Source organism: Bombus pascuorum, chromosome 17 (assembly GCF_905332965.1).
Source record: "Bombus pascuorum chromosome 17, iyBomPasc1.1, whole genome shotgun sequence".
In the NCBI taxonomy this organism is placed as follows: Eukaryota; Metazoa; Arthropoda; class Insecta; order Hymenoptera; family Apidae; genus Bombus; species Bombus pascuorum.
Genome location: NC_083504.1, coordinates 2,186,404 through 2,434,759, shown reverse-complemented (window position 1 = coordinate 2,434,759; position 248,356 = coordinate 2,186,404). Strand labels below are relative to the sequence as shown.

General features: G+C 39.0%; 1 protein-coding gene and 1 long non-coding RNA gene across 2 annotated transcripts; both read left to right on the top strand.

Moving 5' to 3' along the window:
* Nucleotides 1–27,899: 27,899 nt before the first annotated feature.
* LOC132915490 (homeotic protein Sex combs reduced) lies at nucleotides 27,900–247,371 on the top strand. Its single transcript, XM_060975342.1, has 3 exons — nucleotides 27,900–27,917; nucleotides 198,319–201,504; nucleotides 243,545–247,371. The coding sequence occupies exons 2-3, from the start codon at nucleotides 200,691–200,693 to the stop codon at nucleotides 243,847–243,849; spliced, it is 1,119 nt and encodes a 372-aa protein (XP_060831325.1). The 5' UTR covers nucleotides 27,900–27,917; nucleotides 198,319–200,690; the 3' UTR covers nucleotides 243,850–247,371.
* On the top strand, nucleotides 167,878–172,806 carry LOC132915406 (uncharacterized). Its single transcript, XR_009659853.1, has 6 exons — nucleotides 167,878–168,206; nucleotides 169,302–169,463; nucleotides 170,411–170,554; nucleotides 170,642–170,785; nucleotides 170,873–171,039; nucleotides 171,144–172,806. It is a non-coding gene; the product is annotated as an uncharacterized LOC132915406 (long non-coding RNA).
* Nucleotides 247,372–248,356: the final 985 nt, after the last annotated feature.

The window sequence follows — 248,356 nt, the reverse complement described above, 5'->3', positions numbered from 1 at the left end:
CAAATAATTATAAACCACGTCCTCGCACGCCCATGCACCGAAGAGTTCCTGACAACCTGTCAGTCTCCAGACAGGTGTCGTTAGTTTCGTATACCTTTCTAGGTACTGTATATCTATCGAAATATGTAAAGAGAAAAAGGAAGGGTAGTCCATCGCCTCTCTACTTCAGTCAAAGCGAAATCCATTACCCCGAGTGCTGTAACTTAAAAACGTTCATCATGCTGTACAATTCAATTAACCGTCTTTTATACGATACACACGAAAACATAAAAAAAAGGACTGACAGCCAAAAAGAAAACACAATTAAAAATGGATTTACAACTTCATATCGGTAAAATAGTGGAAAATTTGCTACGCTCGATAAGGACATACGCGCCGTGATATCCCTAAACTTCTGTTCAATCACATCGCTTTAATCGGTGTTTTTCTATTGGTTTTATTTTTGACAAAAATCGTTTTCGCCTAAATCGAGAAACTTGTGTAGAAGTACTTATGCTTTCGCCCAGCGTCGTATCGTCTGAATAAAGATGTGTGAATTAGATGTCGCGTTTAAAAATCTGGCTCGACGACTAGGTCACTATACATTCAACGCATTTGTAAATATACAGGTAATTGTAAAGTAACGGGTATTGCTTTTTTTCGGCTGCAATTTGAAAACTCGTCGTCATTGTTTCAGAAAAAACTTTTTCCAATTCAACGAAAAGTTTCCTAAAACGCGCGGTCTCCTTGATAATAATTCCGCTGTGTGAAGACTGATAGACCCGGTAACACGCGACGAAAACGGTGTTTTACACGATAACAGTTTAAAACGTATCCGATTAAAATAGTATTGCGAGGTTCGTGTGCTACGAATAGAATTTCGTACATCTCAAGGTCGTCGTTTAGACAATTGATTCAAGATTTTTACTTCTAAAAAATTCTATCGGGGAAGAATAAAGAAACAATAGTACTTATCGAGGGTGCTTCGATTTTTGTTGAAACGCGGCGATGTAAGTCCTGTATCACGGGCCACGCTGTTACAAGAGAAGCATTGTAAATAATTGCACGCGAACGAAATGGGCGCATCGACGAGGTTTTTTTTATCGGCGGGGCAATGTGAAAGGCGACGTCTGACGTCGTGGCATTGAATCGCGAGCCGCGACCACTGTATACGATACCGCGTAGGTAAAGTAGGTACCTGTTTAATAGACTAAAAGGATTACAAAGTAATGGTAGCAGAGAACTAATTAATTACTATTTATTGATACGGTACTGTAACGATATACGAGCAACGCCATGGCAATACGGACGATTCGACCACCTTCGATGGTCTGATTGCCTGTAACCGTGACGAGGAAAATAGAGTAAAAGGATGACAATATTATTAAGAGCTGCCACGTTGTCGTCCCCAGATGTATGTACTTGTGATCGCTCCAGTGTGTAGAACTCTTATGCTTTGTTTTCAATAAAATCTCGAAAAAACGTTGAACATTTTGTAGATATCTATTCCACATTTGTACACTTCTCTGTATCATTATCTGTATTTATAGATATCGATACTTACGGATACCTATATTCACAGATTCATCCGTGCAAGTAGTTCGTACCAATGCGATTTTATGAATAGAGCTTAAGGTATCGCAGTACTGGAATTATGTACGTCATCTTCTTTTTGGCTACATCGACTGCACACTCGAGCCATCAGTGTTACGTGGACACATTGCTCCGACCGAACCGGTGGAACATTCATGTACATGTTATATCGTACAAGAACATATTACACACGTACACACACAACAACCGCGCACGGACGCACGTACACACATACGCAGCAGTACACGCCCAACACACAAAAAAGACCGGGTACAACGCATTCGTTTGAAGCGGGTACGCGCGATGCGGAAGAAAAAAAGAGAAACACATTTAGATAGGGGTGTGCCTACAGGCCGAAAAATATGTAGGCAACGCCACTTTACCGAAGTATAAGTGGAAAAGATGATATAAATAAAATAAATCTATATATATATATATATATAAATTATATATATTTAAATATAAATATGAAATATAAATATAAATATAAATATAATAGTATTACGAATTACGATAAACGTATATAATTATTTTGTAGTGTCCTGCATTATGTAAACTAAATGTACACATGAGAGAAAAAAAAAATGTATGTCAGCGAACGATGTTGATTATAATGATAATGATAATGATAACGACGATGACGACGATGACGGCGATAATGATGGCGATGATGGTGACGACGATTACGATAATAACGATACGATTGCAATGACGAACGATATGCACGCGAATGAACTATGTATTATGAGCAATGACAGCGACGATGACGATGGGAAACGATAATAGTATTATACGCTATCATGTCGACAAGTCTAAACCATATTGTATTATATTATATAAGAGTCTGTCCATATTAATAATAATTATATTAATTATAATAGCTGTGTTTGAAATCGAGAAATAAATTGTGGTTGAATATGAAAATCAAACAGAGTGTGAAGCTCGGTTTTGGGGGGAAAGACGGATCATCCGGCATGTATGGTTTTCTCTCCTTCAACTTTCGTTTCTACGACCGACCGAACTTTATCGATCGAGTATACGTGTTTGAAAGCAGTCACGTGGACTGCTCGGTGGGATCGTTCGACCCCGCTTCGCGAGATTCATCGTACCTTCGTGTGTACCGTCCTTTCTCTCTTTTCCATTAATTAACCGATTGATAGAACTTTGTCGATTGTTTTATTTTAATGTCAGCAGCAAGTATATAATTACGCTACTGGTTTTAAAGTTCGAGACCATCTTCATGATCATTGTATCTTGGAATATAGCAGACAAATAGCTATAATTACCATCTGTCATTTTACAACGCCTTAGTAATCATCATGAGACGTCATTAAATTCATCCGCCATATATCTCGTAACTTAAACGATACACCAAATCACGATAAGATATAGAGACAGGAATTCGACGATCGTATTAACTAATATCCCTCGTTGAAATTAAATTGAAATTAGAACGATGGGATAATCATCGCCGGAGGGTGGTCTCGAATTCCGATGATTGATAACTATACGTCGCTGTAATTCGTAGCATGTGACGTATTCGGCAAGGTGGTGCCGGAACGATGTTCGAATTCGGGTCGATCGGCTGGACGTCTTTCACGGTCGAACGAAAATATCGGCGGTTCGCCGCTACGCCACTGGGACCCTTCGAAAAGGTTGCCCGGTAACCCGAAGGTTGCATTTATACGAATTGTGGCGGAAGGAACCATTGTATAATCCAAGATGGCCTCCACCTCGGAGAGGATTATTATTGGCTAATACGAGGCAAGAGGCTCCGCCTTGGCTCACGGCTCGTGACGGGATGATTTATTGGGATTTCTGTCTGTTCGCCCCTGCGCTGCAACGAACATACCGTGTGCCTAGCTTCTAGGAGGCCGGTACGCCTGGAACACCGCGATATTGGATTTCGACATTTCGCCGAACTGCAGCTGTAACAGCCCGCGAGTTTCTTCTATACGTCTAGAGATGTCTCTATTCTCGCTTTGTCCACGTGGAATTCCATGTGTCTTTGCCTGACCTAATTTCCCCTTCCTATTTCAGCGCTGCTTTACTCCATCGCTCTTTCGTTCTGTTCGATCCGTTAATGAAATTTTCGACGAAGATTGCTTTGCTCAGCTTCTCGAATTTCAGCTTTGTTGATATTTAATATAGGCTGATGAAATAATTTCATGCAACTGCTAGACGCCGAAATATGTATATACGTAAGTGGAAATTCGAAGGCTCGATGCAGTCGTTCTTGAGTTATGAGTGCAATCGAGAAGTGGGTGAAGATCAAACAAGCGTGTCGACTCGAACGTCTGTCAGGTCAATTGACGGTTTGTCTCCCTTCGTTATTTATGGTCAAGGACGTTCTGCCGGTAGAATTACTCGCTGCTAGGTCATTAGACTATCCAGATCTGCTTCAGCAACTGACATCCACTGAACGTATGAAATCTATTTTAAAGAACAGTACCTAACGGTAAGTATTCGTTCGTCTAATTAACCCTCTTAAACGAACAAATAAAAAATAAAATAAAGAAATAAACAGAATCTTAAAACATATATTCAACACGTTTAAAATATGAACAATGAACTGTCAAAGTAAATTAAACTGAATAATTCCCGACAACACTGTCACGCCAACGATTAGAAGGTCTGAAGATTATCAAGGACGCGAAGCAGAATCGTCATCGAGTGAGTATTAAAGAGCGTGCGTAACATAAGAGGAGGAAATGCACGTGCTGACCTTTGCCAATTCCGTTGTTGCAGGTGCATCCAGGTTGCAACGTAGAAAGGTGGAGGCGAAGAAGAAGGAAGATGGAAAGGAAAGAAAAGAAAGAGATAGACGGACGAAGAAGGGGAGAAGCGTGAGGCGGTCGAGTGAAGAGCCGGCAAGATAGAGGGGCTCGGCGGGAGGATGGCGGTCAGAATTTATGGCCGCTTTATCACTTTACCGGCCTTGCCGCGTCTCCTTTAGCCGCGAGGAGGGCAGGATCTCACGATGAACTTTGGCACTCGACTCCGCCGCACTCGACGAACGGTGAGCCCCTCTAACTTTCTTGTTTACTCGCGTTTCGCCGAAGAGAGATTACGCGTACACCTGTTTCCTCTTTCGCCCTTTCCCGGTATCCTACAACCGAATCAGACACCGTTTGGGAATGGAAATTGCCTGCTGATGATTACACTGAGTTTTAAACCGAGTCATCGAGGGTTCACGAACTGTGAGGGATCCTTTCATAAATTTGGTAAATTAACGAACATTTTAATTACTCTGTAATTCCTATTTGGTCGATATTTATTACTACTCGTGCTATTAGGATGTACTTAGGTTTCTTATCAGCACCTATTATTTCAGATCTATCTTTTATTTATTTTTCACCTCATTGGAGAATATTTCCGTCCACATATAAAACATTCACACATTCCCACGAGGATGACAATCACCGCTGTGAAGGAAAAATCTGCAACAAGCGGGTTCGGTGCACAGATCAGGGCGTTCCACGTGTCACCCTGGCGCAGGAAGAAAACGGCGCGCGGCAGGCGTCGCGAAATTTACGCGAGGCCGTCCAGGCGTCGTGACGCGCGTACGACTGCATAACGCATAAAGTAACCCCCATTAACAGACCATAAATTCAATCCCTGCGGCACCGTTGTTATGTATGAGCGTCGTTAGTGTTAATAGAGTGTTAATTGCTCCTATACCGCTCTCGATTCTGTTCAGGACGTAGGTGACGGAGCCGCTGATGGTGGTAGAAGGCGAGACGGACGAGCGGTGAGAAAGAGAGACGAGGAGAGAGAATGCCATGGAGAGAGACCGTAGAGGATTCTCGGTTGCGTGTTGTCCAGCTACTACTAGCGCCGTGCTTCTGCTGTTTTGCATAGGGAATGCATCAATTTTCGGCGCTTCTCGTTCACAGATCCCTCTCTTCCTTTTGCTCTCTTTCTCTCTTTACCACCCTTCTTGCCCCTATCTTCGTACTCTCTGCCCCTAGCCGAGCGCAGCCTAACTTCCGGCACGCACAACTTCCACAGTTACCCCCACCAGCATGGTGTTCCCCGTAACTGTAATTCGCATCGAAGATAATTGATATCCCTGTTGGTCGCTTCCCTCGATCGGCGTACTTTCCTGACGTTTGTAGTAACGATGATCGTTTGCGATTTTCTTGCTGCCCTCCGATCGGACTTTGTCGCGGATTTACCCTTGCTTACGTCCATTCCGGTAATTTACGTCTTCGTCCAGGATATAGCGCTTGACCGAGCATAAATGAAGTACACAGGATAAGTAAAGTTGTTCTTTTCTCAGTGATCTTTTTCTCATTGATCTAATTATGTAACTGCGATTATAGAAGCCTTTTTATAGTTTCATAGTTTCAGTTCTATTAGAATTGATAGTTCATGGCTCTTAAAGAATTTCTATATTTACAAGATTAGTACAAATTTGGTAATTATTTGAATAGAAAATGCATTCGTTAGCTATATGCATGTAGATCCTCCTGAATGAGCCCACTGACAATTCCCTAACTTTCTCACCTTAATTGTCTGATCGAGCTATACCAATAGTTAAGCTGTACCTACTAATTATGTTCATCCTTAAGTCTGCAAAACGGATTCTTGGTATTCCTGTTGGAACAAATGTTCCCAATTGGAATAATATTTTTAAGCAAGTTCAGAAGGAAACAAGAGTGTCGTTAAAGTAAAAGCTGTACTTGGCGGAATGAGATAAGCGTGTGTGATAAGTGGAAATATTCAAAGTCGAAGGCTGAGTGCGAGGAAAACGGTGGCACTTGCCTCGGATCATTCGGCACCGGTGTGGAGGAGCTAGAATACATAACGTAGAACGGGACATAAATCAATAATATCGCCGCTCCCTCTCCTTCCTTTCCTACCCCGGGACACGGCGGTGCTCCCCGAGCAGCGTCTCTCCTCTGCAAACCGCCGACCGACGCCGGCGTCTCTCTCGCAATCAATGTTCGCGTCTAAAGCGTCACAAACAATATATGACCTCCGGCGTTCGACGATTAATACGTCCTGTCGCATGCGTGCAAAAGTATTTCCACGACTTAATTAACGAATCAATCGACGCGCGCGTCCACCAGACTGCTGCACGCCGCGAGAATTATATTTCGACGATCGAACGAGCACAAAGCTTCCGCTTCTTCTATGTTTATTCCATCAGCTTTCGTTTTCCACACGATCCTCTCTGTTTAATGTAATATCCTTTGTTGATCAGTATGAGGTGATCTTAGTTGGGTCTGCTAGTCCTTCATCTTGTTTTCAAGCGATTCTATTTTAATAATACTTAATAAAAATGCTATGGTATTTAGTAAAGCTACTTAAACTCTGATGTGATAGTTATAAGCATTGAAAGGTATTTGAATTCTTCAAGACATGAATTCCTATATATAGAAGTACCAGACCATCGGATCCTAACTACTTTGTAGAATCAACCCTGTTCGGCCAACTTTTCTCGTGATAGCGATCAATCTACTGTTTCCTTGGCGTTGTCAGCCAAGACTGAGACTGCGGGAAAGCAACTTTCACCGTGTTGCAGGGCCGTCTATTAGCGCGTTAAAGCGAAGTTAGTCAGGGTCGACGGGGGTAGCAGGTTCCCAGCTGGTTCCGCGGAGTTTCGTGCTGTACGTGTCGTCGATACGGAAAGGCTAAATGCAAAACCTTGTAAGGGGAGATGGTCTCGAGTTGCGACAGGCCAACAAAACATTCTCGCAATTAGCCTGTATATCCCGATGACGCTGGTGTGCAGTATCCCCATGGGGGCAGAGAGTGTCCACGGATGGTCAGGTTAGAAATTTCGTTTCGTCCAGCTTTCATCCCCTTTCTCTCCTTCGCGTCAACATTTGATACGTACTACCAGGTTGCTGGCCACCCTCGAATAAAAGGAAAAGAACGTTAAATAATAAAAACTTGCCGGATTTATGCTCTGGAGAATTGGCCGTGTAGATTGAGAGACGCGCGCTAGTTGCAGGCAAAGAGAGAGGGACTGGAAATTCGTCGGACGAAATTGAAAAGTGGCCGGGAGATATGGCCCCGGACGAATATCGGTAGGCAGATGGATGAGGAGCGGCCTCGAACAGGGGATTGAAACGGGCAAACGGACGTGAAAAAATACCCGGTGAAGCCCGATCGACTGAAAAGTGCTTGTACCAGCTACGCTTTTTCTTTTTCTCCTCCTGCTCCCTTCTTTTTTCTCATTCGGTATTCTTCCATTTTCGCACCGTTTCCTCACTTTGTTTTCCTTTTTCAAGGAAAAATTATGTGGATAAATCGTGCTCAAAATGTTCGCGCCACTTTGCTTTCTCTTTTAATGGTGGGACGGGGGTAGCTTTGCTGCAGGATGATTCCATGATGATGAGGAAATTTCTAATTGAAAACTGCTCTTTAGTTTTTAGGATTTCTTAACAAATCTTCAAACGTGTAACGAATGTTTCAACTGTTCCAGGCGATGCAGTGTAAAATTTTAAATTATAATGAAAATTATTGTTGATATCAATGGATCAACATTGTAGCACCATATAGGAGAACCATTAAGTATGGGAATCAGATGCAAGATACATGTATTTTTAAAAGCACGAAGTTGATGAATCTGGAATGGAAACTCATGAAGGGTGTGGTTCCTGTGGAAGAATAGAACTTGGCTTTCATCAAATAGCGATCATTACACTTGGACAAATGGATTCATTTCCACGTAATCTCCAACCTTTATTGTATTTTTCATGAAATTTTATTATACATATCAGCCCAGACATGGTCATCTTATCATCATGCTTAGGTTAAGACGTTCAGTCTTTTCTAGGATGAAAATTATTTATCAAGCTACTGTGTAGGTAGACGATTGCCAAGACAATTTATAATTTTCAAAATTCTTTCAAAGAATTGCTACATGTCACGCTACTTAAACCGTCATGTAGCACATCATGGATTGGTGACTAAGCTGAAAAAGCAAGGATAGCTGGCAGCAAGTGGGAAGTTGGCCAAAATGAGGGAAGCCGGTGAAGTTTGTAACGAAGTGGTCGCGAGACCATTTCAAAACTGGCGCCGTTTTCGAGGTGGCTGGCAGCCATTAGGTTGCCCCGTGACATTCGAGGGAGAGGATGATGGTTCCATCGAGTAGGTAGTGCCTAGACGGGGCTCCACCCAGCACTTAGTTCACGTCGTGACTGTGGCCCGGGGCACGGCCGTTTCCAGGGTACAGTCACGCCCCTGCCGTGCCGGCACTGTACTCCGATTCGCTGGCCCATATCTCATCTGGTCCATCGCATTAGCCTAATCTGCCAACTACGAGAGAATAGAGGGACGAACAAGCAAGAGAGCGAGAAAGCCGGAGAAAGCAAGAGCAAGAGGAAGAGATGGAAAGGGAGTAGAAAAAAAGGAACGGAAAAACAACAAAAACGCGGCCATCGATGCATGCCCCCGCCGCCACGAGAGATCGCGTGGTGAGGTGCTGCCACCTTCGCGGCCGAACCGTCAACGCGACCGATCGATTTTTTTACAATGTTTCACCGCAACGTTTCCCGTGCCTTCGGTTTCATCCCTTATCTCGCGAGGATGTTCCTCGATTCGCGACATCGAACCCCCCTTTTTGGCGATTCCATGACATCACACTGGACGATTTTCCGCCGATCGAAATGGCACCTTCCACCGACATACTGCAAGTAGCGCGCAGGGCGGACATGTTGCATCGGCTGAGGTAACACTTGCTTTAAATTCCCTAACAATCAGATTTTCGAGCTTTTGCATAACGTAGTTACTGTACCTCGAGTAATGTGATCATGGAACACACGTTTCTACTTGATTTTTAAATATTTCAGATGAGACTATTGGCAACAGAGCTTAGTATTATACGCGAGTCTGAGTAACGTCTTCATAATGATTTTTTTCGTGGTTCAGTACACATGTTGCATATCTGGAACAAATAATACGTGCAATTATGAGCTGAGAAAACGTGAAATATCGTTTCTTGTATTGTTCTAAAAATATTGCCAATGCTTTTCTGATTACTCTAATATTTTAATTTCTATTTTGTCATTTAAATTAACGACACAATAAACAATACTTGCTATCAATTATGGCAAGTTGCTATTAAGAGAAGAGTTCAGAATTTCATATATAGAAGCGAAGAATTCCATAATTGCAATAAACCTGATCAAGTCCGGAGCAATTTTATCAAAATCAAAAAATTCCTCGATCGCTGGCTTTCACGATACACAATCCTACAATAATCACAACAATAATGACTCAAACATGAACTCTGCGTACTCATAAAAGCGTCATCCATATTGTTCGTCGTTGGTCTTCTTCTTTGAAACGCGTTACAAGGTATTATTGTTGGTGGCGACACGACCAGTTCGTTGTCTGGTCCACGTTTTAAGAAATAGTTTGATCGTGTTGCAGCAATCGCTGGAGCAAAAGTTTTTGCGAATTATCTTAGAAACACGGCCTCGGTGCGATCAAGCAGTCAGTTTGCGTCTCACGACGGACGAGGAAGCAGCTTGTCGTCACGCGGTTCGACTTTCTGTTCTGTTCGAGTCATTGTCGGCGAGATCGGTGAGTACTTTCTGCATGCCATGCAATTTTCCTGTCTTTGTTCTCTCCAAGTTCTTCGACTCGGCCCGATTCCGACCTCGAAGCCGATTTGTGGACGAAGCGACGGGAAAGTGAGTTCGATGGGCTTACTCTATGTTATCGGATCAGTACGCTGACTTAGATTTACATAACTTTTAAATTAAATAACAACTTTGGTATTTTTCATGAGTTAAAGTAGAGAAGAATACAAAAATTATAATTTGTATATATTGTTACGTTCTATTTAATTGCCGACGAGAAGGTAGCTTAACTCACATTTCACTGATATGCCAGTAAGCTCGACTTTCGCCTAACCTGCTATGTGCGGGAATTCAAATCTTATTTGACTTCGATATTGATAATTGATTGACAGATTGACGGATATAAAATTCTTCTGTTGACAAAATGATGATTCTTCGATAGACAACATGATAACTGACTCTTCCATAGACAAAATAATTGACTCTTCCATAGACAAAATGATAACTGACTCTTCTATAGACAAAATAATTGACTCTTGCATAGACAAAATGATAACTGACTCTTCCATAGACAAAATGATAATTGACTCTTCCATAGACAAAATGATAACTGATTTTTCCATAAACAAAATGATAACTAACTCTTCCATAGACAAAATGATAACTGGCTTTTCCATAGATAAAATTATAACTGACTCTTCCATAGACAAAATGATAACTGACTCTTCTATAGACAAAATAATTGACTGCTCCATAGACAAAATGATAATTGACTCTTCCATAGACAAGATGATAACTGACTCTTCTATAGACAAAATAATTGACTCTTGCATAGACAAAATGATAATTGACTTTTCCATAGATAAAATTATAACTGACTCTTCCATAGACAAAATGATAACTGATTCTTCCATAAACAAAATGATAACTGACTCTTCCATAGACAAAATGATAACTGACTCTTCCATACACAAAATGATAACTGGCTTTTCCATAGATAAAATTATAACTGACTCTTCCATAGACAAAATGATAACTGACTCTTCCATAGACAAAATAATTGACTCTTCCATACACAAAATGATAACTGACTCTTCCATAGACAAAATGATAACCATTCGGTTGAAGAACGGTAATTAATCAATAATTTTTGGTATAAAATAATTTATTTGGTATAAAGAAGTATGTTTCTATATAGAAAAGTTTCTATGTCCTTATTTTATAATATTATTCTATAAAAGACAACTGTGTCTATTATGAAATCTCTATAATTTTTGTTTTTTATTATTTAATTTATACTTTGCAATTTGTGCAGCTGGACATTTGGTAAAATTTTCTAACTTAATTGCAAAGTAACACGTGGATGGCTACCCCCAGAAGGGTACCATTTAATGGCAAATTTCTTACCTTTCTAAGAGATTACATAATTTCTTGTATTCTGCACGTAAATTTTATGGTCACGTAAAGCAAATACTTAAGTCAGCATAAGTACAATACAGTTTTGTTCGTTTGCAACATGTTTACAGGCAAAAGTCGCCAAGTTTTCAATAGCCCGACATAAATTCTCATTTTCTCGTCGAGCACATTCGAAACTCCTGTTCACAAAGACGTTACGTGGTAGAGGCCAGGTCGGCAAGAAAAAAGCCAGATGTTGGGAATGTCGTGGGTCGAATATTGCGACGAATTTTCGGTGCCCATAAATTGCTCCAATTTCGAAGGAAAGCACATCGCGACACGTGTGTACTGGAACAATGCTGGTTTTCTTTGGCCCGGAAACAGACCTGCGAACGTTCTGCCATTTCGCTAGCATCGTACAATCGTTCTCGAAAGGTTCGTGAAATCCGCTTCGCGTAACGGTGAAACGAAAGAAAGACGGGAAAACGTGAGAATAAATGACCGAATCGGATTGTTAAGTACTTATCTACCTATTCAAGTCTTTGTCAAGTCGAGTACCGAGTGTTCTCTGTGCATTCTCAAAGTAAAGATGCATCGAAATATGCAGAAACAAGGACCTTCCGTAGAATATTATCCTTTTAACCAGGTAACACCAGTTAATTTGCTAATTTCTTACATACGATAATTCCTTTCTTTAAGGATCAATGTATGTACATGCTTGGGGGTTTTATTCGAACATCGTTCCATTTATCTTGGAAATAAATTATTACGTGTCATAGTAAACTCTAGAAGTGCTATAATAAAATGTAACTTTGTGGAAATTAATTTGATTAATATCAAGTTTCAATTCCTTGGGAAATTTTGGTTAAGAGATAGTTCAGTTGACAGGACAAGAATTTAGCTATTTGTAGGTAGATCAGGTTGTGCGAAAAGTTTCTTTCGTTTTATAGGGAAATAATGGACATACAATGTTTTTTTGAATTATGCAGGAACGTAGTAATAGAAATAGCACGAAATGGGTCATTAATTCAATAAAATAATATAAAAGAGAAATTGTTCATCTATTATCACCTTATGAAACGAAAGAAACTTTTCCGACGACCTAAAACCTATAGTCCACAGCTTTGGATTTCGTTGCAAGCAGATATTCTGGTCTTTGAAGGGTTGTATAAGGTAAAATGACGGGATTTGTGATCGCTGTTTCTCTTTAAACGTTGAAATTTAGAAATTCGATAGAAAGTACTTGAATTTGAAAATTTACGTCTAAGAGTTTCACTACAAAGTGTTTAATTCGACGAACATGCTGTAACTTAATATATTAGGTTGTCCGAAATGATTCTTTCGTTTTATAAGGAAATAATAGACGCGCAATGTTGTTTTCTTTTATATTAATTTATTAAATTATGCAGGGACGTAATAATAGAAATAGAACAAAATAATAAAATATAAAAGAGAAATTGTCCATCTATTATAATCTAAGTAAGGAATACTTTGATTCTGCATAATTTATTTATAACTACACTAAGAAATTAATTGTTCTGTTGCAAAATAACGATGAAAGTTTCCTTATTTATTTTTATCGATGCTCGCGAATTTTATTTTTCTATCAGTTCCTCTCGTTTTATGAGGAAATAATAGACGCACAATGTCTTTTCTTTTATATTAATTTATTAAATTATGCAGGAACATTGTAATAGAAATAGAACGAAATGGTCACACGTAATTCGATAAAATAATACAAAACAGAAATTGTTCATCTGTTATGGTCTTATGAAACGAAAGAAACTTTTTGGACAACCTAATGTATATAAGTGAATAACCAGTTTCAAATGTACTTGTATTATTCCAGTTACATGTAGCAGTATAATTATCTTGCAACATGTGCTGACAATGAATATTCCTGAATGAATGAAACTGTTGCAACACTTTAACGAATATACGTGTGACGTACGAAAGAAACATGTAGCACGTACAATATACACATCAAAGATTTTTATGATAAATATTGAAGTACTTTCGTCATTGCATGCATTATGTTATCCGAAAAGTATCTTTCTCTCGCAAACGTGTTTTTACAACAGTGCACCTTCGTACAAACGTGAAATCACAAATGACAGACGCACAATGTTTTTCCTTTTAAGTAATCTTTTTAGTAATAGAAATAGAACGAAGTGCATCATATCTGATTCAATAAAATAATACAAAACAGAAATTGTTCGTCTGTTATGGTCTTATGAAATGAAAGAAACTCTTCGGGGAACCTAATGTCTTTGCTTTTAGTGTTGGACGAATTTCAAAGGAATGTTGTATAATAAAACAGCAGGTACGTTTTTTAAAAAATCGTGTATTTTACATTCGGTGTATATGGTTGTAGTTAGCGATAGTTAGCGCACGCGATTTCATTTCTAGCGCGAATACGCCAAGCGAGAATTGGGTGGCGCGAAGTTTCGAGATCGGCCGGCTCGATCTCGTGCAAATTGAATATTTAGATGAAAATTGAAGCGACGATAGATGATGGGGAGCGAGATGCTTAAAGCGTTCGCTTAAATTAATTCTCCTGGTTGTTAAAGCCTAAAGCGTGGCATTAGTTATTAGGCTGGTGTTAATTATTAGATGAAATGAAGTAAATAGTGTATTGTGTGAAAATGAGCCTCGCTCGGTTCGTTATGGTTCCATCGAGTATGCGTGTAATTTATTACGTGAAACGATACGCGTGACTTGTACGCGACGCATAAATTTTCACGCAGGTGTATGGCTTTTTCTTGTTCCTTTAATTATATAATCAATGACTATTACAGTTTTCTCAATTTGCCTCGGTGTTACGTCCAGTTGTAGTTGCATAATTCAACAAATTCAAACTATCCTAATGATAATTTAAGTTTCATATATTTCTATTTTGAAGGAAATGTTCAAATCTGGTACACTTTTCAGGCATTTGAGTCCTGATTTTTATGCTAATTTCTTGCGCACACGTGATTCACTGCTGTGAGAGAAATTAATGCGCGGAGGTCGGCTTTGAAAATTACCGAAACGTTATAAAAACGAAATTATAATACAATCATGATAAACACTTAATAACTTTGAGTAGTCAATGTCGGTACTTATTAACCATCTTATTTATTAACTCGTTGCGTCATTACCCATTGACCTTTAGATCACATACGATTACAACAGCCGTCTATATTCTGCGAAATTATATATTACGTGTTGTCGTTTCTAGGCTATAATTTACATTACTATTAATTACAACTTGCTATTAAACATCTATCTAGTTATATCCAGATCACTATAATAAGCCAAACGCAGTGCTGTCGATCGCAATCTTCTTATCTTTTCCGCGTTGAAACGTTCTTGAAATTGCTACAGCAATGTTTCAATCATACTATCATTAAAAAACACACAATGTACGTTTAATAAACAGGCTGGACAAGATTCGATTATCAACCTTTGCCTGTTTTATTTTCCGGTTTTCTAATATTATTATTTTAACATTGCAAATGATAATTAGCTCTGTCGAACAAATACCTTTAATTCTAAATCCAACTTTGCCAAACATTATAATAAAAACGACATTGTTTTGTATTGTAAATAGTAATTAATTCTTTGTCGCGTAAATATCTTTAATTTTAAATTCACCTTTGCCAAACATTATAATAGAAACGACATTGTTTCGTATTGCAAATGGTAATTAATTCTTTGTCGCGTAAATATCTTTAATTTTAAATTCACCTTTGCCAAACATTCTAATAGAAACGACATTGTTTCGTATTGCAAATGGTAATTAATTCTTTGTCGAACAAATATTTTTAATTTTAAATCCAACTTTCCCAAACATCTTAATAGAAACATTATATTTACTTATTATAATATGTCATAAAACGTGTGTTTTCTAATTGTTTCGTATCGCAAATGATAATTAGCTTTGTCGAATAACTATCTTTAATTTTAAATTCACCTTTGCCAAACATTCTAATAGAAACAACATTGTTTCTTATTGCAAATGATAATTAGCTCTGTCGGACAAATATTTTTACTTTTAAATCCATCTTTCTCAAATATTTTAATAGAAACAAAATTGCCTCATATTGCAAACGATAATTATTTCTTTGCTGAGCAAATATCTTTAATTTTAAATCCAGTTTTGCCAAACATTCTAATAGAAACAAAATTGTTTCATATTTCAAACGATAATTAATTCTTTGTCGAACAACTGTCTTTAATTTTAAATCCAGTTTTGCCAAACATTCTAATAGAAATAAAATTGTTTCATATTTCAAACGATAATTAATTCTTGGTCGAACAATTATTTTTACTTTTAAATCCACCTTTCCCAAATATTTTAATAGAAGCGTAATTGTTTCCTATTGCAAACGATAATTAGCTCTGTCGAACAACTATCTTTGATTTTAAATCCCAATATTCCCAAATATTCTAATAGAAGCGCAACTGTTGATAATTAATTCTCTGTGGCATAAATGTCTTTAATTGTAAATCCATCTTTCTCTAACATTCTAATAGAAATTATTAGAATTCTAATAGAATTATATCTACTTATTATAATATGTCAGAAAACGTGTCTTTTGTAATAGTTTTGTATTGCAAACGATAATTAGCTCTGTCGAGCAACTATCTTTAATTTTAATCCCAATATTCCCAAATATTCTAATAGAAGCGCAATTGTTTCGTATTGCAAACGATAATTAATTCTCTGTCGCGTAAATGTCTTTAATTTTAAATCCAACTTTCCCAAACATTCTAATAAAAATTATTAGAATTCTAATAGAATTATATCTACTTATTATAATATGTCAGAAAATGTGTCTTTTGTAATAGTTTCGTATTGCAAACGATAATTAATTCTCTGTCGCGTAAATGTCTTTAATTTTAAATCCACCTTTCCCAAACATTCTAATAGAAATTATTAGAATTCTAATAATTCTAATAGAATTCATTCTAATAGAATTATATCTACTCATTATAATATGTCAGAAAATGTGTCTTTTGTAATAGTTCGTATTGCAAACGATAATTAGCTCTGTCGAGCAACTATCTTTAATTTTAATCCCAATATTCCCAAATATTCTAATAGAATCATAATTGTTTCGTATTGCAACGATAATTAATTCTCTGTCGTGTAAATATCTTTAATTTTAAATTCACCTTTCCCAAATATTCTAATAGAAGCGTAATTGTTTCCTATTGCAAACGATAATTAATTCTCTGTCGAGCAACTATCTTTAATTTTAAGTCCCAATATTCCCAAATATTCTAATAGAAGCGCAACTATTTCCTATTGCAAACGATAATTAATTCTCTATCGAGTAAATATCTTCACTTTGAAATCCACCTTTCCCAAACATTCTAATACAAACATTATACCTACTACTTTCATAATTGTTCGTAACATTCGGCAGATTTCATTCATCGACTGTTTGACAACACACGCCGTTTTATTCGCCTTCTGATTCGGTTTATCGTGTATCTGTGAAGTCTTCAGGCCAAGTGCGATGGAACAAGCCCGAGACGTTCGTGAGACATTGAGTCGTCTGGCTGACAAATGGCAGCCGTTTACGTTCCTCGACCGAATATTTTCGGTGTTTCTTCTTCGTCGACCAGCCGTTCCTTTTATTTCAACCGAATCCGCGAACAATGCTCTCGGCTCTATTATGTTTGGGCAATCGAATCATCCGAAAAAGCACATGATAGAGGTAGAAACGATGGAGCATTGGTTGTAGCTGTTCCCCAGACTTATTGAGCTAGATCAGTGTTTCTTTGTTTAGGTCTGGGCAAACAATCTACGCAGCGATCTTTCGAACTCACACGGTCAACTTTTTGACAGTTTGATAGAACGATCGACCGATTTCTATACATAGAAAATAACATTCTCTTTATCTTGAAGATTTCTTTCATTTCTGCTATTAAATATAACAAAAAACATTTTCAATTTTTCATAGGAAATTAATAATATTAATAATAGCCTCGCGTCTGACATACCATCAAACTATGCTGCGTTCTTTGCATTACTTCCAACTTAATCATACTTTTTTATCGTTAACAAATTTCTATAAAGTCGTCATTAATGTACCATTTTCACATTGTAATGTTATACGTAAAGATGTTTTCAAAACGTTAAAAGTCTCTTTGTTTGTTGAAAGGGAAGTGAACTGGAGACGTAACATTTATAATGTTATATTTGACAATTTATTTCAGTTTTTCTTAACACTTTGACTGGTAATGGTAAAATAATAATAAATTGATGATGTAAGACAACATTCTTCCCCAATGCACCGTTTATCTTATTGGTTGTCACGGCTGACCATCATGGCGTCTTGCGAACAGCTGATAGCGACGTATTATAACAAGTCTTCGTTTATTTCAACAAACCATCCGCATTCGTTGTTTCGTCGCAAGCAAAACCTGCAGAATATATCCTTGAAATGTGTAGAAGATATTAGTAAGCGGTATTACGATTATTTTTATGATTTCGACGAAACATTCGGCTGAAACGGCAGAGGTGCGGAGAAAAATTATGTTTGCTATAAAGCAATGGTAGTGGTAGATTACAACGGCGGAAAACGTGCTGTAGATTGATCAGATCAAATGGTAGAATATTCTACAGCGCATAGAAGAACCCTCAAGTGGTATATAAAATTAGCTTTAGAGTTATTGTTAAATATATCAATTTCAAACGCGATGGTACTCTATAAACGAGCGAGAAAAACGAAAACCAAGGTATCAGCTTTTAGAATGGCACTCGCGACGCACCTTGCACAGTGCCATTCGCCAGAGTCGTGAAATATACTCATTCGACAAAGATCGCGACACGAAACGCAGAAGAAAGAAGGGGAAGCGTAGCTGGCACGAAAATTCTGCAGAGAGTGTTATAAAAAAAATATTAAACAATTAGGATCAAAAATTGCTAAGAATCGGACCAAAAAGGTGACCACCTATCGTCCAGATTGTATCGACGAGCCACATTTACGTTCGAAGTGTTCCAACACAGTGCACCGTTAGGTGCAACGTTTGTTCTCATTTTTTTATCGATGTTCTAATAAAAATGTTTAATTGTTCGATGAGGCACTTTTTATTCCAAAGTATCTTCTATTTATCGGTATATTGAAAATGCCCCAACTGTCAATTTTCATTCAATTTTTACAATTGTAAGAAGTTGAAGCGCTGCACAGTGGCGTCGCAGGAGAAACCGTGGGCCGTATATGGTCCACGTGGCAGTCAAAGTGTTAAGCTAAGCTGTTAAAGGGTTAAAGTATCTGTCAATAGAAGAATAGGATGTATAACTTTATTGTTCAAAATATACTATGTTACAAAAACGTAAATGTTACTTTAGCTTCGATGCAAGCAGAGGCTACTGATTGTTTTGAAATTTATCTTCGCCAAAACTGGACGAGAATTTCTCTCGTGGCAGAATTTCGATAATTACCGTCGCCACAAACGTCACGGTCCTATTCTGTTGCTCGTCGTGATTTCTATCGTTGATTCCTTTATTCCGCGGAGAACCGATTCCATTCACTCGGCTAATGATCCTGGCCTCTTCGGAAGTAGCACCTGTTTCAACAATGACTCTGTTGTCGCGCATAACGGAGAGCAAGATTAATGATGCCTTAATGACTGCATAAATGGTTTTGAGCGGCCGTCAAAGTATAACTCAATTCTGGCGTAGAAAATACCCCACGTGTGAAATGTAATTACTTAATTATATGTAAACTGCTTTCAGATATACATAGTCGTTGTTTGATGTATTTTTTCTTTGACAGCTTAAAACGCTAGCTTAGTCTTCCTCTGAACAGGCTTCCCAGCCTTTGGATTTTCTTAACTCTACTTTATACGGTTACTTAACACATTGTTGACCGGTTGCGAGTTAACTCGTGACGCGCTTTTCTTTCGCATCAGCGTCGTTTAGCTTTAAAGTGCTCGAAAAAATTAGCATTCTTCCGATAATCTGCAGCTTCTTCTTCAATCGTATAAAATGTACCGTACCTACCTGTCACGAAATAAAACAAGATACAACAAATTTCTGCTGCAGGTAGCTAGGGAATGGAAAACTGTGGATTCCAAAGAATTTCTAAAACAGCTCCTAATTATAAGGATGCATCCTCCAGGCTTTCTGGACAACTGAGACACCACGTGTTAGAAAAAATAGTCACTGGCAGAGAAACAAATGCGACTAGAGCGTGTAGAGACTAGACATCTTTGCAAAAGCTCTTGTGTGCCATTACACACAGGTAGCTGATTGCTACATTGTTCATCATAAGAGTTGAATAATTAATCAAATTTATTAAATTTTATTTATATCTTTTTACTTGGACATCTAAAAATTGACGGTCGACAATGTGCTAAGAGGTTTCCAAAAAGGGCTATGCAAATACAGCTATGCTTAGCTAGAACTTGCAAGTTGCCATTTCAACACTGGAGAAAATTGAAGTTACGTTATTTTCTTCGTACCATGGTTCTTTTTCTCCGTTCAATTAAGAATATTTAGCAACCTATAGAACGTTTCACCAAAAGAAGACTAAAGAGAAAACACGCCACTGACCTGACCAAAGAAATAAAATGGACAAACTGGAAGATGGTATCCCGCTGGGGGTGGCCATCCACGTGTTAGTTAGCAATTAAGCTAGAAAAATTTACCGAACGTTCAGCCGGGCAAATTGCAGGTACAAATTAAATAATAAAACAAAAAACCCATAGAATATACTTCCAATATTTCAATATATTTTCAAAAAATGAAAAAAGGTACCAGATAGAAAGTCAGAGAAAGAAGATCATAGAAAGTCCTAAGGAAACCATTATATTTAACAAGACACTTTAAAAGCGTTCCCTGAGAAGAATCCACGAGTTTCTGAAAAATGTCAAATAGTTAACAATTTGACGCAATTGTCTAAGAGCCATTGGTAATTACCAATTCGCGCAAACGTAAGAAATATTTAAAAAATCAGAAGCACTTGGAATCTAATTCACTGAAATGGCAATTCCGCGTTATGGATCCCCTGGCCAGAGAGCTTCTCCATTCAAACCGCAATATTATCCGGCGATAATCATAAAAATGGTAAAACCGCGAAATTTTTTAAGCGAAGCAACCACGATTGCATGGTATCGGCGGCGAAATGTCGAAGGCATACGAAATTGCAGCGAGGGTTTAACATGGCCAGCCTCTTGAGTTACAGTTGAGGCAGGGAAAATCGAAAAGCCAGATAAGGAAGTTGCAGGATCTTGGTGGAATCGTTGTGGCGGTCAGTTGCAGGCTGAGTTCCGTGGCGACTTCGGGCGTAATAGCTGGAAAAGAGAAACGATGCGCGTTAGCCCGTAATTAGCGAACCACCGATAATCACGCGCTGCACGCGCAATTATCTTCGGAAATTTTAGAAAGCTCGTTAGTCCGTCCTCCCAATTACTACGAATACCCTTTTAATTACATAATCGGCTTCGTAGTTAATATTTAATCGCGCTAGCGTACGGCTCGTTCATCGACAAAATTCGGTACACCGAATTTATGATCGGATTAAAAAGAATATTTTCTGGGACGATGGTGTGTTCCGGCAGACAACGGCCGAATCCTCCACTCATCGTCTTCCATTTCTTATTGCTCGTTTTTTCTTCTCCTCGTGTGCTCATCTTCTTCTTCTTGTTTTTCTTCTTCTCTCTCTTCCGCGTACATTAATCACCCTTTGGCGAGATCTCGCACAACTGGCATTCACTTTGACGACTGCTTGCTTTCCTCTCGTTTCGTCGCTTTCAAGTTTCATGTCAAAGGGTGCACGGCCTCTCTTTGCTGGTCGTTTTCTAAAAGAAGAACACGATTAGTCGTTCTATTGCAAACACTCTTTACTATCCCTCAACATTTCGGTATAATTTTCTTGTCAACTGTGATTTATGCGCTCCGATTACGGATAGGTACATTATGATTTTCTGCATTTGTAGACGCGGAAAATTATGATCGACCGCTAATAGCTTTCATTCATTCCTTTATTTACATCTACATTTAATTCTCTTTCTAAGATACAGATCGTTTATCTTAGATTCTCATCGTTGGAAATAAGATAACGCGATACACGTCACAGACAACATTTATCAGAGTTCGAAGTAAAGGAACAAGGGAAGAAGAAACTTCTATACACCTGTTACGACTCGATACGATCAGCCATCAATTTTCGGCAACCGGCCCCGATACCAACAGGGTCGATAATGAATTTTAATCTGGTCGCAAGATCGATCCTACTTTTCTCCTATGCCATGGCGAGCCGTGTCACATCGCTCGTGTATTTTCTTCACGCTGTTAATTCCATTGCTTTAATTTCATCCGGATTATGGTTCTGACGTTTGTTGGACGTTGCGTGGGCAGAAACAGCGGCAGACTGAATCCTGTTGTTTGTCGTTGCGTTGCAGCGTTCCCTGGAACCGTAACAACCATCGAGAATTGTCTTACACACGTGGCCCTTGTTAAACGCTCTCGACAGTTACAAGCTCTCCTCTATGCTGCGCAGCCGTAATTGAAGAGGATTTCGGGAACTCGTAAGAGGGTTCGCTGGGAAAATTCGTCGTCGAACTGGCACGTTGCTCTGCAAAAGAAAATATCACGTTACACGACCGTTCTATCTTCGCACGTATTCGCTGTATATTCGTTAATTAGCTTAGGATTAGGAATCGGTTGTGTGGAAATTAGACCAAGTAACTTTCTATTTGCCAGTTGTTATACAACATTTTTTCACGATGAATCGTTGAGCGATTTGTCAGCAACACACCGTGATACAGCGCGTTATGGAAAATGAGAAAAAGATTCCAGTACACGTAAGTGGATCTAGTTGTACTTAATGGTGGTACGAGTTTCCTCCGCGCAAGAAATAGAGGGAAGAAATAGGGGAGCCGTACGGGGCAGCAGAATGATCGGTATGGTGTCCGCATCAATATGGAACGATAACACGGAGGCTCGTGCTGAGGCGATATTTATGTCTGACATTTTGTCGGCCCCTGCAACTTCCACCACGTTCAATAATTATTACAATACACGAGAAGGATATTGGTTCTTGTGCTTGGGAACAGTGGCGGAACTGTTCAATGAAAAATAAACTTGTTAGTAGATCGCGGATATTTGTAGATGTATAAGCTAAATGTGCAAAAATATATATAGGTAATATGCAAAAGTAAGGAAATATTGAAAACCAGATTTTCCGTATATGCAATTATTAATTAGTTGAATGATAAATATTGTCAGTAAAATTGAACCTAGGTTTTAATGTATTAAGTCTGTCTCACAGAATCAATTTATGTGTCATTGATAATTATTAATTATGTTTGGAGTCCTATGTCGAGTGTGATATCAGTTTTCTCAGCAAGTCTCAGCAGTTTCTTTGTCGAGTCCCAGCTTCTTTTGTGAAACGTGCATTTTGGAAATTGTTTGAAGATATATTATACATTTAAAAATTAGAAAATACAATGATAGTTTGAATAAAGCTATTTTGTATTTAAGTGAATTTCTTTCTCCCTTTGTTTATTTAAATTGTCTTATCTTTTGGTTAAAGTAAATTTCAAATAAAATACTTGATAAGCGTTGGCAGCTGCTGTTAGGGAAATTGAAATAAAATTCCCAGTGCAAAGAGTTGATTGATGTTCTGATAATGAAGATTCTACCCTGTTAAACAATCAATTTTGCAATGTATCTTATCAACCCTGGGATATCAGAGTCATTCTACAGAAAACATGCTGCATGCAAATTACTTGCAATAAAAAGTTATTCCTAAACATCAGAATCTTCTGATATCAGGCTTTGATGACTAAGCTTCTAATACAAAAATAATTTACTTTAACTGAAAAATAGGACAATTTAAATAAATAAAGGAAGAAAGAAGTTCACTTAAAGTAAATTTCAAATAAAATACATAAAAGCGTTGGGAGCTGCTGCTGAGGAAATTGAAATAAGATTCCCAGTGCAAAGGGTTAATTAATATTCTGATAATGAAGATTCCACCCTGTTAAACAATCTCAATTTTGCAATGTATTTTATAAATCCTGGAATATCACTTTCATTCTACAGAAAATTCTAAGTTTCTAATATAAAAATAATTTACTTTAACTAAAAAATAAGACAATTTAAATAAATAAAGGAAGAAAGAAATTCGCTTTAAGTAAATTCCAAATAAAACACTTAAAAGCGTTGGCAGCTGCTGTTAGGGAAATTGAAATAAAATTCCCAGTACAAAGGGTTGATTGATGTTCTGATAATGAAGATTCTACCCTGTTAAACAATCTCAACTTTGCAATGTATTTTATCAACCCTGGAATGTCACTTTCATTCCACAGAAAATTCTGATAATATCAAGCTTTGATGACTAAGTTTCTAATGCAAAAATAATTTACTTTAACTGAAAAATAAGACAATTTAAATAAATAAAAGAAGAAAGAAATTCGCTTTAAGTAAATGTCAAATAAAACACTTAAAAGCGTTGGCAGCTGCTGCTAAAAATTAAAATAACATTTCCAGTGCAAAGGTTTAATTGATATAATTGAATTTTGATAGAATTATGACGTTTGAGCTGCGAAATAAATATTTAGACGGCACTTTTGATTTTGTTGCTGAAAATACAGGAGAAGGTACACTTGTGGTTGAAATATCGTGGAATTTAGCGATCGTACTTCAGCTAATCGTAGACTCGTATCTTGAGAGCTAACAATAAGAACAGAGCTGCCTTGTAGCATTAAGTACTCAAGCGTTTCATGTCGGCCATTAGAAAAATTCTAATTTTACTGGCGGCTGATATATCAAAGAAAGAGAATTTAGCGTTCCGGTAAGGGACGTGTACAACATACGAGTAACGTGCAATAATTACAATACGAACAGCAAAGCAAAGTTTTAATCGGTCCTGTGGATCGCGATTTTCACCCCTTGGCGAATCACGCAGCCGCGAATCGTTACGAATAAATAATCGTTACTCGCTCGTGACGTTAACGACCGGCTGATTATCAATTTCCATTATTGCGTTTAGTGTCCAGAATGTGCTTTAATACAACGAAAAAAAAAAAAAGTAAAAAAGAGAAGAAACAAAGGAGAGAAAAAAGACTAAACGAAAAAAATGCGGTTAATATGGAGGCGCGGCTGGGCTGCGAGACCGGCCACCCCTAACGAATATTAATATCGCGGCCGAGTCAAAAAACATTTCCCGCGCATTATACGTTTAATGCGATTCCAGCGAATGTGATCACGTAATTCAAAACGCACGTTCAAACGCACCTTGCAAAAATTATTCTCGATCCTCTGGCTTCACCTGTATTTTCAAGTACAATAACAAATTTCATTATGCGTTTCATACTGTCACGCGATAATACTTCGTTCGATAATAATTAAAATATCCCAACTTTGATTGATTTTATAAAATCGGATAAAGCTCGACGGGCTCCTTGTTCCATACATTTCGCAACTGCAAGCTTCGTTCGATCGAAAATATTCCTTCGCGATACTTCACCCTCGACTGGCATAATATTCGCCGGTAATAAACTTAATCGTTGAACTTTGACAGTTTCTTGCGCCGCAGTGGAGGTAGCCGTTTCGCGAATGGCGGCAAATTGATTAACAAAAACGCGGAGTGGAAATTCCGAGGGAAAAAAGAACAACGGGCAAACGAGGAGCGGGCGGGGGGTGAGGTAGCGGGACGGGGCAGGGGTAGCGGCAGAGGATCCCGGGGCGCAACGAATATTAATAACGTGGCAAAGTTAAAAATGTTTACCGTGCGTTACGTTTGATACGAGGGCCACGAACGTGGCAGCAGGGTCCCTCGTGATTGATTGCACGTCTCTGCATCTCTCCCTCTGACACGGGGTGTTCCTATGGATATTGCTTTGGTACGGCGTTGCACGCCGCCATCTCCCCCCGTGTCTGTCGAGGTAGACCCATACCCGATCTGTTCTATCCCCCTACGAATCAAATCTAGCCCCCTCTCAACTTCCACCCCGTGCACGTCCCCATGCTCGTCTGCTGTTGCCCGAGTCCTAGGTTGTGCCTCGGGTTCGCCATGTGAAAATCATCCTGCAAGAATGTAACGCGACGAATTCATCGTGCAAGGATGTTGCTTCGTAATCTCTGCCGGATGTTTTCGGCCTATATACGCGGATATTGCGCGGAGATTTGGTAGGGGAATGTTGGGAAGGGAGCGTCTCCTACGAATTGAATAATAAATTAACAGGGGACCGGGTCGGCTTTATTATTTCAGGACACCGGATTTCTCATTTATTTTTTACTCTCTTTCTCCTCCATCGTCTTCTTCTTCTTCTTCTTATTTCTTCTCTTTCCTCGTTGTCGAGGTGGTTGATTTTTGGACACGGTACTGGCGTGTAGTAGGAAGCGCACTCGATGCAATTAATTTCACGCTAGTGGCACGTATCGCGATTAATCTCGCGTTGGCAATGGTGTGACAACGGTGGCGATCGAAGTGGTTTCGAGCAATTAGTCGCGAAAAAGTAAGGCGACCGTTCCGCGGTCGTATAATTAGCCGTTTCTCAAATTGAACGGCGCATTGTTGTTAGTTACGCTTAGTCGCTTGATAATCTCTTCTTTCGTTCGCTCGTTAATGAGCGCCCTAGCGGGCGGCGCTCGTTGTAATCTCGCAAATGGCTACCGTGCAAACGTGACTAGACGATGACTGAGGGAGAAGGATGAGAGGGCAGGCGGCTCAAATGAGACGAAAGACGAACGACCTTTGTGCGAAACACGTCAGCTCCGACCGTTGATTTTTGACCACGTTGCGTTCCCAATCTTGCGAGTATAAAACCCTTGCATCGCTAGGGAAATTTCCTACGGGATCGTGTTGTCACTGACCATTTTGCCAACCTCTGAAGAGAATATTGCATACGGTGTTAAACGCGCAGCTTCATTATTGCGTTTAGGTTTCTTGCGTAGTGCAACGTAGTTGGTCAGGTTGGACGAGGTTCCTTGATCTTTGCACGACCACCGTGCGCATTTAGTAGCAACTGGTTGCAGTAGCAAGAATTAGCAATTAATCTTTCGGTCGGTATATTGCGACGAATCAGAGAAGGGGGACACGGTCAGGGAGGAGGGGAGAAAAGGGCAGATAGGACGAGGTGGAGGATGCGAGCAAGAGATACGCGGAGAGGCCACGCTAAAGAGGGTACCGGTCGGAAGACAGAGAGGGAAATGGTGGAAGGTAGAGCATTGGGGAGGCAAAGGGAAGAGAGTAGTTACAGACCGGGCATTATGCAAACGACGCAACAATTAGACCGTGGTCTTCCACCGGTTATTTAGTATTTAATATAATTTACCCCGGCGTCGGCTACATAATGGCTATCTTCACACATTCCACCAAGACTTTCGAATATCCAACAGGTATCCAGCTGTCGTTGTTGTCGGTCGTTGCTGCGTCACTTTCAAACGATTAATGTCATACGAGATGCTGGATCTCTGGCGAACGTTCTTGTTAACGATTAAACCACGATAGACGTCTCTGTCTCTTTCCCTCTTTTTCCTCTCGATGTTTTCGTCAACCTCGAATATATATGTGTTTGTAAGAACGTCTAACGATCGTAGCGTTTTATGAAACCTATATGATATATACTGTCTTTCACGAAAACATTGGCGGATCGTGGAGAGAAAAGAACGATTCACCGGAACAAAAGCGTATCACTAGCGTTGATCCTGCAGTGTCCGATAAATCCCTAGGCTGGTGGACGAGAAAGGAAGAAAAAAGAAGGAGAAAGACTCTGGGAGAGCCTTCAATTTCCTCGTCACGAAGCGGGCCAACAAAAGCATTCCGGCCAGATAAATTTCTACGCCGGTCGCTTTTCGCGTCAGCCCTTCGACAACCTTCAGGTTGCTCACAAAGGAGCACACAGCGATGGCGGTGGGCAGCGCGAGCGGTAGGCAGGTCCCTCGGGACGCTGCCTCTCTCTCCCTCTCCAACCCTTGTCGGCTGTGTCTCCCTTCCACCTTGTCCCTTTCTCTGTCGACCAGCAACGAGAAAGACAGAAATAGCGGTAAAGCAACGAAAAGAGAAAGAGGGGCATCGCATCTTGCTCCGCAGGACTCTCGCTCTCGCCACCGGCGCCCCCGCTATTTATTTTCCAGGATTTCAGAGTCCGAAGCCATTAATCTCCGCTCCGCAGCGTCAGTGGAGCGCGTCAGGGCGACGTCGGGGTGCGTGGCGTCGGCGACGTCGCTCTGCTCTTAGCCGCAGCCTCGTGTACAGCGCCGTGGCAGCCTGCTGCTGCGGAGAATACAGAGAAAGCAAGATGGAACGATCGGCAGGGGAGGAGGTAAACGGCAAACCGGGAGATGAGGTGTCGGTAGAAGAGAGGTCGGCAGAAACATGGAGTGAGAGAAAGAAGCAGTGAAAGGAGAGGGGGGAAAGGTAGTTCTGGCAGGGGGTGGTGGTAAGGCACGGGATATGGGAAGTTCTCTTTGGGTTTTGGAGGGGGTGCTGATGGCGGCGACGAGAGGGGAACGTTGCTACGGCCAAGTTATGCAAAAAACGTCTATTCGTGAAAGGATGCTGCGAGGAAGGTGGAAGACATTAGTATCGTCAGATTTCGAACCCCCTCTTCAGGTCCCAGCGTGATGGTCTTTTGATGTCCGTTCGCTGCCTCGATTTGCCGCGTCCGTTCCCGGTTTAACGCTCATTACCGTATTAATGAAATTGCAATTGGCTCGCTCTATTCATCGTTCAGCAGTTCCTTTTTTTTCCCCCCCATTTACATCGAATAAATAGTTCACGTATTTTCGACCGGTTGTCTCCGAGGAAATTCATTTCAGTCGAAGAACTGTACTTACAAATTTCTCTCGTAACAAGAGCTATCGCGTGGCCTCGGCATTGAGCGTGACCCGGCCGTGATCGCGTTAATCGCGCGCCGCGCACCGTCCCGACCCCCTACGCGCCGTAATTTCGCCTTAAACAACGGTCGTTGAAGTTGTTGCTTTAAAGACACGTCGCGAATCGACGTAAATGGCTCGGTTTGGCCACGTACGCTGCGCACACCACCTCCGAACGAGCGTTTGGTGCGCGAAACAGCTTGGACAACGAGTCGACGAATCCCCGTGTCTAAATCCGCCGCGAATAAACAGGCAGAAAATGAACGGTCTTTAATTCCACGCCGACTGTAATTTGATCTTATAGGTAAAATTACACGCCGTTGTATTATCAATCTCTCTCTCCCTTTACCTCTTTTACTTCCTCTCTCCTTCACCCCCCTCTCTCTCTCTCTCTGCTGTTCGTTACGGAGGATCGACCGCGTAATTTTCAGGCTGGCTGAATCTGTAATCAGAGTGAATTCACCTGTATGGAGACGCGCGTCGATACCACGGATAAGATTGCGCAGCGCTGGAATTATCGTGCGCGTCCTTCGTACGTACGAGCTACACTTCGAGGTCCCCATTTTTCTCCTCTTCGAACGATTATAATATATATAGATACAGGCTGTGTGTTATGCATCGCTTTGCCAATTAGTCGCATTAATTACAGATTCGCCGGCAACCTTACCTTTACCATGAAATTCACCGTGTCCTCGGCCCTTGATCTCGTTGCTGAGACTCGCATCATTACCAATCGCTCATACGCATAGCCTCGTTGTTGCTGATTGAACGTAAGAAATTGATACTTTGTTTCTCTGCTTTCCGTGTACGTTTAAATAATACTCATTTTCTTACGTCCGTTTTTGAATGTAATTATGGAAATCTGAATAGTTTTTGATGGATGTGCTAGGAAAGGCAGTTCAATCACTTCTCATCCGTTAATTTCTGTGATCAGAGATCGAGTCAGTCGTTGATCATTTCAGGGAACTCGTTGCAGATCGGCTCGTTTGTTCGAGTTAACAACCGCAATAGTCTATACCGAGAACTTGATAGCAGGAAAAATAGTTGGAAAATGCAGGCTAGGAATTAGGTTGTCGCGCCGACAGACGGCAACGGAGTATCTTGACTCGATGATTTCATCCTTTGCTTCGGTTCGCAGAACTTGTCGTTTGAAAATAGAATCGCCTGGTACTTTGTATCTATCATCGTAGGGTTAATATCTCGCGTTACCCGTCATTATGATATATTTATAACTTATATTTCCTTACACTAAAATCTAGTTGCATGATCTTCGCATAAGTAGGGACATTTTTACAAAAGTTTATATCGTTGGACACAAGTGAATGGAGATTTCACCCTCTGAGTATTATAAAAGATATCTTTGGATATTTTTATATTCTGTACATTACCACGCATTTAAATTTCCCATAAATTGATAAACGTGCATGGTATCATCGATGTTCCCATTGTGTTATAAATATCGTATATAACGATATATCAATTTCATTGCCTGGTTGATAACAAAAACCAGTTTTATAGAATTTCTGGAATAATTTTCGGATGAAGCTACCTTTCTATGTGAAGCTGCCTTTATTACGAAATAAAAAAGAGAGAATACTTGAAAGTTTCCTAACCCTACTCATATTTTCGATGCACGTAACTGTGAACCAACCCTGTGGAAACTTTCTCTGCGGCGAGATCGGTGCGCGGTCGCGAGGGACAGTGAAAAACCGTTTCGCGGAGGCATCCCGATACTTTCGTTCATTAAACGTTCTATACTTAGTTTGCATAACTCAAGCCAGCCGTCGAGTGGCGTTGTCGGCGGGGTTGGGGGATAGAGGGGCTCATGAATACCATCGTTGATTGAGAATCGTGAGCGCAGCCGGGATCTCAGAAGCGGCTCTCCTCTCGTTAATTAACATTGTGCTCCATGGAGAAAGACGTCAAAGCGTCTGTCGGCTCTGACTACCAACCCCTTTTGTCCCGGACGCAGCAACCCTTCTTTCACCCCCTTTTATATTGTTTACCGCGCTCATTATGCGAAGCTTGTTATTCGTCTCTTGATGTTCTAATCGGTAGACTGTCGCGCTTCCTCTTCTTCCGCTTCTCCTTGTGTCCTGGTTTATTCGAACGAGTTCTTGGAATTTTGAATGTAGACGATAACTCGTGGAGGATACCTCGGATGATGAAAGAAGAAGAGCGACCCAGCCGCACCGTCGGCGGAATGTCTCGAGGAAATGGTGTTCCGGGGCTGATTCCGGCTTGAAAGAAAATTCCTTGTCTACGATGATCGCCAGGGATGATTGGTAACCTTCCCTGCGTCTTGCTTCTATTTTTAAAGGCGACCTCGTTTTCTTGCTCCCATACCATTTCCATTGCCGATAGATCTTGCTGACGTAAACTGGTTTCTTGGATTTTATAATCTTGGAATTTTCTCCTTTCCATAGAAAGCACGTTGCTCCAAACAATTATCGAAATACTGCGATTCAGTTTTATTACATTGCCTAAGCAAATAAAATTATACCAGACAATACTTATTAACACTAGAGGTAACACACCAATCAAATTCACTGGTTTTATAATTTCATTATAAAATTCCTACTTCTTGTTATAGTGTAGTATAGTGATCTCGTTCATTCTTAATTGTTCAAACGAGTTCTTAACATTGAATATTTTGTACGCTTTAATCCCCCATAATTGTATAAACATATAGAGAACACTTAACAACACTAGAAGTAACACAGCAGATAAATTGGCTGATTTTACAATTTTATTTTAAAATTTCTACTTTGTATTATAGTGTAGTATAGTGAATTTGGCCAACCTTAATTATTCACACGAGTTCTTAACAGTGAATATTTTGTACATTTTAATGTCGCACAATTGCATAAACATATAGAGAACACTTAACAACACTAGAATTAACACAGCAGTCAAATTCACTGGTTTTACAAATTTATTATAAAATTCCTACTTTCTGTTATAGTGTAGTATAGTGACTTCGTTCATTCTTAATTATTGAAACAAGTTCTTAACATTGAATGTTTTGTATATTTTATACTTGCACATTCTAATCTCTCATAATTGTATAAACATATAGAGAACACTTAACAACACTAGAACTAACACACCAGTCAAATTTATTGGTTTTACAATTTTATTTTCACACGAGTTCTTAACATTGAATATTTTGCACATTTTAATCCCCCATAATTGTATAAACATTTAGAGAACACTTAACAACACTAGAACTAACACAGCAGTTAAATTGGTTGGTTTTACAATTTTATTTTAAAATTCCCACTTTGTGTTATAATGTAGTATACTGAATTTTGCCAACCTTAATTATTCACACGAGTTCTTAACATTGAATATTTTGCACATTTTAATCCCCCATAATTGTATAAACATATAGAGAACACTTAACAACACTAGAACTAACACACCAGTCAAATTCACTGGTTTTACAATTTTATTTTAAAATTCTTACTTCATGTTATATTTTTTCCCTCAATGTAATGACTTTCGCATAACTAAAGGAATAGTATAATGAATTTTATTTTGTTTTTTATGTATTCAAATTGAAAATAATTTTCTATCAGTGCTACTTATACCAATACAAGTCAAAATGATCGGTACTTGTCAAAGTGTAAAAGGGTGCTGCAATCTGTCTATCGAACCCCAATTAACCAGTTTCCTCGTTTTGTACAACTTGCCACTCGTTTTTTAAATTTTTACCGCGTATCGCTCGATATGATAATATCATTTATCAGGAAAATTCCGGATCGATCGCTAGATCGCTAGATGCCAACGCTAGAAATAGCACAGCATTCGAAACGACTGCTTCTACAATTTTATAAACGTGTCAACCCTCGTTTAATAATGATGATCCCAGATGGATTAATAATAGCAAAAATGCACTACATAAAATGAAATTGCTTTTGTAAGAAAGCAACAAATCAATAAATATAAAAATATTCTATCATTAGGTATTTTTTAAAGACCAGTCATTTCACTGGTTTTGGTAGAAATAGCTTTGTGTTAGCTATCGGTAGTTCTAGTGTTAAAAGAGCGCCGAGAGATTCGGATTTCTAAGAAAGGAAAAATAAATACAGTGGCTGACGAAAGTATTCGAACGCTTACATATGCAAACTCGAATGGTTGAAATAATGTACATTAAAGTAATTTGCTTGGACAAGCAGATGTCAATAGGAAGATGGAAGTCTTAAGACTATGTCAATAAAATTTGAAAAGGATTCAACAACGTAATTAAATGGAAACCTGGAACGAGTGTTCAAATTTTAACCCTGTTACGATTCTCGAATTTTTATATTTTAATATTGTCCACATTTTAACAAACGACAAGAACTGTAATGTTCTAAAAACTGTTTAATATAAATTCAGATTTTTCTCATATTACGTACAAAGTGAAGATATTTCTCAACGTTACATGAGATAAGTAGAACATTAAGTTACACTATTCCATAACTACCGAACACCTAACGCGCTTTTTGTGCTCGACATTGTATCGCTTTCTGCTGTGCATTTTCTCACTCCTACAGACAATTTATTGTTCCTTCATTATCCCGTACTACAGAGAATACAATCCGTCACTGCTTTTGTTAAAATTTTGGCGAACATCCACGACTCGGTAATAGCAGCTGAATGTTAAATAGAACGTACCACAAGTAACGTTTATAAAAATCAAACGAACCCAGGGAACGATTCTCCGATAGTTGAAAGTATTTAAGAATACTATAATTTTGACTGTGTATATTTGCACGTGGAAAGCGCGCTGTTCATCAATAACAGTTCATTTTCTCAAGAATAACGATCTCTCAGCGGCGATGTCGTGAAGAGGGTGCGCAGGGTAATGACGGCAGCGAGCAGTCTCTCGTATTAGGAAACAAGTTTAAGACCGTGTGGTTGAGTCTGGAAACTCCGTAGCCGTGGTACAGCCCAGCGTGCCGATATTATTACTATGTAAATCACCCGTTCTCCATAGTACGCTGACGCCTACGGTGACAGCCTACCGAGTGGCCCGACGCACGATGGATGAGCTTGAGCTTCTTATTAGATATTCCTATGCGCCACCCTTCCGATCTGCAAACATGTTCCTTCATTTTGCGTCGATATACGTTGTACCCTTATCGGGGAAACTCGCCTGTTTGTGCACGTGGGCGTAGCATAATACTCGGCTGAGGAAATTGTACTTGAATTGAAATTGTCTGCTTCACTTTTTTTCTTTATTCTACTACCATGGTATTTCCAGAGTGGAATGGTATATTTAGAGGTTCATGGTGAAAATAGGTACTCGGCATCATGAGGAATAATTGGTTTGGAAAAGCGCGTTAACGGGGGTGGTGAAGTGGAATTCCGAATATCCTGTTCAGCTGCCTGTTGGAGAAAGATCGAGCGAACTTAATGTAAAACTTCCGTGACTGAACGAATGGAAAAGTGGAAGAGGGTTCCCGGAGAAAGTTATATTTAAACCATTAATTCGACTTTAATGTATCCCGGTAACGAAAGAAATTACCGCTGAGGAGAAATTGTTACCTTCGCGAGACGTCCAAGTTAAATCAAATTCTATTCCTGATACTGTGCGATAGCCTCGTGTCATTGTCTTGGAAACTTCAATAAGCAAACGTTCCGTCATTTAAACGTTTTAACAAGCCATCTTCCTCACGTTGTAGGCAAACTATATTATTCCGAAAATTTCTGTGCTATTCCGTCACACGTTTCGAGCGCGTAGCTGTGCACGAACATTTAGTCAATTCATGTACGAAGTGCAAGAACGTTCTTTACAAATTCTTACGACCTTTCACGTTATTATTATTAATTATTCAAATGATATTCTGAATTCCTATATATTTATTCGCATTATTTTCAAATGATTCATTCAGCCGTCTCATTTGCATTTATTGTCACATAAATGCTTCTTTAAAGAAGTGACAAGTGAATATCATCCTACTGCACTGACGAATGTTTCTATGAAAGAAGATCTAAAGCAACAATTATAAAATCTAAGTGACAGTAGGTTATTTTCAAATCAAAGATTCGCACGTTGGCAAAATTAAAAAGAAACGAGACAATAGTTTTCCTTGTCTCTTAGTCTCCACTTTCCCAGACACATTCTTTACACCTTTGCTGCGTAAGATAAGCGATAAGATCCGGTAATTTAGTCAAAAGAAGGAGGTATCAAGGAAGAAGCAACGGAAAACGATTGAACCGCTAGGGGTGGGTGAGACACTTGGATAGGAGGTCGCTGCTACCACCCGTCTGCCCTCAACCAACGAGTGACTACAGACATTAGTCCACTGACACCATTGACACTTTTATTAATGACATCGATGCCTGAGGCAGCATCCCCTCCAGGGGCCTGGTCTTCGTTCACCCTCGACAACCCTCCAGGGCAGATTTTCTGCCGCGGCGAATGCAGCCGCGGTAACGTCGAGGATTCGTTCCTTTCCATCTCGCAGACCTTTTTTCCCAGCATTATTGTATTCCCCGGCAAGAAGAACAGCAACTTTTCTCTCACTCTCCACTCTCATCCCGTGTCTATCTCTTCTTCACGGTCCTCCATTCTCTTCTGTGGCCTCTTTTTCTCCGCCGTGACCCTCTCGCTCCGGCGTCTCCGGTGTTCTTGTCGCCCTGGCCCCCGTTGCCGCCCTTCTTCGCCGCCTGTTCATCCATTCCTCTGTCCTGGGACCTCGCGAGGGAGCGGCTCTCAAGTTACATTGAAAAATCTGGCGGACGGCTGAAAAATTGGCGATACCTATATCATCTATTGTGCCTTGCAAGCCTCTCCAAGCTCGATCCGTTTGCCCGCAAAAAAGCGTGTATTTAAGGGATACCCTCGGTGCTCAGGCAGCCGGCGTGTAGCTGTTTCTCTCTTCTTTCCACTTCTTCGGTATCGATCGCTAATTAGAAATTATGGACCGGTTCTAATCCGTTTGCAAACGTTGCTTGTAGCCAGCCGGGACAAGCAGCACCCAGCTTGCGGAGAAATTGGGGTGGCTTTATGCGTACGCTTTGTGAATCATACGACGTTGCTTTCGAATTGATCGTTGTTTGGATACGGCCAGTCTGATTGTGATATTATTACAATTGGAAAATTGAAACATAGAGAAAAATTATAATTTTACGAGCGTTATGTTCTTTATCTTACTGTGAAATTTGCTATCGATTGTGTCATCTTTTTAGGATAAACGCACTTACGCGAGACATCTATTTTTTGAAAATTGAATATCAATCGCGAGGTTGGGCAATGAAACTGAGGAATTTATAAAGAACATAGTTTGGCTTTTGGAAAATTCATTATTTTTAGTCCTTATTCTTGTCGTATTTTTATATCTTAATTTTATCCTCTATTTTTGTTTTCTATTCTTATTCTCTAGTCTTATTATTATTGTTATTAATAGTAAAGTTAGGAAATGAAATTGAGAAATTTATAAAGAATATGGTTGGCCAGTTTGGCTTTTGGAAAATTCATTATCAATTCATTATCTTTAGTCCTTATTTGTCGTATTTTTATATCCCAATTTTATCCTCTATTTTTGTTTCCTATTCTTATTCTCTGCTCTTATTATTATTGTTATTGATAGCAAAATTGAGCAATGAAATTTATAAAGAACATAGTTGGTCAGTTTGACTTTTGGAAAATTTATTATGAATATGAGAAACAATCTTCTTTTCTGTCTTTAGTCTTTATTCTTGTCCTATACCTATTTTTATATCCTAATTTTATCCTCTATTTTTATTTCCTATTCTTATTCTCTACTCTTATTATTATTGTTATTAAGTTGGGCAATGAAATTGAGGAATTTGCAAAGAACATAGTTTGTCTTTTGGAATGAGAAATAATCTTCTTTTCTGTCTTTAGTCTTCGTTCTTGTCCTGTGCTTTAATTTTCTATTTTTATATCCCAATTTTATGCTCAATTTTTATTTACTATTTTTATTATTTACTTTTATTATTATTGTTATTAATAGCAATTGGGCACTGAAATTGAGGAATTTATAAAGAATATAGTTTGTCTTTTGGAATGAGAAATAATCTTTTCTGTCATTAGTCTTCATTCTTGTCCTGTACTTTAATTTTCTATTTTTATATCCCAATTTTATGCTCAATTTTTATTTACTATTTTTATTATTTACTTATATTATTTTTGTTATTAATAGCAATTGGGCACTGAAATTGAGGAATTTATAAAGAACATAGTTTGACTTTTAGGAAATTCATTATGAATATGGGAAACAATCTTCTTTTCTGCCTTTAGTCTTCATTCCTGTGCTGTACTTTAATTTTCTATTTTTATATCCAAATTTTATGCTCAATTTGTATTTCCTATTCTTATTCTCTGCTCTTATTATTATTGTTATTAAGTTGGGCAATGAAATTGAGAAATTTATAAAGTATATAGTTGATCAGTTTGGCTTTTGGAAAATTCATTATCAATTTATTATCTTTAGTCTTTATTCTTGTCGTATTTTTATATCCCAATTTTATTCTCTATTTTTATTCTCTACTTTTATTATTATTGTTATTAATGGCAATTGGGCACTGAAAATGAGGAATTTACAAAGAACATAGTTTGTCTTTTGGAATGAGAAATAATCTTTTCTGTTTTTAGTCTTCATTCTTGTCCTGTACCTTAATTTTCCATTCTTATATCCCAATTTTATCCTCAATTTTTGTTTCCCATTCTTATTCTCTACTCTTATTCTTTATTCTTATTCTTATTGTCCAGAGCTTTTACATTACACGGGAAGACTAAATTACTCGCAACATTTCTACTGATAATCCATTCGTCATTTTGCATAAAATATTTTACAAAATTAACCTACGATCATCGAGTACCTAAATCTACGAAAGCATCTAACGTATTACTCAAAATTAGTCGAGACCCCGTACGATACCATATTATATCTTACGATTTCAGTGGAAGTGGGGAGGCAGGAAAGAGGCAGGGTGACCCACACTCAGGACAAATAAATCTTATAAGTAGGCGGTTCACGATACTCGGATCGGCGGCCGCAAATCCGCGGATAAGCCATCGAGAACAAAAGTGGCGGAGAGAACAACGTGGTCAGAAATACGCTACGCATTCGACGGTTGGGATAAACGCGGTGAATGGTTCCATTGCACGAAGAAACGATCCGATCGAATTGTCATTACAAACGACGCGAGAATTTAGAACGTCGCTGTATATATATTGCTCGTTACTCGGTCGATCGTGCAGATATTTCGTCCTCGTTGTCGTCAGTTTTCATAAATTTCTTAACTCACGTTTGCCAGGCGCAAACTTATCGAATTTATTACTCGAATCTATTTCAAAGTGACGACGTCTGTTCGCTTGGATAGAAACGATCCAAGGAATCGAGAAACCATAGAGCCACGAAGTTGTTGCTTGAAAATTGCAGTCCATAGAGAAAGATCTTCTTAAAGACGTTATTAAGGCTATCGCGATTGCACATTATGTGAAGAGCTCCGTTAACTCGGAACACAATCTGCCATGATGTCTGTTCCATTTTGATAAGATCGTTGAATGTTGCAAAGGAATGTCGACGCTGCATGGTATACTGTTTTTCAAAATCCTGCTCATCGAACGATATAAAAGAAGCGAGGAATTTGTCTGTATTTGACTGGATGAACCGTCTTCAACAGCAACGAAGTGTCGACGCATGAGAATCCCTAGGCCGGGTAATCCGAATTCGTGATCTCCTTTGTAAAGACCTCTCGAACAGTGTTTTCCCCGAATATCCCACTTCACGTGGGAAGCACTAGGGTAAAAGGAGCAAAGGAAAGAAGAGTGTAGCGCGTGAGAGAAGGAGAGGAAGGAAGATAAGAAGCGTAGAATCGGTCTAGGCTGGGTCAGGCTCCAGCCTGCTATCTCGTCGGGTTGGAAGCGTGTGCTGATGGATGACAAATGGCTCCTCCACGACGCGTCACTCTAGGCACTGCTAGGGGCTCCTCCTATACGTGATCAACCATAGCTCTGGCTGACGTAGGGGGAGTAGGAGGGGCAGAGAGGAGAGAGAGAGAGTTGGGGTAGAAAACCGTGGCGCAACGGGGGTTGCGGCAGGATAGAGCGCGTTGCTTGAAGAGGGGTAGGAACCGACACGGGATACGGGGGTGGAAAAGGGGGGAAAGCAGCAGAAGCAGGAGGAAGGGAGTTTGAACGGGTCGGCGGAGATAAAGTGGGACGTCTGATCCTCCGTCGAGGCGAGCAAAAAGATCCTCGCGCTTCGCGTCCCAGGAGACGGAAGCCGGGAACGAGAAAAACTCCCCCAAGCCACGTCCACCCGTCCCTTCTTCGTCTCCCTTCTCCTCTTCTAGCCTCCTCCTTGTCCGATCTTCTTTCCACTCGCACCACCATCACCGACCGACGTAGCCGACGCTTTCATCCACCTTTTCCAGCACCACGAGCCACCCCTCCAACACGAAGAAAGAATCTTCGAAAGGAAAGAATCTCAACTATACCTGATCCCGTGGTCTCGTTAATTAGTTCGGAATAATCCAGTTGTATGTTTATGTAACACAAGTACGTAACGCGTGTAGGATACGTTATCGCGTCCTGAAGCTGGGTTTTTGGGGATTTGTAATTGATAGAAGAGGATAAGACCGCGAACTCGTATGAATTTATGATAGAGATTGTTCATTTTATTAGCGTGAAATGTTCGTACGTACGGTACGTTGTAGCACGAAGGGAAAATCGAGAAGATACGCAACATTTCGTTACGTCAGATTACGAATAAAGCAAACACTCGGAAGAGGTTGAAAGATGGATGACTACGTGGCTCGAGCCTCCATCATGAGCGACACGTCAGGCGGTTCGTATGAATTCTTCTTGATTGCTGGGCCGGCTGTAAGCATAACGAGCCACCCGCTACGTCCATCAACCACGCACCGGTCAATTCATTTCGGATACGAACACCGCCGTCTGACCACGCACACCGACGTACTCGCGCGCCCCTCGCAACGCGTACCACTCGTTTCCTCTCTCTTTCCATCCTTCAGGATGCACTACGCGCGTCACGGACATGCCCGCAGCGTGTACTTACGCGCCAGATATTCCCGCTGGGTTGACGCCTAACCTGCCTACCTACGGTATGCGAGATCCTCGTTTTGCTCGATTTCCTGATTTCAATCTTCGTCCAGTTCGGCCGTCGGAGACGGACACGTCGGGGGACTGATGAGCTGCTTTGTAAGCGAAATGTCAAACCAGGGCCGAGCCCGTTCCTCTGGCGGATAGAAAAATGTGCACATGGTATCGAGCCGACCTGTACAAACACAGCACGTTTTTCTCAACGAGATACACGAGGGTTCACCGAACGTATCGAGGGATAGGGGAATTCCTTCTCTTCCTTACTTTCGGTTACACCATCTGGAAACATCGTACATTGTTGGTTATTTAAATGGTGTTTTGCCGAAGAGTTTCAAGTTTGAGAAGATTCGAATTAAAATTGAAGATGTTCTCTCTGTTGACACGATACTAATAATCCGCATGATCACTAGAAATGACTGTCTCGCGCATCCAAGAATGAAGCCGTTACCAAGGCTAGTTATTAAATACCTGTCTGTCCTTTTAGCGCGAGTACGCCGCGTATAATTTGCGGACAAGTGGAGTCCGCGCGCGTTTCGCCCTTAGGTTTGCTCGTATCAATTACCGTATATAGCAGGATAGGGCCAGAAACGCAATAAAGACATTTAACATTGAGCTTTATTACAGGCGACCAGCATATCAAAGGTTCGAGTCTCCGCGTCCATAGGCAGCGTTTAATATTTTACCCGTCTCATTTTCGCTGCTCGTAAACTATTCATTTATCCGCGCCTATAATCTTGATCGAAACTACGGATTATTATCCTTCTTGTACCATCAGCCTCCCCTTTGCCGACCGCCTCTTTTCTCCCACCCCTTGCTCACCATCTTCTTACCCTTTCTCACTCTCTTTCTTCGTCTTTCCTTCTCTCTGCCCTTTCGGCTTCTACCAATTTTTACGCACGTCGCTTGGTTCCGTCCATAGCCTCGTGTTCCTGCTACGTTCTAGCGAAGACATTAATGGTTTGGGGGGGTTGGTTGGCACGAGACGAAAATATTCTAAACTCGATGCAATTGTCACTTCGTCGATGTTGAAAAAATGTGCCCCATGCGCAACGGAGACCAACGGCTACGAATTTTCCACGTTGAATTATCGATCGGTCGCTGTTTAATGCGAGCTGCGTTGTTCAGCCGTTTGCATTATGCATTTATTGGCGAGGAACGCAGGAATAATTATATAACGAGGAAAGAGGGAGGGAGGGAGGTCTGAAATTTTTCTCTACTTACCGCCACGGTGTATTGATAAACGCCGTTTCACCGTAAAAAGAGAGAAAGCCAGCCATAGGCGTAGACGCGGGGCTGATCCGCGCATACGGCCACCAATCTGCATAATATATATTAAAGTTTATTATCGTGAGCGGCCACGAATCGATACTTTGCGGTCTTTACTTACCGGGCCTGCTTTTTGTCTAAATTATACACGTCCCCTAATGTCTTAACTGAAAACGGCTCCGAATCATTATCATAATTTTGGCGTTTCTCGGGGTTCTTGTTTTCGTGGCGCACCATGCGTGCAATCATCTTTCTGGGTGGCGTCGCAACTTATTGCCGGTTTTTATACGGCGATTGAGATATCGCTGTATACTTGTCCGTTTCTTTCTTGCTTCTTCTTCTCGTTTCCTTGGCCGCTTTCACCGCGTATGTCGACCTTACCCTGCAACTGGCGTAAAAATGGCATTGTACGAAAGGTAGAAGGTACGCGAAGCTAATTATCGTTGTCCATACTTGTATGAAAATTTCAGGCGAAGCTCGTGGTGTATAAAGTTGATAAAAAAGACAATTGTAAGCTTACACGCTGGTCTCGGTGAAAATTAAACGACAGAAAAGATCGATCGTACTTTCTCGTTAACTATGGTACCGTTCTGATCGTGTTAAATGCCGTCGATTTAATTTCGTCCTTGTAATTTAATGGCGTTATTTATAAAGCAATTCGTAGGTGTATTTGTGTACGATTATTCATGCGAATCAATTAACATTATAATTTCTTCCATTTAATTGTGATTCATTCGGTTCCGGTGTACTGTAAAATTTAATTGAGTATAAAATTGATGACACTTTCGATAAATGGATAAATATCGCTGCGCGTATAATAACAAACACTTAACTTTCGCAAAATTTATTTGTATCCTGTGTAAATCCACAATTTCCTCTAAAAAGCTAATTTTTATGATTCTCAAAGCGGAAGAAAATCCATCGCGATATTTTCTATATTTTTCATCGATACGTTAAAGCAATTTTCTTTCAACGTCACCGTTCCACGCTCGACTATATTTAGCGTACGATAGAATCCACGAAAATGCAGAGTTTTTGTTTCCATTGAAGAGAAACGGGCGAGAACGGCGACTATGCAAATTCCACCCCCGAAACGACTGTCCCCTCAGTCGGTCAGACATGATTAAACACAGAATGGCGTTGTTTCAACCCCTTCCAGAACGTAGCTACCTCTGGAGGCATGCCACTCGCTGGATCCCTAGGATTCATCCCTCAGTTTAATCACTACCCCCTTGAAAACTCGCTATGGCCTCTGCTTTCGTGGCATTCAATAACACCAAGGCCACCCCTCTCGACGATGGCCCGCAGCCTTTATCGCATCTCCTTATTCCGCTTACACCCTACGAATTTATCTCGTTAGGTTTTGATTCTGTCGGCAGACAGGCCACGACTCATCCCCTAATTGCTATTCATTCTCCTTCATTGATAAACTCTTTCCCCTTAATTGGAATTATTAGCGCGGTAAGTTTCGTTGTCTAATGTCGCGGAAAGACACGCTCGTTTTCTTTATTAATTTTCTCCACAAGGATAATACTCGCTTCGATCGCTATGCTTTCGTTCGCAGCAGTTAATTAGTAGACCGTGAATCAATTTTTAGAAATTTCTCGTTTGCAGAATGTAGCTAGAGAAATGGATTCAAGCAGAAGTTTGTTTCGCGAACTAATTCGTTTCATAAATAGGACTCTGAATATTAGTAGATTCTTCTACTTTCAAGAAGCTTCGTTAGTTTCCGTGCACTTGCATATCGCGTATTTGAATTTTCTGCGTTTTAACATACAAAATTTATCTCATTTCGTACTAAGCATAAAAGATATTTAGAAAAAACGAAGCTGGCACCCCGCTGGGGGTAGCCACCCACATGCTATATTTATTTTTATTTTATTTTTTTTTCTTCACCAGTAAGATATAAACTTTACCAAATGTCCATAAGGACAAATTGTAAAATAACCAAAATAAAAAAAAAAAAAAATTTCGTACTTAGTTTCTTACAAATGAACACACAGTTATAAATTCACCAATAACGGCACAGCTATACATTAAGGTTACTGTTGTTTTACAATAATTAACAGCAAAATTATCTTTTAATACGTATTTAAACATTCCATAGGAAGCTGGAAAACAAACAAGTATAACCCCTTTTTGTCCATTTTTAATAATTACAAAGAGTCCAATAGCAGTCGTGCTGATTAGTACAGTAGTCCTGCACAGTGTCAATATTCCAATTCCGATAAGAATAGAATAATAGAGAAGAAAAGTGAATAGAGAAAGAATGTCGACTACAAAGAGAGAACACGTTAGAGGAATTGAAAAAATTTCATGGTTCGTGACAAAACGTAAGCCAGGGGTTGGTCCTAAATCTTCTGGAGAGCTAGAGAGAATGCGACAGATTGTTTCGTTGCATAGGATGCCGTAACAACCGCATTTAAACCGCTAAATGGATCGTCTTTCTCTCTATGTGTATCTCTTTAACTGTTATGTTATGGCGACTCTCCGGCTGCGCCATTCTACATCCCCTTATAGCATCGCGTTTACGTTTACGAGCACCACCGCTGACGTTTACGAGCCACCGGCTGACGTACGAGCCACTTGCTGCTCTCTTGCTTCCATTGCTGGCGCTCGCACGTTAACGTTTTGCCACCGTCGCCTCCGATCTCCGCTTCGTATTCGTATTTTAATGTTATTTTCGTCTTTTAATCTACCTTTCCCGCTTCAAGTTTCTGTCGATTCCGAATAAATTATTGAAGAATAATTTGGAAATGCTTGTATTAGGTTGTCCGAAAGGTTTCTTTCGTTTTATCAGGAAATCAATTGTTTTGTTATAAAGTAACGACGAAAGAGTTTGTTTATTTATTTTGTATTTTCTATCAGCAATTTTTCTTTCCCAATCCCATCAGCTGTTCCGATATTCTACACAAATGTTTCTTTACTACATTTTATCCTCCGTTATTGTGCGAAGTTTCTTTCGTTAAATAACAACAGATGAACAAGAATTTCTCTTTTATATTATTTTATTCATTTCGTTCTATTTTTATTCTGTTTGTGCATAATTCAAAGAATTAATATAAATTAAAATAAAATAAAATAAATATAAGATAAAAATAAAATAAATATAAAATAAAATTAATATAAAATAAAATAAGGAATTAATATAAAAAACATCGTGCGTCTATTATTTTCTTCTAAAACGAGAGAAATTGATAGAAAAGAAATAAAATTCGATAAAAATAAATAAGAAAACTCATCGTCACTTTATAACAAAATAATTAATTTCTTAATATAGTCATAAATAAAGTACGCAAAATGAAAGTATTCCGTGCACACTTAGAGCATCTGAAAATAAACTACCGAGACTAGGAAATTACAATTTTTTTTATTACTTTAACAGACACATAATTATGTCTATTTATAATTACACGTATCTATAATAATATCGATGTCTGTTCTGTCGGAAATTCCTTAATTTTCTACGAATTTAGACGATTTCATAATATGCAAGGTACGTGGTATTGTTCAAAGAAAAGCGTCTACGTAATAGCAATAAGAATTTCAGAAGAAACATGTCATTGTAATAAGTTGGGGCAGAATGTGGCCAGTAAGACACGAGAATGCTGTCAGGAGAAATCATGCAGGTACGACGCGGAGGGTGGCCGAAAGGTACAGGCGGTAGAATTCGGGTGCAATTGGTTTTGCATTTCGTCCACGTAACCGGCGTCCATTGCAGGAGTGGCGTTTGAGCGATTTATGGGTTCGGGAACCGCATTGTATCTGTACGTGCCGGGCGCCGTGACGCACCGTGACGTGACGTGACGTAACTGACAAGTCGGATGTGAAAGCTGGGAGCCGATCTTGTGCCTACCTAACGTTCATCCTAACCTGCCCTAACCTGCAACGTTACCCATCGTCGCGTGTTTCACGCTATTGCACTTCTGTATATTTCCTTTCCTCTTTCTTCTTCCTCTTACTTTGCTCTCGGTAGCACGCGTATCTATACGCTGCACGTGTCCTTCTTTCCTCCTTTTCTTTTAAAAGCTCCGCGGCAAATTTATCGCTGGCAGCTATCCCAGCAAAAGGAAGAAAGTTGTTCAAAATTGTGTACACACTCGGCGTACTACAGGCGGCGAACGGTTGCTCCAGCAAGGGGGTGATAAGTACCTAGGATCAAGGACTTGGGCTTGGCTGCCGGCCATATTTCTGAAACGTTGTTGTTGCTCGTGGTGGGATTTTCTATCGCCAATTGATATTCGTATCTTTCATAAGGTTTCGCGGCACACGGTTCCCTCAGTTGCTTCCCTTCGTACGATGTTCGCATGGCGGCTGCACGAGATTCTGCTCGACCGATTGGAAGGATGATAGATAAGCCATTACGGGAGTAGCCAGGATATGAGAAATTCTTTAGATTAACGAAACTATCCACTTCGTTGCTTAAGTTGGTTCAAAGATCCAGTAAAAGAAGATTCTTAGAGACTGTACATTCTTCTGGCTAAGCCGCGTATCTGGCTGATTTCAGAATAATCAAGGCTTCATGATCATAAATCTATCAGGACGAGAAAAGAAAAAAGGAGAAAGATGCAACAACTGACGTACATAGCAAGAAGCATCGAACGTATCTCGGCGTTCATTCTTCTTGTGTCGGACCGACGAACAGAATTCCCGCATCGGCGAGTAATTACCGCGGTCGTTAGCGGCGGGCGTTCTTGAATTAATAATGACGTCACAACGCCAGACACTTCTGTTTGGCTTTAATAAGGAGACGACAGGTCGCGTTCGCCGTTAGCGACGCGCGGGGGATGCTGTTCTCTCTCTCTCTTGACTGATTAACTATCTCCGGCGCTAATTATCCCCTCAAGTTGTTAGCCACCCTACACGTGACGTCGCGTCCGACGAAGACGTTCAGCCGGCGAAAACTGCGACGACGTTGTTAACGACAGAAACGTGGATGTCCCAAAAGAGTACCATTTTGCGTCTGGTCGCGTTTCAACGCTTTAGGTCACGCTTCATTCCCATAGTACAGGCTATTCTCGTTTTAAGAGCGCAGTTCTACTTTCTGTTACATTGTATTGTACTTTAACAGTAGAACTACCACGCCAAATCGACTGGTTTTATAATTTTATCTTAAAATTCCTACTTCTTGTTATAGTGTAGCATAGTGATCTCGTTCATCCTTAATTATTCACACGAGTTCTTAACATTGAATATTTTGTACATTTTAATCTTCCATAATTGTATAAACATTTACAGAACACTTAAAAACACTAGAACTAACACACCAGTCGAATTCACTGGTTTTACAATTTTATTTTAAAATTCCTATTTCTTGTTATAGTGTAGTATAGTGATTTCGTTCATCCCTAATTATTTACACGAATTCTTAACATTGAGTATTTTGTACATTTTAATCCCCCATAATTGTATAAACATATAGAGAACACTTAACAACACTAGAATTAACACACCAGTCAAATTCATTGGTTTTACAATTTTATTATAAGATTCATTTTGTGTTACAGTGTAGTATAGTAATTTAGTCTATTCCTAATTATTCAAGCAAGTTCTTAACACTGAATATTTTGTACATTTTAATCTTCCATAATTGCATAAACATATAGAGAATACTTAAAACACTAGAACTAACACAGCAGTTAAATTGGTTGGTTTTACAATTTTATTTTAAAATTCCAATTTTGTATTACAGTGTAGTATAGTGAATTTGGCCTAATTATTCACCTTAATTATTCACACGAGTTCTTAACATTGAGTATTTTGTACATTTTAATCTCCCATAATTGTATAAACATATAGAGAACACTTAACAACACTAGAACTAACATACCAGACAAATTCACTGGTTTTACAATTTTATTATAAGATTCATTTTGTGTTATAGTGTAGCATAATGATCTAGTCCATTCTTAATTATTCACACGAGTTCTTAACATTGAATATTTTGTACATTTTAATCCCCCATAATTGTATAAACATATAGAGAACACTTAACAACACTAGAACTAACACACCAGTCAAATTCACTGGTTTTACAATTTATTTTAAAATTCCTACTTAATGTTATATTTTTTCCCACAATGTAATGACTTTCGCATAACTAAAGGAATAGTATAATGAATTTTATTTTGTTTTTTCTGTATTCAAACTGGAAATAATTTTCTATCAATGCTACTTATACCAATACAAGTCACAATGATTGGTACTTGTCAAAGTGTAAAAGTGTCCTGCAATCTGTTTATCGAACCCCAATTAACCAATTTCCTCGTTTCGTACAACTTGCCACGCGTTTTTTAAATTTTCACCGCGTATCACTCGATATGATAACATCAGTCGTCATGAAAATTCCGTATCGATCGCTAGATCGCTGGATGCTAACGTTAGAAATACCACAGCAGTCGAAACGACTGGTTCTACAATTTTATAAACGTGTCAACCCTCGTTTAGGGATGATGGTCCCAGATGGATTAATAATACCAAAAAATGTACTATACAACGTGGAATTCTTTCTGTAAGAAAGTAATAAATCAATAAATCTAAAAGTATTCTGTCATGAGGTATTTTTTAAAGACCAGTCATTTTACTGGTTTTGGTAGAAATAGCTTCGTGTTAACTATCGGTAGTTCTAGCGTTAGCTGCCATGACTGATCCTTTGCGTCGCGATGATAATGGCGTGAGGTGGATTCAAGGGTGAGTATATACAAAGTTAAGGAATTGATAAACTCTTTGGTCCCTGAGTTTTCTAGAACATAGGCTGCTTCGGAGAATAGATTTATAGGAACGTCACAGGTTCGAGAAAAGGTGGGCGGGGTAAAGTTTCGGAAGAACTTCATCTTTCCTTGGAAAATGAACTTTAAGCTCGGGGGATTTTCACGTCCATGACGGAATTAATCGCGTTGTGTGCCGGTCCTTCCTACATTTATTTGTCAAAAAAGGAAAGAGTTTTGGTAGTTTTAATACGTCTAAATACGAACTTAATTCACAAACGTAATCTATGTCGTTCAATGAACGACACAGTCGTATTTCTTCGATACTTTGATAAATATTCTATATGAATTCATATACACGAACACAGAGAAGCCATGTATCCACCCTGTCCGGAGCTGGTTCAACCCCTGTGCACGAAGCCACACGAGCGCTCGAACGGCAAAAGTAAACAATGAGCCTGCGTTGCGGTCGGTTTTATTTTTTGAAAAATGGAGGAACGACAACGCGGCAGCCGGACTTCCGGAGGCCTGGTCGACAGCTAGCATTTTCCCTGCCTCCCTCCATTATGCTCTCGTTCTCTCCATTTCGTTTCACCCCCGTTTCTTTCAACCGACTCTTTCCCTCTGTTTTCCTTGCCTTCTTCCAACGTTCCTTTATCGACCCGTCCATCCTTCTTTCTTCTCCAACTCTCTCTCTCTCCCTCTGCCTTTCTTTGTTTTTCTCTCTCTCTCTCTCTGTCTCTATCCTTTCCACGTAAGAATTTCTGACGGCACCCTCTAGTTACACTCGATCTTTCTAGCTGACGTTTATCCCTTTCTCTACCGATCTCACGGTTTACCTCTCGCTCCCGCCACTAGTCCGCTCGCTTCTTCAACATCCCTAGCATTCTCTCATGATTCATCGCCGCCACGATGGATTATCCGTCTTCTCCCCCGCTACACCCTCGCTGGGTCAGAGACTTGACCAGATCGGACACGAGGCAACCATCGACCTGTATCGCTTCCTTCACGACGATCCCCAATTTACGCTGAGAGATTAATGCTTGATATTTCGGCATCTTATAAGTTGACTATGTGGCTGCTTGTGCAGTCGTGGATATTTAGACACGCGAAAGTATGTGAAATATTCAAAGTGGAGCGTTTAGAAATGTTGAAGTAAAAAATAGAATTTAGTGAAAGAAAAATATTGTAAATAAGGAGAGCTGCATATTATTGTGCCCATGATTAATATTTATAATATTTATTTATACACATAATATTTATTATGTTTTGGATTACAAGGTGTGGAAACAAAAGAGCTATAAGTAGATTTCTATTGCTGTTTCTTGTAGCCTTCAGCTATAGCTACAAGTTTAACTTTTTGGTAATGCCCTTTGCTATAAATATATGAACGTTCTTCCTATCATAGCTTCTTCTATTGTATTGTAACACTGTAAGAGTGAGGATCTGGATCAACATACGCTATACCTGTACCTATACTTATTTCAATATATTCTTCTATTAGAAATTCATCCACTCGTTCCTCTACCAGTCAACCTCAACAATATCACACATTAAATTAATAAATAATTATAACAATTTATTTGATTTTCACCTCATACACTATAGGTGTACCTATACTTATTCCAATATGTTTTTCTAATGCAAATTCATCCATTCAGCCTTCTATCATCAACCTCAACAATGTCACACATTAAATTAATGAATAACGATAACAATTTACTTGACTTTGACCTCATACACTATACCTGTACCTATACTTATTTCAATATATTTTTCTAATATAAATTCATTCACCTAGTCCTCTATCATAAACCTCAACAATGTCACACATTAAATTAATATATAATGATAACAATTTACTTGACTTTGACCTCATACACTATACCTATACCTATAACTATTTAAATATATTTTTCTAATAATAAATTCATCTAGTTATTCTTCTGTCGATCAACCTCAACAATATCACACATTAAATTAATAAATAATGTAACAATTTATTTAATTTTGACCTCATACACTATACCTTTGCTTATAATTATTTCAATATATTTTTCTTTACAAATTCATCCATTCGTTTCACTATCAGTCAACCTCAACAATAAAATTCAGCAGCTGGAACCAGTCTTTGTCTAAGTTTAATATTTTTTGGGTACGTTACGAGATACTCGAGATTGTGAGTTGGCTACAGGTGTTTATGCTTTCATGAATATCTACAAAACTATATAAATCGCTCAAAGCATAACAGACATTGTACAATTTAGTGGATGGAACAGATCTCTGTTTAGATGATCGAAAATTGAATATTAATCGCGAAGTTGTGCAATGAAATTGAGGAATTTATAAAGAATATAGTTGGTCAGTTTGGCTTTTGGAAAATTCATTATCAATTCATTATCTTTAGTCTTTATACCTTTGTCCTGTACTTTAATTTTCCATTTTTATATCCCAATTTTGTCCTTAATTTTTATTTCCTATTTTTATTCTCTACTTTTATTATTATTGTTATTAATAGCAATTGGGCAATGAAATTGAGGAATTTATAAAGAACATAGTTTGTCTTTTGGAATGAGAAACAATCTTCTTTTCTGTCTTTAGTCTTTGTTCTTGTCCTGTACTTTAATTTTCCATTTTTATATCCCAATTTTGTCCTCAATTTTTATTTCCTATTTTTTTATTCTCTACTTTTATTATTATTGTTATTAATAGCAATTGGGCACTGAAATTGAGGAATTTAGAAAGAACATAGTTTGACTTTTGGGAAATTCATTATGAATATGAGAAACAATTTTCTTTTCTGCCTTTAGTCTTCATTCCTGTGCTGTACTTTAATTTTCTATTTTTATATCCAAATTTTATCCTCAATTTTTTATTTCCTATTTTTATTCTCTACTCTTATTATTATTGTTATTAAGTTGGGCAATGAAATTGAGGAATTTACAAAGAACATAGTTTGTCTTTTGGAATGAGAAACAATTTTCTTTTCTGTCTTTAGTCTCTATTCTTGTCCTGTACCTTAATTTTCCATTTTTATATCCCAAGTTTATCCTCAATTTTTATTTCCTAGTTTTGTTCTCTACTCTTATTCTTTATTCTTATTCTTATTGTCCAGAGCTTTTACATTACACGGGAAGACTAAATTACTCTCAACATTTTTACTGATAATCCATTCGTCATTTCGAATAGAATATTTTACAAAATTAACCTACTATCATTGAGTACCTAAATCCACGAAAGCTTCTACTCATAAGAATACTTAAACACTGTTGCCAATCTACAGTTTACATTGCAACACATATGATTATCTTTCTTTCGCAAACCTTAATACAAACGTGAAGTCAAGTCTGTAAAATATCGCGGTATCTCAACAGAACAAAAAGTATCCCAATTCGACAAAATAATACAAAAGAAAAAGCCTTGTGCGTCTATTATTTCCTTTCCTACAAAAAGAACCCTTTCGAACAACCTAATACTTAAACGAAATTCCATTTTATTTATAACCAAGAAACAACGCAGTTAATTAACCATACACCCTATATACCTACTACTACTTCTTGCTTGTTATGATAAAGGAAGAAAAAGAAAAAAAGACGATCGAACATTGCAGGTTGGTCGATAACGCTCACGCATCCGGGGGAAAACCGGGGGGCGGTCGCGCGCGGTGTATGCGAAGGCGTGCGCAAAACCGGAAATTACTCTCGATATAAAATATTCTAGATACCGGCGAGCAATGGCTCGCGATCGGGCCTACTTAATTCCCCCGGGCGATGCTTATAATAATCTCTGCTAATAATACATTTAAATATGAAAGAGTAAAGCAGGATACCAGCCATGGTAGGCTAAGCAGAATCGAAAGGACGTTCGATGACGACGGCGTGTGCTGTACCGAAGGCAGACGAACCTTCCGCGGGACCGTTTTTCGCGTTGCGAGAGCGTTGGCGCGCGTACTTTCCGCACTGAGCGTACGTTTCTTCTTGTAAACTGGTCTTCGCGGTCTACCATGGCCGACGCCGTCGTTCTGTATTCCGGTCCGTGCTGTGTTGCTCTGTTTTTCGTTTCACGAGCGACCGCCCGAAGCTTCGAACGCGGCCCTCGTTCTCGGACCAGGCCCCGACCGTTTCGAAAGTACAACGTATTACGCGCTGCAAAACGCAATTTCGTTTCCCGCCGGGGCAATTTCGAGAGCTTCGAGAGCCACACTTTCTACCCGAGAGAGCCTCGCTAATTGCGCCCCTCGCGCACAACAGTCGCTTTTCTTTCTCTCTTTATTTCTTCCTTTTTCTCCTTCCACCTCTTTACAAGCCCTTTCCGATACCAAAGCTGCTACTTTCCAACGAGTGTTTAAGCAAAGTCGATCGGCGAAGGAGAATGCGTGTTACGTAAGCGATGCTAGGTGAATTGGAGGCTGATCGAGAAAGGGGCAGTAACGTATATTTTGTCGAATCGCGTGCGAGCAGATTAAGTCGTTACCATGCTACTACCATGGTCGAAGGGAAAAGATGGCTGTGCACGATGAGCGGTATTCTCTTGCACCAAGTGCTTGGATAGAATAGATGCGTCTATTTGCGTTTACTCGAATGGATGATGTGCTGTCGGCATTTTCTTGCATTTTATTTCTCTACGACAGGTTAGGGCATTCAAAGAAGCGTTTATTATGTATAATGTTTGTTCATCTTCATTAATGCTTCTTTGATGGAAACGGTGCGCCGCGTCGCTTCGAAACCTGTTGGCTCGAAACGCTTCATTTCATGAAGACGTTGTACGCTACTCGCAGTCGTAGGAAAATTATTGCCATTTGCGACTGATCGATCGAGCTGCCGGGCCCTACGGTTAATCGTAATCTATCATTTGCAGTTATGCTACCCGATTCTGGGATAAACGTGGCCATTTCCTCCTGTCGTTTGCTATCACACTCGATCGTCGCTGACACTTGTCGCTCGCCTTTTCCATCTTATTGTACAACTCGACCTTCGTTAACAAGGATATTTCGCCGAATTCAAAAACCTCCGAACACCTTAATCACGTACATTTGCCGTGAATATTCGCGGCCAATTTCATTTCGAAAGAATTCATTATGGCAAACGACCTTTCATTATGCGAAACGGACGAAAAAGTAGTTGGTGAAAAAAAAAAAAAGAAATCAAAGGAATCGTTTTGTAAAATGGTTCCTCGCGTCCACGAAACTCGAACGAGAGAAAAAGAAACGAAATGATAGTAACCTCTAGACAGAAATTAATGCGCGGTTAGTTATAATTTCCAATGCAAATTGTACGATGTCGCGTACATTGTATCTTTCGCTGAATCACCAACGAAAGGAAAAAATTGCCAATCGCATCTTTCTTACAATATCTTGCAATTTCCTAGCGTTTACGTTTTTTAAGCTATGCGCCGGAAATTGCCGGTTCAGAACAGATGTGTAAAATAAGAGCTGCTTTCGTTCTTTCTTTTGTATCGCGATGATCGCCTTTGCTCGTTACCTGCACACGATCCGGTTCGTCGATTGCTCGTAAACTTTTCCATGATTTTCAATGATTAATTCCTTTTCTGCTATTTAACGTTGATCGAGTTCACGCTGCTAAGAAGCATTCTAATCATCCGGTAAGATAATTTAGTGCTTCGTTTTATTTAATCGACTAATTTAATTTGATAGAAAATTCACGGGTGCTTTACAATTTCGCGGACGTCTTCTTGAATTTTTGTTTTCAGTGGAAGCTGTTACGATGTTCAACGCGTATTTAATTAGTTCCTAGCAAACACCTTGTTACAGAGATGATTTCGCCTGCTTTTCACTGTGCTGCGCGTTAAAGAATGGCCGATGCGTCTATAGAAAGTTGCTTATAAACATCTTTATGGGGTTAACAGCTATTGGCGAAGGCTTCTTTGCTTTTCAACGTTGCGCGGGCGTGATATACTGGGTGTTCGGTAATCCTTTAGTAACCGCTTTATTACAAGTCGCTGTAAGATAAAATATTTACCGAAAAGAAAATTGGAAATAAATAGTGAGACATAGCCAGTTTTCCTAGTACAATTGTGGTCAAATTTTCCTGCTTTCCATTTAAACGCAATTTTTCACATTGCTGTGAATTTCTCATTAAATAGCTACATACGGTCGAATGGCAATTTATTAAAGTAACGACGGAAGAGTTTCCTTATTAGTTTTTATTGATCGATTGATTTATTTTTTTCCATCAGCAATTTTTCTTTCCTAATTCTAACAGCTGTTTCAATATTCTACATAAATATTTTTTTACTGCATTTTATCCTCTGTTATTTTGCGAAAAGTTTCTTTCGTTTTATAATAATAGAATTAGGTGTGCTCCATAGAGGTACTCCATCAGGTGTGCTGATAGAAAAAAAATAAAATTCGCGGCCGTCCATAAAAATAAATAAGAAAATTCCATCGTTATTTTATAGCAAAATAATTAATTTATCAGTATAGTTATAAATAAAGCACGCGGAATCAAAGTATTCCTTGCATACTTGGAGTATAATAGATGAAGAACAATTTCTCTTTTATATGATTTTATTGAATTAGGTGTGCTCCATAAAGGTGCTCCATCAGGTGTGCTGATAGAAAAAAAATAAAATTCGCGGCCGTCCATAAAAATAAATAAGAAAATTCCATCGTTATTTTATAGCAAAATAATTAATTTATCAGTATAGTTATAAATAAAGCACGCGGAATCAAAATATTTCTTGCACACTTGGAATATAATAGATGAAGAACAATTTCTCTTTTATATTATTTTATTGAATTAGGTGTGCTCCATTTCGTTATATTAAACAAAAAAATTGTGCGTCTATTATTTCCTTATAAAACAAATAAAACTGATAGGAAAAAGATAAATCTACACAGATAAATTTATAACAAAATAATTAATTTATCAGTATAGTTATAAATAAAGCACGCGGAATCAAAGTATTCCTTGCACACTTGGAATATAATAGATGAAGAACAATTTCTCTTTTATATTATTTTATTGAATTAGGTGTGCTCCATAAAGGTGCTCCATCAGGTGTGCTGATAGAAAAAAAATAAAATTCGCGGCCGTCCATAAAAATAAATAAGAAAATTCCATCGTTATTTTATAGCAAAATAATTAATTTATCAGTATAGTTATAAATAAAGCACGCGGAATCAAAGTATTCCTTGCACACTTGGAGTATAATAGATGAAGAACAATTTCTCTTTTATATTATTTTATTGAATTAGGTGTGCTCCATTTCGTTATATTAAACAAAAAAATTGTGCGTCTATTATTTCCTTATAAAACAAATAAAACTGATAGGAAAAAAATAAATCTACACAGATAAATTTATAACAAAATAATTAATTTATCAGTATAGTTATAAATAAAGCACGCGGAATCAAAGTATTCCTTGCACACTTGGAATATAATAGATGAAGAACAATTTCTCTTTTATATTATTTTATTGAATTAGGTGTGCTCCATAAAGGTGCTCCATCAGGTGTGCTGATAGAAAAAAAATAAAATTCGCGGCCGTCCATAAAAATAAATAAGAAAATTCCATCGTTATTTTATAGCAAAATAATTAATTTATCAGTATAGTTATAAATAAAGCACACAGAATCAAAGTATTCCTTGCACACTTTAATAAATTACGTATGATCCATTTTGTCATATTTCTATTATTCTGTTCGTGCATAATTCAATAAATTAATATAAAAGAAAAAACATGGTGCGTCTATTATTTTCATATACAAAACGAAAGAAACTTTTCGGACAACCTAATATTAAACCACGATAGCTGTGAATGAAAGTTCCGAACGTCTTAAGCGTCTACTATTTTCTTATAAAACGAAAGAAATTGATAGAAAAAAAATAAAATTCGTGGCCGTCCATAAAAATAAATAAGAAAATTCCATCATTACTTTATAGCAAAATAATTAATTTATCAGTATAATTATATATAAAACAGAATCAAAGTATTCCTTGCACAATTGGAGAATAATAGATGAACAAGAATTTCTCTTGTATATTATTTTATTGAATATCATCCATTTAGTTCTATTTATATTATTACATTTGTGCATAATAAGTAACATTGTGCGTCTATTATTTTCTTATAAAACGAAATAAATTGATAGAAAAAAAAAATAAAATTCGCGGTCGTCGACAAAAATAAATAAGAAAATTCCACCGATACTTTATAGCAAAATAATTAATTTATCAGTATAACTATAAATAAAGCAGAATCCCTTGCACACTTGAAGCAAAATAGATGAAGAACAATCTCTCTTTTATATTATTTTATAGAATTACGTGAGCTCCATTTCGTTCCATTTCTATTATTCTGTTCGTGCATAATTCACTAAACTAATATAAAAGAAAAAAACATGGTGTGTTTATTTTTTTCTTATAAAACGGAAGAAATTGATAGAAAAAAAAATAAAATTCGCGGTCGTCGACAAAAATAAATAATAAAATTCCACCGATACTTTATAGCAAAATAATTAATTTATCAGTATAACTATAAATAAAGCAGAATCAAAGTATTCCTTGCACACTTGGAGAATAATAGATGAACAAGAATTTCTCTTGTATATTATTTTATTGAATATCATCCATTTAGTTCTATTTATATTATTACATTTGTGCATAATAAATAACATTGTGTGTCTATTATTTTCTTATAAAACGAAATAAATTGATAGAAAAAAAAAAAAATAAAATTCGCGGCCGTCCATAAAAATAAATAAGAAAATTCCATCGTTACTTTATAGCAAAATAATTAATTTATCAGTATAACTATAAATAAAGCAGAATCCCTTGCACACTTGAAGCAAAATAGATGAAGAACAATCTCTCTTTTATATTATTTTATAGAATTACGTGAGCTCCATTTCGTTCCATTTCTATTATTCTGTCCGTGCATAATTTACTAAACTAATATAAAAGAAAAAAACATGGTGTGTTTATTCTTTTTTTATAAAACGGAAGAAATTGATAGAAAAAAAAAATAAAATTCGCGGCTGTCAATAAAAATAAATAAGAAAATGCCATCGTTACTTTATAGCAAAATAATTAATTTATCAGTATAATTATAAATAAAGCAGAATCAAAGTATTCCTTGCACACTTGAAGCAAAATAGATGAAGAACAATCTCTCTGTTATATTATTTTATAGAATTACGTGAGCTCCATTTCGTTCTATTTCTATTATTCTGTCCGTGCATAATTCAATAAACTAAAAGGAAAGAGACTTTTCGGACAACCTAATATTAAAGCACGATAGCTGTGAATGAAAGTTGCAAACGTCTTAATCGTCGTGACATGAAATTTGTCACACGAACAGAAGATCCTATTGTTTCAAACAGCCCACGATGAATCCGTTCGTCTGACAGGCGAGACGTTTCTGTTACCGCAGAAAATTCCAAGAAGCATTCCACTGTAAATCACTCGAGTATCAACAGACAATAACGTTTGCCTGTGCTCCCTTTTTCTTTTTCTTTCTTTTTTATCAATGTCGTTCGGGATAACGAACGATGATCGCTACGATTGGTAAGCGGAACGATGGACGACAGCGCGGAACTTTCATGTGACTAACAAGTTTCGAAAATGCAAGAATTGGTCTCGCGGAACCAGAGTGTCCTGATTTAAGAGGCGCTCGATCTCCGATTTTCTTATCCTTTCTTCCTCTCTTTTCCCTGACTTTTATCCCGCGGCGAACAGGCGACCATTAATCAATGTATACATACATTGTCGCGGTGGACAGCCCACGTCTGACACGGAGGATGATTATCTGAAATAAAATATCGTGCGACAAATCACTTCCTTGCCAAGAGTCATTTAACTGGTTATATAAAATTACAGGCGCATTGTACGGCGGAGCAGCGTGCAGAAGTCGCATGAAAAGTGAACCGTGAAATACGACCGTTAAATAATTCAATGTAATTCCGGCGTCGTTGACGGGAAACAACCGATGCGAACGGAAACTTTTCGTCGCGGCTACCTGTTCAATCTTCGAATCAGATTTTCGACAAGATTCCCACCTTAACACGTTCACTGCCACGCGCGTTTTCAAGAAAATCTCCGCCAGGACACGCGTGCCGCAGTACCAAGCGTTCTCTGCTAGGTACACCCATCGACATTTTAGTAACGCGAGTCGCTCGAGCGATGGTCTCAGCAACGATCTCTCGTTTCGTTTGTTCGCGATGTTCAAACCACTAGCTGTTGTCGAATATAACGAAGGAAAGCGTGGCATAGATTACTCCGACCAAATGGTTTCTTATGCCACCAAAATTAGAAGAGGAATCAAACGGTACGGAAAACTTGGCGTCCAACTCCTCCTGGGAATTTCTGTTGAAAACGCTTCGACGGTTTACAAAATCGTAACAAGGAAGGATATAAATATTAGAATATTTAGAGAGTTACTAGCTGCGAAATTATTAGGGTTGTCTGAGGATACAGAAAACCCTCGTCTTCGACGGAGTCGGCGTAATATCGCCGTTCGGAGAAACGATTCCGGAAGAAGCATTAGACGCGCGTACGAATGAAATATGTTATGCGAATAAAAGACGTGGAAGGGACCGAACAAAGACACAAAAATTTAAAGAAAACAACAACTTACTGTCCAAATTGTGCCGACAGACCTCAGCAATGTGTAGAATGCTTATGTAGTCTTACGTTCTAAGTAATTCGTTTGATAAACCATTTTCGTATTACTTTTATAACAATTCAACAGTTTTCTCATTACGGAGTATCTTTTCAAATACCTAGGACGATCCTTCGCGAGTAGTGAAATAAGAAACTATGCTGACAGCCGAATACGGCTGACGTGTCAGAAGCAAGCGTACGAGAAATGATTTTCATTTGATCAGCAGGTTTTGATGTAGGTTAGATGTTAATCAACAAGGACAAGCAACCAGGTTGCTCGGAACAGCTTTTGCAAATGTAAGAAGAAATATTTCGACCGGTGACGAGATGGCGACGCTATTAGTCCTGGCGATACAATAACCAACGACCCAGGCAAAAATCCTTTGTCAAACTATCACGAAGGAACCCGCAGAAAATGCGAAATTCCGCGTCGCGCTTTCCCGCGCTCGAGTTGCATAAATCACGGCGGAAACGCGGCGTTTCTCATACGGACGAAATAAATTCTTTTCTTCATTTTCATGCAAACGAACAGCGCGACCTCCATATTCTCGATCGGTCGGCGCGACATTTTTCCGCCGGCAGCGAAAGCTTTCGTTCGAAACGCGTTTGCCTTCCACGTCTTCGCGTACGACACACACACACACGTGTATAAACAGCGTATTACGCGTGCCTACGTATTTATTATTATTTCCTTTCTTCTTTTTATTCCTGTTCGTTTGCCACGCTGCCGAAGCACAGAGCCGTCAGACGCAGGGACGCCATTCGTCGTGGCAGCGCATGTGAAAATACGACGGAAATATTTCACTTTTCGTAGCGCTCGCGCGCCCCGACGACAGCGTCGCGGTGCCACGTCACGAGGCATTCATTTCGAAATACGTACACTGGTACGTCCAGGCTCCGGGGAGTAGCCTTAATAAATGTAGAAGCATTTATAAAGGCAGCAAGATGCGAGTATTCTCTCTCTTTCGCTCTGCCTCTTTTCCCTCGTCTTCTTTCTCCATTTCGTATTCTTCCGTTTCCTCTCTATCGCTTCACCTCTTCGTCTGTTTCTCTTCGGCCTGTGTTTTTTCTCTTCTTTACCATTCGCGCGGATGACGGATGGAAATAAACGCGCAGAAAGATGGTGGAGAAACGTCAATACCGAACGCTACCGGTTCACAGCCTGAAAGCTTGTTCGACGTGAATGTTTTTCCTGAACGGGAAATCCCACTTATCCTGTAGCTTGAAATTTGGCGGCCGATTTCTCTTTTTCTTTTCGCGGAAACAACAAGAAGATTCATTATTATCCATCGCGCGCTCCGTAAAGCTACTGCGCTTTTGTCATCGCTGTTTTTCTAGAGTATAAAATAGGCGCTCACGGATATAACGTACAATCGACAGCGTTGTCTTTGTCAATTTTTCAAGCCGCGCAACCTGCCACCCGGTTGACTAATGGTCCGGCCAACTTTTGTTCTCGCGATCGCTTCGAAATATCCGACAATGTGTCGTCGCAACGAGCCTTACGCAACCTCGCTTTCGCGAGTTGTGATTGAGTATTGTATCGGAAGTGTGTACAAATTGTAGCCAAGCACACGACGCACGGATGTCACTTGAGCTTATTGTGTCGAACAATTGAACGTCGGTGGGCGACGTATTATTTAACATCGACCGTACGACCGTTCAAAATTCATTTGTTTCTTTATTCCTGCAGCTTATCCGCCATTCATACGTATCAAAAATTATTTCCCTTCAGATTATCTTCTCTTTGTCAGGGTATAGAGAGGATTTCGGGAAGAACAAAAAGCTTCAAATTTATTTACGAATTATCTGAATTTAGCAAGCACTCGCTTTCTCGTCGCTTCTAATATCTTCTAACCGCTTTTAATGGCTTTTAATTGCCTTTGTCTCGTACATCGCGTACACTCTCACACGCGCTATATAAATGTAAACTCCGCAGAGTTCAAGTGTGTAGGGACTTTCTTTCGTTTTACGGACAACTATTTTGAGAGACTCTGGTTTCTCGGACCGGCAGAAAGCAACATCTATGCAACATCTATCTATCTATGCGACGGGAATTCTTCCCTCACCAAAGTATGGTGACGCTCTTCTTGTTAGAGTTAATTAAATGTACGAAATTATGTACAGAATATACAACATGAAAATATTAAAATCACGTTATACCACACTTTTTATTAATTTATATTCTGGGTAACATATTACACTATTCTATACCGCATGGTGTTCGTTAAAACACTCCAAACACATTTGGGCTGATTTTGGGCACTTCGGACGATAGTCGTAGACTCCTCACTTTCAAATATATTTCACGCTGTTTACTGAACATTTTCGGAATGAAAAAATCACCGATGTACGTCTCGCAAGTATGCTTCTCGACTAAATGAAAGATCCCAGGTATCTCCATGAGATCCCTCGGGATACTCTAGCTGGATAGCTTATCGCTTTCCCCATTTTAGAAATAAATAATCTTTTCTTTATGACGAATCGAAGGCGATAAACGATGAATTCCTGCTTGTCGCTCTGTTTACGTTCTGCGTACCGGCGGTCGGATTTGGGCCCCGCAGGAAGCTCAGCCGAATCACGCCGGGCGACGAACGTGTTAAAATCATCCAATGACTATAAAACCGCGAATTATGAATTTATAACCTAACCTCTCTACCATTAATGCGTACATTTTTATTATGCAATTGTTCGTCGATGTAAACTTCCTGCGAACGAGAGACGGAAAATTGATCGATCGAAAAGGGAAGAACAGAAGAATGAAGCAAACCACGGAGATTTAACACTCAACCCAGTCCTAGCTGGCAGGCTTATCGCTTCCTCCATTTCGGAAATAATCGAATTTATATTTATATTCTGCGAACCGGGCCCCGCAGGAAACTTAGCCGAATCAGGTTGAGCGACGAACGTGTTAAAACGTTGAAGATCGACGGGAAGGATCGGTAGCTCAGGACGTTGAAAATCGATTCTCGATGCACAAAATTTACTGTTACAGCTTCGTATTAATTTTCACAATAAACTCGATTTCCAGACTTCAGAATCGGAATTATCCCGAGATTTACGACAGTACGTATAATCTAACACGCTTTGTATCCCATTGCTTTTTCTTCTCTCTCGCCTGTACGTATGCAGCTGGCAAATATTCTTCTCTCCTTTTTATTTCCCAATTTCCGTCGAATTTCACCGCTCACACGTTTCTCGCGGTGGAACTTTCGTCCCACCAACAGTTCTTTAATGACGACGTACAGGGGTTGAAAGTTGGTCCCCCGACACGGACGGATTCGGACCGACTGAAACAAATGTAAAGGCATTTCTAACTGTAGCGAGGCTCTCGCACCTCCGCTCGTCCGACGGACGTGCTTTTGATCGAACTTCCGGCAAACTCGAAGCTTTGGCAAGCGTTCCGATGAAAAATGCCCACCTCCATCCTGTCACGAATTCAATCACGCTCATCCCAGCTCGTAATACGGTCTCGCTAATTGAATATTCTTTCGCAGGAATTCCTTCCATCTCGGTTAAACGCGAATCCTATTGAACTGAAGGAAAATCAAGAGATTGCGTTGAATGTGTAAGTGTCTGATCGGACAGGATTTCGTTGACACGTTAGCAGAGATACGCGAGTATCAATTCCGTTTGGCTGTTAGCAAATAATCTCTAGAAATATTTATACTCGCACACACGACCAAGAAACGCCTATTTCTAGCTGCTGTGTAATGACAGTTTGGTTTTCCGCGCGTGGATCCGCGTCTATTAATAGCGTGGATCTCGTAACGTTTGCGGTTTATCCGACGTTATCTCGAACCGTTTAACTTTCCATTAAGCGAGTCGAAAAATGACGAAATGTTCCGCGAGCTGAGAAGGTCGGCCGGATGTTATCTCTCAGCTCGTACAATTTCTCATGCGCGAGCATACGATCGAAACCTCGTCGATCCATCGTTTCTTTGTCCCCGTCACTTTTTTGTCGAATTTTATAACAGCGGAACGATGTCACGTCTATCTGGACGTTTGGACAAATGAGAAGGTGGAACAGTTAGAAACGATATCGATGCTAGAACATGATTATTAAAAGTGGGTATTTCAGATGCTGTTGTTTAGGATAGCGTGAGTGTCGGTTGAACACGAGTCGTAGTTTCAATTCCAATCCACTCGCAATCGTACGGGCAAAAAGAAAGAAACAGAGTCGTAATGAGCAAAACAATCATCGCCGCGTTAAGGCGAAGTACGGAGCGATCACGAGCTTTTAACAGCGCGTTCAGCGAGCCACACCGAACGATTTATATTCCCCTAGCACACGGCTCGACCCCCTAATCAATACCATTGGATCTAACGCGTCTCATTTCGTCGGATCCGGCAAAAATTCACTCCACCACGATCCTGTCACATCTCCACCCTGTCTTAAAGAAGAAAAACCAATACATTTTAGCAAACAACGAAATTAGACGGGAGAAATAGATGAAAATGTGACGTACTGTGGCCTACAAAAGTATTGGGTTGTTGGGAAAGTTTTTTCTTTTATTTTATTTTGTCCAATTACGTACGTTACCGTGACATTTCACAGACTTGCTTCCACGTTTGTACGAAGGTTCACTGTTGTAAAAAACAAGTTTGCGTAAGAAAGACACTCTCCGGATAACCTAATACATCAGAGCAGACGAAGAGTTCGATGGAAAAGGATCTCTAAGCTGTAAAAACTATTCCAAATATTAATACGTTCGATGTTGATGAAATACATCTGTATTTAACTATCTCAACCCTGGAACTGCACATTTTCTTCGCGAGAAATGCCTTTACTTTGAGCAACGATGATTATTCTAACGATTCTTCTCCACTGTTTTGTTCAATTGCCTGATGAGATTTCTTGAAACACACGAGGACTAAAAATACACTGGTTGTGCCAGTAGCAGGACGTTTTTTGTTGTTACATAATCAATGACATGGTGTAACGTATATGTCAATGCAACAAATACATTCAAATACTTTAGTATATATTCTTATAAAGACTCGAAAATCCATAACGAAATCTCCTAGAATCTAAATAATATAATCTCCATTAAGAAACAAATACTTTTAGTCTTACTACTCTTCGAATATCAGGTCGTCCGAAAAGTTTCTTTCGTTTTATGAGGGAATAATAGACGCACGTTTTTTGTTTTATTTTATTTTGTACGATACATTTTGTTCTATTGAGATGAACATCGTGACTTTTCACGGACTTGCTTTCACGTTTACATGACGATGCACTGTTGTAAAAACACGTTAAAAAAAGAAAGACAATTTTCGGACAACTCAATATTTCGATATTTATCGTAGAAAATATTTATGAATATATCGTAAGCGTTATAGGAAACGTTCTGAAAGTTCATTAGCGTCTTAATGAGACACGGCTATTTCGATTATATTCGTAAAATTCGCCATCAATTGGAAAATGTATATAGAAGTTACAAGATATTTATTACAATTTACTATATTTAGTAAAAATAGCGTAAGTAATAATAATAAGCAAGTATAAAATTATTATACAAAAATTAGTATATAGACTATGAACATATAATTAATGTTATAGTCTCACTAAATATTAGCTTGTCCAAAAAGTTTCTTTCCTTTTATAAGGAAATAATAGACGCACAATGTTTTTCTATTATGTTAGTTCATTGAATTATGCAGGAACATAGTAATAGAAATAGAACGAAATTCAATAAAATAATATAAAGCAGAAATTGTTCTAAGTGTGGAAGGAATACTTTGATTCTGCGTGCTTTATTTATAACTACACTAAGAAATTAATTGTTTTGTTATGAGATAACGATGAAAGTTTTCTTATTTATTTTTTTTTTCTATCAATTTCTTTCGTTTTATGAGAAAATCATAAACGCACAAGGTTTTTTCTTTTATATTAATTTATCGAACTATGCAGGAACGTAGTAATAGAAATAGAACGAAATGAAGCACACCTGATTCAATAAAATAATACAAAACAGAAATTGTTCGTCTGTTATGGCCTTATAAAACGAAAGAAACTTTTCGGACAACCTAATGTATATGAGTAAGTGAATAACCAGTTTCAAATGTACTTGTATTATTCCAGTTACATGTAGCAGTATAATTATCTTGCAACATGTGCTGACAATGAATATTTCTGAATGAGTGAAACTGTTGCAATACTTTAACGAAGACATGTGTGACGTACGTGTGACGTACGAAAGAAACATGTAGCACGTACAATATACACATCAAAGATTTTTGTGATAAATATTGAAATACTTTCGTCATTGCATGTATTAGGTTGTCCGATAAGTATCTTTCTCTCGCAAACGTGTTTTTTACAACAGTGCACCTTCGTACAAACGTGAAATCCCAATTAATAGACGCACAATGTTTTTCCTTTTAAGTAATCGTTTTAGTAATAGAAATAGAACGAAGTGCATCATACCTGATTCAATAAAATAATACAAAACAGAAATTGTTCGTCTGTTATGGCCTTATGAAACGAAAGAAACTTTTCGGACAACCTAATGTATATGAGTAAGTGAATAACCAGTTTCAAATGTACCTGTATTATTCCAGTTACATGTAGCAGTATAATTATCTTGCAACATGTGCTGACAATGAATATTCCTGAATGAGTGAAACTGTTGCAATACTTTAACGAAGACATGTGTGACGTACGTGTGATGTACGAAACAAACATGTAGCACGTACAATATACACATCAAAGATTTTTGTGATAAATATTGAAGTACTTTCGTCATTGCATATATTAAGTTATCCGAAAAGTATCTTTCTCTCATCAACGTGTTTTTACAACAGTGCACCTTCGTACAAACGTGAAATCACAAATAATAGACGCACAATGTTTTTCCTTTTAAGTAATCTTTTTAGTAATAGAGATAGAACGAAGTGCGTCATACCTGATTCAATAAAATAATACAAAACAGAAATTGTTCGTCTGTTATCGCCTTATGAAACGAAACAAATTTTTCGGACAACCTAATGTATATGAGTAAGTGAATAACCAGTTTCAAATGTACCTGTATTATTCCAGTTACATGTAGCAGTATAATTATCTTGCAACATGTGCTGACAATGAATATTTCTGAATGAGTGAAACTGTTGCAACACTTTAATGAATACATGTGTGACGTACGTGTGACGTACGTGTGACGTACGAAAGAAACATGTAGCACATACAATACATACATCAAAGATTTTTATCATAAATATTGAAGTACTTTCGTCATTGCAATGTATTAGGTTATCCGAGAAGTTTCCTTCGTTTTATAAGGAAACCACAGACGCGCAATGTTTCTTCTTTTATATTAGTTTATCTAATTATGCACGGACTGTTCAATAAAACAATATAAAAGACACATTGTTGCAAAGAGAAACTTTGCAGGCAACCTAATAAAATGAAAAATTCATTACTCAAGTACCTTGATCTTCTCTACAAAGTGAATTCCAACGAATATCTTCAAACTTCTACATACATTTCCAAATTTGTTGCAAATTTTACATATCGTGTTACTCGAGTCTCGTTACAGTGGTTCGAAAACTTCAAATTCTTTCGTATAACTCACGTAACATAATATCGTTTCATGAAACAGCTTTCCCAAGCCTGGACGAATCATCTGGACGTATCTCGCAGCTGTTCCATCGTAACGAAAAGCGTATTCGAAGGCTGGTGAAGATTCTGGCACGATTTTCGTGCGCCGTTGAAAAATAACGAAAATGCGGCCGGCCGTGCGACACGACGTTGCCGCGACAATTAATTTTCGGCCAGTTAAATCGCGGCCCCGGGGGCAGCCAGGCAGATCGAAAGTGCGTCAAAAATACGTGCTTGTATGGAGGCGTATATGCGTCACGTAGCACATCGACCAGCTTTTCCTTCCTTGTTATTCACCAATACGATCGTATACAGTCACGTTTTACTTGTATCGGTGTTGTGTACGGTCGCGAACGCAATACGCTCGACAGCTCGTGAGCGACGTATTAATAGAAGCGTACTTCGACGCCGTGCGTCGTTGTTGCCGACTGTCAAGCGATATTCTAACGAGCCGTGACCGTTGAAACGCGACGATTTTTCAAAACCGAGAGATCACGTCGAATAGGATACACAGGCTGCAGAGAAATTCTGTAACGAGTCCGAGCCGAACTGGCCGCCAGTCGCCATACTCCGACGGCCGTCGCAGCGCCATGTTGGCCTGCCGCCTCCGACTCACGGTCCATCAAGCAAATACGAGCCGTATTTTCCGTTTAATCAAAAATCCTGGCCGAATTGTTGTGCAATTTCTGTGATTTGTAAAGCTGTGCGATGGGACACTTTCCGTGGGAAAAAGGAACCATCATTTTTGGATAATATTTTGAAAAAGACACAATTTTTCTTGCTTTTTTACAAAATAAGTTTCATCTCTTTTTGCAGCATATTCTTTTTGTGTTTCGGTTAACGTAAAAGGTTTGATTTATCTTGATTAGCGGATCTTGCTTGTTTCCGCTGGCGAATCTGTGGAAAGAATTATTTATGTCGGAGTAGAACGTTTTTAAAGAATATTTGCCCCCATGTACATATTTTCCCCCTCTTTTTTTCCGCGAGAAAAAATACAGAAGCATTTTTTTCTATAAAGTAGGTAATATATTTCTGGTGGAGTTAGTGGAATTATTTCGATTTATGTTTCACTCGGTTTATTTTTGATTTGTATCTCTGACTGAATAAATATAGATCTTGAAGCTTAACTACTATTTGTTGTCGCCCTCTATAGATTCGCTACGAATTCAATATGCGATCATAAATAATTCTGTTGCTGTTTTATACACGTCGAGGTGGTTTGTACACTGGATTAATTTTTGGTGTAAATTTATTCGCTCATTAAGCTGTATCCCTTTCGGCTTTTACACGAGAACCATTTTAACCCAAATTGACGTCATATTGCTGATTATTTCGTTGCTTAAAAATTGTTCATTTCATAATCAAAATATTTTATTTCCTTTTATTCAGAATCATTTTCAATTACGCCATCTTCAAACTGTCGCGCAATGTTCCTTTTGTCGTTGATTCGAGTAATTACGCAACCGCGATAAATTTCAATAACATTATTTAATAATTCATTCTGAAAACTGAAAAAGACGAAAGTTAGCCGAAAATTACGCCGGTAATTTGTTTTTCCTGCGCGCGACGTGGCTTAAATTTATGCGATCAAGTGAAACCCAATGAAATATCTCCGGTCAAAATAAAAGGCGAAAGCGATGCACGAGTAATTAAATGTAACATAATTGTTTTTCCATGAAAAAACCTACGCGCGTGTGTCGCGTATTCCGACGGCCGACGCTTTCGAACAGGTCCGAACGCGACAACTTGTACCCAAAGATAATTAAAACAGCGAAATAAAATTTGTTAATCGTCTTACATTAAAAAGAATTATAAAAAATACTTTTAATGGAATAATAACCTTTTTAGAACTTCAATTTCTACAAAATATTCTACGAAAAAAGAAATGAATCTTATTTAGAAAATAAAAGCTATCTATGGAAGATAAATAGAAAAAGGGAAGCAAAGGGAGGAGATTTATGAATATCACTTTCGGAAAACCGTAATAAACTGGCGGGGTTCTGGTAGTCGTTGGAGAAAGGCAAATTCGACGAGGAAAATTACAGGATGGCGTGACTCTAGTTGGACGCGCTGCTAACGATAAAACAAAAGGCGATTCGATCGAAATTTATCGATATTGCGTGGCGTTGCGCGCGTTCCTCGAATCGGTCGCTAATCGAGCTACGATTAATTTTATTATTCGTCAGGACGCGCAAAGTGGTGCAGGGTATAGGCTGGCAAAAATTATTAATCGAGAACCGGGGCCACCTCGCGATACCGCGTGCCCGTGCGAAAGAAACGAGATGAGGAAGAAGAGGCGGAGGACGTATTTACGAAAGCGGCCCGCGTGTACCACGTGTGCGTCGTAAATCATTTGGCTGACTCCTCTAATTATAAGTATGACTATCGCCGCTATCGCATCGTCGTCGCGCGTAGAACGCCCGAAGCGAGACAAGCAACGGTGAACTTCTACGCGATAAAAGCATCCTGCGGTCTTGAGGTCGCGATACGTTCGAGAACAGACGAAGAAAGAAGAAAAAAAAGGAGTAGGTGGCGTAAAAAGGGCCGACAGATGAATTCCATGTTGCATGCAATCGGTTGCTCGTTTACCAAGAACCAACTCGAAACGGCACCGTCTTTTAATTGACTTTTTTCCCATTTCGGCAATCCTTTCGCTCGATCTTCGTCAGAAGAGGCCAAGTTTTTGCGTTACGTTTTGTATATGTTGCCATTGGTTGTTTCGGTTGTTGGATCAAATGGGAGCAGGTACTTGACAGAAGACTCGATTTTACGTCTGTTTTTTGATACTATTGGAATTATTCAGCTTCTCTTCGATACTTTTCACGTGGTCGATGTTCCCTTTGGTAAGTTTAAGAGGAATTCCTTGGAACAGCGAAAGTAAGACACTCGATTTTGCAGAGATCGATATGGTAAGACGATATTGAGATGGAAACGAGCGCGATTTTCGATGTGAGAAAGTCGAAAATTATAATACATTATGGAAGATCTCTCTATTGTAAGGCACGAGTCTCGCATCAAAGTATTCTTACGCTTCTCGTCTACTTCTCAACTTCATGAAGCTGCAGCTTCTTTTATTCATAAATTGGATATTGCAGGTTCCATTGCCCGCACGTCAAATCCAATGGATCTCGCTTAAACTTGGCTATTTTATCGCATTTTTCAACGTCGCGCGATATTCCTCGGAAAGTAGCGTTGATAAAGTGAAAAAAGAAGAAATTTCGTTGGAAATTAAATTTCGATCACGTCAACAACTTTGCCCAGGCGACATTTAATAACGAACGATGATGGGATCGCGGGAGAAACGCACCCCGATTGGGCGTAAAACTGACGTCGGCGACGAGATCGGGCGGAAGCAACGTGGCACGTTATCATTTGCGAATTTAAAAATATTTTCGATAACCGATATCGACGGCCACATCGCCAGGCCGCTGTCCGCTGCCGGCAGATATATCGCGCGTGCGAAAATATTACTTCTCGTACATCATGCGCGTACGTACGCGCACCCCGCGGATATCGCGACCCATTATCGATATCGCTGCGATACCTAACGCCTGAATTCTAATCGCCAGCCCCTTCGAATCCGGTCCATCAGCAGCCATTTTGACGTCTGTTGCTGGATTCCAAAGGATGTTTTCTGTTGCATGAAGTTTGTATATTGTAGAAATAGACACGCGAAGATTAATCGAGTTTCTCAGAAGCTGAACTGGTTAAGTTGGATTTTTATTAATTTCTTAATTCTATTACGTAAGTAGATGCGTGATTAATATTCAATTTTGAGAAATAAATGACTTACTATGGTAAATTTATTTCATGGTAATGATAAATATTCAGATGAATCTAAAATTCAGTGTTTGAAATAGTATTATTTTGATGTATTTGTCAAATTGTGGGTTTGATCGCTGAACGTTATTTAAATTGTACTATTTAATTGCTGAGATTTAAGATGAGTAAGAAAAATGACTGTTGTGTTGATGTCCTTAACAGTTAAGTTAAATTAATTTAACTAAATCATTGCTTTGCTGTACTTTTCAACTTGTGGGTTTGATCAGTGCCCCCTCTGAACAGTTTAATTAAAAATTGCTAGAGATGTAATCTAATTGCTGAGATTTAAGATAAATAAGAAAAACGACAGTTGTGTTGATGTCTTTAACAATTAAATTGATTTAAATTAACTAAATGCAAAAATCATTATTTTGCTGTACTTTTCAACTTGTGGGTGTGATCAGTGCCCCCTCTGAACAGTTTAATTAAAGATTACTAGAACTTTAATTAAACTGTACTGTCTAATTGCTGAGATTTAATATAAATAAGAAAAATGACAGTCGTTTTGATTTCTTCAACAGTTAAATTAAAAAATTTAACTAGGTTAGATCATTATTTTGCTGTACCTGTCAACTTATGGGTTTGATCAGTGCCCCTTCTGAACAGTTTAATTAAAAATTGCTAGAGATGTAATCTAATTGCTGAGATTTAAGATAAATAAGAAAAACGACGTTAGTCGTGTTCGTGTCTTCAAGAGTTAAATTAAATTAATTTAACTAATTACAAAGATCATTATTTTGCTGTACTTGTCAACTTGTGGGTTTGATCAGTGCCCCCTCTGAACAGTTTAATTAAAGATTGCTAGAACTGTAATCTAATTGCTGAGATTTAAGATAAATAAGAAAAACGACGTTAGTCGCGTTGATATCTTCAACAGTTAAATTAAATTAATTTAAATAAATGCAAAAATCATTGCTTTGCTGTACTTTTCAGCTTGTGGGTTTGATCAGTGCCCCTTCTGAACAGTTTAATTAAAGATCGCTAGAAATATAATTAAACTGTTGTTAAGATAAATAAGAAAAACGACGTTAGTCACGTTGTTGTCTTCAACAGTTAAATTAAAAAATATAACTAGATTACATCATTATTTTGCTGTACCTGTCAACTTGTGGGTTTGATCAGTGCCCCCTCTGAATAGTTTAATTAAAGATTGCTAGAACTGTAATCTAATTGCTGAGATTTAAGATAAATAAGAAAAATGACAGTTGTGTTGATGTCTTCAACAGTTAAATTAAAAAATTTAACTAGATTACATCATTATTTTGCTGTACTTTTCAACTTGTGGGTTTGATCAGTGCCCCCTCTGAATAGTTTAATTAAAGATTGCTAGAACTGTAATCTAATTGCTGAGATTTAAGGTAAATAAGAAAAATGACAGTTGTGTTGATGTCTTCAACAGTTAAATTAAAAAATTTAGCTAGATTTCATCATTATTTTGCTGTACCTGTCAACTTGTGGGTTTGATCAGTGCCCCCTCTGAACAGTTTAATTAAAAATTGCTAGAGATGTAATCTAATTGCTGAGATTTAAGATAAATAAGAAAAACGACGTTAGTCGTGTTCGTGTCTTCAACAGTTAAATTAAATTAATTTAACTAATTACAAAGATCATTATTTTGTTGTACTTTTCAACTTGTGGGTTAAATCAGTGCCCCTTCTGAATAGTTTAATCAAAGATCGCGATAACTGTAACCTAATTGCTGAGATTTAAGATAAAGAAGAAAAATGACAGTCGTGTTGATGTCTTCAACAGTTAAATTTCAAAATTTAATCAAATTCAAAAACGAATTTCAAGAAATTAGAATATTTATACCTAGTTTGATGATCGTTTAAAATGTGTAACGACGATTAATTTAAAAGGCAGTGTTTGCAATAACATTATCTTGCTGTACTTGTCAACTTGTGGGTTAGATCAGTGCCCCCTCTGAACACTTTAATCAAAGATGGCTAGAACTGTAATCCAATTGCTGAGATTTAAGATAAATAAGAAAAACGACATTAATCGCGCTGATATCTTCAACAGTTAAATTTAAAAACTGAACTAAATTCAAAAACGAATTTAAAAAAATCACAGTTGTTATATCTAGTTGTTATACCTAGTTATACAATAGTTGTTATACCTAGTTTAATGATTGTTTAATACATGTAACGATTAATTCGTAGTACAAATATTTGAAATGGAAGACTTGCAAACTTCCGTCTGCAGGATTTATGAAGTGCATCAAATCTGAACGCGCAGTAACGGTGAATTAATTTCAATCGTTGCCGAAGCGAAACAAACGTTTTTCCTCCACCATTTTGACCGCAACGTGCCACCAACTGAACCGATCGATACTTGTAAATAGAACGCGCCGCGAAAGGCCAAACGGACAAGCCAGCGACGCGTTAAAATTAATCCAAGATACAACACCGATCAAATGCCAGATCGGTTGCTTATCCTACTATCTCATTCATTTACCTCGATGTTTCCACGTGCTGCGTACTCGACGATCGTCGAGCGAAAGGAACGAACCAACGACGTTGCTGCGTAACAACTATAAATCACGTTGGACACTGCAAAGCGCACTATACTACGATTTTTGCCACGATCGATTCGATTGATCGAACACGAACCACGCGAAACGCGAAAATGAAAAGGGGAAAAGCGTAGGTACAGATGATAACTAAGATAGACAGCGATCGCGATCACGAATCGGACATCCGGACGTCGAGGAATTTTGCGTAGAACTGAACCAGGTAACCGATTTTCTTGCCCAGTCGAAATGAAACCCTTCAGTTGCCGCGACCTTGAATCTCATAATTTGCTTATTCAAAACGAATATTGCGGGGTGCGGCGGCCAAGCCTTTGGGTTGTCCAGGCAGTAAATCAAAGTGTGAACAGATCAGTTCGTTCTGGTCGTTCTCCTCTCTCCATCGGTTCACGGAGGCCGCGGGAAAGGATGAGAACCGATGCTTCGACAGGTGAAGCGAGAATCTAATTTAAACGATCGTGGCGAAGGTGGTTCGTTGCTATCGTTTGTACACGATATTGCGCCTCGACCTTTCGCCAAGGAATTTCATCCGTGTCACGAAACCAATCTGGAATATTTTAATTGAAACGTGTTTGGAAAATCACGCAGAGTACGTAGACTGTAGATGTTTGTGCATTTATGGGATGTTTAAGGGATGTAAGATACATGGAATGTATAAAGTGTGGGAAAATATAAGTGAACAGGTATCGTAATTATAAATAATAAATACAGTTCAAAAATTGAAAGAAAAATAGTCTGGTAATTAAAAAACTATTATTTAAAAAATGGGACAAATCTGTGTTTTTTTAATCGAGTTCAGGGAAATTCTAATTTGTATGAACATTCACAAATAAACAAATAATAAATACAACTCAAAAATTGAAAGAAGAATAGTCTGGTAATTAAAAGAAGAAGTGACTATTTTTTAGAAGATGGAATGAATCTTCATTTCTTTAATGGAGTTTAGAAAAATTCTAATTTGAAGGAACATTCACAAATAAATAAATAATAAATACAGTTCAAAAATTAAAAGAGAAATAGTCTGGTAATTAAAAAACTATTATTTAAAAAATGGGACAAATATGTGCTTCTTTAATCGAGTTCAGGAAAATTCTAATTTGTATGAACATTCACAAATAAATAAATAATAAATACAACTCAAAAATTGAAAGAAGAATAGTCTGATAATTAAAAGAACTGACTATTTTTTAGAAAATGGAACAAATCTTCACTTTAATCGAGTTCAGGAAAATTCTAATTTGTATGAACATTCACAAATAAATAAATAATAAATACAGTTCAAAAATTAAAAGAGAAATAGTCTGGTAATTAAAAAACTATTATTTAAAAAATGGGACAAATCTGTGCTTCTTTAATCGAGTTCTGGAAAATTCTAATTTGTATGAACATTCACAAATAAATAAATAATATATACAGTTCAAAAATTGAAAGAAAAATAGTCTGGTAATTAAAAGAAGAAGTGACTATTTTTTAGAAGATGGAATGAATCTTCACTTCTTTAATCGAGTTCAGGAAAATTCTAATTTGTATGAACATTCGCAAATAAATAAGTAACATATACAGTTCAAAAATTGAAAGAAGAATAGTCTGGTAATTAAAAGAAGAACTGACTATTTTTTAGAAAATGGAACAAATCTTCACTTCTTTAATGGAGTTTAGAAAAATTCTAATTTATATGAACATTCACAAATAAATAAATAATATTACTAATCGAGTTCAGAAAAATTCTAATTTATATGAACATTCCCAAATAAATAAATAATAAATACAGTTCAAAAATTAAAAGAAAAATAGTCTAGTAATAAAAAGACTATTTTTTAGAAAATGGAACAAATCTTCGCTTCTTTAATCGAGTTCAGAAAAATATTAGGTGGGAAAGTTTCTTTCTTTTTTATGAGGAAATAATGGACGCACAACATTTTACGTTTTTTAATTATTTTACCCAATTACGTATGGTCCATTTTCTTCTATTAAAACAAAAATCACAACGTTCGACAGATTAGCTTTCATGTTTGTATAAAGATGCATCGTTAAAGTTCCTTTAAATACAAATTGTTTACACGAAAATGTAAATTTTAATAACTTAATTATTAACTTAATTAAGTAGTTATTAAATCCAATTATTTATTTTGTAATAAATGTGTGCCCAGGTGTGCTATCTTTAATTTATCAATGACGCGTGTAAAGTTTTAATAATATGAAAACACCATAAGCTCGGAATATGCAGTTCGTTAAAAATAATTAAAAATATTACGAGTTTTAACGTGTAACAAAAAAAAAATTGTTTTATTTTAAGGACGAAATGATAACACACTCTGTTAACATGTTTAGAAATTGCTCAATAGTCCATGATCTATCAATGATTAAAAATACCATAAGAACATTATACAAATTTTTAAGTATGTGACGCGGAAAAAAATTAAACGAGTCTGAGGAAAGCAAATTCTTGAACCAAATCAGCAACAGTTATCGCTAACAAAAATATCGAAAGAAATTAGAAACTGTCGTAAAGTAATACACAATTTCTTAAAAAAATGTTGAAGATTATGGCAACAAGAAAAGTATTTTATTTGGCTGTCATCAAGCGTTTGACGAGAAGTGTAACAAATAAAACTGAAGTATTAGTTCGATTAATCCGCCTATTTTTGTTCCCCACTGTATAAAACATTAAACGCTCACTATGGTATTTATCGGATGGAAAAACAACAAACAATATACGTAGTATTTATCGTATAAATAATAGCATAAATATCTGCATTTTAATCGTAAGAGAAAGTTTCGAATTTTTAATGTATATTAATGCTGCTGCGTGTCCATTGGCGAATGCACTTTGGCTTTTAGCTTTTTCTTTTCAACTTCTTAGTCGCCAAGTGCAACATTCTTGCTGACATTTGTAGATACGATCATATTTCTTAATTCTTAAGCCCTGCAAACGATTGTTTGCCAAGTCTGCTCAGCTGGCGTCTCCGAGAATTTTCGCAATTTATTCGATATTAATCTTCCGTTTTCGAGATGATACCGCGGCTTTTATTATGTATAATGCAAACTCGTTTGTACCTTTCCTACTCTATTATCATTGCAACTTGCAGTTTACTTTCGTCCATACTTCACTTTCAACGACGGTGTATTAGATCGAAACGTAGCAGTTTCGCTGTGCTTGTATTATTATCAGAACAGTGGCATGTTATCAGCGGAGTAGCGGTGATTACGAAATTCTATAGTAAACTTTCTAATGCCAGTATTTCGTAATAGACGAATAGATAAGCTTCGAAGGCGGCCAGCCCCTTTTAAAACCTAACCATCGTCTTTTAGCTACGTCAGGTCAAAGTTCAGATGAATCGACCACCTCTCGAGAAGGCTACTTCTCTAAAATAAACAACGTGATGCAACAGGATGAATCTTCCTTTCAAACATCTCCGTTATTACACGCAACTTGAATTTTATTTCATTTAGGAGTTTCAAATTTCCTTGGAACTTCAACTGGAAGCAAAAGTCGAACGCACGGTATTACTATCAGAAGAAATACTTTACAGAAGTTGCAATTCTTAAATTAAAATTAAAAGAATTCTACTGGCGCATTGGTAGACGTTGCAACTTAGGCGTGCAGAGTAAAACAGCGCTATATAAAGACGTATTAAAACCTGTTCGGACCTATGCGACCCAACTATGGGGAACGCGAGTAATTGCAACTTGGAAATTCTTTGATGATTCCGATCAAAAACCTTAAGATAGCTACAGTTGAAGAAGAAATATCCAAATTGAGTGATAGACATAACACAAGAATTAACAACCACCAAAACAAAAAGACATTAGCCTGCAGACTTAAACATTAGACTCAGCTAGAAGCAAACATATGTAGAGGTTTATGTGTAGAGGATGGTTGCTTGCACTTCTTAAATTGAAATTAAAAGAATTCTACTGGCTCATTGGTAGACGTTGCAACTTAGGCGTGCAGAGTAAAACAGCGCTATATAAAGACGTATTAAAACCTGTTCGGACCTATGCGACCCAACTATGGGGAACGCGAGTAATTGCAACTTGGAAATTCTTTGATGATTCCGATCAAAAACCTGAAGATAGCTACAGTTGAAGAAGAAATATCCAAATTGAGTGATAGACATAACACAAGAATTAACAACCACCAAAACAAAAAGACATTACCCTGCAGACTTAAACATTAGACTCAGCTAGAAGCAAACATATGTAGAGGTTTATGTGTAGAGGATGGTTGCTTGCACTTCTTAAATTGAAATTAAAAGAATTCTACTGGCTCATTGACAGACGTTGCAACTTAGGCGTGCAGAGTAAAACAGCGCTATATAAAGACGTATTAAAACCTGTTCGGACCTATGCGACCCAACTATGGGGAACGCGAGTAATTGCAATTTGGAAATTCTTTGGTGATTCCGATCAAAAACCTTAAGATAGCTACAGTTGAAGAAGAAATATCCAAATTGAGTGATAGACATAACACAAGAATTAACAACCACCAAAACAAAAAGACATTATCCTGCAGACTTAAACATTAGACTCAGCTAGAAGCAAACAAATGTAGAGGTTTATGTGTAGAGGATGGTTGGTCGCTGAGGTTTAATGGACGGGATTGCTCGTTGTTGAAACCGTCGAATATATTTTAAATGATAAATTAGTGTACAGATAGTGTTCGCAAAGATGCTCGTACTAACCGATTCGCTAAGACAGTGTATAAGTCGTAAAATAGGATCGCTAATGACTCGTTAATTAGATCGCTGATAATTCGTTGATGACTGGTTGATAACCGATCGACAACTCACTGTAACTCATTTCCTCGCGATCGCGTCCGCGTTTTTATACTGGTGGGGGGAGAGTGGGAAAATTCAAATTCGTCTTTGTTCGACGCTTTATTTATTCTTCCATGATACTCCGAGGTAAAACAGCAACATTATTTGCTACACAACACATGCTACACATACGATAATCATTTATTATTATAGTAGCACGCCAGAAGAATTTACTTGTAATTTTCAATAAGAATCGATTGTAAACTACTTCCAAATAAAAAAAAGTTGCACTTTGTGTGGCCATTGTCAACGGTGGCCAACAGTTGTCACGTATCCAAAACATCGCCCATTCAAAGTTTCACCCGAAAACCATGTGACACGTTCGAGAAGGCTGCAAGCCCATGTTTCTCGTTTCGTCTGTCAAGAGTATCGCTTTACCTCGCGCTCGAAGATGAATTTCCAGACCGAGCACGACCTTGCATCTCGCAGCGTGCACATGGTGAAGCGTAGGCAAGGCTTTAACACGTCTGTCCGACCTCGCAATAAATCAAAGAAAATCGGTGAAGTTTGATGAACGTTGGGCCGGCAACGATACAGGTGACCTCGTTGTACTGCCCACTGATTTAAAGTAGGTCCCCAGGTATATTCCCTTTGGTTTTGCATAACTTCTGGCAACCCCTTGTAACCAGAAAACCCTTCTCAAGCTTCTGTCTGTCGAAATGGGAGCAGTTTTCCTTGTTCTGCGAGTCTTGGACCAGCGAATAGTGAAAAGAAAAAGAGCAGAAGCGTAAACAGTCGCTGTTTCGGTCTCCACTGGCACCCTGCGGTCATCGTAAAACCTGATCGCGCGATTCGCTCTGCTTCAGTTACGTTGAATGCCGGACACCCTCGGAAGTCTTTGCGGATTCGCCGAGAAGAAGGTCCAAAAGAAGGTTTGCGGATGTGGAGCAACTTCACGTGAAATCCTCCGGCTTTTCGCCCCGTTGCATCATCACGAGCCCCTCGTCGTTTTCCACCACGATTCACCGACAGTCGCCCATTGCCGGTCGGCTAACCGCGATGGATCAAATCTTGCGTTTGCTTTATTCTCTTCAGATCGTTGACGTGAAAGTGTGAAGATAGCGACAATTTATGCGAACCGGTTTTTATAACGGTCAATGACTGTTTTAACACTCTGTAGGTGAATTGTATAGGGTAGTTGATGATCTAATTGCACGTGAAATTTTATCATTCAATTTCTCAGTTCTGAGGTTTTATATTTATTGCACCAAGTTGTAAATATTTCGTATAAGTTTCAATATTTATTATTCATGTTATAGTACCACGCTAGAATAATTTATTTATAATTCTCAATGAGAATTGATTGTAAAATTCTTCCACATAAAAAAAAGTTTCAAGTAAATTTTCTTCAGTTTTTTTTTTTTTTTAATAATAAGGAACAATTACAAAGTTACAGGAATTTGGAAAAGTGTGATCTAGATAAAGAAAAGAATGGAAGAATATTGTTTTCCTAAGAGCGGGGAGGCAGACGTTCGTCTGTTTTGCGTAAATAATTAGCTGTTCGTTGGTTTCGAAGTGCGTTCGTATGAAACCGAAGCGAATATTTTGCGAAGATAACAAGCGATATAATAAGCGCGAAATTATAGCGTCGAGGCGCATAATTATTATAACAACTTCCTCGCAATTTTCCGTGATACCTGTGCGATCTCACGTCCCGAAACGAGTTCTCAACGCATTTTTGATTCGATCCATCCTGCGTTTAAAAAATTCCTTCTATAGATTCTTACCCTTACGTTTGTTGCTTATGAAGCACCGATAACTCCCAAGACAGGAGAATGGAAAATTGAAAGAATGGAAGAAAGACGAACTGTTCCGAGATATCCAAAAAGATCAAACCTTCGCTTTTACCTTCGTCAATATTATCTTCTAACATTTGTAGTATTTCGAACCTGCAAATATTGGGTTGCCAATTAAGTGACTGCGGACTTTGTCATTAGGTGATATTGACAAAATCTGCAGTCACTTAGTTGCCAATATAATATATGAATCGCTTAATCCTCCTCCTAATAGATTGAGGTTAGGAATTCTATTGCTATTTGTTGCTGCAACACCGTATCATATGGAAATATTATAATAATCTAACATCACGGAATTGGAAGTGAAGCTACATTTAAATTAACCTCACACGAATACAATCAGTTTTCTGGCAACTAGGTGATTGCGGATTTTGTCAATACCACCTAATGATAAAACTCGCAATCACTTAGTTGCCAATATAATATATGAATCACTTAATCCTCCTCCTAATAGATTGAGGTTAGGAATTCTATTGCTATTTGTTGCTGTAACACCGTATCATATGGAAATATTATAATAATCTAACATCACGGAATTGGAAATGAAGCTACATTTAAATTAACCTCACAAGAATACAGTCAGTTTTCTGGAAACTAAATGATTGCAGAATTTTCCATTAGCTGATAATGACAAAATCCGCAGTCACTTAGTTGCCAATCTAATAAATGAATCACTTAATCCTCCTCCTAATAGATTGAGGTTAGGAATTTTATTGCTATTTGTTGCTGCAACACCGTATCATATGGAAATATTATAATAATCTAACATCACAGAATTGAAACTGAAGCTACATTTAAATTAACCTCACACGAATACAATCAGTTTTCTGGCAACTAAACAATTGTGGGTTTTGTCATTAGATGGTATTGACAAAATCCGCAATTACTTAGTTTCCATAGATTGTGACCGATGATATTGGTGATATCTAGAAACTGCTCCTTAATTTCTTATCTCATGATTTTTCTAGCTACTTGAATGGTAGTTAGCTATACGATGCTACAAAGTGCAAGCTATGGATGATAATGTGCGATTATAGCAATTCGGTATAGTAGCTGTTCAGGTACCACAGGTTGATTCATAGAGTGAAATGTCTAGAAGAATTATGATGCACGCTTTTATTAAATCTATCTTAGAATTTTACTATTATTTATGTTACCTCACGATGGATGAACTTATGGATCATTCTATTGGCGGATCATTCATTAAGTGGTAATGACAAAACCCGCAAGCACTTAGTTGTCAATCTAATATATGAATCGCTTAATCCTCCTCCTAATAGATTGAGGTTAGGAATTCTATTGCTACTTATTACTGCAACACCGTATCATATGGAAATATTGTAATAATCTAACATCACAGAATTGAAACTGAAGCTACATTTTAAATTAATCTCACACGGATACAATCAGTTTTCTGGCAATTAAGTCATTAGATGCTATTGACAAAATCCGCAATCACTTAGTTGTCAATCTAATATATGAATCGCTTAATCCTCCTCATAATAGATTGAGGTTAGGAATTCTATTGCTACTTATTGCTGCAACACCGTATCATATGGAAATATTATAATAATCTAACATCACAGAATTGAAACTGAAGCTACATTTAAATTAACCTCACACGAATACAATCAGTTTTCTGGCAACCAGATGATTGCGGATTTTGTCAGTACCACCTAATGACAAAACCAGCAATCACTTAGTTGCCAAGCCAACGGATCGAATCAAGTAAAGCTACGTATAGCAATTAAAAAATTATACCTGACTCGCCTGTTTTGCCCAATTCATGTACATCATGGCCTACTCTATCGTGTTCCATTTTCAAAAGAAAAATTCTGCTAGAGAGGGTTGGAACGAGAAACATAGACGAAGACGGTTGGAAAACGTAGCTACAGAATAGACAGCTGCGTAATGGGAGGAGAAAGGTTCTCAGGCGAGTGGATGGGAGAAGGAGGAAACGTCCAATTGACGGCGGACGAGCGTCGAAACGTGTCCGGAAAAAGAGGATCGTTCAGCTGGTGATCGGTCGGCGGGCGCGAGGCTAGCGAAAAAATTGCGTGCCAGGTTGCTGGAAAAATTACGTATTCTCGGTAGACAGATGATTTTCGCGCCGTTACCAGCGACGCCTCCGGCTTAATTCGCCAAGACACGCGAAAGCGCGCGCTAGACGATGCATAATTCCCGCCGCTCGCTGAATATGTACATTTTTATCAAGCACAGCCGATTCGGCTTGAAAACTTGGGCGACGTCCTGACGGCAAAACCAACGAGGAGCCAGAATTAACGACGCCGTGTTGGTTCGCAGCAATCAGCGTCGTAATTCCTCTTATTGGCAACGCATATTCGCTTAATTCGCCATCACTTTCTCTTTCTGGATATTTTACAAATTTCCAGACGAGATATCTGCTTCCTTGCATTTCTGGTCGATTGAATTCTTGCTTCGTTATATCACATTCGTGCGTAGGTGGAAAAGAAACGGAGGACTTGGAACCGTAGCGAGGTCGTTTAATCCATTGCTATTTTTCAAAAAATAGCGTTTTATGTTTAGGTATGACAATGAACGAATTAATCGAATGGAAAAGAAAGAAGAGAATAGAAGCAAAATAGAAGAGTGTAATGTAGAGTAAGAAACTATACGAAGTACAGTTAACGTAAATGTAGCTTATAGTTGTTTAGTTTCAGCAGACCCATGTATCGTGAAAAGGAAAATGTTAAATGAGAAGAAAGGAATTAATCACACTTTTTCAAGTTGGGAAAATCGTATGGTAGCAGAGAATAAAGTTACAACTGAGGTATCAAATCTTGACATGTACAACTGTGATTTTCAGTCTCTTAAACATGAGCCACTGAACTGAAAACCTGATGAATCTCATAAATTCAGAAGTGAAGAAAAATGATAATGTCATAAAGATTTGTCTTATATCTGTTTTAATAGATAAACATACAAAAGTTAACATGTTGTTCTTTTAAAAACTTGGGCCACTAATTGGTAATCGTGTACGGTTTAACTCGATGACAGGTAACGATCTAGTTTTTGAATTATGATGGTGCTAGAACCGGTGGTGCAACACGTCAAAATTCATCTGGCAGACGCGAATCGTAATGGCTGATAAGGTGAATAAAACAATTTGTATGAGTTAGCGCGGTGATGAATGAAGGTAAATGGTTCGAGACAGAAGGTGGGAGGTTTCGCTGCGGACGCAACGCCGCGCCTCTAATAATGATAAATGAATAAGTAGCCAAATCGGCCTCTACAAAGGGCTCATTGATTCGATTTGATTGATGATTCCACAGTCTTTGTATTTCGGTTGCCGATGGAAACCACAACCGTAGTACGCCTCCCTTGTTGTGAAACACAACACGTTATTGTGACGGCAGCGTCCATTATCGAGTTGACGCCCGATTTTCTGGAACGGCCGTAACGAAGTTATCGGTAATTTATGGAAAAATGACAGGAGACTGTGAAATTTCTGGATAATTCATTTTCAGCTAACTTCTAATATTTTGAGTTCTATTTGTGGAGTATATAATTTACAATAGACTCTAAGTACTTACAATGACTGAAAGTATATGAGGACTTGAAAACTTGTAAGAATTACAATGTGGATAATCTTTTGAGGCTTCGTTGGTGTTGAAGTAACTACTTCAAGAAAACTCTACATCTTTATTTATGTGCATCCGTGACCTGCAGACCGCTATTACACAGAAACATTCTAAATAAAGAGAGGTACATATTATTGTGCCCTTGAATATAAATTATGTTTTGGGTTGCAAGGTCTAGGAACAAAGCAACTAATAATTAGATTTCTATTTGTGTTCGTTGTAGCCTTTAGCTACAGCCAAGGTTTTGCTAATGTCCTTTTGCTATAAATCTATGAACGTGTCCTCTACTTTTCCATTGCATTGTAACACTAAGAAATTAAGGATTTGGATCAGCATAGACTTATACATCATACTTATATCTTTATTTATTTCAATATATTTTTAGGAATTCACTCACTCGTTCTTCTATCAATCAACCTTATGAAAAATCCTAAGAGTAGGGCCAACCTATCAAAACAGATAATAACAAACCCACACATTATTATGTAAATTAATATTCTAAGGTGTAAATAGGACATCTTAAAACAAAAGAAAGAGCCAAATATTCTAAGTGTATCCTATGGATATAATCAAATAGAAAACATAAACATAGATTGTTCAAAGCTTTATGAAAAATCCTAAGAGTAGGACTAATCTATCAAAATGGATAATAATAAACACACACATTATGATTTAAATTAATATTCTAAAGTGTAAATGGGACGTCTTACAATAAATGAAAAAGCCAAACATTCTAAGTGTACCCTGTGGGAATAATCAAATAGAAAACATAAACATAGGTTTTCAAAGCTCTGTGTAAAATCCAACCTATGAAAATGGATAATAATGAACCCACACATTATTATGTAAATTAATATTCTAAAGTGTAAATAGGACGTCTTAAAACAAATGAAAAAGCCAAACATTCTAAGTATACCCTGTGGGAATAATCAAATAGAAAACGTAAACACAGATTGTTCAAAGCTTTGTGAATAATCTAACCTATCAAAATGGATAACAGTAAAGCTACATATAATTATTTAAATTAATATTCTAAAGCGTAAATGGAACGTCATAAAACAAATGAAAAAACCAAACATTCTAAGTATACCCTGTGAGAATAATCAAATAGAAAAGATAAACACAGATTGTTCAAAGCTTCATGAAAAATCTGAACTATTTTGGGAATGTCCTATTGCTATAAATCTATGAACGTGCTCCCTATCGTTTCATTGTATTGTAACACTAAGAGAACGAGGATTTGGATCAGCATAAACCTATACATTACACTTATACCTTTATTTACTTCAATATATTTTCCTATTACAAAGTCATGCACTTGCTCTTCTATAAGTCATCCTGTACAGTTAGCATACTAATAAGATACGAGTATTGCGATTACATTGGTAAAATGTGAAACCATTCTGAAAACGTATGTAGAATATATAAGTCGTTTGATGAAATAAAAAAAATTAATACACAGCTCGAATAGCAGTCTCGAACATACAATTAGCGTTGAACATGAATGCCACTAAAAACATTGCGGCTTATTAATGCGATAAATAATTGAACGTTCAAATAATTATTGCCAGTAATATCCATAAAAAGTTTCCTACAGGTGTCCATTATATATAAAATGACAGTACTTACATCGACAAATAATATCTACTGTGCGGAGGGAAAGGATATTTCTGTGTCAGAAAACTAATTGAAACGTCATCAGGTAACCATATAAGTTCAAAGTATTAGCATTGGCGCGTGTAAACCAGAAGATGAACAGTTCAACCTGAATTCATTAATTCATTCACCGAGATATTCGTCAGACGGGACCATAGTCTGAATGAGTTTGCTTATCTGACTTTGTGAAGAGAAACGCGTCGTGGCGTCGATGATTCGTCTCGGATCTGAAAGATTACCTTCGTACGTGCAATTATTAACATAGATCGCGACATGTAATCGCCTCTTATCGAATTTTCTAATCTGTATCGTTTAAAAACCGGTGGTCAGACGCGACTCATTAGATTCGTGGCCGTTATTTTCACACCGATAACGCGGCTCATCCACCATCTTGATACGCTTCACCTGTCGCGTGCCAGGTAACCGAGCATTCTGGGTAATTCATCTGCAAGAGAAATGATCCGAGATGCCGTTAAAAGCTGCGTCCACCCTAATTAATTTGTCCGCTGAATAAATTTTCACGTTCGACGAATCGGTAATTAGCGTCAATATCGCGATGAGTAACGCGAACGCCAGCTTCCGTTGATTTTTCTCCCACTGTAAACAAGACGGAACATAAATTAGCGGATCTCTAGCGTTTCGTTAGAAATTAATGCAGCTCACTGACTGTGACCTAACCAGAGACGCCACTCCAAATGTTTCGATCGAACTAAATACGCATGCTGTTGTTGCGCGATATTTTTGCCCGACCTTGTTTGGCCGACAGATTATTTTCGTTTGTTCAAACACGTGACAGAGCCATGCGCGGATTCGACTCTGCTTCGATGTATTGTTTTTATCAAGTAAACAATTGCGTTTGTCGCGTGTGTTCAAAAACGCGCGAGTTTCGCACGAGCGCGCATCGAGCCTCGCTATGGGCTTCAATACCTCGATAACGAATGTACTCCATAAATACATTTTTGCCCTGTGACCGATGGTATTAATAGGTTATGGTTGACGCTCGATTATTCTGTGGCTCCGATGCAATTAGGATTATGAATCATTCGCGTGGATATTTTATTCTATTTTCTGTTCGTTTAAGCTTACTTCGCATCATTTAGTCTTAGTCTTTAATGATGCGAACGTAGAATGATTACCACGATCCAAAAAATCGACCGAATTTAACTAATACTAACAACGAAAATCCCTATTGGTGAATTTTCTACGCTGCAAATTGGATTGAGGTTAGATTGAGGTTAGGTTGAGGTTAGGTCTTCTCTTTTACTTTTACGAGTTCCTATTGATACGCGTTTCATGGTTCACCTGCGAGAGATGATGACACGATAACGCAGGAACTTGTATCGGGGATGCTGATAGATAAGAAACACGAATGTAACGGAAAAAATGGACACGCGGAAGAATTGTTGAGCGCCGGCTTGGAATGACGGACCGGGTAGAAGATCAGAGGGTTTTCGTGGCAGAGTGATTGGTGGCAGCTGTTAGTTTAATCATCGCGCATTAGCCGAACTACCCCTTAGCCGGAGGCCTCGCCCACTTTCACCCTCGGATTCCACGTTGTTCGTATCGTTCGGTCGCCTCTGTCAGCTTTGTTCCGTCCTCATTTGTTTTATTCAGTGTTCGCGATACACGTCGCCGTTTGTCACTCTTTTCGCGTTTCCAGTCACTCGCCTCCACCAATCGCACGCGTCCTACCCGTTGTCCGTCATTTTTGTATTTTCCAGTACCCTCCGCTCCAAACGCTTCCCATTTTCGAGCAAATTTCTCTTCTACTTGTTGTCTTCTTCTCTTCTTTACAATGTCAGGCAATAGTTGTTTTCTGCAATATTACGATAATAGTGGAAGAAGCTTTCTGTTGGTTTATTTGGATTATTGTTATCACATTGTTATAATGATTCAACGAAGAGCCTAGAGTGCGGATATTTATGCAACTTTGTATTTTTGTAAACATAATGAAGAAATACAGTGTTATGTATTAGAGGTTCGTTTTGGCTATTAAAAATTGTAGCTTGTACTTTGAATATTTGATATATACATTTTTGCACATTGGTATAAAAATGTATAAAAATTCCCATAGACGTAGAAAAATACAAAATTAATATATCTTTAATAGTAATGCAGTGATTTGAAAAATATAATCGTTCGTATAGCTTGGTAGAATAATAACGTGTTTAATTATAATAAATGAAACTGAAAAACAGGAAATATATGAGTCAGAATTGACCCAGCCCTCGTCATACGAGGATTAACACGATAAACATATTTGTGTTCGAAGGAATGTAACAGATCTTCCTCGGTTTCTTTTAGCAAGAGATATTTCATTTCTTTTGTTTCTGGTGTCGTCTTCAACCACAGACAACGAAAACCTATAAAGCTGGTAGAACGTTTTGTTTTTCTGTGCGAGGGATGAAGCGATCTGGGAACTGTTCGTGGTCGAAGTTAAAGCAGAATTTCCAGGTCTCGTCGACCTGCTTTTTGCACAAACACGCGGCTAAGTGTGTCACAGTAGAATCTTCGTTGGGACGCGTTTCCCGCGTTTTCGAATTTACGAGGTGGCGCGTCGCGTATGAAAAGAAATCGAAGAGAAGAACCGTAGAAAGAAGGTCGGCTGGCAAGAACAATGATGAATGTGACGAACTTCGAGATTCGTTGGCAAGTTCAGTGGAAAAGTTGCGCACCGGCTAAGCCTGTGTTACGATGTTTTTCCCCTTTTACTATCGTTTAATTATTCTGCAAAATAAGTCAAAACATCGACGTTTTAACACTAGGTTTTCAACAATCTTGGAATTTCGAGGTTTATTCGATCTCATCAGGTTATTCCTCGCGAATGAATTTCAAATTGATCATTAAAAGTTGCCACTATCTATGCGAATTCAGATTTTTATAACAAGCATAGTTATCTCGTTCATCCTTAATTATTCAAAGGAGTTGTTAACATTTAATATTTTGTACATTTTATACTTGTACATTTTAATCCCCCATAACTGTATAAACATTTAGAGAATACTTATTAACACTAGAACTAACACAGCAGTCAGATTCACTGGTTTTACAATTTTATTTTAAAATTGCTACTCTGTGCTATAGTGTAGTATAGTGATTTTGTCTATTCCTAATTATTCAAAGGAGTTACTAACATTGAATATTTTATATATTTTAATCCCCCATAATTGTACAAACATATAGAGAACACTTAACAACACTAGAACTAACACACCAGTCAAATTGGCTGGTTTTACAATTTTATTTTAAAGTTGCTACTCTGTGCTATAGTGTAGTATAGTGATTTTGTCCATTCCTAATTATTCAAACGAGTTCTTAACATTGAACATTTTGTACATTTTAATCCCCCATAATTGTACAAACATATAGAGAACACTTAACAACACTAGAACTAACACACCAGTCAAATTGGCTGGCTTTACAATTTTATTTTAAAATTGCTACTTTGTGTTATAGTGTAGTATAGTGATTTTGTCCATTCCTAATTATTCAAGCAAGTTCTTAACATGGAATATTTTGTACATTTTAATCTCCTATAATTGTTTAAACATGTAGAGGATACTTAACAACACTAGAACTAACACACCACTCAAATTGGCTGGCTTTACAATTTTATTTTAAAATTGCTACTCTGTGCTATAATGTAGTATAGTGATCTCGTCTATTCCTAATTATTCAAACCAGTTCTTAACATGGAATATTTTGTACATTTTAATCTCCTATAATTGTTTATACATGTAGAGAACACTTAACAACACTAGAACTAACACACCACTCAAATTGGCTGGCTTTACAATTTTATTTTAAAATTGCTACTCTGTGCTATAGTGTAGTATAGTGATCTCGTCCATTCCTAATTATTCAAACGAGTTCTTAACATTGAATATTTTGTACATTTTAATCCCCCATAATTGTATAAACATATAGAGAACACTTAACTACACTATCGCGCGGTGATAGGGACCAGTCCTCTTAATTAGAGCCACGATACAAATAGTTTAATCATTAATTGTTAGTCCATCGTTAATTGTTGATAGATTAATAAACTTTTTGTTAGAAATCAAGAATATTTCAGCAATATCTCCTCATGTTGGTTCACGATTGCCCTTTCCTCGCGGAATTCGCAGACAACAAAGAAAAATGATCATTGAGGATTTCATCACACTGTTCGCCCCTTGCACGACGTACAGTGTTTTTCTAAAAATCATGGAATTCCGAAGAATGGCGAAAGATAGCCGCGTGATTCACACGTCTGAGAAATCTTTCATGATCCGCGTTTCTTCTTGTACCGATTAATTCCGTACGTCTTTGAATCCTGACCCTCGATATCTTTCTTTCGCGTGCGATCCCTCGTCGACCATTTGTAAGTGGTCCAGGCGTTCCATTTGAATTATTATGTTGCCCTTTAGATCGCCTCGGTGATACGATCTTCATTAGTAGCTGACAGCCTCTGAACATTGATCTTCGATAAAGAGTGGGAACAAAAGACGAGAGATAATCTTTGCATTATTTTAATATACAATATCTTTTCTTCAACTTTGCACAGAACAGACATATAATTTCAAAGGTATAAAAATGTTCTGCTCCCCAAATCCATATTACCGCTATAGTCCTGCTAAAGACCTTCTTCCGCGGACGGAAGTGGATCTCATAGCGCTAAAGAAGTACAATTCACGCTGTAAATACCTTTAATGTTCGCTCAGCGACCAAACGATGCTCGTGCTAACGTCCTCGCAACGAAACACCGAGCATCGTTCTTCCACGGTAACAACGACGTTGAAAGACCTTTTCAAGCGAAACGAACGAACGACGAGAGGAAAAGAAACGTAGGAAAAGAAGAAGAAGAAGAAGGGGGGAGGGAGGAGAGATTTCGAAAGAAAAATACGTTGAGAGCATGCGAGAGGAAAGAATATTCCAGGGGTGGTTTCTCTCGCCGGTGTCGAAGCTCGCGAAGTGGCGCATTCAGCAGTGCAAAGGGGTGGGGTAAAAGGGGTGTGGAGCGGAATAGAGAGAGGGCGAGGGTAGAGAAAGACGAAGCAGCCTGGTCCCGGCTCGCTCGCTCGCGTCCCAACGCGCAACAAAAGCGTGATAAATCGAGTACATTAATTCGCATTTTACCTTTGTTTGCGTTATGGAATACAATATTAAATGGAATGGGCGCACAATAGATAATGTTGGGCGCCATCATTTACGCGGCGCAGCGCCGCGTAGACGAGAGCGAGACATTGCTTAGGTTGCTCGGGGAGTTGGCTCGGGAATTGTTCCTGCCATCATCCTTCGCCGTGGAATCCGCCTGCCGCCACCCCTCCACGCCCCGCCAAATTGTCCCGATCGCCGTTTCACAACCAACCAGAGCCATTAATCTGAAACCTGCTGAGAACCTGCTCCTTTCCTTCATTGATCCCCCGTTGATTTTGTCCTGAATCCGTCCTCGAGGAGACCTTGATAGCCGATTTCCGCAACATCTCGTCGATCTCGTTTCTCGATCTTCGTATCCATACTCAACAGGTATCGTATGACAAGTTAGGGTTGCTTCAAAGAAGGTCGTTCTTCGTTTCTGTGATCGAATTTCAAAAAGCTAGGAATCTGACTGCAAAGGGCGATTAGAAATATAGCGTCTCATTAGCGTCGGCGTTACAAACAGCGGCTCTATCCGCGCGCCATTTGTCGCCGCCCAAACAACTGCCGTATCGTTGCTCCTAATGGATTTCAATTTGAAACGATCAACAGCAGAATCGTTGGTCCATTGACTAAAATTCCAAACATAGAACGAAGCTCGTGTCACCGTTTGCTCGGTTAAATCATAAAATCAACAATCGGCGCACGCAGAAACAATTTCTGGATTCAGAGGTAAGAGGAAGAAAGAGGAGCTGCGAGGAAGGCGGAGAGAAGTTAGCGATCTTTAATCGAAACCGGGGAACGTTTCCGCTCGATGTCTGCTGGCAGAACTTAAGGCCCGTGGAAGTTGGTAGCTGCAAATGGTGTTGGCAGGCCTGGGTGACGCATGGATTCGATTCCTGGGAGCTCGTGATTCCGCTCGGTTAGCCTCGCGTCACTCCCAGCAAACCCCATTACCCGCTTCAACCCCCGGCCGCGTCGTCGCTGCGCTTCTATTCCGCTCGCTGTCGTGGAATCTGGACGCCGGCGTGGCTTACCTACCATCTACACTTAACCACCAGCACACGTATGAGCACGGTCGCCAACTGAAACGCTCGAAAGGACCAGGGGAACGTTGCCATTGACGTTGCAATCCGAAACCACCGCCGCTGATAGTACGGTTCAGCGCGAGTTAATGCAATGTCCAGTGATCGGTGATTGATCGTATGTTTTTTTGCTTTGTTTTTGTTTCTCTGCAGGAGAATTGTCGATTCGATAGCCTGCAACGAGATTTTGTCCTTTATTTCGTTCTGTTGCAATTCGTGCAATTCATAGCCCTCTCTTTTGTACTGTAACTGCAATTGCTATGCAACGGTGGATCGATCAAATTCTATGGGAAGTTTGCGTCTTCTTTGAATTTTGATAATTATAATTAAAACACTCATGGGAAAAATATGAAGCTAGAGGCGAGCATCTCAATGTGCTAACTTAAGTCGAAAGATACGAGTCTTTTAGAAGTAGCTGATGAATCTTACGTTTTGATGCAAATATTGTATTTAGAACGATTCTTAATGATTTTCAGGAAAGTCTAGGAAAATATGGAGTAAAAGATGTAAAGTGAAAGATATAGTTATTGTACAATTAATTGACAATATTGAGCTTCATAATTGTTTCTCTGTAGAACCTGAGAGTATCTAACTCACTATATTTCTCTAATGATTTCCGAAGTGTTCAGGAAAGTGTAGGAAAATGTGGAGTAAAAAATGTAAAGTGAAAGATATAGTTGTTGTACAATTAATTGACAATATTGAGCTTCATAATTGTTTCTCTGTACAACATGAGAGTGTCTAACTTACTATGTTTCTTTAATGATTTCCAAAGTGTTCAGGAAAGTGTAGGAAAATGTGGAGTAAAAAATGTAAAGTGAAAGATATAAAATTAATTAACAACATTGAGTTTCATAATTGTTTCTCTGTACAACATGAGAGCATCTAACTTACTATGTTTCTTTAATGATTTCCAAAGTGTTCAGAAAAGTGTAGGAAAATGTGGAGTAAAAAATGTAAAGTGAAAGATATTGTTGTTGTACAATTAATTGACAACAATGAGTTTTATAATTGTTCCTCTGTAAAACAGGAAAACATCTGACTTACTATGTTTCTTTAATGATTTCCGAAGTGTTCAGGAAAGTGTAGGAAAATGTAGAGTAAAATATGTAAAGTGAAAGATATAAAATTAATTAACAACATTGAGTTTCATAATTGTTTCTCTGTAGAACATGAAAGTATCTAACTCACTATGTTTCTCTAATGATTTCCAAAGTGTTCAGAAAAGTGTAGGAAAATGTGGAGTAAAAGATGTAAAGTGAAAGTTATAAAATTAATCGACAACATTGAATTTTATAATTGTTTCTCTGTGGAACCTGAGAGTATCTAACTCACTATGTTTCTCTAATAATTTCCAAAGTGTTCAGGAAAGTGTAGGAAAATGTGGAGTAAAAAATGTAAAGTGAAAGATATTGTTGTTGTACAATTAATTGACAACGTTGAGTTTCATAATTGTTTCTCTGTGAAACATGAGAGTATCTAACTTACTATGTTTTTCTAATGATTTCCAAAGTGTTCAGGAAAGTGTAGGAAAATGTGCAGTAAAAAATGTAAAGTGAAAGATATTGTTGATATAAAATTAATTAACAACATTGAGTTTCATGATTGTTTCTCTGTAGAACATGAGAGTATCTAACTTACTATGTTTCTGTCTTGTAATTTTCGTAATTATAACTATAATATGCGTAATACAAATATCAAAATAATTAATTAGAAAATACACTCTTTAATTATAGATTCTTTTTAATACTGTGATTTTTATTAAATTTGATATTGACAAGAAGAGCATAGGCGCCAAGAATGGGACGAACTTAGGGAAATTCGATTAATTTTTCGAATTAACTTTTTTTCCTCACCAATCGGTATCTGGAGCGTTGGTAAGAGGCAAAGGACAGAGGTTTCGCACGCGAGATCTCCATTTCCATGGCGCAATTTAATCGTGGCGAGGATGTCTGCTAGAGAACCGAGTCGTACGAACGAATGAACTAAACTTTCGAGAGCTATCGATTATCAGCTGCGCTCCCTACTATTCTCTGTCGCTCAGAATTCTCCGCTCCTCTTCCGGTGCCACCCTAGCCCGACATTCATTAGCCTCAGCGATGGCGAAGTAATTTAATTTGTTGCAGGATTTGTGGAATGTTAATGAAAACAGGACAGGCATCCCTGTGTCAATTTCTGATTAAACTTGGTACGACTGGCCTGCTGTATGTGCGATGTTAGTTCACTGGATTCGATTCATCGCTCTGTTTCATCTCTATCACATAATTCGTCATGAATTGCCATAGTTTTTTTTTTGGGTAAACGTTAATAGGAAATTGTTTAGGAATATTTATAAATCGATAGAAGAATTATGAATCATTAGGAACGAATTCGTTTCTTGTATCGATCATTGCAGACGTAGCAATAAACACGTCCATTCGGAGAAGAAATATTCAGAGCGTAAAAAAGATTAATTTGAAAACAAGGTCGTAGCCAGCGTATTTCACAGGTCATTATCTGCGAGTCCCAAATTCCCTGTGACTCATTTCTCCTATTACCCTTCATAACCGTGTTACAACATGAACATCTACGAGGACTGGGATCTGATCTATTTATTAATATTATTCAGCAAAGAAAGATCTTTAAATTTTTCCTAAAAAGGAACCTACTATTATTAAAGTAAAAAATATGAAAAAAAATATTCTAACGTGCCAATTATATGCTGTGGGTCGATAATTGAATCGAAGCTTGAACATCTACGAGGACACGAACCTGATCTATTTATTAATATCATTCAGCAAACAAGGATCCTTAAATTTTTCCTAAGAAGGAACCTACTATTATTAAAGTAAAACATATGAAAAAGAATATTCTAACGCGCCAATTATACGCTGTGGGTCGATAATTGAAACGAAGCTTGAACATCTAGGAACCTGAACTATCTATTAATATTATTCAGCAATCATGAAATTTTCCCTAAAAATAAACCTACTATTATTAAAATAAAACATATAAAAATCAATATTCTAACGCGCCAATTATATGCTGTGGGTCGATAATTGAATCGAAGCTTGATCATCTACAAGGACGCCAACCTGATCTATTTATTAATATCATTCAGCAAACAAGGATCCTTAAATTTTTCCTAACAAGAAACCTATTATAATTCGTAGAAGATATAAAAATATTCTATTCTAATATTCTAACGCGCTAATTATATGCTGTGGGTCGATAATTGAAATGAAGCTTGAACATATACGAGGACACAAATCTGATTTATTTATTAATATTATTCAGCAAAGAAAGATCTTTAAATTTTTCCTAAAAAGGAACCTACTATTATTAAAGTAAAAAATATGAAAAAAGATATTCTAACGCGCCAATTATATGCTGTGGGTCGATAATTGAATCGAAGCTTGATCATCTACAAGGACACAAATCTGATCTATTTATTAATATCATTCAGCAAACAAGGATCCTTAAATTTTTCCTAACAAGAAACCTATTATAATTCGTAGAAGATATAAAAATATTCTATTCTAATATTCTAATGCACCAATTATATGCTGTGGGTCGATAATTGAAACGAAGCTTGAACTTCTACAAGGACACGAACCTGATCTATCTATTAATATCATTCAGGAAACAAGTACCTTTAAATGTTTCTTAAAAAGAAACCTACTATTATTCGCAGAAAATATGAAAATAGATAATATGAAAAACAATATTCTAACGCGCTAATTATACACTGTGGGTCGATAATTGAAACGAAATCCTCGCGTCGAATTTACGGGCACCCTGCAGCGCAAGTTCATCAACTGCTGTAGGCGCATTTGCAACGATGTCCGGACGATCTATCGGCGATATCGGTTTGCACGTCGATGCACGATGCTGGCGAGCGTGCACCAGAGTAACGGGGATGGCGAGGCACGACACCCAACGTTTCGAGGGGGTGGAACTGGAATGAGGGTACCCGCTCGCCCTGGTAATGGAATACCTCCACTGGAGAAACGCAATCACGCTGATGTTTCGGAACCCCAAGGCTGCCACGAGGGATTTCCACGCTCATGAGCAGATCAGACTTGCGTGCTGCTGCTGGCTCCTCTGTCTCTCTTATCCCACTCCCCTCTCGTTTCTCCAATTTCCCCTTCCCTTGCTCTACCATCCCTCCACCTGTCAATCAAATATATCTCCAGGATGAAATTCTTTTTCCGGATTCGTCGCTCGTATCGATTAGAAACGTAACCGATCGTTTCTTCCGTGGAATACGAAGTTACAGCATTCGTTGGTTTCTTAACCACTGATTCCAAGAAATCCAATCTCGTGAAATAATTTTTTAATTAATATTACGTATACAGATTTGTATGATTTTCTCGAACGAACAGTTTTTGCAATTTTTCGATCAGACGGTTCGTGATATGTGAAATTAACTTGTGTTATTTATGCAATTAACTAATTAATTAACTAATTAACTCATTAATATGAAATTAATTAGAATTTGATATTTGGTTTATTATGGAGAGCATTTTCCAGCGGAGGTATCTCATAGATCATACAATTTCAATAATACTAGTGTTTAGTTATGCAAAAGTTATCAAGATTATGTTCTTTCGATCGAATTATCTTTTATTCTTTACTCTGCTAATATTGGGTTGGCAACTAAGTGATTACGGATTTTGTCATTATCAGCTAATGGAAAATTCTGCAATCACTTAGTTGCCAACCCAATAGTATTAGTCTCTGCCCTTTGAATTCAAATTCACAACTTCTGCTACTGAGAATGGCGTTGAGAATTAAAGGTGGATTTTTATAGATTTGTTTGATTCCAAAGAGCATAGATTAACATCACTAAGAGGTGAAACTAGCGATTCAGAAATGGAGGATAAAGTGTATATAAAAATTCCAACTAATTCCACTGTCTGATGGATTTTTATCAATTTGTTTGATTCCAAAGAGCATAGATTAACATTACCAAGAGGTGCAACTAGCTTCTCAGAAATGGAGTGTTTCAGAGGATAAAGTGTATATCAAAATTCCAATTAATTCCAATGTCTGATGGATTTTTATAAATTTGTTTGATTCCAAGGAGCATAGATTAATATTACTAAGAGGAAACAGAGGATAAAATGTATACAAAAATTCCAATTAATTCCACTGTCTAATGGATTTTTATCAATTTGTTTGATTCCAAAGAGCATAGATTAACATTACCAAGAGGTGCAACTAGCTTCTCAGAAATGGAGTGTTTCAGAGGATAGAGTATATAAAAATTCCAATTAATTCCACAGTCTTGAAAGCAGGATCTCGGTCCCTATTCTTGAACAGCCGCAGGAAATGGCAATTTCTCCGGGCAATACCATGGCAAGGCATCGCCCTGACTTTTGCTCCTTCGTACATTCCCTCGGACGATACCGGTTTCAGCGGACGAATTCCGCATTCCGGAAATCGCGAAACGTTATTCCAGGTCCCACGCGGGTCGTCCAAGCCCCCCGGAGCGACATAACCCCGTGTACGTCCCCGGAGCCAGCGAATCTCTTCTCGGCTAAGTCGCCGGCCAAAGTTATGAATTCTTTCGAAAATCTTGCCGGTGATCCTTCGAAGTTGAGCGGTCGGCGGGGATCAAAGAAGTTGGTATGGCTTGGCCGGGGGGTGGAAAGGGGTGGATCAAGTTGCCTTAGAATGAAGCCTCGGGAAGAAGTCGAGGACGACGACGACAACGACGAGAAAGGCGAAGAAGAAGAAGAAAGTGGAGGAGGATAAGAGAAGAGGGTTTTCGGTGAGAAGAATCCACCAGAGGGTAAAGGGGGTCGCAAAGGGGGGAAAGTAGTAGGAGTATAAGATCGACAGAAGGGGCTGAGAGAATCGTGGAGCTTGAGACGACTAGGAGGGTGGTGGAAAGGGGAGCAGCGAGCAAGCAACGTGGAATACAAAGCAGCGACCGAATGATAGGAAGAGGAGGCTGAAGGAGTTTGGAAGGCTAAGCGGTCGGAGGGGGTGAGACGTTCGGAGAAGACGGGTTCGAGAAAGAAGAGACCCCCTGCCGTCTATTCAAACCGCGCATGAGTTATTGCCATGGATAATTCGTAAATATGTTTATTTTGATTTTCTACGCAACGCGGTTTTATTTCGTAGCCGGCTGAACGGTCGTTCGCGCGTCCTCTCTTTCCCCCTGTTCTTCCAACGACTTTTTGGAATCGGCTTTGATCGCCACTCTAGTTTCGGATTATAAACGAGCACGGCACATGTTTCCAGAGGTAAACCAGAAAAATGACTGTCCACCACGCGCCTCTGTCGGTTTATCGCAGCACCAGCATTCCACTTGGCGTCGCGTACGCGGCTACGTACGTGAAAGAATGTCATGACATTTTTAACGGACCAGTGGCGGAACACGAAACACCGACGAAGACGTACGTAATTTTCGTATCCAAACGCGCTAACGATCCCATAGACCGATAGAACGAATCGGTAGGGTCGAACATCCCTCGAATGTCCTTTGAATCAGAAGAAATTCCTCGTTGATGGAACAAACGACAGAGGGAACCTTTCAGACGCCAGCAAACGGTTCCTCGAATTCCTATAATCCCGCGCAAGCCCTACGCTTCACTAACTCCTAATATCAATGATCGCGAGGGGAGAGTCCCCGTGGAAGATTCCTCGATCATTGATATCACTGGAAGAAACGGCTTGGGTGTATCGTGTTTGTCCCATGTTTGGACACGAGGCTTGGACGGCAGAGGCTTGGTCAGGGTGGTAGAGAAACACGGGAGAGAAGGTCGAGTGGAGGACGAGGGGATGAACGGAGACGGGAACCACGAGGGAATATAACGGAGAGGCTGTTGGAGAGAGGGAGAAAGGAGACAGGCCGAAGGAGAGAAGAGAGGAATGAAGCCCGCCATATCAGTCTTGCTTGCGCCGACAGTTCGTCATTTGTCACTGTCGCGGCCATTAATAACTCCGCCATCCTGTCACTGTGGATAATACGAGTAGGTCTCTGCGCTCGGGCTGTTGTAGCTCCGGTAGGGGTGGTGTTCCGTTCAATTCAGTTCGGTTTAAGGGGTCGCTACAACGGATTGGAAGAGCATGCCTTTCAGGGGATGTGTCATTCGTCGCTCGGGGATATGGCGTACGATCTTGTCGTCCATCTTGGCATATGTTCGCTTTTTTCACCAGTTTGCCGATCTGCTTGTAACATATTTTTTATATATCTATGGGATTCATAATAGGTTGAAATATGTACAAGAGGTATTAGGTTGTCCGGAAAGTGTCTTTCTCTCGCGAACGCGTTTTTTGCAACTGTGCAGCTTCGTACAAACCTGAAACCAAGTCTGTGAAACGTCGCGGTGTTCCTCTCGACGGAAGAAAAAGAAAAGAAATAATATGAACCAAAAAACGTGCGTTTATTATTCGCTCGTGAAACGAAAGAAACTTTTCGGACAACCTAATAGAATGTTTGCTAATGATGCTTGTTAATGATACGAGAATAGAGTGAGAAACGTAATGTAATTTTTTTAATAAAGGATATTTGAAAATAGTAATTTCATTGGTTCCATATTTTACCAATCCATATCTATCAAATCTGCAGAAGACGATTAGAAAAATGGCGATTTTAACCAGCAGCAGCCAGGACAGCTGAGAAACGTCCGTCAGCTCGTCATCGACACGGTCCCAGCGTCGTCCATCATCCGGGCCGCGTATCTGCGCGTGTCAAGCACGTCTGCTTTCAAGTACTTCGAAGCGATTAAAACAAAAAACGAAAAGCCACAGGGGAAAAAAAACAAAGTACATATCGAGAAAAACAGTCACTAAAAAAGGCAGGGAAAAAGAAGAAAAATAGGCAGAGTGGCCGTAGTGCGTTGGGGAAAAAATTTTCGCGAAAGCCCTTTCATCACACTTGCCCGCCAAACTGTCTCGCTGCAGTTTTTATTGTGTCCGAATTGCGAGAGCTACGGGGGTAGAGAATTATTGTGAAAGCACCGAACATGTGGACGTTAACACCGCGAGAGCTCGTTTGCCCGCGGACCAAGGGCGAAGGGTCGGCACGGGGGACGGGGGCGGTGGGAGATGCGGCCAGCTTGTTGGTATTACGTAAGCGTGGCGCGGCCATTTCAAAAATGGGGGAAAAAAATATACGCGGGGAAAAAGAGGTTATGTCCCGGCCGCTGGGTGATGCCAACACGGCTTTTTAATTAGAACCGGCAACGCGCCGCCACCTGACATCCTGCACCGCCGCTGCCGCCGCCGCCACCCCTTCATCAAAGTATCATTCTCATTTCGTCGAATTTCACCGGCAGAATTGCGATGCATCGGCAGCCATGTTGCGAGAACTGCGAAACAAGATGGCGGAAGAAAAAGTTAAAAAAGAAGGATACAGGTAAAGAAAAAAAGTAAGAAAAAGATGTTACACGGTTTGTACGTACGTAAATGCATATGGTATACCGTTAACAGCCTGCAGGCCGACATTAATTGCGTTGCTTTTTAAATGCATCGAACGGCCGCGTTTAATCGGTCAGCTCGATCGCTCCACTTGCCCGGTGAAAGGTTCGATATATGTATTATTATTTCAACGCCGGAGAACGTAATATCGCATGATGAGGGCCGCTTCCTCGCTTTCCAGAGACGCAATGCACCGCTTTGCGCTTTGATCTGCCGGCTATGTACGCGGGAGGGCTGTGCCACCGAGTATCTCCATCGGTCTCGTTGAACGGTGAAAGGTTGTTCCGTAAGGACGTCGTTTGTTACGCCTATCGTTTGTGTATCCACGCGGAATGCGCTCCGTGCTCTGGAATGAGCGATCGGGCCTGAGTAATCGGTGATATCCTGGCAACCTTTGCCTCCATTTGCATCGGCCGTTTACGTAGTCGATATTCTGCTATGCGTTGCTTGCCACGATGTGTCCATTGTATCGTGGACGGTGTGACGCGTTGTCGCTTAAAGTAACAAAGAGACGCGTTCATTTAATTAACTATATTTGCAGAATACAAAGTTAATCGCAAGCATCTATGAAACTGCGCTACTGATACTAATTGTTATATTCGCTTGCACTTATTCGCGCGACTCACTGTGTGTGCAGGACGTGGTCGTCTGTCGATACTGGCCGATGGGCGTTGAGGTTATTATATGTGCGAACAAAGGTAGAAAATATATTCTGATACAGAACTGTAAATACAAATCGGAATATAAGATCCTACGCTAGCAGCCCCGAAGTTGCCGCGACGCCACCCAAAATCCAGACATCTGGGGACATCGGACATAACATTTAGTCATGCGGTAGCAATAAGAAAAGACAATAGCCGGACTCCCACCCATAGGATATGTGAGTCACAATGAGTAGATGAAAACCCAGTCCTCTAGTCAGTAAGTCAGTCTGTATTCTGCAGTTAATAAAGTACACGAACTGCTCATTCTTCGTTATTTATTACGTGACATCATCGTCTGTCTACTGTTGTCTTTATTACGTCACACCTGTCTTCTGTCTATGGTCTGCCTTCGTCTCAGTCTTTTGATTATACGCTGAGAAAACCAAAAAGATCAGACGTAGAGTTTTCTTGGAAGTGGTGACAAGGAGGTACCGAAAGGTTTGAACTTGTCGCCGGTTGTCTTTGTTCAGAGTTCGTTAATTGCATTATGTGCGTCGTACAGTGCTAATTCTCTGTGGCAAAACAACTGCATCAGGTGTCTTCGAAGCGAAACGTCCCAAGACGTTTATGCCGTTAGAATACATAGAAGTTGGAATAGTAACGAAATATTCTATACACCTTTGCTATTGTCGCTTTTGCTGGAATCTCCATTTATTCTTTGCCGTGGTGGAACTGTCAATCTGAAGGTAAGATTTCTCAGGGTAAACATCAATGATCGCCTTTGCTTTGCCAGTAGAGGGAAACGTGAAGAAGAAACCAACTTGGCACAATGGATACCTACAGATACAATAATACGGCGATCTTCTAACCCGATTCTTTGGATACGTGACAATAGCATTTTGCTAACGATTCTATAGGATTCGGGGATCAAGGACAGTTTTAAGTTCGGAAAGGATTTCAACTTCACGCTGCGACCGAACGATTCTTCTACGCGAGCCCGACCTTCGTTTCCTGCGTCACGAATAGCGAAAAGGACGGCCATAAATCCCGTCAAGGTCACTGACTCCGAGATCCTTTCAGTTTCCTCTTCCTCTTTCGCCGACTCTCGTGAAATCGTTGCGCATATCTGGTTTAGAGTAACCCGACCAGTGAGTACTCTTCCTGTTTCCTTTTCCCTTTATCCTGGCCTGGCCCGAATCCTCAGATCCCGCCATTACGCCGCCGCAACTGTCGAGAATTCTTCGCTTCAGATTCGCCAATTTCTCTCGTCTTGGCTTTACAAAGAATTCCTCACGGATACTGTCAAATCTTTAAATTGTGGTTGTTAAATTTTTCATGAAACGCTTTGGTTGAACGTGGCATTTAAATTTTGATGTGTCGGCTGGATCGTTTAATAATTCAACCTGATTTTCCATCTGGTTCGTGTCAGTTTTGCAAATACGATGGAATTTATTTTTTAAATAAATAGAATGATACGTAGAAAGCAGAGAATTAGTAAGTAAAAGGATCGTTTTGTCCGAAGAGTGGCAAAATTTTGGCAAACTAATTTCTCCTGCCAACTTCTTTAATTAGCCATATTAAAACCTGTTTGGACTTATGGGATGCAACCATGGGGAACAGTGAAAAGCTGCAACATAGAACTCTAATGCTTTCAATCGAAAACTCTAAGATCCTTAATAGATGCACTTTGGTCTGTTACATATCAAACATAATCCAAGTTACAGTACCACGCCAGATAAATTTACTTAAAATTCTGTACGAGAATTGATTGTAAATAATTTATTAAATAAAAAAAATTCTTTAATTATGTTACCGAGGAGGTCACATCGATTCTCGTAATTTTTAATCGTTCGTCGAGGAAATTTCGAGTTTCGAAGTATTACGATTGAACGTTTTACTGTTGCGGAATTTTTGACGATTAGCGTGAGATTTCACGGGAAACGATAGGATGATTGGGATGGAGGAACGTGGGAAGGCCGACCGGAAGCATGGCCGAAGAAATCATGAAACTCAGCAACGTACTGGGACGATCGGAGCTGTCGGCGGGAAAGAAGGGTGTGATGCCGGGAAACGGGGCGAGAGCGCATTCTGCAAGACGAACGAGGGGAAAGTAAAAAAATATCGAGTGCGATTTATCAAAGGCATTTCTTGGGCTGCTGACTCTGTACGAATTTTCGCCATATTCCTGCGAGGGCGAAAAATGTTGAACTTTTGTCCCTATCTATCCAACTTGTCCGCTAGTGTATGCGGTAATTGATTACGATTATCGTATCGTACTTGAAACCTTATTATAATTTGTAAAAATGACAAGACATTACGTGACGTTGGCCCTTAAACGACGCGACAGACACATAAAGCTGTTGGTATTTGGTAGACATATATAGCGTTGTGTATTCCTATTGCCAAAGTGTAGAGTATTAGATTAGTATTGAAGTGAATTTTGCTATAAATCTATGAACGTGCCCTCTACTTTTCTATTGCATTGTAACACTAAGAAATTAAGGATCTGGATCAGCACAGACTTATACATTATACTTATACTTTATTTATTATAATATATTTTCTATTACAAATTCATCCACTCATTCTTCTATCAGTCAACCTTATGAAAATCCTAAGAATAGGGCCAACCTGCGAAAATAGATAATAACAAACCCACACATTATTATGTAAATTAGTATTCTAAGGTGTAAATAGGACGTCTTAAAACAAATGAATAAGCCAAACATTCTAAGTGTACTCTGTGGGAATAATCAAATAGAAAACATAAACATAGGTTGTTCAAAGCTTTGTGAAAAATCCAATCTATGAAAATGAATAATAATGAACCCACATATTATTATGTAAATTAATATTCTAAGGTGTAAATAGGACATCTTAAAACAAATGAAATGCCAAACATTCTAAGCGTACTCTGTGGGAATAATCAAATAGAAAACGTAAACATAGATTGTTCAAAGCTTTGTGAAAAATCCAACCTGTCAAATTAGATAATAATAAAGACACACATTATTATGTAAATTAATATTTTAAGGTGTAAATAGGACATCTTAAAACAAATGAAATGCCAAACATTCTAAGTGTACTCTGTGGGAATAATCAAATATAAAACGTAAACACAGATTGTTCAAAGCTTTGTGAAAAATCCAACCTATGGAAATGGATAATAATGAACCCACACATTATTATGTAAATTAATATTCTAAGGTGTAAATAGGACATCTTAAAACAAATGAATAAGCCAAACATTCTAAGTGTACACTGTGGGAATAATCAAATAGAAAACATAAACACAGATTGTTCAAAGCTTTGTGAAAATTCCAACCTATGAAAATGAATAATAGCAAACACATACATTATTATTTAAATTAATATTCTAAAGCGTAAATAGGACATCTTAAAACAAATGAAATGCCAAACATTCTAAGTGTATCCTGTAGGAATAATCAAATAGAAAACATAAACATAGATTGTTCAAAGCTTCATGAAAAATCTCACCTATGAAAATGAATAATAGCAAACCCACACATTATTATTTAAATTAATATTCTAAGCTGTAAATAGGACATCTTAAAACAAATGCAATGCCAAACATTCTAAGTGTACTCTGTGGGTATAATAAAATAGAAAACATAAACATAGATTGTTCAAAGCTTTGTGAAAAGTCCAACCTATCAAAATGAATCATAATAAACCCATACATTATTATTTAAATTAATATTCTAAAGTGTAAATAGGACATCTTAAAACAAATGAAATGCCAAACATTCTAAGTGTACTCTGTGGATATAATCAAATAGAAAACATAAACACAGATTGTTCAAAGCTTTATGAAAAATCTGAACTATTTTGGGAATGTCCTATTGCTATAAATCTATGAACGTGCTCCCTATTATTCCATTGTATTGTAACACTAAGAGACTAAGTATCTGGATCAGCATAAACCTATACATCACACTTATACCTTTATTTATTTCAATATATTTTCCCATTACAAATTCATCCACTCGTCCTTCTATAATCATCCTCAGCAGTTAGCATACTAATAAGATACGAGTATTGCGATTACATTGGTAAAATGTGGAACCATTCTGAAAACGTATGTAGAATATATAAGTCGTTTGATAAAATAAAAAAATTAGTACACAGCTCGAATAACAGTCTCGAACATACAATTAGCACTGAAGATGGAAGCCACTAAAAACATTGCGGCTTATTAATGCGATAAATAATTGAACGTTCAAATAATTATTGCCAGTAATATCCATAAAAAGCTTCCACAGGTGTCCTTTCACTGGACAAGCATCAAATCCATCCACTCGTTCTCCTATCAATCAATCTCAACCCTTTGAAGTACGCAACAATGATATAATTGCGATAACTACACATAAATTAACAATTTCAAGATATTTTACTATATTTGAAACAATGATGCGTTAAAAAATTAAAAGTGCCATTTTTCCACAAATGATGGAATATTGTCATACCTACTAAATCACACTTCACAATCTCACCTAAACTCCCACCCTCATAATGACCCATTTTATGTATCTGCTGAACAACCAAACACTCCCACCACAAGTTGCTCAAACCCGGTAGCTGAACGACAAAGGGTCAGCAGCGCGTGAAAATGATTTCGAGTCGATCTGTTGAGCCATTCATAGAAGGTCGGTCTTGCGAGCTTCACCACGACCGATAAACGTGATTTATATGGGGCGTCGATTTTCTCGAAATTTTCACCGGTTTCCTAAGGGCGACGCCACAGGAGGAGGAAGGTACGAGGCGAAGGGGAGTGGTGAGGTCGAACGTAGGATAGGTTCATCGGGTCGTGTTCCACCCCCCGTCGATCCGACGTTTCGTTCGGCCGCGACGCGGAAGCGAAGGGAAATAAATTACACGGCACAGCGTCCAACGGCTACGTCTAGTTCGCTTCACCCTCCGGAGGCCTCGAGGAACACCTCCCCTTGCTCCTTGCTCGCCTTCTCGCGGCTCATCCGGAGCCCCTCCACATAGAATCCACCCACCCGTGGATCGTGAATCGAGTCTCGGCTCTTCTTCGTTCGCGTCTTTCTTCGTTCGACGACGACGTCGCTTCCTCTGGTTGAAAACTCTCGACGAGCTAGCTTCGACCAATCCAGCCGCGTTATTAATGCTTTTTAATTTCCAGCCGATTCTACCACCAGCTACCCTCTCGTCCTGCTTTAACAACGGCCATGTTAACAAATTGTGTAATTAGGATGGATCTCCAGGGAATTTGGTCAGCTGGATCACGTGGCTAATTGCTTTCGTGGCTCGTACCACGATCCCATCTCGTTTCGCTTGCACGACTTTCAAATGGTTTTGACGCACAGGTTCGATGAAATTCGCTTGTGGTTTTGTATTTTTGTTACGTTGATTTGAAAGAATCGGGTCCGCGGTATTTGCCACAGACTGTAGAACGTATGACAGGGATTTTTTGATTTTATACTGCACTTTTGCTTCATAATTACGTCAATTTTAAATCACACCTTTTTAACAAGTTCCATGTACTTTGTATTTGTATTTGTATTTATACATATTTTATTTGTTTCACTTTCCAATTAATTTATGCTAATTTACATGTTGAAATTGATAATTGTTAGAGGTATACCATTTTAGGGTGATCCAGTAGGCAACCAAGTGATTGCATATTTTAAATAAGGAGGAAAATTCATAATTTTTGCTTAAAAGTATAATTTTATTCAATTAGGAGTTGCCATTTTTGTAGATCACCTTTTGCCATCTTTCAGACAGTGTCTTTCATAATTCCATGTTCATAAAACTTCTGATTTTTGCCAGCAAACAACTGAATTAAGTGCGAGTTTACATCATCAGAGTCATGAAATATTTTACCATTTAAGGAGTTCTGCATGGGACGAAATAAATGGTAATCCGAAGGCGCAAGGTCAGGGCTACATGGCGGATGTGACGACACGTCCCAACCTAGTTGCAATAATTTTTGGCGAGTGACCAAAGATGTGTGTTGCATTATCATGCTGGAAAACAACAGCCTTACGATTTGCCTTCCCCGGCCGCTTTTCTTGAACTACGTCGCCCAGTTTGGCGGGTCGTGGAACGTACACGTTTGAATTAGTCGTTTGGTTTCTTGGTAAAGGTTCAAAGTACAGAATTCCCTCGTAATCCCACCAAACCGACAGCATAATCTTTTTTGTTGAATCTCAGCTTTCGGTGTCATCTGCATCACCCACGATCTTTTCCAGTTAACGTTGTTACAAACAATCCACTTTTGGTCGCTAGTGATCAGTCGTTTCAGAATTGGATCAACTCCGTTGCGTTTCAGAAGCGAATCGCGGATGCTAATGCGTTGCGTCGAACGAATTTCCTTAAGCTGACGAGGGAGCCATAAATCGACTTTCTCGACATGGCCAAGCTGTTTCAATTTTTTTTAACGCGTGTACGCGATACATTGAGCTTCTCTGCAATCTCACGCGTTGCGCTATGACGATCAGAATCGACGATGGCCTTGATACGAGTTTGGTCAACTCCAACTGGACGGAGATCGTTGAGCATTTTTCAGTGAAAGATCAGTAAAACGAAATTTGGCAAACCAATTTTCACACTGCCTCTCTTTCAAGGCTTCTTTTCCATATACAACACGTAACTTGTGTGCTTGCGAGGTGTTCTTCCCTTTTCGGAATCAATACAATGAAATATGTCTGAAACGCGCGTCTTGTTCTTGCATTTTTAAATTGGCATAAAGACGAAACTAAACAACTGATCGATACAATTTTTTAATTAAATTAAAGGTGGAAGTCCAAAGGACAAGAAAACAATGTAGCTCAGGTACTTTGAACACGTTGACAAAACAAAACAATGTGCTAAGGCCGCGACATAATTACGCAAGATAAAGAATTTGCCAAATACGTTCTGTACTCTATAAGAATACACTCCTCCTGAAATTATTTTTACAAGAGTAGACACTGTAACGTCCTATTTAGTAGCGTGAACTGACCTTCAACACTAGAACTACCATGCCGGTAAAAACCACTGGTTTGAACTTTATTTTAAAATTCCTACTTTATGTTACATCTTTACTCCGCAGTAATGCAATGACTTTTGCAGAGATAGCTAAGGGAATAATATAATAAACTTGAATTTTGTCCCTCGTTTAGGAAAAAGTGAGAAGGGCCTATCCGAAACGGTCGAGTTTTATAATAAAACAGAATTTGGGATAGATATAGCGGACCAAATGGCAAAAAATATAGCGCGAAGTGGGAATCAAGAAGACGACCACTTTGAGTATTTTTTAATATTTTAGATTTAGCTGGCACAAATGCCTGGATTTTATATAAGGAAAAGATTTTACAGAAAAGATTTTATGTTTCAATTAGCGGACGAACTTGCCGCTGACAATGAAAAATCGCGGATAGAGCAAAGTACGTCAAAGAACTCAGCTTATTCACGCAAATGGTGTCAGATAGGGTACTGTAATAATAATAAGGCCACTACCGTTTGCAATCTTTGTAAAAAATATGTACGCGGAAAATGTACGCAGAGGAAAGTTTACGTTTGTAAGACATGTGACGAATGATAAATTTTGTGCCTGATACTTTAAGTTATATTTGAATTTTATTTATTCTATTGCGCTTATTACGCTTGTTACTATATTATTATATTATATTTCTTATATCTACCAATGGAAACTTATTTTAATATTCTTGTTACCAAAGATTTTGCTACTGAATATTCTTCGTTATTGTACATATTGTTATTATTAAAGTTATTATTATACAGTTTTTATGATCTCAGAACATGGAATTTCTTTTGTAAGATAATAACAGATCGATAAATATAAAAATATTCTGCTATTACGTATTTTTTAAAGACTAGTCATTTCGATTGGCTTTGGTAGAGACAGCTACGTCTCAAATGCCGGTAGTTCTAGCGTTAACGCAACTGGCAATAAGCTCCACTTTCGGCCAACCTGCTACGCGCGGGAATACTGGCACGGCAGAGGATTAAAGTTGCGCGAAAGTAGATTATCAATATAAAATGGTTTATTGAAATCTTACTCGATTTCGATATCCACGATTGACTGACGGATATGAAATTCTTCGGCTGACAGGTGATGACTCTTCGATAGACATATGATAACTAATTCTTCGATAAACAGAATGATACTGACTCTTCGATAGACAAAACGATATCTGACTCTTCGATGGACGAACGCTAATTAATTCACTCGATAATCAGACGGTAAATATTCTCAGACTCGTACCGACTTCTCTCAGTCGCTACATTTATGTCCGTCGGAGATGAAAAAACGTCGGGGTCTTTTTTTTGAAAATGTTCGGCAAGATCCCCAACGTTTGTTCAACTTTGTTTAAAATTTAAATCGTCTTAATATCGTTATAAAAGCATAGTTGGATGAGTTTTCGCAAGATATAGCTTCTGGCGGCTTTAACTGCCTTTCGCTTCAAATGCTGCGAACACGGTTTCGAATAAACGTTCTAAATTACCTCGGTTTAGGAGAATTTATCAATTTTACTTTCGCGCCACGGATCGCGGGACGTGACAGACACAAGAATCGAATTTGAACGAACCTTTCGTTAAAACCATTTCAAAATCCTTTGATCGCCATAGGTAAAATCAGGTTCGCTAAGTTGGAAAAAAATTCTCATTGCAATTGATATGGACGATTCTTTGTTCTATAAGCTGAGAGAATTGATTCGTTGGGACATAAAAGCACAAGTGTGTCACTCGCGCGATCGATTCGTAGCGGAGACTAGGCAGAAAGTTTCGGTGGAGAACGGTATCATTAAGATCTCATTATTCAAATTCGATCTTTGCATACTTAATCGTGGCCGTGTTCCTGTAACCACCGTACCCGGGGACTGGCTGCCAAAGATAAAGCATAATATCGCGATTCCCGGCCGCGTAATGATGATGACCGGCTTGCCGCCGCGTGGATAGCCAGGTAAGGGCTGCGCCTTCGCTACATAATATGCGTAATGTGAAAAGAGGCGATTTTCTCGGTGCTGGCGCGAGCAAAACGACCAGCCTTGGTAAATTCGTGTTATCAGTGGCGATGGAGAGCGTGCTCGGGGGGCCACGACCGAATGAAGTTGCTAGTGGAGAATGGCCGCTCACGAGCCAGCCCCGTGAAACGCGCGAAATTATGCTTACCATGGCCGTGACATGGGATTGAGTTATTTCGCCATTTCATTTGTCATGCTTCGAACAAGCTCTCGGCCACTGCTCCATTATTTTTTACAAGTTAAGCTTGTTGTATTTAAATGAGCAAGTTATAGAATTTAACACTAGAACTACCGATAGTTGACACGAAGCCATTTCTGCCAAAACCAGTGAAAATGACTGGTCTTTAAAAAATACCTAATGGTAGAATATTTTTATATTTATTGATTTATTGCTTTCTTACAGTAATTCCATCTTATGTAGTACATTTTTGGTTTTTTAATCCATCTGGGATCATCAACACTGAACGAGGATTGGCACGTTTATAAAATTGTAGAACCAGTCGTTTCGATTGTTGTGCTATTTCTAGCGTTAGCATCTAACGATCTAGCGATAGATCAGGAATTTTCCTGATAACTGATGTCGTCATGTTGAGTGATAAGCGGTGAAAATCTAAAAAACGAGTGGCAAGTTGTACAAAACGAGGAAACTGGTTAATTGGGTTCGATAAACAAGTTGCAGCACTCTTTTACACTTTGACAAGTATCGGTCATTTTGACTTGTATTGGTATAAGTAGCTTTGGTACAAAATTATTTTCAGTTTGAATACATAAAAAGAAAATAAAATTCAGTTTATTATTCCTTTAGTTATGCGAAAGTCATTACATTGCGGGAAAAATATAACATATAGTAGCAATTTTAAAATAAAATTGTAAAACCAGTGAATTTGACTGGTGTGTTAGTTCTAGTGTTGTTAAGTGTTCTCCAAATGTTCATACAATTATGGAAGATTAAAATGTACAAAATAATCAATGTTAGCAACTCATTTGAATAATTAGGAATGGATGAAATCAGTATGCTACACTAGAACACAAAGTAGCAATTTTAAAATAAAATTGTAAAACCAAACAATTTAACTGCTCTGTTAGTTCTAGTGTTGTTAAGTGTTCTCTACATGTGTATGCAATTATGGAAGATTAAAATGTACAAAATAATCAATGTTAGCAACTCATTTGAATAATTAGGAATGGAGGAAATCACTATACTACACTAGAACACAAAGTAGCAATTTTAAAATAAAATTGTAAAACCAGTCAATTTGACTACAGTGTTAGTTCTAGTGTTGTTAAATGTTCTTTAAATGTTTGTACAATTATGGGAGATTAAAATATACAAAATAATCAATGTTAGCAACTCATTTGAATAGTTAGGAATGGATGAAATCAGTATACTACACTAGAACACAAAGCAGGGATTTTAAAATAAAATAGTAAAACCAGTGAATTTGACTGGTGTGTTAGTTCTAGTGTTGTTAAGTGTTCTTTAAATTTTTATACAATTATGGAAGATTAAAATATATAAAATATTCAATGTTAGCAACTCATTTGAATAATTAGGAATGGCTGAAATCAGTATGCTACACTAGAACACAAAGTAGCAATTTTAAAATAAAATTGTAAAACCAGTCAATTTGACTGCAGTGTTAGTTCTAGTGTTGTTAAATGTTCTTTAAATGTTTGTACAATTATGGAAGATTAAAATGTACAAAATAATCAATGTTAGCAACTCGTTTGAATAATTAGGAATGGAGGAAATCACTATACTACACTAGAACACAAAGTAGCAATTTTATAATAAAATTGTAAAACCAGCCAATTTGACTGGTGTGGTAGCTCTAGTGTTAAATATGAGGTCGTCCGAAAAGTTTCTTGCGTTTCATAAGGAATTGATGAATGCACAACATTTTCCATTTTATATTATTTTCCATTATGATCCATTTTGTCCTATCAAGATAAAAATCACAATGTTTAACAGATTAGGTTTCATGTTTGTATAAAGATGCATCGTTGTAAGAGACGTGTCTATAAAAGAAAGACACTTTTCTGAAAACCTAATATATACGTATACTATTGAAGAATTTAGAAAATTTCTTAATAATAGAGCAGTTAGATTTGAAGGTTTTGAGAAAGTTACAATTTAAGAACACTCACCACGTGTATGATATTTTAATATGCTTGAAAATGTTGTTTGTACGAATAATAATTTATCTAATCGAATGCCACTAACAACGTTTCACTATTTATCGCTTGTACGAGCTCTTATTAGCTTCTGATATTACAGTTCCGCCGTAGATGAATACGTCTATGCATTTTGTCTAAATTATCTCTGTATCGCATTTCACTTGTCCGACGTATATAATTTATTCTGAACAGAAACAAATGATTGGATAGATAAATATAAAAATATGTGCTCATATAACTGAACTCTTGCTTTTCATGTTTTCTACAAAGTTAAAAGAACAAGTGGCGTATCATTTTTCATTTTTCTCAAGCTGTGGATTGTAAGGCGATAAATCTGAACGATCTGCTGCCAAAACATGGCAAATTTCATTACATCGATCAAAACATCCGCAAATTATCGTCTATAATTACAACTCTTTTATAAATATAAAATATTCGGAAGATTAACTTGGACCGAGTAGATCGCGTGAGAACACCGATATTTCCACGAAGCCTTTCCCTCCTGTTTTCGTTTCGTGCGTCTTTTTACCTCGATTCAGCCGGTAAACAGGCAAAAGAAAAAAGAAAACGTTCATTCTCGAGATTCGGCCGCGTGAAACACCAAAGAGCGTCTTTCGCGAGACAGGAAGGACTATTAATTACTGTCCACGATGGCTGAGCGCACGGCTAAGGAAAGTAATTATGTGTCGCAGCCAGCTACTTGCGACTTAAGACGTACGAGCCGCAACAAACGTAATTTTTTAACGCCTCTACCGAGCCTGCTTGAAAGAGGAAGAAAGAGAAGAATTCTCCACACCTGACACAACATTCCGAGATCGAAAAATGAGGCACGAATATAAATCGAAATCTTCTATAATTAAACATTCGCGGCGATTTTAGCATTTGAAAATTATGAATATTCAATTAAAAATCCACGTGCGTAATGTTAAAATTAGTACAATAGGAATGTTTATCTCAACAGAAGAAAATCGATCGTACGTAATTCGACAAAATAATATAAAGAGAAAACCTTGTGCGTCTATTATTTCCTCATAAAACGAAAGAAACTTTCCGGACAGCCTAATATCTAAGAGGTTAAGTACTAATATCGTATAATTAGTGGTTTCACGAAGTAACAATTGCCAAGTGCAAAATTTAAACGGTGAAACAAACATTAATTTAGTTTCTATTTCTTTGGTTACGTTCATAAAAATTCAGAATTAATTTGTGCACTTCTGTTGTACGATTTTATAAACTGTTTGCTACATGTTGCTAACTGATATTATTAACAAAATTAACAAATCGTGCATTATAGATAGACTGCTCAGAAATCACATTGTATATAAAAATATACAAATTTTGAGGTTACCAGATAGTGTCTTTCTTTTGCAAACGTGTTGTTTATAACAATGTAGCTTCATACAAACGAGAAAACCAAGTCTGTGAAACAAACATTAATTTAGTTTCTATTTCTTTGGTTACGTTCATAAAAATTCAGAATTAATTTGTGCACTTCTGTTGTACGGTTTTATAAACAGTTTGCTACATGTTGCTAACTGATATTACTAACAAAATTAACAAATCGTGCATTATAGATAGACTGCTCAGAAATCACATTGTATATAAAAATATACAAATTTTGAGATTATCCAGATAGTGTCTTTCTTTTGCAAACGTGTTGTTTACAACAATGTAGCTTCATACAAACGAGAAAACCAAGTCTGTGAAACAAACATTAATTTAGTTTCTATTTCTTTGGTTACGTTCATAAAAATTCATAATTAATTTGTGCACTTCTGTTGTACGATTTTATAAACTGTTTGCTACATGTTGCTAACTGATATTACTAACAAAATTAACAAATTGTACATTATAGATAGACTGCTCAGAAATCACACTGTATATAAAAATATACAAATTTTGATGTTATCCAGATAGTGTTTTTCTTTCGCAAACGTGTTGTTTATAACAATGTAGCTTCAGACAAACGTGAAACTAAGTCTGTAAAATGTCTCAACAAAACACAATAAATCGTACATAATTCTACAAAACAATATAAGAGAAAAAACCTCGTGCGTCTATTATTTCCTCATAAAACGAAAGGAACTTTTCGGATAACCTAACAAATATCCACAACTCGATAGCTTTCCCATAATGTACCATAATATCCTTGCAAAGTAAAGAAGAAGCACCCTGAAACGTCCACGAAAATCACATTGCAGAAAAATAGTAGGAACCCTTTTGATCTTGAGGAAGGATGAAAGCCGATTAGGGGAGACAGAAGACAATACACAGCGCGCGCATCGTGGCCGGTGCGCTCGCGCATCCATCAGCGTTGATGTCTTTGTTCTTCTCGCTGTACTGCCACGTAAGAAAGATCTGGCAGGCCTCGGAGAATAAGGTAGGGAGGCGGCAGCAGGAAGAGACGACCGTGGAAAAACAGAGTAGCTCTCTGTCCAGGGCGTCCTAGTCGCGATCCATCAAACGTCAGCGATCAGCTTTTTTCTCGTCTGAAAAGTGTGTCCAAGACACGCACACTGAAATCATCGGATCGTTGAGCCGCTGGAACGGAGGCCAGCTGTCGTTTCTCTCGTTTGTGTTCGTCTTCCGCTCTTCCTTCTCTCTCTTGGAGACGCTGTTTCGAATTGGAGCCGATTCGACCAGGGCAAACACGCGTGCGGTTTTTCCACAGCGACCGAGCCGATTTTTCAAGCGCGACCCGTGTGACGCTTATAGGCTCGAAGATCGTGGAAGGGGACGGGTTTCCGACACGCGGTGAACACGGGCTGGGGAACACGGGCCAGGAATATGAGCGGAACACGTCTCGACCCTGTACTCGAGATAACCGAGCTCGCGGGAACATGTCCGCTCGACGAAACACCTCGCTAAGAACGAGCTGGGATTTTTACATATTAATTGGAGGCTGTGGTGGAAGGCGTCGTTGCATGTAAAATCCAAAATGTTGATTCACTGACGCGGTTGGTCATTTCGTTTGGAAGAGACGGAACGTGTTTATTAATTCGTGATGCTTCGCGTAGTCGTTGTTACTTGTTCTTAACAGCTTCGCTAAGTTTTATTATAATAACGACGTGATTACACTGTCTGAATCGTATTTAGTTTTTTCATCAGTACAGTAATCCTGGAAAGTTCAAAGAGAATTATGCAACTACTTGCTTGCAGTCCTAACACGCTGGAACATTAAATTACCAGCGTTGCATTCTAATGGGAATACACGTCATTCTTTTACGATGAGCAAATTACACGCTTCTTTCAGCGTAAATTGAACAAACGTATACGTGTGCTTCTTAAAAAAAAAAAAAAGAAAAAAAGAAGGAAAAAACGATCTAATGGAAAAAAAGGCAATTTTAGCCATTACGCTCATTGAAAACAGGCAGAAGAGCGGCGCAGTAAAATACAAATTACACGGTCAACTTCTTTTCACACTCGCTAGTGCATCGAACAGCGATTAGAACCGCGTTACGTTCGAGGGAAGATTGAAGACATCAATTACCAGCGGAACCTATCGGACATGGACGTCTAGAAAAATCAATTATAAATAACCGGCGTTGTATCGAACGGACGTTTCTAATGTATAATAATGCAGCCCGATCGTCCGCCGCAGCGTAATCCAATTTCGATGTTTGTTTTTTTCGCGACACGCGTGATAAAGCGGCGTATCCGAGCGTGGACGTGAAAAATCGTGGCCATATTGTATATGTGCCTGTGACTGACTGCCTACTTCACCGTCTTGCAATCCATACGCTAAGATTAATCAATGACATCCATTGGAGGAATGTCTTCGGGTTTGTATTTGTCACTCGCACGGTTCCTTTGAGACCGCTCTCTATAGAGGGATCGGATAAATGGAAAACGAGCTGGAGCACGGAATCGATCTCGTCACCATGTACTTTTTAACCCTTTGCAACGATCCTTTGCTCGCCTTGTATTTCAAATTCCAGTCGTCTTCCTCTTTTTCCAAGCTGATTACCAGCGATACGCTTGTGAATGAAATGTTAGTTACGTAAATTATACGTACAATTATAAAACGTATGGTTTAAAGTAATTTTCTTAGGAAATAGAGTTCCTTTAGCAATCATTTTTACAGGAAACATTTATTCACTGCGTCATCGACTTTCTCGCTTCGACACCGTAACTCTGGGAAATTTCCTTTAGAACTATCGCAGTACAAAGTATCTTGTACTGATTGTATAATTTTATGTAATGTTCTGCGTCCACTCTGTGCGAAATTCCGGAAATAATCAACTCTTCTTGTCATTTAACACTGTGGCTGCCATGCTGAAATCATTGCAAATATGGCAATAATGGCAAAATAATAATAAATTGATGATGTAAGACAACATTCTTCCCCAATGGATCGTTTATCTTATTGGTGGTCATGGGTAACCATCATGGCGTCTTGCGAACAGCTGATAGCGACGTATTATAACAAGTCTTCGTTTATTTCAACAGACCATCCGCATTCGTTGTTTCGTCGCAAGCAAAACCTGCAGAATATATCCTTGAAACGTGTAGAGGATATTAGTAAACTGTATTACGATTATTTTTATGATTTCGACGAAACATTCGGCTGAAACGGCGGAGGTGCGGAGAAAAATTATGTTTGCGATAAAGCAATGGTAGTGGTAGATTACAACGGCGGGAAACGTGCTGTAGATTGATCAGATCAAATGGTAGAATATTCTACAGCGCATAGAAGAACCCTCAAGTGGTATATAACATTAGCTTTAGAGTTATTGTTAAATACATCAATTTCAAACGCGGTGGTACTCTATAAACGAGCAAGAAAAACAAAAACCAAGGTATCAGCTTTTAAAATGGCACTCGCGACGCACCTTGCACAGTGCCATTCGCCAGAGTCGTGAAATATACTCATTCGACAAAGATCGCGGCACGAAACGCAGAAGAAAGAAGGGCAAGCGTAGCTGGCACGAAAATTCTGCAGAGAGTGTTATAAAAAAAATGTTAAACAATTAGGATCAAAAATTGCTAAGAATCGGACCAAAAAGGTGACCACCAATCGTCCAGATTGTATCGACGAGCCACATTTACGTTCGAAGTGTTTAAACACAGTGCACCGTTAGGTGCAACGTTTGTTCTCATTTTTTTATCGATGTTCTAATAAAAATGTTTAATCGTTCGATGAGGCACTTTTTATTCCAAAGTATCTTCTATTTATCGGTTACATTGAAACTGCCCCAACTGTCAATTTTCATTCAATTTGTACAATTGTAACAAATTGGAGCGCTGCACAGTGGCGTCGCAGGAGAAACCGTGGGTCGTATATGGCGCACGTGACAGTCAAAGCGTTAATCGGTACTTACTTTTAATTTTTTGTCCATCTACACGTCCACGTTAACCTTCCACATGACTGTTCATTCTTCGTACAGCAGAAATAAATCATATATTCTTCACCTGGGTAAATTTCTATTCTACTGGTATGCAAAAAATATCCAAAAGAGTCCTCTTACGCCATTGTGTTACCATGAACACGTAATTAAAGCCGGGTAAGTACGCAATAATTCGCGACAGGGTACAATGTTTTTAACGCGGCGAAAAAGGGGACGGTCAGGGGTGCACTCGACCGCTTCGAACATTCTTCTTGCCCAACGTGTATCTGGTGCAGGCTGCGCGCGATCCACTCTATTGTCCTAACCTTGCTGCTTGTATTTGGCACACGCGAGTGTGCTTCAGAAACTCTCGACGCGCGCGAGAAGTTTGCATAAACGAGACTGCTGGTGTCAGCACGGGACACCAGGCAGCCTCGGAAATAGAATACGCGATATGAAGAACGTCCGTAACGCGACAGGATCTAATAAACGTTACGGCGTTCGCGTCACCGCTAGGATGTTCTAGAAAGCGGGGGAAAGAAAATACAAAAAGAAAAATCATTTGGCCGGAAAAGAATCGATCTGGCATGGGGGACAATTGAAAAATTCGACGCGAATTTCGAAATTGTTGGAGCCGCATGCAAATAGGATCCTCTGCGTGTGATTGCTTTATGCCTCGCAGCGGACGAAACGATGAAATCGCAGGCTGGTCGAGTTCGGAAAGCTACGCCTGTGTTTTCCACGTTTTCCAGAAGAGAGTGCTTCGATGGTGCTCGTGACGTAACTGATCGTTTTGCTGCTAACTGGCTAGAATTTCAGTTACGACTCACTGGCTATATAATTCATCGAATTCCTACAATCATTTAGCTTGTTACATTTGCAACCTTTGATTCTTAACGATTCGTATGCTAAATAGGACACATCATGCGATCATGCAGGAAAAAGACTCGTAGTTTAAGGTTAATATATGATGATATAGAGATAAAAACATTGAAAATTGATAAAACGAAATGGGAATTCCATATGTTACAATGCAACATTTATTCTATGAAATTGCACATGAGTCAGAGGACAATTCGAATCGTGTTGTTTTGCCTGGGAGTATCAACATCGTTAGGTTGTACATAATGAAATAATAAATAAACTCGTGGCGAAACAATATCGCCGCTACGTCAAACAAAGACGAATTTAAATAAACCATCCTCCGGTGTAAATAAACGAACGCGATTTTAATGGCGATCAATACACAGTTTCCAAGGAATCAGTTAGTCCGAACGTCTTAGCTTCTAAGTTTCCACAACAAGTTTAAACCACAGACGAATCCTCTACAAAATAAACCGAATACTTTCCTCAAACGAATTCCTCAGATTAATCGTCTACGATACGATAATCGAAGAGTCAGTAATCCTAACCTAAGTAATCCTAACCTAAAAAGTGAAACTGTGTGCATAACCTTGCCACTACTGGTCTCAATACCCTTCAAATAAAACAGCTAGCAATAATCCAGTGCGAGCGTTGGTAAAAGTGTGAAAATTTGAAGAAAGCAACAACCTCCATTTCCCTTGTCCTGCTTCATCCACCGCTAGACATGTTCCCCTAGCAGATCGCCGCAAAAAATTAATATTCGCGAACGTAGCGCGGCAGCGGAAAGGCGGCAGTCACGTTCCACGCTCGCGTTGTCCTCGGACGACGTATTTGTCAGGCGCAAGAATGCTTTAGAAAGAGCATGGTGCCGCGGTGTGCGGGGGGTTGGGGGTTGAAACGCAGGTCGGAAGCGAGGGTTGTCGGCTGGCAACGCAGGACAGAGCCGCCGCATGGCACCGGAATACGTAATACGGGGAATAGCCGTGGCCCTGGTTCACGTGGTGGCGGAGGGCTTTCGGCGGAGGGTGGCTGGAACGAGGGGTGGCGGTGGCAGCACGCTGGGGGAAGGGCTGGAGAGGGTAACGAGCCGCGGCAATTAATATCGCCGGGTTTCCACAATGCGCTTGCAAATGAAAGGCCTTTGTGACGTATGATTGCGTTACCGAGTGAATAGTTGAGTAATGGCGGTTCGTGGCGCCGCCATCCGAATCGCGCTAACCGTGCAAAAGCTCAGTCTCGGCTGCCGCCCGATAGTACCTGCCAGACGAGCCTCCTTCTCCTCTTCCCCGAACCCTCGCCAACCCACTTCTGACACCGACAGTTTTCGTATTGAAGCCAAGCTCGGATGGATCGCTTGCGAATGTCGCCGCTGTGTTCGAATCGTCCAACGAAATCACTATGTTTGTTTGCGTTCCAGCCGCTTACAGGATTTCCCATCTTCGCGTGTCACAGCGATGGTAGTTCCGCTGTGTGCTCCACACTTTGTTGGATCTTACAGCTGCGTTTAATTCTACAGAGTTTCTTGCTGATGGAAGTTCCTCTGCGAATTGTAATGTTATTAGGGTTAGGTTAGGATCGACATGCTCAGTGAGGTTAGGTTACTACGACTCCTCTGACGAACATTGAAACGACTCTTTATAGGTTGCTTTCACGTTCGCTGTTGTAAAAAACAGGTTTGCAAAGGAAAGACACTTTTCGGACAGCCTGATACATCAGAGCAAACGAAAAGTTCGATGGAAAAGGATCTCTAAGCTGTAAAAACTATTCCAAATATTAATACGTTCGATGCTGATGAAATACATCTGTATTTAACTATCTCACCCCTGGAACTGCACATTTTCTTCGCGAGAAATGCCTTTACTTTGAGCAACGATGATTATTCTAACGATTCTTCTCCACTGTTTTGTTCAATTGCCTGATGAGATTTCTTGAAACACACGAGAACTAAAAATACACTGGTTGTGCCAGTAGCAGGATGTTTTTTGCTGTTACATAATCAATGGCATGGTGTAGCGTATATGTCAATGCAACAAATATATTCAAATACTTTAGTATATATTCTTATAAAGACTCGAAAATCCATAACGAAATCTTCTAGAATCTAAATAATATAATCTCCATTAAGAAACAAATACTTTTAGTCTTACTACTCTTCGAATATTAGGTCGTCCGAATAGTTTCTTTCGTTTTATGAGGGAATAATAGACACACGTTTTCTGTTTTATTTTATTTCGTACGATCCATTTTGTTCCATTGAGATGAACATCGTGACTTTTCACGGACTTGCTTTCACGTTTGCACGACGATGCACTGTTGTAAAAACACGTTAAAAAAAGAAAGACAATTTTCCGACAACTCAATATTTCGATATTTATCGTAGAAAATATTCATGAATATATCGTAAGCGTTATAGGAAACGTTCTGAAAGTTCATTAGCGTTTTAATGAGACACGGCTGTCTCGATTATATTCGTAAAATTCGCCATCAATCGGAAAATGCATATAGAAGTTACAAAATATTTATTACAATTTACCTGCATTTAATAAAAATAGTGTAAGTAATAATAATAAACAAGTATAAAATTATTATACAAAAATTAGTATATAGACTATGAACATAATTAATGTTATAGTCTCACTAAATATTAGCTTGTCCAAAAGGTTTCCTTCCTTTTATAAGGAAATAATAGACGAAAAACGATTTTTCTTTTATTTTATTTCGTAGAATTACGTACTTCATTTCATTTTGTCTGCGAAAGGCAGACACTTTTCCAACAAATATATCGACATCGTAAATGAACATATTCAATGTTCAATTATTTTATCATACACGTAATATTTCACGAAGAATACATCAAATCTACTTTCATTTTTAATTAGTTTTTTATTTGCAAAAAAATTTAATCAGTTTCACCGTTAGACGGAGGAAAAATTCGTGCGCTAATGGATATGGAATTCGAGGAGAAATTAAAATTGATATGATTTCTTTGATGGATCTAGTGGATATAGGAGGAAAAGATCAGACGTCGAGAGTGACGAGTAATTTCCAACCGATACCCGTTGACCAATCACCGGTTTGGCAAACGTGTCACGGGGCTGACAGGAATCCGCTGCAACGCAAGCTTATAATTTATCGGATGAAAAAAGGTGGACGCAAAACGTATGGGTTTTGCATCAGACACAACAAATAAATATAGGGATTTGTTGGTGAGTCGTTGCCTAACAGATTCAGTCGTTGGTATATACATCGACGAAATTGCAACGCGCATATGCTGGTTGTTTAGCCTCGTCGAAAATGCAATATTTACCGGAAATATCCACGCGTTTGTCAATATATATCTTAGACTAAATGCACTGGCTTTGGCAGAAAATTGTTTAACATAACATCATGAAACGTCCGACTGATTATATGTATCCCAGTGTTTGTCGCATGCAAATACTGCCCATTTTGTATAGCAAATCGATGTACATGCCGATAAAATGTACATTCGTCGATAACAATCTCGTTCAATTACGTTACGTTAAATTGGGAAATGAGAGTAGCAACGAGTCAAGTGCTTCACATTCGCAATCGAATTTTTCTAATTTAAACATCGATCGATAATAATGTCAAAGTTACTATTTTATTTCAATCTCTTAGGATACTCGAATTTTTATATTTTAATTTCACTTTTGTGTGAATAAAATTTTTTATCATTCAAGCATTATCTATTTTCTCATAATTTCCTGCTATTTAATAAATTAATTAACAATTGGATCGAAAATAATTCAAAGAAGGTGATAAGTTTAAGCTCCTACGACGAGGTGCTAATTTTCACGTTATCGTGGCTCCTGTTCGATATTATTGAGCAGCAACTGGAAACTGTTTCGATAAACCTCCGACCCCTGCACGTTTCACCATGAGGGTTGCGGGAAGCGTGGTTAGTCGCGGAAGATCGAGTATGAATAAATAATTTCCTGCTTCAGGGTGCTGTCAGGGTGGGTTGCAGCCACGCTGTGTATAATAAGATTGCACATACAAGAAAAATGTGGAGCAGTTTAAAAATAAACAATGTATAACACATTAATTGCCAGAATAACCTTCCTGTCAAGAGTTAAAAAAATAAATTCTTATTATGTTTGTGACGATTCAGTAACATGAAACACTGGGAAATAGAGAAATACTAATAGTAAATAATTCAAGAAATGTATAAATTAATATACACAACACTAACACTGCATGCTTTGCAGCTCCTGCTTCAGGGTGCTGTCATGGTGGGTTACAGCCACGCTGTGTATAATAAGATTGCACATACAAGAAAAATGTGGAGCAGTTTAAAAATAAACAATGTATAACACATTAATTTCCAGAATAACCTTCCTGTCAAGAATTAAAAAAATAAATTCTTATTATGTTTGTGACGATTCAGTAACATGAAACACTGCAAAATAGAGATATATTAATAGTAAATAATTCAAGAAATGTATAAATTAATATACACTTCATGCTTTCTTTCAAATAATGTTATGGGGTTGATAAAAGCATAGTGCGAATAATTTCCTTACGTATGAATCTGAAATGGAACATCCAAAACTCTGTGTACTGATAACATTCACACGGCGCTAACGTAACATGACATTGCATACAATTTTCACCGATCCTAACCCCATCAGTCAATGCTCCGTCATTATCAGCAACATGAAACATGTAGGAAAACCAAGGAAATTATAAAGAGAATGTAACAAGGACTAGGAAGAAAGAGAAGGGAAAGAGAAGAGATGAAAGCGCGGAGGTAGGAGGAGAGGAAAATAGAAAGAGACGGTGGAAAATAGAGGAAGAGGGTGAAGGACGTGGTAGGACGAGGCCCACGGACTATGAGTAATATTGCGGGGCTTTTCCACCCCTGGGAGCGCGAACCTGAACGTGGAGGGTGGCTGATGGGGGTGGGAGCCCAGGGACGGTCGGGCGTGAGAGAGCCGCGAGAGGGTGCAACAGAGGGAGGAGCGCCGATCCATCAGCGTCCCTCCACCCTCGCCTTTCCGCCACTCTCATTTTTCTCCACGGTCCGCGCTCCATCATTCCGCGTCACATCCGCCCTCTTTCATCCCTCTTTCCTCCCTCCGGTTCTGATACGGTGCCGTGGCTCTGCTTCTCCTTGTTCCTCGTTTCTCCACCGACGATTTCACCGGCTCCTCGACCCTGAAGTCATCCCCTCCCTCCCCTGCCTTTCTCCTGCGTTACCAGCATCCCCTGCCAGTAGCTACGCTACTGATTACACTTTCCAAATTCATTAGCGGAGCCCTTGTCGGAGGTTTGCCCGAGTTCGACTGTCGAGAACTAAAACGTCGTGTCGAGTATGTACACACGGAGTAGGGGTAAGCCGCGAGAGAGAAGCGCCAGCAAGAGGGTGAGAGCCAAAGGGTTGCCCCGTTTTCCTGTAGCTGTCGTTATGGATGTTTGATGAGCTGTTTTGCGCAACCGAGAGCCGCTGCCGTTGGCTGCGTTCGCTTTTTCGACGAATCGTTCGGCTTTGGGGTGGCAGGGCTGTCGATGATCGGGCAATTAATATCGCTCGGGCTACGAAGCAGGGGATCGGAGGGTGCAGGAAATTTTGTACCACAGCGATTTTAACAGCGCCAATGGCTACCGAGAAACTTCATCAAGAAGTTCCTCTTTTTAAGCACAATTCTACAACGTAGAATATTTCGATTCTTCCGAGGACTAATATAAAACCGTCGACAGGACATTGTCGGGCCATACCTCGAAGCCAACGATCGCCTAAACTCGCAATTCCCCGACGTCGTCGTGTATTTATTTTCATTCGAGTTTAATTAGCTACGCATTGCTTGTAACGGCGACCAATTAAATTAATAAGCAGAGGCATCTGTTAGTATATCCGGAATAATGGCGGCCATCCGTCTTCAGGCTGCTACTGTGTCGGATGTGCGAGGCAGTCTCACGCGTAGCTGATTCGCCAATAGTCGATCCTTAAATACACCGGTCGTCGATTCGATCGATTCATTGTGAGCACAAAACGTGCTGGTTTTCACGAAGAAGCAAAGATATCGGGTACACAAATGGACAACGGGCTACGAATAAAACGTAATGTTAGGAGAGAAGGGATAGTGGCTGGGATTCGAGCGTACGATTTAGCCACTAATGGACTGCCATACTTTACACGTCGAAGGGAATATGTTTAAGAATGCATGTTGATGCGTGGTAATTCACTTTCGTACGTGTTAATATCGGCAGGCCGACGACGGCGAGGAATACCCTCGGTTAATATGGCCATAAATCGGCTGGCCTGGTAATCTAAAAATATTTTGTAACGCGTTTGTCATTGGGCAGCGGCGAACAGCGCTTATAGGAGCAGGCCTGTGAATTAAATATTTCATTTCGAGCGATCAATCTCGAACGGGGGAATAACGTACCCTTTGGCCGATCCAGCGGCTTCGCCCAAGACTCGTTCGTTGCTACCTTCTTTTAAAACGCGGTGGCGAAAGAAACAGAATGGGCGGTACGCTTCCGCGGTAATGACCGCCGACGTCATCATCATTATCGCCCTTGTGTCCCGGTACGTTCGATCCCAGCAACGTCTATGATGCCCCGCGCACGTCGGTTCGATGGCTCTTTGATGGACGATGGCCATTCCCATTTCTCGAGTCGATTTTCTGCTGAATTTTAAAATACCAACTGCGTTAAGCGATCGTTTCGCTTGGCTACTTTGTCACCATATCGCGTAATCCTATGGTGAACGGTTCTATGTAAATTATACAAATTTTATGTTACGTTATCGTAGTATCATAGTCGAGGGGCCTGGGGGTGTCAACGAGTGGAACACGTAGGTGGTGGGCTGAGACAAAAGACAAGGAGTTGCTAAGGGATGAAAACGAATGAACAGTCATTGTGAGTTGAGAGTTGTCTTAATTATAATACGTCATTATGATTAGTTCGCGTTAAACAACCATCGTTTTCTGTTTAATCCATTTGTTGTAAATAAACTAATTGTAGTGAAGATACTACGTTATTATATTCATAAGTTACGTACAAGTCGGTACATCCAATGTTTCATGTAGATTATGGTTCAAATAACATGAATTTTTTAGCGAGCTTGGTGATATATTGGCTGGTTCCTTTGTTGTCATATAAAGTGGCAAGTATTAATCATATAGCTGTACATTTTTGAATGATTAATTAACATCTTCCACTTTGAAGATATGTACATATATCAAATATATTTGATATCAAATATATCATCCATCAAATATATTTGTGTCAAATAATATTTATGATAATATATATGTGAATTAGTATATATGTAAATAATAATGTGTATGTATATTATCAAAGATAAATTGCGACTTGTACGTAACTATGAATGTAAGAATGTAATATAAATATTTGTACAATTTGGAGGATCTTTACTATAATTAGTTTATACTTATGAATGTAATAATTTAATATAAATATTTGTACAATTTGGAGGATCTTTGCTATAAATAGTTTATACTTATGAATGTAATAATTTAATATAAATAATTGTATAATTTGCAGGATCTTTGCTATAATTAGTTTAGACTTATGAATGTAATAATTTAATATAAATATTTATATAAATATTATAGTATATTATATTATAGTAAATATTGTAGTATATTATATAGTGAAAATATAGTATAAATATTTTTATGAATCTAATAATTTAATATAAATATTTGTATAATTTATAGGATCTTTACTACAATTAGTTTATACTTATGAATGTAATAATGTAATATAAATATTTATATAATTTATAATTTGTAGGATCTTCACTACAATTAATTTATACTTATGAATCTAATAATTTAATATAAATATTTGTATAATTTGGAGGATCTTTACTACAATTAATTTGTACTTATTAATATTATAATTTAATGTAAATATTTATATAATTTATAAATTTGTAGGATCTTTATTACAATTAATTTATACTTATGAATGTAATAATGTAATATAAATATTTGTATAATTTGTAGGATCTTTACTACAATTAGTTTATTTACAATAAATTAAATAGATGTTGGTTAAACAGGAAACGATGGTTATTTAACGTGAACTAAATACAATGACATATTATAATTAAGACAACTAAATAGTTGATTTGCAACTCTCTTCACTACTGTTCCAACGCTCTCTCTCTCACACGGACCACACTCTCTGGACAGCGCAATTTTCACTCTCTGGCTTCTCAACTAACACTCTCTGACTTCTGAACTAATACTCTCTGGCTTCTCAACTAACACTGACTGTTAATTCGTCTTATTTACTTAGCATCCCTTTGTCTTTTAAACTAAATCAGTTGGACTAAATCAGTACAGTACTATCATCAACTATCACACAAAGTAGGAATTTTATAATAAAATTGTAAGAACAGCCAATTTAACTGGTGTGTTAATTCTAGTGTTAACAAGTATTCTCTACATGTTCATACAATTATGGGAGATTATAATGCTCAAGTATAAAATACACAAAATATTCAATGTTAAGAACTCGTTTGAATAATTAAGGATGGACTAAATCATTACAGTACACTATCACACAAAGTAGGAATTTTATTATAAAATTGGAAAACCATCCAATTTGTCTGCAGTGTTAGTTATAGTGTTGTTAAGTGTTCTCTACACGTTTAAACAATTATGGGAGATTACAATGTTCAAGTATAAAGTGTACAAAATATTCAATGTTAACAACTTATTTGAATAATTAAGGTTGGACTAAATCAGTACAGTACACTATCACACAAAGTAGGAATTTTATAATAAAATTGTAAGAACAGCCAATTTGACTGGTGTGTTAGTTCTAGTGTTAACAAGTATTCTGTACATGTTCATACAATTATGGGAAATTGTGCAAGTATAAAATAAATAATGTAATAAGTAATGTACAAGTAAGTAATAAGTATATGATGGGAAAATGTGCAAGTATAAAATGTACAAAATATTCAATGTTAATAACTCGTGTGAATAATTAAGTATGGACGAAATCACTATACTACACTATAACACAAAATAGGAATTTTAAAATAAAATTGTAAAACTAGTGTTAGTACTAGTGTTAACTGGCACACTATAAGGGTCGAACAAAGTATCTGCACAATTTCTACAAATCCTAGATTGATCTACTCCGTAAAATATCAAGTATCAGCGGCAATATATAAACAAGTACACTATCTGTTGACGGGGCAAAGTTGACAGGACGAGCATCAGGCACGATCAAGCCCAATTCTATTAAAGCAGTCGGGCAAACACGACGTAAACAGGAACGGAGAGTGTCCGGTGGTCGTAATCAAATACGCATTACCAGAATATCCTAGCCACGTCGCGTGTCCGCGCGAGCGCGCCCGATCCTGGCTCGCATACATACTTCAGGTAGATGAGTATTCTTTGAACACCGCTTCCATACATCTGCCTACGATATGACGTGTTTCAGTGGGCCGGCGCCACGTACCGATAGGTAATAACGTGTCTGCGGTACATTTATCTTGGCACGCGAGGCGACCATCATGCTCATGAAGCCGAATCAGTGGCGGTGATCTGCCACCATGGGGAAAAAGAATACCTGCCGCGGATTTGTTGCGCACTGTGACGCACAGTCCAAGATTTAGAGGGTGGAACGCGTTAGAGAATCTTCGAAACGTGTCTTCAATTGCAAATCCTCACTCGAAATTCCAATTATTAGTTGTAATTCAAGGTAACAGCGATCAAAATAATAACAATCCTCCGGCGTAAAATAATCGACACCGATACGGCTAAGTTTGGGTTAGCTAGATGGAACGGAGCACGTGATCGCATGAAAAGCTTATCCTGTGATTGCACTCTGGAGAAAATCTCGGATGAGGTATAATTTTTCATATAATTGGTCCTAAACTAAGATAACCGAGAAATTGTTGCAACAACCACCATATACTTAGTGAATATTAATTATTTTGCATTTCTACGGATTGTAGTTACATTGTGGCAGAAATAGAAGGCTACTAAAAGTTTCCCAACTCCTTTTCCATCTTCTGACTCTATCTCCTCGCCCTCGTTGTCACTTGTCGAAAGTCGAACCCGAGGAATCGCGTAACGTCAGCTTAGGGAAACAAACGCCAGCTACTTCAGGCACCGCGAGCCTCGTAACTCTGTACGCCGTTCCTTCATCCCTGTTTGCCTTTCAATGGACGAAGGAAGAAAAAAAGGAAGAGAAAATTCAGATGGAATGCGCTGCATATTCTCCCGCGGTGCGTAGCGGTCGGTGGAGGCCGACGAACAAATAACAGGTTGGCCATCGCGATATGAAATACGATTACCCTGGTTCGGCGTACGAGTTGCATCGGTCAGCCGCTGCCAAGTTTTCAGCGCATCGGTTTGTCAGGGCGTGCCGTCGTTCTCGTGCAGCATCGCGCTTACGACGAATCGGTAACATGGACAGAATTTTCAAGCATGTCGCGCATCCGTCGCGCGGAAAGGTGTGCGTCGACTAGAGAAACAGAGATACAGAAAAACAGAGGGAGATGGAACTAATACGCTTAGGGGTTGAGAAAGCAGAAGAAAGAGGGAGAAGAGAGAAACGATATGAGGTAGACATCGCGAGCGCACGGCACACAGAGTCTACACACAGCACGAACTTGTTCGGCTTGGGATAGAATAGGATAGGTGGGGCCGTTATTAATCTGGTGTCGAGTTGAGCACAAAGTTATATAGGAGCTCAGGAAATGAAACACGAGAAACCTCCCCCTCCGTCGTCCTCGCCGCGCTAGCTGGCTCCCTCTTGCTTCGCCTCTTCTACGTCCACCTACTTCGCCACCCCGTTTTGCCCTCTCCTACTCCCACGTACAGGGCTGGCCGATCCTCCATCCCCCTTTTCTCTGTCCCTACAGTCCCTACATTCAACTTTGAATGTATTACCGGACCACCAACCCCCTGGCTGGCTCTTCCAGTCTCCGGTCAGATGGAGATATAACGATCACCGGCACATGAACCATGGGCCCGCGGAGACATGCATATTTATGTCGGCTGCCCATAGTCTCAGTCTGCCGCTGACACTCAGCCTGTCCTTTCCACAAACTTATACCGACCTTCCGCGTTTACTTCGTACCCCAGCTTCACCCTTTTTGCGTTCGCTGATAAGCACCGTTAGCTGCTGTCTGAGGGATTTCGGTGGGTGAGTGAAAGTATATCTTTTACCTGCGATTATTCAATAGTATGTATAAGTTTGGAGCTTCGGAATTTAGAACGATACATGGTTCGTATATGTTGAAGTGGCCACCACTTTTAAGAAAACTCTACACCTGGTCTTTTAGTTTTCTCAAGCACCGAAGCCATCGATAGCGCATAGACAAAAGACTGTGTCGAAGGCGGAACATTAACAGTAGACAGGCGACGTTGGCTTCAGGGTTTTCAGTCATAGGGTAACACTGCTAGCGTGCGGATCTGGAACAGCTCGTGTTATATTCCAATTTGTATTTGCTCTTCAGTATTTTGAAATATATATTTTCTACTTTACAATTCATCCACGCGTTCCTTTGTATTCACATACAGCTAATAACCTCGACAATTTTTATATACACTTTGTCCTCTGAAACACTCCATTTCTGAATCGCTAGTTGCACCTCTTAGTGGTGTTAATCTATGCTCTTTGGAGTCAAACAAATCTATAAAAATCCATCAGACAGTGGAATTAACTGGAATCTTTATATACACTTTATCCTCTGAAACAATCCATTTCTGAATTGCTAGTTGCACCTCTTAGTAACGTTAATCTATGCTCTTTGGAATCAAACATATCTATAAAAATCCATCAGACAGTGGAATTGATTGGAAATTTTATATACACTTTATCCTCTGAAACACTCCATTTCTGAATCTCTAGTTGCACCTCTTAGTAATGTTAATCTATGCTCTTTGGAATCAAACAAAATTATAAAAATCCATCAGACAGTGGAATTAATTGAAATCTTTATATGCACTATATCCTCTGAAACACTCCATTTCTGAATTGCTAGTTACACTTCTTAGTAATGTTAATCTATCCTCTTTGGAATCAAACATATCTATAAAAATCCATCAGACAGTGGAATTAATTGGAATTTTTATATACACTTTATCCTCTGTTTCCTCTTAGTAATATTAATCTATGCTCTTTGGAATCAAACAAATCTATAAAAATCCATCAGACAGTGGAATTAATTGCAATTTTTGTTGAAGTGGCCACTTCTAAGAAAACTCTACACCTGGTCTTTTAGTTTTTTCAAGCACTGAAGCCATCGACAGCGCATAGACAAAAGAAGGCAGACCATAAACAGTAGACAGGCGACGTTGGCTTCAGAGTATTTAGTCATAGTGTAACACTGGTAGCTCATATTATATTCCGACCTGTATTTACACTTCAGTATTTCAAAATATACTTTCTACCTTACAATTTATCCACGCGTTCCTTTGTATTCACATACATCTAATAACCTCAACAGTATAAAAATAAGCTTCTAGGCATAAGACTAGTTTTACGACACTTTGTCTAGAAAATACAAAGATCGTTCAAGGAAATACAGATGCATTCCACGCTAAAGTTAAGTATACCTACTCCTATCTGGAAAATGTACGGGTGGTGAGAAAAATTAGGATTAAAAGGTAGAAGACAAAAGGAAGTTTGTGGTGGATTATCGGTAATTATAATGCCAGATATGTATGGGCAGAGGCAAACAACACGAGTGAATGGATAATAAAACTAACAATCTCTCGGACAATCAGTATCTGATATCCGATTAAACGATCCATTTATAACAGACCACTACTTTAAAGTTCAATAATTACATTCTCTCGCCTACTGATAAGGAACAATATTCTTAGCCTATCTTATCGATCATTCGATCCATCTCTCTGTATTTCGAGTTACAGGCATTTCAGACTGTAAAAATCTGCACTCAGAGAAACCCTTGACTCGTGATCTGAAATTCGATCGTTGCAAGGGTTAATTGCTAATATATAGGGGGACTAGATTCGAAAGGGCGACAATGGCAAGAAGGCATGAATTACGCGGAGCCGGTTGTCGTCAGCCGGCGGCTAGATTCCTTCGATATCGAGGGGCAGAGGAATGAAATTAATCGGTTTTACACCGGACCGGGTGGCTAGGGGTTGGTCCGGCCGAGGCTGTCGAGAGTCGAGGCCTTTGGCGGCGGGCGGAGAAAAAGCGGGAGGGGTAGCCGCGATTAAAATCGCATCAGACCGACTTTGATGCACGAAATGCCCGCGTTACCGGTCTCTGCCTCTTTCGAGCAAAGCGTTGTACGCGCCACGCACACGATCCGAGCACCGTAGAAAGCGTCCTCTTGCTTGCGCGGCCGTTCTTCCTTCTCTTCAGCACTCGCGGCCGGCGTCAGAAAAACGCGGAGCTTCGTTCGCCGTTGATGGACTTATAATTGCGCGGCTATTGCCCGGCGCGGAGAAGATGGCGGGGACGGTGGCGCCCTCGAGATGGCTGCGCTGACTCGCACGACCGCGTTCCACGATCCTCTGCCCTTTTCCTCGACGCTTACGCGCTCTTTGCATAAAGATAGCCCTGTACCAGCAGCTGGCCGCAATGATGTCGTTAATAAGCGTCTTCACTTGAGCTGATGGTCGGTTAAACTGGAAAAGATGAAGAGTCTTGAGATCGCGCACTTTTTATTTTTTCCTCTGCTCCTTGGTGATCAGGATATTTTAATTGGGGCAGGATGCTCGTCTTCGGATCCTCTTCTATCCTGCAAACCTGTATACCAATGTAATCAACGGACGGATACGTTTGCCTATAGTTCGATTAAAAAAGAACCGAGCTAAGATTAAAGGAAAACAATTGCAGCGTGAATAAGGAACTGGTCATCTCGCCATAGCTTGCAACGAGAGGGGTGAAAAGAGACGCGTGCTCGAGCTAGGGAAAGGAAGGAGGACGAGGAAAGAAGGAAGGAACAGAGGGAAGACAAATGCCGGGGCCATCAGTGCGCCAAGCCATTTCTGCCTCATTGTGGACTCCATTTGCGACTCTTAGATTGCCGGTGAAATATCTCGCCGCGGTGATGGAAAAATCGCTAACGTAGGGAACCGGCAAAATAAAAGTAGCGGCATTTCTCAGCCAGAGGGGGCAGCCACGAGTGGTTTGCTAGCGCACGGTCGCGGCGCTTAGGAGGGGCAGGGGTGACAGGCAAAAACCGAAAAGCGATAGAACACCGACGCTCCGTGCCGTTGAATACAGCCGTAGCCGAGGCAACACCCGAAAGAAACTTCGGGGACGTTGATGGAGTTGCGAGTGTTTGCTCTACTCGCGACAAATGCCTCGTTCTAGCGTCTTCGCCCCTAGTCGTGTCCGCCACCGTCTTGTTGCCCGGTTCATGGATCGTTTTGCTTTTTACCATCCCCTTTCCGCTTCCAACTATCTTCCCATCCGCTCGATACATTCACCCTTTAACCATATTTGTCAGTTCTCTTAGGATTCGAGAAATATTTTGAGAAACGTTGAAAGGTCGAAAGATTGCCATGGAGCAGGGGATTGTTGGTGTTGATGGATATGGAGGAGGGGTTTGGAACTGCGGATCGTTTGCCTTCAGAGATGTCGGCGAAGTTTCTGTTTTACGACGGAAGGTTAAAATAGGGTGCCGACTTTTCCTAAACGACGATGCTATTACATTTAAATAATATTAGACCAGGTTCAGCGACCTATCGAATAACAAGAACGTGATTTCACAGAATATGAAAGTTATAAAATAATTGTCTCCGAAAATATAACTATTCTACTTACAAACCTCAACATAATCGAAGGCTCTTTATGAAATCCTCGAACACAGTACTGTGAATCGCTGGTACTATAACTTCCTCACAAAATGAATTCGGTTTCCTTCCAAGAATAATTCCTCAAGGGATTATCCAAATGCCTAAAAAAAAATATTTCTATTTTAGTCTCAGTATAGTCTTGATAATTCTTATGTGCAATTTTCTTCAAAAATCAACTCGCTGAAGAAGAACGCAACGTTGGTATCTGGAAGCAGAGAGTGGAGGAGGCAGAAGAAACAAGGGAAGCGATAATAGACAATAGAACGACGGGTAGAGCCGGGTAGAAAGGAGAGAAGGACACGATATAAGGAGCGAGTTTTTTCGCGGCGTGATAGATGAGCCAGGACCGAACTGGTAACAGAAAGCAGCGAGAAAGAAATCACGAGCGTAGGATCCCTATGGGGACGCGGTGGCGTCATTAGGCTGCTCGGGTTGGAGAGTTAATGCACCGTTCGCCGGATTTCGCCCGGAGGCCGGTCGGAAAAACCGAGCGAGGTCAGCATGTGAGCCGGGAGCTGGAAAGAACGACGAGCGCGTAAATGGCGTCTGCTAAAGTTGCCACGCTTTGTGATTCTGTTCCCGAGTGAAACTCTTCGTGGTCGTCTCGCGAAAGAAACTGCTGTAACGAGATTGATCGGGGTTGATGCAGCGATCGCATGCTGCCTGATCAAATAGACTAGCCGAAGAGTACTTTGCGGCTCAGTGAGAGCGACAATTCTGCATGCAGAATTTGGTGTTCGCTATCCTGTGCTGAAATTGCACGTTAGAAAGTTAATGAAACATTCTCTGTCCTGATAACTAGACTGTAATGAGACCGATGAGTATAAGAAAAGATGATAAGTTTTCAAGATTGTTTCATTCTGAAAATTTATTTTCTGAGAAGCAAGAAGCTGCTTGTACCGTTCTCGTAGAATATCAGTGAAGAATGCTATTTTAAGACATGGAGCAAATAAATAAATGCGGTTAACAAATAAACGTGGCGGAACTGGAGGTAAGAAAAACGACACAGTACGAGAAAGTGGTGATTACAGTATATGCAGATGAGCAATCACTTAACACTAGTAAACATTTGAATGTAACGAAGTGTGTAATTATTCAAATACAGATGATCACACCAATTAGACTGGTACCTATTAAAACTATTCAGAACAGGATCCATAATGAAAAGCTCGAAACTAAAGACAGTAGTCAATTGGAAATACTAACCTCCCAATTACAAAAGATTCACGAAGAAGCAATCGGCACATTTGACGACTCAATATCTGCCGAAGAAGTTAGCTCGTAACAGAGAGAATCCTGGCTGGAAATCCATTCTGAACAAACGGACCAGCCACCGCCATTTCTCTTACGCACGTATAAACTCCCTTGCCAACAGGGAGCGTCCGTGTGTATCCAAACAGCAATCAGCTCATCGACAGGCGAGCAGATCGTGCTGGGTACAGCGGAGAATCTCTCGTAACGAGAGCACCCCGGAACACACAAACGAAGGAACGTGTATCCATTGGAAGAACGAAGGATAGTATGGTGAAAGCAAGAAGGAAGGAAGCGAACAGAGAGCCGAAAGGATGGAGGGTTAAGCGCCGGAGGGATCCGACCAGAGGAAAGTGTAATCCCAGACGATCAGCGTGCGGCAGATTCGGCCTTAATGAGCTCCAGCAATGATAAATGACGCCGTGGGCCGCGCCTCTCTCTTACCGCGTTTATCCTCTGCTCGGAATAAGGTGTATCCTTGTACGAGGTATCAGGCCTGGGTACCTGGTCGTCTTCTGAACGGCATCCATCCCGACCAGCCTTCCATCTCCCGTCTTCGTTCCACGGTGTAAAAGCTTCATCTCCGCCTACGATCCCTCAAACTCGGCCCAGCAATCGAGGGGAATTCAAAATGGCAACCGTGCTCGCACGGTCAGACCTCCCTCACGCTAGTGACAGCCATCCATCCTTCGTTCCGGGACGTTTCAATTGGGTGTCCTATGCAACGGATCTCGTCCTGTCCATCCACTGTCTCGACACGTAGCCCTAGCATCGGATGTCGCTCTGTTTCCACTACGAATCGAGCAATCCCTTTCCTTCTTCATCTTCCACTGTTTACCTTTGCTAGGTCATGGGTAGGCAATTGTTTGACAATTCAAACAGTCGGGATATTTGATGGAAATCCTGTTTGGAAATAGGGCATGATAAAATAGTAGATGGGTTTAGAAGCTATGGATTTGTTCCATGTGTAAATTGTCACTTACGGGGAAGACTTTTTGTTTGCTCGAGATTTGAACTGGGGATACTGGATGGTAGCTTTGTTTGAGGATACAGAAAGATACGAAGATGATAGGATAAATCTGGAAAATTTTGAATTCCGTCGAGTCAAAGATCGTTCTCGTAGAGCGGTGAAGTGAATTTTTCTCAGCAGTGAAGAAAAATTAGTTGTAACGATAATAAGGGTTCGAGAACCCCTTCAGCGTTCAGTTTCTTCTCGAGGATCATGTTCGTTAATGGCTTTTCCATCCAAACTGACGTGTAGCCATTCGTTTTCGTGACGTTTCAATTGTGAAGCGATCTTCGAGAACCAGAGACGGAAGTTGATTGACCGTTCCTTTGAAATTTTCGACCTCGAAAATCGTAAGATGCCCGAGATGCGAAACTACGAGCTACCTGGTCTGTCGACGAGTCAGTTTATTAACGAGGGTAGAGAATTCTAGAGCAGAAACTTAACTGCGAACTTCTATAATCATAGACTTGAAAGTTGACAAAGGCAAATTAATTTTAGTTAGGTGAATGTTAGTTCTTGCAAATGTAAATATTACCTACATAAATTACTTGTAATAAGAATGAAACGATACATTTCAAAGTAAGAGGTTGGTAAACAAAGAAATAATTAGGAATTCCAATGACCAGTTAACTCGTCCTTCCCTACTGTGTTCTTTGCATTGCTTGCAATATAACTAGCATAAAATTGAAACGAGAAATCACACGTATCGATAACTTTTAAATTTAAAGAAATTTTTATACCAATAGAGATATACTTATATCGCAAGCTTCAATTTTCTTTCTATTTTTATATTCTTTTTGTATTCTATTCTATTTTTCAATGTTCAATCCTGAAATATTAAAAATACAAAAATTATAATATAATTTTAATACAAAAATTGAAGGTCACAATATTTAGTATTTAAATTTTAAGATACCCGACGATTCGTTTCCACCTGTTTATACGGTGACAAAGAAATTACAATATTTCATGATGGTTAATCGACGTGGTAGCTGAATCGGTTTCGCGGTATCGTGGAGGAAGTCATTTTCCTGCGCGTCATTAATCGAGGCGAAAGAGTGCCTCTACATTAGCTACAATCAAGCCCTCGCAGGTGCAGACGGTTATCGACGCCATACTGACAGGTGATCTGCTCTCGATGGAGGAGGGTGATCTTTGGTTAATGAGCTCGTTATCCCAAGCATGTACGAACAACCGATTTGCCGTGGCTTTGTCAACAGCGGCTCGATATTCGCTCTTTTATCGTTGGTAATTGCTTAATAATCCAACCTAACCACCAAATTATCGGTAATTTCAGATGGAAAAAGTTTGTATTGCGTGTCTGTAATATTCAGACAATTTCGTCTATTAACATGCCAATCTAATCGATCACCTTGATCTTGAAGCAAAATGGATGAAAGGGATAGCGCGTGTATATATGTGCGAGGAAACCTTCGCCCCTTTCGTTCTCGAGGTATAATAATATCAAGTGAGACGATACCTGTTTCCCATGGTTAACTGTGTGCTTGCGTTCAACGTCCTTGAAGCTACCAGATTCTCAGCAGACACTGATAATTACTTTCGAGTTTCAATGACCAGTTTTAATGAAACGTCGCTTTCAAGGTTTCCAAATAAGTTTCAAGGTACTAAGGAGTTGAAAGTTTCAAGTTTTGCTGAATACATTAACACTTTCTCGACTCCTCTGGCGTCTATATATAGTTCACTGTATGAATGATGATCATCTGAAATGTCGGATTTTTTAGAGAACATTCAAACCGAATAGTTTAATGTAATACATTAAATATAAGTAATATGTCATATATTCCAAGAATATGCAGATTTGAATGTACAGTAGAGTTCCATTTATATTGCACGTCTCAGGACAAGCAATTCATATTATAAGAGTTCATTGATGCTTCCAGCTACCTATGACTTTTCGTATACTATAGTAGAAGTTTACGTTCATACGAGTTACATTCAATCGCCAGCAGTGCATTGGATCTAACGGAAAGTAAAATTTCGTTCAAATACATCAAACTACAACGAGATAAGAATTACTAAATTCTCTAATGCTTCGAATGAATGGAGTTGGTATAAACAGAGTTCTACTGTACCATGTGCAATCTAGAAACTTTTAAAAATCACCAACACCTTTCCTAGTACCTTCCTTCAAATTAATAAAGTTCAAACAGACGAAATTCTACTATACAGCAATCTTGAGGCTATCACCATATACTTGTTAGGTTATCCGAAAAGTTTCTTTCGTTTCGTAAGGCGATAATAGATGAACAACAATTTCTTTTGTATCGTTCTATTTTCCTTTCCTTCTATCTCTATTATTACGTGCATAATTCAATAAATTAATATGAAACTATCGAGATGTGCATAATTTTGTGTGTTAGATTAGATCAGGCGCGTAGTAGTGACACACGTATGCGAATATGAGTGTGTTAAGTATGTGTGTGCGCGGCGTCTCGAAAAACAGATGAATGTAACTGTTCCATTGGCAGTGTGGTATAAAAGATGGTGAGACAAAGAAAGTGCCGAGACGCGTGCAAATGTGTATCGACGGAGATCCTAGAAATCGTTGAATAAATAAATCTAAAACTATTTTAACATGAATTCTAAGTGTGACTTTAGTGCTCCTCTACTTTTATTTCGGCAATTAAGATCCACGATTCTCAATAAAAACAAAAAACATTGTGCGTCTATTATTTCCTTATAAAACAATAGAAACTTTTCGGACAACCTAATGTTACTAAATTCCCCAGATACTCTCTGGAGCTTGAAAAATCTCTAATTCTCCCAAACCTTCTAAATTCCAATATTATTCACAATATCGATTAGGATTAGTTCGATCGATGTATGAAACAGTCGAAAGGTCCCGGACGATTTCTCGAAGTGGCGCAGTGTCGTCAAACGATAGCGGCAGAGGTCCGCGGTGTTACAGTGCAGTGGTCGGCTCGTTCGCTTCGCTATTCGTTACGTGTCCGCTAGAAAAACGGCGAACGTGGTTTCTCGGCGGAGGTTGCGGAGGCTCGCGCGAGATCCCGCAAAGGGCGCAGGATCTTTTCGTTGCCGTGAATGCGCTGCATTAATCAAGCGCCGCGGGCGCCTGACGTCTTAATCCTGGCTAGCCTACGCACCGTCCGTTCTACGCCCACGCCTCAATGTACCTACTAAACGGCCGCTACGTCAGCGATTCGCGGCCTTTGTACGCGGCCATCATTGCATCGTGGGATCGTTGGTTTCTTCTTTTCGCGGCTTAACCTAACGGAACTCGGTTCGTAGTCGACCGATTATTATTCAACAGGCACTGCGTCGATATTCTAGTGGAATGAAAACGCTATACGCACCAACGTTACTTTATTCATGGTACGGGAAACAGGGAACAGTTATGCGCATGCGCTTCAGGGGCAAAAAGTGTGGACAGACTCCGTTTATCTGCTTCGTCTCGGTTGACATTGAATAGGCTGTGATTCGGATGGTTTGTGCGTGGGCGGTTTACACCAGAGTAGGTGGATATCAAAGATATTGATAAATCTCCTGGTTTTCGTTATGGCTGACTGATATTAAGGAGAATGAATTTATTGAAGAAGGGATGAGACGATCGTGTTAATGCTTGGCAAAAGATCCGATCATAATACCGATGTGAAATATGAAGTTGCTGGAACGTGTAACTGTATTTACATGTACATGTGACATCTACGAGAATGTGGAAGATCAGTTAATGCGAGAATTCTTTGAGTTTGGTACGGGCACAGTCTTGACAAGTGGTAAATTACTTTACAATTTCCTTATTTTCTCCATTGATTCTTACAAACTCAAGCTGCGATGTCTCACGCTATCATGTTCCTATTATAAGGAAATTTAATTATTTTCAGGGATAAACGAGGCAGAACGACGGGTTATAAAAGACATAGAAGACTCGATTTCAAATAACAACTATTCTTTCCAATTATTTTCTTCCCGAGATTCGAAACTAATGAAACTTACGCAATGTAATTTACCGTTCGAAAGGCAATGTAAAATTCCAGTCTCGATATCTCATCGATTTCCTATGTAGGTGCGTGTCGCGACCATCCACCAGGCACCGCCAAACGAGTTTTTATACTACGTTACCATTAAGAACGTCGCTGAGACCGATGGACCCTAGTCGATGACCAGGTAAGCAAACGGATCAGTGGTGGGACGAAGGTAGGGAAAAGGGAAAAAGTCGTGAATACGACCTAATCTCGAGAAGCGGCCGGCATCGTTTCGTGGGTGTCATGCTTTCACTTCGGTTCAGGTTGTCTGCAGAAGGCGATTGGTTCTCGCTGAGCTCCTCCCAGAATCCATTAAGAGCCGAAACGGAGAAACACAGCATTAATTTTAAAACCAATCCCTGAGGAGAAATCGGGCATTGGCCGCCATTCGTGCGAGCTGCCGCTGGAGAAAATCCATCGAAAAAAAGGCTTCTTAATTACTTCACCGCTTGTTCCCCTCTGCAAAGCATCGGAAACACGCGAGATGACTCGCCTCCGGGATTAAACGTATCTGTTTTGTCCTTCGAACGATCCTGTCGATCATCGATCATCTGCTCGCGAGGAGGTTCAACCCTTCATCGTCTTGATCAACACAAATCGCATACGTTGGTTTTATCGCGTTAGTTGTAACACTCTCTTTGAAAGTATCCTGATATAATTTACGTATTTCCGTCAAAAGTCAATTTTTTCGTGCAGAACACATCTACGTTTGTCCAAAGAACCTTCTTATGGATCTACAAGCTTTTACGAATACGTACAGTAATTGTAACTGTAATTAAAACGTGTTTGACTATTCATTTGGAAAATGTTAATCTGCAAAGATATACAGACTACAATAGGTAAGAATGTGGGGAATATCTGAAGTGAAGTATTTCTTTTCCTTAATTCCATGCATGTAATTTTTAATTTTTTGTATTCATGTTAGCACATAAATATTGGATTGGCAGTGGACTTTGTTATTAGGTGGTATTGACAAAGTCCAGAATCACATAGTTGCCAGCCCAGTAGTTGTAATAGAAGCACACGAGTTTCATTTTATCGCAGCTTCGCGTTATTCGCAGTTATCTCTAAGTAAGATCGTCACTGATACCACAATTGGCCACAACTGTCCGAATCAATCGAAGCTTGTCCGACATAAAACACGCTGCAGATTCATCGAACGTCGTTAATCCTTGCTCGCTAAGCTAATCTCGCCGCAAGTCGCGATAAAGCCGAAACCTGGGAAATATCGAAAGATAAACAGAGTGATGGTGAAACGATCGAGAGACGGGAATATACACCGGGAAAGGGTAAGAGGAGAAAAAGAAAGAAAGAGAGAGAGAGAGAGAGAGAAAAGCGGGAGGGTAAAGTCGAAGTCGGGCACAAAAGAGATGAGGAAGGATAAGGAACAGAAAGAGAGAAAGAGTGAGAGAGAGAGATGGAATAAGAAGAGAGGAAGGTTTAGGTAGCTACTCTCGCTCAGGTTGAAACGAAGGGAGCCGCCCTGTGTTTGTGCTCTCGCCGGGGAGCACAAAGAGAAATGGCGTGGTATTTATCAGTGCTCACCCCCTCTCCCTCTTTTGTCCCCTTTCCAGCATCTCCCGTTGCTCTCCGCCTGTTCCACGGCATACCACTGTCTTTGTCTAGCGCTCCTACTATTGCCTTGCTTCCATTCCACATCCAAATCCATTCGCCTGCCTGCCAAACCCTCCCTCTCCACCACCTCTCTTCCACCCTCTCCTCTAAGCTCTCTTGATGCCCTTTCGCGCACCACATATATGGCCACTCGATCTTCTCCTCCGCGGGACTTTGACAGCTGTCTAATTCACGTTGCGCGCTCGTTCACCTGTGTACGTGGATTTCCTCGCCCGTTGTTCCATGGACGAACCCCTAGCTAAGTACGTCACGCCGCCTTGCGTCGATTGCGAAAGAGGCAAAGGAGTAAAGGAATTTAGAATTCTTCGAATGATATGGAGAAGAGTAGATTTTGATTATCTCGTTGTAGTATCTTTGTTCATCAGAAATTTAATTTCAACTTGTGAGAAAGTTCAACGTTGGTACATTTTACAGATGTTTGGCTACCAACGATAGACGCTGTGAGTTGTTAAGTTTAGTTAATTTTTCATTTTTGCATAGATATTAGGTGTTGAGAATTGTGGATCTTAATCAGCGAAATAAAAGTAAAGGAACACTTAGATTACACTTAGAATTTATATGAAAATAGTTTCAGATTTATTTAATATGTGATTCACAAGATATTTGTGGATACACATTTGCACGCGTCTCAGCGCTCTCTTTATCTCACAATCTTCTTAACCGCGCTACCGATGGAACAGTTGCATTCTTCTGTTTTTCGAGACGCTGCGCACACATACTTCTATACATTCATGCTCATATACGTGTGTCACTACTAGGGAGCCAATCTAGTGTAGCACACAAAATTACACGTATCTCAATACTAGAAAAATTGAAATATAGTACGAAGAGCACCCTGAATCAAAGTGAAATGTAACTCATGATGCAACAAGCCTTTCGATATTACATTATGGAATTAATATTTTGAAGCGTAAATAGCATGTTAAAATAAATGAAAAAACATTTTAAGTGTACTCTGTGGGTATAATCAAATAGAAAATGTTCAAAGCTTTATGAAAAATCCTAAGAGTAGAACCAATGTATAAAAATGGATAATAATAAACACACACATTATTATTTAAATTAATATTCTAAAGCGTAAATAGGACATCTTAAAATAAATGAAATGTCAAACATTCTAAGTGTACTCTGTGGGAATAAGCAAATAGAAAACGTAAACACAGATTGTTCAAAGCTTCATGAAAAATCCTAAGAGTAGAACCAATCTATCAAAATGGATAATAATAAACACACATTATTATTTAAATTAATATTCTAAAGCGTAAATAGGATATCTTAAAACAAATGAAAAAGTCAAACATTCTAAGTGCACTCTGTGGGAATAATCAAATAGAAAACATAAACACAGATTGTTCAAAGCTCTATGAAAAATCCAACCTATCAAACTGGATAATAACAAACCCACACATAATTCTCATTCTAACGTCTCTAACTACATATCTACATCCTTTCGTTCGTTTTACTTTAATTCACCTGGCATGACGTTATCAAATATGAACCGACCTACCTTTGCGGCTCAAAATTCCCGTGCTAGCTATCCCTCGGTAATCAGGACGAACGTGAAAAAAAAGGAACAACGGGGACAGAATGTAGGACGAGCAGGAAAGTGAGGAATTAGGGGTAGCTCGCGAACGGGCCAGCGAAATTTTCGAGCAGGCCCGCGCCGCTTATTTGCAGCGACATTAGCGCGGTAGCGGCGGCGGGTCGCGAGTCAAAACATTACGTAAGGTTTTTAGAAGAGGAGGAGAAGACTAATAATCTCGAAATAATGTAAGCATAATAAATGGGCGAGCATTAGCGGGGCGCTCGGCAGCCGGCTCATATTTTCGGTGGCGCTGGCTTTGACGTAGCATTACTCCAAAGTGCGTTACATATTACTACCATACACATAGCCACTTTTACACACACGCTTACACAATGTCCTATGCGTGTGCACACGCGTGCATCTTCACGCGCGAGCGTGTGTGCCCCGCTGGCGACCTATAATATATCCTTGCAGCCAGTTGTCCCAACACAGGAGCACTCCATTTCGTTTCCTGTTTTCTTCGCAAGCGAGCCGACTTCTTTCACGACAGACCCCAGGTCGCTGTTAACGATCGTGCAAATACACTAGCTGTTAATTAAATGACAAATACCGGCCGCTCATGTATTTTTTAAAGCGAGCGCCAGTGCTCCTCCAGCGGATTACGATCGTGAAACGTTCTTGCATGAATATCCTGTGGACCAGGTGGACAAAACGCTGGCAATAATTCGCGATCGTAAGGAAGCTCGAGGAAGAGACGATTGTTCATCGCAGCTCGAGCTCTTCTTATCTGGATGAAAGTCGACGTTGTCGATTCGATGGGGTAAGGTTTTCGGGTCAGACGAATATTTGCGTCGACCTAAGTATTAGGTCGTCCGAAAAGTTTCTTTCGTTTTGTAAGCAAGTACAAATGAGCTACATTTTGTTCTAATGATCCACTTTGTTTTATCAAAATGAAGATCACAAGGTTCGACTAAAGATGTCTGTAAAAGAAAGACACTAGCAATTTAATTACATCAAGTTGAGTTGTGAAGAGTTTTTAAAAGATTTATATTTGGAAACAGATTATCAAAGTCGTTATCAGTGGCGTGATAAACAGTGAAATATATCGTGTAATTACATTGACAGCTCAGCACAGCAGATTGATAGTTCTCCTCGACGATAGGAGATTTTATAAAAAGGAAAGGAAAATTTGTCCAATTAATATTAATATACTCGCTTGTAATTGCCATAATTCAATAGCGCGTGTACGTTATTTTATTTCATTTTATTCGCCATATGAAGGGCTAGTGGTGTTCTATAAGAAGCTTGATTATCAAATGTAGAGTTCAAGTTCTGCAACATGTTGAAAGTTATACGACTCAAATAACTCTACCGTATGCGCATACGTTAAATATAATTAAGATAATTCGTGTTTCTATAAAGAGGCTCATATCTCATAGTTCAGAAAGCGAGGGAAATGTGTTTCCTGAACAGCAAAGTTTGATGATATCTATAAAATGAAAGTTTCGATGGCAGTGAACGGAAATACGCGACGAATTGTTCAATTTGTTACTATTTTCTGGAAGATTCTTATCTTCTTAAGAACCGTTCTACCGCGGAAGATAAAGTAGACGGAATAAGGAAAGTGAAACGTACACGGCAACATCTAAGAAACGAAGCTCGAACGAATTAAGGATGCGTCGTTACGCTTCTCGAAACATGAGAAATAGGATAAAAATTGCGCAAGACAGGTAGAATCGGTTAGTATTAATTATGGAAACCCTCTCGAAATACCAGAAGCCAAAATATTTCGCCTGATTAATGTCTGCTGCCCTCGCGATTCTCCTCCCAAGTTAATACGTTTGTGACGGCAGTCGACAACAAATACCGCCACTAGATATTAACTATAACTGCACGACGATAGCGCAGTGGTTAGCCCCTTAGGTTACGAACGTTTCGGGACCCAAGTTCGAATCCCGGTGCCCTGTATCCAATATTTTTCTTCCACCATACAAATAATTAGAAGTAAATACAGTATTAGAACCCCAACAACGACATATACAGTCAACTATAACGGGCCTAATCCGCCACACACACACACACGTTTCTGTGCGACATGTTTTTATTGTACAAAGTACATCGTAAAAAGTAGAGTGAAAAATAGCTGCACGAGCTTTTTCAAATTCTTCGATCTGCATGTTCTTTCATAATAACAACCGTGGTCTTCTAAAATCAACGGAAACCATCGGCAAGTTTATAAGACGCAGTTCTTTTTAAGAAACAGCCTGTCACGCATGCAAAGACGAAAAATACAGGATTTCCATTGGTCGAAAGTGGTGGAACGACGATATGCACGCGACTTGGGCTCACGCGAACGTTCGAAGCCTCGTGGCAGCGACCAAGGGTCCGGTGAAGGAAGAAGAAGAAGAAGAAGACTACTATGACGAGGACGAAGATGAGTGGAAACGCGGCAGAAAAAGAAGAGGATGAAGCAGCAAGGGGAAGGGAAGAGCGCGCAGTCAACGGGTACAGAGACTATCCGAGGTGCCGGTTGACAGCAACAAATGCCTCGGTGCGGGCAAGACGGGGAGCTCGCGCCCGGGACGCCGGTTGCAGGACCAGCTTGAGATATTACCAGGCAGATGCGGTCGCGCGCTGATCAAAGAAACGCTTCTCACTGAGAGAGATTAAATGGATGCTGGTGCGCGCCGGCAAACCACCACGCTGTGGCTACAAATAATAAGTGGAGAGTGAGAGAGGGAGAAAGGAAAGCAGGGAAGGCCTGTTGAGTAGAGAGGAACCGTAAGAATGAGAAGGATAGGAAAAGAGAGAGGTGGGTTTGCGAGGCACAGGCTGCTGGCCGTGGCCCTAACTCGCATTTGATACATTCCCATCTTCACGAGTATTGCTCTCCCCCCTGCATTTGTTTCTAACGCGATTGTACTCGCGCAGGAACCAGGTCAACTCGATTCAGCTTCCTTCCAAGGAAAATGAACGAAAAGAGAATTTAAACGCGATACCGAGCAGATACCGGGCGTTTCGTTGGTAGACATTATTGAAGGCTATCGGAAGGAAAAGGTGTCTTATTGAAGGCTTCCTCGAGTCTCTCTAGTTTCCAGTTTGAAGGACTCTTGAGAAATTGAATCACTGGTCAGTAGAAGTACCTGCGGATGCGAGATATATTGGTTAACACGTAAGACAACTCGGATCGTTGCAACATCGTGTTACTTTTATAAAGAACATGTTTGCTGAACGTTCAAGCTGACATCGAAGGATGGTATTTTGGCAAATGATGGAATTCCAATTTTTATTAACATGACCATTTTGTAGGATATGAACGGAGAGCTGGCACGTGGTTTTCAGTAGTCGAATGCAAACTAACGATCATAAAATTGTAGACAGAGCTTTCGTAATAGTTGATATTTACATTCCCAGTATGGATATGGTATGGAAATGATCTGTCAGTGTACAAGATTGTAGAAATAAAAAGGAGGTCCGCGTTGAACGCGTTACAAGGTACTGTTTAATCTGTTTTATACTCCATGCTACACACCATTCAGCGCATAATACGATGATACGGTAATGGAGGAGGCCACGCGAATCTAATTGGCACGCCATTTGAAAATCATGAACAGAGGAAAGGGGATCGGAACGCAGGATTAATGAAAACAAACGAAAATCGGCGTTTACGTTTGCTTGGCAATTTAATCAATTCACCTTCTTGACAGTATCAGGCAGAATAATGAGAATGCATCTCGACAAACGTTATCATCGTCGAATCAGTCCTGGCAACCCCTTATTTAGAAGATAACAGCGGCTGTTCGCGAAAACTCACTCTCCTCGAATGGTGTTGTCATTCGTCGCGTTCCTCCTACCCTCTCGAAGGGTCTAGACGCGAAGCAAGCTAGCCAATGAGAGAGAACCACCTTCCGTTCTCTTTTCCACCTTCTGCAGAGCCCTTACCATCTTCTTTCACCGTCCCCTCCTACGCCAACATGCTCTTTCTCCTTCTATCTTCGTCTACGCTTGCTTTTAACTTCTCGCTCGGGTTCTCGCCATGAGATATGACTGCCACATTATCACCTGATTATGTTATCACTTTGCATCGGCCGTTCCTTTGCCGCGCTGCCTCAAACTACCGTTTATCACGACCGTGGAGATCCTGCGGACTGGTGAACGGTCGTTGGAACGGTACGATCCTTCCAGCCAAGTATAGTCTTCGATTCCGTGGTCTTCGGTGATTTCTGGTTGCTTGCTTTCACTATGAGAGCCGTGCCAGCCCCTGGCCCAATGTTTCCTGTCGCTTTTCCAGCGTTAAGTGCGTCTTGTTATTAAATAAAAATTAAGCTGTTGAAAATTGTGGATCTTAACCCATTTGCATCATGCCTCAACTTAAGAGGACAGTTGAAGGCATCTGGTTGGTCGTAGGTGCAGTAAGTGGCATCCGAATTCTTCAGAGTTTGTTGGAAATTTACTGTCCAAAACGAGTGGTAGACAATGTGTTATATTCTTTATAACAGAGGAGAGAAATTATTTATTTTAAAAAAATTATTTAGATTAAGATAGAAATTTATTTCTTGTGGAATTCTATAAAATGGTCAATACATAATGGTACATCGCAAATATGGCATTTAAAATAAAAATCCATTGGAGCAACTAAATGTTAGTTTACACTGTAAAATTAGAATATTTTTAAAATTTGAATTTGTTAAATTTAATTAAGATCTCATAATGGCAGTTAAAAAGATTTTCACAACAAAAGTAAGACTTGTTTAGAAAATAATACACTGACATAGGCGAGATGCTGACAAAGTAAAAATTATTTGTTTAAAAAAAATTATTCAATCACAATGGAAATTAAATCATATTATTTCTTATGGAATTCTTTAAAATGGTCAATACATAATGATACATCGCAAATATGGCATTTAAAATAAAAATCCATTGGAGCAACTAAATGTTACTTTAAATTGTAAAATTAAAAAATTTTTAAAATTTTAATTCGTTAAATTTAATTAAGCTCGACAGTGCTTACTCATAATGGCAGATAATGGCGCTTGGTGATGGAAGACAATCGTCCGATTGCGTAATAATCCGCGCTTGGATGCAAATGGGTTTGCCGAAATAAAAGTAAAGGAACACTAAGGTTACACTTAGAATTCATATTAACATAGTTTTAGATCTATTTAATAAACGATTGCCAGGATATTCGTGGATACCATTCGCCCGCGTCTCAGCATTTTTACCGCGCTACCAATGCAACAGTTACATTCATCTGATGTACCAGGCGCTGTGTACATACATACTTCCATACACTCATATTCACATGCGTGTGTCACTACCACGCAGCCAATGTAGTCTAACGTATAACAAAATTACACATATTTCAATACAAACATATTGAGATGAAGCGTTGAAAGTCTTCATGATAACATTTTCTGATACCAAAAATAGCCGTGATTTTCATTGAAAAACCAGTTTACGATTCATAGATGGAAAGTTATTCACAGACCACAAAGTGATGTTGCCTGTTACATCTCTTAGTAAATTATTAACTTTGCTACGAATATCTCGCTCGAAATTAACCGCCACAGCGCAAGAAAATGTACCCTGCCGAATAAAGAAATCGTAGGGACATTTCGCTGCAATTGCCTCGGCGAAACTTCGACGGAACGTGCGGATCTAACCTAACCCCTCGACATCGCCTCGTTTCCAATACATCGCATCAAACCTAACCTTCCAAGCAATTACAACGCGTGGTAACAAGCCGAGGCACCCTCTCACCCTTAGCCAAGATTAAAAACTCGCCAGGCATCCATCAAATCGATGCACGCGTGCCCCATGTGCGTATTGGTGGACGAGAGAAGGCGAGGACCCGGGCGGCAATTTTCCAAGCTTCGCACGAGGCAGCGCGGAAAATCGCGGCGGATTCCTGCACGGCGATAAAGATTCAAGGGAGGGGGGAAAAAAGAGATTGCGCCGGACAGCCGTGTAGGCAGTAACTGGATCTGGTACGAGGTTGGTCGAGAGAGTGCAGGAGTTGAGGCGAGCATGGCAGAGCGCTGCGGGACCATCAGGTCGCCCACAGCTCATCGCCAAGCGATCACATCTCATCGCCGCGTACCATCACAGACTATTACAAACAGAGCTCTCGTCGCGCCCTATCCCTCCGCTGTAACCGTATCGTGTCCCCTCCTCACACACTCTCGTCTCTACTCTTCCGTGTCTCTCTATACATCCGTTTCTCTCTTACCGGCCGCTTTTCAACCCCATCGCGATCCCACCTCCAGTCGTACGTATCACTGCCGCTCTATCAGCATATCCGACCGCTTAGCACCTACTTCCCAGGAGTGCGATACCGCTCGTAACTCATTTGAATTACACATTTCCCTGGGTCCCGCGAAATAATACGTGTGAGGATCCGCGAACACGCAAATTGCCGCGTGTACCGCTCGGGTACGAGGCTCGCGTTCCCAGCCGCGATCAACCGATGCTGAATTTCAAGCGGCGATTTCCACCAACTAGGATACGACACGCTTGGGTCCTGATCGGATTGCGAGCCGCTTCCTTCAGCCCACCAGCCATCATTGTTCGTTATCCAACGTGATCTTTGCTTTTGCCCTGGATCAAATTATAGGGATGAGGGTTCAGATTGAGCTGTGGATGGATTATTTCCATGTGAGAGAGCTGAATGATTGGTTGCAGGAGTTAACTCCCTGGTTGGATGGTCAGTTCACTCTGTGCGAGATGTTCGATGATTGCAGTAAGCAGGTGAGGTTTGAAGGAACGTTAGGTAGCGATGGTGTATTTAGTTCAGGGACTCTGTTGGCTAACAGTTACGATGACTCACGTATGATCGTTAAAGGCGTCAAGTTTAATGGCTTTCCTGTGCTTTATGCTTCATCAGAATTTGTCACGGATAAGGCCTCGCATTGTCTTCGGATTTTTTCTTCCACGCTATTGTGTTTAACGTGCTGTTTGCGTCAGTGTACTCAAATATCGATCTGGTAATTGTTTTATGTATGAAGGTTTTTAAGTAGTGATTATAAAATATATCGTTTCAATTTTTATCAATATAATCACGATAGTTTTTTTATAGTTTATTTTGGTTTTTACAATTTGTCCTGAAGGACATTTGGTAAAATGTTATATCTCATTGGTAAATAAAAAAAATATAGCATGTGGGTGGCTACCCCCAGCGGGGTGCCAACTTCGTTAAAGTAATAAAGATATTTCAAAGTGTAATGTATAAAATATAAAAATAAAAAGTTTGCAGGGAAAATAATTCGAAATAATAGTTTCCCAGCCATTGTATGCACGCTTTCACTGTGTTTATATTCCACCATGATTTATCTTTTGATTCTCAAATTATGTATTTATTTCCTGCCTTTTTAATTTCATCCTCGTTTCGTTTAATTATATCGCTTTCTTAAACTTAGTTTTTCTAATTTATCACCTGGTTACATAGCTTCTCGCACGTATTCGAAAAAAGATAAAAGATTGCTTCTCTAAGAAACGCCGCGTTCTGTTTTCCAGTAAGAAACTTCGCGCTTCTGCTCGAGAACGCTCGAGGGGGCCCGCGTAAAAAGATTAGAACTCCGTAACTGCTCGAGAAAGTAGCTGTTCCGGTCCCGGGAGTATCGACGGCGTTTCGACAAGGAAATGAACGCGCCAGCGATTGATCGTTGCGCTCTTTCTCTCTCTGTACCGGTTGGCTACGGCTCCCTGGCGCCTTGCTTCGCTAATCGAGGCCCATTAAAACACCCTCGGCTGCCGCGTTCCCGAACCGCGAGCGAGCTCGGCGAATTTTCTCACCCTAATCTTGCTCGGTAATGCTCGAACTTTCTAAACCAGCAAGATCGCGGCGAAGTGGCTCTTAACTTGCCTATGGTTGCACGCGAAAGACCGGCTGCTTTCAGCATTTCCGAGATTCTTCGGCTTCTTTGGTCGCTGCGATAATTGCACCAGCCGGTTTCCTTCGGCGCCGCCATTCTTCCTAATTTTTCGATCCATTGGATTAATTGCAGTACATTCTAAAGGAATCTCGAAAGAGATCACTACTTGTATTCCTCTTTGATGTAAGAACTATCAGAGTGAAGTAGCTCGTGATATTTTCATGGAAATTTTGAGTCCTTTTTTACCAATTTTAATGATTCTTCATGAAATATGTAGGTTGAAGATTGCTTCTCTCTCTGTGTATGTTATACACAAGCAATAATTATACCAGCTAAATATATATCAGTAATGTTGAAGTAACTACTTCATGAAAATCTTTACATCTTTATTTATGTACACCTGGAGACTGCTATTACGCAAAAATATTATAAATAAGGAGAGGTGCATATTATTGTATACTTGAATATGTATTATGTTTTGGGTTGCAAGGTCTAGGACAAAGGAACTAATAAATAGAGTTCTATTTATGTTCCTTGTAGCCTTTAGCTACAGCTATAAGGTTAGCTTTTTTGGAAATGTCCTTTTGCTATAAATATATGAATGTGACCCTATTATTCCATTGTATTGTAACACTAAGAGAATGAGGATCTGGATCAGCATAAAGTGATACATTATACTTATACCTTTATTTTTTTTAGTATATTTTTCTATTACAAATTCATCCACTTGTTCTTCTATCAGTCAACCTTATGAAAAATCCTAAGAGTGGGACCAACTTATCAAAATTGATAATAACAAACCCACACATTATTATTTAAATTAATATTCTAAAGTGTAAATAGGACATCTTAAAACAAATGAAAAAAACAAACATTCTAAGTGTATCCTGTGAGTATAATCAAAAAGAAAACATAAACACAGATTGTTCAAAGCTTTATGAAAAATCCAACCTATGAAAATGAATAACAAAGTCACACATTATTATTTAAATTAATATTCTAAAGTGTAAATAAGGTGTCTTAAAACAAATGAATAAACATTGTAAGTGTACTCTGTGGGTATAATCAAATAGAAAATGTTCAAAGCTTTATGAAAAATCCTAAGAGTAGAACCAATGTATAAAAATGGATAATAATAAACCCACACATTATTATTTAAATTAATATTCTAAAGCGTAAATAGGACATTTTAAAATAGATGAAAAAACCAAATATTCTAAGTGTATCCTGTGGGTATAATCAAAAAGAAAACATAAACACAGATTGTTCAAAGCTTTATGAAAAATCCAACCTATCAAAATGGATAATAATAAACACAAACATTATTATTTAAATTAATATTCTAAAGCGTAAATAGGATGTCTTAAAACAAATGAATAAACATTGTAAGTGTACTCTGTGGGTATAATCAAATAGAAAATGTTCAAAGCTTTATGAAAAATCCTAAGAGTAGGACCAACCTATGAAAATGGATAATAATAAACCCACACATTATTATTTAAATTAATATTCTAAAGCGCAAATAGGACATCTTAAAACAAATGAAAAAACCAAATATTCTAAGTGTATCCTGAAGATGTTCAAAGCTTTATGAAAAATCCGAACTTTTTTGGTAATGTCCTTTTGCCATAAATATATGAACGTGACCCTATTATTCCCTAGTATTGTAACACTAAGAGAATGAAGATCTGGATCAGCATAAACTTATACATTATACTTATACCTTTATTTATTTCAATATGTTTTTCTATTACAAATTCATCCACTCGTTCTCCTATCAATTAACCTCAACAAGTAAGAATTATTAGAAAAATTGAACTATTTGATTCAGCACTTTAAACATAAAGTGTGTGATACAACTGAAATAAGATATTTGTGATAATATAACCAGAAAATAAAAGTAATAGCATTCAACTAGTATCGTAAATATCATAATAATTATAATTGATGTTGTAGTATAATTGATGCATATACATACAGTTACTTCAACAGTTGACAATGTATCTTTTAATATAATCTTTCATGTTGGTTTCTTTGAACTCTTCCTTTACATATTTATAGCTCAAGTATCGATCATCCAAGTTTCCAGTGTTAGTCAACAAAGCAACACCAACTTTATGTATTTTTATAGCAGCAAGTAGCAAGGACCACCGTCCACAACATTTCAAACATTTCTGCGCGTAAATAATACGCCCGAGGTGTTAGCAGTAGTATAAATAATAAACTGTGAGTAACACGATCTTTTCGAGCTTTGAAATACAACCTCTGCCCAACTCCTTTGTCCCTGTGCCAAAAGAACGATAGGCACAAGGTTGGTAACCCGTGTCGATAACGCGGAAGATCAGCGCCGGCACAGACACCGGCTCGCAGTAACGTTCAGCACGCGAAACACCTGACAAGGTTTACGTATGTGACGACTGGTCACTGAGATCGCGTGATTCTTTCCAATTAATTCCGCCAGCGTGGCTTTCATTAGGGAAGCAGCCAGTAGGGCAGAAAGTATCGCGATTCAATCGTAAATCTGGGGAAATTTCACGACGAAGGTTTGCCAGCGATAGGAAGCCATTTCCATGGCAAGAAAGCAAGAGATATGACAGCCATAGACGGTACGAGAGGTGGATTAGGGTAAAAAGAGAAGAGGCTAAAGCAGAGAAGAGAAGAGAAGAGAAACGGTTGGCGCAACGAGGACCGATCCTCTCGGTGAGCAAGGATTTCCCTAATTATTATAACCCATTAATGCGATGAGCGTTATTATTTTAATGCCCGTATCTGCCGGCAGTCCGGGCTAATTTGCCTCCGTGAAATCGATTGTGCCGCGTGCGTTTGCACGTTCATAAATAATCAGGCCGTGTTTACAGGATGAAAAATCGGTGCCGGCTCGGTAGCGGCGCGCTGTCTGACGTTATAATAAATCCGCTGTTTCGCGGCTCTCTAACGAGCGTTCTTGTCGGACGGTTGTCGATTATATCAATCGTTGCGAGCCAAAAGTCTATACCGGACGGTTTCCTTCCGCGAAACTGCGCGCTGCGCGCCATTAAACCCCGAGACCGCTGCCAATTCCCGAGATTCCGTACGAACGTTCATTACTTGACGCTTTTAAAACACCGGAAAAACTGCTGTCATGCGAATCCTCCTATTGGGACGTACACCGGTACATTTGTCTAGTCGATTCAGCTGTCTACGCCTTTATCCAATATCGAACACTCATTGTCGGTAATCCCTCCAATGTATAAATCTTCCTCGCGATTACGTTATTTATTCCACGTTTTTCTCAAATTCTATGTACGTATGTGTACAAGAAACGAATGGTACTTACGTGTTTTTGAATTTGAATTTTTTTAGCGAAGATCGCTACCTAATCCATCATGGCGGCCGAAGTAGAAATCACGAAAAAAATATTGTCTGCAGAAAAGAGCAACGGTTCGTAAGATATTTAAGCCGCGAACCAGTTGTCGGATAAGCGTATCGTGTGTTCATGGTCGTCCGCGTGCCTCTGATAGTTATCATAATCTGGGTATTTCTGCGGGGTTATCGTTAACCACCCACCGATACATAAACCATAGACGATCGAGTGTCCTTTACCGGCCACGGGACATGGTGCACACCGTTGACAGGAGTTTCACGGCTCGGCCGACAGATGGCTGTCGTTTAAGCGTCGCTTCAACCCCTAAGCCCGTTGCGTAAAGCCTCGTTGTTGGTCTATCCCATGGCTAAGTTCGGCTAGAGGGTGGATGAATTACCGACCCGACAACTCGAAACGATGAGGTTCAGCTTTATAGTCGTTCGTCTAAATAAGCGGCCACGCCGTTCGTGCTCTGGCGTGACTACCGCAGGCGACACGTTTATATTTATCCTTCGTTCTTTCCATTCTTTTTCCTCTTTAAATAACACGTTTCTTTCACACGGATCGATCGCTCGTGACGGAAGATTACCGTGATCGTTTGACGCGCAACCGGTCGAGAACGATAGCTGCACAGAGATGCGACGTTATCCATGGGAAATCGACGACTCTATCTTACCTCGTTACTCATGGCTAAACTGTCATCCGGTTCTGACATTCGAATTTATAATTCCTAATCAACTTAAACACATTCACGTTAGAATCTTCTAGAGAATTAATAACGTTTAAGCCTCTAGCTTTCCCAAATCCTATCCAACTTTCCCAGGTTTCTTAAATCTAGTTGCTCTTGACCCAGAACCGTTCTTCTACCAAATGCAATCTCATAATCGGTGAGTCTTTAATCGCAGAGAAAAATTAGAAACCGGTAAAACGAGCGTTCGCATAGCCACGAGGAAACCTTGAGAATCCGCTAAAATCCGTACCGTTATCTATCAAAAAGCTGCGCGTCGCATACCGTGGATACCAGACGCTAGATCGACGATAGAGACAAGACGTTGCGGGAGGGTGAGGTGGGCAGGGAAGCGGAGAAAAAACGTCGGCGAATTTCTTTGAAGATGTTCCCGAAAGCCTGAGACTGACGCCCCTCCACCGTGCAAGAGACGGTAGACCGAGCGTGATTGCCGTAATTTCGCCTCATTACAATTACGCTAATATCCAGCCATCAATTAGCCAAGGCTAAAGAGGCTCGCATTAAATAGCTAATGCATCGGCGTCGTCGCTGCTCGCCACGGCTCGAGATCAGGCGGTTCGCTCACTCACTCGTTCGTTCGGTTGCTCGTGCGCGGTGCACGGATGATAGAAATGATGATGACCGCCGTGAACTAGGTTTCCACGGTCAGCCTTAATGGCTAAATTACACGTTACGATTGTATCGCGACTCGCCGCACCGTTTCGTCCACTTAATACCGTCGGTCGGGGGAGTTTCGTGCTTTGATAATTGCCAGCCATGAATCACCGCGATCGCCAGAGACGGTAGCCAATAGGAAAATCGTTATAAGATCTGCTAATGAGCGTCTCGCGATCTCCTCGCTTCGTGAACCTGTTTATTTCATGCGAGGAAAGTGAAACCCTTCATGAGCATCTGCTTCATAATGTTTACTGTGAAATGTATGTACATTGTGAAGTTGAAATTTAGATTTGAAATATTGCTTTGAAAAATTTGGAACTGTCGCTTGGTATCTGTAAATTTTCATAGTGTCACTCATTTGTTAGGTTATCCCAAGAATTTCTTTCGTTTTATAAGGAAACAATGGATATTTACCGTTTTATATTATTTCATCGAATTACGTATGGTCCAATTTCTTCTATCGAAATAAAGATCACAACGTTCGAGAGATTAGGTTTCACGTTTGTATAATGATACATCGTTGTAAGATGATACATGTCTATAAAAGAAATACATTTCGACCGAAGTAAACTTAACCTAAATTCGACTAAACCTAAAGTTTGCGAGACAACTGTAATCGAACCTTCTCGATCGATAATCGATCGAATTAAGAAGCAGCGTTAAGACGTCGATAATACAGGAGTTTCAGAGTGAGCGATTAATTCTCGCCACGTATGAATGACGAGCATAGTATCGTCTATAGACGAGACTCCTTTTTATTACAGCGGACAGATAAACCGAAAGAGGATTCAACGTTTCACGGCACGTGCTTCTAGTCTTCTAGTTCTTTTCATATATATGCGTCGATGAACTCGATTTTCTCTGATTTATATTCTCTTGTTTCGATTCGATAGTCACGGTACTCTTTCCTTTCTGTTACATATTCCACGTATCGTTTAATGATCGAGATATTTCTCACGGACTCGTAAACGTGAGACACAGTTGTGTGTGAAACTGTTGATAAAACAGCAAGTCTTCTATGAGATTACCGAAATCAACGAAGATTGATTTGATTTATTTTCTTCTTCTTTTCTGTTTCTTCGAGCAGAATGCATGTTTTTCGAATAATTTGCAGCTGAAAAAGGATTTAGCTTTGGGAAAACTCGTCGCGGCATCTATTAAATGCTATTTCCTCGCATCCCGTCATCGGCTCGTATTTTCATGATTTATCGTCGCTTGTGTGTGATGCAATACCCTCCATCGGGGGCCGTAAGTGCGCGTTTAAACGATAAATCTCGGAAGTCACGGTAGGAGAAGCTTTTCAGGTCGCGACACACGCGGGGTAGCCTGGCTTCTGCCTATCGATACCTTGGCCGCTGAAAGAGTTTAAATACGTGCTGCGGAGGAACCTCTTGAATATTTTAGTCTCTCGAATCTGCCCTTATTCTATAACCATTTATCAAACTGCTGCATCGAGAATTTCTTGGTGAACCGATATCTTAAAAATTATGTTAATTTTCTGTATTACGCTTTAACTATATACCATTTTTATTTCGTCTTATCAATGGAAATTAAATTATCGCTTTTGTATTTCTCCAATTTTGAGGTTAGATTTGGATAAATCAATTTTGTATTTCTTAACACTGCATCAGTTTTTCAAGTACAGTTGTACGATTGCTATCATCCTTTTCGTAATTCAATTAATATTATCGTTACAATTTCACGGGTCACGAGTTACAAGTTGTCGACGATGAATTACACAACTGTAATCAGTTCTTCAGTTACGTTACTAGTCAGTTGACCGTTTAATTCGACATTTTATAAAATTCTACAAATTATACAAATTGTAAAATTGTATAAGTGTACAAATTAATTGCGAATTTTTATGAACGTAACTAAAGAAATAGAAGCTAAATTAATGTTTGTTTAAATATTACACCAGGCAATTGTTATTTCATGAAACCATTAATCATACAATATTAGTACTTAACCTCTTAGATATTAGGTTGTCCGAAAAGTTTCTTTCGTTCTATGAGGAAATAATAGACGCACAACGTTTTTTATTTTATTTTTAACGTACTTTTAACTATTTACGTACGATTCATTTTGTTCTGTTGAGATAAACACTGCGACATTTCACAGACTTGGTTTCACGTTTGTGTAAAGCTGCGCAGTTGTAAACAACACGTTTGCGACAGAAAGACACTATCTGGATAACCTCAAAATTTGTATATTTTTCTATACAATGTGATTTCTGAGCAGTCTGTCTACAATGTACAATTTGTTAATTTTGTTACTAATATCAGTTAGCAACATTTAGCAAATAGTTTATAAAATAGTATAACAGAAGTGCACAAATTAATTGCGAATTTTTATGAACGTAACCAAAGAAATAGAAACTAAATTAATGTTTGTTTCACAGACTTGGTTTTCTCGTTTGTATTTAGGTGCATTGTTGTAAAAAATACGTATGCGAAAGAAAGACACTATCTGGATAATCTCAAAATTTGTATATTTTTATATATAGCGTGATTTCTGAACAGTCTATCTATAATGTATAATTTGTTAATTCGTTAATAATATTAGTTAGCAAATTATGGCTTGTACGTGTCTAGACAATGAATCTTTCGAAGCAAATCGTCCGGCAATTACACGATTCAAATAGGTATTACAGTTTGATTGATTCCGATTAGTTTCGCGTTGCCAGTCGCGGATATTGCTTTCCACCGTTCTCGAATAGCGGTGTCTTTCAATTACAGTTTTCTGCCATTTCCGTGGACGGGCGGATCGATAATAACGCGATAAATCTGGCCGGCTATCCATGGTCAGTTATACCAGTCAACTTATTCTTTCGGCTGTTCGTAAACAACGTGACAAATACCTCGCCAGCCCATTAATCAACTCGTCGTAAATTCGCCCGCCACTTCGACCGCTTTAATTGGAACTAAAACGCGAACTCCTAGCTTCGTTCGCGCGTACATCGAACTCGGATTACTCGCTTTAGACCGACGGGACGCGCGCGAAACTTCCGCTGCAAATACACGCGACCAAAGCCATCGTTGAAACGTAAAACTCGGTGAAAAGTTTCACTTTATATTTCCTCGAAGTTACACAGCGAATCTAACTATTAGGTCGTCCAATAAGTTCGTGCCATTCGTTTTTCTCTTATTTCAGCATTATGTTTTTAATCACATTTTGTTGATTTTGAAATATTCGAAATTTTAATAAATAAAAATCCTAACAGACTTCTCTTTCATCCAATAAAATGTCTAATTACGATTCATTTGATCAATACGATAAAATTCTTTATCACGTGTTTCATGAATATAAAACAATACACGTCGTAGCTGATTCATGTGAACTAACATTAAAAATCAAGTTGATTCTTTTTTTTATTTTATTTTTTAAATAGTTTATTTAGCCAATATTTGATTTTTTGTACATTTTTGAGATTCACAATAAACAATGAATTGAGTATAGTGTGTTTAGGCAAAAGTACCGATACGCGTCGGTACGACGTAGCCATGGTCTAATATGTGTCGTGCATTTTCGGTTTTTGCGTTTATTTTTTTGTTTTTTTGGGTTTAAGTCGCATTGGTGCGTGATTTTTGTGTATTCTTGTGTGTGTTGTATTTTGTCCTGAAACTTGGCCGCAAAACAGGACTCCTCGGTGTATTACTTTTATGCGTTGTGGGATTTTGGGGGGGGGGGTGAGAGGAAAGGGGAGGGGGGTGTTAAATTATATTATTTACAATGTTAAATTATATTATTTACAAATCAAGTTGATTCTATAGAAGCCATTTGAGAAGATACAATCAACGAATAAGGAGCATTCTTATTAAACTACATATTGAAAAATGTTTATATACAAATCCAGTTTCGACGTGTCTGTTCTATAAGTTTCATAAGGCAAACAGTAACAATTGTTACAAGGTGTATTTAATTTATTTATTTTAAAAAAATCAAGTTGATTCTGTAGAAGCCATTTGAGAAGAAACAATCAACGAATAAGGAGCATTCTTATTAAACTACATATTAAAAAATGCCAGTTTCGACGTGTCTGTTCTATAAGTTGCATAAGGCAAACAGTAACAATTGTTACAAGGTGTATTTAATTTATTTATTTTAAAAAAATCAAGTTGATTCTGTAGAAGCCATTTGAGAAGAAACAATCAACGAATAAGGAGCATTCTTATTAAACTACATATTAAAAAATGCCAGTTTCGACGTGTCTGTTCTATAAGTTGCATAAGGCAAACAGTAACAATTATTACAAGGTGTATTTAATTTATTTAATATTAAAAAATCAGGTTGATTCTATAAAAGCCATTTGAGAAGATATAATCAACGAATAAGGAGCATTCTTATTAAACTACATATTAAAAAATGTTTATATACAAATCCAGTCTCGACGTGTCTGTTCTATAAGTTGTACAAACAATTGTTACAAAGTATATTTAACATTTTTTAATATGTAGTTTAATAAAAATGCTCGTTATTCGTTGATTGTATCTTCTCAAATGGCTTCTATAGAATCAGCTTGATTTTTTAAGGTTAGTTCACATGAATCATCTTCGACGTGTATTGTTTTATATTCATGAAACTTGTCATAAAGAATATGAACTCAATGTAGCACCAACTTATTGCACGACCTAGTACTTTAGCAAAGTATGAAAGTAAAAGTAACTGTGTTAAAGAGTAAAGAAAAATGTAATGAACAAAGTAAATGTTCCTTTGTTACAGATATTGAAAAAGTTTGAAGAAGAAGATGTTTGGTCCAGCAGCAACATTTTTTCCCTCTGCTGTTCCACACCACTGGGACAATGTTACAAGCGTGGATTGCAACTTATAAGGAAAGCTCGAAGAAAGTCGAAGGCTTACACGAAGCTTCGCGCGAAATCAAGATCTTGGTTTTAAGGTGGGGACACCGAGGTAATGGCGTGTGCATTATTCTGATAAATCGCCTCGGCTGGCGTCAAACCTGACTCTGGCCTGACGGCAACCTTGGTCAATCGTATCTACTTCTACGCAAGTAGAATCGATTCTGTGCAGGATATTCCAAAGGAGACTTCTAAGGAAAAATACCACTACGAACATGTACTACGAATTGCGCCAGTTGTATCAGAACTATTTGTATCAGTTTAGGAGATGCTTTATAATTTGTCTTGAAATTAAAAAATTAAAGATTGTGAAGGTAAAGAATTTATCAAGTAAAAGATTCTATAACATAGTTCGATACGATTATGGTTTTTTAATATAATATAGCGTGAAAGACAATTTCAAAATTTATAAAATCAATTCCAATTTAACACGTTCATAATTGTTTGATTAAAAATTGTATGATTTGTAATAAATTCTATAACATAATATGATAACTATGATAATTTATAATGTATAACGCGATATGATTTTTAATAAAATATAGCGTGAAACACAATTTCAAAATTTATAAAATCAATTCCAATTTAACACGTTCATAATTGTACAATTAAAAATTGTATGACTTGCAATAAATTCTATAACATAATTTGATAATTATGATAATTTATAATGTATAGTGCGATATGATTTTTAATAAAATATAGCGTGAAACACACTTTGAAAATTTATAAAATCAATTCCAATTTAACACGTTCATAATTGTTTGATTAAAAATTGTATGATTTGTAATAAATTCTATAACATAATTTGATAATTATGGAGGTAATTTATAATGTATAACGCGATATGATTTTTAATAAAATATAGCGTGAAACACAATTTCAAAATTTATAAAATCAATTCCAATTTAACACGTTCATAATTGTACGATTAAAATGTTGAGGAAATAGTGGGTTGGTATAATCACTAGTTCTTACAATCTAAGTTAGTACGACTTCTAACTATGCTTTTTGTCTTAGACGTTGGCCACGTGTTAATTATCTCTGTGTATACGGTGTATTCGCACGTTTTGTACTAAAAGTGAAATACAGAATATACAAAGTAAATGCGAGTGAGTGAATAAATACCAACTCTGAAAACTTATTGATTAACATAAAAATTTTATGTATGTAATATATAAAGCGATATATATTTTTTAATAAAATATAGCGTGAAACAGAATTTCAAAATATACAAAAACCAATTACACTTTGACACGTGCATAATTGTACGATTAAACTACATCATGTCAAAAATAAACAAGTGTCTTATTACACTCAGCTATGGCGATCAAATAGAATAAAATCACTGCAATGTGATTCTGCAATTAAAGTGATATAATTGAAATAGATATAATGTGGTACTACTTTCGCCTAACCTAATTTCCAAGCAAGCAGGCCAAGTCCGAATTAAGGCGAGTTCCCAATACCAAAATCGAAGGATCGACGACTCTGGCTGAGAGTGCACTCGCAGCATCATTAATCGACGATGCAACAGCGCAGTGGATTGGGCCGCCTCGAATTTCCATGGACACTGATTAAGCAACGCTCGCGTTCACTTAATATCCAGATGTCCGATAAAGACCTTACGACAGAGTTGTGGCGATCGCGGGTCGAGATAGATGCGGCGTCCGGCAGACGCGCGTCCACCGTGGCAAAATATTCGAAACGAATGACTCGCGTCGTCGTGGACACGGCCACCGTGCATTTGTCCGCTCGTTCCTTCGTCTGGATCCTATTAATCCGTCGCTAATGAGCACCGTCCGATCGCCGAGTGGAAACGCGCGAGTATCATCCTCGAAAGGAGCAGGATGGAGGATGGGCTCATTACGGGCCACGCCGCGTGTGCTTCGTGACTGGCTCAATATTTAACGCGTCTCGAGCCGTTCCATCACCTTTCGATATCTCGACACCTGGTCAGGATTAGAGAACTAGTTCTGAGACTTGCGATCGATGTTCGTTCATTACCGATTCGCCTATTCGGGCACGTTCGTTCGTACTCGGTGCTCACTTTCGAGAAAATCTGGCTACCAAAGTGAGAAAAACTCGAAAGAAGAATTAAAAAAAAAGAAATAAAAAGAAAACACCCTACTGATGTCACTAAAGAAATAAAATAGTCAAACTAGAAGATGGTATGCTTCTGGGGTTAGCCATCCACGTGTTATTTATTTTTATAATTTTATAATTTATTCTAATTAAAGTGGAAAAATTTACCAAACGTCCAGGTGGACAAATTGTAAAGTGCATAAAAGATATAACTTAGAAAAAACGAAGCTGGCACCCCGCTGGGGGTAGCCACCCACATGCTATATTTATTTTTATTTTATTTTATTTTATTTTCACCAATAAGATATAACACTTTACCAAATGTCCATCAGGACAAATTGTAAAAAACCAAAATAAAATAAAAAAAAAAAACTTTTGACTTCTCATGTTGCAAAATAATTTCTCGAGACTTAAGAATCCTCGAATAGAGTTACCTTCGATTTTTTAACATACTAATTATTGGATCCTAAGAATCTTCCATTTTTAATTTTCATCCAGACATGTCTTAAATCATGCGTATCATTTATTTTGTTATTCCAAGAATCCTCGAGATTATTTTGGAACCCCAAGATCGAAAATGCAATTCGATGGAGGAATTTTTCCGTAAAATCCAGAATTCTTGCCTATTTCATAGAATTACATAAAAGATATAACTTAGAATAAACGAAGCTGGCACCCCGTGGGGGTAGCCACCCACATGCTATATTTATTTTTATTTTATTTTTTTTTTTTTCACCAATAAGATATAACACTTTACCAAATGTCCATCAGGACAAATTGTAAAAAACCAAAATAAAAAAAAATTGTAAAGTACAAATTAAATAATAAAAAAGAAACTTTCGAGAAAAGTCAATGAGTGTGGAAGAAGAGACCATTTGGAAACCATTTCGAAAGAATGGTTTATAAGGAACATAGAGACTTTTGTGAGCGGCAGAGAAAGCTCTAGGTAACGGTTGTTTGATGTTGATAGAGAGGAGAAAAGTAAAGTTTTAACGTGTCAAAATTCCTAGTAAATAGAGTTGACAATGTAAAAAATGAGAGGCCATCGAGGTTCAACTTAGACAAATATCGAAAGCGGACAAGAGGGTTCTTAGAATCAACGAAGCATAACCAACGATCAATCGCCACCTTTGCTATCTGGTTGCTCCGCTTTGAAAAATCCCTCGCAACCGCAGAGCGTTAATTAACCGAAAAGTCACAATTACGGTTGGAGCGCGCGTCGAGCATGATAAAAATCCGAATTCCCCGTGTCTTGGGATTATCTGGGGGATCTGTGAAAGGAGAAGGCAAGCTGTAAGCTTGTGGTTAACAGGCGTATTGATCTGGACGGTTGGGTCCACTGGCCGGTTTGATAATTAGTCAATCAGTCAGCGGTGTGCGTTGTTTTATTGAAATACGGTCTCGAGTCGAGGGCCAACTCTTAACAAGCGGCGCACGGTTCATTCATGCAGGTTAATTCCCACTCTGTTTCCTTTTCGCGTTGCTTCGTTCAGCTACTTTTACGCGCACTGTGTCATTAATCGTTCGATTAATCCGCCCGATAACGCCCTCTCCAGGAGAGCGGTCCGCAAGCGTACCACCAGCCGGCGCCATAACTCCCTAGCGTGGCAAGACGCGGTTACGAACGAACGAGCCACGATCCTGACATTCGCGTTCGTTGGAGAACCTGCGACCGCCTACCTGGATCATCGGTACCGATTTTTCATTCCAAGATACTTTATTCGCCACGCATGCGGCCACTCGAGACGTTGTGAAACATAGGGACATTTGGATGGACATGAAAATACACTCTTATCGATTCCGCGAACCCGAACGATTCCTTGCTTACCCTGAACCACGTCAATAATTAATTACAAGGTCGGATTGAGATTGCGTGGATGGTCGGGAAGTTGTTAACGAGACCAAAATCGAGGGAGGAGTCGCATCAAGCGCCATTGGGTTTCATCGATTCCATTCTTGAGAATCGTTCGGTGATCTCAGAGAATTTTGGTGTCCGTTAATCATGAAATGTTTCGCTATTTCGAGATTGTTCTTTTAGAAAGTTACTACTCTTTTTAATAAAATGCAAATAGAAAACATAAAAAGGGTTTAATAGTTTTGATCGACAATGCTAAGATCACTAGATTCATTAGTACATAGTTCTTAATTTTTACGTTGTTGCAGGGATTGTAGTATCCATTTCAAAGAAGATAAACAACTTTTTACTCTTCAACTTTCTTTTCTATCTTTTGTGTCACTATTCTACATGCACCTTACCGTGCCATAAATATTGAGACACGATGATATTTCGTATAAACTGTATGTTTTCCACTGTTTCCATCTTCTAGCTATTTTACTAAAAATCTATTATTTTATATTTATCTCTTGCCAAATCCCTAGCTTGTACCTGTTTTAATCTCGGTTAATTGCTCAATCCTGCACATAAAGCGGTCGTACAGAGGCGACCGGTTGAAAATAGTTCCTCGGGAACGGAAGCAACAAATAATCGTCCAAGGTGCGGATGCAAACCGCGCGTAACGTGGTTCCCGGTCGCGCGAGAGCGAGGAAAGAAAGAGAAGGTGAATCGAAAGGAGGGTGACATACCGAAAACGAGGAAAGAACGATCGTGAGGCACAAAGAACGAGAGAGAGAGAGAGAAACGAGTGGTCGAAAAATAGAGAAACGCGTTAGAATGGATGCGCCCCATATAATTTCTGCGATGCTTCTCGAGTCTTCTCTTCGCCTCGGAGATCATCCCTGAACTGTGTCGAAGAGTCATCGTCTATGAGCAGCGAGCTCGTGTCATTGTGTCAGGCTTACGACTTCGTGGGTTGATCCATTGTCGCGGAACATGCGTTCTGTCAGCTTCCAAAGATTATAGGATCAGTTAAATTAATCAATGACTATATCGACTAGAAGATAATGGGTCATTAGAAACCCTGAAACTCCTAACCTCTAAATTGTCATGATATGTAAAAATCTCAAAAATCTCATGCAAATCTTATTTTAATATTATATTTTGTAAATAATACCGATGATTATTCGATGATTATTTTGCTTTTCTGAAATGGTATATTAACAATTTTCAAAATTGAACCTCGTCAAGGTCGAATCAAAATTGGATCGATGTTTGCTTAACAATTTTCAATGAGATTCGATGTATTAATTTTATTTCAATTTCGTTAGCAGGAGTTTCCAACGCTTTTTTATTTGAAATTTACTTTAACTAAAAGATAAGACAATTTAAATAAATATTTTGTAAATAATACCATCGATGATTATTTTGCTTTTCTGAAATGGTATATTAACAATTTTCAAAATTGAACCTCGTCAAAGTCGAATCAAAATTGGATCGATGTTTGCTTAACAATTTTCAATGAGATTCGATGTATTAATTTTATTTCAATTTCGTTAGCAGGAGTTTCCAACGCTTTTTTATTTGAAATTTACTTTAACGAAAGGATAAGACAATTTAAATAAATATTTTGTAAATAATACCATCGATGATTATTTTGCTTTCCTGAAATGGTATATTAACAATTTTCAAAATTGAACCTCTTCAAAGTCGAATCAAAATTGGATCGATGTTTGCTTAACAATTTTCAATGAGATTCGATGTATTAATTTTATTTCAATTTCGTTAGCAGGAGTTTCCAACGCTTTTTTATTTGAAATTTACTTTAACGAAAGGATAAGACAATTTAAATAAATAAAGGAGGAAACCTAACCTTAAATACCAGTTCTATTCACGCTATTGTTGTATTTTCTAATTTTTAAGCGTATGATATATCCTAAAACAATTTCCAGCATGCAATCTTGCTTTCCTCTCGCAAATTTCACAAAAAAAATAGTGGAACTCGACAAAGGAGCTCCTGAGATAAAAACTAACGTCGAGTCACACTCATAGCAGTGCAAAGGTTAATATCGAGCACAGAAAGGTTCGTAGAGATTGAAGATACAATTGCGAATGAACTAGAACGAATTATTGTAGATCTTAATAACGGCGCCTATGGGTAGTTTACACTATACACGCGTACGCGTTATATATACGTAGTACCGAATTTGCAGTGCAAAGCAAACCGTATGTCGGACATCGGCACGATTTATCGCGTTGACACGTGTCTCTTACCGAGACGCGTTTCGCCCCTGTGCACGGCCTCTCTTTTAACCGCGATTAAAATACATTTTCGAGGATAGAACGACCGAATTTCCGCGGACCCCGTTCTCTTACCGTGAAATGGTTAACTCTTTCGTCGTAATTTATAACCGCCTGTGATCCGGCCTCACCGAGAGCTTTATTAAACATGAAATGGAGACCATGTTGCAAGAAACATTAAACTATGTCTTGTATTTGGAAAACTAAATTTAGAAAAATATACAAATATTTTGGTAGAATGGAACATTAACTTCTAAGGGGGGGGGGTGAAAAGGGAATAATTACTTACGTGAAAGTTCCTATTTTAATAAATTAAAAGTAAATTCATCTTTTTCCAGAAATATCACACGTCTATTGAATTTTGGAAAATTTCAGTCAGACAAGATGCGTTGATTAAAAGAGCGTACGAATTTTGGTGAACATTCCCACGTACGTATTAACACTAGAACTATCGATAGTTAACAGGAAGATATTTCTACCAAATCCAGTGAAAATGACTGGTCTTTAAAAAATTCCTAATAATAGAATATTTTTATATTTATTGATTTATTACTTTCTTACTTACGTTATTATTATTAATCCATCTGGGATTATCAAGGGTTGACACGTTTATAAAATTGTAGAACCAGTCGTTTCGACTGCTGTGGTATTTCTAGCGTTAACATTTAGCGATCTAATGATCGACCCGGAATTTTCCTGGTAACTGATATCGTCATATCGAATGAATATCGATAAACAAATTACAGGACCCTTTTACACTTTGACAAGTAGCGGCCATTTTAACTTGCATTGGTATAAGTAGTCTTGATACAAAATTATTTTTAGTTTGAATAGAAAAAAACGAAATAAAATTCATTATATTATTCTTTCAATTATGCAAAAGTCATTACATTGCGGAGAGAAAATATAACACAAAATAGGAATTTTAAAATAAAATTGTAAAACCAGCCAATTTGACTACAGTGGTAATTCTAGTGTTAAGATGTTACAGATGGCGTCTTTATACATTTAGACATTTTCTAAGCTTTGAAATATCATGCGATTGTAATATTCTTGTACATCCACTACCCTAAAACCCAATGTAGCATTTCATCACAATTCACGCCCTTTTAATCCACTGCACGTATCCTGGTCCAATTTTTTCCCTTTACCAAATCATCGACGGAAGGAGATGGTAAAAGAGAAAAGAAAGGGAAGGACGGGGCAAAGAGCGCACGCAAGCTGGGAACAGGATCGCGCGAAGCCAAAGATCGGAGAAGAGAGGCTGTTCGTAGAGGCACGTTGGCCGACCGGACAGATATGATTTATATTTCTTTCCGATCGTTCACATTAAAAATGGTAAATGCTCTTAATGACGGCATTAATAATTGTATTCAACGAACCGCCGGTATTGACCTGAAGACACCCGTGCGAGGCACGCCCGTAGAATACCCTTGTAACGATCTGGTCCGGCATTCATCTGGGCGGAGAGAGATCATTTGTGAATGAGCGAACATTCAATGGGCACACTTTTGATCCCGACATTATTAATTATCCGCAAGTAGCTGCTAGGCGCTTTGCTCTCTTTTTTCTAGCCGTGCACGGACTTTCCAGTGCGGAGAACCCTCGTGTCTTTGACCCGTGACTCAACATTGCAATGGTTTCGAAATCGGTTCGATATCGCATCATTTTCTTCGAAACATCCTGAATTTCATAGGTAGAAAGCTTATTGTTAACACTAGAACTACCGAAGCTATTTCTACCAAAACCAGTGAAAATAACTGGTCTTTAAAAAATACCTAATGATAGAATATTTTTATATTTATTGATTTATTACTTTCTTACAGAAGGAATTTCATGTTAAGTACATTTTTGGTATTATTAATCCATTTGGGAACATTGTCCCTAAACGAGGGTTTATAAAATTGTAGAATAAGTCATTTCGACTGGTATGGTATTTCTAGTGTTAGTATTTAGCGATATAGCGATCGATCCGGAATTTTCCTGGTAACTGATATCGTCATATCGAATGATACGCGGTAAAAATTTTAAGAACGCGTGGCAAGTTGTACAAAACGAGAAAACTGGTTAATTGGGGTTCGATAAACAGATTGTAGGACCCTTTTACGCTTTGACAAGTACCGGCCACTTTAACTTGCATTAGTATAAGTAGCCTTGATACAAAATTATTTTTAGTTTGAATACAAAAAACGAAATAAAATTCATTATATTATTCCTTTAGTAATCGTTGCGAAAATCATTGCATCATTGCGGAAAAAATATAACATGAAGTAGGAATTTTAAAATAAAATTGTAAAACCAGTGGAAAATAGGCTTGCATAATAATGAAATCACTTAAAAATTGTCAATTTTTGTATAGATACAGAATAGATACAATACAATAAAGTGTAATCAGGAATATAATACGCAAAATCGAATAGTTAAATTTATCGAAAAACTATCGATTATCTATTTCCATCAAACTGCGAATTGTGTAACTTTACGCATACTTGACAAGTTTCTAACCTCGAATTTCTCGAAAGTGAGGTGTGCAAGGCAATTACGTTATTATTGACTTTATTTTCCTACTTTATTAAGCTATAGAACGTTCCTGATTTCACTGGAACTATGAATCTAATGGCACGGTGTATATTCAACGTAAAAAGCCCCTAATTCCATTTCCCGTTAATAATAGAAAATAAAATTTCAAGACATACCTTTTTACGTATCGCCTCCATCGACAACTAAAAGGAACTGGTATCGGCACACGAGTCGACAGAATATTCGCAGTGGCTCGTATTACTACGCCTTGCAGTGTCAACACTGTTTTGGTTTGCTAGTTTCAAAGGTAAACAAACTCCGAGCAAAACATTATCGCTGTTACTTGAAACCGTCGACCAGAATTACGTTTCAACAATACCATCGATCGATAGAAACAGTCGAACGTGCTCTCTAATACGATTATTTTATAACGAGTCACGCAGTCGAATAACGAGCATAGAGTCGAACGGTAATATCGAGCGAGTAACGATTACGATCTCTATATTTGTGCTTAAATGATTTTAAGGTAATTAACTATTACAATTTGATCACTCGTTTCATTATTAAACAAACGAACACGTTTAATATTCACGTGAAACTTAACTCTTAACGCTGTGACTTTTAATTATGAATATCGACCGGTAATTCCAATTTATTCTCATTATACTTCGACTTGCAAATTTTTGACTGTCAAATTTGAAACGCTACAGTGACGTGTAGGTAATAACATTAAAGTCATTCAAAATAATATTCATCTGAGAAGTAATATAATTTTGATTGCAATATTTATATTAATTACAATTGTAGAATTTTTTAAAACATTCATTCGGATGCATACCGGGTTTGCGTTCACGGTTGTCACAGTACTTACTGACGAGTATTATTAATTATTTGTAAACAATCACCGATAACGAGTGAAAAATATATTTGCAGTAGAGCGCCGTACATCGGCGGTGCTTGAGAGGCACACTTGGAGCGTTAATTGTTAATCTCACCACGAAGAAAGAAAGAAAATTCGCATGTGGTGGCGGAGCCGGATATGGTCGTCCTCGATAGGCGTCTGACTGGAGGCGGGAAGAGGTGGCTGCGGGCCATCGGAAATCGCTGGAATCGCGACCCTTATCGCCTTATTAGAGAGGGGCAACTTGCATGGCGTCCTAAGCCGGACGCGGCGTGGCGCTGCGGCAGGTTTATCGGCCGCCTGTATCAGCGTACTCACGCTCCCTTTCATGGTCTTTAAACCGGCGCACTTAGCATGGCCCGTCATTATTTAACGGTGAGTAATAAAGTTGTACCACCAATTAGTCGACAGCGTGGAAGCACGCGCATCAACGACGCGGAGCCGGTAGCTGTACTTGCGTATCGTGGCCGACCTATCGCTGCGATATCTCGTTTCGATCGTCCGGCATAAAATCGGTAATCCGAGAATAATCGTTATTATGTCGATGCACGGCATAATCGATCATGCTTCGAGAAAATGGTTGATCGCTGCTTGCCAATTTACTTGACGTTCGATTGCTGTGCCGGAAACAACTGCTTTCCATCGATCGACACAGCCATCGGGCATTGCTTCGAGAAAGATGTCTGGGGAGGTGCTAGGTGGTTACATGGGATCATTGTATGTTTGCTAAAACGCAGATCGGGTATCTTGTAGATGATAGGAATTGCATATAGAAGAGTTCTTTTCTTTTACGAAGGAAAAGTATATATAATCGTCATTGATGTTAGTACAGTTGGATGTTGAGATTGAGTCGATTGCAAGATAGCATGATCAGAGTTGACATGTGAATTTTGTCACACTTTTCTGTTAGGTTATCCGAAAAGTTTTTTTCGTTTTATGAGGAAATATTAGACGCACCATGTTTTTTGTTTTATATTAGTTTATTGAATTATGCACGATATATGATAGAAATATAACGAAATGAATCATACCTAATTCAATAAAATAATATAAAACAGAAATTGTTGTTATCATCTTATGAAACGAAAGAAACTTTTCAGATAACCTAATATTATTGAAAATAACAGAGAATAAAATGCAGTAAAGAAACATTTGTGTAGAATATTGGAAAAACAGTTGATAGGGTTAGGAAAGAAAAATTGCTGCTAGAAAAAAGAAATAAGCGTGGGTAAAAATAAATAAGGAAACTCTCATCGTTATTTTATAACGAAATAATTAATTTATTAATATAGTTATAAATAACGTATGCAAAATCAAAGTATTCCTTCCACAATTAGAGTATTTTAAAGTAAATCAATATGTTTCTTCCTACCCAAATAAGAATATTTTTCTTCATTTTATTCATTGATAAATAATTATTGAATGTTTATCAAAACGCAGAACAAATATCAGATCGAGTTTCTGTTGCAGTTGATGTTGGTGTTCGATTTGAAAGAAGTCGATCGGAAGTCTGCTAAAGTGAAGACAAGCAATCTGTGCGTATCCTCTGTGAGGATGATTTTTATTCAGACATTTTTATTCGGCCAGCGTAGGAATAAAATGGAACGGAAAGACAAACAGCAGCGGTCGCGTGTGAGTGAGCCACGGGAATGTAATTAATGAGCAGTTTGGCGGTCGGCCGGACAGCTGTCCCGTTTTTTTTTCTAACCCAGCGATGGCCGGAGTCGCGGTACCGAGAACGGCAGAACGAGAAACGTGAAAACCTTGCGTGGAAGCGGTCTAGAAGACGCGTCTTCGGACGCGGCGGAAGGAACAAGATGGATTGCCTGACACTACCGGACAAGATCAATTGAATTTCTATTTGGACGTAACCGAGACCCGTTTGCCTCTAACCCCACCTTCTTTATCCACCAGCAAGTCCCCCTTACCGCGACAGCCAAACTCTAATTCTTCTTCTACCGGTTGTCCACGTCACGATAATTGTAGAAAGTGATCTACTGCAACTTGATCCCTTCTTCCTCTAACTGATTCGTCGGTTATTCAATAATAGTCGCGGAAGTTTAGATCGCCATTTTGTTAATTTATGAATACTGTTGGAATTGTATCATTGAAATTTGCATTCGAGTGTCTTGTGATCGACGAACGTAAGTATTGTGTAAATATATAGGCTTGCTGAAAATTTTCTATTTTTAATGAAACTTTGGTATTTGGTCTGGATTATAAATTTTAAATTGAAAGCATGTACTTTCTTCATTACATAAATTCTATATTAGATCTTCTTCTATGTTACATATTAATACTTAATTCTTTTTAGTTTTCAAATATGATCTAATATAATTATCAATTTTGTGCTTGCAGGTGGAATTGTATTTTCTATTCAACTGCGTTTTTCTGTTGGTACACAATTACTGAGAAAAATGTGGCAGATCAATTAGTAACCTTGATTTCTGGTTTTTTTTAATAACTGCAGCATGAAGATTTGAAAATTGCAGCAGGGTCAAAAACTGGTGATTACATTTATTATTACTCAATTCTTTTTAGTTTTGAAGCTAATATAATCATCTTAAGTCTGTTTGCAGGTGAAATTGTATTTTCTATCCAACTGCGTTTTTCTATTAAACAGTTTCTGAGCAAAATATGGCAGATGGAGAGTAACTGTGATTTATAGTTTTTTTAATAACTGTAGCATGAAGATTTGAAAATTGCAGCAGGATTAAAAACTGGTTATTACATTTATTATTACTCAATTCTTTTTAGTTTTCCAGCTAATATAATCATCTTAAGCACTTTTACCAATGGTGTGTCTGCAGGTGGAATTGTATTTTCTATTCAACTGTGTTTTTCTATTACACAATTTCTGAGAAAAATATGGCAGATGGTGAGTAACTGTGATTTATAGTTTTTTTAATAACTGCAGCATGAAGATTTGAAAATTGCAGCAGGATTAAAAACTGGTTATTACATTTATTATTACTCAATTCTTTTTAGTTTTCAAGCTAATATAATCATCTTAAGCACTTTTACCAATGGTGTGTTTGCAGGTGGAATTGTATTTTCTATTCAACTGTGTTTTTCTATTACATAATTTCTGAGAAAAATATGGCAATTCAATTAGTAACCTTGATTTCTGTTTTCTTTAATAACTGGAGCATGAGGATTTGAAAATTGCAACAGGGTTAAGAAAGGGCAGCAAGTATAATAAATATAAGTAAGCAGCGTAGAATCTTGATAAAACTTGGTATAATGCGTTATATGACCAGTAAAAAATCATGACACGACAAGAAATCAATCTCTGCGGAACATTATTTGCAGATATCAAAGTAACCAGTCCTACAATTCGTTTCAATCTCTAAGAACCCAAAGAACATAGGTGATTGTGCTAATAACTCGTTCGATAGTTTCGTTCGAATAAACAGTTTCTGCAAGACATAAATAAAAAGGCATGAGTATTATATTCCTCAACTATGGTGAGATAGCCGAGTGATAATAAATGGGTTTGAAAGTAGCTGCCTAATTACTTCCTCGGACACCGCACGAACTCGCGATGCAACCGTTGATATCGCTACGTACTTTTTCCTTTTTCCCGAGCCCCGCGTTGGCTACCGGTTTTACAGCGACCGTTGAATTTAACTGTCTATTAATTAATGCGGGCCGATTAATTTCCGTCACGGCATAAAAACGCAGTTCCATGGAAAATTATGATGGCGCAAGGTCTCGCCTCCGCGCCATTTCCCTACGATTCGTATGTCATCGAACCATCGTTCTACAGATCCATGTGAAAAATACCGACATGTTGCGGGTATTTCGTTTCGGGAAACTAGAAAAGGGGATAAGTTGAATTTGCATACTGTGCAGTCCTCTTTCTATCTTTTCTTTTCTTCCTTCACCGCTTTCTTTTTCTTCTTTCCTTTCTTTGCTTGTCTTTCTTCCCTTTCTTCTTTTCGCTTGCTTGTATTTCTTCCCTCTCCTCCTTTTTTTCTTATCTTTGTCTTTCTTCTCTTTCTCCTACTCTTGTTCCTTTTCTTTCGCATGCTCTTTGCCTTCTTTTTCCTCTTTTATTTCTCTTGTGTCTCTCGCTTCTCTTTTTTCTTTCTTCCCCTGCTTACATCATTTTCTTCCTCCTCTCTTTTTCTTTTTCCCATTTCTTTCGTTCCTCCTCTTCCTTTTATTCTTTTCCTCTCCGTCTTGATATTTTTGTTCTACCACTTTTCCACCCACCCACATATATTCTTCCAAGTACGTAGAGAAATTTTTCATATTTGTAAAAGTATATGAAGTGTAAGTGAGATAGAGAGACAGGTTTGCCTGCTGATTCATTGATACCAATATATATTTCCAGGGTAAAATAAAATTGTTTACAAGCTGAAGAATAAGCCTCCAACGACGTGTTCGCACACGAACGTTGTCATCGTTTACGCTGTACATAAATACCCATCAAATATTTTGCCACATCCTGTACAAGTAGAGAGTTAGAAGGAATTAAGTTAAAGCACGTAATAATTGCATTAAATGAAATTCAACATTGGTAAGTTTCATTCAAGTAAACAAGAGTTAGCGATACTGTCAGAGAATCATCTAGAATAGCTTCTTCGAGTACATCAACCGTGACTGACCATTAAAATACCGGCCTTGATAACTGGTAGCATGGTCACCCAGTTTTACGTCATTCGGCGATTTTTCGCGGTACTTCGTTTCTTTCCACAGTCTGGTATCACTCGCCGCGAGCGGATTTTCGCGGTCAATAACCGATTGTGGTATCGTTTGAACCGCGATACGCGTTCGCCAGACTTGGTTTATTCCTTGAAACGACGATTGTGAAAGTTGTTGCGATAAGTAGCGAGAGTGGTTGGAAACGAAGAACAAAATAGTTTGCACGATATTACGCGAAAGCGGTGATAATTTAAACAGCTCTCACTGTCTGCGAATGCATAGCTTGTAACGAAATGAATATATTGAATAACGTTAATATAATATTAAATGGTTCCTAACTAATATTAAATAACAAACTATTATGAATATATTGAATAACGTTAATATAATATTAAATAGTTCCTAACTGATATTAAATAACAAACTATTATATTTCCAGGGATTGATACTGAAATGAAAATGAGTTTGAAATAAGAAGTTGGCTCAAGAAGAAACTTAATAGAAACGAATAATCAAAATTTAGTATAAAGTCCCGTATTATTTTTTGCTGTGTCTATGAAATAACGTAAATACGACGCCGCCATAACGTTATGCTCTAATGTAACACATGCTACCATAATAAACTTCATTACACTGATGTCTTTCAAATGACCACGGTACAGCGTGAACATGGAGGAGCAGAGGAACATAAGCGTACAACGCGAGCATGACGTGGACATAAACGCCAGAGAGGGCAAACAAAATTTTCAAAAATGATATTCTCATGATCTCCTACTGATCTGAAATAAGAAATTACTTTGATTTATGTACCCCCTAAAGTTCTTCCTTCGAATAGTATAATACTCTTTTCTTTTGCTTCTGAAACAATTGTAATTTCCTAGTATATTCGTGTCCTTTTGCCAAGTAGGAAAGCTCGTTTGAAGCTAAAACCGCGGAAAGTTGCCGGCATGCACCAGGCAACACGCGGTTCAATGTATCATTAGGTAGTCATTGCGATCAACGTGGGTCCCGTTGGTACACGCACGATCCGACGGACACGTAGGTAAGCCATCCTGGCTTCATTCACGTCAGATGCGAGGCGACCACGTCATTTATCTGCCAACCATTCCGGCTAACGATGCATTGCCGGTTTGTTGGTCGAGCGTCCTGGTATCCTCGTGTTCCCTGCACGAGCTTCGTCTGGAATTTCCATCTTTTTTTATGCCTGTCAAACAATTCTTTTGCACTTAAAGTAATATCAATTTAATTTGCATTTGTGCAATTTTATATCACTGTTCATACAATTATTATGTTTCCCTATAGGAAAGTACATGGAGGTTAATTATGAGCAATTTCTATGAAGACCAGCATTCCTTGTATTAGTATTAATTAACACAAAGCATAATACTTGGAACCAAATTTGTTGGGTCTTTGAGTACATATACATTTTCTGTTAGGGCACATGTATATTAACATTAGATCTTGTGATGTTAAAAGTAGACTTTTACAAGGAGGAATTATTCATTTACAAATGCTGCTACATGTTATATATGGTTTGTAAGCAAATCCAAGTAATGTTTTCTCGCATGCATCAAAAATTCAATGAAAGTAGAAGGTCTGTAATCATGTGTGACTTTTGCAAAAAGCTATTCATGTAGTTTAATTTCTCTGAAAGCGCCTGGATTTTTCTACCTAAAATAGTTTCCAGGATATGAGGACTTTATTGAGTTACACTGGACTTTCATGATTTTTCTCACTCCTTTAAATCATCGCTGCTAAAATAATGTCTTGCATCTGTTGATGGTCATTCTGTAAAAAGTTAATCAAAATAGGTGTTTTTTAATTGGGTAATTTTAAAAACTGCCTTGCGTTGGCCCTGACTTTTAACATATTGTCATGTTCTCTCTCTTGAAGTTTTCTATTTTGTTCACCTTGTGGTTTTGTATTTTACCACCTGAATTTATTTCCATATAATATCCTGCCATGCCAATACATCTGCATTTAATATTTCCCACAACAAATCAGATGCAAGTATACAAATTAAAAGCAGCAAAGGCTTGTTTCATAGTTGCAGGCAAATTTTACTGCTCGTTCACACCAATACAGAGCGTCGACGTTGCCTTTCAGTCAGTTTCTATCTATCAGGAAGATAAAGAAGAGGAGACTCTTAGCGTCTTATCTCTGTTGTACGTGTTGGAGGAAAAACAGTGAAATAGTTTTTGTTGAGACCCATGGCACAGTTCGCTAATTGCGCTAGAGGATATTTAAGGTGCGTGTAAAATTTGGGAGTGGCACGTGGTGGCGCGCGCGGCCGTGCGAGAGGGTGGAAGCGCGTTCGTCTCTGCCGGCGACAGAGGAGCCCGGTCGCTTCCGGAACACGCGAAACTCTCATTAACTTCGACCGGGCGCGATATTGTATTGCGCTTTAAAGTCGTTCCACGCTCCTTGGAGCGGAGACGCCGGCTGCGAGCGGCAGCGGCAACGACTTAAAAAAAGTTCCAACCACGGAGACCGGAGTTTAATGGGTGCCACCACAAACGACAACGTCGATACTCTTCAAGGGAGAACGATGAGCGAATTTCAAACGCTTGTGCATCGCAAAACTATCCATTGCAGTCGTACGATATTTCATAGGATTCGTTGTTAACTGATAAAATTCCCTGCTATGCGTACGAATGTTCCTGTGCATCAAATACGATTCAGCAAGATCGCACGACGAATATTTGATTGGTAAATATTCTTACTTCTTACATTTTGTACCTTTTTTTCTTCTGTACGCTAAACGATAATGGAAAATTTTCGAACGTTTCTATGCTGGCAATAGCATGCACTGAAAGCACACGATATTTCATTTAATATTTAGTGGTATTGTGTTTTATGCCCATTTCTATGTATTACGTTCAATCTATTAGGTTGGCAACTAAGTGACTGCGGGTTTGTCAATACCACCTAATGACAAAATCCGCAATCACTTAGTTGCCAATCTAATATATGAATCGCTTAATTCTCCTCCTAATAGATTGAGGTTAGGAATTCTATTATACTATTGGTATTTATTGCTGTAACACCGTATCATATGGAAATATTATAATAATCTAACATCACGGAATTGGAACTGAAGCTACATTTTAAATTAATCTCACACGAATACGATCAGTTTTCTGGTAACTAAGTAATTGCAGAATTTTCCATTAGCTTGTAATGACAAAATCCGCAGTCACTTAGTTGCCAATCTAATATATGAATCGCTTAATCCTCCTCCTAATATATCGAGGTTAGGAATTCTACTATACTTAAGTGACTATTGCTATTTATTGCTGTAACACCGTATCATATGGAAATATTATAGTAATCTAACATCGCGGAATTGGAACTGAAGCTACATTTTAAATTAATCTCACACGGATATAATCAGTTTTCTGGCAACTAGGTGATTGCGGATTTTGTCATTACGTGGTATTGACAAATCCGCAATCACTTAGTTGCTAACCTAATATGTCGTTCACATGAATAATCATCGTTTGGTATTTTATTTATTATTTGGCATTGGGAAATGATGAATAAATTTGATGCTGTAACGAGGATAACGAGTGGAATTTTGTTTTTCAATTGCAGGAATTTCATATAATATTTAGTGATATTGTGTTTTATGTCCATTTCTATATATTACGTTCAATCTATTAGGTTGGCAACTAGGTGATTGCGGATTTTGTCATTAGGTGGTATTGACAAATCCGCAATCACTTAGTTGCTAACCTAATATGTCGTTCACACGAAGAATCCTCGCTTGGTATTTTATTTATTATTTGGCATTGGGAAATGATGAATAAATTTGAAGCTGTAACGAGGATGACGAGTGGAATTTTGTTTCTGAATTGCAGAAATATTCGCTGGAATTTTTCAATATCTAATTGAATCCATTATAAAGTGACATTCTACACATGTAGTTACTTGTGAACATGAATAATCATAACACATACGATTATTCACAAGGTTCTCAGCTTCTTTTATACACCGATTATAAGTGTTCACCTTACAACCGAATAATTTGCAAGAATTTCGCAATCAGCTGCTACTTTTGCGTGCACACTTTGGTATGGCGTGCAGGCGGATCAATATAAAATATTGAAATTATTACACGGTCTTCTTTATTACGAGTAACACCTTTGCCGACATCAATTACGTTCATACATATTATGCGCATTAATTTTATTTGCGCTCAGCCGATTCCGCTACTGGTAATTCTGCGCAAACGAGATTAATGTACATTAATTAAAGATGGGTGAGGGGAGGGGAATAGCGCGATAAAAGGACGTACCGTACAAGAAGCAAACTAAAAAGCAAGCCTTTGTGATATTGAGCCTGACGTGCCAGTTTGATGTTGTTCGGAAACCTCGATAGGGATCCTATCTAAATAGTTGCATACATATTACGCTTAGTAAACGATTTTACGTTCAAAGTGAACACATTATTCTAATAAAGCAGACCTGCGAGTATCTTGTTAACGTAGTTACGGTGATAAATGCACGATAACACGCGCTTTGATTTACGCCTTGTTTGCGTAATTGTTCTGAAATTGTAACATTAAAAGAATAAAATTAATTCCGCCATTGTATTCAAATTAATTTCATTCTTCATTCTTTTGATTTATACGGAAAATATTCTTTCACCAAAGAAAACTTTTCAATTTTACATCGCAAAATTTGATATATACAGTGTGACACACAGTAGCTCACCAGACAATTTTTATGAATATATTGCATTCGTTGTACGAAGCTTCTTCAGACTTCGACTTTTGTGATTATATTAATAAATTTGAAGCTAATTTATGAATTTATATTGTAGAAATTAAAATATTAGCCTCTTGAGCGCTATGACCATTCAAGTTAGGTTAAAAATGGTGTGATGAAAGGGACGTATGGATTCTGACATTCTGCTGATTTCGTTGAAACAAAGAAAATTAATTATCAAACTGGCAAAGCAAAGAGTGTAACGGACTACAATGCCTTGATGGGCGCAGTTGATAAAATCGATATGATTTTGAGTTCACTTGGCTGCGTTCACAAGAAGCGCAAAATAGTATAAAAAATATTTTTTCCACCTCTTATACCTCGCTATATATAACGCATATATTCTTGACAAAAGCGCTAATAATAAAACTGGAACATTTGAAAATTTTCATCCGCTTCTCGTAAAAGATATTTTGCAAAAATACCACCACGTAGAGTGGAGGCTAAAGGAGGAAGAGTTCATTCGGACGACCTTCCATTTAGGTTAACTGAGAGGCATTTCCCTGCATCCTGCGTAACTAAAGAAAATAATAAACGTTCTGCACGACGAAGATGCGCTGTTTGCACTAAACATAATCGCAGGACTGACTCGCGTTACCAACGCAAAAAATGTAACATTGACTTATGTATGGAACTCTGCTTTCAGATTTACCATACAATACAAAATTATTAAATTTTCAATTTAAGATATAATTTCAAACTTTGACATTGTTCATGTTATTATTGCTTAATGAAATAAATAGTTATTAAGGCTTCTCAGGCCACTACATAATTTATTTCAGTCACAATCGATATATTTTGCAATGAAAATTCAGTCTGCTCAACTTGCGCTCCTTCGTAAAAAATACGCAGCCCACGGTGTGCTTCTTCGTAAAGAGTGGGCCGTCCATGGCGCACGCTTAACGTCGGACAACGCAGCGCTCAAACGGTTAATTCGGTTGCTTGAACGAAAGTTTGAAATTTTATTCCGAACGTTTCAAAATTTATTTTTCAATAACTTTCAAATTTTAGAATTTTTCACTTTGCAGATTTCAAATTTTCAAACTTTTTAATTGTTCCACATATACCTGAAGCTAGCAATGACCTTATCTAATGGCATGCTAATTGGTTTCTTCCGCCATTCGATAAACTGTTATTTGATGAAGAAGAAATTTATACGAAATAAAGGAATATTCTCGCGAATTATCATGAAAGGTGGGTTCGTGGAAAAAGATGATAAACTCGAGCTATAAAACTTTATGGACTTCCAACAGTTCATGCGTTCGAAAATACACAGAATTCCCATTATTTTACTATTAAATATTAAACTAACAGTCCAATGGAAGGTTAAATATTAAAAGAATAAATTCAACTTCTGGTGTATTATTTAACCAATGAATTACCATTTATTGTAAATTCTTAAATATTCAAACTACTTCAAGATTCTTCGGCGGCACTCGCCAACAAATACCGCCACTGGACATTAACTACAATCGAACGACGATAGCGCAGTGATTAGCGCCTTTGGTTACGTTCATGGCGCACACTTAACGTCGGACAACGCAACACTCAAAGAGCTAAGACATCTGATTGCAGAATATTTCGATTGTAATACTCAAAATCTGTCCTAAGCTATCTGAACCATGCAATTTATACTTCACGAAGAATCAGGAATTTTACCTCAAACCCTCGTTCCTCCAGCTGCCGAAACCCTTCAGAACAAAGTACACGAGTAACCCAGTATCAATCTCTACATTAACCCAGCAAATCCACAGTCCTCGAGGACCTGAATAATACGAGCCACCCCTCGCCACTTCTTCACCCTTACCACTAAAATTCGCCATCCCCTCGAAAACCATCTTCGCCAAGTTTCTTCTCTCGGCTTTAATTTCCAATATCGAACAGTTGGATCTTTCAGAGTGGGAAAGATCAGCGGCACCGTGGTGGCGTCGCTGGACCATCATCGTATCAATGCGCGTTGGATTGACAGTGCCGCCGGTGATAAATGATATTTCCAGCGGTCCCTCTTCCCCGTGGTAGTTCCGCGTTCGCCGTCGATCCACCCCTGCTGAGAGAGAGCTCGATCGGGAAGAGGGTGCCTCGGACCGCTCGCAGTCTCAACAGACAGCGCCGAGAGAGAGACTATGAGAGAAGATATCCGCGGTGAGAAGTAAACACGTTATACAAACGAATGCGGGATCGATAGCGTTGCTCGGAATCCCGTGAAGACGTACTCGTCTCCTCTTTCTTCATTTTTCCTCTCGTCTTGTTTCCTCTCTCTGTTCATCGTTCGGCACGTGCTTTTTCCAGTGAGACTGTCTTCTCTTTCGATGAATAGACTCTCTTTAGATATCGCAGGATACTAGTCCGCGGGGCACTTGATGTTCTGTGATCAATAACGTTATATTGCGATGTAATTCTCCGATTTATCGAGTAAAATGATTTACTTGCAGCACGTAGAGATTTCCAACGGGGGTGTAAGTGGAGATCGTTGTCGGTGGTGGGAGGGTTGCAGGCAATGAAGTTAATCCTTGCTGTAGTTGGCGGGGTGAATTGCGCTCTTACAAACTGCAGGTGAAGCATCCGAACTTTGAAGATTCATAAATATTTTTTAAAAGATCTTGGCCATTTGCTTTATTTATTTTTAATTTATTTTTATTTAATTTCCTAGATGAAATAATAAAAAAGCATATTATACACTTTGACACTTAAATAAAAGATATAACTTAGAAAACACGAAGCTGGCACCCTGCTGGAGGTAGCCACCCACATGCTATATTTTTTTTATTTACCAATGAGATATAACACTTTACCAAATTCAGGACAAATTGTAAAAACCAAAATAAAATAAAAAGAAAACTTTGACACTTTATAATAGATAAGAAAATACATAATTTTTTTTTTATTTTATTTTGGTTATTTTACAATTTGTCCTTATGGACATTTGGTAAAGTGTTATATCTTATTGGTGAAGAAAAAAAAAATAAAATAAAAATAAATATAGCATGTGGGTGGCTACCCCCAGCGGGGTGCCAGCTTCATTTTTTTCTAAATTGTATCTTTTATGTAAAATACATAATGTATAAAAAGATTGTTCTTTCCAACAAGGAATAATTGTTAGATAATTCCAGGGAGTCGTTGAAAGAACAGATCAATTTCTATGCGTATGTACGAAATTACGGAAAAATAACGTAAAATCATTTAGGTATCTGGCTAAAAAATCCCCAGCGAGAAGATCGACGTTTATTGAGCAGCAACCATTCATCACAAATTCCCCATGACAAGTCTCCTTTACAAAAGTTCCGTGTTCACAAACCAGTACGGTCGTATTAGGAGTATTTAAGTTTCAAAATCCTCAGGGGAAAGAATGTTGTTGGGCACAGTTCGAAAAAATGGGATTTCGAGAGAATTCAAATCCCTGGAAACATGAAACAATAAAAGTACCTAAGAGTGGAAAAAAAGTGGATTAACAGGTGTAATGAATATTGCCACCTGGCAATATTTACCTTTTTCATTACAACATTTCGAGCAGTCGCTTGAGATTTCTCGTACAACAGAAAGGTACGCCGTACCATAGACAGACCTCATACCTGCGTTCGATGTTATTAAATTCTGGAAAGCTTGTTAAACGCGTCAGTTCTGCAGCCTGGGGAGCCAACGATGGAGTGGAATCGTATCTTAACGTGACGAATTGATGTTACCTTTTTCCGCACTCTTTCCAAGAAAAATTATTTTAAACCACAGGCCTTGCTGCGTTTTTTCAAATCATTAGATACTTTCTTAGTAAGATACTAATTCCTTTACTTTATAATATATAATATATGTACATATCATACATATTTTTACAAATATCTTTTTATATTTTAGCATAAAAGATATAACTTAGAAAAAACGAAGCTGGGGGAGCCACCCACATGCTATATTTATTTTTATTTTATTTTTTTTTTTTTTTTTACCAATAAGATATAACACTGTATCAAATGTCCTTCAGGACAAATTGGAAAAAAACCAAAATAAAAATAAGAAAAAAAAATTAAATACTTTCTAATACGATAAAAATTCGTTTATGTTTGTTCTTTCATTTCAGTTACAACAAACTACATGAAATCTGTTGAGAAAAATATTAGGTTGGTATGATCGCTAGTTCCTACGTGCAAAGTTGGTACGACTTATAACGATGCTCTTTTGTTTTTGGCGTCCGCCACGTGCCAATTATCCGAGTGTATCCGGTGTGTTTATATAGCCGTACATGGTGGTGAAATACAGAATAAAATAACTGAATCCGTGTGAATCTATTAAATATCGAACACCAAAACCTATTTAATAACAAAAACGAATGAATTTTCACAATCATCCTCTAAATCGTTTACGAGAAGAACTCTAAGCTCGAGCAGATTAATGCACAGTAGATCTCCATCGATACGAAGTTTGTAGTTCGATACTCTCGAGCTTGGGCAAATTAGAAATTTGAAAATAAGTTCGAGCATCGTTTTCTCTAACGATCACAGCTGTGAAAATGTATCCATTTACATAGATTATTGAAACGAAAGTAGACGTATAACTACACAATGAACGTGACAAAGGGTATCATATTTTGCTCCAGTTTCCTGTTTCTTTGACCGAGAGATCGGCCGCCCTTTGAACGATTGCTCAGCAGTTTTCCCGCTCCGCCCCGTAACGCCTGCTTTCCTGTAGTTCGCTGGCATTAAACCTTTGGCATGCTACTATATGCAGACCACCATTTTGAACTCTAATACGTGTATAACCACCTTCCATATTCTAATAGCACTATCATTTGATTTTTTTTCTTTTTATTTTATTTTGGTTTTTACAATTTGTCCTGAAGGACATTTGGTAGCCTTATATCTCATTGGTAAATAAAAAAATAAAATAAAATAAAATAAAAATAAATATAGCATGTGGGTGGCTACCCCCAGCGGGGTGCCAACTTCGTTTTTTCTAAGTTATATCTTCTATGTGCACTATCATTTGACTCTTTTTTTTTTTTTTTATTTTGGTTTTTACAATTTGTCCTGAAGGACATTTGGTAAAGTCTTATATCTCATTGGTAAATAAAAAAATAAAATAAAATAAAATAAAAATAAATATAGCATGTGGGTGGCTACCCCCAGCGGGGTGCCAGCTTCGTTTTTTCTAAGTTTTTATTTTAAGTTTATTTTCTAAGTTTTACGCATATACCGCGTATTTTCAACCCTCGTTCTCGCGGTATCTGCGTCAGGCCTCTAAGCTTTTTTAAATAAGAGAATCTCGGGGAAACGTGCTGTACGTGACGAACAGTGAAGTTTCAGGCGAACAGGACTATAAAGTTAGTTGTGTAGCAACGCAAACAAAATATAAATCAATCGAACAATAATAGAGACCGTCTGGCTTGATCCCAATATTCCCAATTTTCCCAAATGGTCACAAACGCTGCCCTTGCTAGCGGCGAAAATTCCGTCCCTTTCGAGGAAGGTACACGAGGCGGACGAGGGCACACATATGTTACCCCCGGAGATGCCGCGCCATTTCACGCAATACGTAGCCCCAATTTAATTTGTCGTGCGAGTGAGAATCCTTATTCAAAGTAACTGGTTCGCCCCATGTCCCATTGCACAGATGTGTGCACGCACCTCGATCCAATGCTTCTGCTCCGTTAATTTCCTAGTAATACAAACGAATATTCTATCGTAGCTTTAATTTTCATTTCTACGCGATGTATATCGTATTTTCGATCATCTTGCAAGCAAAAGATCATCAACGATCGTCCTTGAGCTAAACACCCAATAACTCTTAATAGATATTAATTTAAAAATTGCTTGATTGTAATATTAGGTTGGCAACTAAGTGATTGCGGGTTTTACCATTAGGTGGTAATGAGAAAACCCGCAATCACATAGTTGCCAGCCTAATATTTCTTTCCATGTGTTTATTGGAGAAATCAGACTTTCAAACTTATTGCTATTTAATGGGAGGGGAAAAATGAATTAGAGGATGTAAGAATTAAGTGATTTTTGAGATATTTAGGATGAAATATTTCTTGAAAAATGATTCCGAGGAATGAATTTTTAGTTTTGATTCGAATAGACTTATCGATGGAAATTCAAAAATTGTAATTGAATAAATAGTACTTAAATGAACAAGTGAAATTATAGAACGTTTTAGTGTACATTATTCTACGCCAAAGATTGCATTGAAGGGATAAATATTGTGTTAGCTGTCAACCAAATAGAAACGAATAATCCATCGTTACGTTATTCCCTATTACTGCGATATATATCGTAAACGTATTATGGCAAGCGTAGATTTTAGTGAGAATTCGAATCACGTGAGCCTGTACATAAAAGATATAACCTAACAAACACGAAGATGGCAACCCGTTGGGGATAGCCACCCACATGCTATATTTTATTTTTATTTTTTTCCCAATAAATAAGATACAATACTTTACCAAATGTCCTTCAGGACAAATTGTAAAAAAAACAAAATAAAAATAAAAAAAAAAAGAAAAAATCTCATAGCAGGTTTCAAGGCTACAGGGAGAAGCCACGATAAGTCAGATTTTGTATTTTCTACAAGAACAGGATTTTAAAATTCAGTTAGCAAAATTATTTTCTCCTTTAATTTCGAAGCTACATAAAAGATATAACCTAGAAAACACGAAGATGGCACCCCACTGGAGGTAGCCACCCACATGCTATATTTTATTTTTATTTTTTTCCCAATAAATAAGATACAATACTTTACCAAATGTCCTTCAGGACAAATTGTAAAAAATACAAAATAAAAATAAAAAAAAAAAAAAAAACGTGAGCCTGTTTGCAAGCGAAAGATCATCGGCGATCATCCTCGAACGAAAAGAGCCGTGAATTCCCTTTAATTTTACAAAAATCCTCTTTAATGATCGGTGTGCACGTTATGAATCTCGTCGTGTAAAATAAAAACTTCAGAATTATTGGGTTTCGGGAATGGTCGATACGTCACATGCTTCGTTTTGAAGGTTAGGTACGTAAGCTTTTTCACATATAATTAATACCTTGAACCGTTGAGTCCAGCGTAATTATCGTCACAAGGCTTTCGACGAGGCACAGCGCATGATCGGAAATCTTAATTGCACAGTAGATTCGCGGATAAACCTGGATGTCTTCCTATTGACAGTGAAGCAACGAGAAACTCGTGGAAGGAAAGAGAAGCGAAGGAAGGAAGGAAAGAAGGGAAAAAAGCGCGCCGGTTCTTATTTACAGCAGGACCAGGCCAGACATAGCATTAAGCAAACTACCTGAACGACACCTGGGATGACGTATTGCAGCCAAAGTGCGCTGTCTTTATATTTTATGAGTCCGCTTCATAAATAGCAGCGTCCCTTAACAACCGAGCAGCTCGAAGACACGCGCCTCCCCACGCGTTATCCCCACCCCTGTTGTCGTCGAAGAGGAAGAAGAAGCCAGAACTGAAGGCTACGGTATCTTCATTTTTACGTCGGTAGTGTCGCCCGCACGGTCTCAACCATGCACCACCATAAACAGAATTATTGCCAGCTGTTCCCTTGTTTTTGTGTCAGCCAGGTATACCAAGGGACGCAAGGTCCGCACGAAACGAACATTTTCGAAAATTCTTTATGACAATGAGCAATAAAACTTTCACTCGTCAACCTTAACTTTGCCTTTTCCGGAAATTTGTTCCGCACTTATCCTGCTACAAGGTCGTACAGTTGCTTCAGACGTTCTCTGCAGACATTTTAAATGCCACAGGGAATCATTTGGAAGTTTGGACATTTTAGCCGTTTTTGGGGTTAGGGACCTTAAGATGGGTCGGTGCTCCGCTAGTCAAGCATTGGCATATCATTTTTGGTTTTAGTTCATTTTGGTTTTTACAATTTGTCCTGAAGGACATTTGGTAAAGTATTATTTCTTAGTTATTAGGGAAAAAAAATAAAAATAAAAAATAGCATGTGGGTGGCTAACCCCAGCGAGGTGCCATCTTTGTATTTGCTAGATTATTGGGTTTTTCCTTTTTAGTCTTCTTGCGATTGGCGTATAATTAATCGAGTTTTAAGTTTACTGCATCCTAAGAATCTTTCGTTTTTACTTTTCATCCATATTAAATCATTTATTTTGTTATTACAAAAATCCTCGATTAATTTAGGATTATTTAGAGTTGCACTTTTGACTTCTCATGTTGCAAAATAATTTCTCGAGTCTTAAGAATCCTCGAATAGAGTTACCTTCGATTTCTGGCGTTTTAACATACTAATTACTGGATCCTAAGAATCTTCCATTTTTAATTTTCATCCAGACATGTCTTAAATCATGCGTATCATTTATTTTGTTATTCCAAGAATGCTCGAGATTATTTTGGAACCCCAAGATCGAAAATGCAATTCGATGAAGGAATTCTTCCGTGAAATCCAGAATTCTTGCCTATTTCATCGAATTACATAAAAGATATAACTTAGAATAAACGAAGCTGGCACCCCGCTGGGGGTAGCCACCCACATGCTATATTTATTTTTATTTTTTTTTTTTTTTTTCATCAGGACAAATTGTAAAAAACCAAAATAAAATAAAAAAAAAATTTCATGGAATTCAAAATTCCTATGGAATATCCTGCCTCGAATTGCCCACTTGACCAACGAGCAAGATTTCCATAGCGTCTCGCGTACCGAGAACATCACTTTTCCTTTATCTAAAATCTCGCACTCCATCACGCGTCGCTCAAGCTTTCATTAACGACAAGTCTGATGGCAAAAGTTACCGCGAGCGAGGAAAATTAAGTCAGTAGGTAAAATTATGGTTCGCGAAACGTTCTTTCGACCCTTGGTTTCTTCCCACAAGTATCGCCCTTTGCGGATTATTATTTATTATCACCATGGCCATTTCTCTGCCGAGCACGCGAACCAGGATCCGAGTTCTCCCAGCATCATTTGCGTGCTAGTGTGCGTAAAAACGTGTGTATATACACAAAAAGGCTGCTTGTATTCGTGTGGACGCGTGTCCATTCTGATCAGATGGCCGGATTCCCCGCTGATTTGGTCACCACGTCGAACGAAACATCAATCACTTTCTTTCGGGGTTACTTTACTATTTATAGTTTGTTCACATGGTCGTCTATTATTTTCGGTAGACGATAATTGTTTCGAAGCGAGATCTTTAACCATAAGCTGATCATTAGCGTCTGCTGCACTATCGTATCTCACTTAATTCTGGTTTTAGCCTGGCAAGGTGCTTAAATCAAACGAGATTTTCTAATTCATTTTAATTCGTTTTAATTAAACGATTTTTCTATAAGTTGGAAACTCAATGGAATATCAGGACACTTTAAGACAAGCATAAAAGATATAACCTAGCAAACACGAAGATTTTTTTTTTATTTTTATTTTGGTTTTTTTACAATTTGTCCTGAAGGACATTTGGTGAAGTGTTAAACACGAAGATGGCACTCCGCTGGGAGTAGCCACCCACATGCTATATTTACTTTTATTTTATTTTTTTTTTACCAATAAGATATAACACTTTACAAAATGTCCTTCAGGATAAATTGTAAAAACCAAAATAAAATAAAAAAAAAAAATACTTTAAGACAAGCATAAAAGATATAACCTAGCAAATACGAAGATGGCACTCCGCTGGGGGTAGCCACCCACATGCTATACTTATTTTTATTTTATTTTTTTTTTTTACCAATAAGATATAACACTTTACCAAATGTCCTTCAGGACAAATTGTAAAAACCAAAACAAACTAAAAAAAAAAACTTTAAAACAATTGGATTAATATTGTTAATGAAATTTTATACGTTAGGAGTATTTTATGTTTTATTGATATATTGGTATTAGTCAATTCTTTTGCAATTATTGTAACTGATTTTGATATAAATACAGGAAATTAAAAAAATAAATGGTAAAATTGTTGAAAAGAACTATAAGTCATTTCTTAAAATTTCTCAGAAATGAATATAATTTTTCTACAGAGTTGACTAGCTTAGCTTTTTGTCTACGGACTTAACTTATAACAGAATATTTGAAGAAAAGTACAGAGCCTCTACCTAACTGTTAATTTTAGCTTCGATTGTAATTTCAGAAAGAAAAGACAAGAGAGGTTTCGATACGATCGATGCGTTCAATGGAAGTAGCTGACCCTACTTTCATAATTCTTCAGCCTTCCTCGACCTTTCCTTTGCTTGTTTCCCTGGTCGAAAATGCGCCGGAACGAAAGTGGGATTAATGAAAATACAGAAAGTGGACGGGGGCAGAAGAGACGTGCTAAATGCACGTGTATATAACAGTAAAGAGAAGAGGGAAAAGGAGAGAGAGAGAGAGAGAGAGAGAGAGAGGGTTCAGCAGGGTTGATTAATCGTCGCCGGTCAGGCTTCTAGAAAGAGACGTCACTCGCAAGACTGCTTGCGTCTAGCTTTGCCGTACCCTCTTTGTTTACCAGCTCGAAATATCTATTTCCGGTCTTCTCCTTCCTTTGTCTAGAAATATCGCGAAACACCCTTCAAAAATTTGCAAATTCCAACTATGGTCACTTGCAAGAGAATAAAATTCGTAGGGAATAAAAATCTAACTTAAACTAAAAATCACTTGCTTTTAATTACACATCAGCCAAACTAACCTCTACTCTTCTAGCATCTTGTACTTTACTTTATCTCATAACGATAAGTCAAATTTGGTATTTTTGACAAGAACAGGATTTTAAAATTCAGTGAGCAAAATTATCTTCTCGTTTAACTTCGAAGCTAAACATATGTTTTCTTTTACTTTGCTTCATCTCATAGCAGGTTTCAAGGCTACAGGGAGAAGCCACGATAAGTCAAATTTTGTATTTTCTACAAGAACAGGATTTTAAAGTTCAGTTAGCAAAATTATTTTCACATTTAGTTTCGAAGCTAAACATATGTTTTATTTTACTTTGCTTCATCGCATAGCAGGTTTCAAGGCTACAGGGAGAAGCCACGATAAGTCAAATTTTGTATTTTCTACAAGAACAGGATTTTAAAATTCAGTGAGCAAAATTATTTTCTCGTTTAATTTCGAAGCTACATAAAAGATATAACGTAGCAAACACGAAGATGGCAACCCGTTGGGGGTAGCCACCCACATGCTATATTTTATTTTTATTTTTTTCCCCAATAAACAAGATATAATACTTTACCAAATGTCTTTTAGGACAAATTGTAAAAAAAAAAACCAAAAAAATTTCGAAGCTAAACGTATGTTTTCTTTTACTTTGCTTCATCGCGTAGCAGGTTTCAAGGTTACAGGGAGAAGCCACGATAAGTTAAATTTTGTATTTTCTACAAGAACAGGATTTTAAAATTCAGTGAGTAAAATTATTTTCTCGTTTAGTTTCGAAGCTAAACATATGTTTTCTTTTACTTTGCTTCATTTCATAGCAAGTTTCAAGGCTACAGGGAGAAGCCACGGTAAGTCATATTTTGTATTTTCTACAAGAACAGGATTTTAAAATTCAGTTAGCAAAATTATTTTCTCGTTTAATTTCGAAGCTACATAAAAGATATAACGTAGCAAACACGAAGATGGCAACCCGTTGAGGGTAGCCACCCACATGCTATATTTTATTTTTATTTTTTTCCCCAATAAACAAGATATAATACTTTATCAAATGTCCTTCAGAACAAATTGTAAAGAAAAACCAAAAAAATTTCGAAGCTAAACGTATGTTTTCTTTTACTTTGCTTCATCTCATAGCAGGTTTCAAGGCTACAAGGAGAAGCCACGAAGAGTCATATTTTGTATTTTCTACAAGAACAGGATTTTAAAATTCAGTTAGCAGAATTATCTTCTCCTTTGATTTCGAAGCTATACGTATTTATGTTATTTCGTTGTTTACAAAATTCTACAAACATCGTTAGTATTTAATGACGAAAGGTGTTATAATCATACCTTTAATTTCAATAATCGTACCTTTGGTTTCTGTAAAACCTCGTCTCAACGATTTACGAGATTAAGATCTTCGTCCTTCAAACATTTATGAAGAATGACCAAATGAGTTGGTGTTTGTAGTCGAATGTATTTTAAAATATTTACAGATATATGATACATAAACAACCGTACAATACAAGCGATACAAAGTCAACCGTAGGTCGCTGTAAAAATATTCGATGAGAGTGCTCGATACTAATTGACAACTGATTTCCTAAAAGCTAATTACTGATCGTCCTAACTTAAGAACTCGACTTGGCTTGATGGTTGAACGTAACGGCAATATTGTTTACCTCAGAGTTTGTTTATTTCGTATATCATAACGGTGTTAACACTCTCAGGCAAAAATACAATTCAAGTTGTCGTGTGACCATTGTGCTGCTACAAATTATTCTAAATATACATTAAGTCAGTTTACAAAGTATTTGGAAATAAACAAATCAGTGAACTTATACCCGTCGAATTTCCCTTCGCTCCTGTTGAACCTCACACAACTGGTGAAACCTGGCTTATCAGTTTATTCAATTTTGCCAGTATATCTCATGAGGTGGCGTGGAGTCAATGGGGTTGCTCGATGACGATAGGACGACTGGGTGCACGCAGACCAAGGGACGTGCACACATGGTAGAGACATTGTGCGAGGTCGGGTGCTAGGGGAGCCAATATGGGTTTTGTGTGAATAGCGTTAATAGTGGGAGGGGATTGCGGCACAGATCGAAAAGCGAGTGCGTACGTCGGGGGTGGCCTTAACTCTGAATCAAAAGGCAGCTGATAGAGGCGACACAGCAAAGCTCCCCTGTGGTAGCCACGGAGTTTTACGGGAGGTGCTAGGTTGGGTACGAGGGTTGCTTGATTCTGTCCCTTCCACCTCCACCAGGATAGGCCTGTGTCCACGTGGTACCATACTAAACCGGTGAAAGTTTGCCAGGGAGCCCCTTTTTGGCACGCGTAGAACCCCCGTGTACCATAAACGGTCGACATCGTCACAGGGACAACATCGTTGCGTTCCATTGGAAGTTGGCTTGCCGTTGACCTCTTTATTCCTGTCGGTTGCTGCGAGTTTATTTTGTACAGTGATTGCAGCGAGGAAGGAGCGTTTGCTCAGTCCTGATCCTACAGTTGACTTTCTGACGAGATTCAAAGTGCTCCGTGTTATTCTTCACTGAACGTTTCACGCGTTACGAACGTATAAGACATCTTGCGTTCTAACGAGTATCTTCGGGAGTTGTCCAAGTCGTGTACGAGACAGGCTCGCTTCAAGCGGTCCAGTTAGTGCAATTTGAAGAATTGTATTCGGTGTGTTTTTGAGTACAATTAATCCGTGGACATGACGAATGATACGTACTTCGCCAACAGTGACGCACAGGCAGTGTGGCCTCAGTTACCGAACAGCGAACAGAATGCGTTCCTGATCAATTCGTATCCAGCAGCGTACCAGCAAATGTATCCGAATCCAGAGTACGATCAAGCGGTTGGTCAGGATCACGCAAATCCTCTTAGCCTTTTGGAAACTGTGTTGCGTCACGGGAAAGAGGCAGTGGTCCAAGATTACACTTATGCTGGCGAAAAAGTGGAAGTACCACCGGATAGACCAAGTATGTGTAACATCCCTCCTCAGGCTCCTCCGTACACGCCAACAGCCTCTACCGACAGAACGTCCCGCACTGTTGGTTTCCTACCGGAAATTCGAGCACGAGTTCCGCGGCCTGAAATCCCAGATAGATCCGCGCAGAACTATGAAAGTTATCCCGCGCAACAATACCCTAGCAGTTGCGTAAACCCCTTGATGATGGCGCCCACGAACTATAACACGCAACATACTTGCCTTAACTACGCGAATGATTACGGTGGTGAGAAGAGCATCCCTAAGCCAAGCAAAGAATTAGTGAAGGAGCAGTATCGAGCTGAGTACCCGTGGATGAAGTCTTATTCTAGCGGTTCGTAGGACCATTTTGATATTTCCTATTTCGTAGTTGCATGTAATTCTGTAGAATTTTTATATTTTTCGTATGGAAATATTTTTATAGCAAACATTTAAATACTATACAAGGCAATGGAGCGCAAACTTGGGAATTCTATGGGAACAATTAGCTTTTTAACTAACATTAAGCTACGCAAGTTTACTTAGGATTTTTTAGAATAATTTGCCAGTCGAATATACATTTTTCCACCCGATGACACAGAATATTAAATTGCATTACAGGCAACAAGCAAGGCGTTGGACAGAAACGGACCCGACAAACGTACAGTCGCTTTCAGACGCTGGAGCTGGAGAAAGAATTCCACTTTAATACCTATCTCACTCGAGGACGTCGCATCGAAGTGTCCCGGGCTCTCTCTTTAAGCGAGCGCCAGATCAAAATCTGGTTCCAAAATCGGCGAATGAAGGCGAAGAAATGTGGGAAACCGGCTTACTCCTTAGCTGAAGTAAACTCGGGAGGCAGCAGCCCAGCGAGTAGGAACGTTTCACCTGTCGATGGCTTCTTAGCCGCAGGAGCAGCCGCAGGAGCAGCCGCAGGAGCAGCCGCAGGAGCAGTCGTAGAAGCAGCCGCAGGAGCAGTCGTAGAAGCAGCCGCAGGAGCAGCCACAGGAGCAGTCGTAGAAGCAGCCGCAGGAGCAGCCGCAGCATTACCAGAACGGCCACTGCGTCTCGAACAAGTACCTGCAATGCCCGTTCAGCCAATTCGCCCTGTCGCGCCAAACGACGGGCTTCACGAAGCGTACCTTCAATATTGCTGTCAACCACAATCTGCACCGTATAGCTGCGACTATTTCCAGCAATAGGACTAAGAAAAGAGGCATTAAATTCTGAGCGCTTTTAGCGCTGTACATAACGATACAACCACCAGGAATTGATTGATAGGAGACCGGAGAAATATAAAAATGTGGTTAGTATAATTGAAATTTATTTAGCAACGACGTTTGACGTGTCATTGTTTTGTTTTGATATTTTATTGATATATCTTCAAACATTTGTACTGACAACAGATACTTTCAAACTATTCGACATCTTCTCAAGAACTTGGCTCAGACGCGAAGTAATTTCATACGAAATGTTCAGAAACCATCGAGTACTTGACCATTCAGTTTGTCGTTGAAGTGGAAAAATTTGTAAGGTTCTTTAGTAAAGGTAAACTTGCGAATGGCGTATGGGAAACTTCGAGCTGCAGCATAGATCGTGAGTAGAGAGCGTGGTGTTCTGAACAAGATCAGGTCAGCTGACCCTGCAACCACTATGATTTATGGCCAAATGAGCTAAACAGCCGAGTATCCTGCGGCTCAGGTATCCCGAAAGCGAGGTCGTTCACGGCGCATTTCGCTCGGTACATGGTCCTCGCCGATCGGTTCGCGTTACAACACACGGTATCTCCATTTCGAAGAGAAGCGCGAGCGTCCTTTCGAAAATATTTTGACGCGCCCGCTAAATTTCATATTTGACTGATTAATGACACTGACTCAGCGTTGCTCGCGTCGTCTCCGTTTTCGTTATGAAGGTGGTTTCAGTAACTCAAAGAATTGGGAAAAAGTCCACTTAACCGCTGATTTCACGCCTCCTCGAACGTTTTCTAATTTCGACGATTGAAGATATCGGTTTTAAACGGGAAATTCATGGAGATTTGCAATTGAAAAATTCGCAGATTAGACTTTTTAAAAAGATTTGTAACTTGATCAAATATTCCATGGTATCTTTGAATGAAATTTTATAAAATAGGGATGTCTAAAAAACGAGTAATTGAAAGAATTTTTCCGATTGTCCCATTAAAGATTGCAAAATATCTTGAAATTAAAATTAACATCGATTAGCAAAAAGAATTTGTAGAGTTTCTTGCGAAGTTTCTAATTGTAAATGTTCTGTGGATAGTTCCTTGGAGAGGTTAGGGAACTTGATAAGATCGGAATAAGCTTGAATCGTTGATAATAAGAAATATTTAAAACTGGAAGTGGAAGATAGTTTAAAATTGAGGGATATTTGATCGTCAGCGAAGGCACAGAACAACGTGGGGAGTCAAAGTTAAGGGATGAAGAAGAGTGGGGGGGGACACTCGGCAGCTGCGCTGTTCACATGAAACAAGATGGCCGAAAACGTTCCTTGCGCGTGTAGAAACGTCTATCTTACGTTTCGTTTTTCCAAGTAATTTCTAAGTGATAAATTAAATTAATTAGAACTCTTGCTCAAATCGTCGAACTTTGTGTGGTCGAAAATTTTCAAAGCATTTCTTTGTCATCGTTGTTGGAAAAAAGTGAAGTGCGTTTTTGATTGAATGGAACCTCGTAGACCGCGCGAAAATGTAATCGTCGGTTCATGGCTTCTTGTTTGATTTAATACTGGCATCGAAACTCCGATGGTAATTATCTAAGTCTATAGTCTTTTTCTATAAATTCCGTTTTTGCAATAATTCCCGGTTAACAGTAGTTTATAACTCATGCATGTGGACAACGTTTAACGTTCCTATTAGTCAATTAAATAGCGTAAATATATATTTAGAATTTTTTAAATGATAATTTTCCTAAAAACCGTACCAGTTTCTGCATAGCTTTAGCAACCGTGCAATTTCATTACTTTGTTTGTATTATCTGAATTATTTATTAATTTATTAATTATAAAATTTACACTTATTTAAATATATATTGTATATAATTTATATTAGCATAATTAATTCTTTTTTAATTAATATATTTATTTCTATATTATTAATTTAATATAATATATTATATTATGTTATATTTTCTACTAAAATTATTTCAGAGGGGTTTACCGCGCATTATTCAATAACGAACTCATAAAGAATTCAATTTAGCTTGATTCATAATGCCTTCCGACATAAATTAAAAACAGGAACAATTTATCTAATACAACGAGAAGCCAGTAAACGGAAATCACATTTCCCTAGAATAAATTTAGACCGCCAGCGAAGATTCTCGTCAGTGGACTACCAACAACCGCACGAAAGCTATTCGACAAACGAGGCCGGTGAATCGCGAGTCGTGTCGTCGTTATCGGTCGATCGCGAGGCGTCGATGGCGATCGATAAAACATTTTAATGGGGATCGCGGTTTTCCTTTATCGTGAGGATTCCTCGTGCACGACAGCTCGTCGGCCTTTAACTATACATCTCGCGCTCTTTTCTTATGCAAACGCAGCAGGGTCCATGGAGTGGAGGAGAGACGTGCCATTTGCGAAATGGTCACGGATTCTCGACCAGAAAGGAGGGGGAAGAAAGAGAAAGAGAGAGGAAAAAGGGGGGCCGAGTAAAGGTTTGTATAGAAGTGTACAAGAGAGGCCACATCGCGAGGAAAGAGAGAGCACAACTCTGGGACGAACGGCGGCAACGAGAGTGAACCTTCGGTTTCTAGGGGTTGGACGAAGAGAGCGAGGGTCGATATTGTGCTTGACAGATAGTTTCCCATAGCTCCGGCAATCCATCATGGCCGGCACGCGGATACGTATTGGTTTTTCTGCAACGCGTCTTAGCTGTGAACCTCGAATTGAATATATTTTTTTCCCTCCCCACTCTGTCCGGGTAACCCGCGCGGAATTTATCAGCCCTCTTGTTCAATTCCTCCCTTTTCTAGCTCAGTTTATAAGATTTCATTCTTTTTTTTTTTTTTTTTTTTTTAGTGATTGACAATTTTATCAAATTTAACTTTTAGGAGATACGATAGAATATGACTCAAAGTAGCTCTATGAGAATAACTGGATTGTCGAAATTCGAATTAGGAAATGGTATCCTATTGTGAATGAAACTATGTACACGTCACGTCTGAGAAATTATGGCGGAACCACATTTTATTGTTAATATTTTTAGGTATTATTATATTCATTAATGCGATCATTGTTAGAGGGGAAATTCCCCTCTAACGATTGAAGCAAGAAATATGTGGTCTTTTATTAATCAATATAATAATTGTTTTTAAATATTGACCTTTTTATATTTTAAGACGTCTAACAACGAGTTGACACAGATTTTGAGGTTAGACTACTTTCATCGATAAAAATCCTTCAGATGCATTCACTGTAAGATAACCTATCATATTAAGTCTTAATAATGAATAGAAAGGAATATCTCAAAGGTTATGTTCCAACTACATATCTCCATTACCGTGCAAGAAACATCAGCCCACGGATCTGCCAACGACAAAAAGAGAACCATTGACCTGGCAACCCTTATTTATACAAACACATGAAATCGTCCACGCAGGGGTTTAATATATGAGCATCGTGACAGGCGCACAACCACGACAAGATCTACTTACATTAAACCACTGCCTTCTAAACTTACTTGGACGAATCATTGCATCATTGGTCACTAGCGTGTCGTACGACTGAGGACAGCACCAAGTTCAGTATGTTCATGCGAATTGAAATTATTATATTCCATTTAAACCGAATTAAGTAAAAAGACAAAAAGCAATAGTACATATACTACATAATATCTAATGCATGCTATACAGTGGGCAAGCAGAATTGCAGTTATCTAACGAATATACATAAGTTTTGATCTTGTACATATTTGTAAAACTTTTGTATACTATACAACTGAGGCAGGTAGCAAGTTCAATATGTTCATGCGAACTGAAATTGCTATATGCTAAATTGAATTAAATAAAAGAACAAAAAGCAATTGTAAATATGCTGCATAATATATAATGCATGCTATACTATATACTATTTAATATAATCTGTAGCATATGTAAAATATTTGAACCGCTGTGAGTAGCAAAAGTAAAAAGAAAAAATTGTACATATATAATGTAACATTAAAAATTCTGCAGCATATGTAAAATAACCCCTTGTGGGTAAACAAAATTGCAGTTATCTAATGAGTATACATAAGTTTCTATCTTTCACGTATTTGTAAAACTGCATAAAAATTGTATATATGTCATCAGTAAGGAAAGAGTGAAATTATGAAAGAAATATAGAAATGATTACTAGAACTAGAGTTAAATTTATTTTGCACAGATTTACCTACCCATTCTCATCTGTAGTTTACAAGTCACTTCAACCCATTCCTACTTACAAGTCATAAGAAATGTACTTCACGATAATTCGTTGATTAAAACCCGCTATCAACGACGATGATTACTTGCCCAAAGTACTTCTGGCTGGACGAGCGGCAAATATTACCGCTGGTGAAGGAAGAGGAGAAGAAAACGCCGCGCAAAGCATCCCCTTTCGCGTCGCGGAGAGGAAGGCATAACAGATACACGTGTCCTGGCGGCTCTGCTTTGCGACACGTGATTCATGGGGGTCCCGATACGTTTTTTACACCTGAGACGGCTTTATTAGAATTTCTAATGGGACGAATGGAGAAACAGAGAGGCGGAGAATGGACGAACGCCGAGCGCAAGAGAGACAGCTTTGAAACGACAAAAGAGTGACACGCGGCCGCGAGGCAATGCGGATCAGACCGAAATGCCCCGACCGTGGTCGACTTCTTTCCAAACCGATTCCCCCTATGCCTTTGGCTTTCATTACGTCAGTCTGAAATACATCGACGTCCTGACGTGATGACTTCGTTATCTCGACCTACGTCCCGAAGAACGTACATCAGCGCGACTCTTCGTAGTATTCTCCGAATGCTATGGGACGTTCGTAATTTTCATCGAAGTATAATTTGTTGCTTGTTGGATATTCGAACGTGGTACGAAATTCGATCGAACGTGTGGCAAATATAAATCGTAATGGCGAATGACTGTGACGAGAGAAGCATCTATAACGTAATTGATTTATAAAATATTTTGAAGTAATTTGCAAAAAAGTATAACTTCTTCTAAGTAGAGTATTTTAGAATACACTGAATTACAAGTATATTGCGGACTTTTCTACAATTTCATATTTTTATCAATGTAGAGAAATGGAAGCTACATTTTCTTCCATCCACTAAATAGCATAACAAATATATTTTTACACTTTTATATTGCCTAGAAATATTATAAACCCTGCATAGAAAATCTTTGTGCGAAGAAAATACCTGCAAATAACACATCCATCTCCATCAGTCCAAAGAACGAACAATTTCAAAAGTGACTTATTCTCGCCAATCGATGTTCATCCGAATTTTATTATCAAATGGTAAACTGCAACGATGCAACTGTATCCGGTTCTGGCTGCGAGAATTCATTGGAAAGGAGCCTGCGGAACACCGGAAACACGGACCCCCAAGTCTGCAAGAACAAAGCGGCATCGTCGGCGCGATGACGAATCCGCAAACGTCCTGGCAATGATCGCGCTTCCAACGACTCGACGGTGTTTTGCGGCGAGAATGAACCGTGTCTGATCCGCGATCACTTGTCAACCTCCGTCTCCCTCTCTCTTCCTCTTCGGCGAACGAGTTGGTTGACGCGCGCGCGCGCGATCGTTCAGGGCACGCCACCGCGACGTGGAAAGAGAGGACTAGAAGGATGGTAGGTGTAGGACAAATACCGGGCTCCGAAGTGGCGAATACTGAAAAGGTGGTGGGGATAGTAGCGTACACGTACACAACCGCGAGAGAACTTAAAGAGGAAGAGATAGCTAGTTTGGTGGACGATGGTGGGGCGCGACAGTGCTGTAGTGGGGTGACGCGGGAGAAGGGTGGGGCGGCCGGGGGCGGGCGCGCGCGACAATTCAACAGGAACGGACGCACTTGCCACATCTGGCGAGCGAGTGGCATACTAGTGGCTTTTCGCTCGCTTCTCTCCTGCTTCGAAATTATCCATCTATGGTCGAAACGTGTAGCGATGGTTTTGTGAGAATGTTGCGACGAAATATCGAAATCATAGAGATAAGGAGAATGTAACAGGATCGTTTGAAATGCAACACCGACTGTACAAGGAGTAGTCAGTTGATAAAATAGATGAAAATAATGGATAGATGGAGCAAAGGGAAAACAGGAAGACGATGATTTAATTACGCGAAGCGTAGTGGCGAGGAACGCGGAAAATATGCATGAAAACTGGCCGAAGTCGAGCACGAAGAGTTATCCGAGAGAAGCAAGGAGAGCTCCGCCTCCTCGGCCGTCCCCTTCGCTCCGGAACCCCACCGACACGTCGCCACCCCGCGGTGCCCCCCGTTTGACCAACTGGCTACTACGTCACACATGCTTCTGCTTGCTTCGAGCCGCCAACTCCGAGGCTTTCCTCTCGACCGGCTCAGTCGGTTCAGTGAGTTACGAGTTGCGTCCGGGTTCGCCGTACGTGCGATAACGGGGGCGTCAATCGGATTGCGCGATTGGGAGAGGATTCCTAACCTCGTGCACGCTTTCCTCTCTCCTTCTCCGTCTTCTCTATCCATCTTTCTCTATCCGTCACCCTGCCTTTCCATCTCTGTTGCTCCTTCCTTCGGTCCGTCTCTCTCATTCGGCTATGGGCAACAGGTTTGAATTTATGGGACAATAAAGAGTGCGGTGCGTAGTGCGCGCGTGTTTCCCTCTTGCTCGCACGAGCGCTCTCCTCTCTTTCCCACCAGCGAGAGCAGCCTCGTTTCTCCCACGGACACGTTCCGGCTCCTCTGCCATCAGAGAACACCGCGCCGGAGACTATCAAACTCTCATAAAACTGTCAGCCGCGGCCGGCCGGCTGACTTATGCGCATCCCTTCTTTCGTTCGCGGCTAGAGACCCGTTTGCTTCTCGACGCGTATTCCTTCTGAAACACGGGGCCCGCGAAATGCGGCCGAAAGTGGCTCGATGGCAGTGATATTCCTTTGGTCGCGAGAAATTTCGTCTAAGAGAAACGAAGAATCTACATTCCGTGGAAGCAGCAGCCTTTCAACTCGGAAACTATCGAAGACCATCGTCGTTTAAGCTCGTTAAATCTTGAAGATTTGATGGAAGACACAGGAGGAAATTAAAGGTAGCAATTAAAAACGATGATGATCGCGCGATACCGCTAACGTATAACGAAAAACGAGAAATTGCAAAAAGATCGAAGCGATCGGCGATCAAGCAGAACGCGGCGGTAGCATCTCGCGGGGAACCATCTCTTCTTCCTTCTTTCGACGGCACGAGGGTGTACGCGGAAGGGGGCGCGTGCGCGCGTTGCCCCCTCGCAGAGACGGCAAGCGGAAGACTACTTCTTGGTGACGTTGCGGCTAGAAGATTGCAAAGGAGAAAACGACAGCAAAGCAGAAAGAGAGAGAAAGAAGCAGCGAGATCCTCGCCCCACCATCGGTCCTCGGGGCTCCCGAATATCTCTCCATTAGCCCCCCTGACGGTGCTATCCCCTCTCTGTGACCCCACGGATTTCCTGTCCTGCTCGCACACCCCTCTCGTCGGCTCTTGTCACGTCGGGTAGCAGCCAGGCAACACCACCACACAAGCAAGCAGCAGCAGCAGCGCCAGCAGCAGCACCAGCACCACACAGACCCGACGGAGACGCAAGGAACGGGGTTGAAGAATCCTACGCCGGCGGAGAGACCAATCAAGGTTTGACGAACGACGGGGATTGGTCGAGGCGCTCCTCTGACACGCAGAGAGCGCGGGCACGTGACAAGCTACCGCATACACCGGGCCTCCGTTGGATCGTAGCGAGGCCTTCAGTACGATACCAACCACCCTCCGCGCACGCAACAGGAACGGTGAACGCCGAGCCGCGGCAATAACGCTTCACCCCCTAATGCGGTGATATCGGTACACCGGCATACCGACGATTCACCGCGGACAGAGAGTCATTCGCCACGGTTCCGTCTTCCGTCATACGACGATCGCGTTTTGTTCGTTAGCCGTGTACATTCTCATTTTTTCGTCAATCTTCCTGTCATACGGACGCATCGCATCGGTTGGTTACGTTGAAGATACGTCGTATCGCGAACGCCAACATAACCGCGGATTTCGTGCATACGCTGTTTCAAAGGACACGCGGTGATTCGTGCGAATAAATCATCGAGGAAGAAAGAAATAAAGAAGTGCATGGGGTCTGGTCTTCAATGGGGCGACCCGATAAGCCGGCTGTTACGCGCTACTGCACGCTGCCTCGACGAGTTCTCTGTAGGTAATTGCGACTCGTGAGGTCGTAAAGAAGCAGAAGACAGTTTTATAGCCTAGGCCCACGTGGCCCTCGTAAACTCGACACGGCTCAGGTCGGTTTAGACTCTGCCCGCCTGCCGGTACACGACTGCGTCTCTTTCTATTCGTCGCGATCCCCCTCGTTCATTATCGAATCGTTTAGGGACGTGTTTATCCGCGTGTAACGGGCCGCGATAGGTGTGAACACGGCAAACGAACAAGAGAACGGTGAGCTCGTTTTTATTCCTAACCAAGTGATAGCACCTAATATCCAAGGTTCCTCTGTTATCGGCAAGTGTGACATGCTACCGTTCCCACCGTCATCGTTCTCGTCTTCGTCGTCGTCGTCGTCGTGAAATCAACGACCAGCGATGACAGGCTCTCGTATTTAACGACAGTGCGCGTATCTTGCCGCCACTCGGAGATCCAGATTAGATCGGTGGTGTTGTTGTCGTGGAATATCGAATCGTAACACGTGTGGAACGAGTCGGGTAACAGTGACGTTGACGACGGGTGCATTACTCGCGTGAACTATGAGTTCCTATCAGTTCGTCAATTCGCTGGCGTCTTGCTACGCGGGGCAGCAGACGCAACAGCAACCACGAGCCACAGCTAATTCACCTGGAGAACCGATGCAGGCGGCATCGCCTGCAGGTGGAGATTATTACAATCCGAACGCAGCGGCGACTAGCTACCCTGCACCGTGTTACTCTCCTCAGCAACACTATCCTCAGCATCCGTACGCCACACCAGCCTCTGGAATGCAACATACAGCGCCCACGGGTATGATAGACTACACGCAGTTGCAGCCACAACCTCGATTGAGCGCAACGACAACCTCGCAGCAACATAATTTGCACCAGCAGTCGCAACATCATCCGCAACAGCATCATCCTCAGCAGCAGCTGCATCAAGACCCGACGACGCCACTTCTTCAGGCCGCGTCCGCGCCATCGGCACCGTCCACGTCGAGCTGCAAGTACGCCGACTCGACGTCCTCAACCAGCGTCGCGTCGCCCCAGGATCTGACCACGTCCACCTCTAGGAACAGTCCGACCCCTCTGGTAGCACCTGGCACCAGCAAAGCCGCGTCAGGCCTCACCTCGCCGCCTGGAAGTTCGTCGAGGTCGTCGGTCGCCGCATCGGCCGCCTCACCCGCAAGCGGAAGTTCCAGACCTGTAGCAGAGGGAAGTTCCACATTGACCACCGCGTCATCCGCATCCTCGCCAGCATCCTCGACCTCCAGTACCTCCAGCACTGGCAACAACACGTCGAATAAGACAAACCCCACCGGCAACGAGCCACCGAAGATCTACTCATGGATGAAGAGGGTGCACATCGGACAGAGTAAGTCCCGAATCTTTTCTTCTTATTATTCTTCTTTCTCCTAACTCAATCGCTGCGATTGCATTTAATTGCGGGTTAAGGTCGGACGGTAGACGAACTTGGGCCAAATTACTCTGCGAATTGGTCCTAAAGACAGTAGGCTGTTCGATTCGAAGAGATACTCGCGGTCAAGTTGTTAGGAAATTATTGCGAGACAAGCGTAGTCTGTGTTTTGCGGGGGGAACGTTAAAACACGGTTATTTTGCGTTTCCTGGTAGGACACGATTATTAATATGGACGTATAAATTAGACTCGCTACAATTTTGCTTTTTACCGATATAGCAAGATCCTATTCGAAGAAGAAGAAATATAAAATAACATCGTCGGTATCGCGAAATATATAAGCTATCGCAAAAGATACAAGATATCGCAAAATATCTCTTACTTTTTCATCATTCTCCCATTTTCGTTTCCGGCGACGCGTGCACGAATTCCTTAACTGTAATCGGCCAAAAGAAGTTTCGAATTTCTGAAAGTCCGACAGTTCTCGTGTTTCCTGGAACACGGGAAGTGTGTGGACCACCATAAACGAATTACTCCGGACGCACACGCACGATGGACAAAAAAGGACGACGTGGAACCACGCGAAAATGGAGATTCTGTTAGGCCGTAAATCGTGCGTCGGCTTGGGACCCGATCGGCGATAAGTCATCGCGTAGATCTACGAAAGAAACGTCGTGGTTGGGTAAAAGTAAGCAGTCGGTGATTTGTTTTTCGGCGCCACGGAAATTTGTGCCAGTATGTCATAACAGGAATGCGGGTCTTAGTTGACTGTGTGATTACTTCGCGGCGGCTGCCATCTTAAATCGTCGTTAAATCACGCATAAAATATATTAGCCGAGCGATTATAAATTTCGATACTCGTCGCTGATAGCGGTCCTCGTTCGTATATCATGCGCCGTGATGTTGCAACTATTTCAAATATTCTTTATCGTTTCTGTGAAATTTTTTGGTAATCATTTAGTAGGTATCGATATATCGTAGATATAGAAATCGAGATATAAGTCGGCTGTTTTTTCGATACTAAATGCGTATCGCTTTATGAGCGGCTAATGGGTTGGCACGCGGCGAAAAAATTTATCGGAGGGCAATTTGAAGCAATTTGCGTCGGGGCAAAGTGTAGTTTGTAAATGTTTCCCGTTATCGCGGAATGGCCGACGTGTAAGAATAGCAGAAAATAATCGATAGAATAACCTCGCTTCTTCGAAACTAGCTGGAAATTACGTGACTGTCGTGTCAGAAGTAAGAGCAGAATAAATAGAAGCTCGAGAAAGGTGACGAGCGAATCAGAGTCGCGAAATATGATAGACGCGGATAATGTGATATTAGCTTGGATTCTGATAAGGATGGCGATAAATACAGCGTCTTCTTTTAAATGATAAATAAAAAGTTGCTAAATTTTCTAAAATTTTGTAAAAAATCTGACACAGGTTTTTGAAAACTTATTAAGAACTTCGAGTGTTTGACAAAGTTCTTTATTTGTAACAGGAATCATAAATAGAATAGAGCATAGTCAAATGGTGTGAGGCATCAAATTCTGAAGAAAAGAAATATGAAACCGTAACAGAGGCACCTGAAACATCTCTTCAGCCACCTTTCCTATCATAGAATTTCGATACGAGTATCTAAAATTGAGACCTCGTTATTTGAGAGAATTTCAACGCTATATTTTCTTTCAAAGACAGCGACTCTTTCTAAAAGTCTAGCAAAATTAATGATGCCAGAAATGGTGAAAGAGCGCGGCAGCCCAACGTTCTCGATTCATTACCTTCTCTCGTCCCTTTCGAACAAACAAAAACAAATATGGAAAAATGTAAAAGTAAAAAACGAAATCATCTAAATGGAAGAAAGCCCGTGACCAGTTCCCACTACTGCCCACGCTGTCCTCTCGCATAAGGTATCTTCGCAACGTGAACCTCGAGATCTGTGTGAAACCGCGATTACGTAAACGGTGTCCCGACAAGTGAGTGGCGCTACTGTGGTGGTAGTCCCTGGTGAAATCAGCTCGCTGATTCTCCCGTGGATAACCGACGTCGACTATAAAAATACGGAAACGAGAGGAGACAAATAGAGTGCGTCGGTTTCGCGTCGTGAGGACGCCAAGGGGGTTAGACCTGGTAGAGAAGGAAAGAGTAGGAAGGACAAGGAGGGGGTTAGTCCGAGGCCAGGACAAGAGTAATTCAGCGGAGTCCAAGAGACTGGATCCACCTGCCCCCGTGGTTCAAAGGAGATAAGACAGCGAGCGCTGGTCGCGTTCACATTAGTCGCCCCGCGTGATTTACTGCGTGGCCAGTATGATTCAGTCAGCGGGGAATTTGACGAAGAATTAATGGTATTATGATATCGTGTGTAACTCTATGTATGTGCGCCCGGGCCATAAATCAGGCTGCATTGTGAGGCGCGGGGGGCCCTTTCCTTCGTCGTCTTGCTCTCTTTCTCGATGGCCCTCTCTGTCTCGTCGCCTCGCCGTGTCTTTCTTTCACCGTTTCCATCGTCCGTTCTCTTGCGCGTTCCCTCTCTGTTAGTCTTTCGCTGTGCGCGTCCGGCCTCTCACGAACGAAGGCCGAAGCCCATTCGACGGGCCTCCCAAACGGGATACGAAATCCAAAGCTCCTTTCCTGCGCCTCTCTCGACTTCCTCTCCCTCGCGCTCACGCCTCCTTCGCGCTTTCATTCTTTCCCCTACGTTGCCTGTGCGTTTCTGGTTTCCAGTGCGCGGCTGCTGCACTGGGGGGCTAGGATTACCGACACGGATTTTCCCAACTGTGGCTAGAGGATCTTTTAGCGGCTGGAGCAACTTTCAGCCGCGAACGTTACGAGTTTCCTCCGACGAATTTTTCTTCGTATTTACGTGACGATTCTACCCGCTTGAAATTTTGATTTAATAGAGACACTTTGACGGAAACGTGAAGAATTGTTGATGCGAGGCTGTGCAGTATCGCGGTGTACTTGAATTCAATCGAATTAATATACGAGGCTATATTTAGAACCGTCTAGCTTGCATTGCTAGAGAAGCTTTATTGTACTGAAAGAGCTCGTGTTTGAAGCTCCATTGACGGTACAACAATCTTCTAAAGTTCGTCTCGCTATCCAATGCGACGCACGGCGAACGGTACCGTCTTCTGTGGAGACTCGAATTTTTGGAGCCGAAAGGACGTCTGTTGAGCGAGCCTAACCTTACGTTAATTGCACTGACATTGTCGTAATAACAGCTTCGTTCACAGAATTGTGAATAAACGGGTGAAGCACAGGATGATCGTAAATCACGAAAAGTCACACGAACCTCCTGCCGTCAAAGGGTGAATTGTGCCCGAGATAATTACGCTAGGTGAGTCCTAACCTAACCGTCTCTTCTATAAACGATCTTTGAAAGCAAAGAACCCGTTGTTCCTTCTCTTCTTTGCTTCTTTACTCTCTCAGAGATTCTGGATTTACAGTAGTTTGATTCAAATTTGCCAGATCTACGAGTGGCTAACGGCCATGTTTAAGAAACAATGATGTTGTTGTTGTACGGGTTTCAAAATCATAGATTCAGGATTCAGGAAAAAAAATATAGAAAGTGAGTACAGTGCAAAAATATACAAAATATTCAAAGTATTCGTGACTATTTTTTAGAAGATGGAATAAATCTTTGCTTCTTAAACGAGTTCAGAAAAATACTAATTTGTATGAACATTCACAAATAAATAAATAATAAAAATAGTTCAAAACTTGAAAGAAAAATAGTCTAGTAGTAAACAACAGAACTGACTATTTTTTAGAAGATGGAATAAATCTTCGCTTCTGTAACAAGTTTAGAAAAATACTAATTTGTATGAAAATTCACAAATAAATAAATAATAAATACAGTTCAAAACGGAAGAAAAATAGTCTAGTAGTAAAAAAACAGAACTGACTATTTTTTAGAAGATGGAATAAATCTTTGCTTCTTAAACAAGTTCAGAAAAATATTAATTTGTATGATCATTCACAAATAAATAAATAATAAATACAGTTCAAAACTTGAAAGAAAAATAGTCTAGTAATAAAAAGAAAGAACTAACTATTTTTTAGAAGATGGAATAAATCTTTGCTTCTTAAACAAGTTCAGAAAAATACTAATTTGTATGAACATTCACGTTCTTGTGGTAATAAATAATAAATACACTTCAAAACTTGAAAGAAAAATAGTCTAGTAATAATAAAAAAGAACTGACTATTTTTTAGAAGATGGGATAAATCTTCGCTTGTTTAATTGAGTTCAGAAAAATATTAGTTCAAAGTTTCTTTCGTTTTATAAGGAAATAATGGACGCACAACATTTTTCGTTTTATATTACGCTATCGAATTACGTATGATCCATTTTGTTCTATCAAAACAAAGATCACAACGTTCGACAGGTTAGGTTTCATGTTCGTACAAAGATGCATCGTTGTATAAGACGTGTCCGTAAAAGAAAGACACTTTTTGGACAACCTAATTTGTATGAACATTTACGTTCTCGTAATAATAAATAATAAATGTAGTTTAAAAATTAAAAGAAAATATTCTAGCAATAAAAAGAAAAAATGATACCTTTAATTTCGTTTTAGATCGAATGGAAGAACCTAAGACTTGATACTTTATTATTACATATTCTCTTCTCATTCAACAAAAACCACAAATCAGAAGATATATTCGTAAGGGTTGGTTCACAGAACCAGTTCCTGCATTAATATTTACGTTATTCCATTGTGCATGCTACTTCACATGCTTTCAAATCGTCATGAAAACCTACCGTCGCTTTACCATAAAATTCACTGTATCAAATAACGTGGATAATCATCGATACAGTTAACGCATAAAATTCGAGGCAAAATGTGGCTAATTTTTCTGATCGAAAACACATGGAATTGCGCTGATTCGAAGCTGATTCGTGGCAGCGACACGATGACGTCAATTCTCGTCATGGCGTAGTATTTGTTTCGAAAGAGGTCGAAAGAACGCGTAAGAATAGACATTTCACATGTCCGCATCCAGGAGGAAATAATTGATTCGTCAAGGGTCGTATTCAACAACGCATCTTAGCTGGAGCGTCGCGACGCTTTGAAACACGCGCTGATATGTAAACGTTGAACCCTGTGATCTGAAGAAATAAACGTGCCACGGATCACATGTTTCTGCGATCGAATTTTCCGCGTTGGAGAGAAGAAACCACGATTATCTTCGAACATGGGGAACATCGATTATTTTAGATCGAGGAATTTCAATGTGGCGTCATTTTCCCTACTAATAGATACACAATGTATATTTGAGCGCGTCGAATTTAATATAAGAAAGTTATCAGTCGGTAAAAGAGGACTTTTAGTGGTTAAGATCGTGGAAGGTTGGTGTTCAAATTTACTTTCTGTAACGAAATTTCAAAAATTGCCGGTTTCAGACGAGTATTGAGCTCTCATACTTGGTTATTTTATTTTCCATCATAATAAAATCCAGAATTAACGATAGGCTTTCATAAGGCCAGTAAGTAAATATTCTTGCAAGGGCAGGTAATTTACTCGATGGAACATTTTTCCTGGAAGCCGGGGGCAGAAGATGGCATCATTTGATATTGTATTTTTTATTATTGGGTTGTGCAAAAAGTTGGCAAATTAAAAGTTGGGAGATGCTGAACGTAATTAGTATTCCGAGAAAATGATGCACGCAATTAAAGTCCTACTTCCCGGTATCCTTGGCTTATTCCACGCATAATTATCTTATACAAGAGCGGTATAATTCTCAATATCCTTTCCATTATACGCGATCGGAATTTATTCGAAATTATGTATCTTGATTGTAGTTTAAGGAGTTACATGTTTCACGATACAAACGGCGAATTATTCTTCAAAATAAGGAAGAATCATTAGGGATATTCGAAAAACTTAAGCGTTATTAGCGTATAATACAACTATGTATAGAAATCTGCACGATTATTCTCATAGAATGGAACGCGAAGACAATGCCAATTAACCTAACCAATTTCTCACACTTGCATCGACGTTCCCCTCCAACGAGCTGAAAAATCAATCAGAGCCGAGACACGAAAATCACAATTAACACGAAATCTCGTTGCAATCCAGTCGGAAATCTTCATTGTGGGTTGGTGGACGGTGAAAAATCGACGAGAAGAGCGAAGTAGCGGCCGCGTTAATGTCCACGAAGCACGCAGCGTTAAGAGACTCGCGATAACGATCGTGAAACGCGGCCTACCGGAGCACGACGATCTCTTGCGTCGACGAAACGAATCAGCGGTGAACGATGGTGGCTCATCTTCGAACTCGCCGTCTATTTAGAAACGGTCGATTGGCCGTTAAACGGCACGATAATCGGCCTCGCGCGACCCGCTATCGTCCATCGAACGATCGCGCAATTATTTTTGCCTGGAGGTTAACGATTCCACAAGAAGCTGGCAGAAGCAAGCGGAAGGTGGGTTCGCGTAATTACAAGCCGATCGTTCTCTCATAAATAAACACAGAGAAACGTCCTCTCCGGATGTTTCTTCTGGTCTATCCGACGGTAATCGTTCGGTCGTGAGTAGGTTTGTTTGGACGTTTCGGATTATTTGATTGGAGAACGATGTCCGTGTGATGGAGAAGACATAAACCAGGTCTTTCATTCGGTGTAGAAGTGGTAGAATACGTTTGTAATTGTAAGAGTAATTGAAAAGTTGTTGTAACAGGCGCTGAAAGCCTCATAGATTAAAGTTTCGCGTGGAAAACTTTCATGTAAACTTCGCTTCTCATGATTATAGAAATAAGATGCCTGGGTAACTGGACACTCTTGTTTTTACAATAAATAGTTTTTGCTTCTATGTTATGAGTAATAGATAAAGTGGAAAATATCGATTAGTAAATCGAAGTACTAGCTACGAGTAGAAATCACTCAAATATTTAGAATCTTTCTCAAGAACAAAGTAACAATTCTTGACATTTGTTGCAATTTCTTTTTATGTTTGAGAAAAAGCTTGGGAAATGAATTTTATTTTCACATATACGATTCGTGATTTAAATAACGGGAAAGTCTTGCAATAAAGTTATCTATGGTCACTCTTCATAATTTTTCATAAATAAACCATGTGGTTTGACGTTCGGATGTCAAATAAATTACGCGCATCGATTAATATTGATTAGAAACGCCATGATCGAAATAGCTATGTTTCCTTCAAATAGATTTTATTCCTTAGATTTTAGACATTTTTAACAAATCAATTGATGTCCGAGGAAAATGTTCCTATAAAGAATGGCGTGGAAGCAGGCGCATCTGTTTTCATGAAAATCCAGTCGAATCTTTTTCGACTTCTTCTTCCATAATTAATCAGCGATAAAATAGAATCCTTTCACGAGAGAACGCAGCATCGCCATTTGCTGTATTAATTCTGTTGAAGTAATTACTTCTAGGAAAACTCTACATCTTTTCTTTTGTATATCACCTGAATACCGTGACAAAGGTGTGTAAGAGAGTTACTGAAATAAAAGAAAAAGGAGGAGCCCATATTATTGTGTCCTTGAATGTGAATGTTATTTTTTTGTTGTTGTGCTGTCTATTGTAACTCTCATCTAGAGTTACACATGAAAGTTGGTAATGTTTTTTGCTGTAAATGCATCAACATGCTCCCTATCGCCTTCAAGTGTAACATGACACTGCTGCAGTGAAGGTCTGCGTCAGCATACACTGTGTTTACTTCGCTATATATTTCTATTGGGTTGGATTTTGCCATTAGCTGGTATTGACAAATCCGCAACATTACAAATACATCCACGCGTTCCTGTATCAGGTATTCTCAACACATCCGATCTTATAAATAAATAGCATGATAATAAGGACAATTAAAGAGAAACGGATGAGCACGTAATACTCCTCTGGCATTCTATGGCTGCCATGTAATTTTTCATAAAAGATTCATGTAACCGTTCTGAGTATTATTGAATGCCACATAAAATCCTTTCCAATGGAGGTTTTTGTGTGGAAACAAATGATTGTACGTGACTTCAGCGTCGATCTGGCGTTCCATATCTTTTCATTCTCCATTTATTTGCCATCTAGCAATCTGAGGATCGTCTACCTTCGCAGCCCGTAATCACGAGTCAATCATTTCACCATAAATGAAGACTATGAACAGAAAGTGCTACGAGCAAAGGTTTATTGTACTTTATAGGAGCCTATCGGTAGCAGTTAAAATGGCTGGTGGTAAGAACAACCAGCGATTGCTTTCCCCCTTTAACAAGTCCGTCTCGATCGTCTTAACGTGTTGGTTTTGGTGATCATCGGTTGCGTTTTGAGTGGCTAGAACTCGTTACCGGCTGTGGAAAGGGTGGTGCGATTCGAGCGAAGGATAACAAGCGGATAATACGAGAAGCTATTACGAGTCAGCTCTTTGGGGTCATATTTGTTTGGTCGATTGCAATAAATAGCCGAAGCATTTGCGATTGATCGGCGTTCGGCCTGGTCGTGTTTGGGTCAAGGTAGGCAGCAACACAGGAATAGGTTAAACGTTCTATTCTCTAGTCGACTTTTAATTTATTATTTCACTTAACTATTGTAAGAATAGAAATCCATTAAAGGGTTTACAACAAGAAGGCAGTTTCAATATTTCAAACGTATTCATTGGGAGAACAAGTACATAGATTCTCATGTTGAAAAATGCAAAAGTTTATTAGTATGGATTTATAGCACTTTTTGATTCTCAGTTAATGTTTGCTGATTTACTCAGATTACTTAAAAATGCAGTTACTTACTTGTTATGGTAGTCTATTCGGTTTCTATTACTCAGTGAAAGGTAGAAGTTAATGGTGTGACTAGTTAAAAGGTCTATTTCAGTTTATCACTTAGCTGGTGGTTAAGTATGAGAATAGTGGAAGAATTTTTCTCAAGAACCTTGGCAAAATGAATCTACCTGCTTTTATTATGGTAATCTTCGGCGCACTGTTTAATCTCGAATTAAAGCTCGCCAACGAGTTAGTCGAACGATCGTCTTTTTCCACCTGATTTCTAATAGGAAATTAACAAGCCTGTAGAGATCGAAGGATGGTCGAGGCAGACGGTATCGGCCACGCATGATGATGAGAACGCGCAGACGTATGTGCGCATTATACCATGCCTAACAGGCGAAACTAACACGGGAACGCTAGACTAGAACTGGTTTTCCCAGTCGCGTCGCATATTTCATCTTAGTAACAACAAAAACTTTTTTTCATTAGTATGCATTAATCAATCAGCATGCATAAGCAATACGCTGTCAAATATACAGCTAGTTCCGTGTTAACGTTACATACGCATTCGGACATTCACGCGGCAGCCATCATATTCTTCCTTGCGAGATCCAACTTTGCAGATGACCGTTTAACAATACTTAATTTACACCCTCGGGATTGCTACTTCATGGAGTTTTTATGGGAACCGAGATATAGCGGATGTTTAATGGCCGTATCCGGTCGAATCCTGGATAAGACGAGTCGAATGATTCCTGAATGAAGACATTCGATATATTCTCTTCCAATCGATATTCTAAAATGTCGTTCTACCAGGTGTTTCCAATTTGAATATCTAATTCTAATTTAAATAATTTAAATTACCTGTCGCATATTTTCATAAAAACTGTGGAGAATTGTGGATCTTAATGGGCGAAATATATGTATGAGAATACTTACGTTACACTTAGAATTGATATCAAAATAGTTTCAGATTTGTTTAATATGTGATTTACAAGATATTCGTGGATATTTGCACTCCTTTGCCTCACCATCTTTACCGCGCTACCAGCGGAATAGTCGCATTCTTCTGTTTTACGGGACGCTGTGCACGCACGTACTGCAACACACTCGTACTCATATATGTGTGCCACTACTACGAGACTAATCTAGTGTAACACGCGAAATTACACGTATCTCAATAGTAACTTTAAAATGAGATTTATCATAGAAACAAAGACGAATAAAATTTCTAACACGATAAAACGAAATATTGGCTTGGCAACTAAGTGACTGTGGACTTTGTCATTAGGTGGTACTGACAAAATCCGCAATAAATAAAGCGACAGAAAGAAATAACTTTGTTCCCACTTTTCAAATATTTCTTTTGAAGATTCATAACTATTAAGAATTGCGGATCTTAATCGCGGAAATAAACGTATGCGAACACTTAAGTTACACTTAGAATTGATATCAAAATAGTTTCAGATTTGTTTAATATGTGATTTACAAGATATTCGTCGATACACATTTGCGCGCGTCTCAGCACTCTCTTTGTCTCGCCATCTTTTTCATCACCACGCGTACGCAACAGTTGCATTCTTCTGTTTTACGCTGCGCACGCACATACTCCACACACTCGTACTCATATATGTGTGTCACTACTACGCGACTAATCTAGTGTAGCACGCGAAATTACACATATCTCAATAAAAACATAGCTCGCCGCTAAATACAATCTCAGACCTTAAGAACCCAAATGGACAAAATATTAGGTTGTCGGAAAAGTTTCTCTCGTTCTATGAGGAAACAATAGACGCACAACGTTTTTTCTTCCATATTATTTTATCGAATTACATTTCGTTCTGTTGAGATAAACACTACGACATTTTACAGACTTGCTTTCACGTTTGTACGAAGCTGCACTCTTGTAAAACACAATCTATATTTAAAATCTGGCGATTTAGAAGAATACAAACAGCGATTATAAAGCGAGCAAACTACAAGGACCAACAGCAGCCATTCGACAAATTTTAAAGCCATAATCGTGTATTGGCTGAAGCACGCGTTCGCCTCGGTAGATGCTGGCAGGTTGTCCAATTTAGATCCAGCGCGGGGAAGGACTCGAAGCGCGGTACAAATCACTTATTAGGACATAAATTTTCAATGCAAGCAGCTAGCGCAAACGGGATGAGCCGATGGGGTAATGGATGTGTGCCGGGAGCGAAGTGGGCCGCCTGTTGCTGCGTGGCCCGCTCACCACGGGGATCCTTGATCCTTATGCTCCTGCAGTCGCTCTCTTTCGGCCCCGGCAAACCCCTCCCCGAAGGAGGATTCCCGCTGCTGAAAATTTACGAGCTGCCGCTGAATGGCTCTAGCTGGCCTGCCGCCACGTTACACGCGTTCCGTGGTTTTCCCGCGACAAAAGTCGCTGGAAAACCGACGCGTAAACCTCCTGATGTCTTTTTCTACCGATTGCTTCCAAACATCTTCATACGGTTCATTGAGTACAAGTTTCTATACACAGACTTAAAAACATATTCCAACACTTGCACACACGTTTTATGAATATATTATGTATGTTACACACTTTGAAATTTCATTAGAACTGTTGTGAGATTCCTGTTATCATGATTACGTTGATAAAGTTTGAAACGAGTTTGAAACTGTATAGAGGAATTGCAATATGTTTATTGCACATGTAGCTACACTGCGTAACAATTAGCAAAGTATTATTAATTGTATAGGTGGTATTGGCTAATTAGACGTTTAAGGCCAATTCATACTGTACGCTATTCCTCTTTCTAAATGTATGTTTGCAAGATTGATTTCTTACCAACATCATCATGCCAATTGCATGTTATTAGGATGCTAATGAAATTTCAGAATATTTTCTACATTAAATTCCCTGACCTGCATTTCACCAATTGCAATCTAACGTCAGAAATTGATCGTTTTATTATTCAACTATTTTACACTTTCGAAAACCAGAGGAAAAATTGATTAGTCAGACGTTGTTAACTGCTCGATTTAGTTTGGAATTATTATAAATTTAACTTGAAGTCGATTAGAAAGCTGCAGTGTCTGAATCGGATATCATCATCCTTGTTCTCTCTGGCCGACAAATTGTCTACGTATTACTAGCTATTTAAACGAGACCGATAAAAAGGTCGGCAGGAATTCGAGGCTCGTATGAAACGGGGCATTCGTCGATCCAGGCCAAACGAGTGATTGTAAAAAAACAGTGTTTCACTCCCCAGGAAATTTATGGCCTGCTCTTGAATGGCGTCTGTTCGTGCGTCTTGGGCTTTGATACGACACGAGCACTGCAACAACCGGGCACAATGATCCTTGCGGATGCACCCAGTCTGTATGAGCCCGGGTATCGAGGCCGATTTAACGTGTCCTCAAGGCGTAACATCGTCGTATAATTCTACCTGGTAAACACCACGACCGCCTGGATTATTTATGTGAATTAGAGAATAAGTCTTTACCTCTGGTCTTTTAATCGACCCTCACCCCCCTTCTTCAGGGTTTTCGAGTTCGTGTTCGTAAGAGCGCTGGTCTTAAAGCGTCTCTAATTTTGTGACAGACGATAACGAATTTTTAAATAATTGTAGAATACTATGTATAATTTAAAATGCTATTTAGAATATTTTTCCACGTTTTGAAATTTTTCCAAGGGTTTAATTTCAGAGGGGAAGCGACACCAAAGCGTGCCGTGAACATCGAAATACGACTCTGTGCATTTAAGTACGCTTCCTCGGTATCCCATTTCTAAGAATTTTAGTCATTTGCTTATTTTCTGAAACGCGAAGATACTAAACGCTGGGTAAAAATTCTGTACCGCGTCGATTGTTTATGCCAAACGATTAGTCGAAGTTAAAACAATCTGAGAATTATTCTGGAAGATTGGGCGTCGCGACGCCTGATTTACGGCCGATCAACCGTAATAGACGTCTGCTCGCTGGCCGCGCGCTCCTTTGCAAATAAATCACACGAGATCAACGGTTCTGCGCATTTACATCACCGTTTTAAAACGTATGGTCGAACACGTTCCCCGATGCGATTGAACTCTCCAACAATTTGCGCGAGTTCGTGTTTTCCTTCTCTTTGCTTGATCAATCTCCGAAACTCGTAAAATTAACGTCGCTCTTATTACCATTGCTCCTTAGTATTGATCGATGGGTTTCTAGAGCAAATCTTGAGCGAAATTGCCATAGCTAAAATCGTGGATCGTTGAATGCCGTTTGGACAGTGAGAAATATATTTCCTTGTCGTTGTTGATCGATTGTCGAGAAGGAATTACTGCGTTTACCAATATTGTCTTCTTATTATTTTATTTTTACTTAGTTTTCGGTTACGCTTTTTACATTGTCTCATTCTTATGGCGCTATCATCTTACTGCTTCCTCCCTTGTATCTATCTGAACTCTTTTCCTTGTCTATCTCTCTTTTCTTATGTATCTGCCTCCCCTCTTATCCACTCTATTATATTGCAGTCTATGGCAACTTTTGGGCTTTTGCCTGCTTGCTGTGTTTCCTTATTGTCGTTCCTATTGTTCCTGTCGTGTATTGCCCTTCTCTTCTCCTTTATTGTTTTCAATTCTATTAGTCCTCCAGTCTCGTTTAGTATTTTTTCTGTGTCCTTTGCCCCCCTCCCCGCCGTTATCTCGCATTCTTCTATTGCATGTCTCAGGTCTTCTTTCCTTTTACATAGTCTGCATCTTCTTTCTCCCTCTTCTTTCCAGTATTCCCTTGATTTGGTCTCGTTTCCACATCTGAGTCTTGCAGGTATTTTTCTGTCCTACTGAAGTCTTTCCTTCTAAGTATTTGGTAACTCTTCTTTGGCTATTTTTTGCTATAATGTTTGTTATATCTTCACCTCCTTATCTTGTTCTCCCTCCCTTCTGCTTCTCTCTTTCTCTTTTGTTCTGTAATTTGATCCACTGTCATCCTTCCTTGTTCTTCTCATGCTTCCCTTTGTGTCCCTTCATTCTAGCTCTATTACCTTTCTATCTTTGACTAAAGTAGGATATTACACGATAATTTAACTATAATTATTGTATCTGTCAATCTATTTCCAATACCCAAATGGATTTTTCATATTAAATATTTTGTCTGTTTTCACACTGTTTCCAAATTGGATGAGTTGTTTTTGTTTTTGCAATTGGTCACACTTGTTCCCCCTTCCTTCTGCTTCTCTCTTTCTCCTTTCTTCTGTAATTTGATCTACTGTCATCCATCCTTGTTCTTCTCATGCTTCCCTTTGTGTCCCTCCATTATCATTTTATCTTTGACTAAAGTAGGATATTACACGATAATTTAACTATAATTATTGTATCTGTCAATCTATTTCCAATACCCAAATGGATTTTTCGTATTAAATATTTTGTCTGTTTTCACACTGTTTTCAAAATGAATAAATTGTTTTCGTTCTTGCAATTGATCACTCTGGAAGATATTAGGGAATCGGTTGAAGCATCGATTACAAGATGTAGGAAGATCGTCCACTGCGATGGGAAATATTTACGTAAATGACACGTGGCGGGAGAAAAAAGTTCAAGGCACACGAGAACACGTGCATGAGACGTATTTCTATGAACGTTACGTTTTTATGTTATGTTAATGTTTATTCGATGTAACGGTGTTAATTTATAATTAATACAATCGTTAATTACCATTGATATAACTACAGCAAAAAGATATTGTAATTTAAACGTAATCTCATGCAGAGATATTTCAAAATGCTAATAACTGGACGAAGTTGCAAATCATTTAAAAATTATAATCACCTAACGTTTTTATCATTGCAAAGTGTTCGACACTATTTAACCAAGTTTCGTAACCAACTATTTTTTATTTTACTTGATTGGAGGAAATTCATCTGCAAATATCTCAGTCTATTTATTTAAAGAAACATAAGCAGCGATTAAAAATGATTAGAGAAAGATGGAGAATTCATCGTGGAAATTGACATGGAAAATGGAAAGTTAGCTTCGTTCCAGGCCAACCATTCATTGACGTTTGCTATTGAAATTGACGACACAGTGTAGGAAAAAACTTAGGATAATTTTCAAAGACGATTCTTCCCTCCGTTGAAACCCGAAACGCTAGAAAGGAAAACGTATGTTTGCTTGGAAATCAGCTCCACGAATCCTACAAGAAAATATATCGAAAGACCGCGATAATCGTGAAGATAAAACTGTCGTAACACCTGTAGTAACTGTAACGCAACTTTCTGTCGGTTGAAAAAAAGAAAAAAAAACGTGTATTAAGAAAGAGAGAAAAAGAGAAAATTAAAGCTACCGAGGCCAGTAGGGAACGGAGTATGGTACCTACTTTGATGCGTGATAAAAAAGAATGCATAAGTCAGCTGCTCGCTTGCTGAAGAAAGATTGGTCACGGTGACATTCACGGTTAGCGAGGAGTAGGTCGTGCATATGAAGACGTCCATGAACACCGAATTCTGCATGCCAAGTAACAAACACGTCGAGTCTACTTTTACATTTCCAGCCACATTGCGCTTTAGCCATTCCGTTAGTCGTTTCAACGGTTTCATGGAATCGCCAGGTCTTTCTTTTGTGACATTTTAATTGCAAAACTGCCAAACATCGCACTAATCTGCCAACAATTTTCTTTCGAGATGTGCTCGCTGTATCCTTGAAGAAGCAGGATGGTTTTAGCGATCTAATGACTACACGTTCGAAGACTGAGAGAATAGTTGCTGTAGAGGCAATCGCTTTGAAAATGGCCCGAGAACGCTAATCACCGAACGGTAACGCGCGCAAATCGTGCTCCATTAACGGGTCTGGTGGTTAAGAGTAAGATGCAGAGTTGGTCCGACTCGATTCGTTAGCACCTACGTTCTATGACACGGCACATTACGTCTCGTGTAACAATTTAGCGAACACATACATTTTCCATCCGTAGATCGCCACAGGCTGATCGATTTAATGAGAAAGAAATGTTGCGGGGCAAAAAGGCTTTGCATAATTCGACGCTTACAGGGCTTGCGTGCGCCATTCAATTTATTTATTCATACGTTGAACCATGCGCCATTCGCAAGCTTAATTATCCCTTCGGATATTTCAATCCGCACGCGGAATCACGCTCAGCTTACATCGTTGCCCCTTTTACACCCCTAGCAACTATTTTCGGCTCGTACGTACCGTGAATACTCTGATCGACTGACTCCAAGGGAACAGAGATTACCGTACACATGATAGAAGCCATTTTCCAAGGGAATGTTGGTCATCTGTCGTTGATATGTGGCTTCTTCTTTGCTGATTCTTATTTATATTTATTTGGGCAAAGAGAGATTTATGATTATCACGGAAATAGGGTGGTCAGACAGATTGGGCTAGGATTTGATATGATCCTTAATGGTTTCCTGCGAGTGGGGTAATTTTCATCAGCAAGGACTGTACATGTCCATTATTTAACACATTTAACTGCTATGATGTTGTATTCTTGTGTACTGAAGCTTGGTATACATATTTCTTTTATGTGAAATATTATTTTCTATAATATTTAGTTCACTTCCCCCACATTTGTGTTGGGGAAATGAACATAACCTAAAAGTAATTGCAGAATGTAAACTGCTTAGAGGTCATGCTGTCCAATTGCATGAACTGAGAAGCAGAGAAACATGATTATGTTAAAAGAAATGATTTTCTTGGGCTAGGATTTGATGTGATCCTTAATGGTTCCCTGCAAGTTGGGTAATTTTGATCAAAGAGAACTGTACATGTCCATTATTTAATACATTTAACTGCTATGATGTTGTATTCTTGTGTACTGAAGCTTGGTATACATATTTGTTTTATGTGAAATATTATTTTCTATAATTTTTAGTTCACTTCCCCCACATTTGTGTTGGGGAAATGAACGTAACCTAAAAATAATTGCAGAATGTGAACTGCTTAGAGGTCATGCTGTCCAATTGCATGAACTGAGAAGCAGAGAAACATGATTATGTTAAAAAAATGAATTTCTTTTCGCTTTAGAATTTACTATTGGGTTGGAAACTAAGTGATTGCAGATTTTGTCATTAGGTGTTACTGATACTTAGTTGCCAACCTAATAGTATAAACTTTTTAATTTATATTATTTGATACTTGAATTATTTAAAATGCCCTTCAGTGTTGAGAATACTATTAATTGAAGCTACCAGAGTATCATCAAGCTACCTTCAGCAACAAGATTTCAGAAGTATTAAGAATATATCACTACTAGAAGTACTATTTCAAGAAGTACTAAGCTACTAATTGTAACTCCTTAAAAAATGTTTTTTATATTTAAACATTCATATTCAATTTTATATTCAATTAAAATTATTAAAATCAATTCTATATTAAATTAAATATTGTATTCAAACATATATATAATACATATAATATTCTTGAGTACTAAAAATAATGTAGATATATAATAAGAATTCTTAAAACATTTGTCTTCGACCTTTTAATAAGCGAACAAATTGTAGCGACACATCGCTTTCAGAAAACAAAAACAAAAAAGAGAAAGAAAAATCTCCAAGCTGCTTTTTAGTGAAGTAGCTGACGCTTTCCCGAGGGCGATGTTTGAAAATCTTATCCAAATGGAAAGGACCCTCCAAAGAATTCACAGTAGTATGTAAACCTCACGCAAGCATTTATTTATGGTCTCGGGTCACCGGCTGTGCGCGGGGGCCGCCTCTACGCCGCACTTTACAGAACATATTTTACACCGAGCCATCAGCCGTGGAATAAAGCTGTTTCCTACTTAATTCCGCCTTCCACTTTGATCCATGGGATGCGAAAGCGCCTCTGCAAGCGCTTGTTAATTGACGCTACACTATGTGATAATTGGTGAACACAAGTTATCTGACATCATACGGTGCACTTTGTCTCACTCCAACAACTAGGCCCTTTTGAACGAATCTGACCTCGTTCAGGATGTGTAATCAACGTTTTCCTTTAATAAAAATGTCTCTATTATGTCACTGTATCTATTTTATAAAATAAAATATTTTCTCTTTATACGTTGAAACTAATATAGCAGACTTTCACAAGCTAAACTGATGACAGTCTATAGTATTTTTACAGAAGTATTTATACACTTTAAAATTAAGTTAAAATTAGCTAAAAATATTTAAGTCAGATAATTAACATATTACTATTCAATGCAATAAACATTTTAGTACTAAGTTACAGTTAAAGATATTTAACGCACTTAATATTTAATTTAATATAAAATTGAGTATGAATATTGTATATATGTTTAAATATAAAAAACATTTTTTAGGGAGTTGAAATTAGCTAAAGATATTTAACGCACTTAATAGTTAATTTAATATAAAAATTAATATGAATATTGTATATATGTTTAAATATAAAAAACATTTTTTAGGGAGTTGAAATTAGCTAAAGATATTCAACGCACTGAGATAATTAACATGTTACAGTGTAATGCAATAAACATCTCAATACTAAGTGTTACATCAATTGTAAATTTTAGAATAATTTGAATTCATAGAAAATTATTTTTCTGCATGTTTTATTAATTCCCCAAATAGAAAAGGAATTCCATAAAATTTAGAGAAAATTTTTTAATTTATATTATTTGTTACTTAAACTATTTAAAATGACTTTCAGTGTTGAAAATACTATTAATTGAAGCTAGCAGAGGCAAGCTTATCTTCAGCAACGATATTTCGCTATATAAAACGAAGGAAATCGGAATTGAACGGGGAACGGCTTCATTCGATAGGCGATGCTCGAGAAGAGCATTATGGTTGTGTAGAGGCGGTTCCACGTACACCCTAGCGATCCGGCACCATAAATAAATGCTCGCGCGAGGCTTATGTACTACTACAAGTCGACCTCAGAGGCTCGAGCACCACCCGACTAGGGTAACCAGGAGGAACGCCATGGCCGATCAAAACCGACAGCCTCCTAAGAGGAACAAGCTGACCTAAAACATCGGTACTGCATGATTCATAGAGGACAGGAGCGGTAACTCCAGGGCCTCGGAAGAGAGATGCGTTTCCGATGATATCTACTTCTAACGCGTGCGCTTTGCATGAAAAATAAGAAGCAGATGCTGCTTACAATTTCTTACGAATTCCGCGAAAATATTCCTTGGAAGATGATTTTCTTAATAAAACCTTAGTCCTTGTAATTGCTCAAGAACATAACCTATCTATTACTCTTTGCTATTGACTTGGTACGTTGTATAAGTGCACTGAAGTATATAACTGTTTAGGTTCATGACTAGATCATAAAAATCGTTGCATATTCAAAAATATGTAAGACATCCCCAGTATAGTACTCAAGAACATGACCTATCTATTCTATCTATCTATCTATTCTATATATCTATAAAACCTTAGTCCTTGTAATTGCTCATAACCTATATATAACATAAGCTATCTATTGCTCTTTGCTATTGACTTGGTACGTTGTATAAGTACACTGAAGTATATAACTGTTTAGGTTTATGACTAGATCATAAAAATCGTTGAATATCCACAGTATAGTACTCAAGAACATGACCTATCTATTCTATCTATCTATCTATTCTATATATCTATAAAACCGTAGTCCTTGTAATTGCTCAAGAACATAACTTATCTATTGCTCTTTGCTATTGAGTTGGTGCATTGTATAAGTACGCTGAATAATATAACTGTTTAGGTTAATGATTGGATCATTCATGAAGTACTCGTTATAATAACTAGTGATTAAAATAAACGTTAGGTTAGGTTTCGTTTCTGTGACGCGTTAGTAAAAATACGAATTTGCCATTGCAACGACACGTACGAAATTACGTTCCTGTTTCAAACCCCACTATATGAAAAGTACATATTAATCGATGACTAATTAAAAATACATAAACTTCATATAAAACAATCTTATTTTAATTTTCACGGCGTATATAATTCAGTCCATACATTTATCTGTCATCCAGCCATTTTAATTCAGCATTGGAAGAATTACCTAGTAATACCAGGATAGTTCATTTCAGGTTAATCTAAAGTTAGCCTGTGAGTGGGTTTCAAACAAACGCGAGTCCACTGGTATTCTGGAATTGAAATTGAAGCCTGAAATTGAAATAAGACGCGTTTCGCTTTGGCCACGAGGCAAAATGCGTCCGGTGGCCGAAAATATGAGCAAACATCCTAAAATTGTAGGATAGGAAGTGTAGAAACTGCCAACAATGTAGTACGAAGGGGGAAGAGAGGGTGATGAGAACACGGGGAGGTATACAACACGATAATCCAGCGAGACCGTGGCAAATTGCGCGTGACATATTCGCAGCGCGCCAAGAGAGACACAAGCCTCGATCGGATTACGCGTGTCCCGAACGAAAAACTGCTACGAAAATGATATCGTTCGCATTCTCGCGTCTGGAAATAAATCGATCCACGGATACACACGCGTCCCTCTCTTTGCCTTCGTTTGTGTGTTTTTGTTCGACCTTAGGCGAGAGCCTCTAGCATCGCGGCGGCCTGCGCGCTACTCGCAGACACGTAAAGAGTCGCAGCTGACTGTATTGTTCCCGTTGAAGGTAAGTCATTAATTCTCCCGCGGCGGCAACGCTGTCTCAGTCGTTTGTGTGTGCCGTTTCCTATACGTATGTGTATGAATGCGCGCGCGTGCCTTCGTACAGTGTGTCACGGACCAATGTTCGAAGGATCATTGCCAATTAATTCTTAAAAATCTGCTTGGCGTCGTGTACCATTGCCTACAATCTATAGTTGCGGTTGCTTCATTGGTTACACTGTTAGATGGCGATGTCGATGCTCCATGAGAATCTTAATGACGTTTCTAGACGAATAATGGATGTATGTTTTATTGTAAGCCTAGATGGCACCGTTACTACGAACATTAGAATTCTTCGGATTAAATTAACTACATTTTTATTATAACGAATGAAAGTACGAAGAATTTACAAGGTGCAGTAAACGTTCGTGAACCTGATCAGGTCGGTCGTGTCATCAACTTGCTGTGTTTTTTATCCTACTTTTTTGCAACATTTCAGACTCCATCGTATTCTCTTATCGCTAATCTTAAGTTTGATAAACCTTGATACGTATTGTATGGTTTCTTGCTGCATATATATGCTGTAACACATATGTAGCGGCACATGAGCTAGAGGACAATCCAAATCACGTTGTTGTTTTGACCTTGGAGTATCGATATCGTTAGGATGCACGCAATGTAATAAGAAATAAACTCGCGGCAAAACAATGACGTCGACACCGTCGAAAGAAGATATTTTGAATTTTTCTGCTCTACCCCGACCAGTATAAATAAACAAACGCGACCGTAAGAGTTTTAATTATCAACGAGTTATCTTATTTGCTATTTACACACTGTCTTTAGTGAATTTATTTATTAATTACAACTATAATAAAATATAAATAAATCATATAAATAACAATTCAATGAAGCCATAAGAGTTTTAGTTACCAACAAGTTATATTATTTGCAATTTGCACACTGTCTTTAGGGAATTTATTTATTAATTACAACTATAATAAAATATAAATAAATCATATAAATAACAATTCAATGAAGCCATAAGAGTTTTAGTTACCAATGAGCTATCTTATTTGCTATTTACACACTGTGTTTGGCTAATTTATTTATTAATTACAACTATAATAAAATATAAATAAATCATATAAATAACAGCTGAATGAAGCAATACTCTACATATAAGCGTTTCACAGAAGATATTTATTAGTAGAAAGATGCAAGAAAATGATTGAATTACTCAACACTTTTCTTTTAAACCGACTGCAATGCTGAAAGCTTTCGAGATTCCTAAGCGCATTCCTAGTGCAGTAAATTCCAAAGTTATATTTTCGCCTGTAGTCCATGCAGAATACCAAGGACGTTTGTGGCTCTGTGAGAGCGTATAAGGCAGAGCACGTAGAGAGCATGGAACATTGAAAGGCCAGGACAGTGACATGAGTATCGGTGCCGTGGCGAGCCATACGTTATTCCACGAATGCATAAAGAGGCCTAAACGCTCTTATTATCGAAAAAGCATCGGGGATAGCCGCGCACTGTGAACGCAAGATAATGCATTCGGAGGTTGTCTGTAGCTTCGAGTCGCGTGTTTCGAGCGATCGAACCGTTGCCTGATGGATGGAGACGCGTATCCACTATACACCATTCTTCCTCAATCCCGTTCCACCGTCTTCGTCGTTGCCTCATCGTCTTCCCTCTACGCACACACAGATGTCCCACGCGGGTCCATCTTCCTCGCGTCCCGTTCCTCTTCTTTCAATGCTTTTCGTAGCACAAAAGTAACCCCTCGGACGCAGGACAGTTTCGATCCCCTGCGTCCACGCACTCGAAGATGGCTAATGTGTTGTTGTGAGTTCCATGGGGCTGAGTGACCCACTGAAAGCACACCGTCTAATTTTGGATCAGCTATGATTTATCGTGCTCTGTTCCCGAGGATTGAACAAGGATTACGGGGATCAAAAACGCGCTTACGAGCAATCGTGCGATAATTCGAAACCCATTGCAGCTGTCGAGGAATCGTGTGATTCTTCGATGATCGCTAGGTTCCGTTCTTCATCCTCGAGAATCCTAAATTTCATGAAGTTGTACATCACACCCAGCTCAGTAGCAAACTATTTTTTGCTGAGAATGTTAGGCCAGTTAAGAGTCGCTAAGGGGACCGTGTGTATCTATCTTCTGATGATTCCAATTTTTTAAATTTATTGAACCACTTGCACGGACCAAATGATGACTAGGTTGCGTTCTTCCTCTTCAACTATTTTCGAGAATACTAAATTTCATGAAGTTGGATAAGTTGGAAGACTATTAGAAGATTATGAACATTTTCTTCGGTAATTTCGCTTATCATTTTCTTCTTCAGGCTGTTTGAAGTTGTTTCTGAACTGGATTGTGTGAACTGAAGGGTTAAACAACGAGATGTTGGAAGCTCGAGAAAAGTTGGAAGACTATTAGAAGATTATGATCATTTTCTTCGGTAATTTCGCTTATGATTTTCTTCTTTAAGCTGTTTGAAGTTGTTTCTGAACTGGATCATGTGAACTGCAAGGTTAAACAACGAGATATTGGAAGCTCGAGAAAAGTTGGAAAACTATTAGAAGATTATGATAATGTTCTTCAGTAATTTCGCTTATGATTTTCTTCTTCAGGCTGTTTGAAGTTGTTTCTGAACTGGATCATGTTCTTCGGTAATTTCTCTTATGATTTTCTTCTTCAGATTGTTTGAAGTTGTTTCTGAACTGGATCATGTTCTTCGGCAATTTCGCTTATCATTTTCTTCTTCAAGCTGTTTGAAGTTGTTTCTGAACTGGATTGTGTGAACTGCGAGGTTAAACAACGAGATGTTGGAAGCTCGAGAAAAGTTGAAAAGCTATTAGAAGATTATAATCATGTTCTTCGATAATTTCGCTTATCATTTTCTTCTTCAGATTATTTGAAGTTGTTTCTGAACTGCATCATGTGAACTGCAAGGTTAAACAACGAGATATTGGAAGCTCGAGAAAAGTTGGAAAACTATTAGAAGATTATGATAATGTTCTTCAGTAATTTCGCTTATGATTTTCTTCTTCAGGCTGTTTGAAGTTGTTTCTGAACTGGATCATGTTCTTCTGTAATTTCGCTTCTGATTTTCTTCTAGATTCCGTTCTTCCTCCTGAAGAATCCTAAATTCCATGAAGTTGTATATGACATTCTCTCCAGTAGCAAACTATTATTCGAATGTTAGGCCAATTGAGGCTCGCTAAGGGAACCGTGTGTTTCTATCTTCTGATGATTCCAATTTTCTAAATTTATTAAACCACTTGCACGGACCAAACGATCACTAGGTTCCCTTCTTCTTCCTCAACTATTTTCAAGAATCCTAAATTTCCTGAATTTGTACATGACACCCACTCCAGTAGCAAACTATTATTTGCTGAGAATGTTAGGCCAACTGAGGCTCGCTAAGGGAACCGTGTGTTTCTATCTTCTGATAATTCCAATTTTCTAAATTTATTGAACCACTTGCACGGACCAAAAAATGTGTAGAATGAGCCAATGAAGAACGACAGGATTCAATAGTAAATAACCTTTCTTCTGGAAATTATACAGTCGCTGTCTCGTGTGCCGGAGAAGCTGCGAACGGTTCAAGGTCATCGAGCATTCCAGGCACGTACGTCAATATTCCGTCGGTCCGCGAGCTCGCATAAAAGAGACGAAAGAAGGAGAGCCAAGTGCGACTTTCGTTGCCTGTCAACGGCTACAAAGTGCAGAAACGGTGGGGGTTGGCGTCGGCAACGACGAGAGGCGTTAATTGAATTTGGGTTCGTGTGGATTATTGTGAAGCGTTTAAAGCGGCCAGAAACAAACCTATTTGCGTCGGGGAGCTTTCTCGTGGAAGATAACAAATGATCCACGAGGCGGCCGGCTCGCAAACTTCGGCATAAAAGCTTCACCGGCAGAGAGAACCCGTCGTTCTCCCTCTCTTTCTCTCCCTGTTCGTCGAGGGATCGGGCATCGTTTCCTTCTTCAACCCCCTTTGCTGTTCTTTCGTTCGTTTTACCCGCGTCGCCCCCCCTCCGTTTCACCGACACGCTCTTCTCTCAGGGAAACCTCTCGCCGTGCCACGCGGATTGAAAAGCAATAGTTTTTCAATCTATTTATAACTGTCCGCTTCACACGGCCAACGCGGAACCAGAATGATCTAATTTGATTAGACCGCTTCTTCCTTGTGCTCTCTCCTTTTCTATTAAAAGTAAACAGTGATATTAGATCTAGCAAACAGTGGATGTTGGAAAGTATTTGACCTCGAAGGATGTTGCTGTTATATGTTGTATTTGATAACGTGAGAGATAGCGTAGATTTATTATAACACAACAGGATTATAGATTATGGGATTGCGATATGAGAACAGTTTCTTCAAACGTACGAAGAGAACGGCAAAGACTGAGATCAAATTTCCCTGAGAGTCGCAGCGCCACGTATTGAACTCTCTAGAGTTCACAGATGTCTGGGAAAAAGTTAATACACGTGAACGTGTTTAGAGCTGTGTTGCGTCAAAGCGACGATGGTTTTAAGTATAGAAGCGTCCACAAAATGTCACAACTTTCAGGGAGGCCAGCCATTAACACCTCAAAACAATGATACAGATCAAATCACAATATCGTCAGTCGTCAGTCAGCCCACACTTTGCTGTTGTCTGACTAGCCCATTCCACCCACGTGATCCACGTACGTCGACAATCCGAAAAATGGATCGGCTCGCAACGTCCGAAGTGTCTCTCTTTCCTCGCCTACTGTTCTCTGAAATCATTTGGTCGATTCAGAAGAAGCTCGTCATGGCTCATAAATACAGAGCCGGTCGCTTTGAAAATGATTGCTTGGCAGGAATGTTCGCGGGACGAGTGATGATTCGAACGTGTAAGTTGTTTATCAGTGGAAATAGATCCGGCTTTGCAACGCGGATTTAACACGGTCGACAGATCCTAGTGCTGTGCTGTCGGACGTACGGTAACAGGTGGATCGCGTAACGACCAGAGCGGATGGAGGCGAGCATCGAGCAGGACACGGCGTTTTCCTCGTCGCGGAATGTCGACAGGTCATTGATTTTGCGATCTTTGGCCGGCGATCGGCCGCCAGCTGCGAAAGCACCGAAAGGTCACAAATCAACCGGGATAGGGTCTGAATGACGCAAAACACGCCTAGATAAATTTAAATCGCGCGCACCGACCCGGGCCGAGTCTCTAGCGTTTTCGCGATACCTCCGTTGCGTTAGTCGCGACTGGCTAAGAGCCAGTCGTCGATGTGGCCCGACCTGATCCCTATCGTCCACGAGGTAACTGACTCCATGCGAGGAACCCTTTACTCGAATAGTTCTTACGGTAGGAAATATGAGGTTTCTGGGAAACGATGTGATCTCCATTACAGAGATTGATTATGCAATTGGGGAAGCTTCAGAGGAGCAGTTCTTCGGAGGATGAAGCTTTGTACAAACGTGGAACCACGGTGGCACAATTACGTGTATAGTTTAGTAATTTTCATTATGATTACCTTTCTTTCGCATTTTCAAGAAGTTCCTGAAGTCGTTTATGAACTTGATTATGTGAGGTAGAAGTTGAAGAATTGTTAGAAGATTATGGTCATGTTCTTCGGTAATTTCGCTTATCATTTTCATCTTCAGATTGTTTGAAGTTGTTTCTGAACTGGATCGTGTGAACTACAAGATTAAACAACGAGATGTTGGAAGCTCGAGAAAAGTTGAAAAACTATTAGAAGATTATGATCATGTTCTTCGGTAATTTCTCTTATCATTTTCTTCTTCAGGCTATTTGAAGTTGTTTCTAAACTGGATCATGTTCTTCGGTAATTTCGCTTATGATTTTCTTCTTCAGGCTGTTTGCAGTTGTTTCTACAAGATTAAACAATGAGATGTTGGAAGCCCGAGAAAAGTTGAAAAGCTATTAGAAGGTTATGGTCATGTTTCTCGGTAATTTCTCTTATGATTTTCTTCTCCAGATTGTTTAAAGTTGTTTTTGAACTGCATCATGTGAACTGAAAGGTTAAACAACGAGATGTTGGAAGTTCAAGAAAAGTTGGAAAACTATGAGAAGATTATGATCATGTTCTTCGGTAATTTCTCTTATGATTTTCTTCTTCAGATTGTTTGAAGTTGTTTCTGAACTGGATCATATTCTTCGGTAATTTCGCTTCTGATTTTCTTCTTCAGATTGTTTAAAGTTGTTTTTGAACTGCACCATGTGAACTGAAAGTTTAAACAACGAGATGTTGAAAGCTCGAGAAAAGTTGGAAAACTATTAGAAGATTATGATCATGTTTTTCGGTAATTTCACTTATCATTTTCTTCTTCAGGCTGTTCGAAGTTGTTTCTGAACTGGATGTGATCTATAAGATTAAACAATGAGATGTTGGAAGTTCGAGATAAGTTGAAAAGCTATTAGAAGAGTATGATCATGCTCTTCAGTAATTTCGCTTCTGATTTTCTTCTTCAGGCTGTTTGAAGTTGTTTCTGAACTGGATTGTGTGAACTGAAGGATTAAACAACGAGATGTTGGAAGCTCGAGAAAACTTGGCAAACTATTAGAAGATTATAATCATGTTCTTCGGTAATTTCGCTTATCATTTTCATCTTTAAGCTGTTTGAAGTTGTTTTCGAATTACATCATGAGAACTGAAGGGTTAAACAACGAGATGTTGGAAGCGCGAGAAAACATCAGTTCACTGTTTTGCAATATTTTCATTAGCAATGGACGACGATTCGAGGTTGGCTCCAAGACATCAGACACGTGCTGCAAGAAACGAACACCAACGGAGGGTTAGTTTTTTTTCACAAGATAGTCATAGTCTACCATCTGTTCCATTTCTCTCCATATGCGTTTTGTAATTATCAATTACACAACGATTTCTTTATCGATCACGATGTCGACCATACTTTCATAATGAAATATTCGTGACTATTTATTATTAAGAGAATGATCCCTTCGGGACTTTCGTTTCTCAGCTAAGAATTGTGTTGGAAGCGCTACGAGAGAAAAGTAAATACCGCAGGGTTGAGAGACGGGAAATCGGATTTCGACTAAAAATACCACGCTTTCCTTCTTCTAAAATTTCCACGTATACTAAATGGAAAATAGAAATTCCTGTTTTTAAACCTGACAAGAGAACCAAGACCAAAAGGGAAATAAAAAGAAGACGAAAAATAAAAGGCACGCGAAACAGTTAGCCGAGTATCCAAGAGTCGAAACAACGACAACTTTTTAAGAGGCATTATCTCGTTGACTCGGCCCTGAGATCTTGAGGCCGTGGACCACCTAGGCTTGAAAGATGCAATCGTAATTGCATAATAGGCACGATAAACTGGCCGGGTTATTTATGAACCTACACTCTTCTTTTGTCGGCCGTGTCAATGGGGAGCTGGGATTTGAACGGTGCTGGATGTGTTTCAGTGGATCGGGCCACGATGTCGGGCCCGAGTAGATTTTAGATTTACATCGTCTTTGTCGTCGTGCCACGCGGTACTTCAGTCTCTTCTTCTTTTTCTTCCTCTTCTCTTTCTCGTTCGGTTAATCTCTTCGGTCGAGGATTGATGATTTATAATTTCTCCGGACTCAGATTCCTGTTCGTAGTTATAAATACTTGTTGTTCTGGCGTTCGCCGCGTTCAGGCCTGATTTTCGTTGATAAACAGTCGTTGCTCTGTCCGATAGCTCTCATCGACCATTCGAAACGCTGCTTTAGGGAATATTTGCAAACCTAACCTCAATGTTTGATATACAGCGCGGGTCATAAGCGTTAGGAAAATATGATACGAATGAAATAGTAGATTTATAATAAAATAACTAGGAAGAATAAATATTCTAATGCTTATGACTGACAGTGTATTTCGATTAGTTTCTCTTCTTCTTCTCCGAATTCTTCTTTAAAGAAGGGCGCCATATTGGCACTCGCATGATCCATCGTATGATTATTTTTAAATATAAATAGCTAGGTAAATATTACAAGCATTCCACTTTGGATATTACGTATGTCTTCGCACTTCTTTATCTTCAAATTTTCCTGAAGCACGTAAAAGTGCTCGGTCTACTCAGGAGTCACGATCATCGTTAAATCATACTGTTACTTCGATCGGCTACATATTGCTCTCCGCATTTCCATCGTTATCGCTATCATCGTTGTTAGCCACGCCAGTTCCTATCGTGTAACGTACACTCTATAGAGTTCTTCACTTTGCAACGGCCATTTTGAGAAAATAGAAGCAATCGCGTCGCAATGTTTGCACCTTATCACTCGCGCCTTCTTCGGAGTTCTAATTTTTTCTTTTCTTTTTCTTTTTTTTTTTTTTCTCTCTTACAACGAAAGCTGATTCTCTGGCCGAAGGCCGAATTCCACGACGTTCTTTCCGTACATTCCACACGGAGGTTTTCGTTTAATGAAATGCAAAGCATCTCTTGCATCGCGTAGCTCAACGAGCGCTGGATTTTTTGTCTACGTTTTCGGAATGCGCAGCATTCGCGGTCGCGCTTTCACAGAGAATGTTCGTGCGTCAAGAATGGTCGTTTTGCATGTTAACCATAAGACCTGCTTTGTTACTTTCAGCTCTATTTATATAAAATGCAGCGTTGCACATGGCTACATGTTTGCATCGCTAATTTGTCCAGCAATGAAAAGTTAATAAAAAGTGACTACGTATATGAATAATATACATTCAATAAAAAATAAACGGAGCACGGTAGAACGATGTTAAATTGATGCAATCATCGAACATTTTTTCGAACAATACGATCGTATGTCATAAGTGTTAAGGATAATCCATGTGAATATTCTATTATTAATACAATCTATAATTTACTGTTTAAATATTCCTGCCATTTCTGCCAATTGTATACTTACACTAAATATCTCGTACAGAGGTTAGATAAAATAATCGAGACACCCCTTATATGAATAGACATATGAGACATATAAAAGGTGTTTTCATTATCTCGTTCAACTGCTACAACTTCCGCATACGTTTCCAGACTTGTTCCAAACTTCACTAAAGATAGCCAGATCTCATTACAATGCTATTGGGTTGGCAACTAAGTGACTGGGGATTTTGTCTATACCACCTAATAACAAAATCTACAGGCTCTTAGTTATTAACCTAATACAATACATTTTCGACTTTCGCACGAGAAATCGCCCACGATTTTCGATACACCGTAGTTTACGAATCGACAGCTTCTTCCATTTGCCCTTGTAACTCGTTTCATAATTGTTTCTTCCTATCGTCCTAAAAATGGATAATTGTAAAGAGGGCGTCGAAGAAATAATCGTATTTTTGGGTTAGCAACTAAGCGATTGCAGATTTTGTCACTAGTTGGTAATGACAAAATCTGCAATCGCTTAGTTACCAACCCAATACAATACATTTTCGACTTTCGCACGAGAAATCGCACACGATTTTCGATACACGCTGTAGTCTTCAAATCGACAGCTTCAGACCGAACTGTAAACAATTATCTGATTAAATAATAAAATTATACAAGTTGGATGAATTAATCGATATGTAAATGCTCTCATAAACGATGTGTAAAGAGTTTCATAATTGCTTTTTCTATCGTTCTAAAACCGCATAAGTGGAACGAGACAGATAAAGAGGGCGTTGGAGAAATAATCGTACTATTAGGTTAGGAACTAAGTGATTGCGGATGTTGTCAATACCACGTAATGACAAAGCCCGCAGTCACTTAGTTGCCAACTCAATAATACAATTTCAAATGTAAAACTCACGACGGATCTAGAATCAAACACACGATAAAACTTATTAAACACGACATAGTACCACGCCATAATAATTTAGTTATAATTCTCAATGAGAATCGATCGTAAAATTCTTCCAAATAGAAAAAAAGAATGTAAAAATTTCAGAACTTGTTTTCTCGTATTCTTCGAATATTCTTATGAGCTGTAGATGTGAATATTATAATGCAGATTAATATTGAACGTTGTAAAGTTCACGAACGACAGAAGAGATTGGTCAACGAAACACCGAGGGTCGACTAACAATAAAGTTTCCACTCACTCGACCCATAAACTTTTACAGTTTCCAAGCATCGGGCAGACTGAGTTGCTCGTTATCATTAGGTCGCGAAACGTCGATGGTTTTATTGCTTTCCTTGGAATTCCACGATCGATCGGTCAGATGGAAACGAACGATAAACCGCCGCTACTCGCTAGTCCTATCAGATAATCGTTTAGATGCATGTGGCGGCGAGGGTTAACGGTGGTGAGTATTCTAAATATACATTCGTCGAGTCCGCTGTCGACCAGAGAAGCTCTATCATGCTTGCGCGTAGAGCTCGCGACGGTTGTTGGAATGCGACACGCGGCCGTTTCAGATTCTGATGCTGTTCGGCTCGCTTAATCGAGCAATTCTACTTGTGCGGCTCACCAGTTGCTCGCCTCCTCACCGATAGTGGCGCGGCCAGCGCGATTAATTGCACGTCCACCGAGATAATCCCGCCTTCCTTTATGCGGATATCTGAATCACGTTGGATGTCCGTACGTTTGATCAAACGGCGCTGCTTGGCTTTTCGCAACGATAGACGTGGTACTGATGGCAATAGGTAGTTTAGAGTAAAAATTACACGAATTGTGAATTTTGCTTTGTATTTTTTTTTTTATTAAAGTATAATTATAAGATTTTGAAAATTATATTTTCTAAATGATTTTTTTATTCATCTTAGGAGTGTTAATTTTTTTAACCCTCAGCGTTTACATATTGATTAATTCATCGAACTTGTATAATTTTATTGTTTAATCAGTTAATTGTTTAATCGTTTACAGTTCAGTTTGATCGTGTTGGTGTAAATTTTATATTTGAAATCTGCGAGATGTTAGTATATTTCTAACTTTCCAATATGTTTCCAATATTATGTAAATTTATTTTTATTGACAATATTGTTTATTATGGCGACAAAATTTTCATTCTTTAACCCTCTGCACTGGGAATTTTATTTCAATTTTGTTGGCAGCAGCTGCCAACGCTTTTAAGTATTTTATTTGAAATTTACTTTAAGTGAATTTCTTTCTTCCTTTATTTATTTAAACTGTCTTATTTTTTAGTTAAAAATTGATCATACTTAGAATAACTTTTTATTGCAATTTGCATATAGCATGTTTTCTGTAGAATGACACTGATATTTCAGAGTTGATAAAATACATTGCAAAATTGAGATTGTTTAACAGGGTAGAATCTTCATTATCAGAATATCAATTAACCCTTTGCACTGGGAATTCTATTTCAATTTCCTCAGCAGCAGCTCCCAACGCTTTCAAGTATTTTATCTGAAATTTACTTTAAGTGAATTTCTTTCTTCCTTTATTTATTTAAATTTCCTTATTTTTTAGTTAAAGTAAATTATTCTTGCATTAGAAACTTCGTCATTAAAGCTTGATATTATCAGAATTTTCTGTAGATGACTCTGATATTCCAGGGTTGATAAAATACAGTGCAAAATTGAGATTGTTTAACAGGGTGGAATCTTCATTATCAGAATATCAATTAACCCTTTGCACTGGGAATTCTATTTCAATTTCCTCAGCAGCAGCTCCCAACGTTTTCAAGTATTTTATCTGAAATTTACTTTAAGTGAATTTCTTTCTTCCTTTATTTATTTAAATTTCCTTATTTTTTAGTTAAAGTAAATTATTCTTGTTTTAGAAACTTCTTCTATTATGGTCAGGAATAGTTTTTTATTGCAAGCAATTTGCATACAGCATGTTTTCTGTAGAATGACTCTGATATTCCGGAGTTGATAAAATACAGTGCAAAATTGAGATTGTTTAACAGGGTAGAATCTTCATTATCAGAATATCAATTAACCCTTTGCACTGGGAATTATATTTCAATTTTCTCAGCAGCAGCTCCCACCGCTTTCAAGTGTCTTAAAAAATAATAGAATTTAAATAAATAAAGGAAGAAAGAAATTCACATAAGTACAAAATAAATACTGTTACTCACACTATTGTTATATTTTCCAATCTTTAAGCGTATGATGTATCTCGAAACAATTTGCAATCCTGTTTTTCTTTTCACAAAAAAGCTGCGACTGACAAAGGAGCTGCTGAAATAAAAACTGATATCGAGTCACATCGACATAGCAGTGCAAAGGGTTAAGGGTTACTTAACGATCACCTTAAACCAGTGCAACCCCCAATACTGCACACCAAAAATCAGCTGTTTAAACAATCCTCATCCATCGAAGATTTTGTTTATACGTCGAACTAACGATGCCACCCCCGATCACGCTGTCACGAGAGACACAGAAAGGACAGCAGAACCAAAGGAGAAGGGGGTCTAGCGAGGTTATCCCGGTCACGCGTTAGTCAGGCTGAACCAGCCGATCTGTCAGTCAGTCCGGTCAGGAACAGTCTCGATGCTGGCAGCCGGTGACACGTTCGGTACACAGGCTCGGCTCAGTGCGAATACACGCGCCGCGAGGCCCGTTCTATTAAGAGCGAGCCACGAAAACGCTAGACGACACGAGGTGACACCGAGATGCCTGACACGACACGAGCCTGCGCTTAGCGCGCAGTCTTTCATTCTACACCACACCGGTTGCCTTGGTGTCTTAACAGCACCGACAGCTATGCGACTCGTTGACCCTGTCGTTATTTCGCTCTTCTCCCCTATGGGCACGTCAAACATTTTTACGCACTGAGACTCCCTCGGTGACGCTCGATGGAGCAAACTCCCGATTTTCTTCGGGAATTATTATTAGGCTAGACGCTGCTTTTTGCTTCTCCAGAGAGTAAATCTTTCAGAGTCTGCAGACAGTTTGCTGGCTTCGGGTGGTGGTATTTTTTATCTTCCAAGAAGTTTCAATCGACTTTGATTCATTGACATATTTGTTATGATTGTGGGTGTGGCAGTACTCGACAGCAAATACCGCCACTAGACATTAACTATAATTGCACGACGATAGCGCAGTGGTTAGCGCTTTAGGTTACGAACGTTCGGGACCCAAGTTCGAATCCCGCTGCCCCGTATCCGATATTTTTCTTCCATAATACAAATAATTAGAAGTAAATATAGTATTATAGACCCCCAGCAAGCAACATCTACAGCCAACTAACAACAACAACTATCACGGGCTTTAGTCCCACTACATGGGAAATTTTAAGCTACAAAATGCATAAATGTGCGAACATATTGTAATAAGACACTTCGAGTTATGATAATTCTCCTGTTTAAAAATATTGAATCTCCATGAATATCTTCAAGTTAGTTATTTCATCTAACTAGCAACGAATGCAGTCTTTGCTAAGACTGCTAAGATTGTGAATAACATTTTTAATCATATTTTATTTTCATATATTCTTCCTCTTAATTGAAGAATGTAAGAAATTTGTTATTCGTGCGGATGATAACATAAAACGTGTTCGTTTGTAACTCTTGATATTTGCTATCAATGTGGTATTATGCTAACATCTGCAATTCCTATAATTACCAACGCCCATTGCAAATTGCTGAGAATTACGATTCTCTTCTTGCACGACCACGTTTCATCGCCGCTTCCTCCCCTTTTCTTTTGTTTATGCTAAGCTATCCGGACGTCTAGCGTAACACAAAAGCGAAGGCTTGCAGCTGTTGCGAGTGGTAAGACACACATCGTTGACGGTCCGTATATTTTGTCATAAGATGCTCGATGAGTAACGATAGGAACGATACAAACGTAATTAAAGTTGTACAAGCCCCTATCCTTATTATTCGCTATTTTTCTGATCTACTAGTAAAAGTGAAACAAAATGAAAATAAGATGATAGCACATGGTGTGTCTATCATAACAATCTAATGAAACTTGCAGTATGAGCATAACGATGCCTCAAAACGAACACGATGATTTATTGAGAAAGGGAAAAAGATACATATGATACTTTGCATTTGAATTTCAATAAAACTGAAAAAGCCATTAATTAATATGTAACGACATTCGACACCAATTTGCGTCGAACGACGGCAGCGCAACGGCTAACGCCTTAAGTTACGAACGTTCGAGACTCGGGTTCAAATCCCGGCGATCGTAATCCGATTTTTTCGCACTATCGCAACAAAGTAACTAACATTTACAGCTGAAATATTTATTAACACACATTTAGGATCTGACCAGAAACACACTTTCGTTCCGAAGAAAGAAATGAAGAAGGGAAAAGGAAGAAAGAAAGAGAGAATTTTAATAATACAGCGCGAATGCAAAGAAGTAAAACGCTTAATGCACTATTCAGAGCGAAAGCAATTGCAGAGAAAGATTGATTGCCAGTAGTTAGCGGAGATTTTTTCGCCGATTCATTCGTGTTCGAGAGATCCGATCTGGCCTCCATTAATAGTAACACGCTCTCGTAACAAACGCTTAATAAAACGTTGTTCCACGGCGATTCGCGCCAGCCAGTTTTTCTCTAATTACCGTGATACCTTGCTCACTCTAAGAAGGAAAAGAAAAACAACAGGCACGCGTGTCGTTAATTGCTTGCCGCCTTTCCGTTCGTTGAACTGATCGCGATTCTTCGTCCGCCCAGCGAACAGATTTATTCTTTCGCTAGGGAAACCCGATCGGAGATGTCGTGTCTTACGCCCACACCCGTTCAATTATCGTCGTGTGATCCGGCAACCAGCTTAATTTCGCCGGTTATTTTCGGTGTTCGAGATAATGTTACGAGGAAAAGCTAGTCTCGTGCTTTTTCGTTCGCCTTCTTTGTCTTGCTTGTCGTGGAATAAAATGATTTACGTGTTTACGTTCGCGTGGACCAAGTGTTTCTCGAGGACCGACAGTCAGCTATATATGACAAATGGGGCAAGATTTTGAATAGTAAATGCACATTTTACACAATTCGTATATAGAATTTCAATTGGAATGGAAGATTGCTGTATTATAAACGTTTCAAATTCTATGTAAATGAAATACTGTCAAAAGGACTCGATTGTTCAATTCAAATCTCCTCGTCTGAGGTAAATCAAAGAGCGATAAAAGCTGATCTATACTGTTGAGAATTTTGGATCTTAATAGCCGAAATAATGGTATAGGAACACTAAATTTACACTTAGAATTTATATTGGAATAATTATATATTTATCTGATAAACGATTTCAAAGATATTCATCGATACACACTTGCACGCGTCTCAGTTTTTTCCATACCAGACTGTTAACCGACTGAACAGTTCTACATTCCTTTGTTTTCGAGATGCCGCGCACACACATACACTTCCACTAATATTCACATACAAGTATCACTACCACGCAGCTAACCTAGTCTAGCACATAAAATTATACATATCTCAATATATACAGCGAATGGGAGGAAGTTTCGAAGAATATTAGGTTGGTATGATCCTAGTTCCTACATGCAAAGTTGGTACGACTTCTAACGATGCTCTTTTGTTTTGGCGTCCACCATCTGTTAATTATCTGAGTGCATCCAGTGTGTTCATATGGCTGTACATGGTGGTGAAATACAAAATATAAAAACTATGCGAATCAATTAAATATCGAACTCCAAAACCTATTTAATAACAATAAGATCATCTTTATATCTGTATAGAAATTAATTACCATTCATACACTGGAATTTAAAGAATTTACATTGCCAAATCTGATAATTCAAATTTGCACATAAAACAGAAAAATGCTCAATCGTCCACGTTCTAACCAAATTTTCTTGCACAGAGGCGAGTGAAAGAGCACTAAAATAACTGAAAAAAATAGATTACTGTCCGGCAGACAATATTACAACAGTTTTGCGTGTTCCAAAAGGAAGGAAGGACGGTCGATCGCGAGTCCGAAACAAACGAAACGAGGCTCGACTTTCACCGGGACCCGCATTCTTCCGTCACACAGGCCGGTGCATCGACGTTGACAAGACGCGGCTAGCGATTAATCATCGCGTCGTGCGGGAAAAGAAAGAAAGTTTTAGCCCCGTGTATTCCAGTCACGGTGGATCGCGCCAGTTCGCCGCCGTATCTTTATCACCGACTGATAATGGATCATTATCCAGCTCTCTTTGTTCCGCCGGTTGAACGAACCCGTGGCCGAATACGAATCCGCGGACGCATTCACGGATTATTCAAAAGGCGGTCCTTACTCTCCCCCTCTCTCTTCTCTCTCTCTCTCTCTTTCGGGCTCGTACGCGTGTGCACGCTCGCGTCAGAGTTGCTGCTAGAGGGCTTTGTTGTTGCAAATCCTTGGTCGTGGCATTCTTTCACAGCATTGGCCCGATGCGACGTGGACGAAACGCGCGGACGAGTCATTAATCATCGGTGGCGGAGGATTTAGAAAAAGCATCCGACCGGTGTCCTTCTCGATGACACAGCCTAGGCACAGCTTGTTCTCTGGCTAATAGTTTGATACGCGTTTATGCCGCACGCGATGAACCGTGATTTTATTGTTCGATCGACGCAGCCATGTTTTTTTTTTCTCGTTGCTTTCCAGTCGCGCTTTTTTACCGACGGTGCATACATGAAAATTCAATAAATTAATTTATATTTATATATTAATTAATTATGTTATAATCTATTTATATTGTCCGATATTGTTTGTTGTATGGGGTATGTAATCTTATTGTATTCTTCAAATCTCGCGATAAACACGCGTTTCTATAAAATAAGAAATTTGTAATATTTTTAGACACCAATGTACGATTGAAAGATGGAAAATTATGGATATTGACAGTGATCTTTTTATGCATTTAAAAATTTGCAAAAGGTAAGAAGATGCGATTGGATGTAAAATTATTCAGAGAACACGACAGAGTTAAAGGACGCAGTGGATGATATGTCGCGTTCGTTTCGTTGTTTAACAGAGACAATGTGGTACAAGGACATGAAGGGAAAGTTCGTATTCATTGAATAGCATTTAACAGCATTGTCAGATTAGGGATTAGAGAGCGCGGAATTTTACTTGTTCAAGGTTATTTCTTTAAGATACATCAGGTAAAGAATTCTTTTGTTGTTATTCATTCACTTTAATGTTAGAGATTGGATAAGAATATTTTTTGAAATTATACTGAACAATAGATGCTAACACATATTCAATGATTATTATGACATATAGACTGATTTGCAAGTAGATGGATATACCAAAAATAACAACTAATCACTATGCTTGTAACAGATTCTGAATGCGGTGATTATCGGCTTTGGAATCTTCAGCGTCGAATCAACTACTTTCAATTTGCAATCGCTTTCAACGCTACCATCCGATCGGTCCAACTCCACCTCCGCATTTAATTTCCAAATCTCCCGTGCATCGTCACCATCAATAATCTCCGCCCCCGTCTTCTGGATGTTGCTTCTTCTTACTTCCAAGTCCATCTCGAGTATTTATATTTATCATATTTATTATTATTCATATTTATTATTATTCATATTTATTTATTTATTGTTTCTTCATATTTATTCTCCATATATCCCCATTATTCTGATTAATTGGGAAAGTTTTCTAGTTGAATAGTTAAATTTTTGTGAAATTTATGTAGCAACCAGTAGAAGAATATTTCTCTTCTTTAGCTAATCGCAGCCCTCATTTTCTGGATGTTGCTTCTTTTTATTTCCAAGTCCATCTCAAGTATTTATATTTATTTATTTATTTTTTCTTCACATTCATTCTCCATACATTCCCATTATTCTGATTATTTGGGAAGAGACCAATAATCTATTTTCTAATTGAATAGTTGAATTTTTTTGAAATTTATGTAGCAACCATTAGAAGAATATTTCTCTTCTTTAACTAATTACCGCCCCCCGTCTTTTGGATGTTGCTTCTTCTTACTTAAAAGTCCATCTCAGGTATTTCTTTTTACTCAAACTTTTCAAATTTTATTTCTTCCTCTTATTCTAAAAGATTGATATTGCAGGATTTTTTTCTTCACATTTATTCTCCATATATTCCCTTTATTCTGATTAATTGGGAAGAGACCAATTATCTATTTTCTAGTTGAATACTTGAATTTTTTTGAAATTTATTTAGCAACCAGTAGAAGAATACAAGAAGAAGCTGAATGACTGAAAAATACATACACTGTCTATTTGATTTGAACGTTTCCCATTTTGAATATAACTTAAAATTTGATTGAAATATAATTATCAGTTTAGACCTGCTAATATTTAAAAACTTCCAAAGCAATTTACCTAATTCCCTGAGCCCTTTTTCCAGGAAGTTTCTCAATTCTGATTAAAAATTCTGACCAAATACATACTAAAAAAAATTCATTTGAATCAATTCCACTTACAATTTACCCAAACATATTAAATTCCTACCAACTCCTATGCCAATTAGCCTCCACTATAAATTAATACATTTTGAATTAACTTAAAATTTATATACAATTAACAAGCTAGACTTGCTAATATTTAAAAACTTCCAAAGCAATTTACCTAATTCTCTGAGCCCTTTTTCCAGGAAGTTTCTCAATTCTAATTAAAAATTCTGACCAAATACATACTAATTAAAAAATTCATTTGGATCAACTCTGCTTACAATTTACCCAAACATATTAAATTCCTACCAACCTCCTATGCCAATTCATTGCCATTTTATAATACAAACTAACATACCAATGTCTCTGGAGTTAACATCGTACAGTATCGAGCTACTCGCGTGAGGATATTTCGAGCGTGTGGATGGCCAAGCGGATTGTCTCCACGCAGCGCCATAGGGCGTATCGACGTCAGCGGGACATGGCTGGCAATTAATCACCGGAAAGGATCCACTGCGAGGATCTACGGGAGGAGCACGCTGAGTGTCCCTCGGTGCCCCGTTCGGCGACGTCGGTACGCGTGCCGGCTTTATAGTTCGCGCGTTCGACTGTCGTATAATAATGAGCCAGCCAGAAAAAGGAATTCCGTTTGGCCGTTACAAAACGGCTAGGTGCGCGCTGGATAAACGATATGCGGGTCCTCTCCAGTCGGGCTACTATTTATTAAAAAGTCAGCTCGACGACGTGCTACATCGGGAGGAAAGTGATAACACGCGGCTCGAAAGGTTCGGTCATTAAGCTTCGCTGGACAGGAGGTGCGTCACTGGAAACCTTCCTCTGGAATCTCCAAAAGCAAGTTGATTTCCTCGTCAACGAGTTTCCACGCGAACAGCATTTATTTTCTGTGAGAATTCTGCCGGATGAAAATCATAGGTTTTGGGGGGTGGTCGGCTTAGATCTTCAATTTTTAATTAACCAAAGTTCTTACAATTTTTATTTAGATTTTTGTAAGAATTTTTTGGAGGATGAACGTTGACTTGGAATTTTTTAATTATTCGTTAAAATTAATAGAAAAATAATTTTTTGAATTTTGATGTTTCACATAAATTAAGATTTTAATTTTGACTTTGTAAGAATTTTTTGGACGATGAACATCACTTGGAATTTTTTAATTATTAATTAAAATTAATAGAAAAATAATTTTTTAAAGTTCAACGTTTCACGCAAATTGAGATTTTTATTTAGATTTTTGTAAGAATTTTTTGGAGGATGAACATCACTTGGAATTTTTTAATTATTAATTAAAATTAATAGAAAAATAATTTTTTGAAGTTCAACGTTTCACGCAAATTGAGATTTTTATTTAGATTTTTGTAAGAATTTTTTGGAGGATGAACATCACTTGGAATTTTTTAATTATTCGTTAAAATTAATAGAAAAATAATTTTTTGAAGTTCAACGTTTCACGCAAATTGAGATTTTTATTTAGATTTTTGTAAGAATTTTTTGGAGGATGAACATCACTTGGAATTTTTTAATTATTCGTTAAAATTAATAGAAAAATAATTGTTCGAAATTTAACGTTTCACGCAAATTGAGATTTTTATTTAGATTTTTGTAAGAATTTTTTGGAGGCTGATCATTGACTTAGAATTTTTTTAATTATTCGTTAAAATTAATAGAAAAATAATTTTTTGAAGTTCGACATTTCACACAAATTGAGATTTTTTATTTAAATTTTACATTTAGATTGAACATTGACTTGGAATTTTTTAATTATTCATTAAGATTAATAGAAAAGTAATTATTCGAGTGTCGACGTTTCACGCAAATTAATATATTCTTGGTCAAAGTATTTTCTTAGAATACCACATTTCACATGCTTTCCCACCGCTTAGAAAGCCTGCTTTTCGCGCACGTGACCATGCACAACAGCCACATTGCCGTCCCTGAGTGAGTCGAGCTCTCCCTTGCACACTGCTATTAATAGCCCGCTCATTATCGCTGTAAATGAGCCGATTCTTTAATATCCGCATTGACATGGATCTATGATCACCGTGAAGGGAATGGGGTTGTACTTTCGATCCGCTTAGCACCTGCTGGATTCACTGATCCAAAACCATCGATACGCTTTTGCTTGTCAGTATCGATTAATAGAAAGAGAACAGGTAGAAGTTGCTGCAGCTTGTAAGTGAATTCTATTATCTTCCATCGGTTCTAGTTCTCGTCGGTCACCTTGTAAATCAACCTTATCACATAGAAATCTAACAACGAGATGTATATTAAATGACAGGAATCGCAATGCCTGAGAAGCAATGCATAAATTTCATCGATCAGGCTTCCTGAATCGATAAGATTACGCTAGCAACGATCAACGAGACATGATTCACCTATTTCATAAGGAGAGTATCGAGCGTTATTGTAATTGGGATATTAAAATGTTAGCGGTAAATCGGCCAGTTTAGCCGCGAGTCGCTGATTGCGTGGCTGGAAAAGCAGAAGTAACAGGTTATTGGTATTTAAAGGCGACCTCGAGATTTCTCCTGATGCTCGTTGCCCGAGCTATTCATTACCGAGTCTTTTGCAACGCACAGAGGATAGGTGTAATAGGCGGAGTATCGTAATAACAGCGTTGCAAAATTATTTATGGCTCGGGCGTGCTGAGCAAATAGGTAAAACAGCTGCCAAGTGACCAGTTCGCGATCCGGTAGCCACGGTCGATGTATTAGCCGCGACTCGTTGAAATAATTAACGAAGTCGTGAAGCGTTACACGCGTTCAGCCCAGCTATTATGCATCGTACGTACGCGTTTCATCCTCTTTCCCCTGTTCCTTCTTTCTGCATCGTTCGTGCGTAACGCTTCGATACATCGGATGATCATGGGTCTTGTCGCCTTCTCTTAGACTTCTGTTATGACACGTTCTTAATTCGACAGGTCAATCAATCTGATAGAAACACTAGAAACACATGATTGCTTTTAGCTGATAATCCTATGCAACCTGTTGAAACTAAGTTGATCGAAAGTGGTGTCACTTGATTGCCACTCATGGTCCTTCCACCTAATGGTCACCATGATCATGAGAAACCACCATTGATAAGTAAACTAGTAGTAGGTAACCTAATCGAAGCTCAGCCTTGAAAATAGGTTGCAAGATGCTCATTTACTTAGGAAGCTTCTCAACTTTCCATAGAAGGATCTCAACGATCAAACAATTAGGTACAAGCATAAGAATTATGTAATGATCAAACACATAATAAAACACTAGAAACACATGGTTGCTTTTAGCTGATAATCCTTTGCAACCTGTTGAAACTAAGTTGATCGAAAGTGGTGTCACTTGACTGCCACTCATGGTCCTTCCACCTAATGGTCACCATGATCATAAGAAACCACCATTGATAAGTAAACTAATAGTAGATAACCTAATCGAAGCTCAGCCTTGAAAATAGGTTGCAAGATGCTCATTTACTTAGGAAGCTTCTCAACTTTCCATAGAAGGATCTCAACGATCAAACACCCAGGTACAAGCATAAGGATTATGTATTAATCGATGGATATATTTGTTTGGCAGGCACGGTGAACGCGAATGGCGAGGTGAAACGACAGAGGACGTCGTACACCAGGTACCAAACGCTGGAGCTGGAAAAGGAGTTCCACTTTAACCGCTACCTGACGAGGCGGCGTCGCATCGAGATCGCGCATGCCCTTTGCCTGACGGAACGTCAAATCAAGATCTGGTTCCAAAATCGACGGATGAAGTGGAAAAAGGAGCATAAGATGGCTAGCATGAACATTGTTCCGTACCACATGTCGCCGTATGGCCACCCTTACCAGTTCGCGCCCCACCCAGGCCAGTTCGCTCATTTGGCCACATAGGACGAGTTCTCGCCCGCCGAGCTCGGAGCACACGCTGTCCGGTTCCCCGGGATGTACGGCGAGCAGAACTTCTAAAAGGCTTTTTTCCTGTTCTCGGCTCGGTCGCCGTCACCAAAGACTATAGCAAGTCTCGCGTGACTTGGCGGCCCGGGACACTTCACTTCCAGTAGGACACGTGGTGAGACCCGACGAGGTCTGACACAGGCCACCGATGCCTCGACGGATTGTCACTCGTCAAGCAGAATTTCTACTTCTCTCTTTCTTTTTATTCCTTATCCCTTTTCTTTTTTTTCTTCTTCTTCTTCTTCTTCCTCTACCCGGGCTTTCCGTCGTCTTCTCCCATCGTCTTTTTGCTGGTATTCCGAGTACTGCACGCGCTGGCGAAGGAACGCGTTGCGTTCAGACGAAAGGGTTTTAGAGTTTTTATCACGAGGAACGTCGACCTGACGTGTTTGAACTTTAAGAAACGAAACTTCCTGAAATTCATCCTCGTTTTACCATATCTTATGGTACTTTTTGTTACACGATCGGTTGGAATTCGACGGTTCGTCGGTCTGTGCCTGTGTCCATCCATAAGATACTCCGTCACAATAAAACTATTTGAAGTTGAAGGGAAGCCAAAAATTTTCTGCAAAGCACGCCGTGCGCCCGATTAAATGGACTGGACGCGCTCCGAGGGGCTCTCGCCGCGGCTGGATTACAAACGTACCGATGCTGAACGCGGACGAGGAGCCACCTCAGCGGGTGAGATAAAACCGCATCAGTAGTTTTTAAGGCTTAGAAATTAGCGGTCTAAGAAATTAATTAATTGAGCGACTAATTAATTAATTATCTTGTCTGGCTGCGCACTGTTCCGCATCTCTGGGTCTATCCAAACCCTCCTACTCCCCACCCCCTGGACCCCTTATCCAACCTGTGCACATCGTTCCCTATATTCCGAATACGAAGGAGAAACTAAAAAAAAAAAAAAGGAAGAAAGGAAAAACAGAGGATGCGCTGATGTACTTACTTAACTTCTTGTTTCTTCTTCCATTTCCTCTCTTCTCTTTCTGTTCTTTCGCTCGTTCTCGAAATCTATCTCTCTGCGAGGGTGCGTTCGTCGATGGAGATTCGCGGAACCACGCAGTCTCCATCGACGTACCGCGCAGTTTCTATGTGCACGTTAAAGTCTCTACTTCATAGTACGTAAGGTGCCTATTAATACTCGAGCCTATTCTCTGCCGTTTTTCGATAGAGGCTGCTGACAATTTTCAAGGTCCGCTCGGTCGACACGAAATAAGTCGCCAAATCGATGCGACAAAGCGCATGTTAACTTTATAGCGAGTAAGAACAGCCGATAGTTAAGAACAACCTGTTGTATCGAACCTCGTTTGCTATACCGCAGTTCGTTAAGCCAAATCGATCAGAAAAGTATCACTGCTTTCCTCTTCAATTTACAACATTATAAATGTACACATCTAATACACCAAGTCACTTGTTTCACACGATATTCCATGTTCCTCTTTTTTTTTTTTCTCTTTCCTGGCGTCACTGTTTTTTAAATGTATGTTTCTTTACTTTCTATGTCTTGATCGAACACAGCCAATTTGTCGAAGGTAACACTTTATGGGTTTTCAATTTTCGATAGAATATTAAGAAGAAATCGGTGAGCAGCCGAAGATAACAGCAAACTCTCTGTAAATACCGCGGTCCGTGTTTTTCTATGGCAGCTAACGATCGTCGTTTCAGAACAAATTACAATATGAACTGTTCTTTTCTACGACGATAACTTTAGGCGTAGTACGCGTGCGATTCAATCAGAGCAACGCAATTTCGATACGGAACCGTATGAAGTCGAGTCTCGTTGCACTCGCAGAATTCTCGCGTCGCGTCGTTGTTTATAATAGTTGCAAATGTTCGGTGCATTATACATACGATACAATATTGTTCGAAATTGTACAAGGATTAAAGAATGTACAACTTTTCGTCTAGAGGTAATAGATATTTCCAAATCAGCTGTTCACACGTACATATGTGAGATAATCACATTCGCGTCCGCGCATGCGTTTGCCGTTTGCTTGCGCGGTCGCAACTGCGCATAGCGACGCGACGTCGCGTGGGATACGAGCGAATGAAGCGGAGTTCGTACAGCGAAACGGACGAACCGATAAAAAACGAGCAATTGTCCTTTGAGGAAGAGAAGGAAAAGGAAGAGGAAGTGGAATAGAAAGATTCCTCTACTTAATCGAACAAAACGGCAGGTGTATAAATGAATTTAGATAATGTGTTCGCGGTCGTGGTGCGCGCACGTTCGTGCGCTCGCGTTAATTGGTTTATCTTGTGATACGAAGACATGAAAAAAAGAAAAGCTATAATTAAACGAGGAAAAAAATAAGATAAACAGCTAGCAGTCGCTCCGTGCTTAGTAAGATGTCGTGAACTGCGTAACTTTATGCGAAGCAAATTCGGAAGAATACAGGGATCTAAAAAAGTATATATTATCGATATTTAGAGAGAGAGAGAGTGAGTGAGAGCGAGAGAGAGCGAGAGAGAAAAAGATTACAAATGTAAGGTAAAAGCGAACAAGGCGGAAAGAGAGATGTAAGTGTAGGCTATAATGTTGAATTGTACATAGCTATTGAATATATGGCAACACAATATTGAACGACGTTATTATCGTACGAGGCGTTAACGAACGAGCCGATTCCTCGACTTCTTTTGCACTCGATAAGCGACAAAAAATTATGTATCCGTGCTTCGTGGAACGTAATTGTTTGTGATATCTGGCACAGATGCAGGATACAAGTTATTCGAAGAACGAATCGAAGCATATTTCCTATGTTGCAGAATCTTTCGTTATCGCCTGGTACTTTATATAGGAATATTTAAAGAAAAAGATAGTGAGGATTATAATAGTAATTATTATTATTATTAATATTATTACAATGATTATTGAAATTATTGACATTATTGCTATTATTCTATTGAGAGTGAGCCTGTTGCTAATGACTTGGTCCAGTGTTAATATTGTATTTTATTTGTTTCGTTATTATTATTTTTTTTTTTTTTGTTGTTCACGCCGCGTGTCGTACACAACACGTTCCGTACCTATGAATGCAGAGTTCGGTTTTTCGCGCTCTTTAAGGGAAAAGAATCCGTTGTGAATGGGAGACGCGGAACGCGTGTCTTTTCGACGTTCGTCGTTTTACTTTCTTCAAGTCGACCGCGTCGTTCGGTAAACACGCGTCGCCGACTCCGTAGAAATCGAGGATGAAAAGAAACAGTGGTCAACGAAGCGAATAAGAAGAAGAAGCCTATTTACTCGTCAGGTGCGAAGGATGCGTTCTCCACTTTAAATTAAGCTCAAGTATTACGTTCGTGTAGCGTCAACTCAAATGTTACTTCATTCCATGTAATATACGTAATAGTCTAACTAAAAATACCTACTTAATACATCTACGTAACCTAGAGCACCGTACGTGTAAGGTCGCATAATTATATAATTTAAATTGTAATTATTAAATGATATGACGTACAGAAACATACGATCGTTATTCATTACCTGATAAGTCTGATACATTAAATTCATTATACTAATTATGGCTTCTAAAAGCCATCGTATCTTGCAATTACAGAGGCAAGAAGTCATTCAAGGTCCAATACATAAACAACCTATGAAGCGTGCTTCAGTCATATTTACTCGTAAACCTTGTACATTTGGTTAACGAAAAATATTAAGATCGCTTAAGGAAAAAAATACTTTCCCTCCGAGTGCAACAATAATTATTGCGCATTACGAGATACCAAGCGACTTAACTGTCCGATAACGCAATCCTGAATTACTTTTAATCGGTGGAATAACACGACGCAACGCATAAAAATTGTGTTAATTACGGCGAGCTCGTAAAACGATAATTATTATGTTTACAATTATGGGCGATAGGACGAGGCCAGCCGTTGCTGAAATTCCAGGCCGTGATAACATTCGAGTCGAAAGATCGAGCGATGCCCAAAGGTTATCGGACCGAGTGCACGGGTGTACACGCGCATTTTTCTTCCACCGTAATAACGTTCCATATGTGTAGATGGATCGTCCTCTAATTGGCCACACGTTTGTTGAGTTTTCATTTCAATCGTACGGAACAACGGCAATTATCGATAATAAGGCTGGCTGATTATATTTCGCCGCATCAGAAAATAATAGTTTCCCCGTTAACATTGAGACGAGTCGAATAATTGAGGTTAGGTTTAATAAGGGATCGCATCGATGACAGTAATGGCGCGTATTCGATCGGTGAAAAATAATTTCGTTTTCAGCTACCTACCTTGTTCCTTTTATTTGTCCAGTATCAACCATTCGTCCAATAAATTGAGTAAAAGATAATTTATACCTACGAGCACCACTTGGACGAGGATCGAGAAACTGGTAGAGATCGGCGATCGTGAGCGGTCGAATCCGCTCGAGTAGCGCGATAAGATCGCGTGACAACAGCGGGAGGTCGCGCGTGATAAAGCAGTCTCACACCCT

Coding starts and splice junctions, on each gene's coding strand:
- LOC132915490 (XM_060975342.1), top strand. CDS start 200,691: ATGAGTTCCTATCAGTTCGTCAATTCGCTGGCGTCTTGCTACGCGGGG. Junction 201,505..243,544: donor GAGGGTGCACATCGGACAGA/GTAAGTCCCGAA, acceptor TTTGTTTGGCAG/GCACGGTGAACGCGAATGGC.